Source organism: Aythya marila (assembly GCF_965140915.1).
Source record: "Aythya marila genome assembly, chromosome: 2".
Taxonomy (NCBI): Eukaryota; Metazoa; Chordata; class Aves; order Anseriformes; family Anatidae; genus Aythya; species Aythya marila.
This window is the reverse complement of record NC_139043.1, coordinates 123651427-123939784: the sequence shown is the minus strand read 5'-3', so window position 1 is coordinate 123939784 and position 288358 is coordinate 123651427. Positions and strand designations below refer to the sequence as shown.

The 288358-nt window shown below is 38.5% G+C and overlaps 3 protein-coding genes across 3 annotated transcripts; 1 reads left to right on the top strand and 2 right to left on the bottom strand.

The window, feature by feature from the left end:
- Positions 1–28548: 28548 nt before the first annotated feature.
- SBSPON (somatomedin B and thrombospondin type 1 domain containing) lies at positions 28549–40431 on the top strand. Its single transcript, XM_082752256.1, has 5 exons — positions 28549–29106; positions 35113–35307; positions 35845–35935; positions 36766–36942; positions 37649–40431. The coding sequence occupies exons 1-5, from the start codon at positions 28884–28886 to the stop codon at positions 37764–37766; spliced, it is 804 nt and encodes a 267-aa protein (XP_082608382.1). The 5' UTR covers positions 28549–28883; the 3' UTR covers positions 37767–40431.
- TERF1 (telomeric repeat binding factor 1) lies at positions 37644–61837 on the bottom strand. Its single transcript, XM_082752255.1, has 11 exons — positions 61667–61837; positions 58528–58623; positions 56901–57031; positions 55589–55675; positions 53338–53487; positions 50522–50628; positions 48809–48868; positions 48676–48719; positions 47506–47570; positions 40438–40586; positions 37644–37779 (listed from the first exon to the last, which is right to left on the bottom strand). The coding sequence occupies exons 1-11, from the start codon at positions 61830–61832 to the stop codon at positions 37731–37733; spliced, it is 1104 nt and encodes a 367-aa protein (XP_082608381.1). The 5' UTR covers positions 61833–61837; the 3' UTR covers positions 37644–37730.
- Positions 61838–79254: 17417 nt separating this feature from the next.
- On the bottom strand, positions 79255–257989 carry KCNB2 (potassium voltage-gated channel subfamily B member 2; the record flags this gene model as incomplete). Its single annotated transcript, XM_082753362.1, has 2 exons — positions 79255–81881; positions 257411–257989. The coding sequence occupies 2 exons, from the start codon at positions 257987–257989 to the stop codon at positions 79722–79724; spliced, it is 2739 nt and encodes a 912-aa protein (XP_082609488.1). The 3' UTR covers positions 79255–79721.
- Positions 257990–288358: the final 30369 nt, after the last annotated feature.

Here is a 288358-nt window from a genome sequence, read left to right as displayed (position 1 = left end):
GCAGAGAAGAGGGAAATACTTTCTGAAAAAAACTCTATTGTAACCCACATAGTTCCAAAAGGGTGTGTTGTACTGGAAAATCTTTCATGTGAGAGAGCAACCTGATTGTGTGAGGTCCTTCTCACAGATGTCCAGGTGGGGAAAAGGCTTGGCAGCTAATACCGGAATGATATGACCCAGCAAAAGCCAGGAGATAGAGATTTTCCTTCCACACTGGAAAGTTTAAATATTGTTTTGCCTCTTGTCAAAAATGTAATGGATCTGGGAGTGAATGAGGGCAAGCCTTGACTCACTGTGGGAAGGTGGATGTGGGTGTGCAGAAGAGGGCAGAGGACAATGAGAAATAGAGGACTTCCAGCCTGTTCTGAATGTTGAAAAAAAAGCTCAATGTGAGCTGGCAGTACACACTTGCAGCCCAGAAGGCCAACTGCATCCTGGATTGAATCAACAGAGGGGTGGTCAGCAGGGTGAGGGAGGTGATTGTCCCCCTCTGCTCTGCCCTTGTGAGGCCTCACCTGGAGTGCTGCATCCAGGTCTGGGGCCCCCAGCACAAGAAGGATGTGGCGTTGTTAGAGTGGGTCCAGGGGAGGACCACGATCAGAGGGCTGGAGCACCTCTCCTATAAAATAAGGCTGAAAGAGCTGGGGCTAATCAGCCTGGAGAAGGCTCAGTGATCTCACTGCAGCTTTTAAACAGTTATAAGAAAGAGGGAGAGCAGATAATGATAGGACAAGGGGGAATGGTTTTAAACTAAAAGAGGAGATTTAGATGAGATGTTAGAAGGAAATTCTTCAGTCAGAGGTTGGTGAAGCACTGGCACAGGTTGCCCAGAGAAGCTGTGGATGCCCCATCCCTGAAGTTGTTCAAGGTTAGATGAAGTCCTGGGCAACCTGATCAGGGTGGCATACCTGCCCATGGCAGGGAGGTTTGAACTAGGTGGTCTTTAACGTGCCTTCCAAACCAAGCCATTCTACAGTTCTATGATTCTATGATGATTCTGTGACACCAGCCATTGGCCACCCTTCTGAGAGCCCTGAGATTCCCTGCCTTTTACACAGGGAATATTTTCCAGGGACAGGTTCCACTAGTTTTGAGGCACATATCCACATCTCCAGAGACTATCAGGGAGTTCACAAGTGACTCTGTTGTCATAAAGTTTTCCAAAATATCGAGGAATGGTATCTTGCTATGTCAATATAACATAAAGCACAGGAGGGACATGACTCTGGGCTGAAGGAACTCTGTTAGCTCCTAATTTCTCCACTGGCTTTGGTGGAGTTAGTCCATTTTTTTTACTGAGCAACATTCAGCATCTGGCAGAGTTTGCAGAACTTGTCTAATCAGATCCATTTTGATTTGCTGTTTTCAGCAGCTGAGACATTAAAACCATTTCACCACAGTGACTCGTTCTATAATGTCATGCATTCCCATGGGAAAATATACGCCTTTCTGTGTGTACATGTGTGTTCCCCCTCCTCCCCCCCTTGCACAATATTTCTTAAGCTATTCCTTGACCTGTGCTCTATAGTCGGGTAGTTCAACATGCATTTGTTGCATTACTTCTGAGCCTAATTTTTTTAATCATCTAATGATGATGGCTGTCCTCCTCCAAAAACACTTAAATACGATCAGATCCAATTGGTCGGCTTCATTAGAGTGCTGAGCCAGCACGTTGTTTGAGTGCCAAGAGTCAATGAAGCCAAAAATCAGGGTCAAAAGTTGCTATTAGTTGGCACATACCTCTGGCAGGCTTTATAGAATATCCTGATTAAAGCACTTGTTAAGCCTTGACTGAATTCTTTTTCCTCTTATAAATACAGTTTTGTCAGATTTCATTTTTTACTCTCCACACGCCTTTGTGAAGAGGCCTGTGATCAGGATGATGGAGTAGCAACCTGAAGCAAAAGGCAGGATTTCTGTCATACCAGAGGGATTTGTGTCACTCTAGATTATTAACTACTCTGGTGACAGGTGCTATCTTCTGCATTATCCCATGACCATTTCCATGGTATGCCTCGACCACCATGCTGCAATTGCAACATCAAGAGCGGCAACTTTGGGAACTGCTGTTGCACTTTGTCCAAAAAACCACCAGAGGGTGCAAAGAAATAAATCACCATCAGATGAAAATTTCACATCGGAGCCCATTCCAGCCTGAGCCACGGCTTAGTGAAGCTTCACCTGAATCCCAGCAGAGATAAAGTGAGCTCTGACTGAGAGAAACCAGATGTGATTTTGCAGGCTTTTACGGCAACCCAGGTAGACTGGTGGCTTAGTTTAGTTTTGCTTTCAAGTATTAGATGCAAAATTCAAAGACAATCAGACAGAAAGAAGAGCAATTATCTCAAATTTTTGCAGATCGTAACAGAGTTCAGTGTATGTTGAAATGTGGAAGGCAGGAAAAGGCAAGCACAATCCCGTCACACTCAGTTGTATTTCAAAGTTCAACTTCATGCAAATCTGGGATTAATTGATGGATGAAATTTCTGCCCCAGATGGTGAATATCCTGCTGGTTCTTTGGTTCTTATGCAATTTGTAGTCCTTGGGTTGGATCTGGAAAAAAAAAAAAAAAGAAGTCAAATTCAGCTTTTCTGGTCTGTGCTTGGCCCAGGCTCAACAGTTTGAAGTCCAGATCCTTAGGTGTGAATCAAACCTCTCATCCAGGCATTTGGCTTTTGGGTGCTATTTGGACCCGTAACTGATCCAAATATGACACAGTACAGCTGAGCATGTGCTGTTCTGTCACAAAAGGAGGTAATCCAAAGGTATGTGGCTTCAGAGCTTTCCCACTGAACCGGAACACCATTAAAAGTATCATTGATAGAGCCTGTCTCTTCAAAATGAGTCTTACGTATTGTATTATTTGCCTGGTGTGTTTTACATTTGTATTTTTCACCCATACGACAAACAAGGGCTGCAGTTCATTATACCTCCTTTGCTTAACAATGTTTTCCTTGCTCAGAGGGATGCTGGAGTACCATATGCTTGTTACTGCAGGAGAGTGAAGTAAATGGAATACTCATTGCCTGTGATAAAATTTAAGCATTATAAGCTTATCATGCATCCTTTTATTTCTCAAAATTCTTAGCATTTGTAAGGTTCTACTGCATATCCCTTTGTATAAAGAAAGAAGAATTCCTGTACAGATTATGCTCATTATTTTATACAATTTGTGTAGTATTTGTCCTGCTGTGGGTGCTCTTTTATTCTGAATTATGGTGTAGTTTTAGTTATAATGCAACAGCAGCAGCATTAGAATTAATAATATTATGTTTCTGTATCACAGGATGCAGAAACCAGAAGTGTAGCCTGCCAGATCTGCCAAGGATCATATTTGCCCACCCCACCAAAACAAATATCTCAGGAATGGAACAGCAACACAACTAAACTGTAGTGAGGGTTAGACCAGCTATGTATTAGCCTAAAACAGGCTTTCATGGGGTAATGTCAAATGTGTAAATGACAATCACTCTTGAATAAATGAGCAGCCTAGGTAGCATGTGCCTACCAACCTTAGGCAGCAAATTACACTGCTTCTTCACACAGTGAACAAAGACAAGACTTACAGGGACAGAGTCTGCTTAAACTAGACCCTTGTGCAGGATGGCTCCCCACAGGGTCTGTACCTCTTCTTGTCTCTATTGGAAGTTAAAGATACCTAAACACCTCCCATGATGCATATTTTCTACTGATTACTTGAACTTTTCAATTTTAGGTGGGATTTAGTGAAAGGGAAGACTAGTTTGTTGTTGTTCTTCTTCTTTCTCTCTTTCTCTTTCTCTTTCTCTTTCTCTTTCTCTTTCTCTTTCTCTTTCTCTTTCTCTTTCTCTTTCTCTTTCTCTTTCTCTTTCTCTTTCTCATTCTCTTTCTCTCTTTCTTTTTCTTTTTCTCTTTCTCATTCTCTTTCTCTTTCTCTTTCTTTTTCTTTTTCTTTTTCTTTTTCTTTTTCTTTTTCTTTTTCTTTTTCTTTTTCTTTTTCTTTTTCTTTTTCTTTTTCTTTTCCTTTTCCTTTTCCTTTTCCTTTTCCTTTTTCTTTTCCTTTTCCTTTTCTTTTTCTTTTTCTTTTTCTTTTTCTTTTTCTTTTTCTTTTTCTTTTTCTTTTTCTTTTTCTTTTTCTTTTTCTTTTTCTTTTCCTTTTCCTTTTTTCCTTTTCCTTTTCCTTTTTCTTTTCCTTTTTCTTTTTCTTTTTCTTTTTCTTTTTCTTTTTCTTTTCTTTTTCTTTTTCTTTTTCTTTTTCTTTTTCTTTTTCTTTTTCTTTTTCTTTTTCTTTTCCTTTTTCTTTTCCTTTTCCTTTTTCTTTTCCTTTTCCTTTTTCTTTTCCTTTTTCTTTTCCTTTCCTTTTTCTTTCTTTTTCTTTTTCTTTTTCTTTTTCTTTTTCTTTTTTTTTTCTTTTCTTTTTCTTTTTCTTTTTCTTTTTCTTTTTCTTTTTCCTTTTCTTTTCTTTTCTTTTCTTTTTCTTTTTCTTTTTTTTTCTTTTTCTTTTTCTTTTTCTTTTTCTTTTTCTTTTTCTTTTTCTTTTTCTTTTTCTTTTTCTTTTTCTTTTTCTTTTTCTTTTTCTTTTTCTTTTCTTTTTCTTTTCTTTTTCTTTTTCTTTTTTTTTTCTTTTCTTTTTCTTTTTCTTTTTCTTTTTCTTTTTCTTTTTCTTTTTCTTTTTCTTTTTCTTTTTCTTTTTCTTTTTCTTTTTCTTTTTCTTTTTCTTTTTCTTTTCCTTTTCCTTTTCCTTTTCCTTTTCCTTTCCTTTTTTTTCTTTTTCTTTTTCTTTTCTTTTTCTTTTTCTTTTTCCTTTTTCTCTCTTTTGGGGACAGCTTTCCTTAATAGCTTTTCTTTGATGACTTGTTCAAATACGAACTTCCCTGCCTCCTTTGGAAGAACCACAGGGCAAGCAGAAGCCATTACAGAACAGCCTTTGTTTTTTCCAGCAGAAGTTGCATTTTCCTGCTGATTTATACCTCCCAAGAATTAACCTTGCTTTCCATGAACATTGACTGCAGAAACAGTCTTAAAAACTACACTCACAAACAGAAGTCTCAGCAGTACCTGGGCATTTATCTAGCTAGTGACATTTAAAGTACACAATTCAAATGTCATCATTTCTATAGCAAATGATAGCTATAAAAATGCCTGTATAATTCACAGAATAAGAAAATTAGCTACTTGCTTATGCAAGCTTCACATTTAGAAAGAAGAGAATAAATCTGTGAAATAAATTATTTCTCTCAAAATAATCTCTTTAGCCCCAGTCTTCAGAAAGTTTCTCTCCATTTAGATCTCTGAGTAGAAAATTCAGCTATCCTGCATGTAAAACTTACCTTTGATTTATTTTCTGGAAATAATTATTTCTTCAGCAGTGCTGCTGAAAAGGAAAGAGCTGGATTCTGAATGTCATGAATCACAAAATCTTTACTGAATAATGTTTCAGTTCTCTCTAAACACATTTACCAAATAAGTTTTATTGTAGCAGGGAAAAGAGTAAGTAAGCACTTTGAATCAATAACATCTCTGAATGTTATTGAACCTGATTCTGAAATCCAGAGCAATAGCGATGCATACAAATAAGAATACTAAATATGTATGATGATAGGTGATGTCATTTTTGGCATAGTTGAATGATGTAAAATACAAATAGGTAGCATTCACTTAAATATGACTAAAGCATATGATGAAAGAGGAAGAGAGGATGCTTAAATTGTGTATGATGCTACTGTAGAGCAGTTATTCTCACAAATAACATTGACCTATTTCTGTCACTGATGTCAGGGTCAGGGAAGTTTATTCCTCAACAGAAGAGAACTTAAAAATAGTGCTTGGAGCTCAGGCTGAAAACTTGGAAACTTCTTCTGCATGTAAGTATTAGGAAGCAATGAAAATATTTCAGGACATATTATTAGAAGCTTACTATTTTTCATAGGAAAATGAAAGGAAAATATGTGATGGGGTCACTCAAATTTTCTTTCTAGGTTGAACAATTTTCCCAAAGGCTCTTTATTCCACCACACACCAGCCAGTTAAAGACTTGAAGTCCTAGTATTTGGCTTATGTCCACATGACAAAAAAACTCAGAAAGGAAGACTTCAATTTTTGCACCAGAACTATATTCAAAAGGAGATGAAAGGCTCTTGATTCTTTTTTTTTTTAATACTTTTTCTCTTTCTTTCTCTCATTCTTTCTCTATTTCTTTCTTAAATGCAGACAGCATGTCTGAACTGAGGGAGTGCTCCAATAGAGTGCTGCATATCCTGCATGAATATGCATAAAATGATGAGCGACAAAGGATTAACCACTCTAAAATGCCAATGTCATCATTTATTTTTCACTGTCAAAGAGCAAATGCTCGCCTGCAAAAGAAAGGCCAAAGGAGCTGTATTATCATAAAGTAATCACTCTCTCAGAGACCAGAGCTTGTTGGCTGAAGTTCATGCCTCCCAGTGCTCAAGGGCTGTGATGATCTCATGTTATCTGAACTTTTGTGTTTACTGCTTCTTCTGCATTGGTTACTAAGTGGCAGAGATACATTAGGGTACAAGAAGATTTTTTTATATACTGAATTTATGCACATGATCTTGGAAACTGAAAGAAAGGTTCTCAGCTGGCATACTACCTCACAGACTGCTGTGGCACCATGTTGATTTACATTTCCTGACAATACAGACTGCTTACTGGAAATGCTTTGGAGGAAGAAGGCTTATTTTCCTAAGCTTTTCAAGAACTGGGGAACCACTGCCAGTATCTACCAAACCTGCAGATGATGTAATTGCAGAAAAAGAACTGGTGAAATTGTGAAGGGAATTGACTTCAAACTAACTGTTTGCAGAGAAATGTTTAAAATTGCGGATGCCTCTAGTACTGGCTTACAGCCCAGCCCAGATCCTTTGGTGAATGTAGCAAAACTCATGCAAAGATATCAGGATTGGGTTCATATATTTTTGGCTTTTAAATAATCTATTCCCTCTCTGCAGTGTATATAACATACATCTGAACACTTCATATAACATGATTTAATGAAGTTGTGACTACCCTTGTTTGTTAAGGAAAAACTCCAGACAGATTCTTGTTGGAGAGATAGCATGCCATCAAAGGATCTTCCCTGACTACTCAATTGTTATTTCTTGCCCATGTGATACTGCAACTCTCTATAAATTGTTTTGCTTTTTAGGACCACTGTATGGCTAAGAATGTATGTGTGCTGTGCTTGCAGAAGGTGCGGGAGATATTTGTGTATGGTATTAAAGAGTTACAATCTGTAGGATAGGGATGAAGAACAATGGTTTTATGAAGGTCCAGGTGGCCCAACTGCTAGCAAAAGGTAAGAGGAGGAGCTTCAGGAGACAGCTGGGCTCACACAGGATTGATGTTGTTAATAGGATTAAGAAAAAGTGATGTCATTGATAAGACCAAGAAAGAGTAATGCCACCGAATTAAAAGATGGGTCAAGATGGTCTTCAAAGACCACAGACTGTAATCTGAAAGATAAAGGACACTTGTGGTTGTTCCCCAGATGAATATCTAAGGAACATCCAAGTGCTCTGGGAAGAAACCTGGCTCCACTCCTCAGTGACTCAGTTAGACACCAGACAGAAAGGTGTGCAACCGAGATCAGTGAACTGCAGAGACTAAGTGAGCATATGTTTGCTCCTGCAAGCAGTTTTATCTAATAAGAATGTAAGAAGCTCTTCTTCTTGTAATAATATTGCTTATTTAAGATACAATGACTCTAATGTTAAGAACTGTTGGCACTCATTGTATTCAAAGGTAACTGAGTAACTTAACATTGTGCATACATCTCTCGTCTTGGCCAAATTCCTTTCATTACAGTTACTGTAAGACTTTTTGCCAAAGGGACTGTAAGAGTTAAAACCTGTTTTATGTTTGCTAAATGGTAACTACAATTTCACGGAAAGATTATGTGCATCAGTTGGCACATTTTCCAGTGCCTAAAATAATAATAATAACAAAATAACAACAATAATAACAATAATAACAATAATAAACACATATTAGGCTATAATAATGGAAGTGTGGTCTGGGGAAAGCACACCAAGACATGCCAACAACTACCAATGCTTATAGAGTTGTTTCTTTTTTTTTTCTTTTTTCTTTTTTTTTTTTTTTTCTGGATTCTCACTGGGTGTGAATCTCATGGCTAAGTTATTGTGGTTCTGAACCCCGGCTAACAGATGGTATTTTAGCACTAGCTTAGGGATGTGTTTAGCATAGACACATAGTTCTCGGTCAGTAGGCAGTATGAGCTCAGTCTTGTCCTCATATGATTTTGCAGACATGCTGTCTGTTGCATTTCTGTAAGACTGAAAAAAATATCACTAATTACCATATAAACAATCTCTGAGATCTTAAGGGCTAATTTCTTCCTTCCTGGTATCTTCAGCTTTCAGCCTAATCCTTTTTAAGGGCAACATTTGTTTATAGAGTATGCTAAACTTACAGGTTGCATATGACTTAGTCAAGTCATATGTTTTCTTTCCATCCTTTATATATTCAAAATATATATTTGTTTTAATGCATTCAAAAAAGTTTATGTGAGCAATACTAACATAAGTAAAAATCCAAACACATTTCAATACCTTCTGTATCTAACAGGTTTTGTTTTGGTTTGTTTTGTTTGTTTTTTCTTTCATATTTAGTCTTCAATTCAAATCAAACTGTTATGTCTCAACCACCTCTCAATAATTCTGTTTTTGGCCTATCAGTACTATTAGTTAGCTACTCTTTTTGAACACTAAACATTGTATTTCAGGATAACTTTCAAGCAATGCTGTACTGGATTATAGCTAAACCTTGGTCTTTGCTGACCCATCCTCCACCTGAAAACAACTGTGTGGTCTTTTTCACATAAGCATTTTGGCACTTAATGATGGATTGTGGTATTTTACTAGCACTGAATCCTTTAACACACTTCAACAAGAAAATTAAAAAGAAGACCTTAAACACATCTGTGCAATTAAACACCCTAAAATATTGCAAGAAATAATTATTTCATGAATAGCTAAGCAAATTAAATCTAGTTTCCTATGTACTTGTGTGCTACATTCCTTCTTGCACTCAGTATAACCAGCTCCTTCGATATCTGCTTTATGTTTGACTGAAAAAGAAGTGGAAGAGTACACTGGTCAAATGGATGCTGCATCACAGAGCAGAAACACAGCTGTGTTAATACGACCTTTTCTTCTTAGGGGAACTACTTCAGACTTTCTAAACACTTTCTAATTTTCCTAAAGCTTACAGGAATTAAACACTTTCAAGGTTTCTCTTTCTGTGTCAAAAATACTTAATTTCTCTCTTTTTTATTTTTCCCCCAAATAGATGTAAAATCTCCATGCCTTTGTCAAATGAATTAAATAAATAAAAGAGAGAGACAGGCAGGCAGGGTGTGTAAGTCTGGCTTCCTTGCAAAACCTGGTTAAAACATCCACTCTTTCAGCAGACTTCATGAATAAATCTCCTAAATCTGCATGCTACATTTTAAAACTGCCTTACCAAAATATATAATTGGAGGTGTCAGAAATGTTGTCCTCTGTTATTTGTGCTAACTGTATAATGCTGGTCAAACACATTGCAATATTTAATACTCCTATTTGAAACATTCAGGAGATTTAAGGCCACTTCTTATTTCCAAATCAAAACTGGCATAAATGTATGACTACTGTTCAATGTAAAAAATAATTAAAAAAAAAATCAGTGTCAATGAAAGATATTGAAGAATTTATGACAATGAAAATATTTGCTAACATCTTTGGCCATACTCTTGTAATTATGTCAGCTCCACCTGGCCAAAGTCCTGTAGGACTGCCCCTTGTCCAGAACTCCAGAGCTGCAGCTGGAAAACCCTCAGTGATTCCCTGTCACTTTCAAACATTACATTAAGAACTTTCTTCTGACAGTTTTCTAGCAAACTTTGAAAACTGATTTTCCAGATATTAGGGCAAACCTGCTGCTGCTGGCAGCACAAAATAGAAATCGACATATTTTGAAGAGAAAGAAGGTATCTGCCCCTATTTTTCTCTGGGAATCAGCAGACCTGTGGAAAACCTGACAGGCACCTGGTAAGAAAATGGGCTAATGCTACATCCTCATGGAGCTGGACTGAGTACTTTCCAAAGGTCTGCTGTGCTCCTTGAATCAAATGCAATGGGAATGTTTTGTCCATTTCTAATCCTTGCTGGAACCATTCACAGTTTCTGGAAGGTATTTGCCTCTGGGCTAATAGCATTCATGCATATCAGCTGGGTCCAGGACACTTTGGCACAAAATATATGCCAGAATAATGTTGAAGAAAGGTTATTAATTGCTATCACACAGAGAAAAAGCAACATTATTGGCATGGGAAAGCACACTCCAAGAGGTGGTCTGGCATTTCCTTTGCAGTCATTTGATTGCCATTTCTTTTTTTATGATCAGGTATCATGTTGGATGTTTTTCTTCTTATGAAGGGCATTGTTAAATACAACATGAACTCTCTGCTCCAAATTCCTATGTAGTAATGGAAGCCTAGAGTTAACTCCACAGTTTTCTGAATCTGGTTTATAGAGCTTAATCAAAAGAGCTGCATAGCTCTTCTCATGTATTTAAGAGGATTGTAATATAAATGAAGCAAAGGAAAAAGTGGGTCACAACTTTGGCAACCCTTTTTTCTTCCCTCTATTTTTGGTCTCAGAGTTAAAGCTTTCAACATTTCCTTGTACGGACAAAACAATTAATAAAAAAACAAACCTTGCAGTGGAGGCAACCATACAACTAAAATTACTTTACTTTACCAGTGAGGAAAATACATTAAAATGGGCAACAGCCTGTAAAAGCCTCAATATCATACCACATATGGTGTGAACTGATAAAATTAGTGTAGGTGATCTGCAGATAATGTCTGGGAAATGTTAACAGTAAAACTGTATGTGCTGAAGGCCTCCAAAGTTTAAATAAATACTCCGAGTAAATGTTATGAAAACCTCTACTCCTTTCACGAGAACCTGTTCCAAGAAGGCTAAATGAGATATAGTTTATTTACATGAATCCCATTCTGATCTTCAATAAAAATAAAGTACAGGCTGTGTTGGACAGGATGGTATTGCACACTTGAGCAGGAGAGGGGACAAATCCTGTTCATCTCAGATATATGCCCAGCCTGGAAACTGAAGGTATTACCTTCCTAGAAAGGCAAGCAAAATTTTGTTCTATGTATGCTCCAGTTTTGCAGCTTCCAGAGTGCTTAAAAGTGCAGGTTCAATTGATCCTCCTGTTGGAGGGAATCCAGCTTAACATATTCCCTTTTTAAAATCTATAAAAAGTAAAAAGGAAGGGAACCTGTTCTGAAATGCTGTGTTCACAATGAGGGAGAGGGTTCCTCTGATCACGGCTCAGCAGGACACTGTTCTGTGCTCTGCAGACCTTATGTTTGCCATAGTCTGGCTAGGAAATAAAAGCAGAGAAGGTTTAGTGAGCTCATGTGAAGGAGCTGGGACATGGAAGCAGGTCTGTGGTGTTTCTTGGGCTGGAGGACATAGCAAGTCTTTAGTTGGGGATAGAGACACGAAGGTTCAGATACGGCAAATGGATTTTTTTTTTTTTTGAGCAACTACAGGAACAAGGTTTCATTTCTTGTCTCCCATCTTCCTAAGAACTCTTTCTCTCACAGAAAATGCCCAGCCACCCTCCTGCATCTCCCTGTTTGTGCAGCATGTGTGGCCAACAGAAGAGGAAGCAGGAAGGAAAAGGGCAGTGTCCATGGACGTTTTTCCATGGTGGACTGCAGTGCAAAACCAGCTGGAGGAGGGAGAGGCAGGGGAGGAGGCTTGTTGCCAGCCTGGGGTGGGTTGACCAGGGGCCAGGGTGGCAGGGCGTCAGGGAGCAGGGAGCCACCTCCAGCCTCGCCGCTTGAGGCCTCCCTATAGGACTTCAGCTCCTGGCCAGGAGAAGGTCCCAGTGGGATGAACACAAAGTCTGGCTCAAGCCAGCTTTCCTCTCCACCCCCTGCTTCTCCAGACCTCATTTACACTCGACTGAAAGTCCCACTGTTTTTTATTTACAAATGTACATGTTCCTTTCAGGTTCTGGATCAAAGTTTCCATAACCCCTGAATATCATTTAACATGGCAGGCCACCAACATGCACTGTAGGCTGTTCTTCGTGCTCATGGGGAATGGGATCAGGCCTTGATACTGTAATTGCAAGACATTTCAAGCTGGCATAGAGGTGGGGATAATGCAGAGAGAGAAGCAGATGCTGGGGCCATAGGGAGGGCAGAGCTGCCTCATTCAGGGCCAGTTGGTGCCATTTTCTGTCCGAGAGAACTAGGCCATTTGATTCACCCTATAATCATTTTTTAAGGATTCAAGCCATGACATGACCAAGCAGTTAAAATCATACCCGAATGATCCACGTTTTCAATTCTCGATTTTTAAAATCTGAAATCTCAACAGAGCCACATTTGTCAGTCTCTAATTTAAATGAACATCTTCAGTTTCATAAACAATTTTGCTTTGGGGCTGATGTCAGTGGTGTGTCAAGTCTCATATTTATGACAGAGTTGCAGAACCTGAATTAAATAAATAATTCTGAATCATGAACATGTTTCACTTTTGTAGTAGTTTTTACATAAATAAATATTTGCATTTGATTAGTTTTAGCTTGGTTACATGACTGTGACATTAGCTTTTCTTGATGTTCATTTAGTATGAAATAAACAACAAAGAAAAAACATGACACATGACAGCCATATAAAATGGAGCTGGATAAGCAAATTGCTCTTTGGATTTTTGTGCTATCTAACTTAGGCAGAATACCTAAAGACAGGAAATAGACTTTTGTTCTTTGCCAGGCAGTGTGCCTATCTATAAACAGGTCACACTGAGGGGGGAAATAACAGTGAAGAATGTTTGAAATACCAGTTTTTCCCTTCTGGCTTGTGTTCATGCCTGTTTTTTTTTGCACGATCCAGTTTTAAAAACCTCAATACTAAAGACAATGTGAACTGTACATTGTGTCTACTATCATCAGAGTATGATAAAATCACTTTTGAGATTTTTTTTCTATATTAACAATTCTATTGCTATATTTTACATAAGTGAGGCACAATTTATTTTATTTTATTTTGTTCTGTTTTGTTTTATCTACATTGGCACACTTGATATTCCCAGAATATTCACCCAATATTGAAATTTTTCTATCAGGTGAAGTATCTGTGACAGATAAACTTCTGAAAAATTGACAGTTTCAAAACAGTCCTTTGTCCTCACAGACTGCCAACCTCAATGACCTAGAGTTAAAAAAATATTACTTTAAAATAAACTAAAAATATTAACTTGAGTATTACTTAAACATCATGCTTCCATTGACACAAAATTTGACCAATTTCAAATTTCAAAAATTTAAATATTTCAAAAAATTGACCAATTTCATTCACCTGCACCATTTCCTTTCATTTTTATTAGTTGTCCAAATCTTGGAGGCAGCTTTGCAAATTCCAGTCTTGCTTTTTTTTTTTTTTTTTTCAGTTTGATAGGTTACACTGAAAACAGATAATAGATGCTAGGTTTTTCCTGCTACATTTGCAGTGCTGCCAACCACAAACATAAGGAAAACAGGAATATAATATTCATAGCCTTGAAATGCTGTAAAAATCATGAAGAAGAAGAAAAAGTGGGTTATTCATACATGGCTTGGGATTTTTCAGCTCTGAGATTGTACTTGTCTCCCTCTTTTCCTTCTTTGTCCACAAGTAAAAAGTTGAAGCTTTGCTTTTAATGCAAAGAGACAGTCTTGTGAAATAGTTTTAGCTTCCAGACAGAATTGTAAAGCTTTAAGAAAAAAAAAAAAACACATTAGAAGTAGTGAGGCCTGTGATGAAATTGTGAGAACTGGCAACACCTCAGACAGATTTGTTCTACATTTCTATTGAAGCTAAAATGAAAAATGCCAAAACTACGCTTCTGGTACAAAAAGTGATAAACCAGCATGAAACAGTCTTGCCCAGTCAGCTTTTTTCCAGAAATGAAGGACAAGTATCTTGTAAAAGATCTGCTCACAGTTCCAATGAAGTTTAATTACAAGATCAGCTCTCACTGACTCTGGCATTAAAATAGTGTGCTCACTTAAGGGGTTGTTCAAGGGAAGAGAGGGTACTCTAGTACCAAATTTAATTTTGGATATTCTTGGGCTTGAGAAGCCTGTATCTCTTTAGAAGCATGCTGACATAAATATTTTTCTTACTGCTTCCTTATCAAGATGAACTTCTGCTATTGGCTTTGTTGTGGAATATTCACAAGTTACGCTGAATATTGTGCTTTCATTTATGTTTAAGAGAAATTGATTTTAGCAAGTTAAATGATTAGCAATTGTTTAGCAAGACAAATTAAACATTTAAGAGAAGCTGAATTTAGCAAACTAAATTAATTTTTTGAAAATTGTTCAAGAAAGTGAGTTTGTTGGGCAAGGGGTCTTAAGCCAATGTAAGGTCATGCTGCCATCAAAAATGCCAGTGCTGTCATCTGCTCTAGTTTGTACATGCCCACCATGTCCTTCTTGTTAGCACTGGCAATTATGCAGTCTCAGAGCTGATGGATCTCCTTGTACAGCTGCCTGACAATCAAATCGGTCCTCAAAAAATAAATACATACATAAAATATTAGCATTTAGTTGACTAATTAAGCTGAGCCTAGTCTCTGTTTGTCTCAAATTCAGACTCGGTAGCAGAAATGTGCTTGCAGTGATTGTGGAAAGGAAGGACTACCCTCTCAGTATAAACTCAAACTAATCCTGAAATTTAAGTCAATCCTGCAACTGTACTCTGACACTATAAATTTGTCCAGGATAGGAAAGCCTGGGTGGTTCAAACTGTGCCGCCTTTCCACTGCTTTGACCTTTAGGAAACCCTTCCAACCTGTGCAAACTGGCCTTAAGAAACAGAACAGATGAACCATCAGTTCTCAACTGGTGGTGTTTTACTTCCTGCAGGCACAAATCACTCTACCAGGTGCTGGAATCATCTTTCTTCCTTAAGTCTGCATTGTACTACTGTAGTAAAAGTGAATGTGATCACAGTAAAGAATGGTTTAGAAGTCATGACAGCAACTAGCTCAGCATTAGCTTCTTCATTCTATCATAGTGAAAAACTTTAAAAATGTTATGGTGTTTGTTTGATCTTTACTGTATTTTATTTTCACCTGCCTAAAATACAATTTAGTTTAATATTAAAGACAGGGTTCCATTAACATTCAAATGAGTAAGCTGAGATTGCTACCAATACAAGGTTTGTAACTTACAGTAGCAGAGAGTTGTATGTACTTTAATGAAAAATGTAAGCCATTGATTAAAAAATTTCTATATCACAAAACAAATTCCTCACTACCTTCCTTGACAGCAAGTAAAAATGAGTGCTTGAAAATTTAAGAAAGAAAGTTTTCTATAATATAACCTGAAACTCTTCTGTGGAACAGAAGATGTATCTATTTGTGTGGCACTGATCAATTTTGGCAAATACCTGATGAATTCTTCTGTGTCTTTTACTTTGCTGCTAAATGGGGGCAGTGAAGCCAAAGTTATTGCATGTAAGTGATATGTAAGTCCAGATACACCAACAACCTTTTAATGTAAACAATTGACTACATAGCAGTTAGAACACTTTGACATGCTGTTGTCAAGAAAACACCTATTTTTTTTTCTCATCAGCACTAGTTATATACTTGATAAATATCGAGCAATTAAAATACATTCTAAGACAAATCCTTTGCTAACCTCAAACTTACAATATTTCCTTTCCACGTGCACTAGGCATCTGTAGTTTCTATCCTTTTTCATTGTGTAGCAGGCTCTTGTCACACTTTTTTGCCTGTTTTTCTTCATATAGTGCACAATCCAAAGAAACGATATGGACAGAGTTCATCATCTCCATTTACTCACTGTAAATAAGCTGTGCAGAGTGTTCAAGTCCAAGTAACATATAAACATCGATGTTTGACAGAGTGCCGGTGGCTCTAAAGCAGAGAATACTGTCAAGGTCACTAGATGTTTGACAAGCTGTGAAAGGAATTCTTTTCACTTCCTATCACTGCAGACATATTGCATTAGTTTGAATGTAAGGAGAGCTGCATTTAAAGTCATAAAGTAGTACTGGTCTAATGGGACCTCTGGTCATCATCTAGCCCAAGGCACAGACAAGTTTCAGTTTACATCTGGTTGCTTGAGGTCTTGTCCAGTCTAATTATGAGTATCTCAGAAGATGACAGTGGTCATTCAGATGAGACCATGAGCAGTAGGGTAAAGCAGTGCTTGGAGTTTTTGCTCCCGTCCTTTTGAAACTGAAGGTCTCTCTATTTCAGTTCACTTCATCTTGAGGATAAGATGGTAATCAAACACTTCTGTAGCTCAGTCTGTAGCACAGTGATGAGGGTTGTGCAAAAGGCTTGCGTAGCCATGTGCAACGATTTTAAAACACCTTGTTAACCTGGACTGTCTGACAGAAAAAGGCCATTTGTTTTGTCATCCCTATCCTGGGAGAGATTACTGGGAACTAGTGAACCTGCAGTGCCACCCAAAGTGTGATGTAGCTTGCCAGATTGCTCTGGTGAGCTGTATCATTTGCTTGTGGTCAGACTTCAAGCTCTCCAACACAGCACTAGTCCATACAGATGTCCATTTCTGAGACTGTGTTGCAGCATTGTTACAGGGATGTGTTTGTTAGCTTGCGGGTGGTTTGGTTACTACCGCCAATAACTCAGTCTGTTTACAAACATGCCACCTTTTGTCTTAGGATGCTACCAAAAACTGGGACTGCCTTACGCTGCGTTGTCTCTGTGTGTGTCATGAATCCATATGCTACTTGTTCAGGGATCGGTTTTAGTCCTACTGTTTTAAATGAGCTCTGTTGGGAAGTACTCATCTTCTACTTTTAAATCTGGTGATGTATAAAGCAGTAAGACCCCATTTATATATATATATATATATATATATATATATAAAATCCAATATATTTATATAATATAATATAATATATATATATATATATATATATAAAATCCAATCCAAAAATAAAATATATATATTAAATCCAGTTCCTACCTGAAAGTCACAGAATCATAGAATATCCTGAGTTGGAAGGGACCCATAAGGATCATCAAGTCCAACTCCTGGCACCACACAGGTCTGCCCAAAAGTTTAGACCGTGTGACCAAGTGCACAGTCCAATCGTTTTTTAAATTCAGACAGGCTTGGTGAAGTGACTATGTCCCTGGGGAGCCTGTTCCAGTGTGCAACCACCCTCTCAGTGAAGAACCTCTTCCTGATGTCCATCCTAAATTTCCCCTGCCTCAGCTTAACACCATTCTTGTGGGTCCTATCACTGGTGTTTACAAAGTGTAGGTCACCTGCCCCTCCACTCCCCCTTGTTAGGAAGTTGTAGACCACGATGAGGTCCCCTTCATGGGGGAGAGGGCCTAATGTTTTTGCTGGAGTTGTACAAGTGATTGATCTGCTTTTTGTGAGCAGCAAATCCTGTTCTGCAGACAATGAAAACCTTTTAAAGTGAAGTGTCCATTTCCTTACCCATTTCCTTACCAAGACACTTCCAGAGGGGATGGGAGCTGATTTGTAAGGAGGCCAAGAAACTTAATAACATAGAAAGGAAACTTTTTTTTTTTCTTTTTTTCTTGTAAATATTTGCAGTAAAGAAGATGGAGGCTCTTTCAAGCATGGCAGCTTAATGGAAACTTCCATTTCAATAATTTTTTTATTTTTGGCATAAACTGTAGAAAAACCTGCTTAATTCATGTTTTATTGTGGTACCACTTCCAAACCTGTTTTCTTTTCCTCGTAGATAATGAAGTTCACTTTTTTTTTTAAATTATTTTACATCCTGTGCTATGGGCACTTGTTTTATGCACACATGTAAGTGTGTACACATGGGAGCACTCTGGGAGAACTTTTTCTCTGAGGACAAGACAAGGAAATGGTGGAGGCCAAGTCTGAAGTCTCCTGCTGTCAGTGATTGAGATTCAAATATTACTTGGGTAAGCTCTGAGCCTTTATGTGAACATCGTATATCAACTGTGGATATGTCAAGGCCTATAATATTACACAGAAGCTTCAATATCTCTATGCATTAGAAAAACCATTCTCATGACTTTGCCCCTTGGGCAAACGCTGTCACCTCAAAATGGGATAACTTATGGGACATTGCAAGTCTAGAGGCTGTTGGCTATTTCTTTCTCACAGTGCAGTTTGGTCCCTGTGGGATATGAGATGATTATTTTGATTTCATCCCTAGATTTGCCCTCATCACTAGTCTTTTCAAAATAAGAAAACGTGATGAATCAGTTTTGTTATTCTTATCTGTTGATGCCCCTGTAATTCTAGAAGATAGAGTTATTCTTGGCAGAATAGATACCGTCTTCCAGCAATTGTACTCTAGAACAGAAATAAATGAGAAAAAAAAAATCATTTTTTTTTTTTTTTTTTCTTCTCACCCAGTAGTTTGGAGCATGGGAGAAATAGAAATGGGAATGGATGATCCTGACATAATAATGACTGCAAACATATCCCAGCACTGGACTTCAGGTCAAGTAGAATTACAGAGATGAAGAAAAAACAAGTATGCTAAGAAATAGAACAAAATACATCAACTAAAATTATACCAAATTTGGAAAAATCTTTTGTGCATGAGCTTGTTTGTAAAACTGATGCACTACCCATCTCCGGCAAACTACTGAGTATTTTTTTTTCCAAATTCTATCACCACTTACCCTGGGAGAAAATGTTTGCTGGAACTTGCTGTATTTCTACCAGACTTTTAATTATCCTACTGGGATGCTATTTACAGCCAGCATTTTAAGGCGAGTCTTGGAGGTGCAGTTCCCATTAGCATTAATGATGTGTGCATACTGTGAAGATAACTATAATCCCTTTGCAGATTAAACACTTGGTGCTGTCAAAACTTTTCCTAATGTTGTAAATCTGAAGTCATTCCTTCAAAATGGGTGTATATATATTTTTCTTCTATATGAGTGATTGCAGTATTTTTGACTGCCTTGGGTGAACAGAAAGATCTCTCTAAGATTGATGTTGTCTGAAAGAAAACATAGTTATGAATGGGTGGCATGGTTAGTGTAGGTGTTCAGGATCTTTGAATGTCACAACAAAGAGTCTCTGCAATATGTTATTCTTGGAGATAATACAGTTAAAGTGTATTAAAAGATTTTTAAAAATATTCTTCATACTGATAGCTAGATTGCTAGAGAAAAGGGAAGGGAAGGGAAGGGAAGGGAAGGGAAGGGAAGGGAAGGGAAGGGAAGGGAAGGGAAGGGAAGGGAAGGGAAGGGAAGGGAAGGGAAGGGAAGGGAAGGGAAGGGAAGGGAAGGGAAGGGAAGGGAAGGGAAGGGAAGGGAAGGGAAGGGAAGGGAAGGGAAGGGAAGGGAAGGGAAGGGAAGGGAAGGGAAGGGAAGGGAAGGGAAGGGAAGGGAAGGGAAGGGAAGGGAAGGGAAGGGAAGGGACTCCCATTTTGTGTGTTTATACATTCAGTGCATCAGGAGGACAGTTTTGTGAGTTTCATGAATTGTGGACAAACACAGAATATGATCCCAGAATATGATATGAAAAGTCATGTTCATGTGCAGATAATTGCATGTGGAATAAACATGATAAACGTGTTTCAGACATCGAGACAAAACTGCGGGTATCCTCTACCCTAGAGACTTCTGCTTTCCTCCTAAACCAGAGAGAAAGAAATACAGCCAAAGTACTGACATCTTCAAGTTAGATAACAAAACAAGACATTTAAGAGAAAGAGATAAACAAATCAAGACACAATGAAGGCCTAAAATAATTTTTCTCTTTAATATTATGCAACTACATATATATAATACATACATTTAAACACAGAGATATTGAGATAAATTCATGCCCATGGATAAGTGGGTTTTGTGGGTGGGAAAAGCCTGCACTAGTATTGGCACTGACTGTTGAGATGTCTGTTCTGCTTCATCTGCTGCAGGCAAAGCTGAACTGTCTCCTGTCCAGTGTGGGGCTGTGTCTGCTTTTGAGATCCAACCCCTCCTCCTCAACAGGGTGTAAATCCTAGCCACATTATTACCTGTGTAAAACACTGCCTCTTCCTTCCAACCATGCAGTGACAGTAAATTATAAAATAGTTTTTAAGGGTCATACATATAAAGATTTAGCTTTTTCAAAGCATCTTCATAACCTCTGCTATTGTGTTATCAGGTTTTTGAAGTGTAGCTTCTTTCTTTTTTCCAAATCGTGTGGTTTCAACAGAAACTCAGTGCTTGTAGGATACGTACCTTCTTTCAAGTCCACCTTTTATCAGTTGGTTCTGACAAAAGTGGAAAGATCAATAAGTAAGTCTTAATTCAGCAGAACATGCAAACACACACTGAATTTGAAGGATATAATTGTTTGATTAAGATCAATGGGGTAGTTCACATTTACACATAAGTCGAGAGAAAGCTTTGTTTAAAAACTGAAATCCTGTTTTGATGTGACCAATCTGACAACAGGTACACACAGAAGGTGGAAGACGGCACCTCCAACCCTCTTTCATAATATTTGAAAATATCTTTTGAAAAAGAGAGAGGAAATACTGGTGTTACACACCAAGAAGGACACCAGGAAGAAACCCAAATTCATTCAGGGCCATTTTATGAAGCGCAAAGCATCCAGAGAATTTCTTAGTATATGAACCGGTCAAAACACTGGGTGGCAGATCTCAGTGCAAAATAGCATATTTCCATGGAAGTCACGAGGAGCCACGCCAACTGAGGCAGGGGATTGACCTCTTCTTTAAAGATCATATTATTTATCTTTAAACTATACTGAGGTTGTGTAAGTGGAACTGCAAAGCACTCAAAAATATTTATACTGCAGCAAGGGGGCCTTTTTGACTCCGTGATCACCACTTCTGCCCTCACTTTCAGTCAGTGCTTCAAATAAGGAAGTATCTGTTACAAGTAGCCCAAAAAAGGAAGCACAAAATAGTCCTGACAGTGGGGTGAGTGCTAGGAAAACATAAACTCTCTCCCAGGTCCCTCACGTGCACTCCTCTGCCAGTCTGTGAGGGGCCTCTTAACTCCCTAAGGAAAGCATTCAAAACTGGAGGTCGAGGTAGCTTGCCAGGCAATAAGTCATTCAAGGTCTTTGCTAAAACCTTCCTCAAATCCAGCTGGCTGCCTCCACCCACGTACCACAAACCCGGTACAAGGAGCGCACAGGGCTGTCAGGCAGTGCCTGGCCATGCCAGGGGCACAGGGAGCTGAGGAGGCTCCTGAGAGAGGCCTCGAAGGTTATGGTGTGAACAGATGGGTCATCCTAGGGTAGATCTCCATGACCAGCACATCCACTGAACTGGATCCGTCACTAAAGTAAATCAGTAGCTAGCAAACTGGTTTCCCTGCTTTACAAGACAAGTTTCTGCCACATGTATGTATTATAGTTCTGTGGTGTCTTAGTGTATATTGCTGTCAAGATAGATTTGAACACAAAGAAGAAAGCAGTAGTGACTAGGCTAACCCCATACTTCTGAGCTTCTCTTGCCTACAGAAGTGCCTACACATCTCTTGTGGATCTCCAGGTCCTGGCTCTGGTACTTGCAGTTGGAAGACTCCACTCAGATCCTGTGGTGTTGAAAGGCCAGAGCGGGCCATGGTGCAAAGACTGAAGCAGAACCTCTAATCAAGCCAAGCATCAAGGCTCATCCCCACTGTATCTCTTCTCTTTGCTACCCAGCCCCATCCCTTTCCAGCTGGTGGTCACTGGTGCATTGCAGCGGGTTTGTAGTTATGCTGCTGACAGGATCCAGGGGTGAGAGACTGAAGCTACGTGTATCACAACATGTCTATTTGGATTGCTGTAGAATGAGATGACTTCTCCATTATTTCAAGCCAATGCCTGATTTCCACCTAAAAAGGTTTCCCTGCTTCAGTGGTTATGAGCTTGTGACCTCTCTTGTTTTTCTATGGACTACTTATAAGATGATTAAGAAAAGTACATTTTTGTATGCTAGATATAGTGGTAATTCTGCAGAAGCCTGTGCATCTATGGGAATATTTTAGGGACCTATAACTTGAGAAAGGTTGAAAATGTTTGCGACTTTAAATGTAAGTCATCTGCCTCTGCATGGGAATTATTTTGTGAAGTGTTAAAAGCCTGCATTGCACAGATGACAGATGACTGGAAGTAACCTTTTTTTTAAAACCTCTTTCTGAAACACTTGGGTTCTTCTACTGAAAAGAGTATCAGGAACCATTTTGTATATGCAGCTAGAATTGAGCCTACACTTGACATGTCTTGCTTTTCTGAACATCTGCTTCTGCTGTACTTGTCACCACATTATTAGATGAACTTCCACAGCTGTGTTTAACAACATGAATAATATTTTTTTTTTTAATTTTTTTTTTTTTTTAAATAGGGAAGTGTGCATATTGAAAGGATGTTTTTTCATAAGTTTTTGGGGTCTCTTTTGGTAAACCTATATGCTTGTTTTTATTTAGGCAAGATCAAAGAATGAGGCAGTAGCTAGAGTATAGAAGGCACTTGGTTCTTTGGGACAGCCCTTCATTTCTGGTGGATTCCCCCCATTTTCAATATAACTTCCACACAGAGAAGCTCTCCCCTTGTAACAGAGCCCTCATCACCTCAGAGGAGTTGAATGGTTGACTAGAGCAGAGGCATGGCGTAGGACTGGCCTTTGGACAAACATGAAGAAAAGTATCAAGACTGTGAGCTTGTTTAAGCTCTGAGAGGTGCCTTATCAAACATCAGATCTGACCAAAACTCAAAAGCTTTGTTCATCATTCAGCTCTTCAGCAAGAAGTATTTGGATGGATGAAATAATTCAGAATATTCTAAATGCTGCGCAGGCAAGGTGTTTTTGGTTCAGAATAATTCTCTGCAGCTTGATGGCCAGTTGTCCCTTCTGCAACAACAGTGTTCCCCTGACCTAGGTGAAGTGCCATAGCTGTAACTAATTGGGCTGAGCATGCAAACTTTCACTGCACATAGCCAAAGAATAACTCTGGCTCCAAATGTTTTTCTCTGAGTACATTTTCATGGTACCTGGCCCCATTTTAGCTTGAACAATACATTTTTTGTCTAAAGACACTAAAAATAGTTCATGTACTAATTAAAAAAAAAGAAAAAAGAACTGTGACAGAAAACAATAAAGGCAAGGAAATGTGAAAGCATTTTAACATAGCCAGCAGCTTCCCTGGCACCACTTCTAGCTATGAAGAGGGTTATTAGCAAGCCCAGAATTATATAAACAACTTCCTCTGCCAGCCCCTGTACACCAGAATCATCATTTACTTTCAAATTATTCAAGTCAGCAAAATCCACCTTTTCATTAGACCAGTAGAAAGATTGGCAGAGGTTTCTAAAAGTAGGATTATGATCAGAAAAATGACTCTCTTTCTCAACAGTTCAGCGCCCTAATTTTATAAACTCATTGTTATTCCTGCTTTCCTCGTTGACAGAAAAGGGTGTTTATCCCTGCTAGCACAGTGCGCTCATCAGTAGCAGGCCAGGCAGCTGCATTCTTCCCTGCAAAATGCACCATCATCAAAATCATCCACCATCTCCAAGATGCTGAATCTTTGCTACTGAATCTTTGCTACTGGAGGTGATAATGGAGAAAGAAATAAACAGATTGAGCTTTGGACTGTGCTAAGTGTGGTTAGAATTTAAACCAGCGAGCAGTGCAAATGTGATCTAGAGTTACTGAGAAATTTTGCATGATTTTAAATAATGAATCCCAGGAGAAGTTATGCATCTGTTCAGCTTTCTAACAGGAAAAGGAGCTGAAAGGGCTCCTACATCAAGGTTCCTATTTGCTGTAGGTGTGACGGAGCAGAGTGCACGGTCCCAGGCTGCGAGGGAAGGAGAGGCTGGGAGTGTGGTAAGCTGTGGCGCTGGGAGTCCTCAGGCAAAGCAGGAGGCCCAGGTTCAGTAAATTGTGTAAGTTGGAAGGAGTGTACAGTCCTACAGAGGGGTATTATGTGCCTTGGGTTATGCAAGTGCTTAAGTGTTTTGCTGGATACAGGCCCTAATCTCTCACTATCATTGTCTCCTATCTTTAAAATGGTAATAATGATACCTCCATCAAGGCAGGAAGCAATTGATTTAGTCACAGTTACAGAAAAGAAGAGGTCTATGACTATCCAAAATAACAAAATAGCAGGAGAAACAGGGGAGTATGTGGAATAATATCCTGCGATACCAATTTTTATAAGAAGCAGTTCTGTTTTAGAGTGATTAAGTTAAACTGCTACCTGCTTTTGCTCTAGCTGATCATGTGCATTTGAAAAAGAAAGCTACCTACTAAACTCTGCAGCTAAGAAATGGGAGCAAAGTGTATCTGTTCCTTGCACATTATGAATAGATGCCTTCACACCTGAGCAAAGCCTCTGAAAGCACAAGCGTCCTATTTGGCCTGAAGAACCAGGACAGGCTGTCTGAATAGCAGCCTGACTTTACAGGAGCAGGAGTTAGCAAAATCATTACTTTATGCATCACTGCTTTCACTGCAAACACTCTTTGTCAAGCACAGCCAGGTACTTACTGTGCTTTCTTGAGAGTGGTCCCTGGGGAATATTGTTCTCAAAATCACTGAGACAAACAATACCTGGAATGACATCATGATGGCATTTCTAGGTTATGGTTGCACCTAAAACAAAGATAAAATAAGAACTAATGTGGAAGGGTGCTTATGATTGTGATACTATTATTTCATAACCCATAATCTGTTTATTCAGACAAAAGATGTACTTGTAGCCTGGAAAACTAAGGGGGAATTTCCTCAAAGAGTGCTGGCTAAGCCAGTCTGACCGTGAACTGACTGGCTGCTGGTGGAGGCAGTCCTTCTTCCTGCTGCCTCACTGCCCTGGGCTACCTCCCCTTCCTCGTGCTGGCTCAGGTACTTCAGTTCAGTTCAGCTACACAAACCTGTAAAAAACAAACTCCAATAAAAGCCAGAAAAGGGATGTTTTTCAACCCTGATCTGCTTAGGCTGGGCATACAGAATTGCCTGACATTTTCTGCTCAACAGCAGCTCTGTGTTCATCCCAATATTTAGACATTTCTCCAGTAACTTGCAAGGAGGGTGGACGGCCTTTAGAAATCAGCTAAAAATATCCTGACAGATAGCTCTGCTCTGTTCCCACTATCCTCTAGAATTCAAGCAATTTCATGCATCGTTACCAACCCCAACCAAAATCAATGGTTGTAATTGAGACATAGCGAGCAAATGTAGCTCCCATGGCAGGGCTCCATCTGTCAGGGCTTCCAGGACAAAGTGGATGCAAGGTAAAGGCTGTTTTTACAGCAAATTACTTTCCTCTGATACAGCCAGGTACTTAGCATGCTCTCTTATGAGCAATTCAGTGTAGAACAGCTCAAGCTGGTCATTGAACGTGTAACGGTATGGCCTATATAGCTATAAAAAGCCCTCTTTCATGCATCATCTACAGTGTTCTTACAGTGACTGATTGTTAGTGAAGACAAATTGCTCCTCATTTTTCTCACATATGAAGTGTTGCTATTGCTTTAAGCCACACCAGCAAACACCATGGTTTGACTATTCACTTTAGTGGGGATTAATCCTTATCAGGAGAAGGTCTGCTTTTTGGGAACAATGGGAACAAAGGCTTCTGAAGACCAACGCAGGTTGTGGCTGACTTCGGTGCTCCTAGGAAGCACATCCTGTAGCAGAATGGAGACAGCCCGCAGCCTTTGTAGTCACGTCATTTACTGCGTAGTCTCAATTTAAAATTTAAGCAAGTTGCTTTTGGAAGGGCATTTCTGTAAAATAAATAAAGAGCTGTGCGCAAACACAAGTCTAAAAGGAAAAGAAATGCCCTGCAGGATCTTTGAAGTCTTCTCATTTTGTTGCCATCAGATTAACCTCCCAGCAGCAAACAAAAATGAGCTCCATTTGTGCAAGTTAGGACCTTCCGGAGAGTTTGCTGCTGAGGTGTGGGCATGTGGAATGCTATGGGCTGACAGATAATATATCTGAAAAGGACTTTGAAGTTGAGCTGAATAGTCCTTATATCAGGCCTTCAAAGGCACGGTGGCTGTAAGTTAAACTTGAAAAATAAAAGAAAGGTATTTTACTATCAAACATATATTTTGTTCCCAGACTCAAACTTTTCCCAGTTGCAGGTGTTTTCAGTCTTCTGCCGGATGTCATGGGTAGAGGTGCTCCATGGGAATGGACAGAGAGTGAGGGAGTTTGGCTCTGCTTTATGTTCTTTACAGAGAGCATAAATAACCATAGTAAATAAGAGAGCTGGTAAGAATGGTAAATAATAGAGACTAGTTGTCTTTCTAATTTACTGTTGGAACATATTTGGCTCAGTTCTGTCTTTGTGGTATTAAAACCAAGGCAAACTCCATTTAAGGCAATAAGGATACTTTGGTTGGAAATAAAAAAATACAATGGAACAAGACTCATTGGAACCATCTACACGTTGGAGAAATTAGCTGAAAAACATATTTCACAGTTTTGGTTTCTTTTCCTTTCTTACCATACAATGCTGCTGTTATGTTATAGTTTGGGAACTTTGCTTTTGAGTACCAAATGCTAAAATAGGACAGAAGTCATAGGAAAATACATAAATGGCTGGCAACTAGAGCTAGACTGTGGTTTTTAAAATCCCATAGCTCGCAGCAACACCTTGTTTTAAGAGAATTACAGTACAGTCCCGAGATTCCTCCTCACCTCTGGGATTAAAAAGAATTATTTTGGCACCGAGGGCATGTGTGGAACAGATGACTGACTGCCTCCACTCCCTACAATGCTCCTCCGTGCTTTATGAGGAAGACAGAGCAATTTCATGCATTGCTTATCTTACCTACACATCCCTTTTTACACCAGCCTTGCCAGGAACTGCTTTTCCTTATAATTAAAGATATCTCCATGACAAAAAGGTAGCCAATAGCGGAGCATGGGCAACACCTACTTTCTGTGGACCATCTCATGTCAAACTAGAAAGCAATCTCTGTCTATTTTGCCCAAATTGCCTGTAAGGGTTTCAGTGCTCCTTCATTGCCCAAGAAAGCATTGCCATGGTTCTTTGTCCTTCATACTCACAAATGAGCCAGCACTACTAATAGTGAGGAACTAAACTGGAAAAGGGAAAAAGCAAGGTATTTGCTGGAACAAAGAGTGAGCTTGTTCTCTACTTTAATTAAGATTCTTCTTTCCGGTTACTTTGAAAAAATTGCTTTATTGCACTTAGTAGAAATTTTAACACTTTTCATTTATATTCTGTCTTGTTCAGCTAGGATGAACTACAGATGTAGTTTCTTGGTGCTTTTTTTGCCTTTTTTTTTTTTTTTTTTTTTTCCTTTTGTAAACATATCCACTAAGAGAAAGTAGTTCTTTATTTTGTTCCAACCTCATCCAAATTTTAATAAATTATCCCTTTAGCATAAATCATCTGCACACAATTTATCTGCTCATAAAGTCAGTTCTCACATCAGTTGGTTAATATTCTGCCTTTCAGGTGAACCACAGGAATCCAATAATAGGAAGGAAAATATAAAGAGGCCTTCTTGATCACACATTGCCTAGTACGAAGGCAGGCTGCAAGTCTTGTTCTCCTCTCACCTACCGCAGGAACTCCCCCTGACTTACTCTGTTTGTTGGGTCAACGTTGGGCTGGCAAGGTTCCAGTGACTTCATTATTGGCACACTGGACCCAGTCCTCCAGGCTTTAAATAATGTTTTAATAACATCACTGTTGTGATGGGTAGAAGAAATTAAACTCTGGCTGTCCTGAGCTGTCTCAGGGTGTCCAAGTACCCACCACATGCAGCAGATAATATAACAGACTGTTACCACCTGTCTCTCTGTGGCTTTGGCAGATGTCTTTAGCCTTAGTAGCTGAGTATCTGCAAATGGAAGTGTGCAAAGCTAACATAATTTTGCAGTCACATCACCACTTGCTTTTGGGATTTGATTTTTGGCTAAAACTACCAGGTCCTGTTAATCCTGAAAAGCTCTTAGGGCTGGATATAACTGAAAGCCAGAATAAAAATCTTCATGTTTTAAGAGATTATTTGGGACCTACCCCACAGTCTTGTGCACCTGCCAGTAGAGGTTGTTTTGTTTGTTCCAGAAAAAGAGCTTAAAAAAAAAAAAAAAAAAAAAAAAAGGAGAAAGAGAAGAAGAAAGAGAAGGAGAAGGAGAAGGAGAAGGAGAAGGAGAAGGAGAAGGAGAAGGAGAAGGAGAAGGAGAAGGAGAAGGAGGAAGAAATAACAGACACAAATGCTTCTTTTTCTCCAGGCTATGTGAGATGTCCCCTGACATGTGTAAGTGCCTGTACCAATAAAGCACGTCTGTGGAGCTGTGGATGCCCCATCCCTGGAGGTGCTCAAGGCCAGGCTGGATGGGGCTTTGGGCAACCTGGTCTGGTGGGAGGTGTCCCTGCCCACGGCAGGGGGTTGGAACTGGGTGGTCCTTCACGTCCCTTCCAACCCAAGCCATTCTGCGATTCTCTGACTGTGTAGGGTTAGTGCTGTGCAGGGCACTGCTGTCTGTGCCACCTCAGCACGGGACACCAGTGCGTGGATCACCACCGCGCAGCTCCCGCGTGGGGTCATCTCCGTGGGGGCCACCACCGTGTGGGACACCCGCGGGGACACCCCCGGCCCTCTGCGCGCCTTCCCCGTCGGGGCAGGAGGGCCGTGCCGTGCCGGGTGGGGAAGCTCCAGGCAGGGCAAGGCAAGGCAGGGCAGGGCAGGGCCGGGCCGGGCAGGGCCGTACCACCGCCCCCCGCCCCCGCTGCCCGCCCGTCGAGCCCGCCCCGCGCCGCCGGGAGCCGGGAGCCGGGGCGGGGGTGCCGGTGGCGGCCGTCGGGGCGGCGCGGCGATGGGCGGCGCGGCGCTGAGCGGGGCGCTGTGGCTGGGCCTGCTCTGGGCCGGGGCCGGGACCGGGGCCGGGGGGGGCTGCTCGGAGCGGTGCTGCGAGGGCCGGGACGCCGCCTGTGTCAGCAGCGGCTGGAGGGAGGACGGCGGCTACGGCAGCTGCTACTGCGACGGAGGCTGCCGGCGCGCCGGGGACTGCTGCCACGACCACGGCCAGGCGTGCCCCGGTAGGTGCGGTCCCCGTGGGGGCAGGCTCGGCTTCGGCCCGGGGCAGGAGCGGGGTGGCTTTGGGGAGCAGGCTCCGAGGGCTGCAGGGCTGCCGGCGGCGTGCTGGGATGTCAGGGGTCTCGTCAAGGGGCATGGACCTCGGGGCTGGCACCAGCAGCAGGCAGAGGGGCGAGGAGAGGGGCTTGTGGCAGGGTCTGACAGCTTTCGGGGTCTGCTGTGCCTGGGGTTTGCAGGTTGGACGTTGTTTTCCCTCTAAAGCGCAGCGCTCCTTACTTTTTGCTCGCGCTCATCCTAAATACACATCTATTAGGTGGTCGCCGTCCAGCCCTGCACTGAGCAGCCCTGTAGGGTTTACACCCCTGGTGTCTCAGCCCTACAAGGTTTGTCCACCCTCCCTCTGCTTTACCGGTGCAGGGCAAGGAGTGGGGCAGCCCAGCGGCTCTTCCCAGCTGGCTGGGTGCACGGCAGCCCGCATCCCAAAAATCATCAGCCTGGGCTGTGCAGTCCTGCTAATTAGGGTGTCTTAGCGGGCTCGGCACTGTGCTGGCAGAGCTGGGGAGCAGTGGGGCCCACGTTTTGTGTCCCTCTGAGAGGTGGAGCAGGGCAGAGCTCGGAGTCAGGGCATGCAGGGGGAGCACGGTCCCGTCATCGACCCCTGTGCCATCCGTGTGCCAGAATAACAGGAAGGGAAGGAGAGCATCACGTCAAAGAGAAGGTGCCTGGTGGCATCTTGTAAAACTGGCAGTTTTTACTCACTGATCTCTTGGTCAGGAAAAGCAATAGGGGGAGAACTGACAAGGTGCTTTCTTGTCCTGCAGTCATAGCATGCTGTGGCTTTTCAGTAAACCAAGTGACATTAATTGAAATTCAAATATGACAGGAGAAAGCTAATAAAGATGCACAGTGCTAGCATTAAGATGGAGCTGTAATCTGATTAAAAAATCCACGCTCTTCAAAAAGAGGCTCAAGCTTGTGGGTGAAAAGTGCTAGTTCAGACAGTTTTCTTTCCATGACTTCAATCAGGTGCCTTGTTGTTACTGAGGCTGTATTTGTTGTCTCGGGCTCAATGGTGGTGGCCTTGAAACGCGTGATGTGTTTGCGTGGTCCTTCTGCTGTGCCCCGTGGGGGCGGCAGGTGCTCCGGGTCTGGGCAGGGACCTGCAGCCGTGGTTGTCTGTCTGTCCCTCTGACACCAGAGCTGGAATCACTGGCTAGCCCCTCTGGGGAGCTAAACCAGCAGGGAGCTGTTGCTGTTTTCTGTTTTGTCCATTTCTGGCTGGTTTGAACCCCTCCCTGCCCAGCCCTGTGAGCACCTGCATTAGTGCAAGCAAGGACAGCAGGACAGGATTTTGGCAGCCCAGACAGGTGGTCCTCTAACTCATACATCTCTAAACCACAAAACTGACCACAGGAAGGCACATAATCAGGTAGTTTTTATTGCAAACAGCCAGCAAGTTCTCTCTTGTATAACCAAAAATACTAAAGTGCAGTGGGATTCTTCATCAATGTGGACAAGGATGGTGTTCAGTTTTAAAGTAGTCTTTGTTCCTGCTGGGTTCTGAAATTTTACTGTGACGTGTTTCTAAGTGTTATGTTTGTGTATGGAATGAAACCAAGGGTGTTGATGGCATAGTTTGTTCTGTTTCAGATTCAGAGGTTAAAAAAAAAATATTAAAACAGGAATGTGCGGGAAGGCAACTGATAGCTCTTGTGCTACAGCTTTTTTTGTCATCCTATTCCCCACTCACGGGTTCAGCACAAGCAGAAATGACATCCTTTTGCAAATACTTGTACAGAACAAAGTATTTGGCGAAAGTGTCTACATCTTCAAATACGTATCTGATCAAGAAGTGTTCTCGGAATCATACAAAAACAATGCTTCAAAATAATAGAAACCAACGTGAGTATTTAGGTATTCTAAACCTGCCAACACTATGGTGAAATTCTGTCATTCCTAAAAGTCATGGGATGCCTGGTACTTTATAAATAGATGGCTCGGCAGAAGTCTGTGGGCTGCCGAACCTGTGTCCAAGGGTTTTGAAGTAAATTTCCTTACAGTTCTTTAAAAATAACTTCTTTATAGCTCTAGCAATAAAGAATGGGTATTTTTGTGCATTGAGAGCATTTTAAACAGAAAGTACTGTACAATGAGAAAGCTTGGTAAAACAATGACCCCATCATTTGAGTGGAAATGGTTATTCCGAGAAAATCCACAGACCTTTACACATTACAACATATGTTGTGCAGTGATTCAGTGAAGATACTGTAATCCTTTTTGTTCCGGAGACGGGGAAAAAAAATAAATACGGTGTGACTCAGAAAAAAATTGATTCACAGTGCTTTATATGAAATTAAAATAAAAGAAGTCCTGACCACTCAAGCTGTATTTTGTACGGAAGCAATGCAAGTTTTCTGTGTGCTTTTGAAATTCCAAGTGTCTCATTAGCTTCTGTGTTTTGGTAGGTCCCTGAGCACAAAGCCCATCCTTCAGGTTCTTTTGACTTGTATCCTTCTCTTCCAAATTAAGGCTCATTCTTTCAGCGGACGATCATCTACCAGCACTGTGTTAACTAAGCCAGATCGATGGAAACCTAGACAGAGACCATAGAGATGTAGATAGGGGGCCCTGACACTTTTTGAATGTTTGTGTTTGAGACAGCACCGTTACTTTTACGTCAGCTCTGGGACATAGTCATGTTGGAGAACTTGACATCTTTCCAATGAGGCACAAAACGATGTACTGTCCCTTACTAATTGCTGGCTACTGAGTTCATGAGCGACATCACTGTCCCTCTGGCTGAATTCCATTCTAGCAACCCAATATTCTTATTATTCCACATGACTGAGGCAATTCATACGTCTTCTTCTCAATCTTTACGATCATAAAATTGCCATGTTTTGCTGCAGATGACCACTAGTTCACCGTCAGCTTGGTTTAGTTCCAGTAAAATGTGAAGTCATCCCTTTATCTGTTATGCAGCTGCTCAATCTCTTTGGGAGATTCCTGTGTAGAAAATGTGATGTAGACCTGGTATTATCAACAAATCAAGGTGCTACCATGCGATTAAAATGACATGGAAGTTCTTGCTTCTGCAGGTCATTCTTAGAGCCAGTGCGGAACAGAGGCAACAGATAAGGAAACCAGGCTAGATGACAGTTATGTCCTGTGGGTGGAATTAAGCTGTGTGGTGAGACATTGACACCAATGCTTGTACAATTAAATAAAATGTGGCCAGACTGTTTTCTCGCCCTATGGCCAGGTGGAAAAAGTCTGTTACGTCTGTAATACATATAATATAATAATAGCACTTGTCCTGGGATCCCATGGGGAGGTCTAAGGCATTTTTACTATCACCGTTTTTTTTTTTTTTTTTTTTTTTCTTTTTTAGTTCAAAGTGTCCTTGATTGCTTGTATGCCTGTTGCTGTTGAGTCACCCAGAAAGCAGGCAGTTTGGTCAGAACAGGTGCAAAGTGAAAGGGAAGGAGGGGAGTTGCAGCAGTGTGGTATGGACATCTGCCAGGTAGCCTCTGCGGGGGTTTTATCTGCTTTATGATGTCTCTAGAGCCCTAGGAAATTAGAGATTTAGTGACAAGGCAAACCCGGGATTTTCTGCGTCTTACGAAAACAGTCACGAACACCAACGAGGTTATCAGATTTTATTCCTTCTTCCCCACTTCTCATACTGGCAGAGTCCCAGAGGGCATGCAGTATTTTTCTGAATGACTAGCTTGGGCCCATCAGTTTCCTGCCACACTGATAAAAGAATGTAACTAGCGGTTAAGCTGTAAAGCTTCCTGAGGATTTATATTGTAATCAGGAAATATAGAAAAAAAAATACAATCCAAAACATGTGATATGTTCCAGTTGCAAGCTGATGGGAAACAGCGTGCATGGGAAAGGCAAAAGCTTCATTTAACTAGATAATGAGAGGTACAACTCAAAACAATTCAGAACCAATTGAAGATACCCCAACCATTGATTATAACATATTTCGTACCATTTCCTAAGTACCATGTTGAAAGACTGCCTTTAAAGGAGTGGGAGAGCACAGAAAAATGTGATTCATGCTGAACAGAAAATAATTTTAAGCCTATTTGCAATGAGCAATGAAAACAAATGTTTGAAGAACTAGGGAATTCCTGTATCAATAAGAAACTGTAGTATTAGCACAGGCACGTTTGTTTTTTTTTATAAGACCATCTGTGATAGTACTTAATTTACATGGCAATAATTAGAATTTTATTGAAAAATAAACCTACCAAAAAGGCAGCTAATATTAGGGAAAGCAGCATGGACTTGTACACAGTGCTGCAATGTTTAGAGGGCTTGTTTTACTTCATGGTCGAGGTAAGCAGGAGACACAGCCTTACCTGCTCACTGAGTACCATAGTCTGCAGGCCCTGGACAGATACAGGCACAGCCCAGAGGAACACACCTGCTCAGCCTGGACCCCCTTACCAGATGGCCTCCCAGCAGAAGCGGCTGTTGGGAATGGGCTGCTGCTCAGATCGAATATCCTGGGAGGCCACAGGTTAAGTACTCATCATGTAGAGAAACAACTGCTTGTCCTTGGAGGATTCGTCTTCTTGATAGATGCCCCTGTGCAAGCCGTTTTTCTTACCAGTCCTTTCAGTGCTCTGCCTGCCCAGGCTGCACGGACTTGAAGTTCCTTCTTGGAGGGACTGTACATGTATCTGTTCCTTTGGTAAACACCCAAAGATTATCCTCACCCAGGTGTTGAAGAGCTGTAGTATTCTTTTTGACTACTAAAAACAAAATTGTTAGACCACAGAGCTTTCAAAACCTGGGACTTGGTGTTCTGTACTAAGGTTAATGGACAAATAAAGCGAAGACTTCAGTGTTACCTAGCTTCTTACTCAGGAATAACACATTCATCACCTCTTTTCTGGGAATTGGGCTGCAAAACCTTTTCTTCCAGGGAAGATTATTTGTATCTGCCTGGAAGACAGTTGACATGCTGCGCATGCTTACATTGGCTAGGCTAAGACAGAGCTACCATTTTGTCAGAATATAAATAGAAAATTCAAGGGAAGGAAGTCTAGACTGGAGAAATACTTATCATGCTTAATGTAAATTAGAGCTACAGGGAGCATGCCATTATTAGTAGATGCACTACAGAGAATAAAATAAGGAAGGAATTGGCTAGTGGGTAACAGCTAGGGTAGATCTGAGCATTTTTGAGATTCAAGACAGTATCAAAACTAGCAGATGCTTAGTCTGTCATTTATACCTATTGGAAAGGCTGTGAAAAGTAACAAATATGAAATAAGGGCTCATTCTCTACAAGGTGTGATGATTATTATTTTTTTTCTTAAGAACTTGAATGTTCATTAATCAAAAAAGGTGTCAAAATCTGTAAGTGGGCTAAAGGTTTCAATAGTTACAGGAGAAATACCACAGAATACAAAACAAAGCATTTCTCTTTTTTTTCCCCATCTGAAACCTGCAGTGAACTCACCTAATATATGCCAGTTTAACAGTTAAAGGAAGAAGTTGTCCATACCACTGATTATTAAGCAGGTTTAGGATAGACCAAGGATGCAAGTGTATGACACCTCTGCTCTCAATGCTCTGCACGAGAGAAATGCGGTTTCTTATGATTCGAAGTTCACTTTCAAAATAATGGCAGTTTCCCCATAATGTTTTGGAAGACATTTGGGTTAAGTTCAGAGGAAGTTTGCGATCCATGTGAACTAAAATTCAAATATCCAGTGGACTATTCTATATTTGAGAATGAGCAAAAAAAGGCCTTGAGATTGCACTTTTAAACGCTTTATTTAGAACATTTAAACATCTATAACTGTATCAGTACAAACACAGAAATACAACCCTACACACATCCCCGCATTGCTTTGAGACTAAACAAAATCAAAATTGCAAGTAAGAAAGCAAAAAAACAGGCACGGTCGCATTACTTAAGCTTTTGAGAGCACTTATGATAAAACTGAAGTCTTTACTCGTGATATTTCAATATTGCTTTTCAGCTCTGCCATGCGTTGTTGGGGAGTGGAGTCACTGGAGTGGCTGTGCAGAGCAGTGCAAACCCAACCTACGACTACGCAGGCGCTACATACAACAGGAACCTAAAAACGGTGGGGAACCGTGTCCTGCTCTGGAGGAGAAGGCTGGCTGCCTGGAATACCTGACTCACCAGGGCCAGGACTGCGGACACGAACATGGTATTCTCTCTTTGCTTTATCTGGACACCTGTCCCCCTCAGAGCCTTCATTGTTTTCACTGAAGTAAACGTACAGAAAAAAACAAACAACCAACAGTCTGCAGCTATTTGGTTAAAAATAAAATTTTAAACCGTGTTTTCTACTGTCATTTGCTACTCAGTCTTGATTCATTTAAGTAAACAACTAAGCTGCAAACATTACTTCAGTTTCTTAAGCCCCGCAGTAAGTATCAATTTATCTCTGTGCAGTTAGAACACAAATTTGGTACAAAACAGGAAACAGAGTCATTGTAGGATTCCAGCCCATCCTATTTCCTCATCATGGACTAGATGGCAGTCATTGCTAGATATATTTCTTCTTAATATGGAGAGAATTTAGCAGTAGGGAAGGAGGTCGAAGCCTGATGTTGCTAACACTTTATCACTTTTCCAATAAAGCCAGACAGCATCACCATCCACAAGCTCTGATTCATTTACCTACTGTTACAGTAGTTGAAATATGACTCAGCTGTGTCTTGCTGCCTGTTTTCTTCCTCAGTCCCTGCTTTCATAACTACCTCTGAATATGGTAAAGAAAGAAAACGACGAGCAGCATCTTCTTCCTGGTCCTCAGACAAAGAAGAAGCTGGGTAATCTATTTATCATATATGCATGTGGGTCATCTTGTTCCATAGCCAACAGCTGGCTACAAAGAAAAATATAATTAAATTTGCTGTAATTCAACAAGCTGCAGCTTGTACTGTTTTTCTCTCCTGCAGTTCATTTGCATTTTCTAGATGTTCTTTGTTACTTGTTAATTGTCCGGAATCAAGTATTGGGGTCGTGGCAAATTTGAGGATAGAAGCTTTTGAAAGCAAACAGTAAATAAGGCTAAACCCAAACTCAGTAATATCCATAAAGTGTAAGCCTGAGAAATTAGACTTAGATCTCTGAACAAACAAAACAGGCTGGATGCAATTGGTCTCAAGAGCTTGTTTTTAACATTGACATGAAAAGCAATAAAAATCTCTTGTTTACCAGTAGAGAGGGTTGTCACTGGTTCTGTAATGCTCATAATGCTTTTCCCTATGCTGCTCTCCCCAGAACAGTAAAGCTGATAGGTATTCTTAAAGCTTCTCTCCCATTTTCTCTCTTAGTATTCATAGAAGAAAAAAATACAGGTTACTGAGGTCTGTTTTTCAACATAATTTAAGAATACAGAACACAACCAGAAAATGAGATAATACATAAAGCATTGGACTGTGGCATGGAATGTGGGAAACAATTTGCTTAATGTTTTAAAGATGTCATTGCTCAGGTTAGGGTCAGAAACAGACTTTTTTTTTTTTTTTTAGCAACAAGGATGTCTAACCTGCACTTCACAAATAACCACCTGTGTGATATATAAGTACATTTAAAGTTTCTATCTAGCTTGTGCTTTAGCAATCACAGCTAATTTAATACTTTTCTTTCTGAGCAGTTACTGTGTGGAATTTAAAACTGAATCACTTTCACACTATTGTGCTTTGGAGAATCGGCCATATGCTCGATGGATGCAGTACCTACGAGAAGGTCATACTGTATGTGTGGCTTGCCAGCCTCCAGCTATGAACACTGACACTCATCGTTGTTCTGGAGATGGCCATAATGCAGATGGGTAAAGAGAACCTTTTTTTTTTTTTGCATTCTTCTGTACCAAAACCCAATGCAGAACTTAAGGTCACATTAAAAGCTGTGCTTATTATACCTAAAAAATTAAAGATTTCAGTTTTCACAGAAACTGCTGTGTAAAATACTTTGCAAAATTTTCAAATACTGATGTATTTAACACCCTGATAAAATTGGTAATTGCAATATAAAGTTCAGTGTGAATGCTTTACTTACTATCATATGGGGAAACTGCAACTTCTGTAGTGCAAGAGGTCTTTTTACAGCTATGGGCACTCTTACTTAAAAAAGTCTGTTTTCTGCCATAATCCATAATCCTGTTTCCAGAACACTAGTATTGAATGAAGGCCTTTAACATTTGTAACGTGTTTTTACTTAATCTATATATTTTATACATATCTCCATGTATCTATCACTTAAGACGCATGCTATGTAATACCTATACAACTGTTTATGCAACCCATCATCCTGTATACTCTACATAGGAACTTAGTGCTTGCTCTAGAACGCCTACAAGTATAATGAACATCTTAGTCTTCAAAATGCTTTTGAACTAATTAATATATTACATTGTTAGGCAAATCTACTCTCAAACGACATTATAGAACATAACCTACTAACATGAAATAAACATTTTTTTGTGTGTGTTTGTAAACACATTAATTTGTAATTACTCACTTATTATCACATTTCAGAGGTAAAATCTTACGCTGGGAAGCAGTTGGCAACTCTCGCTGCCAAGGAACCTGGAAGAAGATTCGGCAACTGGAACAGTGTTCATGTCCCCTTGTGCATAGCTTTATTTTTACGTAAAAGTTTAGAAGACCTTTAAAATAGTAACAACAAAAAATAAGAAAATTAACACCAATGCAAAAAACCCTGCATCTTTCTGCTGTATTTTGTGGAGCCTAAATGAACTTTAAAGGAGTCAAACTTTTGGAAGAAGTATTTTGGGCAAAGCTCTTTGCCTGAATACAAAACGCTAAGACTGATCTTTGTACTAGAATGCTGTAAGCAAGTTCCTATGTTTCTGTTTGTAATTAAAGAGCTAATGTTTCTAACCATAGTAGCTTCTTTTTCTAAGATTCTCATTCTTTACAGGCTATAGTCCTGTTCACAGGCACCAATCCTACTCAGTAGTGAGCCAGTCAAATGTTCTCAGCTCTGGGAATGGTTACCATCATCATTAAATTGTAAGGGTGAATAAAAATGAAAGTTTGCGAGCTAAAACCAGGCTTCAGTTTAGATCCTTTGTTCCTTCCCAATATCATCTAGACAGTTGTTTATACTGCAAGTGGGTAAGTATTTTTTGCCTACATTGCTGTTTCCATGTTCAGCCACCCTCATAAAAATGTGAGAGTAGTCAGTGTCATTAAGGAAGTAGTCTCACTAAGGACTTCATATCACTAATATACAAAGTGAATTTTATGGCAGACAAACGTAAACAAGATTTCTGCAAAGAAGCAAACAGTCTTGAAAAGACCCATTTCCTTAATGAATGGTAATTTATTTAATCTGCCTTGACTAGAATTTTGCTACAGCAATTTGCTTGCTACAATTAAAAAAAAATAATAATTAATCTTGCATCTAGGAATAAGCAGTCATGACTAAAGCCTTGGCTAAAAGCCAAAAAATCACTTATTCGTAGTTAAACTTGCTCATGTACAATGATTAACACAGAAACCTACAATATTAGAGCATAGGCAAAGATGCTATGCATGTAGCTCAAATCCTTGTTTTAATACCTATTATTTGTGTTGAATTATTGTTACAGCCATTGAAGAGACTGCACACTGCAGGTCTCACTTGTCACACACCTGCTATGTTTGTTTTTGTTTTGAATTGTTGGCTTACAGCTGCTCTAACATTCCTTGCTGAAGTGCATAATCCGTATTTTATCAAGCTTCTGAAATTCACCATGTGTCCTAAAAAGAAACGATGCCTTAAGGTCGCGAAGTTTACTGTTAAGGCACGCAGTATCTCTGTGGAACCTAAAAGAAATTGCGTGCCACAGTTGCAAAAAGAAACCTGAGCATGTTGGCAAGAATTAGGAAGGTGATCCGTCTCAGGTCCTTTCCACATTTAAGAGTAGTACACAAACCTTTCTAATGATACTTAACCATTTAAACTCAATGCAAACAGGCTTACAAAACAGAAAGTGCAGAGATGATCTGAATACTTCATGAACATTTCTGCCCTGAAGAATGTATTTCTTCTTTTGTAACCACGAAGAACACCTCTGAGAATTTTATTTTATTATGACCAGTTCAGATGGATGCTTTTCCTTAATAGGTTCTTGTAAAATCTCCAAGGACAACAACCCAGAAAACACCTGAACTGAAGAGATTCCACTTTTAAAAGAATGCTGTGATATTTAAGTTCTAGATTCCAGCTAGTATGACAGTGGGAAGTGTGTGTTTTCTGAGGTCCTGGAATTCTTTTCTATACAATCCAAAGCAAAAGTGGCAGCATAGCACCACCACCCATCTCTTACAGTCTCTCATGAACAGGACAGTTACAGTAACCAACTGACGCCTTGATGCAGGCAGCTACCCATCAGAGGGTATCTGTGCTTGCTAGTGCTGCAGAGAGTGTAGGTAAGATAAAACCTGTTTCATGGGCTGTGCTATCTGTGCCAGAACAGAGTCCCGCTTTGGCTTTCTAAGAAAGGAGCTTCCCCTTCTCTGCTGATCCAGAAGAATGCCACTTCTCAAGACAGGGTAGGTAGCACAAGATAGTCATGAGAAGTTAAGAGCTAGTATCATGCTGTTACTTCCGTATCTTTTCCATTCTCTTCTGCAAGATAGTAACTGCTATTATGCTAATAGAAATAATTTCAAAATAATCTTCCTTCTAGTACTTAAGCTTAACTCTAAAAAAAAAAAAAAAAAAAAAAAAAAAAAAGTAATAAATAAAAATACCCCAGCATGTTTTCCCTCCGATTCATACAGAGAACCTTTAATATTTATAAACATAAACTTACATGGGGTACTATATTTTTAAACAGAAAAATTAGCAATAACAATACATACATATTTTTTGGTATGACTTACTGACAGAGATGACAAGTCTGACCGAAATTTCAAAGTGAGGTGGAAACAGATTGGAATGACTACAGTAGAAACTAAAACGATAAAGAGCTCCATCTGATTACAGATACAAGCCTTTAAAAACTACAGAACACTTGACTCTTTATTAAAAGCCTCTATTAAGCTAACACATTGCCAGTTACTTAAGACCCCTATGTATGATTAATTTCACAATCACTATAAGAATTTTCACATTTCGAAAATGAATCCGCCTCTCGCATATAGATAGAAGACCAGGCTTTATATTTAAGTCATCATTACGTCTGTTTCATGTTTTAGGGCAGCAACAGTGCTGGAGACTGAGACAAAAAGAAGTTACTCTGAAAAGCTGAACAAGATCCTTACGTAAGGAAAGCTCGAGAAGAGTTGATTCCTGTTACCCAAATTAGTCTTACTTGATCTTGCACAGTGTTCTCCAACGGTCTTTTAACATGACGCTAGTTCGGTTGTTGAAGTCACCATGGACCAGAATTTTAGCCCAATTACCCACTCCAAACTTCCTTACTCCTGATTTCAGTTTCTTGTCTTCTTCAAGAGTCCATGGCTAGGGGAAGAACAGAGAAAATACAGGATACTGAAACAAAGATATTCATGTAAGAACAAAGCTTGTAGCAAATATATAAGTATTTATATAGCTGTCTAGTTACTACACAACATAAGTTTTAACTGTCAGTAGGCTCATTTTGATTTCTTTTGAGCACCATAACTTGACACTAAATAGAACAAGAAAGGTTATGACTCAAGTGTTAAAACACAGTAGCAGGCATCACTTAGAACAAAAACTCATGCTTCAAATTTCACAAGTTACAGGAGGAAAAAAATCCTGAAAACCAGAAAGGCGGCATGCAAAGTCTGGCTTCAACCCAAACACGCTTTCCAAAATTTTACTTTGTAAGCTAATTGAGCCAAGACAGACTGATTGATCCTAGCATGTGTCACAAAAGAAGAACCATTTTGTGACAGATTAACTTGCAAACTACGAACTTCAACACCATTCACCAACAACAACGGAATTTTAGTGTGCTGAGAAAAAACAATTCCTAAAGCTAAAATGCTGACAGAAGCAAAATCATACATACAGATTTACAAGTGACATCAGCCATACCCTCTGATGACAGGTATCTACACCTATTTTAGCTTATTTATTAAGCCTACTAAAGTCTCACTGTCATGACTCACAGGATTTTTAACCTCTAAGTGATGCCATTTCTCTCATAAAAGGAGAGAAAATTACTTGCAGTTACACATCTACAAGCACTTCCTTACATCTAAGTTCTCCAGCATAGCAGTTCTTCCTTAGTTGTTTCTCAATACAACTATCTCAATACAATTTTAAAAGTACACACAGAAAAGAAAGCTGAAGTCTAATACTTGATAAAAAACAAACAAACAAACATTTTTTAAATATTGCAGCTTTGTAGGAAAATGTACATAGGTAATAAAAGATTAAAGATCTTATATATCTTATTTTTAACCAGCGCATTTTTAATATAGTCATACGTAGTCATTATTTCACTCTGGAATAGCAATTCACAACTTTAAAGAAACTATTTTAAAACAACTTATTGTACCAGACTATAATCTTTTATGCCTTCAAATTCTTCTTTGTTTAATAGTGAAGCAATCATACCGATGCATCCTAAGTACACCTCCTCAGACAAACTGACTGCACATCTATACAAATAAAGAAGGAATTTGGAGCAACTGTTTAAGAAAAATATACCTAAAAAGTAAGGATCACTTTCTATTTCAAATTGGAGCTTGATAATGTGTTCTGTTCAGATATATTCCCCCAAATCTGAAGTGTAGACTCCACTTACAGAAAAAATGTTAGCTCAAAATTTTAATGAGATTGAGCTGAGAAGTACAGAAAATTGTGCTCTGTAGGTGTTCCATTTAACTTATCTGTGTTCGTTTCTGCATCTTGCACCGGAGAAAGCCTGCTGCTCCTGATGGTCTCACAGACCACAGTAAGTCATGACAGATATAAATGGTAAGTTTTCACTGGGCTCTTGCGGGCATTGAATACCAGCACCTTCAACACAAAAATCTAAATCTAATTCTAGTTGCTGGACTTCTACAAATACATGATGTGCACATGTATTTGTGTATGTCATGAGAACTTGACTGCCAGAACTATAGCCAAGAAGCTCTCTTTAGCATTTCACCAGTGCCTGTGCTTTACTCATTTTGGAATTGCAGTGCACCAGCAAAAAAAGTCAGTGTTTTTGTTCATAGCAGCAAATTTACACACGCAAGTGATCAAAAGCACTGCAATTATTTAGTTTTGTTCTATGTGACTGAACATGAAGCAAAATAGTTAAAGTATCATAGCCCTTTGCAGGTCTAACTAGTTAAGAAGCATTTGCAACTAATAATCTCACCAGTAAGCACAATTTAATTAACAAAGGAGCGAATTATTTCTAAAAGCGTGTCCTTTCTAGAGCCTCATTATGTGAAAAATTGAAATTGCTGTTCTTATTTAATGTATCTTGTTTATCCGACAATTTTGGTGAAGAATGTGTTGCATAACTGCACTGATTTTGACTGGGATAGAGTTAATTTTCTTCACAGTAGCTGGTATGGTGCTGTGTTTTGGATTTGTGACAAAAACTGTATTAATAACACCAATATTTTAGTAGTTGCTGAGTAGTGCTTACAGCACCAAGGGCTTTTCTGCTTCTCATGCTGCCCTCCAGTGAGCAGACTGGGGGAATGCGCAAGAAGATGGGAGGGGACCCAGCCAGGACAGGTGACTCGAAGCAACCAGAGGGATATTCCATACCTTATGACGTCGTGCTCAGGAATAAAGGCTGGGGGAAAGGAGGAAGAGGGATGGGGATGTTGTCTTCCCAAGTAACTGTTAGACATGATGGAGCCCTGCTTTCCTAGGAATAGCTAAACATCTAGCTGCTGACAGGAAGAAGTGCATGAATTCCTGATTTTGCTTTGCTTGTGTGCAGTCCTGAGGACCTAAGGCACACCATATTCAGTGGGATGTATTTTTTAATCTTCTACTACTTGAACCTTCAACTGGGAAAGCTGCAACCATGTCCCTCAGCCACGTGGTACAGACACTCCACAGCTCTAGGTGCACTGAGTTGGGCTCCTGGAGGTGGGCAGGAGCTGCTAGAGGAAGCAGCTGCTCCTAACATCCTTTAACAAATTGGAAACGAGCAGGATCTGGCCAAGTTGTGAGTATTCCCAACATCACACACCCATGCTCCTTATATGATAGGGGACTGATCCTTTGGTAATGTGCTTACAGCATTAAGTTTTTAAGCAAACTTACAAAGCATTATATGAGGGAGGATGTGCTAGTAAAATCCATGGGCGAATTCGAAAAAATTGAAGAAAAAAAGACATTTACACAACATAAGAACAGTAAGAGGTGTAGATGGCTCAAGCTGAAGGTCTAGTGGCTACAGTCTGTCATTGGGGTATGAAAAGAGAAGTATACTAAAATATGTACAAGACCTCCTCATTAGTAATATATCACTTTTAGCTATCAAATGGATAAGTGGTACTGCCTGTTAGGCAGGAAGACCCAAGATATTCAGGCTGAGCACTCTGCAATTTGAGCTTTCCCATCTATGAAGAATCAGATAGTAACAGAAATGCACAGCTATACATGTAAATGAACAGCCTCAGCTTACAGAGATTTGAGCTTGATAAAGCCAAATCCTAGAACTAATATAAAGGAAATCAGTGAATTTTGAGGGAACAAATCACTTCACTCAGCAAATATTACCTAGCAGAAATGTAAATCTCTTGTGACTCCTGACATCTGAGAAATGCATCCCCATCCTGCTTGTGAAAAAGAGGTGGCTGGACGGGGCAGCTCAGGGTAAGTCAGTACAACTGTCAGTGCCACAACAGGTCCAAGGATGCTCTGGTAAGTCACTGATCCAAGGAGATACTTTTTTTTCCCCTTCTCATTTTCTCCTTCCCTAAGGACCAAGAACCCATCTACAGATCCTTAAAAGATTCTGCTCTAAGAACAACAATTCATGCACAGGGGATGACCAGATGACAGTTTCAGCTCTGTCATATACAGCTTTTTCTTTGGCTGCACCCTCACTCCCCTGAATTTATCCTGATGAAGGTGAAGCAACAGTGAGGGGGGGGTCACTGCAGGGGAAGAGACATAACATTCAACCTGATCAAAGTTGTATTCTGGTTATTCCGCGACAAGTGAAAATTTGGAATCTACACACAGTTCAAGCTGAGGTACATGAATATCAACAAACTTTGTATCTCAAAGTTGTTCTAACTTAATGTAACTAACGGTGCCCTTTTCAAGAACCCATGATCCCTGATACATGCCTCACTGACTAGCCAGTGAAAGAATTGCGTGGTAGTAGTTTAGCTGTCTTTGTAAAAAGAAACCTAACACTTCCCTAAAATTGTCTACCCTTTATCAAAAATACCTCCTTTACCCAACACTTCGTGTTCCACAAATCTTTTGCAACATCAGCATTGACAGTATTGTGTTAAAAAACAAACAAACAACCCACAACTATTATTAAAAGACCAGAGAACCCATTGAAATCATCTAGATCATCTCCTTTCACAGCACGCCAGAAAACTTTCCTAAGTATAATCTTTATTCAAGTACCACAGTTACGCTTGACCTACTGCACCGGTTAATTCAAACACTTCCAGCACAGAGACAATCACAACTGTTGTTACTTGTTGTAGTGATTAATTACATTTGCTGTTAACATTTTTTTTTTGTTTTCTGCTTTTAAAATTGGTAACAGCAGGCTTTCTTTGCAGACAAGTTTCCGCACTTTAACATATAACTGTGCAGCCTGCTGTACAGGTAAATCAGAAACTGACCCATTTTTCCCTCTTCACCAAGCAGCTATATTGATCAGTAAGTTGTCTCCCCACACATGCCAACAAACTGACTGTGCTCTGGGATGGCAGTTGTGTGGACTCCGGCACTGCTGTTACAAGCTACCAAGACTGGTTGAGAGACCAGACATAAAGCAGCACTGTGCTTGAGCTAACATAATCACAGTGCCTGGCCCAGAGCAATCTGACCTTTGGCTAGCTCAGAACGCTGGCAGAGCAAACTTCAGTTTGCCAGACAGCCTGCGTAAATGCACCATCCCTTATCAAAAGATCTTGTTATGCCTCAGAGCCAGTTTTGTTCTAGCTATCTCCTTTCCCTTGTGCATGCTGGGACTCTTTGCTCTGAAACTTTCTTCAAGTTCAAATATGTGGATTTTTTCTATACACGTCTGACTAAATTCTGAAAACTCAGATTTTTCAGACATTTAAGCAAATTGTCAAACTGATTTTAGATAATTCCAAGGACTGACCATACACATATAGAGAATAGGTTGAGTACAAACAGCTCCCTGACGTCTTTGTGACACTTGCATCCCGTAAGAATTCAATTTAGGAATGAGAAAATAACGTACGTTTCCTTTCAATAGCACTCCAGACTGCTGTATGCCGTTAATTGAAAACGCAGCAATGAAAGGCTGTAAACGGGCACTGAACCACTGCAGTGAAATGCCATTTACAAAACAAGAGCAAACAATGCCAACATTGAAAGAGGGACTGGATGGAAAAGGAAGTTCTAGAAGTCAACAGCTCTGACATTCACAGCATTCTTTCATGCATGTGGACTATCTTATACAACCCAGATAATTAAGCAGAGGTGCAGATTTATTGTTTAAAAGGCCAATTATCATGGCTTTCTACGCAATATTTATGAGGTCTCACTAGTATGGCATAAATATCATAGCAAATGCATAGTTTTCTAAATGTTCAGATTGAGTTTTAATTTCTTTCAAGCTTTTACATTTTTTTCAGAGTTTTCACTATCAGATACCCTTTTCTATTGGTTTCTATACATTCCATAAATTTACATTTCAAATAAGGTTGAATTTAGAATAACAGAATTAAGCATAGAGCATTTTTTTTCCAATGAGATCTGTGCACAAGCCCGAGGTCTCAACTCACTGTTTGTAGCCATCTCAGTAAATACTGCCTAAATAAATAAATACATGAATATAAAGCTGTCATTAATTCTGTGTCAATTGGGGTCCAACTAGTTTCAAACTTCATGTTTGAAACAAGACTGACAGAAGTGTGCATGCCTGTCAGCAACTGGCTGACAAGATACCTGTCCATGTATGAAATAGAAAAAAACATTTATTATGCTTTTGAATGCAACAGGCAAATCCTGTGAGCATTGATTTTTTATTTTTATTTTTTTAAGGTTTTTAGGGCACTGACTGTATTTGCAACTGCTAAAGAGACTCTCAGTGATGTAAAGATTCCTAAGATTTGTGAGAAAGTAAAGAACTACGTGTTTATACATGTATGTAGCTAGGGGCTCAACCTCCAATATATGGTGGTACTGTATCTTAACAGCATTAGAACTCTCATTAGGACCTCAACCAATTTGAAGAAAGAATACAAATGAAGATTTAACCAATTCTTCAACTTCACTAAAAATTCTTAAAAAGATAGGAATAATTACAACTCTCCTTGAGGACTGTCTGGAAAAGAAAACATAAGCCAGTTCATCCTTTGGTATTATATGAAAAGTTAAGTATCAAAATGAACACCAGAAGAATGAAACAGCCTGCACCAAAATGAACACATTTAGTTAATGGCACAAACTGTTAACAGAAAGACTCCATATTACTTCTGACGAGATTCTCTTAAGAGGAATACATTTATTTAATATTAATTTTGTTCAGAAGTGCTTTATCATTTTATCATAAATGAAGAAAATGAGCTATATACAAGCTCAGTTTGTAGCAGTTAATCCCTAAAATCAAATCAGCTTCAAATTCACTTCTATTAAGGAATACACGTCTGTACTTTTCACCTGTAGGGAATTACAGAATTGCTGAATATAATGGAGTAGGTTTAATCATGAAGAGAGTTCAAATGACTATTTGAAATGGAGCATTATAAAAATCTACTTTTTTTTTTTGCTTATAAAATCAAAACAGTTTAAGTAAATACCTCAGACAAACAAAGTTTGGATTTATTAAGTTATTAAATCTCTATTCAGCTTCCGAGTTGGAGAAAAACATCTTTGATGTCTTATGGGCAAATGACATACCAAATTCTTTAACACAAAGTTTTACTATTTTTTATTTTTAAATAAAAACTTGCACGTTTTCAACTTCACAAAAACATCTAAAAAGACTCAGACTAAGTTTTAGCGCTAATAATATTTGAACAAATTCAAATCTCATGAGCATTAGCAACAATACTTGAGATAGTACCAGAAATACTTTTTTTTTTTTCCCCCTAAGACAGAAATTAGAAGTTAAACAGTCCCAGAAGCTATATAGCACAGCTTGAATAATGTAAAGAATCTTAAACCCAAGAATTTTGAATGCTGAGTCTAATACAGCTGGAAAAAAAAAATCTACTGCAGGGCAGACTCATTTTCTCACTACTTAGAATAGAAATCAAATACAAACCTGTCTTCTTCGGCCAGAACTCCGACTATCTACAACTTCTTCCACATTTTGCAAGCTGTTCAGACCTAGAAACAACATACATCCAGATAGATAAGGAGTCAACATTAAAGCAGTACATTCTAGCAATTCTACAGTTCTATTTCAAATGCTAACAATTATGTGAGACTACAATGTACTGTTTTGATATGCTTGGACAGAGTGGTAAAATTTCAGTGTTCATATATGAATATACTTTTATATATGTATACACATAATCTCGCCTTAGTCCAAAGACTAAGTACTCTATTCAAGAAAGTGACTATTTTGTATGAGACAGAGCTCACAGAAGAGTTATTTTACGCAATTAGGTAAAAAAATGCTATGTACCAATGAAAAATTTTTATTTTACGCTTAAAAAAAAAATATTCCTACTATATGCATCTCTTTCAGTTTAGGTAGAGAGAATAGAAATTAACCAGTGGTCAGAAATATTATACTTTTTGCATAGGTTCTATCTTTTCCATAGAAGATATGTGAGGTTCTAAGGCAAGTAACCATGCTATCCTAACAGTTCACCCTTCCAAGCACAACAGAAGCAACAGATAACTGTGGGTAGACAAGTAGATATGTCAGAGAGCAGCTAGCCATGTGTGGCTATAACATCATCTCTTTGTGGTAATCAGGTACTAATGATTTTCAGAACCTTGTAGGTGTGACAAAATCCATGACTTAAGCTTTTAGGAAAACAGTACCAGGATGATGCATGAACAGCCTAACCCTGCATTTTACTCTACAACTTCTTTTTTTTTCTGTCAGACAGCCTCTTTCCTTCCGTCACCCCAATGTTATCTAGGTTGGGCGCCCAAAAGAGACAAGTCTTATTACTATGTCTACCTTCTTCTGTACAGAATACCATCTAGTAAAACAAAACAAAAAACACAGCATAACAGAAAACAGAGAATGATTTTGCAAAATTAATTGCCAGGGAACTTTAAAACATTTTGTAAATGCAGCAACACTCCACACATGCAGAAACCTGCAGACAGAAATCAGGAGTTTTCTTCTCACCGTAATCATGTTTGTAAGAATCCAATCATATTGGAGAGCAGTTATCAAACCACCAACCCATTTGGAAAAACAATGTCTGACATGGCTTTATCTTGAAAGTATAAAAAGTAAGATAACACTCACTCTGAAGAACGTTATGTGCTCTGAATTTCCCCATAGAACGACGCCTGCAAAGAATACAGAACTGAAGTAAAAATACAAAAAAAATAATCATGAAGCATGTATGACCAGAAGCCACACAAAAAATCATTTTTACCTTGATTTTGCTGCATCTTCAGGTAACTGATTTGTAGTACTTGGTTGCTCTTCTGTAAATCTTAAAATAAATAAAAATAATTTCCTAGACAACAACTTGCCATTGATGTGAATCAACAGTATTTACATTAAATAAAATCCCAAGATTTCTCTACAGAAACAGAGGCATACAAACGCTAACTACATCAATCTACTTACTTATAATGCTACTGCTAATACTGAAAGTCTCGAAAAACACAGAACTTGTTCATGTGAAATAATTCCTTCCAGAAATGTACAAAATTATGCAATTACAGAAGTAACTCCTTAAACTTTTCCATAACATGACATGCATTTATTTGAAGATATGATGCATTTCATTTATTTTACTTACCTTACTTTTTGTTTGTTTGTACATTCTACATCAATCAGTTTTCTTAACTAAATCATGCTAAGTATTGTAGGTATAAAACTGCAGAAACACAAACTCTATCCTGACCAAAAACCACAAAAACAAGTGGAAAAGCAAGTGGCAATAAACCTAGAATATCAGCATTACTTAAAGGACAGTCAAAGGGATAAAAAGGTAAACATGTTTCAAGTTTCCTCAGCACTTCTTATAAAAGTATTTATTTTGACGTTTCACATTGCCAGAGTCATACCCTATGTTCTGTCTATGAAGCTACATATTTATTTATCATAATAGCAGAATCACTAAGCAAGTAGATCCTGCATTTAGCTGTAAGGAAAAAAGTAACACAATTCCCTTTCCTTGTTCTCTCTCTTCATCAGATGACCTATAGTCTGAAATTAAAGACTAAAACGAGCTCAATCAAGTGTAAAGGAAAACTTCTAAGAAGCATTCCAATGTTTTTATTGTTATACAAGACGGACAGCTGTTTAAACTGAAAATCATGCATCTTCAGCAAGTATTGAAACTCAGTGCCAAGCTATCTGATGTAAAATGCCAAGAATAACAACTACAGAAAGGCTAATACTTAAAAATAGAGAATAAATTAGTAGTTCACTTTCTGTTGGAGAGTGATTTGGAATATAATGTCCTTCCTTCTACTTACTCTTAATTCTACAGGTTTCAAGTTACTATCCAAACATGTTCCTGCCATGGTTTTGGCTGGGACAGAGTTAATTTTCTTTGCAGAGGCTCACATGATGTTGTTTTGTATTTTTGATGGAAACAATGGTGCTAACACACAAATGTTTTTAGTTGTTGCAGAGCAGCATTTAGAGACAAGGACTTTTTATTGTTTCTTATGCTGTCCTGCCAGCTGGAGGTGCACAAGATGCTGGGAGGGTACACAGCCAGGACAGTTGACCTAGACTGACCAAAGGGATGTCCCACACCATGTGGCACTGTGCTCAGCAACAAAAACTGGTGTAAAGAAGGAGGGGAGGGGGGGACATTGGGAGTGATGGTGTTTGTCTTCCCACAAAGCCGTTATATCTGTTGAGCCCAGCTCTCCTGGAAGTGGCTGAACACCTGCCTGCCAACGGGAAGCAGCGAATGGATTCCTTGGTTTGCTTTGCTTGTGTGTACAGCTTTTTCTTTGCTTACTGAACTATCCTTATCTCAACCCTTTGAGTTCTCACACTTCTACCTTTCTGATTCTCGCCCCCATCCCACCTGGGGTGAGTACGTGAGCAGCTGAGTGGCAATGAGCTGCCTGACAGGGTTATATCTCATCAGCCCCTCAACACTAAAATGCTAAATACATACCTTTGTGTTGTTTCCAAATCATTTTCTTCCTCTTCACTGGCTTTCACAGTTATATTCTGCAACACTACTGCTTCCAGTCCTTTAGACTCTACCTGTGCCATGGCTGCCTGTGAGAAATGGAATTGATGCTTCAAAATTATAGCAGCCAGTACATTAATTTTAATATAAGCTGCTATTTAGGTAAGTGTACTCTGCATTAGCTTTACTAACAGTACTTATTCCACAGACCCTTCAAAGGGTATTATCACTAAAGTAATTTGTTTCAGAACAATTGTAATGAGGTAGGTTGAAATCCATCAAAATCTTTACCAGCTAGTAATTCAGAGAAATTTCAGTCCAAGCCACAAGTAATATTTATATGAACTGAACATACTGATGATGTGTGAAATACATTGCAGAGATCAAGACTGCAAATACTACTGAAGTACTCTGAAGTCTTTTTTTTTTTTTTTTTTTTTTAAGACTAGAGTACAAATTGAAAACGGACAGTCCTCACACATTCATCTAGTTACACTGATGTTAGAGCATGGCAAGATCAAGAATACTTACAACACTTTCAAAGGTACGTCCAATCAAACTTTAAGCTTGCAAAACAACTTCTCCTGTATTCACAAAAAATATTTTAACATCCTATCCTGCCTAAATTATTTTAGCCACAAATTAAGATGATTCTTCCTCCTTTCTCAAGGAGAGAGGGATAGTCCATTATTTTATAAAATTTCTAGAGTATTATGAGATTAGTACTTTTCCCCAAAGTTCCTCTTATCTACTGGATATAACAACACCTTAAAAAAAAGTCCATATGATGTCATTCATGCTACTTCGCCACTAATGTTCTTCTCTACTATCTTAAGGTCTACTTACCACTGAAGTGATATAAAAACTCTATCTGTGCACCATAATTACTAAGCAGAGCCAACCACTTTCTAACACTGTCTACACAACCCGAAAGGAGATCTATTTAGCAGTGCTCAAAGATGACTAAAAATCATAACAGTTCAGTGTTGACAAGTTCACTGCAGGCCCAGAATGAATTCTCTTTCTGCTTAGCCAGTTGCTCCCATTTTTCATCCATTTATTCTTTTCAGGGCTTGATTTTGCCTCCTGTTAGTTTTCTGTCATCTGTCCAATTTTCAGTCTTCTTGAAATCTTAACTTGTCCTTCACAGTAACTTGCGTAATCTCTCAACTTTTGTAAAAAACAGATAATGTAAAAGCAGTCTCTATTTCATTAATTCAAATATGAAAATACTGAAAGTTTTTTCCTGGTTACAGAATACTTCCACTCCCAGAAATTCCATAACTGCTCAACTTACCACATCTTTCAGCTGTTAATTTTCAAAATTCTGTCTTTACAGTCGTTGATGGTACCAAAACACGAGTGTAAGAGAGAATATGCTTCCATATAAATAACTTGTAGAAAGGATTTAATTTAAAAAATTAACTAATAATGCATTTTAAAACGTAACAGTAACTTTCAAATTGTACTTCTCCCTAAAACTAGTTCTTTTTAAGGACTACTAAGTTATTACACAGAAAAAATTATAAGTATTCCCTGAATGATCCTATTTGGATGGTCTTTTTTTTTTTTTTTTTTTTGCATTGAAGTATCTGCAGATTGTTCTTAGGGTAGTTTACCTCTAAGTTTCTTGAAGTGCAAGAATTTCATCAACAGTAGGAGTTGCAACCTTGTAGATTCCAGGCTTGATAGTAAGCTAGAAAAGGCAGTCTAGAGAACAACCTAGCAATACAGACCTTTTATATTTCCACATACGGCACAAGAAGAAAGAGTTAAAGCTAAGGTGTTTTTCTATAGAGAAAACAGTGTACACTGCTGGGAAGCAGTTATTTGTATTGTACAGGAAAGAGTGAACTCTTTACACCGTGCTATCCTCTACATCCTGGAGTAATTCAGGCTGAAGTAAAAATTTTTTAGAAGTAAGAATATTGCAACTTTGGTGCAGACTGTAAGAAGGATGTGCATACAGGCAGTAGGGAAGCAACACAGAGCCCAGGAATGGAGGTATGCAGGTATGGAGTTTGGGGCCTTCTCTGACATCTCCAAACCTCTCTCTCTTCTTAGATTCAAATAAATTGCTTTGAAAAATAAACTTGAGGACTGGCAGCTGAGTAAAAGCTACTAAAAAAAATATTTCTCATATTATACTCTGAATACATTTGAGAGTTTCTCTAGTCTCTCTGGTAATAAAATGAAAACCCCAAAGGAACTTCAAGTTTGTTTATTTAGAATTTACCTCTTATTACCTTTAGATGTCTGTGTTTTTGTAATTGAGTGACTCAATATTCTTTTATAGTGAGTAAACATATGGGAAATTCTTCACAATCCTCCTGAAGATGAACTGCAGGAGGAATGTTGTTCTTGCCAATTTTAAATCACTTTTGAGCAAGATGGGTTTTAAGGAGCTTTTTTTATTTGCAGGAAAAAGCAGTAAGAGTTTTCAATCTCTAACTCCTCTGACATTCCTAAAGCTTTTAAACACATTAACAGGTCTTGATCTTTCACTGTTAATTTAAGAAGTCTTATAGACTTAAAGAAGGCAAAATAAACATGAAATATAGTTACATTATCGTTCAAGGAGTTCTAAGATCAGAACTGGTCCTCTTCCTCTGGAGTCTTATTCCTACCAACTTTCTCCTAATCATAAATTCAACTTTTTTTTTTTCCAATTAATAAGATCAGCCATAGGAAGACAAAGCTTTCCTTTCATCTAAGGCAGTAACTGAACCTAGTGTAAACAGTTTCCTTGAAAGTATGCATCTCTTTTGAAATAAGTTTTTGAAAATAGTTTGACATACCTGTAGTAAGAAGTTTTTTTCATTTTCTTTCATGAAATGTTCGACGTAAGACTTGACTTTACTTATCAAAAGGTTGTAATTGAAGCTTTGGAGAAGGGGAATATATGGATCTTTGCTTTTGATTATGGTTGCCAGCTTCACTCTTAAAGGCTAAAAAAAAGCACATTTTCATGTGTCATATATATACATATATATATGTATCTTGCAGTAATCTTAACATCTATGATAAATAGGACCCACACAAAGCTAAAAAAGATCGTCATGTAGTTTTCTGAATAAATTCACACTACAGTTTGAAAGGGTTCTACTGTGAACTAGGCACAATGCCAGGAGTTTGCTTTGTTTACATGCTCACCAAATATTAGGTGTAACTTCCCAGAGATGCACACTTTCATTCCATTTATGAATAACCTTGAAAGCAGTGTGGTCAATGGAGCAAAACGTACACCCAGAAAGGGCCACTCATTACTGGGTTTCTTTTCTCATATACTGCCTCTGCAGACTGACACTGAAACAGGTCTACAGTGTTCAGGAAACGGACTACTTAGTACAGCAGCATTAAAAGCACAAAAGTACTCATAATTAATCACTTTATGTTTGTCTACCAACCACTCTGAATCATGCAGAGAGCAACACAGCCAGCATCTAACTTGTGCACAGGCTGCACTCATGTTTACCAACTTGAATACTACTATTACCTCAGCCTACATCAGTGCAAGGACATCGAGGCCCTGGAATGTGTCCAGAAAAGGGCTACAAAACTGATGAGGAGCTTGGAATCCAAGTCCTATGAGTGGCTGAGGGAATTGGGGTTGTTTAGTCTAGAGAAGAGGATGCTCAGGGAAGACCTTAGTACAGGCTACAACTACCTGAAAGGAAGGTGTGAGGAGCTGGGGGTCCACCTCTTCTCACACGTAACTATGACAGGACTAGATGGAAGGGCCTCAAGTTGCACCAGGTGAGAATAAGGTTATAAATTAGGAGACATTTCTTCTCAGAAAGAGCAGTCAGTTATAGGAACGGGTTGCCCAAGGAGATGGTGGCATCACCATCCCTGGGGGTGTTCAAGGAAAGGCTGGGCATGGTGCTTAGGGACGTGGGTTAGTGAATGACATTGGTAGTAGGGGGATGGTTGGACCAGATGGTCTTGGAGGTCTTTTCCAGCCTTAATGATTCTGTGATTTTCTGAACAGCTGAATCTTCTGAAAAATTTATCTCAATGTTATACACATACTACTATTTACGTAGAACACGTGTTCTAATATACCACTGGAACATACAGGCAGCATTTTTGTCTGTCTTCTTTTCACCTGCAGCCCTTGCCATCCTTTGTTCTTTTTTTCATCCTGTTTTCCTCAATGGTGTAGCACACTGTGAGGCATCATGTTCTGCCTCCACAAAATGCAAGTGTGGGGAAAATGAGGGGATTGTCATTACTTCTATCTTTTAGCTGATAAATGAAGTACAAGTAAAGAAGGACTTATGCAAGCACTGTACACATTCAAAAGAGAGGTCAAAAGTCTATATACAATCTGCTTCTTTCTTCTATTTTTCAGCTTCCTATAAGCAGTCCCCATTACCGCAATGGTCTATAGGTTGCTGAAGTTATTACGATAAGTGGACTTAGGGTTTTCAGCAAATTCAGGCATGTGCATTAGCTATTATTTTAAACAGACATGCACTTAGACTTGCATCTTCATGAAGCAATGACCATCAAACCAGGAAGGGGCCTGGCCCTGATGTTATCTGGTCCAGAAAGAGGCATAACAACATCCACTCTGTAATGGACGCTAATGACCCTTCCTTCCTTCTGGTGATTCAGTCTGTAGAACACTAACCAATGGAGAAGACAAAGACCACGCTGCAAAGGCTCAGAAAAAGTCAACAGCCCAATTAGAGCAGTGGACCCACCATTTCTTTACCAGCGCGATTATACTGTGAAAACTGCAGCATCACCTTCCCAGAATTCCTCATCTCTCATTCAAAGTGGGAAAGGAGATTAAGTTTAGACCACTGCTGCCCACAGTGAAGAACAAATGCTGCTAAAAGCAATCATTTTACTCCCCCAAATCATGCATTATTTCTATCATTTCCCTTTCTCCAAATATCCTTTTGCACTGAGAGCTGCCACAGGTATGAAAGTGATTGTGCCTAGTGGAATTAGGATAATGCTATGCAGGTAGCATTTGCCACCTTTGGGAAACTGTTCTCTTCTTCTCCCCTAAAATAAAAAAAAAAAGCACGTTACTACCTTATCTGATTCCGAGTCCGTAAACATCCTTTCAAGAACTTCAGCAGCCTCCTTAAAATATCCTTTTTCCATATGGACTGCTACAACCTACAAGCAATATAGTTACACTTATAAAATAAGCTGAAATACATTTCGCCTGAAAAAGAACAACAAAAAAACACCACCACCACAAAAAAAATTGGAGGTCACACTTCTGTGATTTTGTGAGACTTCCAAAATCCTGAGATCTATACATTTAGAAGCATGACCAACAATTATTGAGTTATTACAGTTAGTTCTGAAATAATATTAAACATCTTGTATAAAGAGCGGGGATTTAAAGACAAATCCGATGCACTGATGCAAGTTTTCCCTTACTTACCTTTTTCCTCTCCCTTACCATTACTTCCATCTTCCCCTGAAGGACATTTTCAGTCCTAACAGTTGTGAAATATCCCTCATGTGCAACTAAACAGAGTGCTCTCATTTGCAACAGTAATAAAAATGTCAAGTGGTCACATTAAACGCAGTTAAAAAGAGGACACATCCAATTCAGCATTGCACTGAAGCACATTTGTGATTATGCATGTAATATTTCAGACAATGATTCAAAAAAAAACCAACAAAACAACTGGTAATTATTTCTTGTTAAGCACAGATATTTTGTGGCTATCTCCAAATAAATAAATAAAAAAAACACTTAGAAGAATGAATATAAATTGTTCTGTCTTAATTCCAGTTCAACAGCACATCCACACTTAGTTCTATCACCTTAGGAAAGAACAGCAAAATGGAGTTGTTAAAGTGTTTCTGAACACATAACAATTTTATCACGGGAAAGTCTGAGTTTTAAGAAAATTCAGAGCAGGTCAAGATTTTTTTTTCCCCAAGCGCTTTTAATCTCAAAACACATTTCTCAAAAAAAAGAAAAAAACAAACAACCACCACCATCATTACCAGGAACAGGTAAATTTATACATGTTTCTCACTGAAATTAGAAGTGTTATAATATAGAGAATTACTCATAAGCCAAAAAAACTCATCTGAAGGTAAAGCTATTCAAGCTATATTTTAAAGCTCGATATAAATGTTTTGAAATTGATATCTCAATTGATATAATTTTTTCCAAATTATCCCAGTTTGAAATTCTTTCAAAACCTGCCAAACAGGAACCAATCCAGATAGGGAAAGGTTTCACATACAGCTTTGTTTATACTGTAATTGGAAACAGGACAAACTCGGAAAATTCAGTTTGGATTGTTCATAGCCCAAGCTCCGTTTTAGCAGAATGAATAGCTAGCATCCTGAAGTGTTTTGAATAAATAACACAGACCTGAATTTGAATCAAGCGACGAATATCTTCATGAAGCTTATCAAATTTACTTTCTTCCCTCTCAAGCAAAGTCCAATAACACAGCGCAGATTCCAAAGGTGAAATTCTTGGATCCTCTTCAAAATTGCATTCTTAGGGGAAAAAACTAGAAATTGGTATTTGAAACAAAACTTAAAGGAGGAAGCTAAGCATATTTCATTATGTATACACAATGAAGTCCTATGTACTATAAATCATTACAAATCCTTTCTCCTCAAATAATTTTTAGTCTCCTTTTTCAGGTGTGTTTAAGAGACTTGAAGGAATCTTCTCCTTTTTAGAGCCTCTTTCTTCCTGATGTTGCTAATAACAATATTGTTGCATTTTTAAGAAAGATTATGCATCTTCTACTTATCATTCAATTAAAATGCTACTTGAAATAGTGCTAAGTTTAGCGTTATGTATTGGGGATGGTATTAATAATACTTTTACAACAAGCTTGGCATCAATTTTCATAACATTTAGTATTGCTGCTTTGGATTTGTAACAAAGCACAATCCTGATCTCTCTGTATTACCATGTCTTAACTTTTTGTTGTATTTGAACAGGTTAAAGTGAGAGGGAAATTCAAACAACGTAACACAAGACTGTTGACTGAAAAAGCAGAAGCAGCCATGTCATTGTGCTAATACTAAGGTTTGGGAACATTCTCAGCAAGCAGGATCAGTGACCAGTTCCAGACAAAACACAGCCTATGCACGGTTTGGGTTGGAAGGTACGTTACAGATCATACACTTCCAACCCCCCCGCCATGGTCAGGGACACCTCCCACCAGACCAGCTTGCTCCAAGCCCCAGCTAAACTGGCCTTAAACACTTCCAAGCATGCAGCATTAAATTAAAGCAGAGTAGCTGCTTTTAATTTTATAAAAATAAGTCTTTGTGGCACTTCTAGGCTAGAATACACCTTTGTTCTTCAATGCTCATACTGGCAAGACTGCTTTTAAAAATCTTAAATCTCACTAAGTTTTATGAAGCAGCAAAGAAGTGAAGTCTTCCAAAAACTTGTGCATGGGCACAGAAGCTGCTCAGCCAAATTAGTGAGTTGTGGCTAACTTACAGCCAAACAAAAGACACTACAGTGAATAAAAATCCCAAAGACAAAATGCCAGTCTAAAGTCTTATGACCTTCTGTAAAAAGAAAGGCCATTAAGCTTTTCATCTGTATCTTGCTCCTACTGTCTGTCCCACTTTAATTTCTAGATTTATAATTGCAGAAAGAAACGCCCCCTCTGCACTTTACAGATATTGCTTACTAAGAGCCAGTCAATCTTCTCAAGTATATTTATTTTGTCGATGCTGCTGTGACAGAAAGACCCACAATTGGACCAGCATAAGCACATGCAGCATATAAGCATTCAAACTTTGTGCAATAAAATCATCACAGGGTAATGCCGGTCCTGCATATAGCTCAGGTGCATGTGGAACACTAGCAGTCTAAGTGCAGAGATTTCAGCCATTTTATATACATACATACACACACATTAGAAGCAATGTGAAAGCATATCTAATACACATCTGTGCAAGTTCATTCAGATCTACTTAAACAGCAAGTGGCCAAAAAAAAAAAAAAAAATCAGAGTATTTACCAAGTTTCTTTCCATTTGCAATTCTTATCAAGAGCTGACAGAGGTACACCATTTTTTTCTGATGTGTAGCTATTTTGGAGAAGCCATTAATAACAGCTGGAAAAGAAGGGAAAAAGTTAAGTCAGTCTTGCTCCAGCAGTGCCACAGTGTGGCTACAAATATACTAGACAATGCATTATCAGACTAAAGATGCTTCATCAGATCCCTAATGAATTAGAAATTTAGCAGATTATTAGTTCATGTTCTTCCCTGTTCTAAGAACACAAGTCATATTTAAGCACTTGACCATGAAAATGTATTCCTCTTGCAGTTCGCAACAGTAGTTTAGAAGTGGCAAGATGCATCACCTCTTTTTTTAAAAACAAACAAACAAACAAAGAAAAACAAACAACAAAAACTTAACACTACAGTATCTTACATAAACAAATAAAAGTTTGTTTTGCTCACTAGCTTAGCAGAAAAGACCAACAACTATCTGCTCCAGAGAACATTTCCATGGAGTGCCCACCCAGCAGAGCCCCAAGCAGACTGTTAACACTTACAGCGTTGCTGTGGCAACTGGCAGACCAAACGCAATAAAGCTACCAGAGCTTAGGCAGAAACCTAAACCCACAAGGGAAATCCTCCTCATGGGGTTGGAAGGTCACAAGGATTACTGTATATTTCAGACAGGGAGCTGCGGTGAGATTATTTCCATCGTGCTGATTACTGTGAACTTTACATTTTAACGTGCTGTATGCAGTAATTCATCTTCACAGCACAACATGGAAACATTCAAAACAAAAAGCAAAGAACCTGTCAAGCTGCTCACTTAAGACAGCTGCAGACTGAGCACCCTGTTTCAGGACGTTTCAGAGGCAGCCTAGCTAAAGCCATGATTGTGCAGCGGGGCATCCCCTGCATCACCCCCAGTTTTGCCCTGACACACCCAGAACACAACATGCATTGGTTTCCTTGCTCAGTAGCGTATGAGCATGCCCTAGGGAACAGTGGATAAGTATCCAATTACAAACTAATTAAGTAATCATGCAGGGTTTTCTTAATCTACTATCAAGCAGGATATTGTCATTTGGGCTTCGAAGAACACGTTTTCAACTCTGTTTCTGTGAGGACAGGTGATGCAAAAGCTCTAGCCAAAATCGGAAGTGAAAAAAAAAAAAAAAAAGCAATACTGCTTAGAATAGCAGTGAAGTGCCACTAATTTATGCATCTCCCATAGCAGGCAACACAGTTCAGCTTCAGTAAGTTTGGATGGTGAGTTTGTTGCTAGAGATCCCCATGCCCTGAAGATGGAGCCAGAGCTTGGGAGTTTCTGAAGCAGGAAGAAGGCTGCAGGTGAGCAATGCAACAGAAAAAGGAGCTCAACTTAGCAAGTGGCTTGAAATCATTCAGCTTTCTCTGCTCCTCCATTTGCTTTTATGGTGCATCTACACTAGTGTTAATTCAGGGCAGGGCTGCATTTTTAAACAAAATGTCCTGTGCTTTGGATTGTATCACAAAGCAGTCTTGATTACAGGCACTAAATTCCCTTACAGCTATTCCAAAGGAGAAGAAACCTTGATATGTTTACAGAGTGAAAAATAGGTCCAATTATTCACAAGTAAAATGACAAATATTAATCGACATGGACTTATTAAGCTTTTCTATAATCTGTTTCTCTGTTAATTTATTTGTTAGAAGTGCCCTTGAATATAAATTGTTCCCCTCTCAATAGCCACTCAAATGTACTTAATTTCTTAGCTTTTCATTAGAAGATCTAGAAACTCTGTTCCATGTAGATACCTAAACAAACTAGTTCTGGTGACAGACCCATCAAAGCAGGATAAAGGTAGGCAAGGCACATAATGCTGCCATGCTGTCTTTGAACCACAGACTACCTAGACAGGTAAACTATTTCTACTTGGTAGTGTACTGAGCTGCATGTAAGTATTATGCATCTCCTAACAAAATAGCTCCTTTTACAGTTTTGCATTTGCTTCAGTTTAAACTGACTTTCAGGCTGACTGCCAACCAGTATTTCAATAGGGTCTCATTTTGATGTATACAAGAGTAACAGTTGTATTCCCAACAATAACAAAACAAGCTTTTTCTAATGCAGTCTTATGGGTGCACATAGCTTTTTCCATAGATTATTACACCCTTGACTTAATAACCTTACAGCACCACCTCTGTTAATGAACTCTCACGTTCCAGATTTTCTATTATTTCCCAGTTCCGTGTAACTTTGTATTCTGCACAAATATTCATTGTAAAAATTGTTTCTACTAACACAATCTCCTAAAGACTTCCCATTCTCCTTGGGAGATATTCCAGTCTGCGCCTTGTCTCTGCTTCCCATCTGTCTTCATGAAATTTCATAGCAATTCTCCTACTGAGCTGCAGCCCCAAGGCTGAGAAGCACCATTAATAATGAAATCTAACAGCCCCCCACTTGGTGCATTTCATTATCTTTAGATTTCTTAATCTCACTATTTCTCATATTAATCTCTTTACTATTCATTCTGCATACCATGGTATTCAGTTCTTTGCAAAAATTTAAATAAATCATACCTATTGCTATTCTCTTGACCTTTTACTTTGGTTAAGAAAAAGAATCCTCCAAAGCTCTAACCTGGTACCTGATTTTTTTTTTCCCAACAGAAAAAAATCACTGTAAATCTATCAAATCTGAGATCAAGACAATTTGTTCTATTAAAAATCCTCACTCTTAAGTGTTCCTCATTTCGAATACAAACTTTTCCATTCACAATCCAGCCATGAGGCTTTGTTCCACCTGCATCCGATGGATTCTAACTACTTCAAAACCTTTTAGCATTCTATCAGAAGCCAGGACGTAAACTCAGGAACCCGGTTTATTTAAGTTACCCTAACTTTTGCATCTCCTTACTAAAACCTCTTCAACCTTTCAGCAGCCCTAAGCCACCAGCAGCTGAGGCCTCAGGTTCTGTAACAGGACGGTACATACACCACGCATACTTCACAGCACCCTGGTGATGCAGCCAGGCCGAGCGGAGCCCTCCCTCAGCACCCAGCAGCTCGGCGGCTCCCCAAATCTCCTCAGCGCCGCCACCCGCCCCCGCTGAGGGGACGAACCGATAGCCCCGTCCTGACGGGGAAGGGACGGGAGGAGCCCCCTCACCCTGCGCCACGGCCCTCCACCGCCTGAACTCGGCGGCGCGGCCCTCCACGAAGTGCCGGCACAGGCAGCAGCAGCTCAGCTCCAGCACCCAGCCCGCCGCCACCGCCTCCACCGCCGCCGCCAGCGCCACACGGTCCCCTGAGGCGCAGTCGCCCTCGGCCGCCATCTTGGAGCTCGCCCGCCAACGCGCCCCTCGCCCCGCCCCCTCGCGCCCGGCAGCCTATCAGCGCGCCCGCCTCCGCCTCCAGCCCCGCCCCGTTGCTGGGCGGGCGGCGGGTGATGGGGGGGGGCGACCGTTAGGAACCGTTAAGAACCGTTGGGACCGTTGGCCCGGGCCCCTCCCGGCCTGCTCCATGAGGTCTCGGCCGCAGCGTCCAGGAGCGAAGCTCAGCGCTGTGTCGCTGGAGCAGCTCTGACCATCGCCTGCCAGACCCGGAGGGGGTGCTGCTGCAGGGCTGTGGGGTGCACGGGGCTTGGTGGGGGACTTGTGGGGCAGGAACAAAAGGCACACAAAGCAACAACAACAAAAGGATAAGGATATGGAGGAAGGGAAAAATGTGAAAAAAAAAACAACAGGAAATCTGATAAAATAGTTATGTGAAAATACTTGACTGGCTGCTACACTTGTCTGTGCCTGATCAGTGCAGTGACTCCTATCTTATTAAGTTTGTTTCTACCTGTCCTACAAGGGGCTCTCAGTGCTGTGTGCATGTCCGGGAATGGAGCTGTGAGTGCTGCAACTGCAACTTGCCAGCAGCTGGAGTGAGTGCAGGTGTTGCCCAGGGAGGTAGTGGTGTCACTGTCCCTGGGGGTGTTCAAGGAAAGGCTGGGTGTGGTGCTCAGGGACATGGTTCAGTGGGTGACATTGGCGGTAGGGGGATAGTTGGACCAGATGACCTTGAAGGTCTTTTCCAACCTTAATGATTCTGAGATTCTAAGTGAGGGTGTGATCACAGGCAAAGAGCAGCCCAGAGATGCTGGTGAAATGTCCTGGGAAAAAGGCAGGAAGGGGGGCTGTAAGGGACGGATCTGTGTGTGAGAGTGCATTTATGTCTTTAAGAGCACTTTTATTGTTTTAAGGCATTTTTGCCATTATTTCCTGGATCTTAGGAGGAAATAAATATGCAGAAAGGGTATAGGATATAGGTAGCCTGAACTTGACTTTCTTTTATTATTATTATTATTTTATTTTATTTATTTTTTTTTTTTTTTTAAAGTGGGCCTGACAGACTTCTCTGACAGAATGCAGATGTCACCAGTTGGTCCAAGTTTATAAAGTTTATAAGTTTCAAGAGTGTTAGATTAAGCTTATTTTTTGTTGTTGTTGTTCTGTTTTGTTGTTGTGTATTTGTTTGTTTCTTGGAAAATACCTTGAGATCCAGCGGCAAACTATTGTTTTCATTGCTAATCAGTAATATATTCTGACACTTCTGACGTTTTAGAGTCCCTGAAAAATATTCTTTCCCCTCCCCCCCCCCAAAAAAAAAAAAAAAAAAAAATAGTGGTTTCCATGTTCTGAAGGCCTTCCTTTTGTAGATCTCTGTATAAATTGATCTTACATATATTTTACCTTACCTCAAGCAGACTCAAGAGCCCTAATCAAAAATAGCAGACAAGCTAGTGAGGTGAACAAAAAATAGGTTGCGCGCTGAAAACTCCAAGGTCCCCTTTGCCTACAGAAGTCTTTGTAGTGTTAATCCAGTTTATCCCCTTAGCTGTCTTTTCTTCCTAAAAGGTGCACTTTCAAAGGTGCTGAGCTTTTTCAGGAGTGTTGTACTACAAGGTTTGATGGTGTGACAAAGCTGCTTCTTGGTTCACGCACCATAATTTCTCCTGAATGTTACCTCACGGTTTCTTGTTTTGTCTCACCAGTTGTGCTGAACCATGAGAGGAATTGGGCCAGTAGACTTTAGAATAATGCACATATAAATCCTCACGACCATGTACCATACCTTTAGTTATAATAGTGTTTATATAGTATTAAATGCTGTTATTTTGGAACAAAGGTGAAAGAGAAGGTTTTTATACTTGATAGACATTTAATCAACCCAAATGCTGCTCTATTGTAATATACCTCATTGAATTAGTTCAAAGGCAGTAGTTATTCAATATAGAGCAATGAAAAAATCAAAGTAACAGAGCCTCAAAAGTTCACTTAAAAGAATATTACTGAAAGTTATTCACTATATATAGAAAAAAAGGATCAGACCAGAGTTCTGATGTAATGCTGTCAAAAATAACAGAGGCTGGAAAATCACCTCTGCCTAGAAATTACTGGCAGTAACTTTCCATTCAGTGAAGGACTTTATGATTATGCTAAGACTATGAAAGGATAATGTCACAGAAATTTCGCAGATGAATTGATATCGTTGTTCAGGCAATTCAAGAAGGAAGGAGATGCAGTGAATTTCTCAGAGGAGAAAAATACGATGGGTGAGGTCTGCGATACAAAATAGTTACAGCTCTGCAAATGTATTCTGTCTTTCCTTGGTCCTCTGGTTACATGTCCACAGTGGCTGCAAATGCTTTGGGCTTTGCAGACAAATATGGTTTAGTGGAGGACTTGTTAGTGTTAGGTCAGAGGCTGGACTTGATGATCTTGAGGTCTCTTCCAACCTAGATAATTCTGTGATTCTGTGAAAAGTGACAAGGCTGAACCAATGACTAGCTTGTCTAGAGTCACAGACTGAGTACTGGGAAATTCCTGGGGTGCCATCTAAAAGCAAGATTCCTGTATGAGTACCTATTTGGAAGATCTGGAAATCACTACAAAAGCAGCTTTGTGGCTCGATATTGTTGCTTCCAGGGGAACAGATTCCTTGTGTGACTCTAATCGGAGGGAGGGAAGAGCTTTCTGGTTAGTAAAACAGAAGAAGTGTAAGAGAAAATGAGTGGAATCTTCCAGGACCTGATCAGGACAAGAGTATTGTTATCCAGTATACAGGTTCACGTTTTGCCTTTCCTAACTTAGGTTACTTCATTCCAAATTACAGATTTCTCCTGCTTTATTTGTAAATAGATGTATTCTATGGATAGAATGAAAGGGGAAATAAAAGTAAATGAGCGACTAGATTTCCTGTGTTGTGAGTACTATTAACACATGCTAACACATTTGATTTCTGAAGCTTAAGCTATAGATCTCACAGTATGCTTTAAATACTAAACATCTTAATGGCTCATTAAGCTAATATATGTATGAAATAAAAAAGGCTGCATTCTTCTCAGTTAATGTATTCTTCTCAGTTATTATGATGCAATTTTAGAGACAAATGTATTAAACTATTCAATATAATGAACTCAGCAGGGTCTCCTCCCCTTTGCTGAGATCCATGTAAAAGCAGAGAAGGCATCTCTACATATTTATTCTGCCCCAGCTGAAGATCGATGTTAGATGGTCAAATGGGTTAAAGGCAAGGAAGCTGACTACACTGTCACCACCAACCATGTCCACTAGCACATTTGCCTCACTGAGTATCAAAACAAAACAACAACAATAAAAAAAAAAACACAACCTTTTCATGCTGCAGGGCACTGACCAGTCCGTCTTGCTACAAGAAGCAAATACTTGCTACATTTTGGCTTTGCTATCTGTCATTTGTTTTAAGCAGGGGCATGTTTTCACAGCCCATATGCCAAACTCCTGATAAAGTTGTATGGAATTCTCCTTGACTGAGATTCAGGGCCAGGCACTTAAATCAATTAAACAAATTCATGGTGCTTAAATGCTTTAATGAATTTAAGTGATCTTTATAGATTATATTTTCTCTAAATGAAGACTGCCTGGTAAAGATATGCAGAATGAGGCCCTGTGTTACTGGTCAAGTACTGGTCTCTGTGATGTACTGAGTAGTGGCTGACATTCTGCACTGTTTTCTTCACAGAAAACATTATCTCTGGGCTGCACAATTTGAGCTTAGGAAACTACATTTCCATGGAGTGATTGTTAGGAACCTTTTGGAAACTGCTTATTTAGAAGTAATAATTTATTTATGTGTTTATTTATTTTGCTTACCATGCCAACCAGTAGGAACTAATAGCTTTGAAACTGTTCCCACTGTGAGAAAAAGGTCTTGGAAATGTGATTCTCTGGCTCTGCTGATTAGTTGAACATTGTTAAGTGTTTAGCAGACTTGGAGAACAGAGGATGGAGTTACAACATCATGATATTGAGAAAATATGAAAAAGAGACATAACATGTATCTGTAAAACTGACAGAGATGAGTTATAGATAATACCAGAAAAACAGAAAATCTGAGATTCAGCTGAATGAAACTGAATCTGGTGCTGTCATCAACCTAAGGTTCCAAATCAAATGGAACATTTACATTTCCAAATAAAAGTAAACAACATTTACTGTTGTTTAAAATGTAAAAGTGTGAGGTTGCAGACTTGTTCTGATTTTTAACAGTTTGTAGCTAAATGGCTATTGTGACGGGCAATGCTTCTGAACATGTACATGATAACAAAGTAGTTTGTAACAATGCACTCCTGAAACGACAATTTTATTCATTCAGGGCTCTGGATACATTCCCGACAATTTCTGTGATTCAGTTCTGCAGAAGTCATGATTAGAAACTAAGGAAAACAAGACACACTGATTATTCAAAGATCAGCGTGAACTGTGGGTATGTACTGAAGTGAAAGGAGGCAGAAGTAGCTGCATGTGCATGTGATGGTGCCTCTTTTTCTTTTCCTTTTTTTCTTTTTTTTCCTCCTGTGTGAGAATGAAGGTTCAGAGATATGAAAAAAAGTCCATATGTAGTTACTCTCTTCTGGTACTTTTTAGCTCTGTAGAATTCATGTTTGTATTTACTATGTTCTTTATTTGTTCTGATTATCGGGTATCTTATTCTGTAGAACGCTTTCACCAGTCCATGCTAAGGTAAACATACTGGTGGAATGTGTCTGAAGTGATCACACAGGGCTTGCTCACGTGGTCCTGATGAGAAGAGGGTTCAGGTAAGCAAGAGCAGGGAAGAATTAAGGCAGTAGCTCCACTGCTGCTGCAATAAGGAACTTCTGACTTAGGAGGTGTAACGTTTCATGCCCGAATGAAAATATTCCATGTGTGCTTTCATTTACTACCCTACACATAAGCCTCAGAGCTTCTGTCATACAGCTTCTTTCAGTTCATTTATGAATTAGAGCTGTGAGAAGTGTGAGATCCTCTTATCTGCTGTGCCTTGGGGCATGCAAAATGCCTGTACGTTGTGGCCACAGTGTACCACAGGAGAGAGGTACTGAACAGCTCTGGCTTGCAGACCGCTGTGCTGATACTGTGCCAGGCTGTGTATGTGCCCTGTGTGGGTATGGGTATACATACATGGGAGGATATGGAGGCACTTGCTCCAGTTGTCATCAGACTTGCTGCTGGAAGATGAGTCACAAATATAAGATGTTTCTATCATGCAGCTTCCTGCTGAGGGACCGAAGAACTGGAGACAATGTACCTAAGAATGGTACGATTATGCTTGCTTTTCACTTGGCTTTAATAAATCATTAAACCGACAGCATTAAAACATTAAAAAGGAAAAGGTGGTAAATGCAAGTAGTTCCTTGAGTGGCTGAGCTAATGAATCCTACTTCTTTATGGGTCTGTGGTTTGTGCTTGGATTCCTTCGTGTTTAATAAGCTGCAAACGCTGAAACATTTCCTTCAGTTGGGGCATTCAGGATGGCTTCATTCATTGTGGATCTTCTGGAGTCTAATCGGAGTGAAGTTCACTTTGAGCCCTTTTCCTTAATGAATGCACTAAGTTGGAACAATCTCTTAAGAGGCTTTTTAACTTTAATAGTGGGGACATAGATATTGTACTGATACTTCACAGTCTACAGCTCACATCATGCCACTGAGTAGAAACAAATGGACATGAAAAGAGAATATGAAGAATAACTTCACTTTTTATGTCATCTGAAAAAACATAACGTAAGAGAGCAAATTATAAAAATAAGTAGATTTCTTTTGTGAACAAACCCAATAATTTCATTGCTAGTTTAAATAGCTGCAAACATTAACATTACCCAACTTTTTAATATATGTATTTTTTATTTTTTTCTTTTCAGTAGGAATACTTAAATGGTAGTTTAATAGTGGTTAGCAATGAATTGTTGCTGTGCTGATTTCCAGCATGGGACGGATGAAAATCTGTAGAAAATATGAGGATGAAGAGTGAGAAATATTAAAGAAATCATGCTTTTTATTATAATTTTAAAAATTGTTCCTTTTGGCAGTATTCATGTTTGGCTTATCTTTACTTTCTGCAAGTAAGATGCATTTTAGAGTTGTAATAGTTCTAAATGATTAAATACTTTTTAGGATACAGATTAATGCATTTGAAGGCACATTGGTGATTAACAAATATTTTTGTCTCTCTGACCCTGCTTCTGGTGGTCTTGACTTCATTAAGGAGAAAAAAAAGTATGTGTTTAACTACATCTTGATTTACCTGTGGCAACTAATACCTGCTAAAATCCTCATTAAGACAAAGTCAGTCAGTAGTTTTAAACCATGTTAACAGCTTTCAGTAAACTCTTCTTCTTTTGGGGCCCTGTTATGTTGTCTAACAAAACCACAGACCATTTTCCTCTCCATCTGCTTAATTTCACTCTGTCAAGTATCAGTAACTTTGGGTGTCTAAACAGTGAAAGTCCTCTGATGAATTAGTCACTATGAGTCACTAATGCATTTATTTATTTATTTATGGTGGGGATTATGTGATCTTCTTGTTTGAGCAGTACTTTTTCAAACCAAGCTAAAAAGAAAGAATTTTGTAAATGATTCAACACTGAATCATTTAGGTACTTTTATAAAAAAAAAAAACCTCCATTGAAGCAGGTTCTCAGGCTTCATTGGACTCATAGTGTTCAGCAGGGCCCTTGTTCAGTGGTAGGGTTTTGTTAACACAAAACAACAAAATATGAAGAATCCTAGGGTGGTAAGGCAGCGATAGTTTTCGTAGATGTTGACTTGTTTTGGTTGGATTTCAGGTCAGTCCTGTACAATGCTGAGTATCTATAGATGACGGATTTGGGAGAAGTGAGTAAAATTCAGTCTGGTTTTAAAAGCAAACATTAGAAGCTGCACAAATGTCTGTGCTTTATATGCTGGAGGTCAGGCTTTGCTTCCCTCTGGCTGAGGCCCCATGCTGCAGATATTTAGTTAATAGGACCCAGAGTCGCACATCCCCTACGTACTCCTTGCGGCTGAGGACATGGAATAAGTTCAGTCACTTCCAACCCCAGCTGACCATCAGTTTAGCCCTGGAATGAGGGGCATTAATTGACGGAAGCCTTTGATTCCTGATCTATGGGCAGTGAAGGTAATGCCATGTCTAAGTTCCCATTTTCATTCTAGCAGAGAACAAAAATTTGAGTCAAAACCCCTGTGTTTCTTGCAAGATGCAGTTATGATTCTAATTTGTGTTTTCATTATGAACTAATGAAAAAAAAGCAAAGTTATGTTTTGTAATGCTGGTATCATTACACTGTGTGACTGAGGAGAAAATAATGCTGAAATACTGAAAGCTAGCTGCTTACTTATTTTAAATTGATTTAGAAATTTAATAGCTGTTTATGAAAATAATAACTTCAGGCATGGAATCTGTGGTGCCCATAGATGTCTGCTTGTATTTCAGTTTTTGGATGAAAACCTGTAAATAGTGACAAATGCTATTTGAGAAGTAATTTAAGTTATTTTACTGGGGGAGTTTATTGTCTGACAGTCTAAAAACGAGTCAGCTCTGTTAACAACCTGTCTTGGATACATCCATTAGAAGTAGGTTTTTCATTTAGAGAAAGCTACAATTTAGGCAGTTAAGAATCCTATATCTTTTCAGAAAAACAAAATGAAACAAAACATTTTTTTGTGTGTGTGTGTGGCCTGGAAAATGTCTTGCTGTCACCACAGACAGGTAATGAAGATCTTTGTAGACTCTTTCTCCATTTGCTTATGGAGGTAATTGAGACTTGTGATTCATGAGGTGCTGTGAAACCTTTAAAAACGTCCAACCTACTACATAATACAATATAGCCTTTTGTTTGTTTTTCCATTTCTATCATTCATAAAGATAGAAGAATGGACATGGGTTTGTAGAGACTAAAAACAGAAGGCCTGAACAGACGTTACTCAGTTTTTGATTCTTTTTTTTTTTTTTTCTTTTCTTTTTTTTTCTACATTCAATGAAAATTTGCATTAATGGAGTCAGCAGAAACACGGTATAAGCCTCTACAGTAAATTAAGGTTTAATGTAATGATATCCTGAGTAGGTTGATTTCTTTCCTAATATTTATATTAGAATAGCTTGAAATTTGTGTCCTGAATACATCAGAGTGGTGTACTTTTACCCTAGCCTGCTGGCATCTTAGCACATTGTGAATGAGATCTCCACCACCTGCTCAATTACAAGTCTGCTAGTACTTCTTCCTTTAGGACCTAAGTCCTACTGCATGCTGCCTTTGCATCTTAGCATAAAATGGTTTGACTGCTTTCTCTCTGTGCTTGTGTTCAGCCACAGGTCAGACTGCACCAGTAGAATGGTGCATTTTCTGTACTTGTCTTTTTCTTGCTATGGAGTTGGAATGAGATGCTAGGGTGCTAGATATAAACTTATATATTATTATACATGTTTACATGAGCTCCATAAACAAGAAATGAGAGAGAGGAGGAAACAGGAAAAGGTAAATAACCTAGAATGTGAAAGATCGCATAATCTCACAGCATGACCGATGAGATTTTTAGCTGTGTCTAAACTACCGTGGTGTATCCTGCTCCCTTGACTGCCCAGACTCAGTGACTATGGGAAAATGCACCCACTCCATTACTCCTGTATGGCTCAGTTTCCTTTCCATGCAGTCAAAATTTGGAGAGGAAGACTTGCGCAACCCTGAAGATGTGCTGTGGTGTGGGATTATAATGGAGCTGGAATGTGAACTTTTATCAGTTTTTTTGGTGATAACTTCATGTACTATGGATAGGGGTGTGGGCTGCAGAGAGCTTGTATATTGAATAATATATTGAATAATATACAAAAATCAAAGTCCTCTCCTTAAAATGCAATTATTCTGATCAATGGTAAGAAGGAGAGACTGGGAAAAGCAATTAGAAGGATGTGGGTTTTGTTTTTAAAGGAAAGAGGAAGCTAGGAATGTGTTTAAGGTAGAACAGGAAGATGGAACAAATTTAGATTTATGGGCAGTACTACACATTTGGAAAAAGAACCAGAGAAAGAATATTTGTAAATAAAAATTATAATCCTTACTTTTTGAACCATACAGATACTCTAAAAAAGTTGCATTTGCAGCAAAACTTTGCCTGTAAAAAAGATTACTTATTTCCATGATTCATTTTGAAGGAAAAATGAAATAAACAAAACAAAACAAAAAATGCTTTATTCCCAATACAAATTATACTTTCTCACAGTTTTGGGGCTATAAAAAGGTGGTCCACTTGCAGGTCCAAGTTAGGCTTACTAACTTACTTTGTTGCTTACTAGTAAGGTGAACAAGATAGTGGTTTATCCACCACTTCCAAATGTTAGGCTGAGGTACCTTGGTTTGAATATCCAGAACAAGCTACTAGGTATTTCCACACTTCTGCAGTAATGTTTACTCACCCTTGTAAAGCAATTTGAGGTCTTATATCTCTGACAGTGCAAGTAGTAATTAGCAGTAATGCTGAAGAGAGAGGAAAAAAAGGCTTAGAAGCACTGTATTTTTTTAATAAACAATGGATTCTGACTTTATTTGCATAGCCAAATGAGTTATTTCTGTACACATTGTCTGCCAGAGATCCCTGTATAATAAAGTCAAGTAATGAAATCTAAGGACACTATGGATTATTGTTTTGGTATATATGCAATGCTCAATGTAAAGTGGTTTCATGCAGAGAACTGAAATGAGACACAGATGATTCATTTACACATTTATTTACTATCCTGCTTATACTATCAGACTGAAATGGAGAACAATGCATTTATTTTACAGACATTTGACATAAATTAAACAGATATTTTGATGTTGAACAATTGTACAGACTACAACATGCATATTAATATGTAGATTGGTGCAGAAATATTTAGTTGATCACCAAAACCTAGTATGACAAAAATAATAACCACATTTCCTTTTTTATGAAGTTAAAATGCAGCTGATATGAAGACATTGATACGAAAACCACTAAATGTGAGAAGTTATTATTCTAATGGAATCAGATGGTTAGCTGGAAAAATAACGCTATTGTCAAACAGTCTTAGCTACAAAAAGAAATTAAATCAAAATGTTTCTAACAAATACAACAATAATGAAAAAAGCATGTTTGATGCAATTACCATTGCAAAATGCCCTATTATTTCCCTGCCCCACCCCCAAATGCGAAGCAAAAGCAGCATATTCTCCCACAAAATGTCTGGGGCATTTTGTAAAGGCAGATGAATGAGATTAGACAAGACTTATCACATAAGCTTTTATCTCCTAGTGACAGTTCTTTGAAAGAAAGATATGTTGTTAATAGAGCAGTTTATGATGAAATGTTGCTAATTCTGTAAAATTGACCAATGGTGAAGACACTGCTATCGCGCCAAGAGAACTTGAAAAATACTGTTGTGCTTTTTTGTTTGCAGCATTCAGAGCATTCACAGAGGAATACAAAGTAAAGTTCATTAAATCAATAGAACTAATAGTAGTCATGCTACTGTACCTATGAAACTAACACAGTAATAACTTATAAACATGAATCAGTACATATTCTTAGTTGATATTTACAGTGATCTTAAAGCAATAGGCTATGTATTCAACTCTCAGGTTCTTTGTACTCTAATCCCTCCATGTTTCAGCTTATCAGCATGGCTCCTTTGACATTTGAGAGTTACATAGGTAAAACTCTGCATAACTCTTTGAAAATTTAGAGGTATAAATCCAGAACTCTGCATCCTAGCAGAAGTACCCATGATTGTCCCCAACTGTGTTTTTTCTTTTTTTTTTTTCTTTCTTTTTTTTTTTTTTTCTTTTTGCAATGTGTGTTAGAAACTTTTCCTTTTGACTAAAGCTATAATATATTGCTCCATCCTTCAGTTTTATATAGGCAGAATTCCCATCGGCTTTCTGCTTAAGGACTTCAAGAACAGGCATAAATGTTTTGTATTTGTATCTCCACTGAGAGATGCTATCTGAGCAAAACTTAGAGCCAAAACATCAATATAGAACATATGTCCTTAACCTTGCAATCATTAAAAAAGTAAAAATAATAATAATAAAAAAAGAATAGGCTTTTTGTTTCTTGCATTCCCTTTTACAAGATATGCCCTAGAGATCAGAGCAACTAAGCACACCATCAAACCCCCCTAACCATGCAACATAAATCAATTCCAACTGATGACTCACATGGAAAGATACCTAGGCATAGTAGTTGGGCACAAAATAGTTCTGATCTTCCATCACTGCTTAGCCATTTGCACAGACATTCACTTTTATTCATACCAGTATAAAGAATTACTATTAAGTTAGAATTACTTGCAGTCAGTTTTATCATTCTGCTGATTTAACAGTTTTGGAGTGAGAGTCAAACTAGGGCTGTCAGTACTGCTTTAGTCAAACATAACACCAACTTTGGAGTAAATTGACTGTAGAAATATGCAATATTCAAGTGTGCAGCCCAAATTGCAAACCACAACTATTCCAATGTTCTGAAGAATATCAGACTGGTTGGTTGAATATTTCCACCTGGGATAAGTGGGAGAATAGACTGGGAACAATTTAATCTTTGGCTGTATATTACTCTTTTCATACATCACCATGGATGACAATAGCAAAATTTGCTTGAGTAAGAGATTTAGCCTGATTTCTGCAAAAATGTCAGTGTAAACATAACCACATAATTCTAGATTTAGAAACACGCAGATACATATGCCTGAAGAATCCAGCCCCTTAATTAATGAATTACTTTTGCTGCACAAGTCATAGCCCCTCAATAGAAAATACTTAAAAAACAGTACTTCAACTTCATTTTGGTACAATAAATTTCTAAGATAATGTAATGCAAGACACAGCCTTTAGGTCTTTCTTATGTACCAAAATTTTTCTTTTGGTAAGTGTACTCTGTTACTCCTGCTGAAGTTAAGAATGAATTTATATATTTGAGATAAAAAATTACTAATGAAAATAATAAAATGAAATTAATCACCCAGACTGCTCTTACATTCAGGATTTGCATTAAACACAGGACTACAATCAATGTCTAATGTAATGACATGTCACCATTCTGTTTGGTTCATGGGTATAATTAGGATAATCATATAGGGTAATAATATCTTTTGAATTAAATATTAGCTAATAGAATGTTCTTCACCTCCTCCTCATTAGAGGCACCAATAATATTTGTGTGCTACTTCCTTCTTCTATGATGGGATCCGTATGGGCTTGTGTTAGGTGTCATAAAAGAAAATTAAATGGCAATTAGTAGTAATATAGGACTATGATACCACTGCTGTTTTGAAAGAAATCTCCATTATGGCTAAAAGGTAATACTTCTTAAATATTATAACACAATGTTTCCAAAATATATTATTTAACCCTGCAATGGAAGAAATACAAGGACAAGTATGTTACTCCATCTGTAATGTCACATGCTGTATGATTTCCGAACAAGAAACCATTGCATGGTTCAAACAATTTTGCATATGTCTGCCAGTCATCTAACCTTTCTTTGCTGATGGAACTGATATGGTGGCTGTGAAGGATTTTACTCCCAGAACACTCGATCTGCTTTACAATATGAAAACATTTCATACGGAGTTTAAACTGAGTACCATTATGCTGGACAACAGACAAATTTTCATATTGGTACTGATGGCTATCTTATTAGCATGTAGCAGTGAGTTAGAAACTGCAAAGCTCTTGCAAAAGCACTGAACAAATGCATTGAAACATCTTGCAGGATGAGGAAGATACCAGAGGAGACAGAGCATTTTAAAGCCAGAAAACTTGTGAAGTTGTGTGATGGCATGGCTGCAACAATAACAGAAAGAAAGGTCACTCAGTACTTGTTCCTCAGTTCAAATGCAATAGAGCCCCAGAGTTAATATCTATCTGGCCATTTGCACCTGACTACAAAAATATTTTTCTGATAAATAAGACACATCTTATTTGTTGGGTTATCTTCTGACTAATCCCAAGCAGAGGAGAATGTTGGTGTTTGGAGGGAAAAGATCAACAATGATGAGAATGCAGACTATCTTCTTTTTCAGGAAAGTCTTTTGGAAAACAGTTACAGATCAGATGTCCATATTAGATAAGTATTATCTAACAACATTACTGAAAATCTCAGTAGAGATCTGTTGGTTCTTGGATAAAAATTAAGATGGGCTAGGACTGTAATTAATCTTTTGTTACTGACATTTTTGCCTCATTAAGTGTGACCAAGGGCTATGTAATATATGTTTTATTATATCTCTAGTTTATATAGTATATTAAAACATGCCTTGTCTACTTACGGTTTTCTGCCTTGTCCATTTGCAACAGGACTTGAAAAAGACAAGTGGTATTTGTACTGAACTGTGCCTCAGAAATGAGGTTGAAGTAGTTAATTAAACAAATTGAAGACAAAACTTGTTTCAAACAGATGTAAGGAAACAGAAACAAGCTCAGGCTACATGTAGGGGAAGAGATCTAGTTTTAAGTGAACAAGTTGTTTTTCACTTAGAGATGAGTATAAGACTCAAGAAGTCAATTGCCATTTTGATTTATGTATGTGTTATAGGCAAAAATACAGTTTTCTGCATGCATGTTTGGTTACATAATCTTGTGCTAAAAAGAAATGGCTCTTTAAGTCAGTTGCTCTAGTATTTGGATCAGATATCACCTCTTTTACATCGCTAATGGTTGAATTTTGAGACCAATTTTGAAGTGAGGACACAGTGCATAAGATTTCTGCATTAGAACAGAAGCTCCTATATTCTATACAATGAAGCATTAAAAGGCCTTTTGTGTTTTTGTTTAAAAAAGTGTATTTTATAGAAATTCTCTAGTGCAATAACTTCCTACACCATGTTACATTCTTATTTGCTTCCCCTGTAAACAACTTTCCTGCATGAACTTACTTTGCAGTTTGTGCGATATATTATTCCCCCCACCCTGGATTTGGATTAATGTGACTATTTACCCCCAAATTGTTCTGATTACTCTGTGAGCGTCCTTTAAATGTGTACATTTGGTTTCATCATTGAAAATTAATTAAAACTTTGAATAAGGATTTTGCAGTTAGTACAAAATATAAAAAATAGGTTGATTGCAAAGCTATCTCCCTGAACAATCTTCATTTTCCAGCAATACAAAGATTCAGACTCCTTTCAGGTGCACAGGGGAGGAACTTAATCTCAAGACTCCTTAAGCTGTTTTGAAATTCCACAACTTTTGGAGACTGACTACAGAACTCCCCTTACTGTGGTGGATGGGCAATAGGTCTGAAATGGCTTTGAAATTTTAGAACAGCAGAATATATACTCAGGTAGTTTTGCATAATTCGCTACATGGCAATTCAAATTCACGATGAATGAAGAGATCCTGGACTGCATTTCTTATACATGCTGTGCTAAAATAAAAGCTAGGTCCAGCCCTGCAACTACTCAAGTAAATACTTGGATCAGAAGTTAGCCATGAGCTAGGTATTTAGGAGTGGATCACATGCATGCGGCCAAGACTGGAAATACCAAATGTCTAAACCTGTGATTCTGGAAATAATATTCAGCATAGTCAAAAGCATATAACGAATCAATGAAATTTTAACAAAAGCACTTCTAAAGCTTGACCTTTTTCCCTTCAAAATTAAAAAAGAAAAACAACAAACCACATCTGTTAATAAAGAGAATTGCATTTCTTTTGCTTGTACAATTTCAAAATAACTGTGCTTCTCTGAAAACATTTGAAATATGACAGTGAATAAAGGCCTGGTCTTTTCATCTGGCTTATACAGTTAAAGCTCCTGTTGATTTTACTCAAGAGTCTTGCTGTCCTCATTTACTTTCAGTCATTCCCTTTTTCTGGCAGACTTACATTGGTTTCAGGGGGAATTCATATGCACAAGGATTGAGGTTTTAATTTTACCACTATTGAATTTTTAGTGATTTTCATAGGGCAGAATCGGGTTTGCATCAAGTACTGTTTTAGCTCAGGAGAGCTTAGCGCTCAAATTTCTGCTCCTGCAAAAAAGTTCCCTATGGCTGGACTTCTTCCTTTCCAAAAAGTGGCACAGATCTGAGGGGGCTTTCTGAAAGTGTAAGGGTCAGCTGAGAGAAAAAGCACACAGTAGGAACAGGACACAGACCTCAGTCTTGCCAGAACAACACCATTATATTGAATGGGATTTTTCTGTGGATCCAGAGCATGGGATCAAGTCCTGTTTGGACTTAATTTGGTCTTCATTAGTCCACTAGGATGTAAAGGCAGATAGAACAGGCCTGTGTGATTTCATTAAAACTGCACATAGAAAATACAAACCAACACTTTAGGCATATAAAAATTGACCGGCATTTAGTGTTTGTCACTGAAAATATCTAGCAAGAAAAAAAAAAAAAGATTAATGACTATAAAGTACTCAAGAGCTAAGTTTTGGAACAGTGAGACAATATGATCAAAATGTTAAGCAGGATGCCATATAAATAGGTAAAATTGAATGCAGCAACAAGTTGCAATGAACTGCAACTAAGGACAAAAACCAGTTATTATTATTATTATGTTTTTAATTTTGAGAATTAATGACCAGATATTGTTCTGAAGAAATAATATTATATTCCCAGTGTTTTGAATGACTGAAGATATACCTTGATGTTTACCTTGTTGTGGAAATCTACCCTTACATATATATATATATATATATATATATATATATATATATATATTTTAAATAAAGGGACTGTTCTGTGCTCATTATTTGGTCCAGCCACCAGAGTCCGTGTTTCAGAACTTTTCAAACTTGCCTCTTTTCCATGTGGCAGGCTTGAGTGATGTCTGTGGCATCAGCCCAGTTGTCTCAAGAAGAGGGCAATGTTGCAATAAAATGCTTGTTCTTTTACATTAAATGTACTAGGTGCTATTTTTTACACATTTAAATGACAGAAAATGACACATGAGTAAAAAGTAATCAAGTTCCACTATGGGAAATAGAAGCCTGTTGTTTTCAACCACATCTTGGTTAGTCTAAAGTGCTTTTAAGGCTCCCATTCTTGTCTCAGTCTTTTCATGTTTATTGTTAGACTCCTGCCCTGGATTATCTCCCTTTTGTGCTTACGGAAGTGAGAGGCTCAGTCTCAGGCAACAGGCCCATGGAGGGAACTCATGCTCATCAGACTTAACTGCTGGACCCTCTGACTGTGAGACTGGACTTACTGCTCTTACAAAACTTACAGCTTTGTAAGAAATTGGTTGAGGAAGCATCCAAATTCAGCAGAAATCAGAGGACAGAAAAAAAAAAAAGACATATTCTGTTTTCAAAAAAATAAAAATAAATAAATAAATAAAAAAGGACATTTCATAGGGCATGTATGTGTAGCTGCATAGTTTTGCTTATGATTAGGATTTTTTGATTTAGGAAATTCAAGCAATCTATAGTTATTTTATTATTATTATTATAGCACAGGAAGGTACTGGTGCTGGATAAATTAATAGTTTTTTTCAGACAGTGGTTAAGTTCATACTTTGTAATGAAGGCTTTGGTTCAACATCTTTTACAGAATGGATACATAGCTGAAGAATATCAGGGAAAACAAAGATGCTTTGGCAGGTGTCTATGTAACTACTGACATTTCCCTTTGTAAGGAAAAACCTATGCTCAGCTTTTGCAACAGCCATTGGAGTATGGGTTGAGGCAAAGCTGGTGAGTCAGGTGATACCTCCTGTCAGTTTAAGCTTGTCTCTTACGACCTTACCCCGTAATGACTTTAGTAGCACTGCCATTACTGAAGTGTGGGCGCTGATTTGGAGCTAGAAGGGAAGGTAGAGCTGTCAAGAGTTCTCAAAGATCACATAGAAGCAAATATTTTTAAATCAAAGGAAAAAAAAGAACATGGGTTATATTTCTGTTAAGATCAAATATACTATGATTGAGAACTTTTGAATATGTCTATATAGCCTTTGGCACAATTTATTGCCACAGAAATAATTCTATGTTGTTTGTTTTTTATTTTATTAATTTTAAAATGGAACATTTTTTTTTTCTTAGTTATGAAATGTTGGCAGTATTCTATAAAAGTATCAAATGCTTCAAGTTCTGGTCATTAAATCTTTGCTTTTCCTCGCAGGATCATTAATTAAAATGACAAATGCAATAACAAAAATTATGCAAATTAAAAAAAAAAAAAACAACACAACAAAAAACAGCTACAATTTACAGCACAGGTAAACTAAAATACTGTAGTCCCTTAATTAACAGATATATCATGAGCTTTTTAACAGAAAGCAAGATATGTGAGATGCTTTAAGTAGAAGTTGCAATTTTGCAACATAAGTCTGTACAAAACCTCCAGGCAGCACGCTGTGAAGGAAGTACCTGTGTCCCAGGAAATTCTTTTTCCATAAATCCTTGTTAACAGTAGCTTTCCCCCCAACCCCAAACTATTTACATATATATGCATTTTGCAAGCTCGAAGCACCTTGTTTCACATCATTATGAATGCATGCATTGACATTTCATCCTTTCATGTGCAAATTCTAAAATTCGTTGTAACCAAGAAAACAAAAAAGTTAAAAGAGTTCAAAACCTGTCTACAATCATAAGTGAAAGGATCAAAAATGTCAGATGTTGCAGAACACTGGCTCCTAACAGAGCTCTCTTTATTTTATTCACTGTTCTTGAGTCAATTTTTTTCCTTTTTTTTTTTTTTTTTTTTTTGTTTTCAATTTGTTACAAAAAGCAGTCTTATTTTTTTAATTAAACAGTATTTAAACTAAACAATTCTTCATGCCATGCAAAAATAACATTTTATGCACTTTTTGAGGCTTTCCATGTTTTAGTTCATAGGCATTACTAACTGTGGCTTAAGAAACAGTATTTTTATTGCTCTTGTAACTAGTCACATGCTAGTTTCACGTGTGGGACAGTAACCAGTTTCTCCTGGACTTGAATGAATTTCTGGAGCAAATAAATGGTTTTCCATTTTGTGACCTTCTTGGTTACTGTCTTTCTTTACCTCACCCACAGCATGGTAAATGTCTTGAGTACAGTTGTGACTCATGCTTTTGGGTGAAGAGCTGACCTGTGGCTCCTCTCTTAAATGGTTGCCATCACCGTGTTTATCCCCACAGCAATTTGTCTTGATATCCTGTTGTTTCTCATGTTTTATACCGTGTAACTCCATAAACTCTTCTTCTTCTCCAGTGTCTATTTCGGTGAAGCTTCTCCTTTCTTTTGAAGGGAAAGTGAAAATTTTTTGTTTGGGAAACAGAGGGGATGATTTTTTGGAAGATCCCTGACAAAGTCCTGGTGCGTCAGCACCAAGTAAAGGTCGTTCACCTTGGGGTGAATTTTCTTCCAGGAGAATGGTGCTGATGTGCTGAGGGGTAGCCTGGGTAAAGTCTGCTCCTGCTGTCACTGGCAGTGGCCTTGCAGTGCTAGGTGGCGTTTGTGGAGCACCACCTCTATTGTCTTTAAAATTAACCTTAAGGGATCTGGATTTTAATGGATTGCTACCTTTCAGAGAACTTTTGGGGCTTTCCATGGCAGTGTCAAAATGTAAGTGACCATGCAAAACAGCTTGGGATCCACTGCCATCACTAAGAGCTCTGTCAATTGGATTATAGTCAAAGGTGATATCTGTTGGAGAAAACATTCTGTCTTTTGTGAATGGTATAAACTGAGAACTCCTTACTCTCTGGTTGTCTTCTGGGTTAACAGAATCGGTTGGGAATCTCATTTGCAAGTGAGAGCTAGGAAACAAAGAAAGGGGAGACCTCTCCGTTTCTGTGAAGTCAGTGGCACAGCTGGCAAAGCTGTCAATACTGGATGTGCTTCTCATATCCGTTATGATGTCTGTAGGTCCGGGTGGCAACGGATCTCTCTGGCCTGTAACTTCTTCCATCTCTATTTCTTCTTCATACATGGGTGGCTTTGCTGACTGGTCTTGGTAACTGGCATTCAGATTAGGCTGAGACTGAGTTTTAGTAATTTCATTATATAGCATTTCCAATTTCTGGGCACTGAGGTGCTGTGGGCTGGAGGACGCTGCAGCATTGTTTAATTGCTCGTGGGAGTCTTGTTGACTAACTTCTTGGTATTTGTTGTCATAAGACTTGTTTGAGCTTGTTTCAGACATTGTCCTTCTGGCCCATTTCCACCGGCTTGGGGAGAGGTGGTTGTCATCGACTGTCTCCTTCGGGTTAGCTGCTTCTCCAGGCTTACTTGGATCTACTGCTACATCTATCATTTCCATACTGCGAGCAAAGGCATCTTTCAGGTTCATGGAGACAATGCTGCCATTTCTTTTAGCTCGCTCAAGTGCTTCTCTCCTCTTAATTGCCTTCTCTTGTCTTTTCTGCTCCTTGTAAAACTCTGAGAAATTGTTCACAATAATTGGTATGGGCAGGGCTATGACCAGCACTCCAGCAATACAGCAAAGTCCTCCAACTATTTTACCTAACAAAGTCTTAGGATAAATGTCGCCGTATCCTACAGTAGTCATAGTAATTGTTGCCCACCAGAATGATGCAGGAATACTGGTAAATTTTGTAGCATCCTCATCCTTTTCAGCAAAGAATACAAGACTTGAAAATATCATTATTCCCATGGCTAAAAACAATATCAACAAGCCCAATTCATTGTAACTCCGCCTGAGAGTAAAACCTAAAGACTGAAGGCCTGTTGAATGTCTGGCAAGTTTAAGAATCCTTAAGATCCTCATAATACGAAATATCTGAACCACACGTCTGACGTTTTGGAACTGCAGTACACTTTTATTGGACTCTGTGAGGAAAATAGTGACATAGTATGGCAAGATAGCCAGTAAGTCAATGACATTTAATGGGCCTTTGAAGAATTTCCACTTATTTGGTGAGGACAGAAAACGCAAAAGGTACTCCATGGTAAACCAAGCAATACACACAGCTTCAACGTGTGCTAGCTGAGGGTTGTCATTTGGCTGCCCAAATTCATCTATTTCTTGAAGCTCTGGCAGTGTGTTAAGAGACAAAGCAATAGTGGACAGTACGATGAACAGAATGGACACAATGGCCAAAATCTGTAAAACAAAATAAACAATGTTTTGGTTAGACTGATGCAAGTGTATTTGTCAGGGTCTGTTTGTGTCAAATAAACTCAGAATGATGGAAGCTGTTTTGACTCTTGCATTCATTATTTGGTTTTAACGTTTTGATTTTTCCACAGAGAGAAAACATTAAAATCATCTAGACATGGTCAAAATCCTACTGTTTTACTGTCTGTGGTAAGCCAGTTCATTTCAGAAAGGCAAGCCATACCTCCTCTTACTATTTCTTAAATTACAAATGAAAGTAATATGTAGTGTTGCGAATTATCAAGTGAAGAATATAAAGTTCCTATCAATGTGCAGAACATTAATCTATTAGTTTTCTGCATGAAGTGTAATTATGTAAAACTGTATCCAATGCAGAGAAATGATTGGGTAATACAGTGTGTAAGCTGTCAGTTTAGTATGTGCATACCTTCCTAGTCATGCATTAATTTATGAGTCAAAAGCCAAAACTAAGAAAACAAGAGGTATTTTTCAGGGGACTAGGCCTGTCTAATTGCAATATCTGGACAAATTTTAGGTGTTACAAGAACTGAAGATATTGACTCTGAATTAGGTAGAGAGGATTAACACATTAGAAAGTACACAGTAGGAAGAGAGTAAACCCAGTTTCTCATAATCATTAAAATATGGAAGTAGATGAATATTTTATATTAATAATGCTTTGATTTCAGTCTCAGGAGATGGGTTCTATGAAATATGTTATCATTCATTTTGGTGAGTTTCAGGCACCTCATGCCTGATGCCCTGTCATGTTGCCCAGAATTGCTGGTCACCCTCATTTACAGAACCAATATTATGAAAACAAATAGATTTATCAGAGAACATAATGTTTTTATCACAAAGTTTGCTTATTCATATTCAAGGTAATATACATATAGACAACTTTGAGATGGTGTGCAAAGTGTTAAAGTGACGAGAAAACTATTATAACATTTTACTTGGATAAAAATACATTATTGCTTTGGTTAGGAGTCCTAAGTAAATCCAGGTTTTCATTAGAAATAATGAAATATTTTCTGTTTTAAAGCTCAGTTTAAGCTCATTCTTAAAAGCATTTGCTTTCATTTCTCAGAAATGATGCTGTTAAATCCATTTGGTGATGTTTTATGTACTTCCAAGGACACACTAGGTCTGATAAAATTGCTGTGATACCCAACCAGAATGAGATGCAGCTGGGCAGACTGCAGGTGTCATTAGCATAAGGGAAGTGATTGGCCACAGCAGTGATAACAGTTCTAGAGATGGAAATGCCACCTCATTGTATCTGTGAGAAAAATAGCAGTAAGCCTGTTTCAGATGTGGGTTAATAAACACAAAGTTGGCTTTCTAAGCACAAACCAAAATTACTCATGAGGGTTCATATTTAGCGTCATGTACTTATGTGCTGTATTTATCCCTCTTCAGCTAAAAATAGTACAGAACAGGTAACACCTTTTATATTTTGAAGTGTTTCAGAAAGTTTTGCATTCCTCCCTTCCAGTGCTGCTTCTGCCATTTTTCTTTTGAGTCGTATTTATTAGGGGAATAAGATTCATTTATTCCTCCTGTCAGGTGAGGTGTGAACAAACTGTCTTCGTTCTTCAAACAGCCCATCCAGAAGACATATTCTGGTTCATCTGTGCTGTTTAGGGGGTCATACATCCTTTTAAAGCTTCTGCTACCCACAACAGAAAAAGAGGCCAATCTTAGTAAAGATTTTGTTAACATGATAAATAAAATGTGGGCAATAACACTGAACACATAGGCAAGGCTGAATAATGGAATTTGTGATGGCCTGTAGCCAGGGCAGAGGCAGACAAAAGGAAACACTATTGTGGAGCAACAACTGCCATCCAGACTGTGAAAGTTGGCTGTATCACATTTCACTGTGAAAAGGTTTGATGCTTAAATAAAGTATAGTAGGTTCTCCACTTCAATGAAATTACTGTGAAATAAATAGTGCATGCTTGAGTTCTCTAACCTACTCAATAATATAATTATGCTTTCAAAATTCAAAGAACAAATAAACACATACTAAGCATGGCACAGATCTGAATTGTTGAGCTTGCAGTTTCTGTCAGTCAAACTGATGGCTTCCTCATTTTGGCCTGCATCAGCATGTTAATAATAGTATGGAAAAAAAAAGTTGTAGAATACAAGGACAATTATTTGACATGCATTGTTCTTGGAAAATAAAATCATGAGAACACAGCAATCTGATTGTCATCACATTGATTTTAATTAGGAAACACTGGTCTTTCAAAGTCTCTCATATGGAATTTATTTTATGCCTAAATATTCACCAGCATACAAAAGATCCTAGGAAAGAGGTGAGTCACTTTATAGCACCCCTTCTTTCACTGTGTGACAGTGTTAAAATTGCATACAAGACAGGTTATTGCATAGGTCTTGAATATATAATTTGCATGTCCAGAGTTGCTACCCAGAGTATTTCATTGACAATAACTAGCTATTTGTTCAAGCCATGCATTCAGACGGTGGCAACATGCAAATCTGAACTCTGCCAGCTCTTCTAATAAAATATACACAATAACAAGCCTGAGATTTTTAGTGTTTTATATATATAGAAGCCCAGAATGGTTTGGGTTGGAATGGACCTTAAAAATCATCTAGTTCCAACTCCCTGCCATGGGCAGAGACACCTCCCACCAGACCAGGCTTCTCCAAGCCCCATCCAGCCTGGCCTTGAACACCTCCAGGGATGGGGTATCCACAGCTTCTCTGGGCAATCTGTTCCAGTGCCTCACCACCCTCTGAGTGATGAATTTCCTCCTAACATCTAATCTAAATCACCCCTCATTTAGTTTAAAGTCATTCCACTTTGTCCTATCACTACATTCCCTGATTCAGACTCCCTCCCCAGCTTTCCTGCAGGCCCCCTTTAGGTACTGGAAGACCACTGTAAGGTGAGCCTTCTCCAGAGCCTTCTCCAGGCTGAACAAACCTAACTCCCTCAGCCTGTCTTCGTAAGAGAGGTGCTCCAGCCCTCTGATCATCCTTGTGATCCTCCTCTGGACTTTCTCAAAAGATGTTGAAGTCTTTATACTTGGAGTGCCCAAACCTGAACACAAGATGACTACAGCATGAGGTCTTACAAGAGTGGAGTAGAGGGAGAGAATCAGTCCCTTGATATTATCTGTAAGTATGATGTAAGTACCATTGGGGAAAACATACAGCAAAGGAAAGTGCTTTGGTTTATTCTGCTTCTAGAATCTCAAACTTTTATTTGTCTGAGACTTTGTTCTGTAATTAAAGTTCTGCATGAATCACACACAGCATGTTTTAATTATTGCAATTGATTAAATTTTCTAAGTCATTAGACAAAGAGTGACAGAGAATCAGTACAAAGAACAATAGCAACTATGAGAAGAAGAGGAAGTGGTTCTCTTTTCTGAGTCTACACTGCAGATCGCATTTTCCTGGTAAATCCCCATTGAACAGATGTAGTTTATACCAACAGAAGCACTGAGTTTATAAGAAAGGTCTGTAGCAATCTGCTAGGCTAGCTATGCTGATACAGAATAATAATATAATAATAATAATAATAATATTAATAAAAACAATCCTCTGATTAGATCTTTGTTAGCAAAACTTCCTGTCTGCTAGGACATGTTTCTGGAACTGTATTCTGGACTGAAATGCCTTGAAAATTTTGTGCATTTCAGGTAATCAATCCATGATAACAGCTTAGCAATTCTTGACATGTTATTTCTAATTTGCACTTCAGAAAATAAACAATATTCTGCTTAAGTAAGTTATTCTGGCATCTTATGTCATTTAGCCATGGTTCTACAAAAACACATTAAAAATTCAACTCTTATTAAACTTTAAAAATATTTCCTTATAAATTGCAAAAAGTTTCCAGAAGAATGGACATGCTGAAAGTCCTTCCTTATGAGCTGAGTATAAGGCATTTGAATCTACTGCTGATTAAATGAGTAAAACATCCCTTAACAGGCTTCTCCAGATAATGTTGTTTCTCTTTTTTGGGTGTCAGGGAGTGCTAGCAGTCTTCTGAAAACTGAGTGGTTTTCCAATATTAAATTGTGACTAAAACTCAGCTTTTTTTCGTGTGCATCCAAGCAATATACTTTCTCATCTCATCACTCAGTATTGCAAGCACTGTGAGGACTTCTGCATAGAAAGAGCATACAAACTGAGGCAGAAGATAAAGATAATAATAGAACAGGCTTCAAATTGCTCCTTGCAGTTCCGCAACAACTAACACTATGAAAAGGCTTCTGACATAATCAAGACACCAGTGCAATTGTTATATAAAGCAGAGAAAAAGTATACATTAAGTTCACACTTGGGGAAAATTCACTTGAGCCATATCTAACAGCCAAGGCAGTATATTTGATTAATACAGGTTTCAAACTGTAATTAAGTTAAAACAGCATTAGCAATGTTTCCTAAATTTTTATTCCAGGGTAGGATCTAGACCATTTAAGTAACAGATGACAATAAAGTTTCATTACTTTTCAGATCCGAGTTTGCATAGGCACTGAAGTTTATCAAGCCATTACATATTCTTCTCCTTCTGCATCTAAATTTATGACATTATCTTCTTTTAAAGCATTCTGGCAGTATCTTTAGCTCTGGCTTTAGAAAAGCAGAAAAGACAAAGAGTCATTGTTCAGCTCCTTAAAGACTTATAAGCAAACTGTTATTTTTGGAGAACTAATCAAGTTTCCTGGGCACTTAGCTATAGTTGCCTATATATTCTCAGAAGTGTTTGCTCTTGGGATAAGTGTGTTTAGATCTCAATTTGGGCAGATAGATAGATGAAGCTGGTTTAGGTTCTTCAGAGAAACCCGTAGCCAGAAAACCATGCTGTATCTTGTACAAAATTGTCCTTAGCCAGTCACAGGGCTCCCAGCTTCCTTTGCAGTTGTGTTACAGTTATATTACAATTATGTTTGTAGTTATGCAAACCATCACTACAAATGGAAAATTTCCACTATTTATGCATATCTACCCTTTCGGAGTACACCTTTCATCTCTTTCTACTTCTATAGCATAACCTCTGGTTTCAGATGCCAGGAACAGGTCTAACAGTCCACATAGACTACAGTGTTTAATTTTTGAAAAATATGATGGAGGAGAGGGGAATAATTTAACAGAACAACATGAATTTAATTCATCTTACAGCTCAATCACAATTGCCCTTTCAAGAACATATCAGATAATGGCTCTGACAACATGTGTAATCACTGAACAGCTTCTCTCTGCTACTCTTGATCTCTTTCCTTGATGACATTATTTAGAATTCTGACCTTTCATTTCCTCTTTTCCATGGATCATTATTATTAATATTTTTAAGGACTCCATCTGAATGATCTGCATTGATCTTTCGGGGATATTCATTAAGCCTGACATTAGCTCTTCTTGTTGTACTCATCTGGGGACTAAGTGATGCGCAGTCTTTTCTTTTGTCTCTTTGCACTGGGATGAATGTCACCTTAAAAGCTTAGGGTAGAAATGCTCATCTGGGAGATTTTCACTGAAGATTTCTTGTCTAGCTCCGTGTATACTCCCTATCATATCCTCAGCTATGAGAAGTGACTACTATTTCACCAGTAGATGAGCCGCCACTCATCTGTCTTCAGCTCAGCCTGACAGAAGCAAGTTCTCAATAAGCTAGTGAATTCAAGTACTTCTAGACGCTTATTCATGGTTCGATGAAGTTCAATGGTGGCTCCACCTGAGTAGTCACTTCTTAAGTGGCATGTGTTCAGGGATGGGCTGTACTGCACAGACTAGGAACCAACACCTGTCGTAATGAAGATGAGGGCAGGTAGTCAACAGGACAGCCACTTCTGCAAAATGACCTGACCTTCAGGTCCCGCAGGTCTGAGGAGTAGCTGTTTGCTGCATACTAATTTCAGTATGTATGGGAGACTAATGATGATAAAACAATCATGATCTCAATGATGATAATAAGTCTAGCAGAAGAAAGAGTAATCAGTTTTAGGTGAGATTTTACCATTAGGTCATTGAAACCTCTTAGCACAGTTATATTTGAGCTAGGTATTTTAAAACCAGCTTATACTACTAGCTCAGGTCTACCTGAGCTGGAAGAATACTACTGCCTTGGCATAATTTTTCCTTCAGAATTTCAATCATGAAGCCTTTCTGTGTAACTGATATCCTTTCCTGCTTGAGAGCCCTGCATGAACTCATTTTTCTTTCCACAAAGTCTTACCATGTCTACTGGTCTTCCACGTTGTGTTGAACTTTCCATTCCATAGACTAGTATTTGCCTTAGAAGACCTAGATCCTCAGAGAGGATAAATCTGCTTAGGGAACGTTCCCATTTTACATAGCCTGGTGTACTTCTGGTTTAAACTAACAGTAACAAAAATGCATTTCTCCTGCATTCTGTCACAGGTAAATTACTGCTTTTTGCATTAATGCTATTCAGATAACAGTAACAGAATATGTCTTTCCTGCACTCTGTGGTGGCCAAACTGAATTTACTTACAGACTTAATTATTCTTTTAAGGAAGAAAGACTTTAGGGTTTGCACCACCTAGAATTTCAGCATCAAGATTTAGTAAAATGTGGCTTTGTCCACTTGATTGTGGCTGAATACAGAGGTCGTTTGGTATAAGCCAATCTTCCCATGGATAACATGGGAAAATGAGGGCCCAGGGAGTATGAACTGAGCCTGTATGCATCTGAATATGGAGACCATTAAAGTTCACTAGAACACTAGTGGCGTATTAGGTACATAGTAGAAAATCAAGTACATATCCCTAAAATTTACTGAATATATTTATGTGCTGGTTTTACTCAGCTGGACAGCCAAGCTCCACCACAATCAGTGGCAACACAGGCCTGAAGAAACCTGCTGTAAGTGATTATGAGCATGAAATGAGGATGATACTTGAGGGACCTGTTTGGCAAATATCAGAGACCTTAAGTAGTCACAGATGAAGGCTCTCTACACAGCCTGGGAAGAAGCTTATTTATTCAGTTCAGCGTGAATGGAGACAACCCTGAGTACTGTTTATTTAACACAATGCCACTCAGAATTTCTTGGATTTGCTAACAAAGATTAAGAGCCATATTGAGTCAGTTCTAATATTTTTTGTAGAATAGCAAAAGGCCATCTCAGCTGGATGCTTGAAATCAATTATGTCACGATAAATAGCATTTTTCCCACTATTTCTTAATGTAGAAGAGCTAGCAGATCCAGAGCTGGTGAAAGTTAATGGGAATTGCTGCTACTGCTTTTCTTTTTTTCTTTTTTTATTTTTTTTTTGTAGGATTTGCATAAATCCATGAATTTTTCAGTCATTATTGAAAGCAGTGGAGCTAGTACTTGCTCATAATTATTATGCAACTATTTTAATCAATTCGTTGATTTTGTATAGGTGAAAATATAAAGTATATCTAGCAAAAGTTTTATTTGCTCTATAAGAGTGGGAGGGATTTAATTCCACATTACAGATAAACACACAAAAAATAACTTCAGGAGTCATGCTAAAGGCTTTATAAAATAATTTCATGTCTGCAGAGCTTTTTGCCAGTTTCATTTGACCTCCCTAAATTTCGTTTAGGGTTTCAAAACTTTTTCAAAAGCAAAGCAAAGCAAACCAAGCCAAACCTCCCCCCTCCCTCCCCTAACAAACTGAAGAGGCAGGATGCTCCGCGACTCTGCTCTCCATCCAGCAGCTGGGCTGACGGTCAGCTCCAGGGAAGCGAGGGGAGGTTGGAAGAGGAGCCGCGGGGCGCGGGCAGGGGCGGGGAGCTGTCCCCTGCCGCAGTGCTGAATGCGGGCAGAGGCAAGAATCATCGAATGGCTCAGGTTGGAAGGGACCTTAAAGGTCATCTAACTCCAACCCCATAGACAGGGACCCGAACCACTAGATCAGGTTGCCCAAAGCCCCATCCAACCTGGCCTTGAACACCTCCAAGGATGGGACATCCACAGCTTCTCTGGGCAACCTGTTCCAGTGCCTCACCATCTTCTGAGTGAAGAATTCCAAGAGTGAGCTATTGTGATGCACCCACTTACACTGCAGAACCATTTTATGCTATCACCTCAAATAGAGGAAAGTATGGAAAATAAAACATTTACAAAGATGATACTGGAATAAAACAAACCAAACCAAAACAACAACAACAACAAAACAAAATAAAAAACAAACAGATAATGCTGGCACAATATTTCTCAGACAAAATACCGTTGAAGTAGGTTGTGAAATGTCTCCAGGGGTAAGAGATGTCTTTTTACTATGTGTTAATAAATAGGCTATTAATAAGCTGGCAAAACTGTAATTGTTTTGCTCCAAATGTGGTGGAGCTAAACAAACATGAGCAATGAAAAATAAAACAAAATGAATAGCTTAGCTCTAAGAACTTTTGGTTCAATCTCCATATTGGGAGGAATCCTCAGATCTGGTGTACTCAGATCTGCTTATTTTGATATTATTAATTTTGATGTTAACATATACCTTAAAACATAAAGTTGTATGTAACTGTTTTCAAAAAGAGATACTATGAAAACTGAAAATTCACTTTCTTGGTTGTCACTGTTTGTATTTATCATTTAGTTTTAATGAAATTTGTCTCCAGTTGAGACCTCATATTATTAACCTGGAGTGTACGCTCAAATCTAATTTGCTGACAACCATGTTATGATTATTGCTAAAATATCCTCCTTCTATTATCTTTCTACCATTGTCTGAAACTGTCTTTTAGCAATTTAATACAGTGAGCAGGGATGACCTCCCACCTGAAGACTGCTGTTATCTATCAAAGAGATTTGCTAGTCAGCTGTATTTGAAATTATGACAGGCACAGAAGCCAGACGTAATCTTTACTCACACTTTTAAAATAGTTTTTCTATCTTGGCTTCATGTCAACTTCTATATATATGTCAGAACTGCAGCTCTATATAAAATGTCTACATCAATCTATAGTTTTATATAAAGAGTATGCCAATATTTCCCCACGCTTGTGTTATCAGAGAAATTGTTAGGGAAATGAATATAGTGTGTTGCTGTCTCCTTTGCGATATAGTCATGTGTAGTTAAAGGCCTACAAATTTTATCTATCTTCTTCTACTTTTTTTTTTTTTTTTTTTTTTTTTTTTCTCCTAACTGTAAGGTGCCTCTCCTTTCTTTCTCTCTTTTCCATACGAACATTTTAGACTTCTACACGAAATATACACTATATGATACATCTTCTCATTAGAATAGAATAGAATAGAATAGAACAGAACAGAACAGAACAGAACAGAACAGAATAGTTCAGTTGGAAGAGACCTTCAAAGATCATCTAGTCCAACTGCCTGACCTCTTCAGGGCTAAGCTCATTTTTATGATATTAAAAATATTAGCTATAGCTTCAACAGAAATATATTAATCTTTCATATAATATCATATGTTTGAGGATGCCATCACATTCTAGCACATGTTGCTTTATTAGTTACATATATTTCATGCCTCTAAGACTTTGCCCATAACAATGGGGACTATGGACTTATAATAATTAAACAAACAAACAAATAAATAAATAAAGTGGATGTTAATAAATAGATCTGTTTATTAGCCTTTCATTTTTGTATTTCCTGGAAAGAATAAATTCTATCCTACAGAGAGAAATTGCCATATATATATTTTCCACTCACAACCTAAAGGACTTAATTCACTGTGGGGTTTTCAGCTCTCTGAATTAATACAATTTGCAAATTGTAAATACAAATTTGCAAATACAAATATATCTAAAAGGAACTTTGATTTAACTTAAGAGTCAAGTCCTGATATATAATATTTTTGTTTTATGTCTATCTTTTTACAAATCTTTAAAGAATATTATACTGCAGGTAATTGATATCTTTTCAGTATATTTTATTAAAATATATTTAGTATGATTTAATTTGTTTTACAGTATGTTTCTAAGTATACAACAATCTTACCAAAGCATACTGATAGCACAGTCATCAAATAACGCGATTACTTGATAATTCCTTTCTAACTTCCCTATGATAGAAGGAACTTCTTAACCATTCAATCTCATGCTGACATTTTAAAGATTTTTTTTTCCTCCTGTCTCTGGTTCACTGCATTATGATTTTCATTAAGTTTTAAAGCCTAGAATCTCTTTTCTTAAATAAAACCCTAAAAGTTAAATACACTATTAAGGAAAATTAATTCTAAGAGATGAGAAAATATGCATCAGCTTAAATAAGATTCTAGTCTTAATCCAACCATTAAAGAAACAAAATTGATTTAGTCAGACGTAGATGTACTGTGAAAATTTCCTACCACATTCAGCACCAGAAAAATAAATTACTGCGAAGCAAAATTGACCACTTGGGAAACGAGAATAAACCAAGCAGTTAGTAAAGCCAAAGTATTATGTAAACATAAAACAAAAGGTAGCATTCAGAGCATTCTACATTGCACACTGAGGCATAAACATAAGGTCTAAACATAAGCCTGTTTAGACTAGTTCTAAACAAACCATCAAGGACAGCAAAAACAATGAAGTTGTCACAGAACAGAATCTGTGTTTCTTGCATAAAATATTAAGCAGCTTAAGTATCAGCATCATCAAAAATCAGATGGCAAACTTGAGTAAGTGCTGTTGGAGTAACATTACAACACACAGCAGTCTGCTGAATACATTCATGGAACTCAATCTCTGATATTCCCTACCACAAATCATTTAAGGAACCTGAATGTTGGATCTTTTGTAACTGTTTGCATTATTCTTGTTGCTGTTTGAAAGGATGTAACTCAGGAAGCATGGGTTTTACCACTATTAAGTAAAATTGCACTCTGAAGCTTTAAGCACCTTAGTGGAAACAGGATACTTAAAATAAGGCCTAAGCCAGCCATAGATTCAGAGAGCCTCTGAAGGTGTAGTAAATATTTGAGTACCCTATCAAATGATGTAAATGAGGTATATTCAGATCTAATTGCTGATAACTGGTAGTGAATTTAGTGTTTATCGTCTTCTAATCATTCAACTTCAGCAGCTATGGAATTCCAAACATTTAGGAAAAGATACAGTCAGAATCTTTATAAATTCATGCAGAGTTTAGCCAACCTTTATTCCAAATGAGGAGCTTGACATTGTTGTGCTGCTTTGGTCTTCTTTTTAACCACGGAGAAACAGTCCTGGTAGAGCTATCATGAAAAGACTCATGGGATGAATCTGGGAACAGTGCTAGGTATTTTGAGTAGAATTCCTTGCCTTCTTTTTCAAGTTTGTCATTGATGTGGTTAAGAATGTTAAAGCTGTGCTGCCAGGAGTTTCATCTCCCACTGTGGCTACGCAGACAAGATGTGCAAGGATAGGCATAGATTAAGAACAGTTCTTTGGCTGAGTTAGACATTAAGCAAAGGGCTAAGTATTCCAGCCTCAGGAAAGATTTACAAAGCCGTGCCAAGATAGCCATTACAGCAAACAGGATGACAGATAGGCATGGTAGAGACCGACACCCCAAGTGACATCTGATAGCACAAGAGGGACTGAATTATGCCCTAAACTGTTCAGATTCTTTCTCTATATAGTCAGAATTTAACTGAAGCTGCAGAAAGTTAGTATGAAGTCATAACTATGCATTTGTGATTCTTTTGTAGGGTATGTACAATCTTTATTGGATAATCATGCTCTATTCCTACATAAGCCAACATTCTGATTTTGTTCATTGTATGATCATGTTTTAAATTAGAAAATTTATTTAAGCCATTTGGAATATGGTATTTTGAAAATGCATAATAAACATTCCCCAGATAAAATGACCTAGAGGAGGTATAAAATGCAAATGTTGGTTCTACCATTTCAAGCCTTTTTAAACCATTTTCAAGCCTTTATTATTTATTTATTTATTTATTTCAAGCCTTATGTATTCTGATGTATCCTGTAGCACGTTCACAGTGTACCAATGCTCTTTAAACAAATATATAGAAGTCCTCACATCACGTTTTGAAAGGTGAAGTGGTAATGTTATGAAGATCTGATTCACAAAATATATTATCTATTATTAAATTATTATTATAAGGTACTGCTCATGCTGCTGTGAGCTCAGACTAGCTACATACTAGATAGAAAAATGCCTACAAGTTACATGAACAAGTTTAGGGCCATAATTTAGACTCAGATTTTAGCAGGCATAATCTGGGCAGGTGCTGAATAGGGTGTTCTAGGAATGTCCATTTTTTCCTATGAGGTAGGCCAGAAACTGGCTGAATATTCACTGTTCTGCAGAGACGGCAAGTTTTGTCTAGTTTCGTATAAATCTCTATTCAAACACTCATATATAATCTCTCTTCAAACACTCATATTCTACCTGTGCCATGAAGCCTGGTTTTGTTCTCAGGAAATCAAAGGAAATTTTGCTATTGCCTTCAACCAGAGTACTCAAATGGAATTTGGATACCTTGATAAGAGTTATTTGGAATGTGTTGATCCCCAAGGGAAGAAGGCTGCCTATTTAATGGAAAACATATTTTGGACATCAGTAGTGGAGCGAGGAGGCAAAGGAAGTCTGACAAGCCTTAATCTAGCATTCCACAAAAGGTATTTTGGTGTTTTTCCTATTTTGTGTTTTAGCCAGTAGATGTCTCTGTTTTATCATGCAGCTATTGACAAGGACACAGTATTCCTGTTGTCACAACATATATTTAGTAAAAAACATTTTTTTTTTTTCCTATGGAATGAATATAGACGAATGTAAAAATACTTATTTAATGCTCTTGGCATAGCCTGCTAATTTTCTGACCAACCAAAGCCCCTGGAAGCTTAGGCAAGAGCTCTGTCTGCTAAGCAACTTTGAAAATCATCCTTATGGAAATGTCCCATAGGATTTTAAAAGGACAAAAGATGAATTGAAGGGATTATATGGACATTCATCTAAAAAATTAATAACTTTATTACAGCATTCTTTATCACATGGGAAGGCTCTCTCAAGCAGCGTATAGAACAGTATAGAGTATTCTATTTCTACTCAATGCCTCAGGAAAATTCCAAGATGTGATAGATGAATTATCTTCTCTGCTTCATGAATGTGTAAGATAATATTATTTCAGTATCTGTAACTATCAAGAATAATAATGTAGATGATTTGAAACATTCACACACAAATTGAATATCAGGGATGCAATTCTGTTCAGACATTTATGCTTTCCTCATCATTGAGAAACAATTAAGATATACATATATAGTCATTTTAAAGTCTTTACAGAAGGGATCACTAGTTTTAAAATTATATTTAATTTAATTTTAAGCATATATAAAAATTAGATATAATTTCAGAAAGTATTACTTCTTGAATTTCATGAATTTCAGCAAGCTGTTGGGATTTGTGATTGTGCCACATACTAATTATATTGCATAAGTATATTACCCTGGAGGAGAAAAAACATTGCTTAGTTTAGGTGGTAGATGTGCCCTCATGAATCAAGACGTTCTCTCCAGCTGGAGGGAGCACTGCATCAAGGAAATACAATGCATTACAGAGTTCTCCCACATGTTCACACTTTCACACCCTGTGGCTGTTTCTTCACCTGTTAAGTGGAGCCAAAGGAGAGCTAGTTTTCAGTCTACATTTATACTCTGAATGCACTGTGATGAGAGCTGTGGAAAGCCAATCTCTAAATGCCATTAGTCCTGTGCTACTGGTTCGGCCTCCTCACAATGTGACCATTTCTGGGAGCCAAGCAGAATATGAAGTGGTAGACAGAAATATAAGGTCTTAACCTGAAATGAGTTACTGTTAGAAACCAGAGTTCCCCAGATGTATGGACAATAAGGAGCTGATTGCAGAAGGGGAAATAAGTGTTGAATAGCAGCAAAAGGAGGTCCCAAATGTCTGCCGAATCTTCCTGATTGTCAAACTGACTGCCAGGCCACAGAAACCCCAGCGGTTTCCATGGCTGCATGTATACAGCAGAGTTTCTACAGTTCACTCAAACTTAAGAAATAAACCTGAAAATAAATTTGTCAGGTATTAACTGTTACAATACAGCTACTTGCAGCATGACTATGGACAATAAAAGTCATCCTCAAAGAACCCTTGAGCAGGGCACAAATACATAATACTCTAGGTGTTCCCAAGGAAATAACTTTCCTAGGTGACAATTTCATAATACACACATATTTTTTCTTTTAACTGCCAGCACCTGCCAATTTATGATAAAGACTTGGAATGGAGGCTTTGGAGTATTTACAACTGCTTGTATCTACACAGAAATTATGCAGAGGCCTATTTCCACTTCCTGAAAGCCATATAACAAAGACTACCACCAACAAAAAATCAAGAATTTACTGTAAGGGCAATGATACTCTACATTTTGCATGTCTTTATGATAAGGGGTAGCATTGCATGAGGAAGTTATAAAGACAAAAAATTGTGCTATTATTTCATCAGAAGTTCTAATTAAAACAGAGTAAATATTTTCTTATTTATTTATTTACTTATTTATTTATTGACTTCTAGTACTTTATAAAGTCAGTACTGTCAGTACTTGAAAAGGACAGTATAATTCAGGTAGCAGTAAATTACACCTGGAATAAACAGGATCCACTGTGTATAAAGAATATATGTAATACACTGTACGTGGTGTTACATATGATATCTCTTAGATGCAAACATACACCTATGTTCTTTCAAAAGGATTATTTACTATCGATCTTGCAGATTGAAATTGCTTCTGCTTTACTCTGTGTCCTTCATGTCCAACTATTTTTTATAAAAAGTGTAATGAGAAACATATTTTTTTTAACAGGAAAATACCTTTTTTACTATACCTGTAAGCAAACAGACATTGATATATTTCACTGCTATTAATAGAAATGTGGCAACGGCACCATGGCTGTGGTTTGCTTTTTGCAAAATGATTTATCTTGTAGTCATGGAAGTACATGCTCCTATAATTGTCCCATGCTTCTCTGAAGGTTTAGAATTGGGAAGGAGGTGATTTGTTGCCTTCAGTACAATGTTTGACATGACAGAAAAGTTGATGTTAGTCTGAAAGCAAGTAAGTGCCAATACTGCCTTTGCTGTCATATAAGATGCAGAAATTCATGTGATGGGGAGATTACAAACTCAAAGCATAGGAATAATGAGGTGCTCCTCAAAATCTGGGATCTTGAGTTGTGAAATTAATTTTTCAACATCTAAGAAAACATTCCTCATCTTTGAGCTCTTGCTTATCTCACCTCTAACAGATCCTACAATATCTCAACTTCTATCTTAATGGTAATATTTCAAAAGCAATCTCTTTTCAAAAACAATATGGGAATATGGGTTTTTATTAATTTACAGTGATTTGGGGAAATATAACTTCCTCCATTAGCCCCAATGTCACAGCCTGAGGATACATACATGTATACGTTCAAATAACTACCTCTCTGTTTTGTTTAGAGGTCTTAGTTCACTTCCAGATTCTTTCTGGAGGCAGGTAATCACTTCCCTCTGAAATGAATCCAATTTTCTTGATAATATACTCAAAAAGAGCAATATGAACAAAACACTGAAGTCTAAAAGCAGGAACATGGACCTTTAGACTAAATTTGCTCATGACATCCATCCCTGCACAGAGCTCTTTTGCTGTAGATGCCCCTACTGGCACCACTAAAAATGACGTATTCTTTCAGGGGATGAGGTTGTCTATATGCTCATGCTGAGCCAAGACAGACATTTTCATCACTGTCAAAAACACATTTTCAAATGTACATGTTATAGCTAGAATCTGGCACTGTATCTGATTTATAAGAGAAAGTACTCATATAGTAACTGTGTGATGTTACTGTGCATATTTAATGCATCTGTTGGGGGAAGCATACTATATGTAACTCAACAAGATAAAAAGCAATTTCTATGGATTTTTATCAGCAGGAGGCTTGTTTCAGAGCAGCATGATTTGGGTAAGAAATTCCCCTAAAGGCATGAGAAATCGTAAAACAGGAATGCAGTTTCCAAATCTCTCTCCATGGAAATCAGAGATCCAAACAGTAAAATGGTGCCAAGCAGAGAAAGCGAGTAACAGATGCACTTCCATTTCCTCATCCTTCTACTTACAGTTAGTCTTGCAATATGATGAACATCAATGTTAACATGAAAACATGCAAAATAAATCACATTAAAAATGTTAAGCATAAACAACATCAGTAGGGTTGCTAGCTGCACACTGAATCTGAAAGCTGAGTTGAAAGAGATTAAGTCAACCATCACATCAAAGGAAAGCATGGCTCATCTAAAATACCCTATCAGCCAGAAAAAGACACAGTTCCCTCCCCAACAGAAAACATTGTTCTTTTATTAAAATTTATATAGTTTCTAACTCTGAGGCTGAAAAGAAAAGCAATATTTATTTTGGAGTTTCCAATTGCTTTTGAACTTGACAAATGAGTTAAATTATTTGCTTATCAGATTTAGTTTAAGAATGAATTGCATATTTTTTTCCAGATGGTGTTACTTTTGATAAACTGTTTCATCAATTTTCCATTAGTGTAAGTCAGTCTTGGTAGTAATTACTAAAGCAGTGGCATCATATTAACCTCCTTGTACTAGAAGTTGGGATTAACATATTATTACTTAAGCAACATGGTCCATTGGTGACAAGAGATTAACCTGTAGAATGCTGTGCCACCTGTGAATGAATCTACTGCATCTGGTCTTGTATATTTTAAGTAGTGCACAAATCCTTATCCAGATCCACAGAACAGAGCTGGCATTCGCTTGCTAACATCATGAGCCAAAGGCCCATGTAAACAAGGTGTCAGGGATCCAAAACACTACTGCAGTTTTCTGTATCTTAAACCAGCTCAAAAGGCTGAACTTTCAGCTGTTTCTTAAGTTTTCTATTTGTGCACTCTCTACAATAATTACTATATTTTTGTATGAGGTGGTAAATTTCAAGTTCTTTTGATTTGTTAAAGCATAGAAATTAGAGATAGATAAGACCTATTAAGACATGGAGATTAATGCTCTGATAACATCACAGAAATTAATTTGCCTTTTGCTGTCCAACAATGCTGGAATTGACAATATATCTAAAACAAGAATATATTTTTGTAGCTGAAACATTATCACTATAATATGTATATTTTTTGATCCATAATTTATGCACCAATATAAGCTTTGAAATCTGATCACCGCAGTAACCCCAGCTGTAATAGTCTCATTGCTTTAAGCTAAAATCTTCTAGAAAGGTTTAAAAAATGGCTTGGTAGAATTATGGTGGCAAGTAGTTCAATTTTAAATTCATTGACTGAAACAGTTTCTGTCTGGTTTAAATTGCTATCTTTTTATTTATTTATTTATTTTTAATTGAACTAGTAGTTAGACATTGCAAGGTAGAAAAGAAGCAGCAAGTATATAAGCATAGACAGCTTATAGAAAATACTGACTTTTCCTTCCTTCCTTCCTTCCTTCCTTCCTTCCTTCCTTCCTTCCTTCCTTCCTTCCTTCCTTCCTTCCTTCCTTCCTTCCTTCCTTCCTTCCTTCCTTCCTTTTAAAGGTAACATGTTAGGAGTATCATGGGAATAAATTCATGAAAATAATTTGTTCTGCATAATTATTGCCTTAAGCTTTGATGGCCCATGGGTTACCAGAATTTACAGTTAGGTTCTGAAATTGAAAACTAGATGTCAAGAGTTAGCCTTTCTAGGTACAAGCTGTTTAATTTTTGAGAGAATCAAATGCAAAGTGCTCCTGGTGGAGGGCCATGGAATATCACGTCTACTGCATCATTTTTCCTAGCTCTAAATTTCCAAATATAAAACTTCTACTTAAAACCTCATGTATAATAGCTCCCAACTTTGCATTGGTCTTATGAGGATCAATTAATTCTGTTTGGCATTCAGTAAACTTTCAGAGATCAATTCCCATTTAAATCAAAGAACCTACACACCATTTAGAACCTTATCCACTCTCTTTCGTACAAAAGAATAAAAGATGGGGTGTTACTGTTAATGTCCTACCATGCAAGCACTCAAATGTGTGTAGGCCACAGTCTAAGTCTCTGCATTGTTGCTATCAGTTTTTGAGTGGTTTGGGGAATGATACCACACTGGACCATTATCATTATCAACTATTATCATTAGCCACAACTCCACCATCTCTCTAAAGTAGTGGTTCACATGACATGATTTTGTAGCATTGGATAATCTCTTTTCTTTATAACTTATTATTTACTACTATTCACATTGCATTGCAGGGAGAATGTAATTCACTTTAAATTGGACTCTTTACAGACAATTGGCAGACTCTTGTCTGGGTCTAAATTAAGCCTGATACAAAATGAACAAAATTAAAAAAATAAAGAAAGATAGAAAGACGGGAACACTACCCTTACTGGTCAAAGCTTAATAACACATATTATATACTTTGTATGGTTTTTGTATGAGTGCCTTTAGATGGAATGAGTTCCTTTATGAGTTCTGAGCACTACGTAATGTTAAGCACTCATGGTTAAAAAATACAATTATTTTCTGTGATCATTATATTTACATATGATTTATATATGCAAGGCCTGTTTGTAATCATAAGAAAGGTAAAAGTGCTCTTAGATTAAATGAGGTTATTACATTAATAAGAATTTTCTCTTTGTCACAATGAATTAGAGTCCTCAAATACAAGGAAAAGGCTTTAGATGGGTAAACACTGATCCAGAGTTTCCTAAGATCAGCCAGTGAGGGTGTGTTATGTGAATTCTCTTCACTTTCTCCCACACCTCTGACAAATAGCAGATAACATTTCCAACTACTGTTTGACTGTTCATTCCTTCCCTTTTGAAAGGCACTTGTTCGCAGAAGTTTGCCGAAAACATGAAAACATGAATAATGTATTTATTTTAGGTATCTTTCATGGGAGAAGGGAGCTGTAAGTATCCCATCTGAAGAAAAGCCTCTTAACAAACTGTAAATCATCATTCTCCTCTGCTCCCCAGTAGCCTGCCAAGCTGGAAGACTTACAGTAATAGTTATTCTCACTGAACCATCTTTTCACTACATTTTGTTAGGTCTTTAAAGTTCCACTTTAAAATTGTATAAGCTTTCCCTTCAGAAATCTGTATGAAAAGACAATATTTATAGCATGCACTTGTGTGGGGGTATCTATCTTAACTACAGCATCTACAAAATCGGAAACTTTAATGACCTTAATGTAATCAGGAAAGCAACTTTTGAATCCTTTCAATACAAATGCCTTATTAATGGCTTCTACAGTTGATTTGCAGAAACATGTGAGAATCACTGATTTTATGCTGATAGACAAGAAGTGAAATATCTATAGGGGCACATACATGTATATTACTGCTGAAAGCTTAAGCAATTTCTTGCATGCATGATTACTTATAGTGTTGAACAGTGAAAAAAGGGTATTGGTATTGATCCATATCTCAGATACATAAAGAAAACTGAATGCGAAACAGATGTTCATGAAGCTTGTCTGGTTGACAGATGCCATTTGAATAAACTTTATTAAATATTAATGGCCACTTAAGCGGATTTCCTCTGCTTTTTTTTTTTTTTTTTTTTTTTTCCCTGTGGAAAATTCATCAAATCCCAAGTGATCTGGGATGCACTGCGGTTCATGAAATATGCCTATACTACTTCAAGGTCATGGCTAAGGCCCTTACATGAAGAACCTTCTTCTTTCTAAATCTCCACAGCTGTGGAAGTGAACCTATCACTTGGAGCAGGAAGACTCACAAGTAGCTGTGGAACAGGAAGTATTGGTTGTAAGAATCAAGACTTCATGTTCAACATAAAACCTGCTCCAGATCATTAGAGGTACCAGCTAGATCAGAAGTTTGAGTTCATGCATTATTGGGACTAGTTTCTCTTTACATACTTTTAGGGATGATTATTCTACTTTAAAAATGTTCTTGGATGCAAGGACATGCTGCATGGTTATGAATAAAACAACAATAAAAATGTTATGTGTAGTTTATGATTAGAAGTATGTAAAATAACTTTTGCTTAAAATGATCCAAGGGTTCTTAAAACTCAGAATGTTTAATTTCCATGAATGTTATGATGAATAAATAGTGCCTGGGAAGCCCACAACTTTCTTTTGAATAGATATATGACCAGGAACTGCTCCTGTTGCTCCTAGCATTACCATAGAAATGACACATGAAAAAAAAATAAAGTTGGGGACTTCTGAAAACCTTTGTGTTTTGTAACACACAAAACAATGCAGTTCAGAACAAAGGGCAGCATCTTTTCAGGATACATGAAAAAGGCTAAGCAGTATAGAAGCAGGAACTTTAAATAGAATGAGCCACTTCTCATACCATGCTTTGTAGTAGCCTCTAGTAACAGTAAAATACATTCCCTCAGAGTGAGCTTAATTTTAAGACATCTTCTTAATAGTGTATTAATATTTTGCAGCAGTAGGGAGCATTTGAATCACAAGCAAGAGGTTGAGACTATCTGAATTACCATTTCAACTCTCTCTTACAAAGATTACACTCCAGATCTCCACAGCTGTTCATATATTCATATATTGTACAGATGAGGGGGACAAAGATATCCGCTCAGACTACTTACCTCTTGCTGTCTTTTAGATACTTAGAGTAATCTAAAATGTACAAAATGTAAATCTAAAACATCAGAACATTGTCAACATTGTCTCAAGATTACAAATTCTGCAGCAGTCACCAAATCTCAGATTTACTCTTACACAAAACTGCCATTTACAAATCCCTAGATTTCATGAGAGGAGCAGATGGTGAAAATACATTTCTCTGCTATGCAGTGGGATGAATTCTTTTTGCTCTCCTCATAAGTATCCTTCCAGTATAATTCTAATTTATCTTAAAAGCCGAAACTGGTTATGAGGTTTTTTTTTTCCTCCATTTAAGGAAAGGAAATACCTGTCAGCATTCATGTACATATTAAAAAATACATGTAAACACACATACACATGGATATATACATGTATGTATACTTCTACAGAGAGAAAGCCTTGTTAAAGATTTTCAAATCTAAACGACAAAGGATTAATTTAGGAACAGAGTTTTGGGCTACATTGCTGGCATGGTGCTAAATGCAATTTACTAAGCCCTTTATGCAATGTTTTATTATACAAAAAAAATTGCAGATGTGCCAAAAGTAACAAAGCAGATTGGTTTGGAAGATTTAATGAATTTATGTCAGCTCTAAAAGCCTGAGTCAAACATATTCCTGGAGCTTAATTCAGATTGTTAGTGCTTTCTAAAGTAATTAAGAGCAGAAACTTAGCAGACATTCAAACTAGGCTGGAAATACTGTTGGAAAATACAGTTTTGTTATGTTTTTTTTTTTTTTTTTTTTTTTTTTTTTTCTTCATTGTGTTATGTTGGTTTCCTTTCTTTTTTACTGTATACTGATTTGCCAAAGTATATGCTAGTACTGCTCAGACTTGCACTTCCAGTTACATCAATGTTCTCATCCCCCACTGATTTCTGCAAGAATCTCACCTATGGGAGAACAGCAAGAAAGAATAGCTCAAAAATAACAATAAAAATGCATATGTTCCATGTCAAACATCCACAGACTCTAAGGATTTCATATAATAAATACATGCAATATGATTTTTTGTTCATTCGGTATGATAAAACACCTAGAATACTTCTTCCTGAAGTTCTGTTATGTTTTTCCAAAAAAAATCCAGTCACAATATTTCCTGATTTGGTTCACCAACCTGATTTCATTTCAGCAGTTCTCTTTGTGAGGAAGATGGAATAGACATCTTCTGACAGTCAGTTCAACTCTAAATTCAGTTATACAGAAATGTTTTTAATGTAATATCATACTTTGATTTATGCCCATTTAGAAAGGACAAGCAGTAATCAAATCAAGAGAAAAAAAAAAAAAAAAAAAAAGAATGAAAATTATTACTAGGTCTCACCACATTCTTTTACAGGAAAAGCAAAATAAAGGGGTCTCAAGACTGACTGCTGCCCACTACAATAGTTATCCAGGTAATATTGATAAGTTAAAATTAGGAGTATCTACAGAATACTGAATGAAGCCTGGAGGTACTTAATTAGTGCTTTGCTATTCATATGTATCATAACCATTGATAACTAGAACACATGAGTAAGCAATTATTGAGGAAAATTTTGGATGAAATTAAATAAATATTTTCTCTATATATTTTCTTCTGTTTGAATGGTAATAGAGAAATATTTTTAGAAACCTTCTCAGCCATTGCAAATGTTAAGATGTTAAGATTTTTATTTAGAGGGAAAAGCTTTTTAAAATGAATTTCAAACAGTAAATTTCTAACTCAACTAGAAAATGAGAATTGAGCTCTGAGTACACGCACAAAACAATAATATACTCTTGGTGTTACTGCATTACTTCATTGATTCTGGCAATCTGCATCACCAGTTGGAATGGTCAAATTCTATTTTCCCAATTTAGCTACCACTTTGCCTATATTCAGGTGGATGAATCTCAGCACAAATGTTTAACATGTCCATCACAAGGTGATGTGTTTCATTGAACAGCGAAATAATCTTTGAAAGCAAAGGTAGCTCAGTATGTCCTGTACGAGATCATGTTCCTGTCACTTGTACATGGGTAGCTCTGGAGATACCACCACAGGCACAATGGAAGAGTATCTGTCTTCCCTCTATACTGAATTTAAGAGGATACTGTTGTGACAACTCTTTTGAGTCCATAAAAATTAAGGGTGTTAAGTTTAAGTGGAATGAATCTGAATTCTGATATCCATGACATTTCCCGATAGTTCATATAATCATTACTTTGCATATAATCTCTCTCTCTCTCTCTCTCTCGCTCTCGCTCTCTAAAGGTAAGATTGAATAATTACAGTGTATTAACCTTCTCTTAGCTTGTAGATGATATATATGGGAAGAGTAAAATTCATTTATCTAATTGCAAGGGTTTTTGATATTATTCAGTGGGGTATCCTCATGGAAGGTATGTTCAATCACTTCCACCATATCCTTCACAAAACAAAGTAGAAAGCACAGTTCACCAAGCAATGTCATAAATGGGATTTTACAGAATCACTAAGGCTAGAAGGGACCTCTGGATATCACCTAGTCCAACTGTTCACTCAAAGCTGGCCATTGTCAACTAGAGCAAATTTCTCTGGGCTGTGTACAGTCAGATTTTTAGTCAGATTTTGCCTATCTTCAGGGACAGAGACTATACAACATCTCTACTGCTTGACCACTGTCATAGTAAAAAAGATTTTTTCTTTTATATAAATGGATATTTAGATAAAATGGAAATTCCTGTTGATTTATTTATTTTTATTTTTACTAACTTAAATAATCAACCAGCTTTCCTGGACAACTTTTCTCTTCAGGACTGTCTTCCATCCATCATATTTATCCTAACAGATATATGAACAGGGCTGGGTCTGTTTATATATTTATAAAATGTCTATCATGATATCCAGTGTTGTGGTCCCATTATTTACATTGTTCCTTCTTCTCAGGAGCCTGAAATATTCCCAAGTTACTGTGCCAAGGCTGCACCTGATCTTCATATCCCTGACCACTTATTACTTGTTCGTGAGCTTGAGGTCCATGAGAGCACATGCCATTGTTGACATCTTAATCATCTGTGTCAGGAAGTTGTCATGAATGTGCTCCAGAAATTTCCTGTATTGTTTAGGACTTCCCTTGTTTCTAGGGTCAGAGATTCCTGAGGGTTACTCTTAGCAGTGAAGAATGAAGCAAAGAAAGCATTCACTAATTCTGCCTTCTCTGTATCCTTTGTCACCAGGGCACCCACCTCATTAAGTAGTGGGCTCACATTTTCCTTAGTTTGCCATCTGCTATTGATATATTTGAAAAAGCCCTTCTTGTTGTCCTTGACACCCTTTGCCAGATTTAACTCCAAATATCTTCTACTTTTCAAAGTTCCCCCAATAAGCAGATAAAAGGAGAAGAGTAGGTCATAAATAAGTAATGGAACACATGGAAAACAGTTACCATAATTTTTGTTTATATTAGTGCTGAAAATTTTCCACTCTAAAGAGCAGTTTTATGTTCCATGTAGAAGAACATTTTGTTACTATGAAGTACTGAAAGTCACATCTTATGACTTGTTAGATACGGCAGAAATTGATTTTAGCACAGAAAGTACAAAGCCACAACAAAATGATCATAACTATAAATTATAGCTGAAGACCACCTTTTTTTTTTTTTTTTTTTTTTTGTCAGGTGATTATATATAACACATTATAAATTCAAATGCACTTTTGAATGAAAGAATTTAACAGATAAGATGAATAACTATGGAAAGGATTTCCTGGAACTGAGAAAGGCCAAAGTGAAAATAAGAATGAAACATAATTATAATAAAGATGACTGCTCATGAACTATCTACTGTTTGAAATTTCCTGAGACTCTCTTCCAGCTTCTCTTATGCTGTAATAGGCTGATTTCTAACAAGTTGTTTCTTTGTCTTACTGATACCTTGCTCTCACCTCTGAAAAGTGATAAGAAGGATATATTATACCAGGTAATGAAAAGTGTCTTTACAAAAGAAATATTTTCCAAATATTTCTGATTCTTTCTAAGTTCAAACAGGAGAGAAAAAAAAAAAAAAAAAGGCCTATGATAATAAAAAAAATTTTTGCATGCTCATCTTTTCATTAGTTTTGCTGATATGGTGCAAATAAATCAGTAATAGGCAAACTTCAAAAAGATTTAGAGGCCATAGTCAAAAGGACACTTAGAAGGTCACCACCTAGGTGGAGACCAACTGAATGCAAAATTCTCCAGTACATGGAGATGAGACATGTGGCAAGGATCTTGGGGACAGTGCTCAAAGTGCCTGTGCAGTGGGTTGTCTGAGTGGGTAGGCATTAGGGGAAGGAATTGGGTTCACAGTCACACTTTTAGTCCCGCTGTCCAGCAACACTACTTAATGCCTGCAGATAAGAGTCATTTGCATAGCCTGGGATGTGCAGGGGGATTGACTGTATCTGCTGAAGGGTGTAGATGAGTATGAGATGCTGGGGCAGAGACATGGCGTATCTCAAAAAATATGCCATTTTGCCATTTTTCTTTGAGATTCAGGCATAGATAACCTGTTAGAGTACATGTAGTTTGGGGCTTAATTAAAGTACCCTGGGTGTGAAGTGGAACTAAAAGCTACTTACTTGCTTACCACTGTAGTCACAAAACAGCTCCTTTTTGAAACCTCTGGCTTGAAAAATAATTAAATGACATTTCTGAACTGTCATTGGTGGGTTATTGTATTTCCCCACGGACATATATATGAGCTTTCTTGCCTCTGGCCGGAGCATGCACTTCATTTTCTGAACCTTAGAATTTATTTAATATATTTACATTGTAGGACTGTCATTCTATAGCACATACCTAAAGCCTTGAGATCATTAATCATCTAATATGAAAGATATAAAGTTACTTGAATAGAATATTGTCACCAGACAAATTACAGTATATTTCTGACCTTGTACCTTAAATATTTATCATTTCTGTAAGTAGATTTGTGGGACTGCTATTTTTGTGAATATGAAGAAAGTTGCAGTGAAGGGAAGCTTGTCACTTTTTTCTATAGATAAATAGAGCACTTCAAGATCCTTCAATCTGATGCCTTCCCAAAACAATAAATGCATTTTCAAAAGGAAAACCTTACACCTTCATTTTCAGATTTAATCTGTCATCATTGTACATGTATGTTTGAATTGATGATTTAAGAGCAAATCTTAAAATTTGATACAATTTGGTAGTTAAAAACATTAAAAAAATATCTTCACAAGGTATAATGTTGAGCTCACTTTGAATTCTATGTCATTATGCTCAAATCCATTTCCAGACTTTTTTAAGGAGTGTGGTAGGGAAAACTCATTGAATCAATCAGAACTTCTGAAGATAGGTTTGTTACAGTTGTCATTCATACTTCCTGGTTCTGACATGCCCCAGAGAAAACACCCTCACCCTTCCCCTTTTGGTTGTGTCTTTCACAACCAGGAGATATCTCACACCTTCATTCCCTATAGTAAATGAATCTTAGACATGAAATGCAGATATGCCATGAGATAATGCACTGCAGAGTTCAGTTCCCATGGGAAGGGAGTAACAAAAAAAATAGAAAGGATATATATATGTGTATACATGTAAAACTTTTATTTTATATTTATTTTTTATTTTTACTTTTTCCCAAGAGATTGTCCTCAAGAAAGACAAGTCTAAGCTGAGGGAAGTGTCTCATGAATCCTGTGAGATTTTTCTTCCCTCCCTAAGCTGAACAGCAGACACTAATGAAACAGAAAGCTTCCTCATAGGCTTGGTGGCCATTTGGACTGATACTTGAACCACACTGTTAACATTTGGCAAAAGAGATGTTTAGAAAATCCTTATTGCTAGCATTAAAATTTTGAATACAGCTGCACAAGGATGTTATGACAGACACGCAGACAAAGGTTCTGCTCTCTGGAGGCTGCAGCGCAGAATTTATTGGTATTACCAGAAGCAAAACTTGGTCTCTCATAATAATATATACAATAATTTGTAGCTTTGGTTGAATGAGAACTGTACACAGCTCAACACCTATGAAAAATATACGTTCATAATATATGTCCATCAGCTGGAGGCCACAAATACTTGAAATTTTATTTATGTTGGAAGGTTAACAAACTAAAGTTAATTGCTTTTTATTTATTTATTCTTTAATTTTGTTGCCAGTTGTGATTACGAGACAAAATGAGCAGTCCTGATTGAGAATTTATCCTTAAGCTTATGCCTGATGATTGAGTCTCTGTGCATCAGCACTGTGCACGCGCAGCTTGCATCCCTGCAATGGCAGCTAGCTGTTCTGCAAGGAGACCTGTGCAGAGCGGCAGGTGGCACATAATGCCACACCTCACTCCTGTGAAAGTCTGGAACTAAAGCATGACAACACATAACAGAGAAACTGGAATAGCATATTGCTACAGACACCAACAGAGGCATTTTGTGATTTGCATGTAACCGATAGAAGCATATTCTATTATGGCAGGCCAGGCAAATCAAGTGTATCTTCTTATGTCATATAGTATGTGATTCAAAAGCAGATGTGAATAATGTAATATTAACAATACCGAAGTAGTGTTACCGAAAGGATAGACATGTACAGTCAATATAAGACTCTTAGTTTCACAGAATATTTTGCCCCTAAATGGAATGTACATTTGTGGAGATCAGACTTTGTTTCCTCCAGGCTTGCATCAAGCACAACTGCAGCAAGAAATTAGTTGATGAGTTCATAAGCTATGTTTTTAACTTACAGAATAAAGTCACGGTCAATTCCCTTGGGAATCAGTTCATGAAACACAGGTCACTGACAAAATTCTTATTGATTTTTGGCCACCATCTCTTCAGCTGGGAATCTCATTTCAGCAGGATCAGGGCCAGTTTCTTAGATGCCAAAGGGACAATTGTCTAAAATAGAGAGAGGACTCCATGTGTACTGTGGACTGCATTCTGCAAATACTGGCATAACACATTGGGTATTCATGATTTAGTAGATAGTAAGTCAAGGAAGGTGTTTCAGTTCTGGAAATATCATCCTGTATAATACAATACAATGAAAAACTCCCACCCCTAACCTTTTTTGAGTCCTCTTTTTGATGATTCCCTCCAATTCTGAGTATTATTTGCAAGTGTGTTAGTTGATTCAGTTTTGCATGTGTTTGTATTAAAAAAACAGCCAGTAAGTAAGCTATACATGTATATCCTGTGCACTGACATCAGTGAAACTCTTGTCCTCTCCTCTACTCTCATGTGATTGATGGCTTTCAGGTGCTACATTTCATTACAGTTTTAGCCATTTCAGATCAGCAGTTGACCTTTTCATTTGTTGTATAAAACTCCATACATATTCCTGGAGCTACACAAATGTTAAATTAAAAACACCTCGTCCTTAGCTGATGCACAGCAGAAACCCTCCATGCTAAATTTTCCAAAATCACAATCTGCCCCTAGGGGTTCATTATTGTTAACAGCCAATGATTAGGCCATGGCCTAGAAAAGCTTTTTAGAATGATGTATTTTAAGCAGTTGAGAGGAAATACATAAATAACTCAGTTTCCAAGTTTGGTTAATAGAAAAAATAATACATACAGAAATCTTGCTTTACAGCTCTAGCCCTAGCTCTAGTTCTGCCTCTATTCTTTTAGACTTCATTTCTTGAACTTCTTTAATTCATCCTCCTATCTGTGGTCTGTGTTTGTTTTAATGGCCTAGTATCTCATGCATGGCATTCAATTAAGTAATAATCTAATAATGCCTAAAAATGGTTCTCTTCTTGAAGAAATATCAGACAGTTTGTCACCCTGTACTAAGAAAGAATGAGTAAGTGCTAAAAGTGGCTTCACATCCTTACTATATATAGAAATCCTATTACAATTACCCTTAACTGTCCTTTGCCTTTCTGTAGTAGTTTCCTCTCTGTGTCCTCTGTATGTGCATAGGTAAATACTGTAAGATGACAAGGCTAACTTGTGTGTATAGAAAGCAGAGGAAATCCCAATCCATTTTTAGTGTATAGATAATTTCCAAGCAAACATGAACTATCCTCATCATTATCCTCACCTTTGTTTCACAGTAACTGTTCTTTATGCCGTATCTATTTCTACATTTTGTCAACTGAAGTATTCTTCAGAGTAATTTCCACTGACAGATCTCTTATTTGGAGTACAAAGGAATCAGAGTCAGAAAACATTAATATTGTCAGAAAGCAAGTCCGTGAAGAATTCATGGTCTGTATAAGAAAAGAAAGTGGATTTTGTTGAGGGAATATTAGCACATGCCACAGATGGATAACAGTTGTAATGACCATCAGTGTATCTAATCACATTCTTAGCAGTTCTTTAAAAGCCTTCTTTGCTGCCAATTTTTTTCTTCCCCTTGCTGTAAGTGCATAGCCTGTTCCTTTGTTTCCAAAGATTAATGGTCAGTAAACTGTTCATGGCTGAGCAATGCTCATTAAAGCAATATTCTCTAATCATCCACAACATTGCCAGTCTCTCCTTATTCTAAGCATATAATTTCGTGGAAACAGGATCAGAGATTAATTCAGTCAATTAGCAGCTAGATTTACAGAGAGTTTGGGAGAACTGAGATTTCCCACTTACTGTATTGATTTGTGTGCAAAATGGCATCTAATTTTCTACACTTCTAGGACTGGCAGGCATCCAGTCTGTTCTCATTCTATTCTAATGGCTAAGAAAATGTCACATGATCTTTACTAATAAATTGCATATATATATATATATATATTTTCAATCTTCAATCTGAATCCAGTTATTCCATTTAGGTATTTGGGGGTATTTAATAAATTTTTCAAAAATCAAGATATGTTGCTGAAATACATGCCTGGCCAAGCTTACTTCTAAGACATTAGCTGTAAATCAGCAAATTACATTGGTTTTCCAACTGACAATGGGCCAAATTCTGTACTAAGTGATAACATCTGAACTTCTAGTGAATCATTACTTTTCTCAGAAGAGGATTAGCCAACAGCAAATTCCCCAGAATGCATATATATTTTAAAAGTTCTGGCTTAAATACATCATCCCTTGAATAAAATATCCACTCTTCTCTCTCTTCCCAGATCTGGTCTCTGTTATTTTTTTATCTCAAGACAGAGCTGACAAAATTGACAGACATCATTTGGCCATTAACAGGGATCAGGACTTGGGACTGGGTTTTGAGTCCAGAAAAAGAACTGCTACTATTTCCTAGTGTGCTAGACATATGTCAGAACAATTTCATGAAACTAAACACTGCTGCTCAAAGGGTGAAAACTGCATCAGAGAAAGTCCTTCCTATTTAGCCTTTTGTCTTCCATCCTAGTAGTGCTCAAGTACCTCCCAATCATTAACAGTAGAAAGCTCTTATTATGTCTTTACAGGATGTGACAGAAATCAACCATTCAATTTGTAGGCATGTTTGTTAAAATAAATGAGATTTCATGTGGCAGAGTACAGTTTTGTGGCTAGCTCTGAAAGCTGTAAGGCTCTGGCTTCTTTTACGGGGTTGATCCCCCTGGGTGGTGGGGCCTACAACCTCCCACACCTCTTCCTCCCAGCCATTGCTTCCACGATTGAGTGTGGGCAGTCACTGCAGGTGAAGGTCAGGGGTTCAGAAGCACAACTTGTCCTTGGTTCACATTAGAAACCAGGTTCTGAAAGTGTTGGTGAGCTGGCACAGCACACTGTTAAACTGCTCCTGCTGAAGTGTGTGGCTTCTTTTGTTGCCTCCTCCCTTTTCCTGCCATCTGAGATGCTCTGCTCTTCCCATCATGCCAGGCATACCCTGATATTTGCTCTCTCTCTGATGGGAATCTATTTTTTTTTTTTTTTTTTCCTCTTCTGGGATCCTGCTTTTTCTGCTGGAACTTGGGAAATTCTATTCCACCTGACACATAAACCTTCTTAATTCTTACTTTTGGCCTCCACACTGCCCTGTTTTCTCTACTCTCCCATGTGCTTCATGAATGCCCACATTGCCTGTCACCTAATCAGTCACTGCAGGATGTCTGAAGGGCCTTCCTTCAGCTCTCTGTAATCAAACCCCATGCTGTCTCAGGGACCCTATTAATTCTGTTTTGCATAACCTACCAAAAGGCAAAGTGAGAAGACCCAGTCACTGCTGAGGACGACCATGCTGGCAGAACCATATTCTCCACCTGCACAAGTAGATGTATACTTACTGATGAATCTCTCTAGACTTGTTTGACCTGAAGCCTCAAAAATGGTTTTGAACACAACTTTTCCTGTCAGAAGTAGAATACTGTGAATACTGTGAAGAACGTGTGTGGAATACATACAGCTTGTTATGATAATGGGTAAAGAAGTAGGCATTCATATGTTTCTGTAAAGGACTGTAACACTAATCTTTTTATTTCTCTCTTAAAATAGAAGTTAGTGAGGCAAAAACAAAGGTAGGAGGAGAACAACTTCAAAGCCTGATCCAGACAGCATTTAAGTCATTGCGAAGTGTCTGAATTATTTGAGTGGGCTTTCACAAGGATGAAAGAACCTCCATTACAGAATTCAAACATTTTTAAGTTATGGATTGTGATCACCTACTACTCAAATAGGGCTATGCTTCATGAGACAATCAGGCTCCACTGTACCAGGTCACATTCTTTGCCCCCACTATTCCTACTGGCAGGATATTCCTGGTCATTACAGCTCTGATAGAAACATTCTTCTATTTTTCAGTTTACATTAATTGTTAACTAGTGTGTACTGGTTTGTTCTTGTGTCAATATAGTTAAGGTAGCTGTCTTCTGCCCTGGTATTTGCTTCTCTTATTTACCTACAGAAAGTCTTCAGTTTGGAAGGCTAAGCAAGCCTTTTTGAAGCTAGATAAGTCCTTAAGTCTCTTGCAGTAGAACAGGCTCTCTACTGCTCTGATTATAATAGTGACCCTTTCTTGCCCTTGCTTCAATTATCCTTGCTTGAGCAAGGAGTCAGAACTTCAGTGTCCAACATTTTCATCTAGAAGTTTTTTGCTATTCATGTATCTGGAGCCTAAAAAGAAATTCAGAGTTTTAATCTGCTTGTTTAATAAGGTCCTTAACAGCCTTATTATCCACCTCCACAGTTTTCTATTGGCAGGTACTACTACGCAACAGAGTGGAGAAAGAACAGACCTAACTGCCTGAAAGAAAGACAAGACAAATAATGCAAGATTACGTGAGCTGGTTCATTAGTGAGTTTCCTCTTCAAATCCAAAGGGAAATTCAATGCTCTGGGTTGGTTTTGCACATACTTTTTTATTCCTGAATATTATTCAGTGAAGTTGGCGAGAAATGTGTTATTATAAGAAAGCACAGCTTTCATTTGCTTAGTGGGTATAACAGACTCTCAGCTACTTTTTGTAATCAGATTTGCTTCTTTAGCTAAATCATGGTATCATCTTAGCTTTAAAAAGTATGTGAAACCTTGCTTTTAACCCCAGCAGTTTTCAGTCTTTTTCTCATCTGCTAGAAAACGTTACACGCTTGCCATTTTCTTTTCAGGATAGGGAAACAACTCTTGTGCCATTTTCTTTGAAAGAAGTGTTTGTAACTGGCATTTTTTTTTTTTTTTTTTTTTTTTGACCCCCATTATCAAGTGCCCTTTTGCTCCATGGCAGGTAGATATTCTTCAAAGTGACAAAGCACTATAGGAGGAACACTGCAGAAATGAGAAACTTGCAGTTGGATGACAGACCCAGAGTCACATACAGCAGAAGTTCTGGTGAAAGTTGACCCCAGAATTTGCCATAGGACAGATAGCTGAGCAGGCAGTTATTAAAAATAGTGTGATTAGCCTCTGACTTCCCAAGAGAGAATCAACAATTGTGTGAAGAAGATACCTGAAGTCTTTACACCATACTGAAGAACAGCAAACCTCTCCAGAATTATGTATCTAGTACTGGAAACGAGTTTCCTACTCGCGGTATGCTGCCATGTCCCTGCTGTATTTTTCAGTACACAGCAAAGTTAAAACTTTTCTGTTCTGTGAAACTGACCATCTTGCACAAGTTTAAGGGCTCTAAGGATAAGGAATACTAAATTATATTTTTTATAATACTGGTGCCACAGTAGACATTCAATATTACAAGCAAAGAGGGGAGGATCCTTTAGGTAAATAGACCTCAATGTATGAATAAAAGTTCCAGACATAGTGCAAGTTCCCCTCTCAACCTTTTTAAGCTACTCAAACCCTACAAAGTTGTAGCAAAGACCATAAGCCTCAGGTTTGTAGCTATCTCTTAAAGCTATCTCTGATGTCTCCGATATCTAAGCTAACCTTTGCTATTGTGCTTCACTGTTAATGAGGCACCAATGCAGTAATACACTTGAGCATGAAGCTGCATAAGCTTCTCTGGAATTGATGGATTGAAAGCATTTTTCTGAAGTGAAATGCATTCAAGAACTTTACTCAGTTGTACTGTGTGTGACAGTGGATAATAATGGTGCTTTAGAGCACATGGCCAGAGCCAAAAAAAAGCATCTGCAACTGGATTTAGATAGACATTAGTCATGGAAGTCTAAAATAATTTTAAAAATACACTGCTTAAAAAAATACTTGGAGGTCTATAAACTCTCTTGGTGTCTTTCCACTTGAAAGTCTCCTTGGAGAGGCTGCACGTGGGCAGAATGACCCCATGTGAACTGCAACCCTAAGCTGTCTCTAAAGAAACTAGGCAGACCAAAGCTTATGAACAGCAAAGCCAGGTTTGAACTTCAGGATAAGAGTGTTGCAATGTGCCCTGCAGTCCTGTGTCTCTGCCAGCGATGACTGAGAGACCGACTGTAATTTTTCTTATGGTGGAAGCCAAAGCACAGGGGACCTGTGACACAGGGAGTGGGAAGGCTGTGGGCACCTCAGTCCCAACCTGATAAATACTCAGGATGTAGCTGGGATGCACAGCCAAGCCTGAGAGCAGGACAGTGCTTTTGCACTCCACAGCTGAACTGTGGTCTGAGGTCCAGAACTGCCAGGCAGCTTTTCTTTTGTCTAACAAGAGTCATCTCTGATACACAAGCCATATAAAGCAGGAAATGTGTGTCCCCTGTTGAGATCTCTCTTTTAATGGTCTCCCATTTACAAGCTGGTGAAATGCACTGGGGTAGCTTTTCATAGCTCTGATTTTCTAAACTCAACCAACCTCTTAGTAACCCAAGGAAAGCAAAATTCAGCTGCATTTATTTGCCCATCTTAAAAAGCATGCTATTAAACACACTATAATGCGAAGAGAGGACAAATTAGCACATCTGACCACAAACAGTCATTCTTCTAAGAGTGGTATGTTTAGAGAGAAATGATTACTCAGTAATGAAATAGCAGCAGCAGTGATGAACCTATTTCCTCAGTTCTAATTACATGGGCTCCAAAAAGGTGTAAGCTATGTTCTCCGAAAAGCTAATTATTGCAGCAAGAGCACTTTCTGCATTACAAATAACTTAATTCCTGCAGCAATAACTGAGCTGAAGTAAATCTGACAGTGTTTTTCCCACAGGGAAAAACATAGGGAAAACATTTCCCATAGGGAAAAACATTTGCTCCAGAATTGTTAATCTTTCAAATACTGGAAAAGCTTGTTCCACCCCAGCTCCCCACTCTATGCTCTATACCCTCCTCCTCCCCCCAAGTTTTTTTTTTTTTTTTTTTTTTTTTTTTTTTTTTAAGGTTCTTGTTCTCTTTCTATTTAGTTATTCATTACGATGACCATTTTAATCCCTTTCAGATTTTTCAGAAGACATTACCTCTGATTTCCTGTCTAAAGTTAGTTACTCATTATCTTTAAAGCACCTTAATAAATGCTTTAATATGACTTATAAAAGGGATTAAAAAAGATAAAGTCAAATGTGCTAAAACCGCAACAAGTGCTGGACTGAAGAGAAGTTCTTCATATAACCTTAATGCGGTAATAAAAATTAATAAAATAAAAATGATCTAAAGTACATTGCTGCATTATAGCCTATTGCCTAGCAGTAAAGGAGATGCTTACTGAGAGCTCAAAGGCTCCCAGAAGTCAAGACATATAAAGGGGACTTTGGCATTTGTGTTCAAAGCCCTTTGTTTACAGACATACTGCACAAGCCTGGGCAAAGCTGTAAGACTGATGCTTTCCTAATGCTGCTAAAATGCAGGATGCTGCAGCAGAAAAGACTTGTCTGGGGTCATATAGGAGACACTGACAGACCAAAGGCTAGAGAAACTGAAGATGAAGGTTTTTCATCCCAGCTTGCTTCATTGTTCAATTCTAAAATAAGATATAATTGATTTTATTTATAAAGATATACTCCCTCTTGCAGCTCATATACTCTAGCCCAGGCACTCAGGTGACTGGACAACATGTTATTATGTAAAGAGCCTGAGTACCCTTGGGCTGCATGCTGAGAAACAGCTCAGCAGCCTCTTTCCAACCCTGAGATGAGTTATACACCCCTCACCACCACAACCGAATTTCTTTCTCTTTCTACAAGAAGCGAAGCCTGTCAGGCTATGGAGTGAAGTTACCCATTATCACAGAAAGAAAGAAAAATGTTTTCTTGTGGTGCGGTCTCAGCATGAGAAAGAAAGTATGCTCATCTTTTACAGGAGCTGTCACCAAGCAAAGTGCTTAAGTGTTCTTCTGATCCCCCCTGGCTTTAGCTCTCTGAATTTTGGTAAACCACATAGCCTCTCTGTTCCCCAACCTGTAAAGCACAAAAATACATTCCTTTACCTATACCACAGAGATGATGAGAGGGCTAGTTAATAAAGCTGTTTACCAATCAAATATTTTTAAGGTGAAAAGAACAAGGGACCCTTATTCACCCTCAAAACTAGACATGCGTTTTAGTTGTCTGATCAGCTTATGTTGCAAAATATGAGTAGACAGTATTTAAAAATAAGCAAAATAATTCTTGTTTGCAGCTTTGAAATCTGGGGTACTTGTGAAACATTCTTCCTCCTCCTCACCACTTCCTGAGACTAACAGCAACAGAGTTGGAAATTGAGGGAAAGAGCAAAGTCCATGTGGCTTGCAGCACCTCTAATTACTCCCTCCTCTTGCCCTGCTGCTGGGAAGATAAATGCAGTTCATCCCTATGTACCTAAATGCATTGGCCAATACACGCTAGCGGGGACAAAGAGAATTGTCACACTCAGTTCTAGCACCATTTGGGAACTTTTCCACTTTCTATTTCCTATTTATTTTGTTTGTCTGGTTTTTATTTTGAAGAAAACCACCAAATTGAAATAAAGTTTGACATTCACAGATATTTTTCTTGTATATTAAAGCACTAGCTTATCTTAAGCTAAACTTAAGAAATTTCTTGTGAAAAACACCCACTAACCCACCCTGCAGATAAGAAGAAGGGAGTGAGCAAGATGCATTTTTAGTTTGTTAAAGAACACATTCCCATGGAAAAGGAGAGCCATATAAAGTAACACTGTACGGTATTCAATACCCATGAAAAGTGCAATAATATATTTTAATCAGGTAAGTTATAGTATGATCAGAATAGTAACTGGCTTCAAATATTTAAGTTTCAACCAACAGATTGAGAAGGATAGTTTATATTCACTGAATGTTTTATAGTACCTAATTTAAGTACTTAACATTACAAAGAGGATTGATAGAACTAATCCAAAATCTTCATATACAATTAAAGAACATGAAAATGAGAGGACATACAGTTGTAAGCTATGAATAAGGTTAGAGCCTTATGCCTAGAGTAATAAGAATAAAAAGCACTTAATTTTGAACAAATATAACCAAAGGGTATGATGGACACAATAAAATAATAAAAATACTGGGGAAATTACCTCAGTGCTCCTTTGTTCCTCCAACAAATTGTCCTTATGGATCTACATGGGTAATTTGACATAACTGCCCACGATAAAGAAATGAAACAGCAGTTTGTTGAGGGGCTATAGTCTTGTCATAACATTGGGATGCTGCATTATGTTTTTAGTATGGCAATTACATTGAACTGAGATGGATGAGACTTTCATTTAGTTTTCTCTTTTACAATCTGATCCCCTTTATTTAACTGAAAAACAGTAAAAATAAAGAAAAACAGAACAAAGTAATTGCTTTGCAATCCATTAGATGAGGAAACATGTATGTCTTTTGCTAGGTAATAGTTTTCTGGGAACTAATGAATACTTGAGATTCAGTCTGGTAATGATGCAGCATAGGAATACGGCAAGGGAAGGAAATACTAAATGCAACGTGGAAATCAAAGGCTTGAGGCAAAAGCAAAGGCAATTTAAAAAACAATGAATATGTTAGAAGAACGACAAATTCAGACCCGTGTAGAAACAAACTTTCACTGTTTAAATGTAAGAGTGTATTTTAAAATTGGTTTACTTAAACAGTGAAAATGTGTGAGTAAAAGTGTACTTTGATGTATTTCAGGCTCAATCCAGCAAGCTGATAAATTGAATCAATGCAAGTATTTGAACAGAACAGGCCTAACACCTGATACCTCCACAACAAGCTTTAGTACTGAAGGATGCCAGCTTGAACAGAGGAGACCTGTTTTCCTCAGCACTGCAAACTTGACAAGCCTGGCCGCTGTGCTTTACACTGTTCTCTGTACAATGCAGACACAAGTGAAGGTCATAGTCTTCATTTTCAAGGCATCTCCTGGCTGAAATGGAGTATTTGTAATATTGACTGAAACAAAAGGATGTAGACAAATGACAACTCTTCTCATCTGGTGGAAAGAGATGATGAGGCTAAAGCTTATCTCTACAGAAAATGGGGCTGGCACGTTCGAATGCTGAGCTAAAAGAGCATCAGAAACCTTCAGGTACAAACAGAAAGCACATTTCTTTCACCTTGTCTTCTTACATTGGTATTAACATCTCGTGGTTAATGTGTATGTGAGTTTTCAAAACAAAACTCTCAAGTACTCATTTCTATCTCTGTCAAAAGGATAGGAGAACAAACACTGCTTGTGAGGTATTTTATACAGCACTTAATGCAAGATAGTAAGGTATTTCAATACAATTTCAAAGGTATTTCATACAATACAGAGAGCCAACAGAGAGGGGGTTAAGATGTAAAACTCTTGGAAGAAAATAATATACAGAGTTGTTAGAGTGTAGGAGGAAGAGGGCAGGGACAGAGGAAAAGAGTGAAGGAAGGGATTAAGACAAGCACTTTTAAATAGCTTCCCTGTCCTGCTCTGACTTTATGCTTTCTCCATTCATTAGCCTTTCTTTTAATTGATGCAAGAAGCATTTGACTTTTGGAATGGGAGGAATAAAGGGAAGTGCCCTTGAAACATACTCAGCTGCAGAAATCACCTATGTTTTTCTTCTGTTTTTCGGTATTAATATCCAAGAACAAGCAGGCATTTTATTTTATTATTATTATTTTTTTTCAATTTCTCCTATTAAAAAGGTCTTATTCCTTTCCTACTGTACAGTCCACTTTCTATAAGAAAGAACCAGATGGCTCTGAACAGTGATTCCATCTAATTCTTGACAGTATTTTGTTACCAGAGAGAGACAGATTGCTAGTCTAGCATTACAGGCAAACGCACCTTTGTTTGACAAAAGAAGTCACAATGACTGTACAACCTCATTTCCATGGCACTTGCAAGGGAACCAGCGTTGATAATTAAGGAGATGGCAACTATTCCCCCATAGAGCTACTGGCAGAATTTTGACAGAGACAAATTCCTTCATAAACCCTGTCTTCTGCATGGCCATCCAACAACATGCCCTGGGGCTGAGACCTTCTGTGGAACTGAGCTTTTAGCAGATCATAATCTCGTGCTTTGGCACCTTTTGCAATGAGGGCATGTGAGGTGATCTCAGGCTTTAGCCACTGCAGAGTTAGAAACTGATTCTATTATTATCAATAGATAAATGATAGCAAATGCATGTAAGATTTATTGCATGTCACTAATTCGCTTATATATGACTGTGTAGAAAGGTACTTAATGTTTTCTAGGAAAAGACCAGTATCTCCCCAGTTGGGGAGATCTATGGGATTAGGCTGCATCTCTGAAGATTGGGCAGATGATATCTAAAGTGATTAATATTCCACAACAAGAATTTATCATGTTAGAGCAATAGTTACTGAAGTATGAATGAAGAAAGAGAGGAAATTCTACTGAATCATGAAGCAACTTCTTTGGAGGAACTTGTGGTTCTTCAAAGGTTTAGATCAGTCAAATAACAGATCCTGTAATATCTATATTCCAAGTGCTTATTCTCACCAAATTGTGATAAAAATATGATAGGTAAGAGCTTTCCAGGATGGCCTTAATAGAACAGCCTCTCATCTGATGATCTCACATTTTAAATTCAAGTTCAACATTATACATGACAGAAAAATGCTTATTTCCCAGACTTCAATAAGCTTACATTATACTTTTAGGTTGCATGAGACAAGGGTCTAGTTGTGTCAGATATTGCTGTGGCAGATTTAAATCCATGCTAGCTAACTTTAGTCAGGTTTCCGAAACATTTCCATCCAAGGCTTTCCAGAAAGTAGCAGTACAACTGAGGGTAAACAGGCAGGAGAAATACTTCACTAGCATCACTTCTGAGTATTTTTTTTTTTCTTGCATGAGATGCTGGAGATACATGGAAGCTATTTCTGGCATGTGAAAGAAAGGACTGTAGTATATATTGAAAGTTATTCTTTCTGACAACCAAATGTCTTATATTGCCCCCTGCAATTTTAGCACATACATGCCCTCTAATAGAGTAGCCAGTTCCTTGTTTTGATTAATGTCAGCAAAACCAAGGACTTGTCCTCAGATAGCTGAACTTATCATTTCAGAGTGGTATTCATCAGGGCATGTTCTGCTTTTTTTTTTTTTTTTTTTTTTTTTTTTTTTTTTTTTTTTTCCTTCAGGACCAGAAGAGCCAACAAGCCACAGGAACACCAGGGAGCAGCTGCAGTGCAGATGCCCTCAGCCAAATTGCCTGGGCACATTTCTGCTCTGGAGGTGTTCTGGTTCCATCTCTGCTCATTCTGAGCCTCCTCACCAACACTGGAGTCTCCCCAAGAAATTCCCCAACTGTTCTTGCCAGAACCAGCTGCTGGGGAACTGAATATATTCAGGCAATCTGCTTTATTACCAGAGATATGATTCTTTTAAAAGCACAAGGGTGAAAGGCAATTAGTACTCGTGGTGAGACATTAAATTAAAATTCTTCTGGAGAGGGAACACTAGGAGAAAGAAACATTTTTGTCTGATGTTTTTCAGCTACCAAGACTATTTCTAGAAAAAAACTAATAAGTGATTCACTCAGCATTTTTGTCACTATTTATTTAAAAGGAATTATCATGGCTTGGCATTAGTTCTGAGGTATAATTCACAATGTTTATTATAATAAATCTGTAAGTTCTTTTTGGAAAACAGATCAATAGAAAGGGCAGGCAGATGGAGGTCTGCATACTGTTTTATGTCCAGCATTTCTTACATTTGGTAACCACTGAAACCCTTAAGCTTTAAATCTGCTCTTTCTCTTATAAAATACTGTGAGATTAAGAGGCCTGCACTAATCAAATGCCAACATTAAAAACAAGCAAGCAAACAAACAAACAAACAAACAAAAAACCCCCACACCACACACACAAAACACCCAGTGTGAAGCATCTTGTGAAGGCCAAGAGAAAGACTTGCCCCAAGTTCTCAAAGATAGATCTCAAGTATATTTTTCTCAGCTAATATGATTTGCTAAAATTTCAAGGTAAATGCTTATTTCTGTATCTCAGTAATTACTCCACAAGAAAATAATGCACTAGTTAACATAGCAAATAAATAAATAAATAAATTAATTAATTAATTAAAAAAGACCTGTTTCATTTGATCTCTTCAGAGCCTGTGGGATGCATACTCAGATTTTCTCCAATGCATTGTGAAAAGAAATATATATCGATATATTTAAGCTTCTTAATCTTATGGTTGGGGTAGACGAAGTGATCCTAGTGTAGATGCCGAAAGAAGTAGAAAATAGCAGAAGAATCACAAAGGAAATTTTCAAAGGTACCTACTACAGGTATAGCTGTGATTTGGAAACATAACTTGTTCACACATTTTTGTACACACCACAAGGCATTTATTCACACCCTTCTGTGCCTAAATACCTTTGTCTAGTTTCTTATTTGCCAGAAAATGCAGCAACGTGATTCTTTAAATATTCAGATAAGTTGTACTAATTTTGTTAATATTTTTGTAAAAAAAGTTCTGGAAAACTTTCCTTTCTGACATTTTTAAAGAAAATGCTTTAAATTTGAGGTTACATTTTAAAATAATAACAAATACACAAAAAAGAGAATCTTTTTAGGTCAAGCAAAATATCACTTTAATTAAAGATGATTTTTTTTTTCACTTTGCTGTGATATTTTCAAACACGAAACTGAAAAATCTACAGCTACTAAATGTATATCTATCAATCTTATCTAGATATATATATTTACAAAGTCCCAGAGACTGTATTGATATTTTGATTTCTATGTTGCTTGGCTTCATGGAAAATCTATATCCTCTTTCTAAGTTCTCCAGAGATAAAAGAGAATATTAGAGAAGTGCTAATATTAGTTCATTAGAGTCTTGTGATTGAGGGCTGTAAGCTGAATATGTGGCGTATTTTACTCTTGAAAAGATTCCCCCCATATTAATAGAATTTTCTAAACATCCTTTAAGGAATATTCCTTCTATCACTATTATCTTATCTCTTTATTGAAATCAAAGCCCAAGAGTATTTAAAATGAGGCCAATTTTGCTACATTAAGAATAACGATTATCAGCTATATTGAGGACAGGACTATGCTGCCTTATATTAGCTACTCAAGAAGGAATAATAGAATTAACTTAATTAACAAGGCTTCCTCTTCTTCCTTCTAAATTTGTCAATATAATTTGATTTAAAATTCCCACTTTTTAATCTTATGAGCCAGGGGCTGGCTGAGTGACTGGAATTTGGAAGAAAAATTTTTAGCGTGATGTATGTGTCATAAAGGGGTTGCACTGAAGCCAATAGGAACTGTGTAACAGACTCAACCAAAAGATGCACTTCAACTGTGAAGTTCAAGGTTGTTCAGTGGCCTCTTAACTAGTAAATATGACCTATATTTTGTTGTGTAGCAGGGCTTAATATCAAGAATATTACAGAAATCAGCAAGGAAAAGACGTAAGGCACCAAATCATTAACAAAGTGTTAATTTCAGTTTTGGTTTAAGCATGAGAATGTTTATAATATAATGGTCAAAAAAAAAAAAAAAAAAAGATCTCAATGCCTCTTAACCACTTCCTGCATTCCCCAAAATGTTCTGGGACTGAGGGTCAGCCATAAGCAAAAGTTACAAAACAAGAACTCTATTTTTTCTCCCCCATATGAATGATCATCAAAATATAATGGAAAAATCTCCACCCCTGTAAGACTCATTTCATCCGAATGGCAGAGGGTAATGGAACATGGAAGTGAATGAGTTGGCAAGCCCACTGTGGATTTTCTTCTGTCTTTTATAAAGGTTGAAATTGGACCAGATGATCTTTGATATCTTTTCAAACCTTAATGATTCTATAATCTGAAAGGCTGGCATTTTGATGGCAGGTGTATAGCATTTTAGAACCTGAAAGTATAAAAGCATGTTCGCAGTCCTCCATATAATCCTCTGATTTTCAGAGGTACAAAACACTTCCATCTTGCCCTTGATCTTAAGAGACCTAAGCAGTTCTGAAACACAGAAGAGGGGACTTTGTCCTGGGCATTCAGAAGCTGAAACATACCAGAAGTGAACATTTGAAATGCATGCTCAGGAAAAAAATCTTAGCAGGTCTGGATTTGAAATCTGCCCATTTTAAAACCTAATTCAGAAGCACATCTGTAAAACTGTTCTGTCATTAAAAACAAGGATTTAGAATCAACTGTATGATGTAGATATCATGGGAATAAATACAGAAAGCTTTCCAGAGAGGTCAGCTTTTGGTCATGGCAGTCTTAAAACTGTTACTTTGAACAGCAGGGACTATCAAACATCTCAAAATATTTGATGTAAAGCTGCAGCTCAGCTTTCACTGGCTTTTAACCTTCACAACTGTGAAGAACAGCTTGGAAATGTGACAGTCGGAGTATGATTCAGTGACCTAAACATAGGCATCTGGTGTCATTTTGGATGCCCTACAGGACCCTGACTAGCCTCCAGCTACTGCTCCAGAAGGGCACAGGTCTGCTGCTCCAGTGTCACATCTGCGAGAGTCATGCAGATGCCCAGTATAAGGCCCAGGGCATCTCAAATGATAATAGATGTCTATATTTAGGCAACTGAATGTAGTCCTCTGTGTGAAAAGAATGCAAGCAGTAGGATCCAAAAGAGATTCCTCAGATACATAATTATTTTAAAATTATTATAATTATGGAAAGCTCACCAGTGATTTCAGAATGCTTCAGCTGGCAATACTGGAGTATGCAAAGTAATTTTTTCAGATGTCTGCAATTAATTAGGCACTGGAAGTATTCAGCAAAGTCTTCTCTCTGATGAGCATTTACAGAGAGGATAGTATTTTGGTGCAATTCTTCCACTAACAGGCTGCTTGTGAAACTGCAGTGTTTTGTGAAAAATTTGGACTGACTGCTTCAAAACCTTGACAATATGTTTAGTCTGCATAAATGAGGGAAAACATATTTTGTTTTGTTCAGCATGCTCTGAACTTTCACAGTTACATAATTATCTGCTCAGATGGTCCCCACAGTCTTATTTTGACTGAAAGGGAAATTGGAAATGTTGATAAAATAAACCCAGGCTGGAAACTTGGCAGCTCTACTATTTGATAGAGACAAAGACGCCCAGGTTCAGGACTTTTTTTAGCGTAAGATATTTATCACTGCAAGCCTTTCACAGACACAGTGAGAGCTAGCAACTGTAAGGAGACAAGAAATTGCTGGATTATGCTTTTCTGGCCTTCTCTTGAAGACAGATATTGTGAGAGGGTTGATTTGCATCTTTTTTTTTTTTTTTTTTTTTTTTTTTGGATATACTGGCACTACATATTATCCAGAATCTGAATCAAAGTGACTGATCTGACTTTTGAAATGAAACATTCAAGGGTTTTGTTTCAAAACTTTAAACTCAGAAAGCTGTGTCTTCCCTTTCTGAGTACCACATACGTAAAATGATAATGACAATGGTGTCCTTTGCAAAGCACTTAGATGTTACTAACACTATGGGTTGCTTAAGAGACAGGTATGATAAATGAAAAGAGGCAGGTGTGATTTGAATAATAATAATAGTAAAAAAGGATAAAAATAAAACTGAACCAAAACATTGAGATACATTGCCATCAAATATTTTGACAAGCCCAGTGCATTCTCATGAAATGGATTTCAACAGTAGCCCTCTTTGGAATTTTCTGCTGGGAATTCTCCAAAAACTGTTATCATTTTGTTTCTTCTCAACAAGCACATGCATTCAGGTGCACTTGTATAGGAAAAGAAAGCTCTTGCTCTCCAGCTCTTTGTTTTAAGACTGGGTTACAGCAGAGGTGTCTAATTTCATATTAGCCAAAACAAATATGGCCTGAAAGTACAACTGACCGTATATCTAGTCTACCTTGGCAAAGAGTACAATTTGTCTCTGAAACTCTAGTTGTAAAAACATTAGCTTACATTCCTCATCCTCAGGTATAAACGCCATCACAGTGTTCAAGCCAGCTGAGGCTCACATCATTATTTTCAGTGTGTTCCCCAAATGTCTATTCTTGCTTCTTATAATTTCAGTGGGCGTCTTATTTATGGAAAAATCCAAACCGCCTGCTACTGAACCAGCAGTAAATAGATAGTCTTTAGGCAAATCAGGAAGTTATGTCTGCTCAAGATTAATGGCTGCAGGAAGTGCATTTTGATAAAAAAATAAATAACTGCCATCTAGGATTGCTAAAGAAATGCATTGCTTTTGGCTATTTACTTTAGAAGTTTCACAGCAAAAATTTTCTGCTTACTTCAGATTCTGCTGTTTTCATGCTTTCTTTCTTTTCAAAGAAGTTGAATAAGTCTGTCAGGGACCCAAGGGCACCCCGAGCCCTGCCCATCCTGGGGCTCCTCCAACCCTGCCCAGGACCCCATCAGAAAGGCCTAAGCAAGGCCATGGCAGGGTTGGTCTTCAGCTCCCCGCAGCCCATCCCTGTCCTGGCTCATCCTGCCATGTGCCCCACCTAGCTGGGCCTGTCTGTGTGCCATGTCCTGGACTAGTCCCAAGCTGGGGCTGCCCTGGTGCCCCCCAGCTGCCCAGTTCCTGGTTTGGGGCAGTGGGCTGCCTGGCCCAACCCTGCTGCCTGGGGGACCTCCAGGAGCCTCTGGCCCTCACCATGCCCTGACAAAAGCCTCTCAATTTTTATAAATAACTCAACATTTCCATTAATAAACATGGCTATTATATGGGCAGATAGTGATAGAACAAGGGGGAATGGTTGTAAATGAAAAGAGGGGAGATTTAGACGAGATGTTAGGAGGAAATTCTTCACTCATAGGGTGGTTGAGACACGGGCACAGGTTGCTCAGAGAAACTGTGGATACCCCATTCGTGGAGGTGTTCAAGGCCAGGTTGGACGAGGCCCTGGGCAGCCTGATCTGGTGGATGGCATCCACTAGATGGGTGGGGGCTTGCAACAATAATCCTTTAGGTCCCTTCCAATCCAGGCCATTCTATGATACTATAGTTCTATGATTTTATGATTCTATGATTCTATAAAACCATACCAGAGTGGATCAATGCCTTTGGTAGTTATTTGGGAAGTCCTTACCCAGGAAGTGGTTTAACACTTAATTGACCCAGCAGATAACCACTGCAATCATATTACTGGAATACCAAGCTCTTGTACCATGCCTCCACACCAGTTAAACAGAGATCAGGAAATAAAGTTCACCTTCTCAAAAAATCCCGCGTGTGTCAGGACGACACAAAAACTTTGGTGAAAACTGCAAAACCTGACCTCTCCTCAGAGCAGGATAAAGTTAGTTGTAAAAATACAATCTGTTTTCATACTGTATAATGCTCTTGATTAAACATGAACTGCTCAAATTTTTTTGAGCCTAGGGCAGTCACCAAGCACCAGCTGATAAATGTTGCTTAAATGAAAAGACATTTTTGTTGTGCTCCTGGCTATTAAATAATGATGTGGACAAATCTCTGCCAGACCCTGCAGATTTTCAAATATATATATATATTTTTTCAAACGGCAAGATAACAATAGAACAAATCACTAATTTTTGGCCCAGAATCAAATCCCACAAGTATAAAGTTAATTTCTTCATAACTCCTCCATGACCCTGAAAAAAATTTTGTTTGATTTTGAAAAAGGTACCAGAAACACACACAAATCCGTGAGCTGAAATACAGAATATATATATAAACCCTTATAAATGGCACAACAGATGAGACATTTTGTTTTCTGATAATGCCTGAGGGCCTCTGAAGGAACCAGGTCCTGTGGTGCTAGGTGCAATAAGCATGTAGTAGTATCATTGCAGAATCTTGAAGATTTTGCAGTCAGAAAAGGAGTTTGCAGCACAAAGCACAATATAATTGCTGTTCCAGGTCTTGAAGTTAGGCCTATAAAATGCCTCAGGTAAGGTAAGAGGGGAATAACTTACCTCATTTTGGTGTAGGCTCTAGTATTACAGTTATATTATAAATGCCATGTCATGACACAGGATGTTATGTAGGCAAGCTCTCTCATATATCCAGTTGCTGAAACTGGGAAAACTCTTCTTGATGAGTAAGTTAAATTCTTTAGCAGTTTAACTTTTAGTATTAATCATAATGTTAATTATAATAAAGTTCATGCTAATAGCAGCATTCTATAATTTAGGGATCTAAATATAGCAATTTATTGAGGCTCTTACAATGTGAGGTATTAGTCTTTCCTGACTGGTATACTGAATGGGACTCTCTGCTGGGAGCAGTATGAATCATGGATTTAATGTATGTAAATTCTTTAGTGTAAAATCTTTCCATGGTTTACAACCAGGCTGCTTAGACTCATAGTCCACATTTGATGTCACTATAAGAAGGAGTTATGCAATATTTTTTTATGGTGGCATACCATAAAGGAAAAGAGTAGTTACATGTTACAGGGGAAAGGTAGAAGTTACAAATTTCTCCTTGTAGTACAATATTAATGAGAATGAAAAAAAAAATGCAATCTCTACAGCACTAGTGTTTTAAATTTCTGAGTCATTAGCTTTCTAGTACAATAAGCAATAAACATCTTTTAATAGGCAAAGCATAACAAAGAAATCTTGTTGATGCATTTTAAGTGATTAGACAGCAGTGATCAGCAGGTCTTAAAATCAGAAATAATTTAAAATAGTAATTTAAATAAACAGAATTACTTCACTTATTAGCTTAAAAATTCCATTCCCAAGAAACTCTCACTTTGTAAAGAAGACACATTTTGAGAAGACCTACATGCTGTTTCTGCCACAGTGAGAAATGGGAAAAAGAAGATGTTCAATGCTCTGCCTTATGTTAAGGATATTGCCTATCCAAACAAGAACAGACTGCTTTTGTTACAGCTACAATATGCTGTTCCCAAGGAGGTGATGGGAACATGTTTGCAGAACATATAGCATGTCTGTGGAAAACAATAATCCCTTTTACTTCTTAGTCTTAGGGAAAAAGTCTAGAGCTAAGAAGTCAGATGTAAATTTAACTTGACTGGGGAATTTAATCAATTTTGGACAAGATTAGGTGTCCTTCCATGCAATCCAGCAGCTGGGTGGTGAGGCAGCAGTCTTATGAAAGAACATGAACCACTCAAGTACTGAGTTTGTGACCACTGCCTGACCTCAAATGCATTCTACACAGGCAACATTCACACTTGGCTGCTGGCTTCCGTAACATGGAGATGAATCCAACAAATCTCATCTCCTATTGAACCTGCTGACTAACTAATTGAGGCAAGCAGGGGGCTTCTCACCCTGTGGTCCTGGGAACAGGTGCATGTGCCATCAGGGTGCAGTCTACCTGCTGCCACCGAAATCACTCAGAGGCACCTCTGAGATCCATTGCGTGCAGTGAACATTGACTGGTTTCAGGTTCCCAATGAAAAAATCATGGCCATCAGCTCTTGAACTCATGGTCTCTTTCTCCTTTCTTCCAAGTAGAGAAGAAGGTTTCCATCCTGCTATATCCTTTTTTTCAATAACTTGACCCATCTTCACAGAGTATTTATGGTAGTAATAATAACAGGCCCTGAGAAGCTTTGCCTGGATTCTCTCTGAATAAGAAACAAAGTATGGGACTCCTGCTGGCAGGCTTTTTCATCTTACCTAAGGGAATTTTGTTCACAGTAGTCTGGAGAGAGCAAAGGCTCAACTGTCCTGCTCATAGTTCTAATGCTCACTGAGATTCTTTCAAATCACAGGCCCCACAGCCTGGTCAAGTAGTGGTATATTGGTACCCCCTGCATGAGGCATTAGGACAGAAGAGAGGGGAGAATGTCGCTCTCGTGAATGTATGGGTAAAATCTAGACAATGGTCCCTTATTTACAGGGGAAGGATAGACAATTAATACCAAGAATAACTTTATTACTGTATGCGTATACATGACTGTATCCCAGTGTTCCATCTGGTTTCCAAGACTCCCAGGGTCTGTGGGGGAGATTACAGTACCCACAGCAGTGTGACCCTAACTACAGGTCCTGTAAATTATTCTGTTGCATAGGTATATTAATATTTCTTTATGTTTTATATATACTATATGTGAAATCATGCATAATATCTTATCTTATACCACCAATTTACTGGTACAAAGAGTAGGAAAAAAATCAACATCAAAAACATTTTTTTTTCTACTATTGCTTTTTCCATATTTACCTACTGCCCTACTTAATCTATTAGTTTTCAGTATTTTAACTCATTTGATACTTGAAATAATATAATAGGGTATTTTTATTGTCAGGAAAACTTCATCTGTTTTATTTTTTTATTCATCTGATATAGTTTTCTCTCATCCATAGTTTAGCTTTCCTGGATAAGCATGTATACTGCACATGTGTACCTGCTCCTTTAGTTCTCTGAAAGTAAGATGACCTTAGCAATGAAATTCAAAATCATTTTTACTTCTGAATAGGGGTGGGCCAACTAAAAAGTTAAAACATTATTTTAGTCTGATCAGAAACTAAATCTAGAGCTGTATTTTTGAAAATGATCAAACCAGAAGAAGTATGATCTATCAAAAATCCTTGTCTAGAGCCTTGTCTTTTTTTTAGTTATGAGCCAATTTCTAGAATTTTCTATTTCTTACCACCATAAGTAAATTACAAATGTCCCCTTCTTTTATAAAGTTATTTTCTTGAGAGAGGGAAAGAAAGAATTGTCATGAAGTACTTTTATTCTTTGTTTCCCACATATTTACCAGAAATTACAGGAACTTTTTAGGTGGAACTATATTAGCATATGAAACTTTTTTTTATCATAATCATTATCCTCCCCATAAAAAATAGTGCTTTGTATCCTTCTAAGTAATGTTATGGGATGTTTGCAGGATGTAATAGTGCTACATCAGTCATAATTTCAACACAAATATAGGAACTCAGTTTGGTCTAAATTTTCTGCTCTAGTAACATAGCCAGTGGCATGTGAGCTACACCAGGAATATATGTTCTTTATGGTTCAATAACAAACCCTTTTATATTCTCTTCTTTTGTCAGTGCTGGGCTGAAGTACTTGATAAATGGAATAGAAAGTAGTCTCTGAAGTACTTTTGTGATGGGTTTTGATGGATATAGCTGTGGAATAAAGTCAAGATCTAGTGAAGAGTCTATAAATCCAGAGGATTTCCAGCTTTGTATTAAAATCTGTCCATAGATGAGGAAGAAGTAGCACATGTTCAGAAACAGAGAACCTTTGTGTATAGGCACAAAATATGTGAGAAGCCTGAGTAAGTGCCTGAGAATGTATTCTGGAGAAACAAAGCAAGGTGCAGAAGGTAGGAGGTTTGGGACAACAAAACAGGTGACTTCCTAATTCAGGAATGAACCTCAAAGTACAAATGTTCAGCTTGAAGTCAGTGTCCAAATGCAGCTTTCTGAATGGATTGAACTTTACTGTATTCATTGCTCTGGTTTATGAGAATCCTTGACAAAGTCTTCCGAGCAGCTGTGGGGATCTAAATTGATCAAATGGAGCCAATATTATTGCAATAAGAGTACACGTCTACACTGTGACATAACACATTTTTGAATATGTCACCCTTGACTTTTCCAGTGTTGGTATTAAGTTATAACTTAATTCAGTGAGAAGAGTAAATGATGAGTAAACAGTGATTAAAGAAGAAAAAGAGTAAACAATCCTTCCTACAGAGTATCTATGTATCTATGCTATTTCAATCACATTAATCTCTTTTTTTGAGCATATGGGCTTTTATTTCTTGCACGGTGAAAAAATAATAGTTCTTACAGTGTGTTTTCTTATTTTAACTGATTTTTCAACATGTCTCTATATCAGAGCCATCTGACTGCTCAGTGCGTGCCATTAGCCAATGCCAGTATGGAACACTGATCAGTCTCCTTTATTTCAAGTCATGTGTGTGATTAAGAATGGGCTCTGACCATCTTAGGTCCAATGAAAAATCAGAAAATTGCAGGTACTTTTTTTAGTTTGCCTCATAAATACCCATAGGAGCACAAGAGTTTAGTCCACATAGTTGCTGTGAAAGCTACATTCTCTGAAAATATTTTGGGGAGCGTGAAATATGGGAATGCAATTCATACATTTGTTAATACACCTGCTCAATTTATTTATTTATTTATTTATTATTTTTTTTTTTTTTAAGAAAGCACTCTGCTACCAATGCATGAGCTGAAATGCACAGGAATGTTGGTTAAATGAGTTTTGGCTAGGTCAAAAAGTCTGTGATGTTTTCAGAAAAGACAGATTATTCCTACAGAATCTCCTTGAGTGCTGCCACTACAAGAAACGAGTTAACAAGTCACAGCCCTGCAAAGTAAAAGGCAAGCTTGGGAAGATGAGGCATCTTTGGGCAGGATGGCAGTGCATTTTGCATGCATCCCAGCACTCACAGCTTTTGAAAGGGGGCATTAGGCTTCTATTAGAAACTTAACACCTGCTTCCTCCAAAGATCAAAAGACAAAACACCCCAATCCAGTGACCCCTTTGGTTCTAACAACAATAACTTTCTCACATTTCATTTAAGGCAAACAAAATGGAAGTTTCAGCTAATGAGCTGTGGCAGGAGCAGCACTGCCTGCTGAGCAGAGCAAATTCAGGGAGCAGTAAGTCCCTCCACCCATTAAATCCAGGTGGTCCTCTACCCAGTAAATGATTTGTGAATTGAATATTATTGCTACTATATTCCTGGTGAAAAAAAAGGACCTCCTGTCTCCAATTCCACACTGCTAAATCTTGGGACAGTTTATCCTGGGGTATTACAGGTATGAAATCATTAATGTATTACATGATGGAGCAGTGGTACTGTTTTAGCTGTAATGGTTTAAAGACACATGGCACAAGATTTGCATGGAGATATGATATATTTTACTAGATTAACCAGCACAGTGTGAAAGAAAGGATAAGCTATTGAGTGAAAAAAAACCTTTTTTTTTTTTTTTTTTTTCTTCTTTTCAATATCTAAGAGCTGCTATAATTGGCAACTATTTGACTAAGGATGATCACCATTTCTTGATATTTGATTATCCTGTCCTGTGGTCATATGATAGTTATTTCTACAGTCTATTTAGCAATTCATCATGTTATAATGACAATGATAAGAACAACCTTTGGATGAAACATTAAATATCAAGGGGAATTTTGCCATTTATTCTGCTATTTCCAAAGCCTGATCCAGTTTTCCACTGTTCTTATTACTTCCAAAGGATTTTTTCAATGTTTCATTATTTTCTTATCTCAGACTGTGGCTCATGATTGAAGGATCGTGAAGAGAATAAAAGAAAAAAAGTGGGAAGATTATCTTTTTTCTTTTTGGAAAAGGAGTCAATTATTTGGGTCAGCTGTCACAACAACTGATGTCATGTATATCTTACTTAGCAACATAATACAAATAATAAATATTGTTCCAGTGAGTTCAAAATACTGTAGATTGTGTAGATAACGAGTTTTTAATGGCCAAGTCACTTGGTGCAGTCTTAGAAATGTTCCAGTAAATGTTGTTTACATCATGAAAAGTGCACATTAAGTACAGTACAGTTTACCACTCTGTACTCACTGCACTTACTGGAGCACCATTAGAAAAGAAATGTGAAGAGATTCAAATTCTGCTGCAATTACTTCACATGAAAGAGAAGACTTATATCAACAGCCAGTGAAAAGGGATATTTTAGTAACAATATAAAGTTAAAGTACCACAAAGGGGCCTAGAATTTCATAAGTATTTTGTCCTACACTTGAATATAATCGGCTATAATTTAATTCCAGGTTAAATCTAGAATTGTAACTATACAAAACCCAAAATCTTCTATTTCACTTGACCTTCGATTTGCTATTATAGAGCTATTCGTGAACACTGTAGCTTTTCATTAAGGAGAAAGGAACATGTATGCAGACATATGCATTTTGTTAAGAGAGAAAAATAATGAATAAAAGACAAATTTCGAACCTCCTCACTATTATAGTACCTTTTAGCTAGTAATGGTTCAGTTAATTACAAAAGTTATGACACCCTGGCTTCCCAGAGTACACACCTGCTTCCTTTGGATATCAGGAGCATTTTAATATGACTTCAAGTGTATTCATGATATCTTCCACCCTGAAAATGCTATGTGCATCCTGAATATGCTGTGCTTTGTATAACTTGAATATGTTGTTTCCAGAGTAGCTGCTGAGGAATTAATTTGAATGTAAAAATCTAGTAATTTCAGCAACAGCAGGGTCAAAGTTCTAATTATACCCTTGACTATTGTAAAGTGGCTTTATAATTGCATGTTGATAAATATAGCAGTATCATTGGAAATGTTTGATTTGGGTAGAATTAAACCATTTTGTTTTCATTTCTACTTAGCTTTACAATTTATTGTGTAAAATTTAAAAATTGAACACATTCACTATGAATAGAAAATGTTCCAAAAGGTTAAAAACAGTTAATTTTGGTTCTGTTCTTTTTTGTTAAATCTATATTTTTCAATGGAAAAATATTCTGTCTGAAATTTCCTAATTAGCTTCAGTGGTAGATGCAGTACATAAAAGCTGCGTGGCAATTAGTACTCTTTATCTCAGGAAATTCTGCATGGCATGGCTACTTTGCAGTTCCTAGTATGTAGAAATAAAGCAGATCAAACATTTACTCATATTTCTATTTCTCCCAGTAAATTACCTGAGAATTTACAAATTTATTTGTTTTGGTTCATTATCACAACCTCCATCTTGTATAAATAGTTAAAATTATTTCCAATGTCTTGCCTTTTCTGATCCCGGTTTCCAAAATTTGCTGTTAGTTTATTTTCACATAACCTTGTTATCCAGTGATCACAGATTGCCTTTGCTGTGAGTTTTCTCCATTTCCTTGCCAAACATGCTTACCCTTTGACAACACTTCACCAGTGTTCATTGTCACTTTGTCAGAAATCTGCAAATGCCCATTCAAGCACTAAAAAGAAATCCAGAGATTCTAAAATTTTGTATGAATGTTTCTCAGGTAGCTTAAAATGAGCACTATGGTGCCTACCCTGGCTACATACACAAAACTGAGAATTAACTCTTTATTGATCTCTAATTTGTTGATTAAATGTTTGCTAGCTGTCCTTTCACCTCTACTCCATCCTGTTGGCCATGGCTGGTTGCTTACTCATCAACCCTTTGAACCCAATCAGCCACCACAGTAATTATCAGCAGTGTTCATAAACCCCACTGACTTTGTAACAATGAGGTACTGCTGTTTATTATGGACTTCACAGTGATGAGGAATATAGACAGCAGTTTTACCCCACAATTGCGATGTCGCTATTTGGCTGCAGACAATCTGAGCCACAAAAGCAATTTTGCACACAAAATGTCTGTATCACCTCACTTGTGTGGAGAAACACAGCTGTGGCATGAATGTCATCTCTGCACCTCTGGCTGACTTGGAAATCACCACATTCCCGTAACAGCAGACTGAAATGTTGATCTATTTTTTACTGGATGCTATAAAGCCTAGTAGGTTGAGAAATAATAACTTTGTATTGATTTGCTATTCCTTTTAAAAGACTGTGCCAGAAGTATTAGGATTATACCATCTTTAAGTTAATGACATACTAGTTTTTATAGCTTGTTTCTATTGCCACCATAGAGAACAAGACCATAGAAATAGCAAGACAATTTGTTCTACATTACAGAAGAGACTGTAGTCAATATTTTGACTGGGCCTGTGAAGAATAGCACAAATAAGGTTATACGAAAAAAAAAACCACAAAGATGTCACTTATTAAAAAGGTGGTTTTGTAAAACAATACACAATGGGTCAAACCTGTTAGGAAGAAAAAGAAGTATCAAGAATTGGCTGGGGTGAATGCTTAGCAGCATTCATAAATGAGCTGATGCTTAAAATATTACTTATTATGCTCTATTTATCAGCTTGCAAAGGCTCTCATTTTAATTTATAATAACACTCCTCCTCAGTCATCACCCTTCTGCCTCTTTTCATTAGATTAGAAAATTCAGTATTGCACACCCTCTTCTTCCACAGAGGAGCAGAAATTTGCTTTCCTGTTCAACTTTTGACTACAACATGCATTCTTGCCAAGATCCTCCTGACTTTTACTGGTCAGGAGTAATTTACTGGACAACTCCACAGGTCTCTTGGTGGGTCATCCAAGAATGTGCTCATGCGTAGCACACTGCATCTTGATTTTTCTTCCTGACAGAGTAGAATATTGAAATCAATTCCAAAGATAAAAATGCCATCCAGTTTGATTCATCAAGTGGAATAAAGACTTCTTGCTGAGAAAGCCATTTGAGCACGGGTTAACTGTGACCTGTGCTCCTCTACAGTCCTTGGAACATCTGGCCATATGGGCTGTAAGCAGATTAATCCAGTGCTTTGCACTCTCCTCCTTTAAACAGCTTAAAGGTTGCTGTTTAAATAGCACGGCATGCAATTTTTTTAAAAAAGATCAGCAAATATCTGAAATAACCGAGACCAGATGAATAACCCCTCTCCACAGGGTTTTTTTTCAGAGGACCTGAAGAAGCAAAATGTTTGAAAATTACTTGATTTTATTGTCTTTTTTGTTCTTCTATTTTAACTTGATATATCTAAATTTAATCTTTCCCAAAGTTGTCAAATCCTATCTAGCTTACATGATTGAATGAGACATACAACTTCCACTATCGCTGCTTCTGACAATTGTAATAGACAGTTTTAAGGTCTGGCTAACCAGGGAGCTGTGGGTAAGAAGGACCTGTAGTAGCACCAGCTTGTCTGGATGAAGGCTGTGTGCCCAGAATGCTCGTAGCAATGTACTTGTAACTTCAGCTGTAGCTCCGATAAGCTGTGAAGTACAGCCTCACAGCACTGACCACCCAGCTGGTGTGTGTTAGTGCCCAGGGCTATGTCAGCATCTCACTCCATATGTTCTCTATGGAGCAGGGAGCCCGGGCTCTGGCTATTCCTCGTGCTCGTTTCTGGCTGCAGGAGCAATCACAACTGGATCATACTGATGTGCCAGAGGTCATATGGAAGGCACTGACAGAGATTTTTATTATTATTTTTTTTTCTTTCCAACAGCACTTGAAATACTGTAGCTGCTCAAATAGCTTGTATTTTTTTTTTTTTTCAACTTTCTATAAAGTTTTGTTTTCTTCTTTTTCAACTGAAAATGGCAAGCTCCCCACAGATGGGAATTTGATTGTTTTTGAAAACAGAAAAAGAAAAAAAAAAAAAAACACAACTTAAAATCTAAGGTTTTCTAGAGAAATAATTATTTTAAACATGAGTCAGGGTGAGGGCAAGTTCTGAAAAACATGAAGTCAATACCAGAACCCTCTAATCCCCATCACTGCTTCTGGGATTTTATCTAGTAAAAGCAAAAGCTAAACCTCCCGGCACCAAACCATTGACTTGTTTGACATTGTGCTTTCAGGCTATGAATTGCATCTGAATTCCTGTTTTGCTGTTGATTTCTTCCAAGAATTTCTTCTCTCAGCTGTTATACCCCATAGTCACTTCACTTTAGCCTCAGATGACTATGCTTTATGTGTGTATAAATGATGAAACCTGGCCAGAAACCTGACCTTTTTCTATATTGTTTGAAGAAGTTTTCTTCTTCACAGGTGCTTGTGACCATTTCTGATCCAAAGACAGTCTGAAATTTTATTAATTTTGTGTAACTACTAATTTTAATGTTGCCTATCAAGGTTACTTCTGGAAGTAGATCCTGCCAGTTCCCAACCAGTGTGTGTTCAAGAGTGTCTCTCACAATTTTAAGAGGGGAACAACCTTGTATAATGGTAGGTACTGCGAGAAAACTTGGCTGCTAAGCTTTGAAGCAGTAGTGGAAAACAGCTTGTAAAGTTGGAAATCTTATTAACATGCAGAGCAGCACATTGCCTATTACTCTGCATTCCTAGTTAATGGGGAAATTATTAGGAGACAGCACTAAATTAAGAAAAGGAATGATATTTTGATTCAGTTATTGAACCGGCTCTATTAAAGAAGACTCCATCATTGAGCTGACAGTCCCTGGGCCTCATTCTGTTGTGCATCTTCTAGGAGGGGACCTGAATGAGAGCTGAGTGCCAAAGTCTCCACATAAAGCAGATTACGGGAGCATTACCACAGCTAAGGCACTTGTTTTAGGGACTAGATCTCACTTCTTGCTTAGGTTGTCTGCATTGTGCACCCCAAAAGGCCAGTTTGAAAGAGAAAACTGGCAGCAATCCACAAACTTTTGGCCTGATCCTGCCACTGGCAATACTCCATCAGCCAAGTTAGGTCAAACGAGTGTGTGATACATAATCTTTGTTAGCAATTAACAAAGGACTTTGTGAAACACTGGAGCAGTGAGCAAATATCTCTTTCAACTAAAACACATGCAGCATTGACATAAGAATTCTCTCTTTCCTTGTAATTTCATTATGATTATTCCAAAAGCATGGTGGAAAATAATTTTTCAGTCCTCCAAATGTTTCCGATTTACATATTTCCCATCCCATCTAGGTTGAAAATAAGACCTCTCCAACAAAAGTCCAGATCTCAGGATAAAATAAGAGGTTAGGATTCTCTTCTACAGTGGAAGATAATCCCATCTGAATTTCCTTCAGCTCCCAATTTCTGCCAGACATTTCTATTTTAGCAGCTCAGTTGGGATTCCTGACTACTAGGTTACAGACTCGATATCTCTTGCTGTGCCCTGGTAACTACTCAATAATTTAAACATGGAATAGCTCCAACAGATGCTATTACAAGAAACATACTTCACGACAGAGCCATCAGAGCATTCATGTGGGACACTGGAAATCAAGGGTCAAGTCCTTATACTACAGAATTTTAAAATCTTCATACAAAGAATTAAATTTATGCTAGGAGAACAACAATATCACTAGGTCAGGATATATTGGGGAACATAAGTTCAAATGCTTGTTCTGGGCTATATCCTCTCCTAGCATGGAATTAACTCTGTCTTGTGTTATTGGGAAAATAATTCATCTATTGAATTTTGGAAGAAGTGAGCTGTTGCATCTTGTGTGACTGCATCCTTAGAAGCAACAGAAAACCTCTCAATTCCATAGAGCAAAGGTCTAATTGGCAGTGTTACAGATGCTCTGGTAACTATGGGGTATTTAAAAAAGCTATTTTGTGGAAGTACAGAAGTTTTCTTGAAATGATATGGTATTAAAGCAAAGGGCAAAGGGTCCTATGCAGCATTCAGGAGCTGCCATCCATTGGTTCAGCCCTGACTGCCCTGGCACAACCAGGCTGCACCATGTCTGGGGTTTCTGAAATCGGTATGGGGGGTGGAAAGCACTGGATTAACCTGTAAGAAAAGCAACGATTCACAGCAAACGGTCTTGATTTCTTGTTTCTGAAACTCAATGGTTTTATGCTATGAATAATTCTCTGACTCCTGTTATGATAATGTCTTTGTTCAAAGTGATATCCTGCAATAATTTATATAAAGACTGTAAATTACATATTTGCACTGTATATCAATTTTACGTTTGTGCCCACTGGTGTCTCTCATAAAACAGACAAAATTTAACACACTTTTCAGATGCATCCCTGGCAGCTTGCCTGATTTCTTAAAAGCAAACAAAAACAGTGTAGGTGACAGTCGAGACCGGCCAACTCAGGCACTCCCAAAACATATTTACCTTTCATCACTGCCTTTTCTTTTCTGATTCATCTATAATGAATATCCTTCTCTTTTTAGTAGATTCAGTTACTGTATCTTTGTATACAGCAACATAATCCACATGGTTTAAAAACACAATTCAGCTCCACATGCCTATTCCTTTCCTCTTACCATTAACATAATTATGATGAAACTTTGTGCATGAGACCTACAGATGGAGTTCCCAGTACTGAGAAAGAGGAGGCTAGAAGTGAGACCTTTAAGGATAAAAGAAACATACCACAATATCTATTTAGTGAACAAGCCTGGGTTTCGTGATGATCTCAGCACCTGCTGCGTTACACAGAGTTACACATCAAGAACTAAATGTGATGCTCAAAGGCAGCATGAGTGTGTCTGACAAGGTGGGATGCTTTCCCCTTGCCATTTGCTTCCAGGCAGAGCAGGAGTGGAGCCAGGTCCTAAAGGCCACCTTGCAGCAGCTTCTCAGTCACTGCTGCTGCTGCCAATGATGTTCAGGAAAGCACCTGGAGGTCTCCTTATGGCTCTCCAAAATATCACTGGAAGGTAATGGGGTGTCACGAGAAAAAATGGAAATGATTTTGACAAGATGCAAATTACAAGACTTCTATACATTGGAAAATAAATCCCTCCCTCCTGCCCTTCCCCCACTAATTTATCTTTTCTGGGATTATTTTTGCAGCCATGGATTTCCCTCACTTCTTCACTAAGTGAATCTTCCAAAGTAAGACTTCAGTTCTAAGAAATACGTAAATCAAACAAATCAAGATGAATATAAGCTGATGTCCTTTGGATAACCTGTCATGTGTGGAAACTGACTTAATCCCCGGGTTTTGGAGCACATCCAGTCTACAGAAGCACGTGGACTCAGAGGAGTGGGCTGGGAATCCGGCAGAGCCATGGGAGGCAGCAGGTGCTGTAGCTGCTCAGCAGTACCCTCAAAAAGGCCCCATCAGAGCACACCCCACCTCCTTCCTGTCCCCCAAATCTGCAGGGGGGTGCTGCTTCTCAGGTGCTGCTTCTATTTGGTTCTACTTGTAATGGAGAATGCGTTGTGAGGTTAGGAGCTGCCACAGCCTATTGAACTGCCTTTAATTAGTGCTAAAGTGCAACCTTCAGGTCTCATCTCTTGACACTGAGGGTTAGAGTTAATGCTGCAGCACATGTGCTGGTATTTGTTTCTGCCAGAAGTGCTCTATTTCACATTGAGGGGGGAAAAGAGCAAGCTTCTAACTGGTGTTTATTTCAGTTCTCTTGCATTTCTAGAACAAAATCCAGCATGAACAGTGAGTATCATTTGGAAAGCATGCATTAGGAACGTTTTACAGTAAAGAACTGAAGTCTTCCCTTGGTGTAATGCTGCCTGCTCTCTGTTGGTGTTTTATAAGTTAGCGGCTGCCCCTGTTCTGCTGCTGCACATGTGCCTGTAACTTACCCTGCTTGCTGCAGATGGAGTGGATGGCACTGCCTCACTGTTAAACCACTGACTGCCAGAATGAACAAAAGTGCTTCAGTGAGCATAAGAGGACCATGCCAGAGATTTCCCAAAGAAATACGTTGTAAAATGGCAGTACGTGAGACCTCTGAATCCACCTTGTGCTGCATGCTGGCAGGGAGGCAGGGTGAGGATTAGTGTTCCCAACCCCAGTGGTGTAGCAGCACCATGCTAGTCCTGCCCGCCAGCTGAGCCCATCGGCACCACGAGTGAGTTTGCTCATTGAGCCATGCCACTGTCTAGTGGGTCTCTCCTAGCCCATGGGCCAGAAATGGGAAGCAGGTGGCAAACTCAGTGTGAGCCAGAGACATGAATCTAAGGGGCTGAAGGATGCACCGGTCCACAGACCAGAAAGGTGGGAAGAAGGAGGCAAGGCTCAGTACTCCTGTCCCCAGGAGGAGCCAGGGCAAGGATCAAGGAGCAGAAATGGGTGTGCTAGGGGAAGGATGAGGAACAAAGGCTCAGTAACAAGAGGGGTGCACAACTATAGCTGAGAGAGGTGGTGAACAGGCAGTGCCAGTCATGGGATTCTCCTCTACCAAACAAGCTCTTTATCGCTCTTTATAGGTACCTCAAGGGAGGCTGTAGCGAGGTGGGGGTTGGCCTGTTCTCCCACGTGCCTGGTGACAGGACGAGGGGGAATGGGTTTAAGTTGAGCCAGGGGAGTTTTAGGCTAGATGTTAGGAAGAACTTCTTCACTGAAAGGGTTGTGAGGCATTGGAACAGGCTGCCCAGGGAAGTGGTGGAGTCACCATCCTTGGAAGTCTTCAAAAGACGTTTAGATGTAGAGCTTAGGGATATGGTTTAGTGGAGGGCTGTTAGCGTTAGGTTGGAGGTTGGACTCGATGACCTTGAGGTCTCTTCCAACCTAGAAAATTCTGTGATTCTGTGATTCTGTGAAGCAGGGCACACATTTTACCTCATTTTAGCAGATTATCTTAGCTGAAGAGTTGGGCTGCCAGGCTACTAGCTTGAGCAGAGCCTGACAAAGCCCAACCCAGAGCACATGCTGCATTAGCAGAGGGCCGAGGAGGTGCTGATGGAGGAGGAAAGCAGCTTGAATAACTTATTTCTCCTTGCTAAACCTACCTGTGCTTGTGGATAGCTGGAACTAGAAATGTTTTGGCAGAAAAATGGATTAGATCTATTTATTTATTTATTTATGAATGCTAAAGAATCTTTTCACAAAGAGTAATTGCCTTCTGATCTTAGGAACATGGTGAAAAAACTGGAAGGAGGCTGAAAGGAGAAGCACAAATGGCCGCAGTGTTCTGTAAACAGGCAGGGCTGGCTGGAGGTGGCTGGAGCAGGACAGCCCATGCCACCATGACCTCCTGCTCTGGTCCTCCTTGCTCCACAGCATGGTTAGCTCCACCAGTCCTAAACATTGCTACAGGGTCTTAAAGGAGGCCACAATGCAACAAACTTTCAGAAAAATGTACTGGTGTGCAGAGCAGACTCACGGACATTTTTTGCCTCTTGATATTTAACAAAGTTTCCAGACTCCTTTAAGCCCTCATTTGTGGTCTCATAAATAATATTCTCTTGCAGGAGGAGCACAGGAAAGAAAAGGTTCCTTCTAAAGTTCATTACAGAAATACTGCATAAAGCAGTACACTTGAAATGGTCGTTAGGTAAGATATTAATGTAGCTGAAAATGGCTGAATTATATAAGCTCTAGTATAAGATTTTTCACATTTCATGGAAACACAGTACGAAACAGCACATTTGTTATTCATGACATGAATCTCCATAAAACCCCAGTCTTGTAAAATGTAATGTCAGGAAAAATCTGATTAAATGGTGCTGTCCTCCCTCAGGGAAAACCTACTTCAATTAGAAGAAATTGTGTTAAAGTCTGCATTTCCTGCTCCATTTCATCTTATTTATCATTTCAATAACTTTCTTTATGCTAGGCTAAAAAAAATACAAAAATCAGTGAGTGGCAGGTGAACATTAAAAAATATATGCATTTATTATACTTACTCCTTTATACTTAATGTTATTCAGTTTTCTAGTTCCAAAGCTTAAGTACTATCTTTGGGCTTAGTTTTGTCAGTTTGACATTTTTAATGATCTAAATACATAGCTATGTTATTCTCCAGCACAACTGGAGCTAACTGCTCTAACTGGGAGCAATAAACTTGGTCAAGAACAGCCCTTGAACTGGGGTCATCAAGGCTTTTCAAAACTACATTTAAGTTTTCTCAGGTATTAAGTGAAGCATCTAGCTTTTAATCAATTAAGGTATTTGGTGGTTCTTTACATTAATTACATCTAACTTTGATTTAGGAAGCCAGTTGCTGTATTTTGAATGATTAGACAATTACTGAGGATATATTTCTGGAGATTATCAACTATAATAGACGTTTTGTCTTTTTCTGCCTCTGATTTGAGTTTATCTACTACACAGCTGTGAATTTCAGTGATTATGTTCTTATTATTCAAGTGAATATGGTTGCTTCTCTGTTTTGTTAACACACAACCAACTTAAGAAACACTAGCTAAGTTTGTACCTTTGACTACCGATACATATGGCAGAAGTAACGAAAATGAAGCATGGTACATGGTTCCTAAAAAAATACTGATGTTCTTTGTGTATTTTCTATTGCATATGCTAGACTGCAAGAGAATATGTTGCCCTTGCGTGAAGTGCATGACATCTGCTTTGGCTAACAGATATTAATGAGCTTGCACATCTGTTCTCATTTGATTCATTGAGCTTGCTGTAAAACTGTGAAGGCTAATGCAAAGGCAGCTTTCATTGAGCACTTCCTACATGTTGAAGGCAGCTAGGGATAGCTACTAGAGAAGCTCAGGGAAAACTTGGGTGAATTGTCTTGTGATGCGATAGGGGACACTACTCAGACAGCTACCAGTTATCACGTCAGTGCAGCAGTCTCTGCCAGCCTGTCCTTGCCAATTGCATGCTCTCCTCTACTTCAAAGTTCATGCATTTTTTATTGGTGATAATTTTGGTTGCCTTCTACGCTGCCTAATGAATCAGATGTACAGGGACAAGGCCAAGTACTACTTGTGTCTGTGCAAGTAGGACCTGTTTTGCAGCATTAAGTGGTATTGAGAATATTCATTTCAGGACAGTGACTTTTTTAGTAGAAGAAACTTTAGAATTTATGAACCTTTGTTAGTTTTCTTTTCTTTTCTTTTCTTTTCTTTTCTTTTCTTTTCTTTTCTTTTCTTTTCTTTTCTTTTCTTTTCTTTTCTTTTCTTTTCTTTTCTTTTCTTTTCTTTTCTTTTCTTTTTTTTTTTTTTTTTCTTTTTTTCTTTTTTTCTTTTCACTACCTTTTCCAGCAGTAGGGAAGGACCATCTGAACATGGACATTCATATAAAAGGCCAAGATGTGGATTATTCAAACTTTTCAACTGATTTTTCAACAGAGAAAAAAACCTACAAACAGAAAAAAGGGACTTACATGACACATCCACTTTTTCTGTCTGTGTATTGATAAACACAGGAGTTCAATAAGAAAGCAAAACAAATGTATCACTCCTCAGTTCTGATTTTTCAGAAATTAACTTTCATCAAGTACAGACCGCATGGTGTTTAGCAGGATATCACAATGCAAAGTGCACAATATTAATCCTTATGCTTTCAGTAAGATAGTTTGCTGATGTACTTGAGGGCAACAAGAACTTTGTCATTCTAATGTTGAGCACTAGGATGTGGCTTAACTGAAACCTTAAGGTTTAGAAAAGGATAATTTTGGCTGAAAGGATGCAGAAATTCAGTGTCAAACTGTAGGTAACACTTGGAATAGAACTTTTAAAAACAATAAACAAGGCAGAAAGGAAAACAAAAATAATCAGTACACCACAAATAGCAGGGACTTGATGGAAGAGTTTGTTATAATATATATATAAAATCTATATGTAAGTAATAAAAAATTATAAAAAAAAGAGGAACAGAATAAATTTAGGACTGTAATAGACTCAGTTGGACATAGATAATGTATAACGATGTGGCAAAGACAGAAGTTTTCACAAAACAGCAGAATGAAGTATTGTAAGAGAAAGATTAAGTACTTAAGGTCACTTTTACAAAGGATGTATCGCACTTTCAAACTGCATGTGCAGGGAATAAGTAATTTTCAAGATGCAGTCCTGAAATACTTGCATCAAGTAGTCCTTGTAGAAATGTTTGAGAGATATAAGCCTAACTGTTGCAATTTTAAAGATAGCCAATGACTGGAAAAAGACTAAATGTTATGCTGGTATTCATTCTAAAAAGGCAGTGGATCTTCTGAACAACAACACAGGTTGTTGGAAAAAATAATATGGACATCAACTGACGTGGAATTAAAAGATAGGGTATAATTCCAGTTAGTCATCATGGCTGTGTACCAGACAAATTGAGCACATGACTGGATGAATACTGAAGCACACTGTCATAGTAAGTAGCAACTAGTAGATGAAATGGTGTAAGAAATAGTTCTTCAGTGCAGAAAGACTTAATTCACTTCATATATAGGAGACAGGAAATACATCGTTCAGCTGTAGGAAAGCAGAACAATCACAAGGATAATGAAATTATTTGAATCTTTGTATTAGGCATCACTGAACAATGCAACCAAGTTATGAAACACTTTCCTGAGGACAGGTTTGCAATAGATCCTTATATCAAGGCCAAGTGCCGGGTCCTGCACCTGGGGCGCAATAACCCCAAGCAGAGCTACAGGCTGGGAGAGGAATGGTTGGAGAGCTGCCAGGCAGAGAAGGACCTGGGAGTGATGGTGGATAGTCGGCTGAATATGAGCCAGCAGTGTGCTCAGGTGGCCAAGAAGGCCAACGGCATCCTGGCTTGTATCAGGAACAGTGTGACCAGCAGGGCTAGGGAGGTGATCGTCCCCCTGTACTCAGCTCAGGTGAGGCCGCACCTCGAGTACTGTGTTCAGTTTTGGGCCCCTCGCTACAAGAAGGACATCAAGGTGCTTGAGCGGGTGCAGAGAAGGGCGACGAAGCTGGTGAGGGGCCTGGAGAACAAGTCCTACAAGGAGCGGCTGAGGGAGATGGGCTTGTTCAGCCTGGAGAAGAGGAGGCTCAGGGGTGACCTTATCGCTCCCTATAGGTACCTCAAGGGAGGCTGTAGCGAGGTGGGGGTTGGTCTGTTCTCCCACGTGCCTGGTGACAGGACGAGGGGGAATGGGCTTAAGTTGCGCCAGGGGAGTTTTAGGTTAGATGTTAGGAAGAACTTCTTTACTGAAAGGGTTGTTAGGCATTGGAACAGGCTGCCCAGGGAAGTGGTGGAGTCACCATCCCTGGAAGTCTTCAAAAGACGTTTAGATGTAGAGCTTAGGGATATGGTTTAGTGGGGACTGCTAGCATTAGGTCAGAGGTTGGACTAGGTGATCTTGAGGTCTCTTCCAACCTAGAAATTCTGTGATTCTGTGATTCTGTGTGATCTCTGGAACTCACTAGGGCTCTTGAACAGCAGAGAGCTCATGTACCTTTGATTAAAACCTGCATTCAGTTAATACTTAGTGACCTATAGTTTGCTTAAAATGCTAATTCTACAGCTTGTCAATACCTCAACTCCAAACAAACATGGTGTTTATAACTCATTAGCAAATAATTTGGCATGACAGGATATGACCAGTGGATCAAAAGACTCAGTGCTGAGGCTTCTACATAATTTCAGATATAGTTAAAGGATTTTACTTTGAAGTAGAGTTTGCCTGGTTCCTGAGGCTGAAGATCCCCACCTTGTTCCAACTCAAAGCTGCTCAAAGGCCAGTTGTTTTGGACTCTGCTCTCATGCATTAATGACCACCTGATAGGGTTTGTCCAACTTAGCTTCTTCCAAAATAAATTTAAAATTCAAAATTGTTTTGCTAACTAAACCGGAACATATTATACAGAGATGATAAGGGAATTTTCTGAAAATCAACAAAGCCCTGCTAAGCATTCATCTAAAGTAACAGAATAAGGGCAACGATTTCCTTACCCTCCATATCTCATCTGACTGATTCTGCCTAAAATCTTCCCTGTGTTTAAGAGGGATAATTCATAATACAACCAAAGTGTTGCAAGAAAAAAAATATCAAATTACATCACTGTGTGTCTTCTCTAAAGTTCTCTGGAGGATTAACTCTCATTTTGGCAGCTAGACAGTTCTAGTTAGCACCCTGTCAGCTGGTAGGCTGAATAAGCAGTTGTGCGGGTGTCATGTCGCATGTCGTCTTCCTCAGGTAAGCTAGGTGAAGGGGAGAGCAAAAGCCATGAATCAGTTTGTAAGGCAAAGACCTACAGCACCAGAATTATGACCACTGCTGGAAAGTTTTACTGCCTGAGGGGAATAAACAAACAAACAAACAAAAAAAAAAACAAAACAGCAGGGCATGAAAGAATGAAAAGCAGAAACTTACACAACTTCTTCAGGGCTAAAATGGTATCTCATATTTAGGAGCTCTTGGCATCAAGTATCCTTAGGTACCCATGGAAACTAGGCCTTGTGTGAGTCAAAAGCATACAGCTGAATAAAAATAAACACAACTGAAAATTTTCATTTGAGTTGATGCAGACAATCATATTTCAATGTGTTTTCTTCACTAAATAGAAAAGAATATCTGAAAACTGTAATAATTTGAGACCATTTACAATGAAACTAAGGAGAGTAAGGAAATTGTGAACTCCTTGCATAACAAGATTCAATTACCTTTCAAACACCAAGGAAGATGTAGCTATGCAACCTGTGCAGATACTATTATATTCTGTAACTCAAGTTAGCCAACAATGAGCAAGGCATTTCCCTGGCACGAGAACCTCCTGCTCAAATAGTCTGACTGATTCAGTGCAGTAACTGGAACTTTGTGGTGGTTTAACACCAGTGTGAGAGCTAGGCATCACCATGTTGCTCTCTCACTCCCCCTCAGAAGAACAGGGGGAGAAAATACGATGGGAAAAAACTTGTGTATTGGGATAAGGACACCAGAACCATTCACTAACTACCATTATGGGCAAAATAGACTCAGCATAAGGGAGATGTAAATAATTTATTGCCTATCACTAGCAGACTAGAAGAGTAAGAAACAAAAAGCAAACAACAAATACCTTTCCCCCATCTACCCTCTTCTACCTCCTCCAAGAAAGGGGCACAGGGGAAAGGGGGCTGTGGTCAGTCTCTGACACTTCATCTCCTCAGCCCCTTCACGAGCACTCTCTGCCCCTGCTACACGTGGGGTACTTCCCATGGGATGTCGTCCTTCCCAAACTGAGCCTGCGAGGGCTGCCCACAGGCAGCAGCTCTTCAAGAACTGCTCCCACATGGCTCCATACCACAGGGTCCATCCCCTAGGAGCAAACTGCTCCAGCACGGGGTCCCCCATGGGCAGCAGCTCCCCACAGACTCCCTGCTCCTGCGTGGGCTCCTCTCCATGGGCTGCAGCTCCAGCCTGGGGCCTACTCCACTGGGGGCTGCTCCATGGGCTGCAGCGTGGAGATCTGCTCCATGTGGGACCCATGGGCTGCAGGGGGACAGCCTGCTCCACCAGGGGCCTCTCCACAGGCCACAGGGGAACTGCTGCTGCCTGCCTGGAGCACCTCCTGCCCTCCTTCTGCACTGACCTTGGGGAATGCAGGGCTGGTTCTCTCACATTTCTCACTCCTCTTTCTCCCAGCTGTTTATTTGTTTGTTTGGTTGGTTTTCCTTTCTTCAATCTGCTCTCCCAGAGGCCCAACCAGCATTGCTCCCTGGCTCGGCTCTGGCCAGCAGCAGGTCCCTTTTGGGGCCGGAGCTGTCTCTGACATGTCTCTGTCTCATGGGGCAGCTGCTGGGCTCTGCTCACAGAGGCCAACACTGCAGCCCCCTCACTACCAAAACCTTGCTACATAAACCCAATACAAACTTATCTCTCTACTCTAAACACAGAACTGTAGCCATCAGACTGTATGTATGGTGTAGACAATGAGGAGTCTCCTTCAGTTCCTTATTTTGGCTGAACTACTGCAAATGAAGTTAGAGTCTCAGTTATGGAGAGAATGATGCTGAGCCTGTAGCTACTGCGCTAATAATGAGTGGTTACTACTCTTCAAATTAAAACTAGAAAGTTTTAATTCATTTTCCTGTCAGTTTTTAAAGAAAACATGCTTCCACTGACTATAAAGAAATATTTTTTCTAGAAAAAGTTCATGCTTTCTGCAACATCTTCAGTCTAGTCCATGGTGACATGGATGCTGACTTTTTCATTTGCAGCAGCAGCAAAGTCAGCATCAAGACCATTCTGTGAGTACAGTCATAAGATAGATGTGTACAAAGTAGAAAAGTAGAAGAGGTTACAAATTGAACATTTGGTAAAGATGGTTAGGCTTTTTTTTTTTTTTTTTTTTTTTTTAATACAAGACTTTTGTTTAACTATTCCGAGCTGCAGTAATTTATATAGAAATGGGCTTTTGAGTGTTAATGTATGTGTGCACATATAAATAGACATACACACACATCATGGTCTTAGTTCAAACAATGTGAATATGCCAATCTTGTCTCATTATTCATAGTTATGTTAATAAAACCAGAATAAAGAAGCATATGTAATTCTTTGTCTTGCCTACATCTAAGCACAGCGTTTCTTTGAATCCTGGTTTGGAAGGAATACTCGTCCTCCTAAACTTCTACTTGACTTACTTCTTTTCAGGTGAATAACAAGATATGTGGGTTCCCAGAAATGATAAGCCTAGCAGACATTCCAAAATTGTTCAGGATTTGAAACCTCAGACATGTGAGCAGGAAACCAAAGAAAAACTATCTTTCATATACTTTTGAAACTTCTCGATTCTAAACCTAGCCTTCTGCGTATCTTAACTAGTACCAAAATTCAAATGACATTTCACAGCTACATTATTTGCTCCCCAGTGGGAGATACCCTTATGCCCTTCCACTTCAATAGCTCTTATTTCTCCTTCGCACATGACAATCACAATATAAGGGACAACGTGCCAGTCTGTGGGCAAAACATTCTTCTACAAACAAGTCTTCCAAAGGTCTGTTCTGTAATGTGAAGGAAGTTCTTTGGATCAGCAATGAAGATTTCTCGGCTTCTTTTGAATGTCACATTAATGGCTTGATTTGCTAATATGTTCCATTTTAGAGACTGAGAATTTGTTCTTGGTAAGTAGCAAGTCCTAAGTTTTTTTTTTTTTTTAATAATTTTTATTTTTTAATTTTAGATATTTGACCTTGTGTATACTATATGTGAAAGAACAATCACCTCAGGTGCAGTGTAGCCTTCATATTTCACACTTAGTTTCATATTCTTTTTATACAGAATGGTCTGGCATATTTTTATTCAACTATATGAAGTTTCATGTTATGACTCCTGCCAAGTTATTTTAAAGAGATTTATAAAGACAGCTCATAACATCTTCAGAGGCTGAAAACCCGTTATGTCAGTAGGAGGGAAGGAAAGAGAATCTGAAAACCGTTTTCTGGAAGGGACTAATGGCTGAAAGCATGAGAAGAACCTGAGAACAATTTCAATGATATTTACAAGAATGCATTTTTCATTTAGCTCTTGGAAGAGGCTCTTACACAGGTCAAATGTGTCTTGGCAATTTGTCAGGAAAATGCAATTTGAGTTTGAGGCACTTTGAATTAAGGTTTCCAGAGTCTCATTTTTGGCTTGAAGAGGAAGGTTTCATTTCAGTAACTGGAAACCTGTTTTTCTACATCTTTCCTGAAACCACTAATGTCACTGACTCAGTGACTACATTCCCAAAGTGATATAAAAATCAGCTCCTGAATGTCAACACTAGGGCAGCTATCACCAGGACAGCATGCACTGGGTTATAAAGGTGGCTGGATTTCTGTCATGTAGATAAGGGAAAGGTCAAAGGCAGAAGTGGAGATAAGAGAAACAGATCTTAGCCACAAACCTTTTTACTCTGTGACCTGTCATTGTGGCCTAGGCCTTTTTTCAGATTAGTCTCTGAAACCAGATGAACTCTGAGGCTGAATAATCTATGCCAGCTGGTCAAAAGAGTTCCCCACTGAACAGGCTGTATGAAATAATGATGAGAAACAACAACAAATGAAGCTAGTAGGCACCCGCGGTTGGATTAAATCCAGAAATCCAGAAGCATTTAAATGCTGACAGAAAGGAAAACCTTAAAAAAAACCCTACTCACAGAGATGATAAATTTCTTTACAAACTGCATGGCAATTGAGGGCAATCCACTACCCCTGTATACACATTCCTTGTGAAACAGCTGCTTCACAGTCATAGAGAAGTTGTGGTCCATGACCCTCCATACCTCACTTTCCACAGATTTCATATGGAAATTTTAATGTCTAAGTCTTGTTTCTGGTCAAATATAACTTCTATTGAGTTCTAATACTCAGATACAAAGGAAAGAAATCATAGGAATTTGGGGGAACTCTCCTGAACAACACACCCTGTTGATGTACTTTTATGACAGTAGTTGTAGTTTTCTATTTAAACTCATGCCTGTATTTCACACGCATCCAACCAAACTACAGTGCCATTTTTTCTTCCTAAGTAAAAGGAAATAAAATTTAATCCTGGTTTGAAGAAAGAGCACCTAATAAAAATAAATAAAAATAATTTATCCTCAGAGAGAACAACATTTAATTTTTATTTTATTTTATTTTTGGTTCCAGTCACGAGAAAGAACAATGACACTTCATGAAAAATGTTTCAATTTCCACATAACAATCCTTATCAAATTGCAAATGATTTTGCGTTATCACTGGAAATGATAGTAGGATGCCTACACCTCAGATAGTCCTTTGAAAAAAACAACCAAAACCAAAAACATAACAATGCAGTGAGGAGGACATAGAGGTAAAATATCTGTAAGGATAACACATTAATCTAAAGTAGCAGTATTGTTTAGGATAAAAACTATCATTTTCCAAAAAAAACAAAAACAAACAAACAAAAAAGGATGAAAAAATGCCTCTGTTTTTTATTATGCTACTACATAGACACTTGGTGAAGAAACATGCTATTACTCTAAGTCAAGCACCACTAGTAAATACATCGTTACATGGAACACTGCAATTACACAGAACAGTGACTTCCACAAAACTTATCTTAGACTCATCAATTCTAGTAATTTATGCCTTACATCACCATAAGCAAATGAGATGAAGAACTCATTTGTTTTATTGCTAGCTGAAAGAAGATACAAGAGTATAAGAAGTAATGGCCTGGATCAATATTTAATTTTATTTTTATTTTATTTTATTTTATTTTATTTTATTTTATTTTATTTTATTTTAATTTCCTCATTTAAAAAATGGGTCTGCTTGTCATCTGTAAAAACATAAAAAAGGCACAATGTTGTGCATTCACTACGACATTGGCAAATGCTGCATTATAAAAAGAATCTATAAGTGTATATGTATCTCCAAGTAGTTAACTAATGACAATAAGAATACAGAAAGAATAAGAAAACAGTAAGAATAGAAGTGGATTTTTTTGGATTTTGTAAAGTCAATAAAACTCTTGATTGCATACTGTAAATGGGTTCTTTTTTGTAGTCCTCAGTCTGGAACGTATCTCATGTTCTGTATAGAAATGAACGGCTTGTCCAACTCACCCATGATCACACTTAGAAAATAAATGCCTTCTATGGCGTCTTAAAAAATTATTAGCTCAATTTCTAATTGATTTGTGACTTAAAGCCAGGAAATCTTTATTAATTAATTAATAATTAATGTGTAAATATTATTTTTAAGGTTGCTTATAGAATAAAGGAGGATGAAGGCAAGACTTAGAAATATGCATATTTCTCTCTCTCTCTCTAATATATATGTATATTATTTGATAGTACTCCCACATGAGCATCACTTTCCCCGGAATTGAAATATTTCCAGGTCTAATGTAGATAAGGACACCTAGTTTGAACAAAATGACCAATACTGCAGAAATGGTTAGAGAGGAGGAAAGAAAAATATTTTTTCTTTTAGATAAACTCCAGAGGGAATTTCTTAGATAGAATGCATGAAAGCCAGTTAATTAATATCAGATAGTGTTTTCGACAAATTCTACAATATTTTTGAAAAAAAAAAATAAAATACTGTTATATACCCAGTTTAGAGATCTGGCTGAATCACTCACAAATACATTTTTGAATATGTTCTTTGACGTGTTCCATGACATTTTAAGAAAAATGTACAATGAATACATTTGCCCATTTCTCATATAATTCAAACAATTAACCAAAATTGGGATTTGTCCAGGACAAAGGGACTAGCAAACTTAGTCTTATAAAAAATGTCATGGGATTTTTTAATGACTCAAGAATTATAATACAGCTTCCATTGTGTTTTCTGGACTCTTTGGAGAAGGTTAATTAGGTGCAGGAACATGGTCTAGTGAATGAACAGAAATACTGTCTGTGGTTAATTACTGGTAACCTGTATCCAAGCTGCAGTACGACTACCTTAATGTGAGAGAACTAGTAGGGTCTCAGCATGAACCAAAAGCAAGGAATATGGGGCAGGATAGAAAATATGAAATGTAGAAGCTGGGGATGTCTTCACATTCAAAGACCCCATTTCAATTAAAGAATTTCATAAATGTAAAGATATTAAGCACGGGGAGTTTAGGAAATGCTAGAATTAAGAAATACTAGAACAGTTTCTACTCAACATTTGTCCTTAATTTACCCTTCCCCCTCAAGTATTATAATAGTTTTTAATGTGTTGAGCACATATGATTTTTTCCATATGTCTCCTATCTCATTCAGTGCCTGCATTAAATAGCGCATCATGTTCTGTTTTCTTCTTGCTCAACACATTGTGTACACTTCAGCAGAGAAGTTATCTCCTGAATATAATAGATATCCTCCTGGGCTGTTCTGCGGTATGCACATAACCACCATATATTTTGCAAATTAAATATATTTATTTTCTTTACCTGTAAGATGAGGGGAACCAAAGCAAAATTAAAATTAAAAGTATCTACTAGATTTAAGCTGTCATTTTGAGATGCTGTAGGATGGACTTTTTGGCACAGTTTATACAGTGGTTAACATATTCTGAGAACAGCTTGCAAGTTCACCTATGGCTGGCATTGCCCATGCCCCACCAATTAAAAACCATATTGCTCTCTGGATAGGCACAAATATACCAAGAAACAAGGCAGTAATATACCAAGAAATATACAGAGTGACTGCACAAAGTCTGGTTTATGTGACTTGCCCACTAAGGCAAAGGAAGCAGCAGGAACTAAGGAAAGAAGTTTATTTCTGTGGACCAAAATAACCTTAAATATGAAAATATACAATCTCCTCTGGTAGTCCCCTGTCTCATGCATTACACACCTCAACTTTCACAGTGACAGAACAGCACTCTTCTTAATGATACTTAATGCTTTGACTGAGTAACTGGCAACATAAAGTAGCACTCCCTTATGACAGTGCAAGAGGATCCCCTTCCAAAGATAATGAAATTGTCAGGACTAGCTTGACAAAAATTACAGAAATGTTTTTAATTAAAAATATAAAATAAAAATAATTTGAACAAACTATTCTAATTCTTGTAATAAATACAATTAATACAGGACCTGATTGTATTATTTAGTTCACAGTCTACAGAGAAGGGGAACGAAGTGGCAGTCATCAGGAATGAGCAAGGGATGTGTGGTTTATTTATCTATTTTGACATGTATCTGTAACTTCCCAATATAATCTCCAATATATGCAGAAGCAAGCCTCATCTGAATGGATTCATTAGTTCAGAGAATCTGGACTGCCATATCCACCCCCACATTTATGATGACAGGAACCAGTTGCATTTTGCCACTTACTCCTAGAAATTTCATTATTTCAAATGGAAAATATTTTAACTTTCTAATATACACTCATTATAATAATAGCTATTTCTTTCATTTTTAAATAACTTAGAGCAGTTGGGGACTGCTGCCAACCTGGTTCCCTGAGTCTCAGAAAGCATTAATAGAATTATTACCTTAGTGTCACCCTTCCCTAGTCTTAACAGCATAAATCAAATTATAAACTCAGGAATCAAAATCCCAGTCTTGGTACTGCAGCCTAGCTACTTTTCTGCAATATCTTTCTGAGAACATTGTGTTTTCCTAAATACACTGGTAGCTTATTAGACCTATAAGGTAAACGAGGTTCTATTACCCTACGACATCAATATTGCTGTGGAAGTAAATCAATACAGAGCCTTGTATAGTCAACAGCAAAGACATTAGATGATCGCTCTTTTTCTGCTGCAGAAAAAGCAGAGAAAGAGCATTTTATTCTGAAATCAGTGCAACAGCTTTCCTAGCTAGTGGGCTGTGCTGGTGAGTACTGCTCTGTTGCTGCAAAGATCTGTGCTTAAGTCACTCCAGAGAGGGCTGATGAAAGGACCTCTCATCAGGTGAGGCTTGTCGAAGGTAGCTCATGTTTCAGCTGATATTGTATTCTGGTGCTGAAAGCTGAAGGTTAAAGGTCTGTTTAATCCAGTTTCCTTTCACCATAAACACTTTATTTTTTCCCTGAAGATTCATCAAATTTAGAAAACCAATGGTCCTTGGCAGCACTGGCTATTTTTCTGTAGCCACTAAATATGCAAGAGGGCTTTGACTTGTAACTTCTCTCCAGATTTTCAGATCTCTCTGGATTCTCCTGAATGAGCGAGCAAAAGAACATAGTTTCAGCAAAGCAATCGCTGACATATTTACAGCAATGGACAGTTCTCTCTGAAGTATTTTTTAGTCTCTGCACAGGCAAATAAAGAATTTAAGTGGGAGTTTTGCCTGTGTAATGAATTTAGAAAGGCTTCCAAAATAGGAATAGGATGTGTGGGTAGCGAGAGTGCAATAAATAGCCAACTTCCCCTCCCCCCTCCACCCCCCCAGTTATCTGCAGAGCAGGAATAGAGATAGGACTGAAGAACAGAATTTGGATCCATATTCATGTTTTAAACTACCAGTAAAATGATGGCATTCAGATATAAAATTTATTTCTGACCTATGTACCCCAAAAAAACAGACATGCACATTACATATAGATACCAAGAGAAAGCTACCATTATTTCCTCTGAGTTTAGAAGCATTTTAAAAAGTATTTGATATTAATTTTAATTATTCACAGCAGGACACATGAAGATAGATTCCTGTTCTGCAAAGGACAGGCCTGTGTGGAGTTTGTAAAAGAAAATTCCAGATGTGCAGCTAAGTCTTCTCTGAGTTATAATCACATTATGTTAATATTTATCGTTTACCAGATTGCTTTTCTGGGTGTTGTTCACTTTGTTTTGCTGCAGAAAAAGAAATAATGTATGCAGTGAAACTGTTTATTAATCCTGAAGACATGTTCTTGAGGAGAATAAATTAGTGTAAATGCTGCTTATTAGATGGACAATCAAAAGTGACATAAACTGGGGCTTGAGACAGAGCAGGGGACAGAACTGTAGTCTTCTACATCCTTTGCAAGGAACATAATTACTGAGCTCTTGGGTAAAATCAGTACTTTTGTCTTGAGACTCCTGTGTCTCCAGCTCGTTTCCCATAGGCTTTTATGACAAGCACAAGAAAGCTCATACTCTGTTTTCTGTTGAAATAATTACTTTCTTCAGCTGGGAGTGAATGGAATTAAGAATTCCATCTGAGTAAGAAAATCTAAAATGTCTATCTGCCATATTGATCTGACTAATATTTGGTTTTGAAGTGGACTCTGAACAACAACAAGAAAAAAAATCTATCATTACATCCCTTTAGTGAAACAGAATTAGACCTAGCAGGAAATTTTTAGGTCGTTTAATGTAACAATATCCATGGTGGTATTGAAGAATTAGGGTAAGAAACCCTAATCAATGCTAACCCTGACCAGTCAGCATTCTCATGCAAATAAACAATGTTAAGATGCAGGGGAAAAGAGCCATGTTAGTACAGGTGGCTGATCCCAGGCCCTGAGTGAAGCTCCACTAAGACAAGTGCTACAAGCTGGATTCTGACACTCAAGTGCACATACCCTTCAGGTGGGCTTTCTTAGCTACCTTGATTTCTCTATAACAAACTTCAGAAGTTACTCCCCAACGTGTGCCAAGCCTGTGCATGCCAGCCTTTCATGAGATGTCTGCCTAAAGCAATAATTTGTTGTTTGGAACAAAGACTTTTGGCACAATATATATGACTCTGTCCATTTACATAATAAAATGTTATGTAAGTCTATTATCTTACCCATTGACCAGTCTTCTATGAAGTATATCATGAGCTAGTTGGTAATGTATTTGAAATAATGATGCTGAAAATAAAGTAGGCTTTAATTTTATACAGGCTGAGGCACAGCTGAAATCTCTCCAAAGTCAATGTGTTACACAAACAAATAATGATTTCAATGTGAATTACGGAAATATAACCTCATGTGAGCCCTTCTAACAGGCTGGAATATTTGGGATCTGAACAGTTGAGGTTTATCTGCCAAAATACAAGTGACAGTGAGAAGAATGGCAAGTGCTAACAAGGAGTTTAGGAAGCCAGAATCCTTTCATCTTTCTCATTTATGTATCCTTGGGCTGGCTGGGCATAGCACTAATGTGCTGTCTAGACATTTATATAGAAGCTGATTTGGTTTGTACAATGATGAATTATATAAATGACTAATTACCCTGTATCTTACATGAGTTGTCTTTGACTGCCATATATTTTATTGAGATGAGCATATTAAGAGGCATAAACTCTATATGGCAAATCTTGAAAAGTCCCATGTAACTTAATTTTCATAGATAAGAAATGCAAAATAGTCTTTCCAGTGTATAGTGATTTTCTGCAGGGAGTAAATCCATTAGAAAAATAAAGCTTCCTAATGCAATGGCAGGGAGCACAGTCTTGTCCTCTGCATATAGGTCTGGGACTCACAAATTATTGTACCAGCTGCCACCAGGCAACTGTCTTTACCAGATCTAATTTACCCATCTTTTATCAAGCTATGTAAGAGACATCTTAGTCAAGAAGGGAGGGATTCATCCTACCAAATGTCAGCTGTCTGAAGTTAGGCAGATGGTACCAGCTAGTCCTCAAGGCTATGCTTACAGTCAGAGGAGAGGGATATCTCTTTTACATATGTTTGGTTGGAATCAGTGACCCTCTGGAGCGTGCCACCTTTTTGCTGCAGACTATCAAAAGACCATAGACATCTGGCTTAGACATTGTTTTTAGCTTGCTGAAGCGAGGTGGGTAGAATCCCATATTTCTTTCACAGAACATTGTCAGAGGTGAACCAAGAGTTTAAAATTCAATTCTGAAGCCTAAGTTTTTCCCCAAATGCAATGCCTTTTATTTATTTATTTATTTATTTATTTATTTTTCCCCAATCTATTACAGAAAGAAGATCTCACAGGTGTTTAGACTGATACTGAGCTCAGTCAGGATAAACTAAAGGAAATGTCCCCATGAGACATAAAACACCCACCTAATATGACTGCTCGACCCTTAAGGCAGCTGAAGACACAAGAGAACAACACAATTGGTGACATTGCTGTTGCAATAGTTAGTATGTACAAAATGTGACACGAGAACAATGCAAATAACAGATTTTCCTTATTTTCAGCATGAGTATGAATGATAAATATGAGGCATTATGAATATGAATACTTCATGTGATGCTTTGTAGCACAATTCTGAATTTGAATAGACTGAAATAATAATAATATGAAGGTGTTGAGATAGTTGCCTAGATCATGCTGGATATCTCAGTCAGCAGAGATAATGAAGAAATGCTTAGATAAGAACATGAAAAAGATGTTTAATTTGAACATTAGATATGATTTTCCACAAGAACTTGTTGAAAACACATTCTCATCTGCACTTCCTTAAACAGTCTCACACTTGAACTTTGCTGTGCCCTTGAAACAAGCAGGTTGAAAGCTTCTTTAAAACACAAAAAAATCAATAGTGCTCAGAGATGCCGTGGTTAAGATGGAAAGCAGTGCAGGGTCCATAATGTTACATCACTAACCTGAACTGTTAAATCTTCATTAATACCTTAACAAAAACATAAGGTTATGTCCTGTAACACTGATTAAGATAAATATACTGAGATCAGGTTTTATTATTACCAAATAGAAAACCTTATGTATTAAAATAAGAGTACATGCATACTTTTCACTAAAAAATAATAATAAAAAAAGAATTATACTGACCAGCTTCAGTAAAATTACAGAGATGAACCTTGATGTTAGTCAAGTAATTTCCACAAATATATATCTTCTTATATTTTCCCTTTTCCTTTCCTGCAAATGAAGTTAATCTATATATAAGCAGTGTAAAATAGAATGAATAACTGCTGTGAGGCCAGAAGTGGTTCAAAGATGGATAAAGATGAACTAATTTGAAGAACAAATACCATTGTATTTCAGATATTCAGGTTTAAAGGTGGAATAACTCTAGAAATCATTAATGCAGTTTGGCTGTTGGTGTGACTGACAACATATTCCGGCAGTCACATTCAGTTTGGTTCTATGGAGTCCACCTGTGTGCAAAACACCACTGAACTGAAAACATGACAGGCTATATGGGAATTGATTTACTGTCATCATCCACAAGAAACACATTAACTCATCCAATTTAATGAATTAGTTTGAATCAGATTCATTGATCTTCCTTAGTTTTCTGGGCTACGTAGTAGTCTCACTTCATTATAATATGCCAGAAAATTGAATCCAAATATCACATAGCTATACAAAGACTAGTGTAATCTAATATTGTTATCCTACTAAAAATGAAACACCTGCTTTTAATACAGTGAGCATACACACAACTGCTTTTACACATATCAATATCAGGAATTTAATATAATTTAACTACAAAACATTGTCCTAGATACCTGCTGATGAAATACAGTAAAGATAAATTTCATTAGACATAGTCAGAAGTTAGAGATCTTTTTGAAAAAGTTATTGAAGCCCTGTCTACATGGGATAGATCTTCCTCTCAGATTGTTTTAATTTTCTTCCCATTTAGATATCCAGTCTCAGGCCAGCAATTGCAAATACAATGGAACTATAATACTGCTGGAACACTGCTTACGGGGGCGGTGAAGGGGACAAGCCACAGCAGGGTATTTTACTCTAAGCCAATTGGTGCAGATTGATCCTAAGAAAGAACATAAAAGGAAAACTTTAAAAGGCTAAAAATCCAATCTGACGCTCCAGTACACGTCCAAATATCTGTACTTTAATGACTTCAATTATGGAGGAAATGAGTGCATTAGAGATAATGCTGCCCTGGCTAATACAGCCCCTTCTTCCTCAAAAAGGCATTCAATTGACTTTCAGGGCTGTGAGATTTTTTACACTAGTTGATGTACTGTGCTTTACCTCACAAATCATTGTATTGGATAAAATCTTCTACTTCCTCTAATAAGCAGCCACCTTAAGTTTCATGACTATCACAGTAGAATTTCACAAATTTGTCTACTTTTCAATCTTCCTTTGGCATGAACAGCCTGAACTGCAGTCATATTTAAGGCCATATCTGGAGCAAGCAATTTCTTCTGCTTGATTTTAAACCCCTGAATTTAAACCCTTAACCATCTAACTAAAGTTATTGGTAATGGATGATGATAACTGGCTCTGAAAATTAGGCCTCAGATGAGTGGCTTTCAGTACACGTGTACCGTAACTTTATGTGACGGAAGGACTGCTTCAGAGCTGTGTCCTGACTTTATTCCTCAGCTGGCACAGTGCTTTCACACACCTCCAGAATCAGCTATCAGTCAAGAACACTCTTCCTTTTTGCAGCTGAGAATACCCTGTCCATCTGGAAGGTCCATCTAGCACTGAAGGCAAGTAGCCAAGAGTAAAGAATTAGGTGCCATTGTTTGTCCAGAAGGTGAAGACTCAGCATTTTTGTGGTAGAATATGTCCAACAGGGGAGATGCCAGTCAGACCCTTCCCAGGGAAGTTTATTATCTTCCCAGCAAAGTTCTCTCAGGCACAACATTGTTCTAAACTGATTTCAGGCCTACTGCTGACTTCTTTCTAGACAGCATGGAGTATGACCTGCAATGTTTTGGTCCATCTGCTTCAATGTGAGTAGCCAGCTCAGTCTCAGCAGGAACAAAGATCACAGAATCATAGAATATTCTGAGTTGGAAGGGACCTACACGGATCATCATGTCCAACTCCTGGATCCTCTGTCCAAGCTGTGAGAAGAAGAAACCAGGATTTTATCAGCAATGTGACATGTTTCAGATTACTGAGCTTGATCCCCAGCTGGCAAAAATCAACATTAGCCAGCTCATATTTTTTGTTCAAATTTTACTAACAAATCCATTGTATTTTGCATCATTGGAATGTCTGAACTAAAATAATTACAGTGTTTACTGTCTTGGTGTTTCAGCAATGTGCTGCGGAGTTCTCACAAAGTTATAGAGAAACTTTTCTATGATCATTAGGTGAGAGAGATAAGAGCATTTTGAAGATGAAATACAAACTATGCAAACAGTTCTGAGAATTTATATAGTGCCACGGAACATTTCTCCTGAATTTTTGTTTAGGAACTAAGTTTTGCTACCAGTAAGCAAGCCCAGGTGCACTGGCTGACATCCATTTGAATAATTTAGCTCATACAAAGTTCTCTTTTCAGAGTATTCCCTCTTCATCCTGACACATTGTACTGTGGTGGTGCTTATTTCAAAGCTGTGCCCAGCCTCAGAGACAGCTGCAGTACAGTGATAGCTGAAACAATCCTTGTACTCGTAGTTTGTATTCTCTTTCAGACTGCCCTGTTTCACAGAACAGACTTCAATATTGCATGTCTTGTGTAAAGGTGCTTACCCTCTTTTGCAAAAAGCTTTGCTCACAGAAGAAGTGAGTCACCTGGATGATATCTAGTGCTGCCATGACTGTGTAAGGAGTGAGAAAACAATGGGGAGGAAAAGAGCTCAAGATCATAATGGCAGGTTCTGTGTTCACAGACATAGAATATATCCCTTTGTAAGCTCACCTCAAAAAGTAGAGAACAGCTCACATCTGCACAGAACATTCAAATATATTGTTTTTCCCAAAGGAAGAAAATTTCCCTCTGTCTTTTTTCATGTCCAGTATCCCACCTCAAGTGGGATGCTAGGGAGCATCCTTATGACTCTGCATTAGGCAAACTGTGTCAGGACGAAGTACTAACTAATGTGTGAGTACATGCAGCAGCCGTACCTTTGACTGAAAGTCAAAGGACAAGACAAGTGTTTGGTAAAGAAAGGACCTTACCATTCATCACTATTCTCTTTTTTTCAATCTTCCTCTTTGATTTGCCAATTGCCCTCCCCTTTTCCTTTCCTCAGCTAGGGCTTTCTGTCACAGCGTTATCATTTCTTAATTAGGTTTCACTACCAAGGGAGGCTTGCTTCTAAATCTATTTAATGTCTTAAAATGTTTATCTATAAGGCATGGAAAAAGACTCTTTGTTTCTCTATGGAAGTAGTAGCTCGGCAACCTGGTATCTGATGCAGTGCCATCTAAGACCATCCTACCTCTTTCCTTCCTCTTCTTTAAATCAGTGTCTCCCACTTTTCAGTGTTTCCTTTCTCTCTTTTTTTTTTTCCCTCTCTCTTTTTTTTTTTTTTTCTTTTTTCCTATCATCTTAATTCATATCTGAATGTGGTTCAACATCTTTGAAATGATACCAACACAGAGCCAAATGCTGTTCCAGTATGTAAGTGGCTGCTAGTAAATCATGACATACTCAATTTTTGTTACATTAGGAGTTTATTAGGCAAGCTATCATTAACCATGACAGCATCATGGAGCAACAAAGGCGTTTTATGAAGATAGTATACAGGGGAAGTTTTTCCTACACAAAAAGCATTAACAGATATATTTATTTTATTACCAGTCAACATATGGGAGGGAAAAATAAACTCAGTGTTGTACTTGCCAAATGGAAATGAACCAAGTTGGTTAGCAGGGAAAAAATTATTTTCAAACTTCTGAGAAGCTTTTTCATTTAACAGAGAAATGGGAAGTTAAATTAAACAAAATAATATAAAAAATACATAACTGTGTTATTTATACCACCATTGTTTATTCCTCCTAATAGTCCTGTTTACTCCTTTCCTGCCTCTTTTGATCAGACTCAATTGAGTTGCCACCCCTTTCTCTGGTATTCATTGTAATCTCACACTTGGCCAAAGAACAGAGGAACTGAACAAAGCTGTTGATATGTAAATAACTGCTTTGAAGATAGTACCAGATTGTTCCCCCCCAAAAAAAAAAAAAAATGTAGTCACTTTTTTTTTTTTTTACCAGATTAAAAAAAATATATATAGCCTGCTGTATAATTCAAATGGTGCCTGAAATCAAAGATTCCATTATCTCTGAAGAATAATCATTTCAGTCAAGCAAGGCATTTCCAGAGAGCTATGGGAATTGTATTAAGAGTGCAAAAAGTTACATTCTAAATGTTGTTGACAAAATTGCTTATTTCAACCCTATTTCAGTTTCCATGTATCATTCAGTTTCATTACAAGTACCTTTTGATAGGACATTTTAAAAGATGGGATGATTTTCCCCTACATAAAAATGACTGAAGCAGGAGACCAGATTCTGATGTCTGGGCTCCCAGTAGGTGGTATTAGAATCCATGCATAGTCACTGTGATCCTGAGCCTCCTCCCAGAGAACAGAATTTATGATGGACAGGCTCCAAAACTCACCAAAGTCAATGGCTATAAAATTCTAACTTCTGGCTTTTGAATAGAACCCTGTATAACTAGAAAGATGAAATTATGTCCAACCTCCCGTGGCTGCAGCGTAGTCTAGTGTGCATTATTAAGGGCATAATTCTGTATGAAATCTGTCCATGGAGTCATTTACAGGGATGACAGCTTTCACTTCTCAAAGAGGTGCCTTAATACAAGCATACAGTTAGTGGCAAGCAGATGATATGCAGATTGAGTTGCACTTCCACAAATGCCACAGAATGAGCCTTAGTAATGAAAGGGGGCTTAATCCTAAACAGCTTCAAATGGCATTAATTGCTGCTGATGCATGCTGGCTCCAGATCTAGCCCCAGCAATTCCCAGCTTGCCTGTGAATGCCGTCACTTCTGATGGTGGAATATGTTTAAGGGTAAGAAGGGACCATTTGCAATTATCTCATCTCCAATGAACAAAGAGAACACTTGTGTCATTTCAACATCAGGACCACTTCAGTTTAATGGTAGTGCCTTGATACTGTGCGTTGGGGAGTATTTATGATGCCTAGCAACAGGAACCTGAATCTGGTCCAACACCATGGCTGCCAACCCTTCCTCTACAAAGGGGAGGTCACTGTTTTTGGTGATACTGACTGTTGGACATGGCAGACAGATTGCTGATGCAGATATATGGATCAACTGCAATAAGACTAGTCTTGGATGTATCAAAGTGGGTTCAAATACAGAGAAAATAGCACTTAACACTTTCAGACCAGCTTGTGTTGAGTAGTCATCTTGCATAGACAAGGGACAAAGGCAGGGCTGTCAAGAGGCCTCAAAGACTGGGACTGTACTTCCCACTGATGAAGAATGAGCTTTGGGTATCAAATTTAGCTGGGAATCTATCTATGTTAGGTTCCTTCTTTTTTTTTTCTGGCATTGCAAGTATTCCCACACTCCTGTGTCTGGGGCTCCAAGGGTAAAAGTGAGCTCCTACTTTCTTATCTTAACTTGTCAGGTACAACCTGCCAGCGAGATATTTCCACACTAACCTGTGACCCTACTTTACCCTAACCATCTGTATTTGCTTTCTTGCTCATCTCTCATTCAGTGTTTCTTGCTTATGAGTCTTTCTATATTCACCACATATTCTTGAGAAAAACTGCATGCCTTTTCTTTCTGACCCTATATCTTCTTCATCTTTTTGTGCTGTAAGTCTTCAGAAATATCTTAATTATTTTTCTCCTAAGCACAACACTGGGGAAAAAAAAACATTTATTTTTGCTTTCCATGACTAATGTTATGTTTGCTTTCCAGTCTAATGTTACTAAGATAGTATCAAAGAGCAAACAAAAAAAGTAAAACTTTAAACAAAGTAGAACTTATCTTTTCTACATCTGTATCTTAGTAAGCAAATCTAGTTAAAAAGCCTACTTGCCAAGAAAATGTAATCTTATGTCCCTATTAATTCTGAATTGGTGCCAACTTCATCACATTATAAACTTTTTTTTTTTTTTTTAAACCTTTTAGCTGTTTATCACCAGTGATATTCACCCATCATTTATCATCATACAGAACTATAACCCTTTGGACAGCAGAAGTCACCATCACTTCAACAGTTTTCAGAATATGGACAGAATCAATAACAAACCAAAATGTCTCCATTAAAGGGTCAGAAGAGAGAAAATGCTCTTTAACAGAGACCAGAACATAATTTGTAGAATACCTGAACTTTGTTTGAGATCCTCCTAAGCTGCCCCATGTTTTTTTCTACAAAACATGAAAATTTAATGTGAAATTTTAATATTGTTCTACCAGAAGACATCAAGACTTTTTTCCTCCCTCTTCTACAAGAGTTCAATGTTTTCTGTCCGGCATACCCTCTAGAGCAGGCATTCTACTAGTAACTGACATCCATGACAGGTGTGCCTCCTTCAGGCAGTGCGAGATATGTAGACTACTGTGGACTTTTTTGTCCGTCTGTGCTCACCCACTGAAGCAGCTCAGATGGACACTCCATTCCAGTAAAGGGGACAAAAGCAAGGTGGAAACTACCATGTGAATATTCTGCAGGAGACTGTTTGGACCAGAGCTTCAGATTACAGTTCTGTCTGAAGCTGCTGCAAAACTACGTGCTCAAGTGCCAGGCTGAATCAGTGCCTGAAATAAATTCTCCATAAGAAGCAATTCAGCAGCTCTCTAGGGGTGTTGGGTTTTCTCATCTTGTCCTTGCACTATAGGAATGCCCTTGGTTATCAGCAAGCAGTTTAGAAAGGAGCAAATGACTTCTCACAGCGTTCATTTGACTGAAATCAGAATTAAATGCTATTCTTCTCATCTCCAAAACCCTCAGTGGTGTCCAAGTCCAGAGAAAGAATAAAGAGCCTGGAGTCCATGTTTTTCAGGATAGCTCATAGTATAAAAAAAAAAAAAAAAGGCAGGTTTGAGAAATTTTATCTTACTTTTTGAAGCATAAGCAGAGTTAGAATAGGTTTAAATCTCTGGACTTTAAACTCATACAGTCCTGGAATATATATATATGTATTTAATGGCATATAATAGTAGTAATCCCATTTACCTCTAAGCAAACTGGAAGATTAAAGCTTCTGCCAATCTACTGAGCAACCAGGCTTTAGCATCATACGTGTCCTCTGAATATTCCAAAGCAAATAGAGTGCACTTTTAAATAAAGCACAATTTGGACAAATATCTGACTGAGCCAGTTATTAGTCAAGTGTTAGGCTGCCCCCAGAAACCCCAGAAACTACAAAAAGTAACCCAGAAATTGTACATTAATTAAACAGAAGCTATAGAAACTCAAGCAGAACATTTTTTTTCTATGGCTGTGGATACATAACACAAAAGAATCTCAATCCTATTGTGACCTTTCATGCTGCTAAGAGGTAAACATTTACTACTACTATTGATATCATTTTATACCTATTTATTTTGACTCATCTCAAAGATATTTTTGTTATGTAGGCTGGAGTTTGGGTAATGAACTATTAGCACCATTGTGATGTTATCATGTAGAGAGTAGATGGTACTTTGCATCAAAAGATCTCAAAATACTTGAAATATATTCATCATAAAACTTTAAAAGTTTTTAACTCTTTTTCTGCAACTGCGCATCTGTAAGATCTTTATCATTGATTTGATGGATTTTCTAGTGTATCTATCAGTCCTAAATGAAAAAAAAAAATTATGCTGGGCATTATCCTAGTGCTTTGAACTTATTTTTTCACAAGGAATTCTTAGAAGGATCAAAAATGTGGTCTTTTCTTATTCATTTAATTTGATTCTAGTAAAATGTGTGCAAGTGCACTAACGCTACTTAACATTTGAAGAGAGCCTTTCGTGAACATTGCTATTAAAATAGCCATGATAGTAGGAAGCAACTATAATTTGGCTGTGAATCACAGAGCTATTCACAGGAAGGCTCTCACCAAAGACAAAGGCCCTACTGTCCATTATAAACCCTTGAATTGCCTTTAGATAAATGCAGCTTGTCCTTCAACATAAAGCTCCTCATCACAATCCACCCAGCAGCCTTCATTGTTCACCCTAATGAAAATGCACTCTGTAATGGAGAAGCTGTCTAATTCATTACAGCAGAGATGATTTTTTTTTTTTACCCAACTGCTTTGTACTGAAAACCATAAAAATCTCCAAAGCAAGTGACAACATATCTTTTTTTTTCTAAACAAAACTTAACTTTCATTTGCCAATGGCACAAACTTCTCTCTCTCTTTTTTTTTTTTTTTTTTTTTTAATAACAATTAAATAATAATGGTGTTCATTTTGTGCTTATTTAGCAGAAAGATAAATCTTGAAGAACTTTCCTCTACACCATCTATAAAAGGAATCTCTTCTTTTGGGGTTTTATGTATCTACAGAGACTTTGAACAACAGTTCAAAGACTGCATTTTCTTTCACCACATTAATCTTCCTTCTGTCTCTTTTCAGTTAATATTTATCTAACATTTGTTAATTACTGCTAAAGGTGCTGTATCAGGTAATGTATTTAATTTACCTACTGAGCCTGAAGCCACAGGACAGAAATTGTATCTGTGGATATGCCACTGTAGAGAAGCAACAGTAGCTTTGGGCTACAGATGCTAAAAATAACTTCCTCTGTGCTGCAAATCAGGTATGAGGGATTCAGACCATTCATAAGAACTGCAATTAAAAGCATAAGATGGGACAGAAATATCCTCTTCCATCACTCTAGCAATTCACTTTTGATGAGTCTGTGCAGTTTTTCTCATTTTACTTGTTTCAGTTTTCATGAAAGGCACAATATCTCTTTTGATTTCTTCTCAGCAAACCACTATTATTAAACAGAAGTAGGCATAATTTTAATTCCAGACAGACTGCACAGAAAAAGAAAAGATAATTTTTCTAGGCCAAACAATGCTAGACTGTTGGCATTTTATAACAAGGCAATCAAAACAGTACCCTTATAATAAATACATTCCCTTCAACATTTACATAAAATGTGGCCTCCAGTATACCTTTAATTAGCATATTTTTCTTTGTGTAGTCTCTAGGGCCAAGGTCGATCTGCTCGTACTGTTAGGAAAGTGTACGTGCTGGATAGGTAGTTCCACCGGAGCTGAAAAGATTGATCACACAAGTAAACCTCTTGTCAACTTGGCCTCTTAATAAATGCCACACAGTGACAGTTGGATGAATAGCTCAAGTCCTGCCTGTCGATCTGTCTGGTAAACCAGTCTTTAGGAAGCCATGCGAAGTCAAAAGCTGTAACTCGTGTCACACCATGCAGTGCTGGAGCCAGGGATAGTGGCTTTGAGCAGCACAGACATGGTGTCCCACACAGCGTCATGGTGTCCCAGCCCTGCTTTGCATGGGAACAAGTGGCCTCAGTTAGCCCTGACCTCTCACGAGCTGTTCCTCCAGGTGCTCAGTCTGTTCTTTACCTCTTATACGCATGGTTTGGCTCCATTTCTGGAGACAGCATCAGCTTGTTGGTGGTGGCAGTCTTTCTATTGTTTTCCTTCTCAGGATATTCAGTGACTGAAAGAAGAGATGCTCTGCTCCATGCTAAGCAGCAGCAGCACAGAGGCAGGCTCAGTGGTCCTATTAAAAGTGATGATATGAGTGCTGAGAAAAAAAGTATGTTTTTGCTTTCTTCCAGTTAGAACAAACTGAAAAATATCTTTTTTTTTTTTTTTCTTTTTTTCTTTCCCTTCCCCCCCCCCCCCCACTTTGTTCTGCCAAAGTAAAACAAGAAGATTTGCTTATCAGACTATTTTTGTGTCAGAACATCTCTTTAATCTGCCACAAAACATTTTGTTTTGTGTCAGGCTTACAAGAAACAAGAGGGAATGAAGAAATAGCTGCACCTCTATCTATGCATCCTTTTTGCAGAAGAGCCACTGACCAGGACGCTCCTGGGAGCCGAACTCCAAGTTCAGGTCCCAGCTCTGCCTGAAGGGCTTTGAATTTGCATCTCCTGCAAAATGAGCTAGCCACTGCACAATGCCATTCTCTCACTTGACAGCTGGTGTTTCAGTATTTATAAAAATCAGTTTCAGAGCTGTAAATATTGAGGGAAGCACACACTAGGATTTTTATTTTACCCTGATGGTTAAGGCACTCTGCTGAGGTGAATTATAGTCTAAATCAGCACAGGCAGCAAAAGAATCTGAATGCAGCTTTCCCACATCTTCCTTGACTACATTAATCATGGGACTCTTAAACAGCAGAAAGGACATTATCTGTCCCTCTGTCAAGATATGTTTGCTCCTCGACAGCCTAAACATGTTTGCAGCTGAAACTACTTGGCAAATTTGATTCAAGTCCATGTATATTTTGAGCTGCATTGAGCTGCATTGAAACTATGTTTTGGCAAATTTTCCCTTCTATACTACTTGTAAATTTAAATCCTCTTCTGCTCTACTGTTGTGCAATAACTAACATGGAGTCATTCAAAAATAAACAGTATATTTATTCATACTTTTGAATGCGAAAACTGAGCACATTTTGCATGTGAAATATTTCCTGTGTTAAACACATTCTCACAGTGTTTTCTACCCAAGTTTCTCCATACTAATCAGTACCCGCTATATTCAGCATATTCAGGCTGACATATACAGGATGATAGTGATTTAGTACAACTACTAAATTATTCATGCAAAAACATATGTTGCACTAACACTGCCAAAGTGTTTATAAGCAATATGTCTGGAAAGAAAAATAACAAGGGATGAGAGAAGGATGATCCCCAAATTTAAAAAAAAAAAAAAAAAAGCTTGTAAAATTGTCATTAATAAATTCTGCACAAGACATAGTAGCGTGCTAATGAAAGCTGATGATTGCACCAAAATAGGACGTGATGTCCACTGGGTAAGGACCAAAACATCACACAGGAACAAAGAAACGAGTATAGTTATAAAAACAGGGACAAAGCAAAATGGTAAAGAGAAGGGTTGTGTATACTGGTTGTTTGTACTGCCAAATAAAAAAGGGGCAGGTACATGGATCTGGGCTTAAAGCCAAATGACAGCTACTTACTCAATCCACAATGCTTAATTCCTCTCTGAATTTGTCTCAGAAGGAGCTTGTGGGTATGGGCCGTACTGGAGGCAGTGAGCCAGGCAGCCACAAAACAATCACTTTACAGAGTGACTTCCTCCCACCCCTCAGCAAAACACAAAGTTTCTGTGGTTTTGTGTGTGATAAGCAACACAACCTAAATTATCTGTCAGTTGTAACACCTCGGTCTGAAATACCCTGGCTTTTTGTTTGTGTTGTAAATGGAGCCCAGCGCTTCTGGGCATGATCTAGACAAATGCACAGAGACAGACCCTGTTCAGAAGAGCCTTTTCTGGTGCTCAGCTCACACTGCTATTACAGAGCAAACAGACTCTTGTAGATGGCATGATATAGTCAGGAGCTTCCTGCTCAGGAACTGCTCTCAGATGTGTATTTTCATTAACTTCAAGAGCGAAAGCATTGCTGGGGTCACCTGTTCTTCATACCTATCACGCAGGCAGGGGCCACCATTGAGAATATTTTGTGTCATTTCTAAATTCCTCTCTGATCCATCTTTTTCAAGAACTTTTAAGGTCAGCAAAGAGCAACACGTGCAGCACACAGATTTAGTGGGCAGATTAGCTAAGTGACCTCAGAAAGGGAACAAAGTGTGCTGCTCTTTCAATCAGCATCTTATTAAATCTCTGTTAACTAACATGGAGATATTTGCTTTGACACAAGAGTTTGCTGCAAGAGTTTCCATGGTAATTCTTGGCCTCTCCAAAAGGGGGGCAATTTCAGCTAGCTCCAGCAGGCATAGATGAGTTTAAAGATATCTTCCCCCTGACTCCCGTGGCACTATGTCAAAGACGAACATTTAATATAGAAATTCTCTCTTTGTGTTTAAGTGTCACTACATGGGGAAAGAATCTAGCCCCATGGCTTATGTTTTTTTTCCATCTCCACAGACTATTTGCTGCACATTCCCCGGGATGAGCTACAGCACAGAGGGAAGGGAAAGAGGATGCTCAGCAGAGCTGCAGGGTATAGCTACATGGTGCTCTGCAGTGCTAAAAGGAGGGGGAGCCAATGTCTTCTCCAGCTGGTGAATCTACTTTCAAATTGGATCAAAGGTGGGAGATGCAGGACCCTGGTGGTGGTGAGCTCCTTCTGCAGCCAGAGCACAGATCTCAGCTCAGCAGCTGGTGGCCAGTGCCCACTGTGTGCTTGCAGCCTGGTGTCTACAAGGACCCAGCAAAACCTCTCTTTTTTTTCTGCTCTTGGTCATCTTCTGCCTCAGACAGCACGAGGGTGCCCAGCCAGGTGACCATAAAGCTTTCTTCTCACCACTGACTGCCAGTTGCTCTTACAATGACAGTTTTTATTCACCTTTCTGAACCACATTTACTACTATTGTTCCTCGAAATGGCTCTCCTGTACAGCTCTGTACAAATAACACCTGGTCACTGGGCTGCGCAACCAACCCGATTATATTTTGTACATGTTTTTAGCATTGCAGTGTTTCACTTTGCTGTAATTGGGAAGAATTGTTAATACATAAACAACATGCCTATAAATGTATATAATAGTATTAGAATGTAAATATTTCATCTACTTTACAAAGTATTACCTATGTCATATATTATATGTCAGTAGGCATGCATCTATCTACACTTATAAAGACATATACATAAAAAGATTATGCAACAGGCTATGAATGCAAAACTTGTTGTTTGCTTTAATTATGAAGCAAGCAAACATCTCCTATACCAACATCTATGATGCAGAGTGGCACAGGAATAAGGATCTTCTGTAATAAGTCTGCAAATTTTAATGATATGAACCATCTCTCTGCACCAAAGAGTGGTTTTGTAGTGATGTGTCATTGAGACATATAACACCTCCAAATTTCTATCAAGCATATTTCATACTGAACTTGCTTATATGTGCATTGGCTTTTGGTGTACAGCACTTGCTCTTTCTCTTTTATTCTATTGTTTTGAATTCCATGAAAGAAACCCAGAACAAAAGGCCAGGGTCAATTTCGCACAAATATTGAATGTGTTCTGTGGAGAGCATTTCCATTTTGCTGTTGTCAAAGCTGCTGCCAGTTAGCACAAAAGTGTGCTGCAGGATGCATATAACACCCAGCCCAAGCAGGCTTCCCACGCATGGACTTACATCTCTTGTGCGTTCAAATGGCAGCGTGGTGCCATGGGATGGTTCCTCTGCTGGGTGACTTGAACTCCCCACCCTTCATCAGGTGGGATGCTGAGGAGTGCCACACAGTGGGCAACAGGCAGGAATTCTCACCTGACACCTCCACACCCCAAGGAAAATCTGCCCTGAAGAATTTAAAACATGAGCAGGACTGCAGTGTTGTCAAGCAGAAGATGCTAATTGCTGCAAGGCTAACAAAGCAAACTATATGGCTCCAACAACAAGAGGAGCAAGCATCCCAGCTTGGCTCCTCTGTTGGGCTGCCTGGTGTCAGTCTTCAGGGACACATGGCTCATCCCAGGGAAGGGCACCTGGGGTCTCCATAGGCCCCCATGGGCACCGGGAGCTATTAGGGAAAGGGCGCCGGCCCTGTTCAGGCACCTTCAAACATTTCAAACAAAGGCTATATTTTCTGTTATTTATCTCCAGCCATGAGCTACCATATATTAAACAAATATTCAATCTTAAAGTCTTTTCTGAGACAAATCTTCTGTAGGCTTCAGTACGAGCTTTGTGTAACTCCTACAGAGTCATTAATATACTTGGAGATTGAGTTTTAACCCTTTTTCTTGTCCCCCTATTTAATTTAACTATTTATATGAAATTAAAACAAAACTTGCAAAGATCTTCACCTGAAAGTTTGTAATCTTACCATCATGCCAAGACAGGTTTGTAATATAAAGCTGAAGCAAAAGGAGGAAAAAGGAAAATAAACAAGCCCAACATGCTCTTGAAGGATAATTATACTCATATATAAGGAACAGGATGCGAGGAAAAGCAACATAGTTTTTCAGGAATTTATGCACCAAGGAGAGCTATTACAGACAAAATGAGTTGCTCTTGTTGTTTTTATTTCTGCTCAGAAAGAGACAAGAATATTTCTAGTTTTGAGATGTATCAACCTTTCCTAAAAGGACTGTTTTGGCTAACGGCTTTTAAATGCAAATAATTCTTGTTCCTTGCTTTGGAAATATTTTAGTTTAGTTTTGCTTTGCTCTGTTTTATGGTTCTAAGACTACAAAAAAAATAGGACAATTAATTTAGTTAGCCTATCATGTGTGGTTTTCTCCATCAATAAATAACAGGCACCAGGAATAAGCACACCAAATGCCATTAATCTCATTGCTTTTAATCCTTTTATTTTACTACTTATTTGCCACCTTTTTAGATTTTGCAAATGTTTAGGACAGAAATATATTTCTTCTTCTATATGTTAGCTTCGTTCTGATGGGCTCTCTGCAGCTGTCATACCAACAGTTATGTTTAATTAGAACTTTCGTATCAAAAGTGGATGATGGGACAGAAACTATTGGCTGGATTTTTCATATAACTTGTTCCTGGTGGAGAGAAGAGAGAATAACAATGAGAGCCTCAGCTCCCTGCTCTAATCATCTCTTCTGTTGTTTACCCCTGAGAAGGATCTCAATAACCAAGACAACCTGTGTCTGGGAGAACACCAGGGTAGCATCGATCTAAGGATGTGCTGAAGGGAGAAGAGGATTTAGACTCTTGTCTACCAGCTTCTCTGGGCTGCTGGTGTGGCTGGCATGTCCTGAGGAGGGGCAGCCATGTTGCAGTGTAGTCTGGGGTACAGAAAGCTGGGTATTCTTGAAGGTGCTAACTTTGTGTCCTCTGAGGGGCACACATCAAAACCAGGCCAAGTCTCTTTATACTGCATTCAATGACATGAATGTTTTTGTTCTTGTGTTGTACTGCATTCCAAAACTACACGATAACACTGGTAATATTGTTTGCTTGAACATATCTGGCACTGTATTGGAAAATCATTTTGCTCGTACTATTTACAGCCTTATGAAGATTGAAATTGATTTTGCATATATGTATTTGTAGCTCTGTATATCCATGTAGGTTTATATACAGAAGTGATCTCTAATCATTCTATATAAAGAGATAAATAGGTATATGTGCAACTATGCATACAATTGAACATATTTATATTTGAATGTTACACAGTATATAATGTGTTCACAAATAGAAATGAAAGATAGAACTATTTCAAAAAGACAGTACTTGCACCAAATCTTGTCTTTCACCGATCATTTCCATTGTGTTTTATAACTGCTTATTGAGCAGTGAAGAATGGTCATGACACAGGGTGGAAAAATTGCATTTACTTTACAGTTATTTTAATCTGAAAAAGTATCTAATACTGCTGTGGAGGCATGGAACGACTGAGAGAAGGACCATATGGATAGAACAGTTAGAATATGAAACAGGAAAGACTGAGGGGAGGATAACATGAACAGAAAAAGAATCTCTCTTTCTCAGGATCTTTTGTGTTTCTCTGTAAGAAGAAGAGTTCACTGAAATCAGAGATAGCTCCCGGAGAATAAAGAGAAAAGAAAATAAGATGAAAAAGGCCTTGGCAGAAAATAACAAAAAAAGCTGTCGCTCTAAAATAGCCACCCTAAACAGTTCTATGTGTAAATATCATATGTGTACTATTTGTCCAAGATTATTTGAGTTTTCATGAGGGATTTCATCTCTAGGCTTGGTACACTTTTCTGTTCAGATCCCTGAAAGCTCAGTCAACATGGTTTATTAGATGGAGCTTGTTTTTGATTCAGGCACATCTTCCTGGAGATATAAATACTGGGTGTAAACTTTTCATAAAAAAAAAAAAAAAAAAAAAAAAAAAAAAAAAAAAAAGTGATAAAAGCAAGCCTTATTTTGATGAAAGTAGGCCTTGTTCAGTTGTGGATTATTTTGCATGCATGGTACCATAAGATACCAGGATACATTTTTTTTTTTTTTCCCAAATCTGTAATTTTGGGGCTCTGTTTTGTCTTGAACACAACACATGGTTAATCTCTATGTAGGATTTACAAAATCTGCTTTTAGCCATAGGATATACTCAAAAAAGAGGAAGTAAGATGTGACTTGTGCTAAACTTAGCAGTTCTGGCAATTAATCAACTTTATTCACTGTTCTAGTCAAGTGAAATAGTTTGCCAGATAAATACAGGAATTGTTACTGCAATTTTGGATACTAATACGTAGCCAGCCAAACCGGCTTTAGAGTAAAGAGGCCAGTGTGATTTATTTGTAATCCCTTTAGTTGCTTTTTTATTTGCTCTTTCACATTGCAGAGACTAAAATAATATGATAACCAAACCCTTGGATTTCTGTGCGGAAGGTTTGACTTTAATGTTCTGTCTGCATAAAATCAGGTGGACTCTAGTGGTCCTGGTACAGTCATGCATTCTTATGCCCACTCTTCTCTGCCTGCACATGGTTGGGCCCATGTTAGCTTCTAATAAAGGAGGATATTATGGAAAACTCTGTTTATCCTGGGAGCATGATCAGGTGGAGAGTAAGCTGGTCAGGCTTTACTGACCAGGTCCCTTCACTGCTCTCTGTGTGTCTTAGCTAAGCTGTTATTTCAGCATCTGCCTCTAGACATATTTCAATTAAAATTAAATGAGGAAGGGACCTTAGAATCCCACGTTGTGTATTCTTCAGCAAGAAGGAACCCAAATTTTGAAATCCTATTGGGAACAGTCTCCAGCCCAATTCTAAGGCTAAATGAGCCTTTGTCTGTTCAGATCCCAACTTCAAGGGCCTTTCCTTTCTCCTGCCATCATTCTGACATTTTAGAGCTCTGAGCTGTAAACCTAAGGAAGAGATCTCTGATGAGACCACATTGAGGAAATGATCTCTCTCAGTAGTTATCAACACTGCTCTCATCTATTTGGTGTGTGTGGAAGGGACCAAGGGAGTATGTGGAGCTCTAAAATGAATTCCATGCAAAACAGCATCTGAGTCTTGAAAAGAAGACAGGGAACAGAAAACAGATGGTTGGAACTAACGTGGAAGGAATGCCATTTATTCTTATATAACATTAAGGATTAGAATTAACATACTATATGAACATGAATATGCACTGATGAGAGACCCTAATAAGATATTTGATTTTAAAACCAAAAAAATCTGGTTTGAGTTTTTTTTTTTTTAAAGGATATAAAAAAAAGGAAAGACAGGTGTAACCTACCTGTCTTCTGCACTTGAGAAGCAGCTTTGTGCTGTAGAAACACTTCAATTGTAGAAGTGGTGTTATACAATTTAGAGAACTCTTGCCAGTGGATTTTCAACTGTTTTACAAAGCATGTCAACATCACGGCTCATGTTTCAAAGAGCATATGTGGGACCACAAAATGAAAAGATTTGCTGAAAGTCACTTCAGGTGGGCCGTGACAAATCAGAACTTCAATGAAGGTCACTTCAGTCTCAGTCCAAGATGCAGTCTCAGTCCAAGATTAAGATAGAAATGAGTCAAATTTCAGCCACAGTCTTGTCGTGGGATGAACCTCTATCATGAGGTAAGTCCCAGTGTATCATTTTTGTCTCAGTTCACCATAGGTGTTTACTATGCAGCAAAGTGCAATACCAAATTACATCTTGAGACACCAGGTATGACCGTATCATAAGAAAACAGGACTGCTGAATACAAGAAGTCTTTCACAATATAAATTACTGCTGAATACACCTGTAATATCTCTGGTTTTTCTTTTAGCTTCATAGTCTGCCTACATCCATACACCAGCTATTCATAAGGACAACAAGGAATAGTAGCACTGCTTTGTTTTTGTACCATTAACTGAAAAATATTGAGATGATAAAGAGACAGAATGGCATACTGAATGGCCTGATCCAATCCATGTGGGAGTCTAGACCTCATGCCAGGGCTTTACTGCGTCTCCTCCACTTGTGACATTATGTTAATAGTGACTGCCATTACATCCTGCTGCATGCTGCTGTTCTTGTCATCCTATAATTTAATATGCAGGGATATATGTGCTGAAAAATAAATGAATATATGTTTATATGTGCTGAAAAATAAATGAAATTCTTGGGATCACCTGGTCACAGGGTTGCGTAGCAGGTACTTCGGTGTGAGAATGAAATGAATGTCTATCTTGCAGTACACACAGACTATTCTAGCAGATTACCAGTTGCTCACATTTATTTCTGAATAAGGATATGTCAGAATACCCAGAACAGCTATGGATGCAGGAGCTAATCAAGGGTACCACTGATATCAGCTGCAAGATGAAGACTGTCAACATTTTCTCAAACATTGGAACAGAAATTAAGGAACAAAAATATCTGAAAGAAAACCAAGAAATAATAGGTAACTTTGGGTGAAGTCTTAAAGTCTCAATATACCTGAACAATTCCACCCTAAGTTACTAGATCTTTGCAGAAACATATGTATCACAGGTCTTTTGTTCAAACTTGAATCCTAAATCCTTTTGTTTTCCACTTTGAAATTAAAAGGAGACTTCAAGAGCAGTAATTAGCCAGAACTAAGAAACATGACACTTGAACTGCACTTCTGAAAAATTCCAAGTCAAATCTGAATGTAAGAGTTATACAAATTTATTCTTACTCTTATTCATGTTATATGTGCCTTTGTGTCTGTGCTTTTTTGAATTACACAGTTAAACAATTATACATAGCAATCCTGCACGTAGCACTTTTTTTTTTTTTTTTTTTCCACCTCTTGGGTTTGCATTTATATTTTCTTGTAAAGTACTACAGACCTGGATCCTGACTATGTACACTAGTGATGCTAGGGGCATACAGTTTTGTTGCAGATTCTATGCCTCAGATTAGTGCTGTCTTTGTTATAGATAACCCATAAACTCTTTCCAACATTATCTAAAAAGAAATCAGTGTGATCAGTAAGCAATATTTGCTTAGGTAGATAGAAGGAAAGATGCAGATGGACTCTGTAAGAATACAGAAATACCCCAAATTAAGCAGTGTATTCAATATTTTTTATACAGTCTCGAAGTTACCATTATTCTTGCATTTAATTATACATGAAACAGCTGCAGTTTAGATCACTATAAACCTAAGCAAATTGGCAGAGGTCATTTGAGATTAATGGTATAAATATTATTAAGACTTGATATATCAGCAGTACATGGTACTTGCTATTGCTTTAAAGGGGTGCCCTGTTATATTTTATTATCTTGGACTTAATGTTTTTCCAGTCAAGATCTGGGCATCTCCTACAGTTGCTCATTTGTTGTGTAGTACAGTAGTAAATGCACCATGTTAAATAATTCAGCAGTGATCATTTCGCACTGTCAGTTGCAGAGGGCTTTTGCTTGCCTTTTGTTTGTTTGTTTTGTTGTTGTTTTATTTGAATATTATATAATGTTACTGGCCACAGTGGTCAAAGCTAGTCTCAGCAATTTCCCTTAGAAATTGTCCTGGTGTGCCCCAAAGGACTATCAGAAAAATAAATCCAGTTTCCTTCTGTGCAAGTAGATACCCTGAGGTAATGTCACCTTGTTCTCTTCTGAGTGAGAGCAACATATCCTGGTCTGCTTAATCATTGCATGGAGGTGGGGACAGTCACTTTCTTAGACTCTTTTGGAGGTAGAATTGCCAGCCGAGACTCTTTTGAAGCATCACAAGTAAGAGCATAGTTTTTTGGTTTTGGTGCACTTACTGTTAAAATGAGTAAAAAAGTTCATTTTTCATGAAAATTTTCCCAAAATGTGTTATATGCTGTTGGAAGGTGATAACCACATGAGTACCCTAACTGCCTTTTGTTGTGCTGTTATAATTTTGGGATGGTGCCTTGCTGACACATGAGACCATGCAACATTTGCTGTGTTGCTTTTGGCACATCTTTTGGATAAAACTCTGTCACACATAAAACTACACAGGCCACATTAGAAGAACTGGAAAACTCAAGGAAAAGGCTATTCATACTCAGCAGGAATATGTCCTCTCCAGCCAATGCTTATGCTAGTCTGTTGTATGAGGTGGTGCTTCACTACACAAATCTAACCTACATAGTTGATTAAAGTTTTTAAGTCATATAATTTTATGAGTTATTAATTATTATCCAAGCCCCAGGCTTGGGAAAAGGAGGCAACTGTTTCTTCTGAGTTGAGCAGAGAAAACATTTTACTACCTGAAGACAGATCAACAGGTCTCACATAACACAACAAAACAAAACAAAACAGAAAAATCAAACAAACAAAATAAAAACAAACAAACAACAAAAAAATCAAACAACAACAACAAAAACCACCACCACCAACAACAATAAAAGTTACTTTATTGTTGAAGAAGGGCAGCTATTCATTACATGTTGTTAATGTTATTTTTAACAATTTTTATTTTTTAGTCATTATTCACAGAAATAAAGTAAACCTAGAAATTCCAGTATGTTAGTATTCAAATATTCTAAATAAAATTAGTCTGTTCTGTAACTTCACTGACCTCTTGGTGTTTCATCAGAGAATGAAATGGTCCACTGTAATCAATGAAATCTTCTATAATTCAATGGTTACCATCCTTCTTAAATTTTTCCCTAAAGCACCTACAACAAATTCAAGAGGTGAAATTGACCTAGAACAGAACTTCAGGCTATAAAAATAAATCTGCAGTATAATTATTTGGGGGAACAACTAGCAATTAGGAAAAATTACATTCAAGGACACAGTAAGGCATTTTATGACTTTGCTAAAAGTCAGAGGTATGATTTACTTTTTCTCTTTGATTAGGTCATCAGAAAAATAGCATAATTAAGAATAATAATAAAAGCCTTGAATTTCAGAAGAGACACCAGCCAGCTTCCTCTCCACAAAGAGTAAACATATGTGCCTTTGAGCAAGCTGTGATATAAAATATATTTCAGGTGTCATTGCTATCTTTCCTCTCTGAATCCATTGTTGAACCCATATCCTCTTAAAGCTTTTTTTACACCCATGACTGCTTTGCATCAGTCATAATCACACACTTTTACTTGTAAATTTGCATTTTGGACATCATTTCTTGTGAGACATGACAGGGTCATAAAATCAATTCCAATGAGCCATACAAAATTAACAGATGAAATGGTCCGTTAGGTTTGTTTTCACCACCATCATCATTAAGTACAAAGCTGGCTCATTATGGGGAGACAATGTTTAATCATCCTCCAAATTTTGCAGATGGATTTACGTCTGTGCGTATCCTCTTCTGTGATGCTCAATAGCCAGACACAGTCTGTTCCAACAGCCTGTAAACAGGACCCAGTTCAGCAGGCTGTTCTGATTTAGCAAAGCATTTCAGAATGTGTTTGCATCTTGTTGGTTTCAAAGGAGTTTAAACCCATGCTTAAAGATAATAAATCCACAATAAGGCCACATGCTAACAGAGACTGGGCTCATGCTTGTGCATTGATGTTTTTGGGAGCTGGAGTTCACCGCAAGCTGGAGAGGTGAGATAGGGAGGCTACATGTAGATGCATCAGTCCTGGCAACTGCACCTTGATTAGAGAGTGCTGCTACTGCAAAGAAAGGGTGCTATGATTGAAGACTAATCCCTGAGTATCAGAAAGCAGGAGCAAACAACGAATAGTCATTTTCTTCATATGATTAGAAGAAATCCTAAACAGAATTAAAAGTATGTACCATTTCCTTGTCACATTGCTGGCAAAAACTTGGGGTTAAATTATACTTAAAGGAATCTTATTTTGGTCTAATTTCTCCGCATAATTATTTTCCTCTCAAAGGGATGACATATGTGGGTGGCAGTGCAGAGCTCTAAAGTTCCTCTCCTCAAATGAGATAAATGAGCAATGATACTCAGGATTTGCCGGCGGGACTCTACTCAGCCTTGCCCTTAACCTTATAGACTGAAGAGATCACGAAAAGCATAACCTGGCTCCTCCCAAAGAAGAGCATCTTTGGCATTAAGTCCAGCACTGAAGATAGTTTTCTAGGTTGTCACTTGCTGGTAGCAGATTTAAGTGGTGACTTTAGGAAAACATACATGACTCACTGCAATAAATTTTTGGCTAGTATACTTCTACTAATCCCATTGGGTGAATACCCAGAATGAGGCTAGTTTTCTACATTTGACCATGTTATTTTTTTTCAAATAAAAACATGTTTTTATTTTAATAATCCAGAAAAGTAGAGCATAAAGGTTAAGAAACCTGTACTTGGTATTGATGGGATCTACTGCACAGGTATGAAGGAGAGCACGTCAGTTGCTTAATGTCATGGCAGAAAGAGGACATCTGGTACATGGTTGCTAGAAAGAAGTAACCAGAAATACCAAGTCGTCCAGAGAATGGAAGACAAACAATATCGATGAGACAGAAACTCATGTTCAGTCTCAGTCTTCACTGGGACAGTTACTTTTCAGGTCAGTGAGGTCTAGACAAAGTTCATATGAGATTTGTGTAACACATCATGCAGCTGATTGCTCAAATGCTTTATTCTGAAGAAGCTATTTACTGAAAGTTAGTGTTTTCTTAAAAACATTAAGATAAGCGATTCTGCAGGTTCAGAAAAAAGAGCTAATAAAAGTTGAGCTAATAACAGTGCATGATGATGGAAAAAATTCAAATAGGGAAATACGGCAACTAAAGTTTTCATCTTCTTTCTGAAGACTCACAAATAGCTATTGCAAGACACACAGTGAATCAGATGAAATTCTAAAAGGCCCCCTTTACTGGGGTGTCTACCAAGAGATAGAGATTGAAGTTTAATTTTTATCTGCAAACAGATGTTCACAAAGAGGGCTGCAATCTTTTTGGAGCTTGCTTGAAACCAAGGGTGTAGACCAGGCTGTCACTAATGGCAGTAAACAGGAAAAATATGAAGAGGTGTGGATCAAAGAATGCAACTTTCTCTAAATGAAAAATGTATGAAAAACATTCAACAGAGAAGATCAAATAAATTATACACTATCACTATTATTTATATCCTCTGAGGATGGCAGATATGGACCATCCCAATGTAAACACAGAAATACTAGACAAATGTCAGTAAGATGATCCAGGTGACCCTGAATCTGGTACTGTTAATTAGCCTTCTTGCCCTCTAACCTTGCATAAATTACTGACAGAGGTATAAGACAAAACAACCTTTTCCTCAAATTTATATTATAACAAAACCAAGTTGTTATTCTTTTATTCCTCTCTCTTTCTCTCTCTCTCTCTTTTTTTTTTTTTTTTTTTTTTTTATTATTATGAAATAAAGGAAACTTTTAATTGGATTATTTTTTAGCATTTCTCAAATTAGCAAGCTTTAGGGACTTTCAATACTAAGATAAAATTGAATCCTATATTCTTTTGGAATGAACTAATGAACTAGACACATTTAATTCACATTCCAAAACTTAGCAAAATCTACACCTTTTCTTATTTTGCATTTAAGAAACTTGCAAATTCACAGTCATGCTCTAAATACAAATCTGCCAACACATAAATAATGATGCATTATTATTTAATTATCATTAATAAATAATAACAACAACAAGAAATTTTGCCTGAGTCAGAACTCCTAAGTTTGAATCCAAGACCAGAACTTGTTTTTTGAGTGAGAAGAGAAAATATGGGATCATGATGGGACGATATGGGCCAGCATCCCAATGAAAAGTATGAGAGACACCTATTTCATGTTGAAAAGCCCATTTTTCCCAGTGATGCAGTATGTGTAGTGATCTGATTCAGGAAAGGCATAGGCTTATGTGAGTATATCTGTGCTGTAGGTTGACTTTTGTCAACACACAGAAAAGCATGACTACAAGTTATACGGAATTAAACACACTTCTCTTTCCAGAAAAAAATAGATGTTCTTTTAAACAGACTTGAAAGAGAGGCTTTTTCATGCTAAGGCAGATTCACAGCAGTCAGAGACTAGTTAATAATGTGGGCAGCTGCAAAAAAGGCCTTGTTATTCAGCTACAAATAAAATAGGGGATGGGCAACTTCTGTCTGGTTGTGAGTAAATAACAAAAGAGATTACTGGCCACAGTGCAAGCTAGGAGCTGAAAAGAGGATTAATGTGATGTTTTCCAGCAAGACAGCTTTTTTTTTTTTTTTTTTTTTTTTTTTTTTTTTTTTTTCCAAGCTCTAGAAAAGATACATTAAGAGCAATCTAAGCTTTTATTTCTAACAATGCCAGGAGAAGGTTTCACAGCCAAAAATTCATTTCTTACATCCTAGAGCGTGCCTAAGGAGTTCACGTTGCTTCCATATACAGCACTGCCTGCTGCTTTGAAAAACAAGTACCAGGTTATCAGCTAGGGACAATAACTGGAGTTATTTCTGAACAACCACCATAATTAATCATGGGATTTGGAGGCGTACCTACTGTTGTATCAGGGCAGGAAAGCCCTGCCAAGTCTATGACTACTCCAGCTGGCAGTGGTGCCGTTCAGGGGCGGCACAGGCAGAACTTGCTGTGCATCATGCACTGAGGTACTGTTGAGTTTTGCATACAAACCCCAATGTGAGGTGCTGCTTTGGACTTAGATGGTGATGGTCAGAAGTCAGATGCAGCTGCATCACTGTTTGCCAAGGCAAATGACAAGTGTTTCGAGACAAAACCCTCTCATTCAATTTTGCTTTCTAAAAAGCTATCCTGCATGCTTTGTGTGGGGAGCTTAGATTTCACTCAGGGTGCTTCTTTATCACTAACATTAACAGCTAAGTGGCACATATGGGACAGTCAGCAGGACTGCCAACAAAAGTCAGGCTTCCACCTCAGACCTCTCTCAGCACCGCATGGCTCATCTGGAAAACACCCAATATAAGATGAGCATCAAGAAAGAGGAACCTGTTTCTTCCTGGATGGATGTTTCCTTCCCCGAATCCACCCCAATTTGGTCAGCTTCCATATACAAAATGACCTCTGAAGACCACTGTTTCTTACCCCTAAGCCACACTGCATGGTGTTGAGGCTATTACTAGGGCTGACAGCCCTGATGAAAATGTGCCATGCATACAGGACTCAACAGCGTAAGACTGTGTATCAGGCACCTTCCATGCATATGCACAGTAAAATGCTTAGAAATGAACAAAATGGAAAAGGACTTAAAATAACACAATTGGGGAAGTCTGAGCTCTGGGAGTTTTGAGCTGATTACAAATTGTCTGAGTTGGGATGTGTTGGTGCAGGGCCATTGTTTGCTGACAAGTAGAGACAATGTACTTGCAGAGAACAAATTTGTTCCCTGCATACAGAGAGCTTTTTCAACAAAAAGAAAGAAAATGGAACACAGTAGGGAGCTTAGGGGGAGCTTAGAGAGGTTTCAGACATCATGTTTGCATTATTATCTCTGTGTAAGTTTATATTAAAGAAATCAAAATAGTTACACCCCATCAGAGCAGTAGAGAAAATCGATGTAGGAAGGAAAGGGAGAGGTAAAGGAGTTCTTATAAAGTTGCATAGTTTCTAAAACTGTACACTAGTTTTGGTGATTACCCACATAATAAGCATGGGTTTCAGGTAATGACATATACTGCAGTAATTTCATGTTGTCCATACAGATCAAAATTTAAGATGCAGATCCAACTCAATGACCAGACTGCTAGTGACATAAAACATAAGTAATAACTTTGTCAACATTAGATGACATGATTTAGCAAAATCAGGTACAAAATTTAATGTAGACCAGTCCTGAAATGTTGATGGGCAACTGAAAAATAGAGCATGGAATCACTTAATTGTACATTTTGTAAGGTTAAATTTCAGTGAATTGTCAATACTTTAAAAACCAACAGCATGGTCTGACCAGAAGTAGAACCCAAGTGACAACTGCTGGGCTGCTGTCCTGTAACAGTTTATATAAGCAGATATGCCACCTGTATCCCAAAGGTGCAGATGGGCTTTATTTCACAGTGACAAACAACAACTTTCTTCTGACAGCTTTTTCAATGCTTCCTTGGAGGAAATGGCAGGTCAAGCTTGAAACTGTTCTAAATATAGCAGTACAGAAAAAAAAAAAAAAAGAAAAAAAAAAGGGGGGAATAAAAATGTATGTTGGGATGGTCTGCTTTCTATTACATTTTTTGCAGGGTTAGTACCAGCATTAGAGCATTAAGTGGTCCCCAGTGATCTACCTTGGAAGAAACCCTCCTGCACTCTGTGGCTCTGGTACTGTCATGACAACCTGCCACCAAAATGCTGAGGGATGTGTAAGGGAAGGTTTCCTTTCAACCAGCCTTCATGGTTGAACCTTCCTACGCTGTTCTGAATTGTCACCAGAGATGCTCAGATCTGCATCGTTGCACTCATCCAATTTGAAACAGACATTGATAATTAATTTCCACCAAGGGTTATAAAGCCTTTCAAACCTATTTTTAGCCTCTTCATCATAATGTTTTGATAGCCCACATGATCTTTAGGCAGCTGAAATAGCCACGACTCTTCCAACTCAGCTGAACAGTACTCATTTGCCCTGATGAGCAATGCAGCAGGGCAGCTTCCTCCGTGTGCCTTTTACTGCCTCGTGTGTGACTGATGCTGTCAGGCACAGGAATGTTCCTCATGCACTTCAAGTAAAATTAAAGGGCTTTTACAGAGGGTTTCAGCTAACCTCCCACATGAAGCTGAGAATTCTGAAATAAGCTCAACTTCCACAAATTGAGAGAAATCCAGATGGGGAGCTTGTTAAATAAGCACAATCTGAATCTGAGGTGGGTTTGCAGTTTGGAGTTGTTTTTTTTTTTTTTTTTTTTTTTTTTTTTGTTAAACAACTTCTATTGGCTATGCAAATAAATTATCACAATAACAGATTAAGTTCTTCTATGAGGAGCAAGCTAGATGTTTGAGGAATAGACCGATTATTTATGCATACTGCATTCTGCAACATTCCTTCTGTTTATGAGTTATTAACCTAGTACTTTGAGAGATTTGTCATCCTCTCCTAGAAAAACATTAAAAGATGTTACAAGTAATAACACATTATGCTAACAATTCCAGGGTGGCTGCTTTTCGAGAACAATTTCCTTCTCTAAACATGAACTGAATTTTATAAATGCAGACATTTTCTTCTTTAAAATGCAAAGATCCTGCTGTTTTCAAAGAATATATATTCTAAGTCTCTCAAAGCTTAATGCCACAATTATTCCACCAGGGTTCTATAGTGACTTAACATTACTTAATCATTTCCTGTAGGTTCTGACTTGTCCTTAGCCCAGTTAAAAAAAAAATAAATAAAAAATCAGGAAATCTCTGAAGTCTCTCTTTATTTATTTATTTATTTATTTATTTATTTATTTTAATGTGATTTATTTAAAAATTATTGAAGATGGAGGATTAGAAGCACAGGAACAAAATGTGCAGGGCCAGATTCTGATCTTTTTGCTGTTTAGGAGGGATTCCGTTGATATGAAAGTAACTAACATGGCAAAGTGAATGTTAGATCAGAACCTGGACTGCAATGCTCAGAAAATCTGTGACAGCATCCAGCACTCCCTGTCTCCATTGGACCTTCTCATATTTTGCCTTCCAACATATCTATGAGGTGGTTTTGGCTTACTGAGGCTGTAGGTCTGTACATTTGAAACATAAAATAATTCACATAATTCACTTGTTATTGTCAAAGTGCTAATTTGCAACAAGGCTCCAACTACTGATTCTTTGGTGCTGTGGATTTCTGTTTCTATTTTTGACCCCTGACAGTGTCTAATGGGGCTTCAAACTTTCCTTATACCTTCATCCCTAGAAAGTTCTGTATCATGAGGTCTGTGTGAAAGACTTGCCCTAGATCCTTTAGCTCACATATACTCCTGCTCGCATACCTTGGAGCTTGTGTTAGTTCCAACAGCGGTCCAACACATTGCCATTTGATGGATGTCAATACAGGCAAAACATTAATAAGTAGTCAGGAAATGGGAAGCAGGCCCTTATAAATACAGAGCAGAGTTCAAAATTAGCTTCCATCCAGTCTAACCCTTACTTCTTCCACGCTCGTCTTCCAAATCCTAGTATGAAGCCTTTCTGCTCAGAGCTCCCAACAGTTTAGTTAAAGAATGAAAAGATCCTTTTTCTGAAATCAGAAATGTCATTCTAAGTCCAACAGTCAGAAATGGTCACCCTGCTTGGACTTCTTTCATATAAAATATATACTTGTGTACATACTGGGTACATGGTCTCCTTAGAGAAGCAGGAGATCATTTTGAGGCTTCTTTTAAAAGGGGACTGCCAACACCTTCCCATGTTTACTGAAATGCTTGGAGGCTTTCCAGTGTGGGTGGCAGCTCGATTGTGCTAACTAGCAAGTCTTTTACAGAACTTGGCAGTGCTGCTACTAACATGCAGTGGTATGGAAGAAACATCAGTTAAATGTAATTCAGAGGCACTGTAAATACTGTGCCAAGTTGTTTGTAAACAAGCCTCAACAGGTAGAAAGTTTGGACTGGGTGTGTGCCACTGGACTGACTGCTCCAGCAAGCCTGAGGAGATTGCTCTGGGAAATTGGTCACCAGTGAGAAGGCCTGGGGAGATAAAATCCCAACTTTCTGAGGGCTTCTTCTCTGCGAATGTGCTTTCCCTTTCAACCTGCAACTCCTCTTGCTCTTGCACCAACCCCCCGATGATTTCCAGTTTGCCAGAATTAACAGGTTTTTTTTCAGCTGTCCTCCATTCTTTCTTCACTTTCTCTCCCTGTTTTTATTCCCTGCTTTCCTCCAGTTCCAGCCTTTTTGATCCCTTTTTCCACCACAAGGATACCTGTCTGCCTTATCACCGTCTGCTCCCCCTGCTCCTGCTCTGCTCTCTCATCTTTGTGGGAGCCCCAGCTGCTTCATCTCACCTGGCCTCTGCTGAGAGATAGGCATCTGACCCAAGCAAGTCCTTCACACATTCTCTGCAAGCAATGTGGGAAACAGGCATTTCCAGAGCATGGGACATTCCATCCTAAAAGATGGATCTATTCCAACTCTCATATTGAAGGCAACTCCCACCCGCAACAGTTACAGTTCTACCACCCTCCTGTTCCACAGCTACCCAGCTGCTATAAACAACAAAGTCTGACATTGAGGTACATCACCCTGTGGCCAGTATCTTGATCTCCTTTATCTAGACATTGATTCTTATGAAGTTCTATGAGCTCCTATTTCCCTGGTGTATTTGTTCAGAATTTCTTTACAGTGAGAGGGAGGATAATTGGACTGACAGAGGGAAAGATGCAGAGAAAGACAAATAGGCTAACTGAGCCTTGTTTAGACAACACATACAAAAAGTATATGATTAAAATTTTCCAAGCTAGTCTTTACTTTAGCTCTGCATTCTTTGATACTTCATCAAAATGAAGAAATCTCTCCTTTATGTTTTCATCAGCTTATGTATCTGTAGTACATATATTTGTTTGGCTTTTTTGACCTTGCAAATCTTTCCTTTCCTGGTAGACATCACAAACTCTACTGGAAAAAAAACACATGCTTTTCTTAACACTTGGAGTATGACTAATCTGATTTTAACAGCCATTTCCTCACTCTGCATTCTCCAACACATGAAACATAACTTGTTCAGTTTTGTGGCCCTTCCCCATCCGCTACTGATCTTTTCCTATATATGATACAAAAGTTAATGTATGAAGAGCCAGTGATACCTGACACATTTAGTCTGTTTTCAAAGAGGCACCTTAATGTTGCATCTTTGTTGTGAACTTTTCAAAATCTTTCCATTACACTCAGTTCTGCAGAGGCTACAATTTCCTGCACCCTTGGTCAGTGCTCTTATGACACCCAGTTCTGGATTCCACCACAAACAATTTGAGAGAACCCAGGAGACAGCAAAGCATATGATCAAGTGTCCAAAAACATGATCTATGAGGAAATAAGTATTAGTTGCTTGATTTGAGATAAGGATGACACAATACAATTTATGTCAGATAAATGAAAAAGGACTGCTGCCATCAGCTCTCGACATCTACTGTTGAGATGACAAGATTTAGCAGCCTTCCATTTTAGCAAGAAGCTCAGAGGAAAATCAGAACAGATTGTCCAGGAGGTCTGTGAAGGTGCCATCACTGAAGGTGTTTAAGAAAAGATCAGAAGTCTGTCAGAAGCAAAGCAGGTGTATTTGATTCTAGGCCCAGGGGATGTGCTAAGCACTCTTTGTGTCTCTTCTGCTTTATTACAATATGGCTCAAAGATAAACACCTGCTAAGTAACTTCATTGTGCTTCTTGAAATCTCACTATACAAACCTCATTCATCATAATCAAGGAAAAAAAAAAAAAAGTCCTAGTGCTTATTACATTGAATAAAATTATCCCAGATAAGTTATGCTCACTTCTATCCATTCAGGCATATTAACCCATAGCAATAGGATCGTCTTTCTCTTGTTAGTTCACTGACTATTCTGACCACATTAATAAGTATATATTCCCAGGCCTACACGCTACAGTACAAAGAGCATTCAAGAAAGACATCCATGAATGGGATGGTAATTCACCTTGAAGCCAGTCAAAGTTAGAATTTACAGTGTATGTGGAAGCAGTAAATCAGTTCCAACCCACCCCTCAAATGCTCTCAGAATGCTTGCTGTCCTGCAGGCAGGCATGAATCATGGCAGGAAAGACATTTTTTGTAGTCTCGGAATGACACATTAGAGAAAAAAATACAGACTTAACATGATGTCTGTGTTCAAATTCTGTTGCTGGGCTATTTTTTTTTTCTCTATGAGACATCTGGGGGAAGTTCAGGAAAGAGTAATTACGTGTTTTATATTTATCTCTTTATTTATTTATTTATTTATTTTATTTTCCCCTTGAAAACACAGTAGTAATAGTGCTGGATCAGTGAAGGACTTCTGTACCCTCAAGTCTGTCCAGTTTTTCCAACTACCATCATCTAGTCTGATGCAAGATGTTATGTCTCCCTGGAATTTCTGCCTGTTTCTAAAAAAAAATGTATTTTAGTTTTCAAACATGTAACCAAAATACTGCACCAAAAATGGAGTCAAAGGGAAAAAATATTATAATTCACTGAAAGTATTTTACCACTGAGAATATGCTGGACACTGACACTTTAGGACATTTTTCATATTGATATAGACAAAACAAAATGAACCACTGACAAGTAATGATCTTTAATGACATTCTTACAACACTAATAGCTCCAGGACTCCTATGTTGGGTTTCAGGAACAACCAAGGCTTTTTTTGCTTGACAAAGCTCCAGTGAAGGCTGCCAGGTGGGATACACGGATACAGGGAAATAAATCATCCCTCAGCTGCCTTTTCTGTGTGCATGCCAGAGGACGCCACATTCCTTTAGCAATGCAGTAGGCTCCTGCAGTCACTGAGATGCTTGCTGGTGGCAGGGAGGTGGCCAGGACCCTCTGGCATTGCCCCTCTCACCAGAAGTTCTCTGATCACAGACCTAGTATGGAGTTTGTCTTCCTCTACCTCCTCTTGTGGCTCAGCCACGTCTCCCTGTCTCATCTAATATTCTCCAGATAATAACCAGCCTCCTGGTGTCATTATTATTTCTTCTGCCCCAGCCCTCTTTTGTAATTATAAGAAAAGATGTGGAAGAAGGGTGGCTAAGTCTGCCAACCACCAGTGCAAACTGGGATGAAAAGTGGTTCATCTCATCTCCATAATAGCCAATACATATTTACAGGGGAGAGCTTTCCTTCAGATGTCCTCGTTTTCTTTTTTCTGTCTGTCCATCATCTCTGACACAGCACCTTGGATGAGTGAAAACTGGAAATGTTCAAGTGACAATTTTACAGGGTAGATAAAATAAGCAGTTCAGATTCTTCTTTGTGAAAACTAGACAGAACAAGAAGACAGCTGGTTTGGCACTAATGCATCTGATACAATTGGGTTACATGAAACAAATTTCTTCAAACACTGTTAATACCATCTTGATGTTAATTCATTTGTTATGGCTTATGAACATACTTTGCACACTTGTGCTTAAGTGAAGTTTTTTCACCACTCATTTTACTTAAAAGCTAGCGTTTAAGTATGTCGTTATAGTGGTTTACTTTGGCATTAAAAATGGGAGCTGGTCACTTGAAGGAAGGCCACAATAAAGAGGGTAATTTTGGTCCTGAAATGCATCACATCTGGGCACAATTATGCACTTGGCTTCCGTGCCTGAGCTCCAGCTGGCCAGAGGGGACCCAGCCAGGCTGGCTGCAGGGCACTGATCTGCTCCCTGCGGTTAACTCTTCTCCACATCAGCAGACCCACATGAGTTCCTCTGGAAGATGAAGATGTCATTGTAAAACAACAACATCAGAAGACCTAGCTGCATGGAATAACCTCATCTATTGACTACTTCATTAAAATGTTGAATGTTTAGATCTGAGGCAGGAGTACTAACTGGAAGATAATGGCTTTGAGCTTGCTGTCATTATGTACAGCCTAGAAAATATAAAGATTGGATTAACATTATCCATAGAAAAACTGTTAAAGGGTGTTTCAGATCAAGTGCTGAGAAGGTGAAAATCAAAAAACAGAGAGCAGAATAGGAATGAAGAGTAGAGGGCGTTGGTAAGGTTGATGAGTTGTGCTGCTTTGACCACAGGGAACAAAAGAGCTAATAAGCAAATAAAGATGTACAAAAACAACAGCTGCAACATTAAAAAAGCTTCCTAATTAGAAACAACTGAACACCAAACCTCAGTGTTAAGGGAAGGCTGAGAAAAGTTGTAGCTTTTTCTAGCTTACAGTAGGTGTGAGATATTGAGATCCACTATATTTTGTTTTATTTATTTATTTATTTATTTTCCCAAACAAATGATTGTGTAGTGTCAGAATCAGTTAAGTTCAGCTGGAATTTGAATTCCAGGTTCAATTTTGTATTTTTCAATATTCCATACTGTTTATTTTATACAGCCAATGCCAGCAAGAGCAGCACAAAGGTAAATAAAAATCAGGCTACTGTGACATGCCCAGAAAATACCAGATATCAGAGTTAACTGTCTTTCTAAAACTGAAGTATGGTCTAGTTTTCTTACAACATTAGGGAAATTCAAATATACCATTGTGTCTCCTAAGAAGTAATACTTTTAAGCAGAAAGGATTGAATATACTATGTGAAGAAGACAAATCTAGGTCTTCTTGACTAATCCTTACATGATTCTCATTTTAAGCCCCCTTACTTTTTCTTACAATTAATATACTCTTATGAGTTTCAAAAATCTAGAAGTTTCTAGAATTAGACTACAGCCTTTTATATTTGCCTTAGAAATATATCCAAAGTTTAGATGGGTTGAACACGTATTTTATTTCTTTCCACAGAATCACAAAACCACTGAGGTTGGAAGGGGCTTCCTGAGATCTTTTTGTCCTGCTCAAAGCAGGGTAAGCTACATCAGGTAGCTTGGATCATGTCCATTTGGGTTTTGAATATCTCTGGTCTATAACAACTCTTTTGCAACTGTTATTTTTAGCCTTCCTACCTATAATTCTTTAGCTTTCTGGTGACTTGTTGTTGTTTGTTTGTTTTTAATTTCCTTATTTGATATCTAGTGACACGCATGTATCAGCTCCCTGAGAACTAGATTTGTCAGGGGAGGTCCAGAGAAGACTGGGTGGCTGAGATTCTGACCCTGAGATCTCTGAGTGCTTCAGCAAGGGAGCTAGTGGCATGACAAACAGATACATTCTCATGATTTTGAAATATGGGCTTGTTAGACTGAGTTGTTATATAAGCACTTTTATTGTTGCGTGCTTAACTTGCAGAGCTCTACAATCCATCCCCCAAACTACCCTAAGGAGTCATCTTCTTCTTAAATTCCTCTTATTTAATCATAGACTTGAGTATATACTTTACAGTTTAGACATAACATTTCTATATTAAAGACAAGATTTCAAATGGAAATTTGGATCAAATTTCTCAATGAATCAAAATATTCAAGGGTGAAGTTAACTTTTACTGTCTGTATTTAGGCACCAGGTAGTCTTATTCATCTGGTATTTAAGAAGAAATATTTCAGCTGGGTACAGAATGCCCACAAACAACTTAATTTTATGTATTTAAAAAAAAAAAAAAAAAAAGAAAAAAAAAAAAAAGAGAGAGAAAGAGAGAGAGAGAAATCACATCTAGTGACTACACTGACATTAAAACACATGTATTGATCTGACCAAAAAGTCCCTGAAGTCCTCGGACATCTTTTATTTGGATTCTATCGATTTGGGAACTAGTGAATCAAAAGAGTTCTTCACGTATTGTTACACTGGTTTCTATCTCTGAATAAGTATTTTCTGCACCACAAATATTACTTGAACAACTCCTTTGATTCTTGTTAAATTAGAGAATAAATCTAGCCACAGCTATAAAGCAAAACCATTTCTCAATATAGTCCCCTCTGAAGGCCTTTACAAAATTATTGTGAATTTAAATTACAAAACAATTCAAAGAACTGTAGGTATTGTTTATAACAATAAATTTTAAAAGAGTAAATAGGGCTCACTTGGCCTTATACAGACTCAGTTATTTCCACTTGCAACCACTTTCATAGGAGAAAAATATTTAATGGGTCTGCTTTCATGATTTTGTGATGTATGTGCGCATATGCTTGCAGGTTTGGATGTCAGGATCTGATCCTTCAGATTTTTAAACAAGTATTCACAATATAATCAGTAGAACTACTTCCTGGTACGTGAGTCGTGAGTCTTCACAAATGTATTCCTTAGGGGGAAAATTGATAACAGCAAACAAATACTGATGGCTTTGTGAACAACAGTGTGGAAGAGGATTTTAAGAGCTCATGACTACAGACCGTGAATCATATTTTCTATGCAATAGAACAAACAAACATGTAAGTTGGGATGAAGTTTCACCAAAATTAAGGGGAGCAGTGTGCTCATTTCCCTTACATGATTCTAAATTATATAGCACATCAATTTTACCAACAGCCATGAGGTTTTCTTCTGCTGTTTGTGCCTTTAAAAGCAATGTAACAATTCAGTGCTATGTCAGTCAGTAAGACTGGAATTTTAATGGCAATATAAGAATAAAGATGACTGTTTTTACAAATTGCATGAAGTTCAAAGAAGCCCAACTTGATGAAATGAATGAGAATTTATTTTAGATTGTAGAATCTGAGGGTTAATACCAAGGAACTGCTTAAAATATTTATGTTGAAAAAAATATGAGCATCTATGACATTTGACTGATGCTATGTGAACCTCTATGTTTAGAGACTGAAATAGCATAATTCTGCCATGAACAAACTCTTTTTGAAAAGAAAGCAGTTTTTAAGCAATAAGCTTTTGTTACTCTTCTTCTTCTAATGTCTACTTAATAATAAATGGTAATACTTTTGCCTAAAGTGGAAAAAACAAAAAAAGAACAAAAGCTAAATTCTGTTCATGCCAGAACAATGTATATGGAAGTTTTGAAGCCTACATAATGCCTTTTGTTTGACCTCCTATTTTTGACTGCAGAAAATTATGATCCCAACGGAGGCAGAATATACCAACCGAGCAGGCTAAACTGAGAGTTTCTAATGCATGTACAGAAATAGTCTGTATGTATGTAAATAGCACCTACATACATACATAAAGCTTTATTCATAAAGCCTATTCCTGCATCAGTGTTGACTTCATTAAGTCCTAAAAATAGCCTTGCAAAAGCTTTCTTCTTACAGGAACATAAACAATAATACTATGACTGTTCTATTATGGACAGTGGTAGGCTGGTGCACTTGTACTGTCTGAGAGAAACTGATGTGGCCTTTGAAATTTTTGATTCTGAAGAGGTTAAAAACAATCATTAATTTATGAAATGGTTATCTCAAGGAAAATAAAAACTAATTAAAAGGTTATTTAACCCTTTGAGCACAGGAACTCTCAGGGTGCCAGCAAAATCACTGCTTTGGAAAATACATGTTGACATCTATGCTACATACTTACTCTCCAAAGGGTTACTGTGAGCATTATTAAGGAAAACTGTCAGCTTGAATTATTGCAGCATTAACAATCAGGTTCTCCCTGGTAGCTTGGAAGCTTTATATTTTATGCCAAGATGACATCTGCCATTTATAATTGCTTGAAAGAGACAAAGAATCTCCACTACAATCTCAAGTGTAAACTTGTGTCTTTTATCTTTCCTTCTGCACTTTGAGCTTCAGAGCTATTTATTTCTAATATATACAGAAAGAACCAAGTCTAGAAATGGTGAAGATAGACCTCAGCAAGGTGACAGTGACATTTGGTGCTTGCTCTTTTGCTACCCCTTGCTACATTTTTAGGCATGAAAAAACTTTCAAGATTAAACTGTGTAAGGCCTACAGACTTCTGGCCAACAAAACGGCACAACAGACACTGTCTTAATATATTGGCAATATAGCCATGATCTATCAAGCTCTGGCAGTACATGCAATAGTGTCTTGTTTTCTATTTAATTGCTGTTGATCAGAAATAGTTCACAAAAATAAATAATCTGGCCTCAAGCCATTTTAGCAAGAAAATCAAATTAAAAAGAGAAAGATATTTGGAGTCATCCATTAGAAGTAAGTGCTACTCTGGATTGTATCTACAGGAAATAGAATAAAAGGAAAATTCTATTTTAAAATACCTCAGGTATTGATGTCTGTGCTCACACTATCTTTGGACATTTCTGCTGTATAGGTCGCTCTGCAGTATTTGCTCACCCAAGTAGAAATTAGAGAAGTCTTGTTTGTCTTCTTTCACACTCACATCTGCCATTTAGGTATGATCAAAGCTAACGTATACAGCCACATGCATTCTGCCTTGACATCACCTCCCTGTTCTCAGTGTATAGCTTTATTGGGTGGAGGAAGACTCAGAAGAATAATTCTGCCAATTTTCTGCCATAAATGGACCTTCCTCAAGCTGCTATACTGCACAGAGCACATTTATTCTAAGGATCACAGCACAACAGTTATCCTGGTTCTCTATATACTATAGAGACATGATAAACTCATGCTATTTGCCCTAAGAAGTGTGAGTATCAGACTGGAACAAATAAATATATGTTAGTAATTCATACACAATGCATACTTATGTGCAACTTTGTTCTACAATTGTGCACTGAATGTATCGTTTAATTCTGGATTTCTTAGTAGTTGCTTGGCTGAAGTTCTCTACACATATTTATCTACTCTGCCGTTGTAAGTTTTTTTTTTTTTTTTTTTTTTTTTCCCTCCCTCTCAGTTAGAAACCCTTCCAGAGTTTATGCAGGAGCTTAGAAGAGTGTGACAGTGTCTTAGAAGAGTCTGCTCCTTTATGCAACAGGTATGGCTGTTTGGAAGTGTCATGAAGTCCTTTATGATAAAAGCCCTGCTTGTTGTACCCTAACACTTGGAGGGGCTGTTACAGAAATGTTTTTCTCTACTATTTTGCATTTGTTTTTGATAGGGTTTACTCTGCACCAAGAAAATTAGAATTACAAATTAATGAGTTCAGTATCTATTGTTACTGTGTGTTATTATGTACCTGCCTATCTGAAACAAATGGGTTGCAGGAAGAAGTGATGATGAGCTTAGATTCTGGATCCTCTCAAATTCAAATTAGAAGATTGCTTCCAACAGGGGTTTAAGTTTGGGGCTCTCTGTCTGAGAGGTAAAGAGCCACCATAGAGGCAGAAGCAACTGTTTTGTGTTTATTCAATTCAGTGGTTGCTTTTAACAGAAAGTATATGAAATAATTTGCAAAAAGTGGGATAATCTCACTTCTGTGACTGCAATTTTGTTTTGGAATTAGCATAAAAAGCAGCCCCAGCCTGATTTTCTGTCCAGGGTTTTTAATTTAATTATAAGATCTAAGACCTGATGAACTTTTCTGTAGCTTCCACAGATGATAATTCAGTTCTATTCTTACTCGTTTTCCTAACAACACTGGGTGTGTGAGTGTGAGGGAGAGATCTACAGTTGCTGGAAGCTTGTACACAGACTGAGTTCTCATAAAATAATAACAACAAATGAAAAATGCAATAAAAGACATGACATGGCTTTTACTAGCTAAATCTAATTTATAATCCAAAAGCTTCCTTTAATATAAAATGTCACCACAGTAAAGACATGGTTATAAAGCTAATGGCAAATGCAATGAAAGGAAAGAAAATCCAGAGACATATTGTTTGCATCTTGCCAGTCACTTATTCTTTCCACAGAAATATAGTACAGAATAAAATTAATATTTATCTTATTTTATTTTTCCAATGTTACATGGAAAATTAAAATAAAGGAAAATTTGAAACGTGGATCATTGGCCCATTTTTTGTGGAAGTTCATATTGGCATTTATCAGAGGAAGGATTCAATTTAGTGCCAACTCACATCCTGTATAGCTGTCATAGCCCTAGAAACTCAGGAGCCAGGTCTTGAGAAGAATGCAAGTGCCTTAAGTAGGATTTGTACAGGTTTCAGTTATCAAAATCCAAAACTGCAATTCAAGAACTTCCATTTCATGGATGTTACAAGTAATGGCACTTTCTGGGCACCTTCCATTCTCACACATGTCCAGTACTCCGTCATTCTGAGCAATGGCTGGAGTGATGCAGACACAAGGTGACACAGAAACAACAAACCAGCACCTCTGGGCTTCCCTGAGGAAAGCAGATCACCCATCACTGATAGCACTTGGTTTTCCTCAGCCCAGGTGTGGCTGGCTTGTGCTGAAGTACAACCAGAAGGGTAGGTTGCTCTCCCTCCTGTACTGATGAATCACAGGTAGAAAACTTGCCCAGCAAGGGGAAGAACTGAGTTTGACACCTTTCTCATGTGAAAAGTGCTCAGATCTGTGTGTCCTACACCACAGAACAACCCAACTCTGGGTTTGACATCCTGCTGAAGGGCTGTTGTGGGTGTATTGCTCTTTGCTCTTTCAAAAGAGAAAATGAGACATGTCTCTGACTACATGACTGTTGACTAGGCTGGGCTACAGTTCAAAGATCCATCTCTTAAGGTGTTTTTTTTATTTTTATTTTTATTGTAAGGAAAAAATTCCATTTTTATTTTTATTTTTATTTTTATTTTTATTTTTATTTTTATTTTTATTTTTATTTATGTTTATTTATTTTTATTTTTATTTTTATTTTCTTCGAAGAGCAGGCACAGACCCCTCTCCTCAGGCCAGGAGAGGAGCCAGACCTTGGAGCCCAGCCTATCTACAGAGAAGCATCCCTGTCTCTGACACTGAAGCTCTGGAGAGGACCACAATGATGCCAGTGTCCAAGATTTACTACTGCTGTGCTCCAGATTTTGGATTCAGATATCTCTCTCCCTCCACCAGCTTTGTATGGACATTGAGATCTAAATTCTTTTGGAATTTAGGAGCTTTAGAATGAAACAAAGATTTATGATCATTGGACTACTGTACTACTACTTATTGGACTAAGCTAAAAATCGGATCTCCTAAAAATGAAGAGTCACAGTATTTGCTACGGAGGCCATCTCCTTGGAGGATTCAAGAGGCTTTGGAGTTTGTGGGTCAGTGTCAGAAATTGTGCAATTGTTCTGTGTCTCATTTTCTCACCTTTGGTAAGAGGTCGGAATTATTTTTCTCCTTCTTGTTGTCTGTTTCATCAATTTTGTGCCACACTGTTACACTTTTGTCCAGAGGAGTGAATTGCGGTACTTTGGTTACCACTGACTGTACAGAAACTCCCAATCAAACTCCTCATCAATGTGATGAAGGGTTACTTACAGTCTACCAGCTCTCTGAACTGAGTGAGTCTGTTCTTATGTGTTTCAATGGTATTTAACAAAATAAACACCTGATTTTAACAAGTTCAGTTCCTCTTGTCAAAACACTAACAAACCCTTTGTGTTTGTTACCCCAGTCACTCTATTTATGCCCCATCTATGTATGTGACCAGCACTTGATAGTTTAGCAGGAACAGACGATACTCAAAGTCACTTTCTATAGGGTCATTTTATTAATTTAGTTCGTTGGATTAGATTAACAGAGCAGTTCTGCGGAGATGCAGATCTTTGGTTGACTGGATGCACTCTAACAGGTATTTCAAGCTGAAGATGAGAGTATCCTGTCAAATTTATATGTTTATAAGATTTGGGCCTTCTGCCAAATCACTATACAGTTGCAGTTTTAATACAACTGTCAAATCACTAAGCAGCTGCAGTTTTTATACCATTGGCTTGTGTAGCTCAGAGCTGTCTTCATCAAATTCAGCAGGCACAAAGGTGCTACTGATTGTAATGTTAAGTAATCTGTAACAGTGGGGGATAAATGAGAAATTTTAGCATCGGATGGCAAATATCTCAATCCATAATTTTACATCACATTACAGATTTAGAGTTTTGACTTCCCAGGAAGTTAAATGTAAATTTTGGAGGACTTCCCAAAAGGAAAATACTTTCCCCTTCTTTCACTACGTTGCACCTAAGTAGGAATGTTTTCTAGTTATTGCAGTTACGATCCTCTCAGAGACTGAATGAGAATTAAACAAAAGATCTAGTCCTAAACTATCTCAGACATGAATTATAGGAGAATGAAAAGAAACATTTTAAATCAGAGAGAGGAATATCTTGACTCTGAGGTAAAGACTGGTCTATAATTTTTGCTTTGAACTTCGTAATTACCACTGTGAACCGTGACATCCTGCTTCCCCACTGCTTCTGTTAGTTTCATGTCATAAATGTTTTAAGCTGATAGAAGCAGATGTTCCTGCTTGCACAGACAGTATTAGAGGTCATGTGTAGTTTCCCATATAGTTCCTGACTGCAAGACAAAATAATCTGATTTTTATATAAACAGAATTGCTTTTTTTTTTTTTTTTTTTTTTTTCCCTGTCACATAACAAAAGCTCAGGTACATATGAAGTTGAATGTTCTCTGTCCAAGACATATTTGGGAATGGGATCAGACTGTTGAAGTCACTATATGACATCAGCTCACACCAGCTCACCTTTTGGAGGCCTCCATAGAATGGGGAAATTGAAATGAATTTCAGGAAATGCAAAGTATGCTTGCATAAAGGTAACATAACCAAGAGAGAACACTGTATTTTAAAACCATTGACTGTCCCTTTTTCTTGGTAAGTTAGCTGCAATAAGCTCAAACAAAAAGAGTCCTGAATAATAAATGTGAAGAATTGGATGGTACATGGAGTATATGTAATAGGGAGGGGGTGGAGATGCAATTACTGATAACTACTCTGAGACTGTACAGAATGCAGAGCGTAGGCTATTTGGGCGCTTTGCCATGATTCTGAGTTAGCACTAAAGTTTTGCTAGTAAACCATGACAACTGCTGTTTTTATTAAGTTCAGGAATGGAAATGTATCAGTTTGCCACACAGCATTAGGATGCGGAGCACTTGAAAATTCGGGATGTTGTTGCAGCCTGAGGGTAGGATGAAATGGCTGGAGCAAGAAATCAGTGCTACAGGAAAGGAGGCTGTATGTAACACCATCAGGAGGATTTTTAACACACTGGTCAAGTTGCATGGGTGAGAAACACTCATTTGGTCCCAGATTAAGCAACATTGCAACATCTGCAACTGTCATGTTTGCAGTGGATCATCAATATCTCCCTTCTCCTGGAGGCATCTCACAGGCAAGCAGAGCTGACCGGCCCAACTGAAATACTGGTCTGGGGGAAGAGATTCTTGCACCACCACCAGGACACCTGCCCATTGTACAGGGGCTCCATGTTCAGCAGCACCAGCTCCTCTGACTTGTTCCCTGATGCATGACACTGGGACATTGGGAAGTCCTGCCTCCTAAAAATGGAGTCACAGCATCTGCTACAAATGCATGGGTATCTCCACCTCATGTCCTCTGTGTCTCCTCTTCACTCACCTCTTCCAAGGGAACTCATGCAGGTTTACCCCCTTCTGATATATATCTGAAAACACATGCAGAATATCCAGCCAGCTTGAAATACTCATTTCACCATTTTCACTTTTTACATATATGGATTCTTCCTACAGATAAAGCCAGATTTTCAGAAGAAAATCCATTGACAGTAAGTTGCAGAGCTAAATATGTCTCACTGTACTGTGCATAAATTAGAAACTACAGTAGCCAGTCTCGTGAAATACTTAGTAAACCATATCATTATGGGAGTTTAATTAACACAAATCCATCTGACTACTGTACAGGAACAGACCCATTTCAATTAGTGTGTGTTGATGAGGACAAAATCCCACCAATTAAGTGACTGTTCCAATTAGAAGCTGAAGAAAATTAGCCACCAAAAGCAAGCTTATAACCAGGCAACATGAATTTTTGGGGGAGAGTGACCAAAGATGACCTAGTTGTTTCTGAAAGTGATAGTTAATTCACAAGTTTCTGCAAAGCAGGAGTAAACAGTTCACCAGTGACAAAAGATGGAATATTGTTTCTACTCACTCTTTTCCAAAACAACTGATTATTCTTGCAAAGCATTATATTCAACCTATCTTTGCAGCAGGGGATAGCAAAATATTCTTTTTCATATTGAATATGATACTACCCAAGACAAGGAGATAGATACTGTCAATCTGTATGTTTTTGTTCTTTTTAATTTTGTATTTTTTTCTCCATTCAGAGATGTGCCAGATAAGCTGATCTAAGAACTTTCTGTCACCAAAGTGGAGTCCCAGTGCACTCTTTTCCCACCTCTTCTGCTCCTGATTGCAAGCTCCTACTACTGCTCTTATACCAGACCTCACTGCATGCTGATTTCATTCATTATTTTTAGAGGAAACTAAAGTAATGGGGCAAAAGAAAATTAATAGTTTTCCTCCAAGCTAGATGTTTGAAACAGCTCTCTCTAAGAACTGATGAGGGACAGAACAGAAAGAGCAGGACAGTGTGGCTGAGAGTAGGGATAGGAAAAGCAGGGGATGAGGGTCAGAGAAATGAGATTGCCCCTTTCAGTAGCAGTGAGCCAGCAGGTCTGGCACAAACAAGCATCTAACTACACATTCAGCTTCTCTGCAGCCAACAGCTCTGTTCCTGCAGTGCAGCAACACTAAAAACCTGCAGCAATTACTGGCTTCAAGTATTCACACTGGCCAGGGGACTGCTAACTATCTCTAATTGCTGGCAGTAGTTCAAGTACCAGTAATTCCGGGACATGGGACTGCATGCAAATATTTGAGACAGTAGTTGCAGGTGGCATTCACGGCCCCATTCTGGTGGGGTTTAAAACACTGCTGTCTCAGGTGGTTACACATAGAATCATAGATTGGTTTGGGTTGGAAGGGACCTGAAAGACTATCTATTTCCAGCCCCCCTGCCATGGGCAGGGACACCTCCCACCAGACCAGGCTGTTCAAAGCCCCATGCAACCTGGCCTTGAACACCTCCAGAAATGGGGCATAACTTGGCTGTGAATTGCTTATTTCAAACAAGTAGTTCCAGTCAGTGGGAACTTCACTGGACTGCTGCAACTTCTCAGATATAAGGGAAAGTGATTTAGAAGCTTTATCTATGAATTCCCTTGGGACCTGTGGATGCATTACAGCAGGTCCCATGGACTTATGCACCTCCAGGTTCCTTTGATGGTCTTGAACCTGACCTTCTCCTACAGTGTGCAGTTTTTCATTCTTCCAGTCCCCACCTTTGCCTTCTGGGGTCCGGCTATGTGTTTGGAGCTCTTACGAGTGAAGACTGAGACATAAAAGTCACTGAATACTTCAGCCTTCTTCATACTCTGGGTAACCAAGTCTCCTGTTTCCTTCCAGGGAGGACCCACAGTTTTCCTGGTCTTCCTTTTATCACTGATGTACTTACAGAACCTTTTCTGGTTGCCCTTGACAAATTCAGTTCTATCAGGGCTTTGCCTTTCCTAACCTGATCTCTGGCTGCTCTGACAATTTCTGTTTTTGCTCCCAGGCCACCTGTCCTTGCTTCCACCCTCTATAGACCTTCTTTTCCTGTTTGTGTTTATCTAGGAGCTCCTTGTTCATCCATGCTGTCATCCTGGCATTTTTCCTGACTTCCTCTTTGTTGGGATGCATCATTCCTGAGTTTGGAGGAGGTGATCCTTGAATATCAACCAGCACATATGCACCAAAAGAGGTTCAAGTTTGGGAAATGTGCTGTATATTGCTCACTCAAACACATATGTCTCTGAGGCAAAGAGGCAAACTAAGCTCTGGCACTCAACTCTGTCAGTACAGCCACTTTTTATTTCATGACTTGTTTGAAATAAGCAATTCACAGCCAAGCCATGCACACAGTGATAAAGCGTTGTAAAAATGACTTGAAGCACAACCGATTCATTCATTTGCTTTATGGGGCCAGGGAAACTGTATGAGCTATGTCAGAGGTTTATGCCAGAGATGGATGAAAAAACAGAGCTTTGGAAGAACCTGCCATTTAGAGGAATAACCTGTGTCATCTACCTGCCTTCAGGTAGTGAAACAAATGCCATTGACTTTCATTATTTCTCAGGACCCTTGCACTTTTTATTAGGATGCCAGATACATCCATTTTTTTGCACTGTGAGGTGTTCAGGATGGAGTGTTCATAACTGACATTTTGTCAAATAAGGTCTGCGCTGAGACTAATTGAGTATAATCCTTAGTTTACAAAGGAATCCATTTTATCATCTCATATTAGGAAAAGAACAGATACTCAATTTGAAAAGATAACTCCACTGTTTTTCATTTCACAGTTTAATTTGAAAGGTGCAATCAAGAAGTGAATACTTTGCTACATATCGCAAACACTATTAGGCATAAATACGGACACATATTTTGGACTGGAAAGATCTAACAGAGGCCTGATACAACATCCATTGAACAGGGTAATTCCCATTGATTTGTCCATTAACAATGAGGGGATTAATCACTTCAATTAGCTACAACCGAGTAACAATATTTAGATCAAAATTAATTGGTTAAAGATGTGGGTGACATTTTAAAGCATGAAAGCGTGATTTTCACCAAGAGGATAATTCTAGTAGTACAGCTGGGGTCCAAACTCAAAAAGAAGCAAATTTTTTTTTTTTTTTAGGGAAAGATAAATCCAGAAACAAGTTCACATAATGAAACACACACACACACACAAAAAAAAAAAAAAAAAAAAAAAAAAAAAAGGGCTGCCACAAAGCAAAGTTTCACCAAATCCATGAATGCCTCAAATGTAGCATTAAGTATAAACATACTCTGAAACATAAGATCCTTTCCTCCCAGGAGAGACAAATAAGTGTAATAGAACATGCTTCTCTTAATCAGGATGTGCGTAATCAGGATGGTGCCTTATTAGGATACATCCCCGAGAACCTGTTTAGCTTAATGATAGTGAATGGTAATGACAACTGCTTTACCAGGATAGTATTAGCAAAAATTTCACTTAATGGGATACATGCAAATTGTGTCAGAGGGGTTAAGTGGTTTTTAACTAAGTGTGAAATTCCAAGACCACGTCCTTTAATAAATAAATTGATGCACAATAATTAAAAGAAAAAAAAAAATTAAATGAACTGTAATGAATAAAATTTGTAGCCTTCTCTTTACAGACAGCAATAGAGTGCTAGCGCCAGGTCCACAAAAAATGCACTTCAGAAAAACAACTTTTTTTCTTCCTGAACAGACTGCTATTGTCCAGCTGCTCTCATTATTTGAAGCAATTGATAAACAATTTTTCAAAATAACTTTTTAGCTGAGGTTAACCTGAGGCAGCTTGTTGCAAAGGTTATCTCTTCCCCATGTGAACTGTTTTACCTAGATAAAGAGACCATGTGGTAAGTTGCTGGTCTTAGGATGGACAGACATAGTGTAGACTGGGGTTAACAATGAGGAAAGCCAAGACCTGAATTTAGAATTCATTGTCTGATGATGCTTTCCAAGATTGGCTTAAAATTTAAAGTTCAGTGAATGTTCTTCAGCTAATCCATTTGCCAAAAAATTTCATGACAAGAAATAAGCAAAGCTGCACTGGCAGGCAAGAGGCATTGTATTTTACAGTTCAGTGGCATTTCACAGGAAACTGCTTCTGATAGCTGAGGGGTCATTGCTAGCTCATGACCAAGGTAATGTTTAAGCTCAATAGCAGGGAGAGCAGATCTAGTGCATGCCTTCCCCCCTCCCTGCATGCCCTGCAGAACAAGGACTTGTGGCTCCTTCAGTTCTCATCATGCCTGGGTGCTGGTTATCATTGCCCTCATATAAAGCCAGTTCCTGAGCATGCCTTTAAGCCAGGTCATCCGCAGAATGGGGAGAAAGTTGGAAAAAAGCAATGAATGCTGTGGTATGGGGTACTGATGCAACGCTCTGCCTCATAAACCGTGATCTCAAGGAAACCGTAATGGAGCTTTTCATGCTAGCTAACATAATATTTATATGACTTAACATCCTTCAGACTACTTCTTTTATGGCTGCTTCAAATCAGGACAGCTTAATGAGGGACAACAAATGGCTGACGGATGCCCTTATTAATGAGAATTTAGTGTACCATTCCTACCGTGATATGCCTCCCTTTGGTATTTTGGAAGAAGCTGGCATTTGAAAATGGCTGCTAAGTTAAAGACTCTTGAGATTACCCAGCAAACTGCTCAGATTAATATTATGGAGCTGGATGAGGGATAGCTTGCAAAGTATGTGGTCCAAATATTTTGTAGCTGATGTTAGCTGTTCAGCCAGTATGACTGCTCCTATCCACAGAAGTGCTTCAGTGTCATAACATTAGTTGCATTTATAATATAGAGTCAATTTACACTGGTGGAAGGATGTTTTTGTCAATTTACAATGGTGGAAGGATGTTTTTGGAGACTTTAGCTCCTTATCTCCTAGCTGTTTTTTTTGTTTGGTTGGTTGGTTGTTGTTGTTGTTTTTTTTTGTTTTGTTTTGTTTTGTTTTGTTTTGTTTTTCTTACTAGTTTGTCCATTATCTGTTAGGTGTTCTTGTGTTCTTTACTTGTGTGTCCACAATGTTCGAGGACAAACACCCTTGAACATCAAAGGGACTCTTGGCAGGGGCTAAGATATAGTCAGTCATCTGTCATGAGAGACTGCTTCTCCTCCTGAATCGAGCAATTAAACATATCTGTGCAAGATGAAGGCAAATTTAGCAAATTACATTTAAAATACCAATATATCCACATTTTTTAAGTATTATTCCATGAGCATTCTTTGACAAGTAAACATCTCTAGTAAAAAAGTAAATAAAGAGACTATTAATGCTACTGAAGAAAACAAGGTGGTTGCCTGCTTTTAATTTTTATTTATTTATTTATTTATTTTCTGAAGGAATTTTGAAAGTGTGTTTTCAATATTCTACATGCCTAGTTGTCATCATTTGCAAAATAAATGGTAACATTATTTATTGATTGATAGGGAATACAAGGACATGTCCAAATAGACACAGTTCTTATAATAAAATTCACCTTTCCTAATGAATTTGCATGTTTACCTCAAAATGTGGGTCATTGTGCCTCATTCCTATTTTTCATCCTTAAGAGGATTCAAAAAATACAGATGTGTTAAAACTATTTCATTCCAAATAAAGGAAATTCCAATTATTTTATGAGGATTTTCTAATTCTACCAAAAATATAAACAAATAATGTATCAATGATAAATGATGGATAAATTGTAACATATACAATTATAGAAATTTAGTACTGAATACATTTTGGTAATGATAAATCATCAGTATTATTTTGCTTTGGGACTATCATAAAGTCATTTTATATTGCTGTTTTCACACATTTCATTGTTTTAAAGTTTTGTTCAGAAAGAAAATATTTCTGTTGGCCTTTCATTCTGGTTCAGAACTTGAGAAATTACACTTGGTTCATCTGATTGTCTCAGCTGGCTGTATGGGCAGTGGAATTATTTCCAATTTACCAAGTGGAGAACCAAGCTTGGACTTTTAAGAGACTTGATGAAAATATCTGGCTGCGGAACTGCTCCACATGCAGCAGGAGTTCTATATGTGGCCCATTCATCACCAGCCTTCACCAGGAGCATGCAATCCTTCTGTGCTCTGACACACTGTGGATTTGAGTTTGCTGTAGCCCTGGAAATGCACATATTGAGCCTCAGACACAAAGGCTGTCTCTTTTGTGGGTGGCTGTAAAGACTAAGACTAATAGCTCTGGAGTCTTGAGTCCGACTGTTAGCAAGGATAGCAGACATCAGGAAAGTGGGAGCTCATCCAGGAATGAAATGCATTCACTGTGCAAAAATATGAATTATGCATGAGAAAGGTAATGCAGATAATAGAACTTTATTGCATAAAATAATAATGCACTGCAAATAAACATGTGAATCCATGTGAATCCAATTGTTCCTTCTCCTGTACTTACTATGTTTTATTGGCCCGACTGAGATAGGAGCACTGCCAATTTTATTGGTTTTATTATATGCAGAGCATCTTCAAATCCACGTGAATATTTTCCAACACACTGCTGCAGAAATCCATGTGTCCACTTAACTGAACAAAACATCACACCACCAGCTCCTACAACTGTACATTTCCACGTTGCATTTTGAAGTGCAAAATCTCAGTAAACAGACTCAGTCTGTCTTATTCTCAACTGTATTTTATGAGAACAAGACTCCTTAAGCCTCTGGTGGGGTCAATACAGAAGGTCACAATCAAACTATGGTTAACCTTGATATGGTTAACCTTGAATTCAAGCATCCAGTCCATTTTCCTGCTGTAATAAGCTTCCCCAATGTAGTAAACAAGAAACACGTTTCTTTCTGCATAGGCATTTCGGAGGAGTAATCTTGGAGCATTTCTGGATTGCATAGGGGAAAAAAAAGAAAAAAAAAAAAAAAGAACACTAAGAGGAGACAGGGATGACGGAAAGACATACACATCACAGCTGTGCAAACCCCAAAGCCTCATAATCTAGATGGATTCTCCTCCCCGTCAGTAATCTTTGTTATGTGCTGGCTGAGTTGCTCAATCCTTGGATCAGTCAGCCCCAAGAGTGAGCCCAGGACTGCCGCCTGCAGAGGCACTGCTGGGGCTGCAGAGGAAGAAGGGATTGGTTCGACAGCCGACTCATAAAGTCTGATTAAGTGATCCGCTGTTGGTGAAGTCCTTCGGTGACCTGCCTGCTATTTCTGTGCCTAAGTCATTTGTGAAACAGCCCCAGCATGTGATGCCCTTGCTGACGCAGGCACACACCTACTAGGCAAGGTGGCCACTGGCTCTTGTCTTACAGCTAGGAAAAAGCCTACATGCATTCTAATCCAGGTATTGAAAACTTCATGTTGGATGGGAATGGGAGGTTTGTTAACAAACAAACAAACAAAAAAAAAAACATAAACAAACAAACGCACCCAACCAAACAAAGCAAAAGAAAACAAAACTAAGAAAAAACAAACAAAAGAACAATAACAACAAAACAAAACAACAAAAACGAAACAAAACAACAACAACAAAAAAAACAAGGACAAAGAGAAAGAAAATGGAAAAACAAGATTTCATGATAGCTTTTGTGTTCTTTGATTAATTTAAGATCATTTCCTTCCCACAGCAGAACTGTTTAAAAGAATCAAATTAACTTTAAACATTGCATTTGATCTCTCTGATTTTTCACTGCTTTCTTGTGCACATATAATGGAAACAGTCAAAAAATAACCTACAAGAGCATGTACCATGCCCATAAATCCTTGAGGAAGATGTAACGAGAATTAGAATGTTTTAAAAATTCAATTTTTGTCAGTACCATACACAAAAAAATGTCCTTTTATACTGTAAAATGTGATCTATTGCACTTCAGATGATTCAGTAACTTGTACCATTTCATCTTCCCTCTGTGAAGTATTTATCTGTTTCAGTATCTGAGTTAGAGTTGTATCGGATGCAATTAAACTAAGACGTGTACATGCAGAGTAACTCTTTAATGAAGATTCTCACAGTTGAAAATACTGACACAATTTTTTTTTCCTTCAGAGAAAGGGAAAATGAATGCATTTCTTTAGTGTATTTAATTATGTAATGAGGTTAACAAAATTCACACACACACACAAAAAAAATGTGCTTTTGCTTGTCTGAGTAAGTCATTAGCATAATCAGAAAGCCTTCCCAACAAAGATGAGCAGGCCTACGTTTACTGTTGAGTTCATTCTTGTGCCTGTTACCCAACTCCATGGCCTGCACAATCCATCAATAACAATACTTCCCATTGCTACCTAGGTTGGGGTATCCTTCTGACAATGATGCCAGTAGCACGTGCTGACTACACTTGAGCCCACCAGAACCACTGCCTGTGATCTGCAGTGATAACAGCAGTGTCAGTGGCTGGAAGTAATGGTGCTTGGCCCGTGCATCCACTGTTGCATACTGAAAATCTTTTTTCATGGGATTATCTGGTAGGTAAATAAATACCCTTGTGAAACAGCATCCTGGAGAAAACCTGGATCTCTCATGCTGCTTTGTTTTGGCTTTTTTTGTGTGTGTGTGTGTGTGCGCACGTGTGCGTGTGTGTGTATTCCAGTATAAATCTTGTTTGATACCAGATTTTGGGAAGCCTCTTTTAACCTCTGGGAAGGGTGAAGAGAATCCTTCTGCTAATAACCTGTGTAGACCACAGTGTATCAATCAGGTAGGTATTAGATTTGGTGAATTTCTAGGAACTGCAAAAATGGCAACACACTTAATTTCTTTGTCAGTGATGATGTCAAGGTAGGTCTTACACTGAATCCCCTTTGCTGTGATTTCCAGGCACCATAAGATTGCTAGGGATGCATGTCTAACTCAGAGGTGGTGGAATATTTGACTCTAAAATTTTAACTTCACACACAAACCAGACAAAAAACCTTATGTGTTGCTATTCTTTTGGGGGCAATAAAACACTGCTTTTGTTACCACTCTGCCCCTCATGTAACTACAGACAGGTAGGAACCTCTGTATTATAGAGTATTAAGAAGACTACTCTCGGAGGAATCACGTGCCCAACTTGAAATAAAGGAAATACATTATCAATATTAAATACATATCAGGATGAAAACATCAGTTTAAATCTGACAGAGCATTGTTCAAATCTGCTCTTTCATAGATCAGATATATGCAGCTAGGGTTAGGAGGAACCCACCTACAAAACAGACCTGAGCTGCTTCCAGAACTCCTGAAAGCTGGCCCCACTCTGTCTAATGTGGGAATAGTGTGAGTATAAAGTAAGGGCTTTTGGAAAATAAAAAAATAAAAAAAAATGTTATGGAGCATGTAGTCATTACCTGTGGCCTGGAAATGGATGTCAGGAGATGCTCTCTGGGACACTTTGGCAACTGCTACCCAACACAACTAAAAGGCACCCAAGGACATAACAGGCCATGGACCAGTGCCCTATGAACTTAAGAGAGTGGTCGTCACTAGCAGGAGGACAGTAAGATATCCCATACACCAGAGCGTGGAAGCTATGTCTTGTCCTGGAGAGTGTTAATGACATTCCTATGAGACTTTTCTTATCATGCATCTATCAATAATTTCATGCTGTGGTAAACTACTGGCATTTTGGAAAGTGAAATGAGAGCTGGGAGACTTCAATAAAGAAAATAACCTATTCAGCCTCTGCTGCTCTGTTTTCATTAACAGAGTGATGTTCAGCAGCTTATTTCAAGCACTGAATGTAAAAATGAGAGGAGATACAACATCAACTACAATACAATGAATTGCTTCTATCTGTCCTTCAAGACAAACAATGTCCTCACTCCTGCAGGGTACGATGGAGTCAGAAGGCACCTGGAGCCAGACTTGATTGTGGATGTTCTGTTTTATAGTGCCTGTGGCTGCAAAATGTCTCTTTCCAAGCAGGGTCCTCTGCAAAGGCAGTTATTGCCCCTGTAAATTTATGTTCAATAACCAGTTCTGATGACAGACCGATACATTAAAAAACAGCATTACCCACAGTGCCAAACACCTGACCGACATGGCAATCCATGACACAATTTAGTCAATTTTGTATAGTGTGCACCCCGAAGAATTAATTAGATACACAAATTCCATTAACAATCTCTCTTAAATGACTTGCATTCCTAATTATCTTCACACAGATAAGAACTCTATTCAATTCATCTTCACAGCATTCATTCCACTTAATGGGGGCATGCAACTGAGAGTCTATAGGAAACATGATGGCAAAGGCAGCCCTGTTTGGAGGAGGTGCAGATTTAAGACACTCCTTTCCATCTTAAACACTAAAAGCACCTGAGACTGAAATGGAATTTGGACTCGTTATGCTATAGCAGACTCCTTTAAGGCATGTTGGCTGTCATCTGGGATTATACTGGATGATTACGCTGGTTGAAGCAAGCGTTACCTGAGAAATGACTCCTTATGCTACTTAAGTCTAGATCAACTGATTGTACATTAGGAGAAGAAGGAAAAAAAAGTCTTTATTTAGAGGTTGATAGAACCTTAAGAAAGACGTAGTATGTGATTATGAAGAAAAAGTCTTTTACAGACCTTATTACTTTATCAGGTAGATTAATAAAAGTAATGTATGAAGGAAGATGCCATTTCAATTTTAGTGATGCATTCTAGAGTCTCTCAAAACAAGTTTTACTTTCCTAATTGATACAAATTACCCTGGAAATAAACACTATCAGGAGGATTGAAAACTGGCTGAAAACATAAACAAAAGATGATGAATGACAACTCTTCAAGCCGTGAGAATGTGCTTACTGAAGATCACAGAAGTCAGAGCAAGGCATGGTTATTGCCGAGTATCTCCATTAGAGGAAGGAAATAGTTATAGAAATGAAATTTGTACATAATGCAGAATAGTGAGGAATATCCAAGTGTTGATGATAAAGTAAAAAAAAAAAAAAAAAAAAAAAAAGGGGTCTTCAAATTAGAAACACTAACAAAATAATAGTGAAGAATGATTTGCTCTGGTAAAATGCAGAGTCTTACATGAAAAGGAATGTATTTTAAGGCTTGTCTACATATAAAAAGTTAGCCGTGCAGCTGTACAGAATAATCACATTAGTAAGACTACCAGGATATATCCCCTGTGCAGCCGTTCCACTTTTATTCCAGAAAAGCATGTTCCCAAGGGAAATTATGCCAGAGTAACTGGATGCAGATCTGATGTGTGCTGGAGCCGGTGAGCAGGTGAGACAACAGCTCTGCTGTGGCAGAGCACCTCTGTTTGGAAAGCCCCTAAAACCCAGCCAGAGAGAAATTCAGGAATGCTGAGGGGCCTGCAAACTCTCTCGGTGGTAGGTCAGACATGATTTTATGATTCAAAATTGTGTTGGGGGTACAGGGGAATCAGGATGGGTGCAAGGGAGGTGGCCTGGTGCTCCCCATGGTGGTCCTTTTATGCAGCCCCCTTATGTGGCTGTCCCAGGAAGGAGGCACCGAGCTTTGTTTGCTGCCAGAAACACTCAGTGCACCAGAGGGTCATTTGAAAAGAAGCAGTAGAAATAGCTGACTCACGAGGAGAGGCCTGAAGAGTTAAACATGGAGCTGGCTAAAAGCAGGCTGAGTGGGGAACCCTGTAGTACTTTATAAATACATGACTCTGGAGATGAATTTTCTTGGAGTGACACTAGAAATCATAGCACGCAGCTAAGAAAGGAAACATTTAGAGTAAGAGCCAGATAAAACTTCCTGACAAGGAACAACATTAGCCTTGGCAACCCCAAAGGGAAGAGGAAGGGATGAAAACTCACTTAATATGTGGGAGACCATGTAATCTGATTTTCCTGGCTTGAAGGAAAGGTGAATTCACAGCAGGAGTCACACCAAGTGGAAAGCAGAAGCACATAATATTTGACTCTTACTATGAAGAGGTCAAGAAGGTGAGCCATAAAATGGCTCTCAACAGAAAATGGAGCAGAGAAAACAGAAGAGAGGTATTGAAAGATGGCAAAACTAGGAAGTGCCCAAATTAGAGGAAAGTATTTACATAATTGGTTATGTATCCACAGAAAGCAAAAAGGAAAGCTAAGGTTTTAATCCTTTACCTTTAGCCTCAGAGGGCAATGCAGACACAGCCTGAAGAATTGCTTCCCCAGAAGGGCCATACTTATCTGGCAGTCACCTAGCACAGGGAGCCCTGAGGGAACTGTCCTGGGAAAAAGCACCATCACACGACCATCATATGAATGCCTATTTAATGTTTAATACCTAGAGCAATTCTATAATGCTTCAATTGAAAATTATCAAAGTTTTGGCACTAGCTGCTATTTCTTAACTGAAAAGCCCTGCTGACCCTTGAGACAGCATTACCACTGCCACGAGATAAACTGTGAGCACAAAATCCTTCTGCTGCTCCTCAGCCTTAACATATGACAGACACATGGGGGGTGGGGAGGGCAGCCCTTGGCTATGACAGACGCAAAACTAGGGGATTACACCCACCTGGATGATAAGGTGGCACTTCGCTCAATTTGTCTGGCTAATATTCTACACTGCAGCACGGAAACTGTTCTCAAAATAGGTTTCTAATTTCTGGAGAGATTAAATGCAACCAAGCTACTTTACTTGCTGATAATTTATCTAATACCTCTTAGCTGTGCCGTCACATTCACTACAATGAGTTGGATGAGGAGATACCAGCTGTCCTGCAGAAATTCAGGGAATTACCAATAAAGGAGCAGTCTGCTTGGATTAGACACACATTAGAACTGCTCTTCCAGGCTGGCACCTCCAAATCCTTATTCCTCTAGCTGTCGCAGGCACATCCTGCCCTGCCTGTCAGCATTCATCTCATGTTTGTTAAATTGCTGTGCCACATCATAGTTCAGTTCCCTCCCAAGAAAAAGGAGGAAAATACAGTGAAAGATAAGGATTTGTGGCACTGTGAAGGAAGGAAAAGCCTAGAAACCAGCCTTCCAAAGGAACTAGCTGTTGTGTTACCAGAAGTTATGCAATGGGGACCACTAGGAAAATTCCCAGGAAAAAAAAAAAAAAAAAAAAAAAAAAAAAAAAAAAAAAAAAAAAACAGAAAAGCAGAGAACTAAAGCTTTATATGGCCCTTTCAGTAGATCTGTATTCTTATACGACTGAAGTCCCTACTCTTGGGGCAGAGATCAGAAAGGTGCATCTTTTGAAATTCTCACAGAATATCTTTACAGGCACTTCTACAAAGAAGAATCATCTTGTCTTTAGGTTTAAATCCTGCAAAACTCAAATATTTCCTTACTAGTTTATAATCTCACAATATACCCATATAAAGGTGAAGTAGTAATATTTTTACTTCAGAGCTGTTATTCTGAATCTACACAGCTGAAACTGGGCTCAGAACCAAGTAGTAAACAGTTTTAAGTGAAATGAAAGGTGTATGAGACAGAGAGACTCAGTAAGTGTTAAATTGCATTTTGTATTTCAGAAAACAGCATCCCCAAAACAGAAGTATTATCTCAATAGTTCAAGTATGTGTTTCAAATCCCTACCACTGAGAAACGTAAACAAGAAAAGAAAACCCAAACAATAAGATAATTTTGGTTTGTTTTGCAAAACGAATGCATCTTGTATGCTTTTAAATGATAAGTTGGCAAATTCTAGAAATCAGGTATCTATACTGAAAAATGCATTAATATGCAAGTTACATTGGTTAGAATTCAGTGTCCAGAAATCAACTATAAGGGTTCTTCCCTGAAAACAAAACAAAAGAAAAAATACACCATGACAAAAGAAAAACAAAACCCCACAGCTAATGATGCTTTTGAGAGACCATCAAAGCAGCATCGTTAGGCTTATCCTGCCCCAGCTCCACAGCTCCTCCACAGCAGGAAAAACTAAAAGCCCAAAGAGAATTCTGCAAAACGTTAAGGAGAGGTGACAAAACTGGCAGGAAAGATTTTTTTTTTTTTTTTTTTTTTTTTTTTTAAGCACTACATGAACCCTTTTACTTGTTTTTCCTCTGAATCCCTCATGCTCCCCTACTTTATTTGATGGAAATTTTCTGTGTAGTCAGAATGCTACTTTCTGTCAGAAGTGATCAAATTAAACTTGTTTTAGTGTGAGATAAGTAGCTAGGGATGTTTCTACACCTTTTCTGTGTAGGGAAAGGCAGATATAGGCAAAGAGGAGATGAAGACTGCGAGAATTCCATACTGTTTATAATCGTCTACCACTTATAAATGTCTGAGCATATTTTTCTATTTATTATCTGCTTTATCCTATTTATTATTGTTGTGTTTATTATTCCAGGCATTTCACAAAATGAGAAAAGGCATTCTCACAGGAAGCATTCCTTGTTTATTAGGAAACAGTGATTATTACAAGTAAAAATGGTGCTATTAGTGATTTAAAGAAAGATGAGTATCATTGGACAAAGCCTGCCTCCGCAGTAATGCCCAGAAGATGTGATGATCTGGTGATAAATGCTGCTTGCTGTAGGCCTGTTTGTTTTAGGAATAATAAAAGAAATATTAGAGGGTCCAACATGTGGCTGGAAGCTAACACATGCTATGAACAGATGCTTGCTAGTAAAGACTGGTAGTTCATTCATGTTGAATTAAACTGTAAATCAAGGAACTATGGAAGTGTGGGAGGAGTGGATTAAAAATTTAACAAAAAAGCTTTGGGTTTCTTAATTCTATGCTCTGTCACATCCCTCCATCTGTGCAAAATGCGTGGGTGTTGTAGAAAAAGCCCTGAAAGGGTGGGGTGTTAAAATGGTTTACACTGAGACTCCTGTGCAGTGTGGCTGATTTCTACGCTTCCCAAGCAGCACCATTGCAGAACACCTCTGCCTTTCTACGGGATCAAGCCAGACATATTTATCACCAGTCAGACAAAAAGTGATTTAAATAGCTGGACTGAAAATGGAAATAAAGGCCATATCATGCTTGAAAAATGTCATTTACTTTAAAGTGAGGTTTTCTACTTTGTGAACACTGATTTGAATAATAATAGAAAATAGTATTTGATGTAAGATTCTGCCAGTTTGTATTTAGAGAATCTTAGGCAAAACAGAATTCACTCTTTAAGAAACAACTAGACAGACAGATTACATGAGATATGTCTGAAAGAAAATGATAAATAACTCCAAGGTTTTATTTTTAGTTTTACTGCAAGAATGGAACTCGCTTTTACTGAGCTCTAGCTACCGATTGCTACACATTTAAAAAGCAGTTGAGGGAGGCTGGTCCCAAGAAGCAGTCCCTGACAAATACAAGTACAGCACTCATAATCTGACAAAATTAACCAAAAAGTGAATATATTTAACAGTCAAATGAATGATTTAAAGTGCAAACTCCTGAAATAATAGCATATAATTCACATATCTTCCTAAGTTGCTGGAGTTGTTACTTATTTTAACTGTCTGCATACTCAAGCATGGAAAAAAAATCAAAAAAATGCTAAGTAGATCATCCCTAACTATAGTGCCAGTCTTTATGCAAGGAAAGACCATTGAAAAGCCACTTGGCTTTGAACACAGAAGGTTTTGGTGCAAAATGACTGGCAGCAACACAGCTGGCTAGAGCAATAAATGCAGTACCAGCAGACTTTGTACTGCAACAGGTTCCTACATGCAGCTCTACTTCTATCATGTATGATTATGTCCTGAACAACTGCCCGTCTGGACAAAATGAGGGGAGTAAAAATCATTTGGCACAAGTATGGAACCAAACCAAATTGATCCACAAATTGTCCCTATTGTACAGGGATCAAAATATGAAAGATAGGTCAAAGTGTCCTTTCTTCCTTCAGAGCATGTGTTAACTCATCTTTAACAACAACAAAATATATTATTAATTGTTATATTCCACTAAATCCTAGGTCAGATAATTCAGAATTCCCATCTGGATGGTGTTTGGGAACTTTCATTACAGGCCTTTCATATTTCTGGTGCCTCATTATCTCTGGAGGAGTTTCTCTTACACTATTGGCAACCATTCCAGCTTGTCTCTGACTGTGAGACTACTCACAGCATTACAGAAAGAGAAAAATAAAATAAAAACCCACTCAGCAAAAGTGAATGATGATAACTGTAAGAAGTCTCAGAATCTTTCTTTTCTCTGAAACTATGACAAAAATGAGAAAAAAAAAAAAAAAAAAAAAAAAAGAGTCCTTTGAAATGTGGACTGTGTGGGTGAAAGCCTGGTCAGCAGGCTCTAACTGGTTGTCTGGTGGATGGGGAACTGCAAAAGGATACCTACAAAAGAAATACCAAAAGAAAGAAATGGAGAGAGATTGTTCATTAAAAGGGAAAAACAACAGTAAAAGCAGATGATAATTCCATCTCTTCTGCCCCTTTCTCCACCCTGAGTGTTGAAAATGCTGTCTCAACCCTAAAGACGCATTTGCCTTTCCTGTTCTATCAGCTGGATCCATAGCCATTTTAAAAACATTCAACAGTTTCTAGACCCTGATGATCCTTTTTTTTTTTTTTTTTTTTTTTTTTTTTTTTTTTTCCCCTCAGGAAAAATCCTTTCTGACCTTATAAACTATCAGAAAAGGAGTACCAAAACCAACGAGCCCACCATTCTCTTTCCTCTCTTTCCTCTTGCTCTGTGACTGAGGAAACACATAGTCCCCTTTAGTCCTTCAGATCACAGGATCACAGACTGTCTGAAGCTGGAAGGGACCTCTGGAGATCACTTGGTCTGGTCTAGATCAGGCAGAACCACCTACAGCTGGGGTGGTCCAAGACCATGATCCAGGTCCATGGGACCTGTCTGTGGACCATGGTCAAGGTCCAGGACCTTGTCCAGACAGCTTTTGAAGATCCCCAAGGAGGGAGACTCCACAACCTCTCTGGGCAACCTGTGCCAGTGCTCCATCACCCACACAGTGAAGAAGAGCTTCCTGATGTTCAGAGGGAGCTTCCTCTGTTCCAGGTTGTGTGCATTGCTTATTGTCCTGGCACTGGGCACAAAATGGGCAAAACTTATTCAAGAATGTGGATAAAACTTGGGTACTGAGAATATGATCACTGACTTACTGCATCTTCACTCCTTACAGTTCCTGAACTAGTTAATTCCAAGTTAGTCAAGGCTTGCAATTAACACATTTTAATACTATGCTGGTTTAAGCTCCATAAAGTAATCTACCTTTTATGGTTCCCTTATGCAGCAAGCAAGATCAAAAAAAAAAACTTTTTCTGATATTTATGGTACTTGAGTGCAGTATTGTAGATAACAGTTTCCCCCAAAGTTACCTTTCAACTGGAGATGTTTTGCTATTAGCCAGGCACAGCCAAAAAGTCTTAGATAATATTATGTGTGAGAAGAATCATATATATTCATATTGCATATCTGTGAAGCAGTGGTTCTTTCAACTATATGTATACCCTTGATCATAAGACTAATAGTTTTAAAAAGTAAAATGTTAGCATTATACTGAATCCATGATTTTGTTTCCCATTATGTTAGCAGTTTTATGCTTGCTGTATCTTATATCCAAAATACTCTTAATAGGAGGAGTGAGAGAATATTTACATTTTAATTAATAAATATGCCAATAAGATGGAGCTTATTATTGGAGAAAAACAGGGAAGGAAGAGTAGGTTACTGCTATTTAATTTAAGGGCACCAATCAGCTTTTTTCACTGTGGCTTTTCTACAAACAATTTATTCAGTAAACGTATTTTTTGTCATGCAAATCACTCTGAACGAATATTATATAAATTTATTCACGAAAGACTGCAAGTACTTTCCAAAACAGTAATAAGCTTTAAGTGGTTTATATCAGAAATGGATTTTCCAAGCCTGGTAACCACTGAAAAGAGAAAAAATTCACAGAAAAACTTCAGTTCAACAAGATCACAATCTGCACAAAATGGATCTAATTCTCATCACTTTTTGCCACTATGCTAGCATTATGAATTCCTTAGCATTACTACAAACTGCATTCTCAGGCACTATGAGGCAGCCTTTCCACACAGATGCCAGGTAAAACAGCCTGGATGTAAATGCAAATCTCTTTCCCATGGTTGCAAATTCCTGGTAAGATCCACTTAATGACAAGGAAAGAAGAAAATGGATGTCCTAGTATGGTGCTTATGAAAATTTCTGTTCCAAAGAAGAAAATGGAGGTAAAATTGGTAGAGCATATGTCAGGCTTGGATGGTGGGAGGAGGGAATGCATCTTGAGAAAAGTCAGCTTCCAGTATCTACTGATAAAAATACCTCACAGGACTCACATTTGATGCCTAACACTGATACACATTTATATGAACACAAAATATATAACCCAAGTCAAGTGTCTTAAACCTAAGACAGAACATAAAGAAGAGGTGAGAAACTCAGAAGGAGTTTCAAACGATGCCAAGGAGTGTCCTTCAGCCAAACAGCTGAAGGAGGCAGTACTTCTCCAGTCCAGAAGAGCAGGCAACTCAGCAAGACCCAAGAGCAGGGGAAGGACACCTCCTTTTCTCTACTGCAGGCTTATGTCAGTCTTGCTGTGTGTCACTAAACATAAGCCACTGTACTACCACTGGATCCTAGGCTGAAAGGTTTACAATGAATAAATGAGCTAGGACCTTTAAACCCAAATATTGTCATCACTTCCCAAATAGAAAACAAGAAGGTAAGCAATTATCTTAGCTCACCAAAGGCAGCTTCAACTTGGAAAAAGTGAAAAGTGAGGCTAATATTGGAGGGGAAACCAACATCCAGAAAAACCCCTCAAGCTTCTTCTAAAATGACTAACTGGAGAAGAATGACTCAAAGAAATTAAGTGGATCTTAAATCACATTTGGTTTATTTACTTCTGTGTTCACTTCACATTATTCCCACAAGAAACTTTAACTGATGTCCCTCAGGTCCTGTTTGGGAAATTGTAAACAGCTCCACCTCTTCACCCTGAGACTTTCCATTTGTTGAGTGTAGCTCAGAAGAAAACTGAAAAACACTGTACAGTAAGAACTGTATATACTAGTGGTTATAATTTCAGGTCCAAGCTCATTTTAGTAGAAAAGGAATCTACCTAAAGGGACAGATATCCTCCCCTCATAATACAGGGATGCAGGACACACACCATGATTTAAACACATCTGGCATCATCTGTATCACATTTTCCTGCTCAGATCTGGGATTAGAAGAGACACTGTTCTCCAGATAATTAAATCAACATGGAAGTCAGCTTCAAACCCTTCCAGAAAATGTAAGATGGGTTTTAAATGTAAATATCATAGTTTAAATAAAATTAATTAGCCTTCTGACTTCTGAGCATTTGAACCAATGCATTTGAGTTTCTTCCCACAAACATGACAGCCAGAAAAACATTTAAAAATTACATCAGAGATTCTAACAATCACTTGTTTCTGAGCTTTTTACATTGAGTATCACAGGGTCTGCAATGAACTGTGAAGATGTGGCATCTCTACATGCAGCACAACTTCTGGACTTCCTTGAGCTGCCCTCGAGGAGTCTATAGATGTTTCGGTTAATTCCTTGAGCATACCATATGCAGGAGCTCCTGGCTGTGTGTGTGAGCTACAGCCAGTTACCTACACTTCCCAAAATGCACACTTTCATTTTTAAGTTTCACCTAAGTGCACAGACCAATGCAATCACAGATTGGGAAGAGAGATCCATCCACACCTCCAGCTTGGCACCGCACAATACAATGTGTATTTTCAAAGCATAACTTCAGAAAACAATGCCAATTTGCTGAGGTACATCATTCAGAGATCCAGTTAAATGTTTCAAATCAAAAACTTCATAGGAAATATTTCATACATGTTACTCATATTAGCTGAGAGCATGTGAAGGGTTAAAAGCTCAACTATGAGAAACATGTAGGTAATTTTATATAATGGCTGCGATTTCATACATAGTAATAGTAGCTGGACTATCAAATGATCAGCTATACGTATAACTGGTCATTTGCATTTGGAGTAATTATGACTGGAACATAATCACAGTAACTAGCCTTGCTGTTGGCTCTAGGTGTAGCTGAAAACTTAGCTCTACAGTTTTGTATTTCAAAGCAAACTATGTGAAAACCAGAAGTTTACCCCTCATGACAACAGTCTAGGGACTGTGCCTTTCTTTTACAACACCTGATGCTGTTGTTTACACTAAGACAAGGCAAAATGACTTGAAATATTCTTGCCTGCCACAATCAATTTCAAGAAAAAAAAATGAAAGTGTATATTTAGAAGATAATTAAGCTCTTTGTATATACCTGAAGGAGTGCCTTTAACATATATTTGGGGAAACACAGTAGTAACAAAGAACGGAGCTTCAAGGCAGATTGAGTCATATTAGTGCTAAGTTATTAGAGACTGAAATATAACATTAGCATAAGCTCATAGGAGGCCATAGATTTGATTCAACTTCTGCCAGAGCTGAGGGAAACATTGCACCTGGGCTTGAGGAAGCTTTGGATTAATTATCACTACATGCATGCACCAGTCTTCAGTGTCCTGGTCTGAGTGGGAGCACGTGTTCAGTGCACACCGCCACAAGCCTCTGCTTTGGCACTGCAGCAAGGTCAGCACGTGGTGGCGTGGGTGCATGTAGTGTTGCTCTTCTCCTTGTGCTGGGAAGTCCACCTGGCAAGGGACCCACCTGTCCTTCTGGCTGATGTCATCTATATCACACCTCCTCAAGGCACAGGGAAACATGGGGTAGACCATCACTCGAATCTTTGGGGCAAGACTGTCTCTCATATCCCCATTATGGGCTGCAGTGGGGGAAGAAATGTTCTCTGCTCCTCTGATATGGGCTGTCTAGTATCAGCCTTGATACCACCACCTTTTTGCTGGCTGGTTAAATTACTTGTTCCTGATAACTCGCTTCTTTTACAACATTAATAGCTTCCATGCCTGCCTTAAAATATGCCTAAATAGAGCCCAAATAAATTTAAATTTGATGTCCTAATGTCTCAGTGCCTCTGGATTCTGATGTTATGAACCTAGAATAATGACAAAATGGCAGCTGCATGTTGTAATTCAGACTTTTATTGCAAATAAATTTCGAAACAATAGTGTGGTACAGTACATTTCTTTATATCTTCTGTTTTAACTTGGCTTCTAAATGTATGGGTTTTTTGTTTGTTTGTTTGTTTGTTTGTGTTTTGTTTTGTTTTTTTTGAATCTACAGCAAAACCAGTTTTACATGGTGTTTTATAGTGGTCACATATACTTTGAGTGGAAGTTGGGAAATAACAAATACATTTGTATATTTGGTTTAATGAGATTTAAAAAGACCTGCTCAGGTTGCAGACCTTTTAAAATGTATATTTGATTATTTTTCCCTAACAGAAAATATCCTTCCAAATTGGATTCCAGTACTCTGTTGCATATAAAGAGAAAATGAGCACATATTTAAAACACGTTGGAGGAAGACTAAGAGAGATGGAGAAGACTGATGATGATTTCATATAGCTTTAGTTTAGCAAGAGAGTTTAGTTGATAGTTACTGAAGAGACATTTTAGTTATGACTGAAGGTGTATGTAGTACTTAGAAATGCTGTAAATTGCTATTTTTATATGGGCATTATGTAATTACTGTCCTAAAACACATCTTTCATTTTTACTGCATTGTTTACTAGGCTGGTTGTAAATTCTGAAACATCTTTTCATGTTGATTGTATTTAAAACTTACAAACTTAATTTGTAAGTCACTTTACTAGTGATGCAGATGGAGCTACACCCCTATTTGGAAAATCTTTCTTACTGCCCTTTGGAGCTGGATGGCTTTGGTGTGCACTGAAGTGCCTCCAGCTGGGTACTGAGGTGCCTGAAATCCAGTTTTCTTGCCTCAGGAGGGGGACTGACAGTGCAGAAGTTCAAATCCCTGTCCTGGTGAGATGGGAACCCCCCCAAAAGGCAGGTGGAGAAGAAGGCACCCACAGATGGCCAACAGCATTCATGTTTATCTGCACTGGTGTTGCAGGCAGTGGTCAATTAATTATTCTGTTAGGTTTATAGCATAATGTAAGTCATCTTACAAAAGGAACTGCTGAACTAAGCAAAACTCCCAGGAGCAGTACTGGTATCCATCTTCCTGACAAAAATGGGTTTCAGCTCCCTATCAAGCTCAAGGAGGTGCAAACCCTCAGCTCTGCTCCCTGAAGAGCATGCCCTACATACAGCAAAGAAATAAAGATATCCTGGACTGAGGTCCTCTCCCTCCCAGCCCTGAAGCAGGCTGGAAAGATGAAAAACCCATGCCATGAGCCATGTGCAGCCTGCCTCTGGCTCCGAGGGCACCAATAGCCAGACTGGCAAGGAGAGTGCTGTGTCTGCCACAGGGATTACTTCATGAGTCCCAAAGAAGAAATGATGAGCATTTCTGTATGTCTGCATGTTGGATATGTAGTTTCCTGAGTAAAGCCAAAAATATATTTTTATGTTAAATATTTAAATTTAAACATTTAAAATTTATAAATATTTTAAAATATGTAATATAAGGATTTATAAATTAAATACATACATCTATATATACACATTTGTATGGATATATAGATTTTTTTTTCACACTGATTTCCTCTCAAGAGAAAAGGTATTGAATATTTTGCCAGGATTTTTCTAATCTCTAATAAATTCCTGGCAGAACTACTGTATTCTAACTGAACTACAACCTTTGAAGACTCTGAAGTGCTTTAGGCATCACACAAATGCAAGGATTATGAAGTTGGGTAAGAGCTGGCTTCATGCAAGGAATGATGCTATTATTTTTCTTATTTTGACTAAGATTTCTCCTCAGCATTTTTTTTCCTGAAAGCTTCTAATTTACAATATTTTCAAGTCTAATTACTTCAGATTGTGACCTGTCATATCAAGCATTTATTTACATATAAAACAGACAGTAACGCATCTGCTTAAGAGCAAGAACCCATCACTGTTCCTTAAATGCCAAAAAGCAGCATAGCTTTCTTCCTGAAATCTGTGCATGGGTCACAGCTCAAAAGCTGTCATGTTCAGAACATGCATTTACATAATTTTGATCATGCTTAAACAGACTTAAACAGACTGAACTGTTTTGAAACAGGGCAAAAACCTTTTGTAAAGCACAGAGACAACGGAGTACCCTATGATTGATGAAACCAAAGCAGAAACTCAACTGCCTTCACCAATAGACACAAATTAAGCATGTTTGGGAATGTGAGGTGCTTGGAAACCCAGGGCAGAGCAGGTCAGGGAAGAACTCATCAGCAGGAAATCTCCATCCCAGAAGTGGCTGGGAAACATTAGAAAGCTCTAAGGGTCAGATTGCTCACAGCTGATGCTGGCAAGCATCTACCTGCATAAATAGTGCAGTGACTTCAGTAGCATTACTGGTGTGATCAAGGACTCATGTGTGACAACAGGGTTACACTGTCTGGCCCTGAAACAAGCAAAATGATATTCTGCACCTTTTCAGCATCTTTTATCTCAGGTTCTCAGACTCAGGCACTTACAGCACTCCTATTATTATCAACCACTCGGCACCTGGAAATAAAACCACAGCTGATACCTCTTCTCTGCATTTACTGTGAGCAGCCTGTTACTAAATTGTGAGAGTGAGAGCCTGGGAGAAAATTGCAGATACCAAGCATCTGGAACTGAAATATGCTGTTTTGCAGCAAATACTTACAAACCAGAAAACTGAGTCACGGGAGAGTGAAAAATCTGCTAAGGCCAAACAATGAGTCAAAGAAAGGGTCAGAAAAAGTTTCAGGTGTTGTGAGTATATAATCCTTGAAATAGTAACAGACAGTACTTTGTTGTGATAACGATGGTGACTTATTACAGAGGCAGAAGTTGGCATTTCAGTTTGCAGGCTTGAATTCAGATAAGAATCTTTCATGGTTATGATCAGAATCCCAAACACACCACTTTTTGTTGGTTCTACAGACGCATATATGGTGTAGCAGAACTAGGTCTCAGTGTCTTGTTGCTTCATTTTTTAAAAGCAGGGCTCATTTTGGGGAGTTTGTGGGACTACTGCATGTTCACAGCTCCTGGGTAGCCTGGTTCTAAGAGGTGGGGTCAGAGTCATGCTTAAAACGGATGTGTTGACACTCCATCTCCACCCCACCCAACATTTCACTGAAAAAATATCACAGGTTTCAACAAGAATACACTTTTAGCCTGTGAGACAAGGGGAAGCCAGAGAGGGGAAATCCCACAACAGAGGGACACGTGTGTGCACCGCTCTTTCAGAGGGATGGCACAGTCATCAGAAGCACTTTTAGGCTGTCAAGTTGAAGGATCTAATGTGTTGTGCCACAATTGGGTTGGTGTTGTCATTATTCTTTTATGTGGCATCTTCCTTCCTCCCTGTGCACTCTTGTCAGCTGTGTGCCTGTACAGGAGCACTGCAAAAGCTGCTCACTCGTATGGGACCAACAGCACTGGGGTCAAGGGGAGGTGGTCAGAGCACTGAGGTTGAACCCACAGCACGGGCAAAGCCTTCACTTGGAGGATGCAATGATGAGACATGACACAGAGATCAGCCATTGTGCACTTCTGTGCTGTACAAGTCCATTTGTTCCATCAGACTTGGGCCAGGTTTGGGAAAGATTTGAAATAAAATAGACTGAAAAAAATCACATGCTAATGAGTGAGGACAACTGCATTTAAAAAATGGCTTTTGGATGGTATTTGAATCTTTAATCTGTGAAAAGAAAATCTGATATTTATATCTAATAATATATAATATTATCTAATAATAATAAGCCCATTTATAAAGTCTTTTTCTGTTTCTGATTCTGAAAGCTCTTTCTGAAGACAATTAAACACTATGAGAAATGCACAGCACTCCCTTTTTTGGTGTCAAATGAAGTGGCTTCAACTTTGACATCACTTTGATATTTTTATGGTTCCTTCAAACCCAGAAGATGTTGGAGGGCTGACACACTCTCAAAGATCAGAACCACAGGCAGATCTTCCACAGGTCCTTGTGAGGAGGTACTGCAGACTTCACTGCAGTGCTGCTGTTCCCAATTTTAAATACACCTCTCCTCCACGCACTCTTTCTAGGCAAGTATTTTTTAAATTCCTGCTGGAGTGCTGTCAACTGATTAAAAATGTCATGGAGTTGTTTCAGAATTGTATGATGTTGCCAGAGGAATGGCTGCATGATAAGGCAGTAACTTCCTTCATATTAAAGTAAAAATTATCAAGAATCACTGGATAATTTCAGTACTCCCTGAAATTTGAGAGATCGTGCTCTGCATATAAAGACAACCAGCAGAGTCAGGCTGCTCATATATCTGTATGATGAGAACTGGTCACAAAGGGATCCTGTGAAGGACTCCTGTCATACTCATACATCCAGCCAAATACTTCCCCTGCACCATGGCAATCCAAAGACAGAAACACTGGATAGTCTCTGGCTTTACTTACTGATGCAATAGAGATGCTGTGCAGACAGGAGGAAAGGAAACTAGACAGAGAGAGGGTACAAGATATAAACACCCACAAAACCATGGAAAGAATAAATCCAACTGAGCAAATGATTAGGAAAAAAAAAAGTCATGGAAACTCTTGGAGACAGGCAAAGAGAAGGCGATTTGCAATGCTGGAGAAAAGACAAGAGACTAGGCTGGTGAAGGACAGTCAAGCTGAAGAAAGAGAAGGAAGGAAGCATCAGGAGACAGGCGAAGATGGGAAATAAGAAAAGAAAGGGGGAAGACAAATCCCTGTTACTCAGAGTGACTCCGTGACTCCTCAGTGAAGGCAACTGCTTTTTCAGTGCGTGATAGACTTAATTTGCCATGAATGATAGATTGGAGAAGAACTTCACTTTTCAATACATACTGTGAAATGTTCCCTGCTCAGCCGTTCCTGTAGAGTGGGGAAAATGGCAGGAAATCATTGTGAACAACAGAGAGTGTTATTTTGAGGGAGACATAATGGCTTGTTTGGTTTGACATCCAAAACAGATATAACTGCGACAAAAGCATTTAAATGCTAATCTGTCATTTACAGCGGGTAAACAAAAACTAACACGCATAAAATCTGTGGTACTTGTGAGCGAGAGCTCTAGAAGCCTGAAATGGTGCTTAATTTAGAGAAGACAGATATCTCTTTGCAGACAGAATTTATACCTGAAATGTATTAATGTCAAGAATAACATTTAGGTACTCAGACTTCTATTTCCTGATGGCAAATTTGGATCATACAGTTAGGAACACTGAAGGGAGCTATTTTTCATTTGCAGTTTCCATATTTCTTAGAGACAAAAATATGCAGGCAAATATTTTCCTGGAGCAGTTTACACCTGCTAGAGAAAAGCAGTGCCTCAGTCCTATCAAAATGTATTTGATATGTGAACAAATTTAATAGATCACAAACAGATCCTAGATTAATCACATGTTCACCTTTTGTACAAGTTCTTTTCCACAAAGCAATACTAACTCTGATCGAGACCCAAGGAAGTAAAACACAACAATTCAGTTGTCTTCTCATTCTCCTTGTAACATGGTGTGGTTTATCTGCTTATTATCTACTTACATGGCTTCTATCACCCTGATATCCTTGTAAATGCTGAGTAGCTTTTACAGAAAAGTTCCACCCATCTGGATCTGACCTTGACATGGAGAGACAATCTATGACAGAACTGATTTTAGTCCTGGGCCTTCACGTCATAACAGTCCTTTGTCTTTCCATTATTTACACTCTTCTGTATCACAAGAAAGAGTGAAGAACTGCATTTGCTTGTGATCTCAACAATTTATAAATACTCATGTCCTGTTTAACAAATACAGGACCTTGCAGTATAAATGTAAAACTTCTCTTGAGATGGCAACTTTCTGAAGATCCTCAGGTGGATGGTTATTTGCCCTATGCCACAGGCAGATGCTGGTTCATGGGAGGTCTCTTTCTAAACATCCTTCATCCAATGTGAAGGAAGGCTATACTTTTGGTACATTCTTCAAAATGCATGTCAGAATCACCTGCCTAGAAATCTTAGGCATATTCAGAATGAAATCATTTACCATTTCTCTTGAGATATCTATCCACAGGAGAAAATGTAATCATCACCAAAATTTGATGTTCTTTGTGATACTCCATTTGTGTTTGTGTCCTGCATTTGAAAGCATAGATAGGATAAAGATCTGCAGGAGCACCACGGAAGTTACCAGATTGATTTAAAGTACCCAGTTTCAAGGTATTCTAGAATGGTTTTAAAACTTCTCTATTGAATAAGCAAACCCAGTATTCAATCTTATTTTTGAAAGTCTGTGAAATAACTATATTGCTTCAAAAATGTTTGACTGTGCTTGTGAGGGCTTTGACATTGCTCTTTCAACTGACAAACATAATCTCATGGTGTATCTAAGCCTCTCCACATAGATCTTACAAGCTTTACTTGGTTGTCAATATCCTCCCTTGGGTTTCATGACCTAGGTACAGTGAATACTTCAGGACATCCAGCACATGGCATCAGACATCTTGATGACACCAAACCTTGCACACTGCTGTTTAATGACCTCTTGTATTATTTTTGGCTGTTGACTTTCTAAACCCATCAAAGCAGATTACAGCCACTTATAGTGTGCATGTCTTCTGAGTCCTCTGCTCTGCTTAATTCAGCAAGGAAATCACCTTATCTGTCAGATATTCACTGTACCCCAAAATCTCTCTAAAATACATCATAATCCTTCAGTTGGTCTAAGAAAGGATCCACTTTCAAAGATAATTACACAAGGTGTTTTAAACTTTTTGTTTTTGTTTTTACATAATGGGATATATTTTATTTTTTAATTCTATTCTGTCATTCAACTCACCACTGTCAATGCAGTCAGATATGAACACAGGTGGCAGAATAGCACTTTTAGCTATATATTTCAGGGCCACACATTTGTAGTTACTCCAAACCAATATGACATTATTAACGTACAGAAAACAAGCCCAGGCAATACTGGCATTCATATTTCTCTGATAGACATAATTCTTCATGGTTTTGCATGTTTATATGCATGACATTTGCTGTGATTAATACAGTTGTGTTTGTCTTGCTTTAGACAGTCACTTTTTTTTCTTTTTTCTTCTCCACTGAGAGGGTGATTACAGAAGATTTTCTGAGAGCTGTTGCATCCCCATTCTCTGTTTTTGCCCCTCTTCTCAGGTGAAGAAAAAATAATAGGAATAAATATATACATTACTGTTGTAGCAAAGTCAATGCTCTACCATTGCCCAAGTATTGTTTCAGAGTATGTGACTAGTGCTGAACAGCACAGGCACAAAAATAATTTTGTTCGACCCTTTTGCTTAGACATATCTTTGCTCTGGATGTATTGTCTGTAACCACCAATCAAACCTTGTGAAAAAATGCTGAGCTAAAGAAAAAGAAAACTTTTTTTTTTTTTTTTTTTTTTTTAAAGCATCTGTTAGTGTTTTGCATTAGCAAGGAGGTTAACATAAGTAATATATTTAGTTGTTTTGTTTTCTCCTCAAAGAGAGATGACATGCTGCATTTTTGCAGGAGAATTTACTGGCACCTGACTAAAATTAGGCAACATTTCTGCTTCATGTCATTATCTTGGGAAGGGTGTGGGAGTTTAAACCTATAATCTCTGCATACACAGAGAAAGGATGAAGACTATTCCTAATAAATGCAACAGCTTCAGAAATTCAGGTCTTAGCATTTGACTCTTTTTTTAATGAACTCAAAACATAGGTGCTGGAAAGTAAAAGCCTTGGGGGGAGAGGAAGGAAAAGTAACCAAGTGTATGTACCATATGGGTATTTAATGTATCTGCCAACCTGCTGTTTAACCACTCTGGAGTCTTGTAATACTATTAGCTGAAACAGACGCGTGCACATGGTTATCAGACGTCACTGACGGGCTAAGAGACACACTGTGCTGGTAAGCCCCAGCACTCCAGTTTTCATCGCACACTGCTGCTGAGTGCTGATTTAGCTCTTGCTAGTCATACTATCAGATGGCCAGCTATTTCATAGATAACGAAACACTGCTAGGTGGTTTGATAGATTTTCTGATTTTCCTGAACATCTGAATGCTTCACTGTGTTCCTTCAGTATTCTTCAAAGTGAGCTCAGAGCCCAGAGCCTTTGTAGTATGCCACTGGCAAACTTAATTGGGGGAAGAAACAGGAGCTCTGTTTCTAGTAAATAACACCAGTTCTCAACAGGTTTGTGTGGATCTGTCAGTGACAATTTCAATTTCTAGCCCTCAGACCAGTATTTCCATGGTAGCTTTACATGTTGCAGAATATTGCATGCTGTCTCTCCTTCCTATGATAGACAGTAAACTCAGAGAGGCAGGAAGTAACTAGCTAATCCAAACCAGGGTCAATGTCATTTTGTTTGGATCTCACCTCACTGCAGCCAGTTGCCCTGTGTCTTTCCAGAAGCGAGCTCTTACCATGAGCTCATGTTATAAAAATGGGTACAAGGCAATATTAAAATGTGATGAAAAATATCTCAGTTTCCTTCAGATGTCTATTTCCCATCAGCCTGAAAAATTAAGGTGCTTCCTCACCTACCTGACATGTCTGTCTATCTGTAAACTTGATATTCTATGTTCCAGGTCTATCATAGGCATGCAGTTTTTAATCACGACACAAATCCGTGATGTTGATATCCCTTGAATGGCCATAAGAGTCATAATGACTCTTAGGAGCCTACTGAAAGTTATCTGCTCTTTTGATTTGCCTCAAATTCTGTACTAAACTCATAAGAGAGTATTTATCATAGAACAGAATCATAGAATCTTTAAGGTTGGAAAAGACCTTCAGGATCATCTAGTCCAACTGTCCACCTACCACCAATATCGCCAACTAAACTATGTCCCTAAGTACCACATCACCCCTTTCCTTAAACATCTCCAGGGATGGTGATTTATATGGGCAACCCGTTCCAATGCCTAACCACTCTTTCTGAGAAGAATTTTTTCCCAATTTCCAACATGAACCTCCCCTGGAAGAACTTAAGCTTGTCCTATCACTATCTTGTCCTATCACTATCTTCTCGCTTCTTGTGAGAAGAGGCTGACCCCCAGCTTCCTTTCAGGCAGTTGTAGAGAGCAATAAGGTCTCCCCTGAGCCTCCTCTTCCCCAACCTAAACAATCCCAGTTCCCTCAGCTGCTCCTCATAGGACTTCTGTTCCAGGCCCTTCATCAGTTTCATAGCATTTCTCTGGGCATGCTCAATGTCATTTCTGTAATGAGGGACCCAAAGCTGAACACAGTACTTGAGGTGCAGCTTCACCAGAGCAGAGTATAGGGGGGAAATGGATTTAATGGATATGAGAAAGTTTTCAGAAATTCCTAACAGACTGGATCACATCTCACAAAAGGAAAAGCAACTGTGACCCAGAGAGCATATAAACAGAAACCATTCATCTAAAAGCCAGAATACAGCAAAGCTCCATTACGAGACCAATTTTGTATTAGGAAAGCCCTAGTTTCTCCCAAGGCTATGTCATTTCTCTATTATCTTAAAGTCAAGAGCAGGTATATGTAGAACAGGTACAGATGTTCCTCTGTTTCTCCATGAAATTATTAACTAAATAGTCAAGACAACAATTGTGCATCTCTCTGTACACATCTACAATCTTGCGTGTAGATTGTGTACTTGTTTGTTCATGGGTGAGTACAAGTGTGTATGCTTATGACAATGGCTTTTCAGTAAAATTAACAGGGCAAGCCCTGCAGGCCTAATTAATTTTTACTGCACAAAACCTTGGCAAAAAGTTCTAATTTCCTCCCATTTAACAGCTTGGAATCGAATGTGCTCCATTTCTGCAAAAGTCAAAATCTAGCTTAATTGTTTTCAGCCATAATAGGAATGTTAGTCCACAATGAAGAGTGTTTTTCTTATTCAGACCCATCTTTGACTGTGAGCTTAGTGCAAGATTAGAACAAAGGACTTGAGTTTAGTGGCCTTTATCTTGTCAGAACAGCTGTGAATAAGAGAACTTGTAATATGCAGTGATTTCTAAGTTTTATCCAGTAGAAAAGTAGAAAAAGTAGAAGTAGAAAAATATGTTTTAATAATACACACACACATATATATATTATATATATATTAATATACATTAATAAATATATTAACTAAAATATATATTAATATATTCTACTTATTAATAAATAAGTAGAAAATATATAATTTCTGGGCTTCTTCTGATGTTAAACCATTTTCCATTCTTTCCTTATGTCAGATGCCCTTTGATCTTGCTAATTGTTTTGCTGCTTCCTTTAAAATAATACTTTTTCTCAGGTTAGGTCTGAACATGAGAAGCAGACCAAGGCTTTCTAGTTGGAGTAGAACTGTTTCTTCCATATGCCTTATGTTGTTAGTTCAATATATGGCATGTTTTAAGTGCTGAGAATACATCTGATCTGAACTATCCCATGGCTAATAAAATAAAGTTACTGCAATGTGATTCATTTGTGAAAAATATAGAACACTGTCTGTTTCTATGTTGCTCAACAGAAACAGTAATAGAAAAGTTTATGCAGACTAGCAAATTATTCTCACAGCAGAAGACATATTTAGAGACTCTGAATTAAAAATGAGCACATATGCTTTTATTCCTGGAAGCGTGACATCCACAGTATTGGCAGTTTGGGACCCAGTGTAACAGATTCTTAAGCAGTTTCCACCCTTCTGGAGTACCAGATTAATTCTCCACAGATGAATATGATGTAAATATGAAACACTTGGCTCGAGCTCGAAGCAGTCAAAGTGATTTGCTGACTATCCCACCAGCATTTCAACAGGCTCTGAGCTACCTTATTATTCCTGTCAGCAAACTCTCAGACGGTCAATGCCAAAAGCTTCTGCTCCTTTCTCAACGCTGTGGCAACAGCTAGTGTGATACTCAGGCTACACAAAACTGACCAGAAAAAAAAAAAAAAAGAAAAAAAAAAAAGGAGAAGTTTAATTTCAGATTCTGCATCACTGAATCAAAGCCAAACATCTGAGGGGATGGAGGACCTGGCTGTAGTCTTGGAGTATTTAAAGTGTGACAAGTAGCTTTGTGAACAGTCATAATCAAAAATAGCGCTGTGCAGGTGTGATGCTTGCATGCTGTATGTGAGAAGCAACTCTTGAGTAATAAAAGAGGCAAAGAAAATAGTATTTTTGTTACTTCCATTGCCAGACCATGCTTTGATCTATATAAATATACTAGTTATTTCTGTGTAAGGCTGATTCATTTCTTAACAGCATATCCCACAATATAAAGCTTGGATATTATACCCCTGATGGAAATCAAGAACCTGGAAAATGACCAGAGGATAATGTAACCAGTCTTACAGAGGATCCAGATCATTCATATAAATGAGGGTGCATCACAGCGTTTTTTGTTGTTTGTTTTTTTTTTTTTTTTCCCCCCCTTGCATTATCACATTGTCACAATCTCTATGAATCCATTCTAATTTTCCCCAAAATGTAGTAAAATTTTTTGATGTATTTTGCATTTCTGTACCTGTGACTATATGGAATTCCATTTAACAGTGAATAGTTTAAAATAATTCAGCATGTTTTGAAATTAGTTGACTGAATTTGAAACTTGATGCCAGATGAATTATAAAGTCAATCACTTCTCCATGAAACTATCAACTGAACTGAGTCTTACCTGAGTGATGTTTCAAGGACTTAGAAAAAAAAAAAAAAAAAAAAGGTTTTGATGAGCGCTGTTTGCTCATTTCACAGGTGGATCATGAGACCAAAAAAGTGCTGTATCTCAGCACTTCTATCTCAGCACATCTCTGTCTCACTAAACCAATCACTTGTACTTAGATGATGAATTTTAATAGAGGAATTGCAGTTAGGTACATGCTAAAGTTCACACCAAATAATATGTACAAAAATACACACAAAAAGCCAAAAGGAACATGATGAAAAGAATAAGATATTCCCTCTTCCTTCTGTAGAAAATATCTTAACTTATTTATTTATTTATTTATTTTTAATGTTAACTCTCACAGATTCAGAGACCAGCTATGACAATTTCTGAGAAATGTGGTATGTTGTATGCATGTCACCAAACATACTGTTTTGTTGATATACTGCAGTGGAGCAGCTCTTGGGAAGGAGCACGCCTTTGTGTGACTAGTTGCAACCATGTTCTTCAGAAGCTAAGGACAGTTTAAAAAGAAAAGAAAACAAAAAAGGCATAAGTATAACTTTTGCTGTCTCCCAATATCTGGCTAAGTTTCTCTGGAATGCACTTTGTTTACTGCTGTGCACTTAAGCAAGGCATCATAGCCCATTAGATGATGGATATTCACTGAGACAAATGTAACTCATTTATTTCAGCACAAATCGAAGATGCTCTTTCCAAAGGATCCTCAAAGCTTTGTGCCAAATCCAGTTCTTTCCTATCAGTATTTTGGAAAAGCTGCAGCTTTCATCCAGACAGAAGAGGATGGGAGAAGCTATGCAGACAATTGACCCTGTTGCCTAAGGACAAGAAAACAGAATGGTCTCCTGAACACAGTTAATGTGGAGCAGGACACCAAAGACTGCTTTGTCCTCCATTTCTCACACATCTGTTAAAGCCAGGCCTGATGCTGTTAAGCTTTTGTGAGCTGCATTTGGTGATGCAACACTGTAACTTAGCAAATCCCTAAATTCTTACCAGTGCCAGGCAAGTGCTCTGCACGAGGTACATACTGCTGAACCAAGACACATACCTGAACCTTGAGTTCTTTCTGTGGTCTGTGGAGAGGGGCATGTTACCCAAGGCTGTGCTCCTATTTGCCTGGCTGTGGAATAGGCTCAGAGAAAACCTGTCTTCTGACTCAGCCATCTTGGCTTGGGTGCTGAAGATGAGATGAATCCTTAGCTCTCCTGCTGCAGTTCCCTTTGCAGGGCTGGAACTGGAGAGCCAGTTCAGCTCCCAGCAACAGGATTCCTGCTGACATAAAGGAGGGCTGAGTTCTGTCTGCTGCAGATTTTTTCATCAGCAATGTTGCAAAATAATCCAGCTGAGCCACTGTTTTCAGAAATAAATTAAACATCTCAAAATTAAAGCTGAGAACAAGATTCAGACACCTAAGTAAAATTCAATCAACATAAAACAGTTTGGGGCCAGTTTAAATGGTTCACCTTTACCCTTCCACTCTACAATTTTTGCAAGTCTGAAAACAAACCTTGGAGGAAACACTCCTTCCACAGGTTGTTATTTCAGCAACAACAGAAGCTGCAGTAACAGTAGTTCAGTTTAGAATAACTTTTAGCTACTGAGTACTTAAGGAAAAATATTACAAAACAGGACACCCTGGGATTTATGTCAAAAACATTTCTTAAGGAACTGCTTATGTTTTCTTCTCTTCTCCACAAGTGCTAGAAACTGCTGACAAGGATTGTAGCTGAATATATACATATTTATGCACACAAGCACAAACTTTTATACACATATGTATAAAAATACAGCACTCCAAATCTTTCCAAACAGAATAGACATACTATAGCTATAATTGAAGAAGCTTACAGGGTCTTACTGATACACAATTTTCTAGAATATTTTTCTAGCAATGGGATATAGGATAAGTCTCTTCAAACATAAAAATAAAAAGGAGAGGTCACGGCAAAGAAACAAATGGGAATCAATTCTAAAATACAGAAAGCCCTAGCTCTATGACCTGAGTGCTCTGGATTCAGTTAGAAGTTCAGAGAAAGAAAAAAAAAAAAAAGTCATCTAAAGAAAGGGCCTGCTCACACCTCTCTAGGGCAGTCCAATGCTGTAAAAGTCAATGTGAATGTAGGGTGGCATGATGAGTACATACCTGCTATGCCCATGCATTCCGTGTAGTTGAGTTCAGAGCCAGACCTGAGGGGATCATACATCTCGTTCCGGTACAGGGCTGGGGCTTCTGTCCTTGGCTGGGGACCTGGAGGCTTCCTGTGAGATGCTGCTGAGATTGCTGGTCCAGTCACCTACCTCAGCAGCACCACTGCAGGGCAGAGGCTGTGCTGCCACCCTGCTTCTGGGCTCTGTGTAGGGAACCTTTCATGCCTTCCACAGTTCTTTTGTCAACCAAAATTATACATCAGACTTTTTGGCTTTGTACAATGTCTTTAGGCATTGTGCCATTATAAAATGTTGGTGAATGGAATTACTTCCTATCACATGACCTGCTAACACTTCAAATGTTCTTTTGATTTCCCTTTTATTTGCACAAGTTGTTAGCCTAAAGAGCCAGACACCATGTCATTTTCCCTCACACAGATCACCTTATTTCCTATTGTTAGAGAAACCAAACCACCGCATATTATGTCAAGTGACATTTCTTAAATGCCATAAGATATACAAAAAAGCCTGTTCTTTTCTGTTTTAGATTGATACCTCAATTTCTGTTGGATTTCATTGCACTGAAATACTTAAGTCTACTGGGTAATAAATATTCCCTACTAACCCTTTGAAAAATCTCTATATGTAGACTAAAATTTGTTCCAAAGACATTAGATTCTGAAGGACAAACAATTGAGAGATTATTTTTCTTCAGCAGATTTCCCAATCACATACAGCCTGTGCTTCACTACCTGAGTATATAATGAAGTCCTACAAAACCTGTCATATTTCAGTAGCTCTGCACTGCTGGAATGGAATTTTTTATGAAATCAGTGGCAAGAAAGTTTTAAATGCAAGAGTCAATATACAGAAACCACAAGCTACACTCATGGTATTTTAAGCATTGCCATATTTGTACTTAAAGAATTTAATCTATTTTAAATCCAATACAAACAATAAAAGTTTCATTGATAAGAGAATTTTGAAAAGTGTGGATTTTGCCTCTTGGAACACAGAGTGAGGGAGGAAATCACTGGACTGTAACATGTTCTGTAGTCTGAACTTATTCTTTGTGGCTGTCAAATTTTATCCAGTCACACATCTGTCTGAGGAACTGCAGGCAAGGAGTAATTGCCTTCCAAATGAATCTTGTTTTTTAGCTAACCTCTAATGAAATCAGCATCGTAGGACAGAAGGAGCACTGCTGCATGATATGAGGGGGAAGATTTCCACATCAGCTTTTCCTGAAAGCAGGTCCGACATAAGACACTCCCTAACATGCGCCTGCTCAATATTTGCTTTCCACAAGGACTGTTACGATTAATGAGGGATCATTTCTTTGCTATTTGTCAATGATTCACACTAGCATTCAAAAGAAAAACATTCTCCTCTATTTCTCTACAAATATTTTATTACCCCGAGAAAGCCTAGTAGCTAAATGTTTTCAAAGCACAAAAAAAGTCAAAACCACAACAGCCTCATAAGATCAAAACCTGGCTTTAGCAAAGAAAAGCAATGGTATCTTGTGTAGATTCAATGATGTAGCAAAGATGCTAACCAGCTGTCAGGGAGGAAAGCAGCATTGTCTTCCGCATTGTTAGAAATGGGCCCCAGCTGTGCCTTATCACCGGCCTCCTAACAAACCTAGCTACTGTGATTTGGGGGGGGCGGCATATTTTTCTTGACATTTCCCTTGGGTGTCTTTTTATAACTATGTTTCTGCTAATTAACTTCATCTCTGAGCTGTGGAGAGTAACTGCTTCCCCTTCTGACCAGGGATTGACAAAAAGCCCCTACAGTTGCACTTTGATCAGCTGTTTGAGTATGAACAGCACAAGGACATGGATTCAATAAATAAACTTGAACAGATGAAATAGCACTGTTAACAGGAAACAAGCAAACAAAACTCATCTCAGAAGCCATTTGACCTTGAAATATCTCAAACATGCTCAGCAATGGCCTCTCAGTCAGAAAATTCCTAGCAGACCAAGATACCAGGACACAAAAAAGGTGAATGAGCATTCCCATAATAACATGCATGAAAATGTCCATACTGGGGCAGAGCAAACACTCACAGAGCTTCTTGTCACACATCAGGACGCACTCCTTCATTGTGCGGGTAACAGAACACTGACACAGGTTGCCCAGAGAGGTTGCGGAGTCTCCCGCCTTGGAGACCTTTGAAAGCTGCCTGGACATCGTAGGCGTTGGCAAGCACCTCTGGGTGGCCTTGCTTGAGCAGGGGGGTTGGACCAGATGGCCTCCTGAGGTCCCTTCCAACTTCAGCCATTCTGTGGTTCTGTGATTTCCCCCAACACGTACTCCCAATCCCAGAAACCCAGGACTAGGGACTTCCAGAGCTGGAAGTTAAATCCATCTAATTGCACATAACAGCATTCAAGAGATCCATCCTTTATGTTCTTCTCTATTTTCCTTGCTTGGACATGAGTTTCACTTTCTGAAGGCTTACTTATTTTCAATTAAAAAAAAAAAAAAAAAAAAAAAAAAGAACTCTTAATTAGCTGTTTTACCATTCTAGCTTGCAATATTATTTTTATGTGTTATTGAAAAGGAAAAGGGGGAAAAATATAATGGAAACGGCTCAAGGGTTGAGATAAGGATGGGGAGATCACTCAACAATTATCCTCATGGACAAAACAGACTCAGCGTAGGGAGATTTATATAATTTATTTCCTTTGACTAGCAGACTAGAGCAGTGAGAAACTAAAAGCAAACCAAAAACACCTGCCCCTCTCCCTCCCCATCCCTCTCCCCCACCCTCTCCCCCCGAGTGGCGCAGGGGAAAGGGGAATGGGAGCTGTGGTCAGTCCCTGACACTGTCTCCACCACTCCTTCACAGTCACTGTTTGCCAAGCTCCAAGCAGGGTCCCTTCCATGGGATGCCATCCTTCCCAAACTGAGCCTGTGGGGGCTGCCCACAGGCAGCAGCTCTTCAGAACTGCTCCCATATGGCTCCATACCATGGGGTCCATTCCCCAGGAGCAAACTGCTCCAGCACGGGTTCCCCACAGGCTGCAGCTCTGGCCTGGGGCCTGCTCCTGCGGGGGCTCTCCATGGGCCGCAGCCTACTCCAGGCCACTTCCACCTGCTCCACCAGGGGCTCTCCCACAGGCTGCATCATGGAGATCTGCTCCATGTGGGACCCATGGGCTGCAGGGGGACAGCCTGCTCCACCAGGGGCCTCTCCACATGCCACAGGGGAACTGCTGCTGAGTGCCTGGAGCACCTCCTGCCCTCCTGCTGCACTGCCCTGGGGGTCTGCAGGGCTGCTTCTCACTCCTCTCTCTCTCCCAGCTGCTGTTGTGCAGCTTTTTTTTTTTTTTTTTTTTTCCCTTCCTTCAATCTGCTCTCCCAGAGGCCCAACCAGCATCACTCCCTGGCTCAGCTCTGGTCAGCAGTTGGTCCCTTTTGGAGCCAACTGGAGCTGGCTCTGGTCTGACATGGGGCAGCTGCTGGGCTCTGCTCAGAGTTCAGAGGCCACCCCTATAGCCCCCCTGCTACAAAAACTTTGCCACATAAACCCAATGGAGCAGCTTCCTTGGTTTCCTTCAGTTTTCACAACCAGATGCATTGTACAAAGCAATGCATTGTACAGCTGTAGTTTTTCATTCTGTTTGTATCTGGGATTCCGGGTTAGTCCTCATATAGTGAGCTCTTTACTCCTAATGTGTGCAAGCTTCCCTCCAATGCTGGGACTTAATCTGCCATTCATATATATACTTTGTAGCCTGACATTACAGGTTGATGAGTTTCCTTTAGGTAAGTATCTAGAACTAATTTGGGTAACATCCTTGAATATAGTTAGGCATTTCACTTTACACACTTCATATATATATATAGATAATAAGTTTGCATATCACCCTAACGTCTGTTGGTTTATCTGTTTTTACATATCCGGATTAATAACAACTTTGTCAACACTGTCTTTTTGCTTTTCTTTAAATTCAATTGACCTTTGAATTAAGGCGAGAGCTTTTTCTACTTCCCATCTACTTGATGGTCATCCATTAGCTTAGTAATTTTTACCCATTCCACTTTAAAATTTAAAAATTTGAAAAAACAAAACAAAACAACAGCAAAAAACAAAACAAAACAAAACAAACAAACAAACAAAAAAAAAAAACTCACAAGCTCACTGCTTGACAAATTTGTTATTGCTATTTTACCGCACCACATCTTGACCTGACATTACATAGGACTTGCTTTCTGTGCATAGTGAAGCTACATCATCCTCTACAGTGAATCTTAAATTGCTTCAACATTTTCTCAACTCACAGCTGTCTTTTGGTTACTAAAAACATTCACAGCAATGCAGAAAATGCATCATGGATCTTGTCTAAACCCTGGAAACTTCCTCTCTTAACAGCAGGTCATATTTTCACTTGCAAAACCAGTAGGCAAGAGACCATCCTGTATGGCTTATGTTTTATTATCACTATCTGTCTCTCTGAGAAAGGAGAATCTGGCAGCTCTGGGCCTTTCTGATGCATCGTTGTGACAATAACTATACCTTAATTTTCCACTTGAAACCACAGTTGAGGGGAAGCATTGCTGGAAACATCTGGTAAGCAAGGGAAGAAAGAAAAATCTGATATAATCTCACTATTTCTCTCCCTCATCACAATGACATTTCCACAGCTTCAGCTTTGCTACACAAGTATGTCTTTACACTCATAAACAGGCAGTGTCAGGCAGTCAAACCTTAATACTCTGGGCACGTTACAGGTCCATTAGTGTTAGATTATGGTCCAGGGGCTGGAAAGCAATGGGGAGACCTGCCTGCTGGAAATTCTTACATCTCTGACAAGTTTCATGCTTAAAATACACAGTTCATGACACCCTGGAGAGATATTATGATGGGCTCTAACTCCCCTTCAGGAAAGGAGCATCCAGGCTCCCCACACACACCCACAGCCCAGCCTGGGCCCATTAAAATCACTGTCTCTGTACAGAAGAAACTCAAATTGTCATGAATGGAGATCAGACCAACACCAGACACTCCTAAAGACTAGTGTCCTTTTGCAAAGAAGGAGTGAGGAGCTCATGAGGGAAACGGAGGGGCAGGGGCTGAGCTCTGCTTTCTGAGGACAGTGACAGGACCTGAGGGAACGGCATGGAGTTGGGACAGAGGAGGGTCAGGCTGTGTGTTAAGGAAAGGTTCTTCACCCAGAAAGTGGTCAGGCACTGGGACAGGCTGCCCAGGGCAGTGGTCACAGCACCAAGCCTGCTGGAGTTCAAAAAGTGTTTGGACAATGCTCTCAGACACCCTTTTTTTGGGTGGTCCTGTGTGGATCCAGGCGTTGGACTTGATGGTCCCTGTGGGTCTCTTCCAAATTGGGATATTCTATGATATATGAAAGAGTACTTTAGCTAAAAACAAAGTACTTACTTTAATGCAAAAGATAACTAAGTAAGGGTGTGCAAATTTCAAGTAAACTCATGTTCTCCTAGTGGCTCTTTCTGACTGTAAAATAACTCTCTCAGTTTAACAAACATCTGATCCCATCTGATGAGCTGCAAGAGCTTAATAATATAACTGGTCCGAGACTGCTTGAAGGATGGGACTTGCTGCTCTTCTGAATACAAAAGAACCTGACAGCACTCATTATAAGTTCAGCTAATTCAAAGTACACTGGAAAAGTATGCAGGTTGCAGCCTTTTAAAGAAGGTGTTTCACTTCTGCTTGCTGGACATAAAGAATTTTCAAGTTAACAGACCAGAACAGAATGATGGTGGTTATTGATATGGATCTAAAGCAAAATCTGGATGCATCTTTCTTGCCCTTTTATCTTTGCTCTTAACATTCCTTTTTCTTTTCCCACCTACAAAGTCTTTTTTATTGACTTTTTATATTGACTTTAAATTAAATATTAATCCACTTTTCATGCTACACTGTAGAAATCTGATCAAAGGCAAATGGTTGCTATGATAAGCAGCAGTCAAATTCCATAAGTATAATGTAATATATAAATTTTCTTTTAAACAATAGCAGTGGGCTGAGCATGTCAAAAGACTCTAGGATCAATCAGTATGTATGTCATTACACAGACAGACTCCTAACATAATGGCTAAATTATCTTATTTCCCATTAAAATAAATAGAAACAACACATCTGAGTCCCTTAGACCTGTATGCCTGAAAATCTCTGCCAACATTATCAAACAAGGACATTATTTAATTTGTAATGGTACAGGAGGATAAACTCTGCCTGTCTTCTCAAGGCTAACATATGTGCAACCAGATTTCCATTTCCATGGGAAAAATAAAAAAAAAAAAAAAAAAAGGCTGTCCAGGTGTGTTGGGGACTGTTGAGGACATAGGACATTAGAGATTTGAGTCCAGCTCCCTGCTTTGTCCTGGACTTGCTGTATGACCTTAAAGTTATGGTACTGTACGTCACTTCCACATTTGTACATTTTGTACTTCTCTGCTCTGCCAAACTACTGTAAATCTTGATTCACTCAATATCACAAGGCACTTTGTACTAAAACAATGACATCAGGGACAGATGAGAGCATACATCCACATGTCCATATTTAATTTGTAAGCAAGGCTCATTAATTTTACTCCCAAATACTCTAAAATGTTGATGCTTTCTTTAATAGATGCCTTTTCGCCATAGAGGTGAGCTTGTGACACTTAATCTTTACAAGGAGTGACAAGGAGCACAAAAGAGCTCACAAGATCAAATTAAATTTTTCTCAAGCAAGCTGTATGTGCCTCACTGGGGTACCTTTGGGCTGGAGCAGTGACATGCTTAGGTAACCTCACACAGCTGCAAAGCACCTCACTTTGAGCAGTATTTTTTATAAGCCCATACCTAACACATGAGCTGTCAGTAAACATAAGGGAACACTTGTCCCTTGCTTAGTTTAAAATTCTGTGTTACACAGTTGGAGAAAACACTGATTTGCTTTCACAGAATGAATAAGCTTACTCACAAGCAGGTTAGTTGTCAAACCATCTCTCATATAGCTTTCACTATGCTCTAAATAACTCCAGATAGCTGTCACTATGCTCTGTGGTCTTAAGGTGGCCTACAGGAAAGCTGAAGGAGGACTCTTTGTCAAGCAGTGTAGAGATAGGACAAGGGGGGTGGCTTTAAACTGAAAGAGGGTAGGTTTAGGTTAGTTATAAGAAGGAAATTCTTTATTATGAGGGTGGTGAGGCACTGGCACAAGCTGTCCAGAGGAGCTGTGGATGCCCCATCCCTGGAGGTGTTCAAGACCAGGTTGGATGGGGCCTTGAGCAACCTGGTCTGGTGGGAGGTGTTCCTGCCCATGGTAAGGGGGTTGTAACTGGGTGATCTTTAAGGTACCTTCCAACCCAAACCATTCAGTGATTCTGTGCTGGAATTTTGTGCTAGGAATTAAGACATGGCAAACTGAAGAAACTTTGCATTAAATCATACGGACATTAGCTTTGTTTTCTAACCAAAAGGCCTGACAACAGAACCAGAAAGTTATGTAAGATATCTAGCTAGGGATTTTGGCAATAAATAATATAGCCAGTGCTTTTAGACCAAAAAAAAAAAAAAAAAGAAAAAAGTATGTATTTTCATTTCTTCAACATACTTAGACATTAGTCACTATTTCTCATTTACTCCCTATCTTATACTTGGTCTTCTTTTCTGCTGATCTCTTATCTCTTCTAGCCTTGTGGAAATTATCCAATGACTTTGACTACCTATTGCATTTTTCTTGAACCCTTACCATATGAAATAATGTCAGCCCTATAGCTCAAAAATAAAGCTACCAAAAAGGATGCAAACATAGCTATACAAATTACATGAGTTATTCCAACTAATATGCATCTTGCTGCAGATACATGTCTCCTCTGTAACATAGGACAGTCCGGCCACTGCACTGATCCCTTGCTCCATCCCCAGGGCAGCTCATCTCTGAAATGGGCTGCAGTTAGGCTGCCTCCAAAGAAAGACCTTAGCTTGTGCAGTGCCCTTCTGCTGCACAGCGGCTGAGCTGAGGCTCTCAGCATCACTCAGGGCACTAGCCTGGGGATTTTTTTTATGGTCATAGGACTAGAGTGGAGATTATATACTGTTGTGCAAACAAAACAGTATTCACTGGCACAACTGCTACCACAGATTTTATGTGGAAAGGGAATAAAAGACTGTCTTTACTGTTCAGGCACAACCTGGCTCTGTGCTTTACTTCTTTTTGATCTATTATCTCACTCCATTTTTTCAGAGTACTGTAAATCTCCTATAACAACAACTGTGTTTCAAAATAGCACCCCTAAGCCTAGGAAATCTACCTTATCTGTGACAACTCACCAAACAATGAAGTATTTAACATCATTGTATAAATTTATCAGGCTTCTTCATCCACTTAAAAATGTATTTTCTTTTTTTTTTTTTTTTTTCTTTAAGTACTGTATCCTGTCACAGCAGTTCCTACCAGAGCCAGTATAAGCACTTCAGCAGACTTAGGTGAACATCTCTCTGGAGGGGAGGTTTCACCTTAGATAAGTTTTGAAACAGCAGTTAAAGTAATATTAAAAATGTATATTTTAGCAAAAATGGTAAAAATATTTTGAGTCTTCTACTTAGACCTTAATAAAACAGAAATACAACACTGTAGCATTTTGCTTGACTCCTTTCTAATTAGCATAGGGAAAAAAATCGTACTTATACAGAAATAGGGGATAAAAAGGGAAAATTCAGATAAAAAACATTATTTTTCTTTTGAGTTTTATTCAGGTACCTCTGTGCAGGCTCAGTGTCATTTCTGTGACCATGTGACCATGTTATCTGCCTATGACAGGACAGTGAAGGAGACAACCTCTGCTTTCATCAGCAATGCCTCAGCTAGACCAAGCAACGATTCCTGTATGGTGGTGTGTGTGCACTGACCTGCACAGGGATTTCCCCATTATTGTGTGTCTTTGAAGGGTTTCTCCTCCCAAAAAGAATGCTCTTCAGCTCAGTCCATCTCTCAACAGGCTATGTCCCTCTTTGGATAACTGGAATATGAGCAAAGGTTCAGAGATTTTGTAGGTTTTCTTCCCATCTTCCCCTTTAAAAAGAGAAGGGAGAAGGAATGAAAGAGAATTACAGTTCTGCCTTCTGCTTGCAGTGAGGGAGGTGGGCTCTCCTGCAGCTTGCACGTGTGCTTTCAGCTTGACTTCACAGGCAGAAAGCATCTGTGCCCGCACAGTGCCCAGGGCAGCTGCATGGTCCCTCTCTGGAGCAGCCCAGAGGGATGACACCTCCATGAAAGAAAGGCAGCAAAAACACTCTGTGAGCAACTGTGTTCTGCCAACCACTTCTCTGTCACACACAGCCTCCTTTTCTGGAAGCTGGCCTTAGGTAAGGCTAGTTTTTGTTTCTAAATCAAAACAGGAAGGAAAGAGATGATGCTGGAGTTACAAATGCTGAAGTTAAATTACTGTGAATGAGGAATTTTTGGAAAGTAAGTATCAGACGTGTTAGCAAGAACTCAGTGCAATAATGGATACTTCCAACATTAGGCTTACATTTTCAAACTAAATTTTTTATTTTTAAATACTGACAGAAATCAGCTCAAGAGGAAAGGAGACCTGTGAGTCAGACATGCCAACTCTCTTCAAAGGAGGCTCATTTGCTTTCAGAAATAACAGAGAAACATTTCAGAGAGCTTATCCTCCACACAGATGTTACTAACATCAATGACATAATATTGTAGTAAAAGTTGTCACACTATTCTGTCCCTGCTGGTGTTAGCAAATACTGAGAAAGCTTCCTAAAGAGTACATCTACTCCTCATCTATTTTCTGTATAGCACAGTCATCACACAGAAAATCCTCCTCCGTCCAAGACTTCTTATCTCCAATCAGCTACACTACTTAAAATTTTAACATACTTAATGTATCTGAAAGTACACATGCAGGTATGTAAAAAAACACATTGTTTCTTCCTGAATCAAAAGACTGAAAAAGGTTCTGAAAAACTAAGAGGAATTATTCACACCCCAACTATCATTGTAGCAACAACATAATGTTGGGTTAATTTCCTATATGTAGCTTAAAATTTAATCCATGCACACCAACTTCATCATTGGGCAGCAGAATATAACTGCCTAAAATTCTGATTACAATAAACTGAAGCATGTGTAAGGATAGACCTGAGGGTTAAATACTGGCTAAAACACTGATAAAATATAATATTTACCATAAGAAATGACATGCAACTAGCAGTTATGAAATTAATCCTATCTGTATGTCTGTGGTATGAAGTTGAATTTTCCCACTTTAAAATGGCCATCTGAACCGTAACAAATGTAAGTGACTTGACCAAGACCACATCAGAGCAGACTTTGGTCTGGTTGAAATTTGCTACTGTATATTTTTTAGCTAAAGAAGTCATGTTCCATGCAAAGTATCTTTGCCCCTCTATGCCTTCCACAAGTTCCCATTTTTTTTTTCTCTGTTTTACTATTTTGAGAAATCCACTTTTTTCTTTTAAGTCAACTTTAAAAAAAAAAAAAAAAAAAAAAAAAAAAAAAACAGAAGAAAGAAAGAAAGAAAGCATTTCAAAGACCCAAATAAAATCTACTACTTAGCATTCAGCTCATAGGATTTAGCTTGCATACCTTCTAAAATGATTGGCCAACTCTGTTCAGATTTGTTTCCCTTACCATTTATTGACCTTTGAAAGAATAAACAGTAGAAATGTAGGGATTTCTCATTCTATTTCTTGTCAAGAACAACTGGTATTTTTCTCACATAACGTGTTTCATACAGAACTTTGCTCTGGCATAAAAACACACATCATACTTTTCTTCTGTCTTTAAGCCTTCACGTATTATTTGTTAAAATAAAATATCACAAATCTAGATTTCTAATCCTATCTGAAGAAACATTTGCATTCTTCCCAATGCCCAAGGTACTTGTTGAGTTCATCCACAAGACCTTCAACCTCACAGTTTATCTTCAGAAGAACCATCTTTCTCTTGGACTTGGTGTCACTCTCCTGACCTCAGCTCAATCAGACACAGCAAACTACATTGAAAAGAACTGCAGTTATATAACAGGCTGTAAAATGACACAGAAAATCTTGAATCATAACACACACGCACACACACACAATAAAATAAAAAAATAAAAAACCTTTTAGTTGGAGATCCAGAAGTGGATAGTTATAATTCTAGCCATAATATTGCAAATACTTGCCATTATTGAAGTTACCTTATATGTCGCCAGTAGAGGGACCATGGTGGCCCAAAGGGCTCCTAAGTACAGAATATATTTCTGCTTACCTACATCCCAAACTACTAAATAGCCTCAGTATTAAATTATGTCTAAATCATTTGTTCATCCTGCTTGAATTCTAAGAAAGGCTGCAGGCCAGTCACACAGGACTGGCCATATACCTTGGCACTCTTCATTTTGCCAGCTAAATGTTGGTAGGAATGATTTAAAGGTCTCTGAAGTCAATGCCAGTGTTCCGACAGAGTTCAGATGCGTTGGCCAAGTTTCCATGAGCTATAATGTGACAAAATGTATTGGCATACATACATAGACCAAAGTACTTCTGAAACAATGTTTTCAAATGACATTAAATTCACAGGAGAATTTATACAAAAAAAAAATAATAATAATTAAAAGATAGCATATGACAATATAAAGGTTTTGTTAAAATAATAGAAATGGAAATGAGTTCACAGTTCTCAGAACAAATCTGTAGCACTTTTGAGATGACCTCTTGCAGTCTGCAAAAGAATAATATTCTTTTCCCTGCATTTCTTATCCACTGCAAAAGCAGTGGATATTTAGCAATATCCACTGCTCTCCAGAAAAAAAAATTTCCCCAAAAGCCAAACACATGCTTCAGTAAAGCAGAACAGACAGCTCACTGGAGGACCCTTCAGTAAGCAATTCAAAAGTAGATTGCAGTGCTTGGGAAATAAGCTACGTGAATGTGAGCTGGAGAACAAAACTTGATGCCATTGCAGTCTGTCACAGAAACGTGACTGACTGAAGAAGTACATAAAGTAGGACCATCTCAGGAGTTCACTGAAAATACTTCTAGCAGTACCATAATTCAAGGCAAGCTGGGCTGACTGTCACAAAGTACTCCAGCATCTAACACTTCCTATGGGGCATTCTGCATGTGGCCGGTGACACCTGAAACTGTCACTGCAATTTGGCTGCCCTTGGGACAGCTCTGGTGTGTGCCATACCTGAGCTATTTAAAGCAGTATCTAGCCCTTAAAGTTGCATCAGGAGGGACCCAATGAAAGATGAGTGAAAACACTGATCCCTCGGTAACATGTGTGGTAACTGTTCTGCAGTGAAGATCATTACTCCTTGAAGAAAAAAAAATCTTCCTTCAAAAGCTGTTTTGTGAAGAACTTCAGTCCTGTTGGGCTTTTATTTAACTTGCCTTTTAGAGGCTAGAACAGAAAAGCTGAGATAATCCTAGAAGGGTTTTTTTATTAGTCCAGTGAAGTGCCAGTTTTTAGGCAGGAGCTTAGTGAAATACAATACCATTTCCCACAAGCATCAGACATAAAATATTCTCAGTGAGGAATGAATCTGAGCCTCAAAGATCAGGCAAGACTTGTCCAACTTCAAGAGTTCACCTTGTCAAATTTCCTTAGGCTTCAGGTTTGCATCTCATGTTCCGGCTACTGCCTTTCTCTATGTTTTAAAAGAAATCTTGTATAACTTTTTAGAGCAAGTAGCTACAAGATGACTCGAAAATTCAGCAAGTATGATTCAGACAGTTTGTAGGTAGAAAACCTGTTTGCCTCCACCATCTCACACATTTTCTCACTGTACAGTATTGAGAGGTAACAAAACATAAATGTTGATGTAGAGTTACACATAAGAATTGCATGACTAAAAGCTCCAGCAACACCCAACACACTTTTTGGAAATAAGGACTAGTACGTTAATATGAAGAGTAACATTTCAGTGTCTAAATGTGTTTTTCAAAGACAACTTTCTCTTCCACTGCTGCTCAAAAACAGTAGAAGGCCTGTCTCAGTAAATGGAGTATGAGTATGAATGAGTATTCACGCACTCATACTGCCATAACATTCATGTGGAGAAGGCACTGTACACTTAACAGAACAACTTCAAATGTAGGGCTGTTGTCTGGGTTACAATTGGTGCAAATCAAATAAACTTAAATAGAAATATACGTTTGTATTCTTGCTGAAAACCTGCCCTTATTGTATGCCTCCCCAAAGAGAGAGTTATCCATGCATATAAAGAGCAGACTGTGATGTCTTCCTAAAAAGACTCTACTGGGATACTTTTTTGATCTCAAAGTCACTTTGAAACAGCTGTGCCAGTGATACATGCTTGTTTTCAATATTCCCTCAAAGGACTTGGGGTTCAGCACTAAGCGTCAAAGACTCAAGTATCTTCACCAAACAGAAGACTTCTGATTCTGCCATATGTCATGATAAACACCATGTGTGTTTTTTTTCTTTTCAGAAATAAGTAACATGCAGTAATCTCTGGCTTTCTGGTCACCTGGGAGCTGTTTTTTGCTCTTCTGCCTCGTGGAACAAATCAGAGATTCACACAAACAGGGCAGTTTGCAGGATAGCTTATATATTGGTTATGCTCTCAGGTTTACAAAAGGAAGACAGAGCCTGTTCATCCAGTCAGTAGGTGCATCCCTTTGCTTCCAAGAGATTTGGTCTGGATAATCCTCCAAATAACATCACCTTTGCGTCATTTAATTTATGAGTATGTATCACCCTGTTGTCTGTTTCCAAATATCTTACGTGACAAAAGACAATGCACTGCCAGAGGCTTATGAAAACACGGAACGGAAATACAACATTTTTAGGACATATGATCTGCCTCTCAGTGAAGTGAAAGACACAACAGTCTGGTTTGTCCACTCACACATGACACAGCTTAAGTGGCATGTCACAGCTGAAAAGCCAGCTCATGAGATGCTTCTGACTTTAGAGAGGGGCATGGCATAATGCGCAAAATATGACCATCCTAACCAGAAATATTGCAATACATCTTCTAAAAGATGTTGATGCTGGACTAGACTCAATGTAGAGTAACAATTATCAGAAATAGGATATGATGAATGGTTAAAATAAACAATTATTGTAGAAGAAAATTGCTCTATTAACTTAAGAAGCACACATAGGGCTGGGGTAAATTGGAATAATGCTTTCTACCCATTACAGGAAAGGGTATACTTTGTAGAGTAGGCTGTTCTCATGAAGATTGTACCTCCCAATAATTCACTGAAACCTTGTATATTTGAAATCCTGGCACATGTTTCTGTGCAAGAGCCAGTGTGCAATTCTGTGAATGGTGACACAAATCCAGACACATTCTAGTCATTACTTTAAAACATCATTTTGTAAAACATTACTAGATCTTAATACAGAGAATAAATTTTCCAAAGTTTTAATATAACTATTCTTGACTTTTTCTCCCTTTAACAAGACTTATCATAAACCTTCTTTAATTTTCCTTGATGTAACCATTAAACCAGAGTGACTGAAGTGCTTTCTCATAGATGCAGGTAGGAAAGGTGCTCCTCTGTTCATGCAATTAACAGGGATACTCCCTGGTGCCAGTGTTTGAAGCCAGTGGTAGACTGTCTGAATATGACTCACTGCATCTTTGCCCCTGGCACTGCTTCCATAATTTAAGCAGCTGATTTACTGAGAATTAAGTGTCAATAATAAACAGGTCAGTTCAAAAGACATTTTACTCATTTTACTCTAATAGCAGTTTTTAATAAGTTCTACTTTGCAGCAAGACCTTTCAGCACAGCAGAGATAAGATCGTGCAGCCGGAGGGAACCTTGATATAACTGAGGCATTAAACACCTCTGCAGCAAGATGGATCAGACAGGAGCTCCATTCCCATGACACTTAGGTTGACCAAAAATGCTGAATCATGTGTTACACGATACTGCACAGAAGAGGTAAAGAAGGTAAATAATCTTTTAATGACCATTTCAGCAGTGAGCATACCCAAGCTCTTAAAACAAAATCAATTATCTGCTGCCAGTCTACTGTGTTCCTTGATATGATATCTATTGAAAAAACAATATATTCAGTTATCTTTCAAGATATTAAAACACTTCAGTTATTAAATATGAATGACTAGGATCAAATGTAATCTTTGCCTCACAGTCACATTGACTGACTTTATTGTTTGGCACAAAAAAATTACTTCACCTTAAAAGCAAAGAGAGGTAAGAAGTATCCAGGCCAGAAATAATGGTGAGATGGAGATACATGTTTATTACCAGTGACCATTCTCTGTGCTTTACCGCACCTTAGTTTCAGCAACTGTTTGTCTTTAAAGTATTGGGAGTGACAAAGCAAACTATAACATTCCTGGTAGTACATTCAGATAAAGGCTCATAACAGTTTCGCCGTAAAATAAATTGAAACCAGAGGTCAAATAGAAGTTCAAACTACATATCAGCTAGAAAATAACACTCATCTTAAAAAAAAAAAGCTATCATGCCCTGAAGTATACTAAATGCAAATACTTGTGGGAATTAAAGTAATACAAAAGTCATTCCTCGTGCTTAAAAAAAAAGACAAACTTAATTCTCTGTCATCTTCAAACTCAGTCTAAAATTAGATTAGAAAGCACATAAAATATAAGTTTTGTTGGGAGAAATATAACAAAATCAGGATGATAAAAAACATTTAAACCTAAAGCAAAAAAAAAAAAAAAAAAAAGACATATGCAGGAAAAGTGTTTTGTTCGTGTAATGTGACAAAGGATGCAAACAGAAGAAAATGTATTTCTTTCACTTGAACAGTTTATCTTAAATACTTAGTGTAAACATTCAGCTGTTGACAGAATCCTTTCTTATCTGTGGTAACTCTTTGCAATGCATGAATTTTTTCCTGAGGTTCTCTAAGCATTTATGATGTGTTTGTCAACCCAAAAGAACCAGGAGCATACCATCAATTATGGTTTGCTCCTGAATGAACTCTGCATGACAATCTAGGATTTAATTTATGAGGAGTTGCAAAGGAATGCAGAAATGTTTTATATGACACTCAGCTCTGTTTTGAAGTCACACATAATAACTCTGCTAATTCATATTTATCCCATGATCACTCTTAAGCTGCTCTAGAAAGTCTGAATAGGAATAAGAGTCAGTGTGCATTATAGGTAAAACACACCCATAGAAAATAAGAATAAAGTCCCAAACATATAATAGGAGTGCCTTTTCTCACCAAGTCAGTGTGACAAGCTGAGCCATAATGCACTCAGTAGCTAAATAAATGTCAGTGGCCTGAATCTCCCCATCATGCTTTCTTTTATTTTTAATAATATTTTTTTCATTGTTATTTTATTTTCATAGAGGGTTAGTTACTGAATGCAAGACACAAACTCCTCACGATTTCCAGTCAGGCTTCGGATAATTATACTTTCTGCAATCCACAATCTGCTAGTTAGCTGATAAATTCTTGTGCTTTTCACAAAGGAAGAACACTTATTACAGCCAGTAATGTAAAGAAAAAAAAAATCAACAAAATAAAAAAAGGAAAAATGAGCCATGCAGTGAGACAAACAGAATTAACTTTCAATCCCATCAGGTTTCACATAACCTTAAAGAAGGTAAACCACATGCTGCAGAGACACAAAGGCCAATAGTTTACCCTTCTGTGTATGTACATCAACAGGGGTTATGAGAAAATAAAGGATAGAATGTGACTGATTAGTAATTTTTTTTAATGACTTAACTTATTTATATTATATTTTATATTTGATCAGTTAATATTCACACTGAGCTTTAAGAAAATATTAATGTGAGAAAGAATTACTTGTACAAGTCATGTAGAGTCAATCCCAAGCAATTACTCTCCAGTTACATTCAAAGGGCCAACCTGTGATACAAGATACTGAAATACCAAAAAAGGAAAATTATATTGACATTTATTGACAACATTACTGCAAGTTATTTAAAATAATCTTGTATATACCAGTGATAGTGAAAGATGATTGAGGCAGTTTAGATATCTCTAAGCAGAAATAGGCTCTGTATTTCTCTTAGATATTCCACTAATTTCTGAACTCATTAACTATGTTTATAGTAGCTCATCTGCACTCGAAACATTCCATATTTGTTTAGGATTTAGTTCAAGTGAGTCTCATTGATGTAAAACAAGTGTGAGAAAAGAATCAGGCTCTTAAATTCTATAAACAAGAATGGCATGAAGAGCTCATGCACTAATACTCTGGAAAAAAAAAAAAATTAAATATAGGGATTTACTTGATTCACAGTTGTTCCAAAGTAAAGCTCCTCTGATTTTAAGTGTTCTGTACAGAACAGTACAACATATAAGTCATTAAAAAGGCTTCAACTCAGCTAGGTTCATCCTTAATATCCCTATGCAATCCACCTGAAGTCTATTCACGTCCATGGAAATCAATACTCATTCTGGTGTCTCTTGAGGACTTTCAGACTACTGATAGCTTGTTCAGAGTTATTGCTTCTGTAAGGAAGCTGTTTTAGGTGTAAAAACTGTAACTAAACAGCCAAATTATGGTATATTTTATTTCCCAAACAAAATCTCTAAGGTGAACAGGATATTTCTGGAGAAAAATGGATGTACTGTGACCCTACTCTGGAAAAGGTTGATTCCACTTCAAATTTATGTGCCATAATGACTCAAAGTACATTTTTGTTTCAGTTTTTCTTCACTATAAATTGGTAAAATAACTTCTTCAAACAGTTTTCACAAAATACTGGTTACACATAAAATATAATCAAATGGCTGGTCTAAAAACTCAGGTGCTACTCTGGAATTAAAGAATGACAGAATGTCACAAAACTCTCGGGTTTGAGGGCCAGGGTTAGAAATTCTCTGGGATGTAGATTACACAAAATTCCTGCTTTTCCTAATCCCCAGGACTGCTTCTCATTTCATATTACTCTGCATGCATGAAATAGCCAAACCTCTGGAAATTCTTTCTCTTAACCCTACTTGAAAAGTTTTTGAACAAGAATGCAGGCAAATAGAACCAAATCCTTCACTCCTTATTCAAAACCTCAACTGAAATCATGGAGAACTTTGCAGGAGTGAGAGCTAAGCAAAAATTAACATACCTAGGAGAAACCAGTGACTAAGATGAGGTACATTCCTATGTTTGCCAAAATAAAAAACCCACATAGTAAAGAGTATCTGTGTTGCACAACATAATTTGATCTATAATACTACTTTCTTACTATCTAACCATACCTTTAATTCTTTGCCATGCATATCTATCATCCTTTCCTATTTGTTGTCACAGATACTGTACAATACCAGCTGTTCATGCGCTCTGACCTTGCTGTGTCTCACCTTGCTCTACGTGAAGTCAATGCAAGCCTTCACTGACCTCCAGAGAAGCAGGATTTGTGCTGTGATACATAATCCAAAGCGGGACTCCCCCTTGATTCAATAAGCTTTGGATCAGACCTAGAAGGGATCTTAGCAGAATCAAGAGGCCGCAAGCCACACCCACATATCAAAACCACACCTGAGTGTTTACCTCACTTTCCTAATCTTTTACGTGAAAGAGATTAAAAAGCAATCTGTTCCTTTCAACTGCTTAGGTGCTACACAGTACATGAATGACTACTTGAACAGTATCTGTAGGATAGCTATGTACGTTGCCATGTTTTCATTTGCTTCTTCAGAAGTTAGAAAAGGATGGAGTATTTGAATTCAAAGCTTCACGGTAGTATTTTCTACTTTGGTTCCCAACTTGCCTCTACTTCCCTTCCAAGGAATCATCTCCAGATGAGATGCTCATTGCCAAGCAGATCTCACATCTGTTCAGCAAAGCTGCCAGGAGTGGTGGAGATAAACCCCTCATCCCTGGGAAAAAAGCTGGCACCTCAGTGACATGCCCAGTTTCCTCCTGCCTGGGGCTGTGGTCCTGGGCTCACAGCCTGACACAGGATTGCTAGGACAGTGGCTGGTTGGCTTTACTCCTACAGAGGAAAGAAGATGGTTCTGCCCCCTGTTTTGGGAAAAATTAGCAATTTGCCACATAATGAAACAAAAGATGAGAAATCTGAAAATGACGTTATCCAAACATTTCAGATAAGAATCTTGCCATGGAGCCTCACACAGCCTGCGATGGCTTCAGACTGAGAGTACATCTGACTGACTCCAGCATATCTTGTTTTACATGCAGCTCTGCTTGTTTGCTTATGTTCCAGAAGTCTGAATGTGCTGTGACAGGTTTTGCTCTCCTTTATGCTATGCAACCATGTCATTCAGCCAAGTTTCTACAGCCTTCCTTAGGATGCCATGGGTGTAACGGACTATAATTTTGGCTTATATATATATTTACAGACTGAGTATCACTAAAAAGAGAAACTGAATGCATATAATATGGTGACTTCCAGCTGCTAGAATCACAGGAATCACATGAAATGGCATTAACTTAGACAGAAGGCGATTGAAATAATGCAAACCAGCTATCCATTGCTACATGTACATAAGTGCAATGTGAAACTCCCTGTAGCAAGGAAATGTAGAATGTTAACATTCAATCAAACCAGGAGATGAGGGAAAAGGGAAATGAAAAATAAACAATACCCATTTAAACATCTTGGGAAATGAAAGAAACAGCCACCTTCATTTGCAAAACCTGCAGAGAAATCTAGTAGTTTAACTGTCTTATGTTTCTGCATTTATCTACCAAGCCAAAGAGCGTTTAAGTGCTAATCAATCATAGGCAAAGAACTGTAGAATCACTGTTTTAGTTTTGCCCTATTCATCTGTTCCATCTTGCTGTGCTGACTCCTAACTTTAAATATTCTTAGGAAAACACTAACTAAACAAGTGTCGCAAGCCCTGTGAGCCTTCCCTATGTCAAAAAGAAATCAAGAAAAGATTCCACAAGCACACAATCCATTTCCACTTCCCCCAAGCCTGCCTGCCAGGCATAGTGTGACATGTAGCTGAGGCAGTGTCCATGGCAGGCCATGTCCCAGCTTGGGCACAATGTGTCCTGCCCCCATGGTTCCTACAGGATCTTAGTCCCTGTCTCCTGCTCACCACTGCATGCCAGGAAGCCAGATCCAGCTGCTGCTGCCTCATTTTTCATGCTTGCAGACAACTGGGAGAAGATAAGGTCTATTACAGGTCACATTGGGAGTGTTTTAAACAGTGAGGGACTGAGAAGCTGGTCCCTGACTCCTGCAAGCTATGTAGCAGCTGTGTCACAAAAATGCTGGGGAGGGGGGCTGATGGAGGCTAACTTGTACCAGGGGATCACAGAGTGCAACATGGCCTCCCTGAACCCTTTCTGGCACACCTTATGCCCATCTGTTTCCCCTCTGCTCCTTCTCCTGGAGAGGAACATATGGCCCAGAATATGAATCTCCAAAGCAGAAAATGTATTCTTCTTGTTTCGTAAAATATCCTAATACCCTCCTTTTTTTCTCCTATCAGCTTTTAGTCCAGTTACAAACCTTATATTTTGGTACCATAAATAAGATTTTGAAAAAGGTCAGCCCCTGCTTAAACAGTTACACAGTCCACAATGAAGAACTAAAATTAAAATAAGAAATCATATATTGCATCTCAGTTTTAAGAAGTTGTTATTACAATGAAAAGTTCTTGACAGGATGCGGGGTTTAGTACATTCCACCATCATATTTTAATACTTACCTTAGTGCAACGGGGTTGTGTTCAACAACAAATTAATGACAGAAAAAAATTAAACCACAGTTAAGCTTAACATGGACATCTACATGCTGAACATTTTCACTCTGAGTGGTCCAAACTGGAGATAGTTTTTCTCATATTAAATAATACCTCATGTCACAAAAAGAACAATCAAGTTCCTCAAGAAGCAAAGACAATTTTTTTTTCTTAAATTGTAGCATCAAAATCTCACCCTAAGTGTGTGCACTCATGCAAAGGGAAACTTTTCCATGATATCACTGAGACTTTCATCAGTTCGTCTGTTTAAAGACAGCAGAACAGGGTTTCTTTCACGTGAATGCTTCCTTACCTCTATCTGAATATCTATATTATATATAACATGCATATGGTATACATATACATAGATTTGTATATACATATATTTGTATATACACATAGATGTGCATACATACATATATATGTGTATATATGTGCTTTATTGTGTATATACGTACTTTAATACTTTCATATAGAACACTAATTCTTGACCACAAAGCACAGTATAAGAGAGAACATACTGCAACCCTTGCCCAATATAAAACCATGACAGACAGCGGCTGTTGACACTATTCTTTCACTATCACTTATCACACTTTATGAGTCAGTGATATCACATCTGTGCAATGCCTGTAATAGAACAGGTATCAAAACTGTAACAAATAAATGAGGGCTTAATAGAACATGTTTCTCATGAGCAAATGCATTTCTAACAAAAAAGTAAGTAGTGTTCTCTAGATGCATTTTTATCAAAGAGTTTAATGTGAAGTCCATTAACAATCACACGTTTCTGTTTATATACGACAAATGTAAAGTGTAGCACATATCTAAAATCAACTGAAATCAACGGGATTCCTCTTCTGATTTCAGTGGGTTTTAGAACAGATTTGGGTGTATTCATTTCATGATATGTAGATGTTTAGATTCTTCTTTTCTCTAAATATTTTAGTGAAAAATATTGATTCATGCATGTCTGGACATTTAACTCCTGCTTGTGAATTAAACACACTGTTTATCCTACCTTTGCTGCCACAGATGAGTTGGGTTTCTCCAGCAAGTCCCAGAGTTTCTTCCTCTTCTCTGGGCAGCATGTATTATCAAACTCTTCCCCTTCTCTCTCTCGCATTGTCTCTGCCTCTCTCCTCAGCTCTTCATTCATCTGCTCTTTCTTTTGGTGGTATCTTGCCTGGCAGCAAGATTCTAAATATATCTCATCAATCCCCCAGTAATCAAGCTCCTGCCCGAAAGAAAGAGCACACATTTCTTCCATCATATGTAGTTTCCCTGTCCTGTAGAAATTCAAAATGGAAGTAAAAGCCCCTGGGTGTCGATCAAAAAAGTATTCATTTTCATTTAAGTTATAGTCATCACATACTTCCAGCAGAGATTCATGAGTATTACAGTCTCTGAGCTTTCCTAATCGTGTCCTTGGAAGTCTGTCCAAAGTCCTCCACAGCACTTCATGGTTGAGTCCACCAACATTTATTTTAACTCTCCGCGAGCAGGCTTTGCTCCTAATGATCTCCACTGGTTCTGGTGGGAGAGAAAGGGTAGACCTTGAAGACTTTTTGTTGATCCCTGGTGGAGCCTTCTCAGCCATTTTAAAAAGGGTGCAGTTGTAATGCCAGAGTCTTTAGGAGGATGAGCTTGGAGACTATAAATATTTGGATAGAGTCCTTTTCAGATAGACTGACCCATTCCTGAAGCTGAAAAAGACAAAAAAAATAGAATATTGCAATGCAGAATATAATCCCCAAATGCTCATTCCTTCTCCTCCCACAGTTTCATATACAGATGAAAATATAATGATGGTAATTTGCTCTTTCTGCAGTGAGAATCTTTTGTGGTAGTATAAGAACCACTGGAACAACTGGTATGTGTAAGAGAACTATGTTTAAGCAAAAGAAAAAAACAAAAAAAAGCAAAACAAAACAAAACAACAACAATAACAAACTAGAATTTCTACATTAATGAAAATCAAATGTGACAGTTTGTAAGGAGAGCTTGTTTTGTTTTATCAGTTTCTGATACAGCCATGTCACCTAAATCTAATTATTTAATTATTAATTTGTGAGGCAAACTAATAGAAAGATTGTAGGAATATGCATAAGGAAAAAGTGAAATGGGGGCTACCTTCCCTTTACTGAAAATGTCAAATTTGGCAGTTACATTCTGAAATTGAATGAAACTATTAGCACATATAAAAATCTCCTGTGAAACCAAACTGCTTCCCTCATCCTCCCATTCCAAATATCAACTCACTGTATTATTTCATGACCAAAAATTACACACCAAACCATACAATTGTCATCCTAACAAGTCAAATTATCTACTACCAGACACTGCTGATTTCTAGACCAATTTAGTCAAGAGAATCCTAACTCTTTTGAACTCACTGAACAGTAGTAGAGGTATGTAGGCAAGGAAGTTCAACTGTATCCTGGGCTGCATCACAAGAAGTGTGGCCAGCAGACTGAGGGAGGTGATTCTCCCCCTTTGCACTGCACTCATGAGACCCCACCTGGAGTGCTGCATTCAACTCTGGGGCACCCACCACAAGAAGGACATGTACTTGTTATAGAAAGTCCAGAGGAGGGCCATGATCAGGATGATCAGAGGGCTGGAGCACCTCTCCTATGAAAACAGGCTGAGACAGTTGGTGTTGTTCAGCCTGGAAAAGAGAAATCTCTGGGGAGACCTTACAGTGGCCTTCCAGTATCTAAAGGTGGCCTATAGGAAAGCTGGGGAGGGACTCTGTGTCATGAAGTCTGTGTCATAGGACAAGGGGGAAACAAGCACTGGAACAGGTTACCCAGAGAAGCTGTGGTTGCCCCATCACTGGAGGTATTCAAGGCCAGATTGGATGGGGCTTTGAGCGACCTGCTCTAGTGGGAGATGTCCCTGCCCATGGCAGGGGGGTTGGAAGTAGATGGTCTTTCAGGTCCTTTCCAAACCAAGCCATTCTGTGATTCTATGATTCTATGACTGTATCCCATTTCCCAGCTCATCAGAAAGGCTCTTTGTCCCACCTCTTAAGCCACTGCAGGGACATGACTTCATGACAGCAATCAGCAATCTCAGTTTTTGTAAAATTTAAGTTCATCCCCATTCACTGTGCACAATGCTGCAATGAATTCAAGCGAAGCTGCTCACCACCGAACTTGGAATATCTGTATGAAACAGGAAGAAAACCCACCCACCATGTCTACTGTGGTTTGTTATCTTACACAGTGCTTAAGTAATAACCTATCAATAGTATCATGTCCCCAAAAGAATAATATTAAGAATGCTTTGATAGGCTTCTTTTACGAAGTAGGAAAGTCCTCAGTAATTTCCATGAGTTGATGTCTCCTCCTCCCCTTCTCAGCAAATCAACAATTCGACACTTTGTTCCTTCTTTTGAAAAGAAATAAACTGCAGCTTTAAAAAAGCATTTGATGTGAACAAGAATTTGATCCTCTTTGCAGAGTAAGCAAGAAGGTTGTGATGAGAGGGATTGTTACCTATAAATATATCAGGGGTAAACACCAGGGAGGGAGAAGACTATTTTTACTAAAGGACCATGATGGCACAAGAACAAATGGATACAAACTCACCATGAAAGTAAGATGGAAATCTGAAAGGGAATTAGAAGGTCACAAAGATCGGGTCCTCACTAGAGCAACGAGAATCTAGAATAATCCTCCACCAAAAGTACAGAGCAAAAATCAAAGAATTATTTCAATGTCATATCTGACATACTTATGATGAGGTTGACTATGTTCCTAGTATAAAATTAAAAACATTAGACCTTATTATATATAAACTTTAAAAGGTTTTCTTCACCATCAAATAAACTAATAGTAAGGCTCAGCCCCATATGATATAGGTATTAACAGACTTTCATGTACAAAAACATCAGGGAAAATGAAAGTTCCCTATAAAATTACCCATCAGATGTTATATTTACATTCATAGATTTTCTATTTCTTTTTTTTTTTTTTTTTTTTTTTCTATTTCTATTTCTATTTCTTCCGAATACATAACACACTGTCTTGTGTGTTTTGGCAGATACATTCTGAAATTGAATGAAACTATTAGCACATATAAAAATCTCCTGTGAAACCAAACTGCTTCCCTCATCCTCCCATTCCAAATATCAACTCACTGTATTATTTCATGACCAAAAATTACACACCAAACCATACAATTGTCATCCTAACAAGTCAAATTATCTACTACCAGACACTGCTACTGGGGACAGCCCCAAACACCTCCCTGTTCTCAGTTTCAGTGTCAAGCTGAACCCACTTCAGACAAGAGCCAAAAGATTCTGCCTCTTCCCATTCTGCCTCCAGCCCTTCACTGTAAATCTATCTCCACATCAACCAGTGCACCTGATTATTTACATAAGGGTTTAAGCCTTTAACATTTACCTTCATTCATTAAAAAGATAATCTGATAACTTCACTTGTAAAGATAAATGTCATATCAAAACCAAAGCCCTGACATCGGTAGGTTTACATAACATATAGTCCGTTCTTTTGTGTGGTGGTTTTTTTTTTTTTTTATGTTGTTGTTTTGTTTTGTTTTTATTGTCTTCCCCTAAGGCTCATTTTTCCTTAGATATTACCCTTCTCTTCATTGCCTTAGATGAAAGGGGAAGATGCAGGAGGTGGGGGGTACTTCTGAGATGCAGCACAGGTGGCTTTCTATACTCCAAGAACCGTGCACCATGGGGCCTGCTGCTATTGTACCAAAATACCAGCTGGGCAGCATGAATTAGCACCACAACCCAATTCCCACTCAGAATCAAAGCACAGCAACTGCCCTTCTGCACCCCAGTAGATGGGGGGACTCAAGTCTTTGCAAAGTCTCTTCACTTTAGCATCTCCTAGTGGTCTGTGATGCATTTATACATCTTCTAACATACAGACCATCACATAAATACTAAGCAATTGTAAGAGGATATTTCTCCACAAACGAAATATTTATTTTTTTTTAAAGAAAAATCTTTTCAGACTTTAATGCACGATGATGTTTCTCCTTTAAAAGATGTCTTACATAACAAAACAAAAGAATTTAAGAAATTCATAGAGAAGTTCTGTCATTCTCCATGAAATCAGTCAAGTCTTCAGGCAATTTCTGCACAGCTTCACTCGTTTATTCACTATTGAATCTCAGGGATTTCTTCTCTTTTCTTATTAATGTATGCTCTTTAATATTAACAATACAGAGTAAAGCAGTAGAAATCAAGCAGTTGATCTGATTAGTCTTATGTTAACCATACTCATTTGCTTTTCTGATTAAAAACATTAAAGATATGCAAGACTAAGCATTGTTTTAGCTTTTATGCAGTATAGTTACCACACACATTTGTTAAACAATGCAAAATTATAGTGTCACTGATACTGGTCTACAGCTGATAAAACATTTTCTGATTTGACAGTATAATTATTGGCTGCATCTCCCTACTTGAGGAACTGTGGCTTTTCTAAAAAGCTTTACCAGTCCTGGTTAACTGTGGTCATACTGAAGTCAGCTGTGAAACACCATTCAGTTAGTGTTTAGAAGATTGTATCCAAGGTGCTATGTACGTATTAAGGTATATGCTAGCAATCACAACATGCAGCACTTCGAAAAAATTAAAAATAATAATAATAATAAAAAAGAATTCTCAAATTAAAAATCTTGAAAATTAAAAGCTGTTATTGCCTTTCCACAGAGCTCCTTTCATTGAGATATATACAAGCCTTGGGCTACATAACTTTTAAGAAAATCCTTTTAGTCTGCTTCCTAAGTCTCTTTCTTCACATATTTTATTTACTGCGGATAATTTCTTCCTGTGCAGCTTTTTTCCCCAAACCTGGACTACAGAGTGTCTCTAACTGTGTCTTTAACGAAAATATAATCAAAAGCCTCTACTTTAACTACATGACACATTAAACTTTATAATCCAATTTATGAATTTCACATAAGAACACCAGATCTGTCATTATAACAAAATTATGTAATCAAGGTTACCTTTACAATTCACTAAATAGCTATTCTGGCTTTTAGCTACTGCTACTAATTTTTCAGACACTGAAATTTTTCTCCTGTGAAGGTTTAAAATATTTTGGGGTTAAGTTTATTGCCTCAACTTTCTGGTTGTGTACAGATCCACCATACACTTTTTCGACCCTAGGAAAAATAAAAAACACTACTAGTCCTTGGCAGGTGATGCCAGCCTACTGCTTACCAGTGCTGCATAGCCATCAGTAGAGAAGGACATAAATTATAACCACAAATACATACTAAAAACAACACACAACAAAAAAGTTTCCTTTCTTGCCAAAATTAAATGACTTTGCAGGAAAATACCAATAATATTGAATAAAACTCTTCCAATTCAAAGTCAATTCTTTGCATTAAATAAAAGTGAAAATTGCAAGGACTACTACTCAAAAACCTATAGAAACCCAGAATGAAGGTTAAGTTTCTTCCTCCATACCATACGCATGCAGATTTTAATGGTGTAATTTCCCCACCACCAATCCGTTCTGCATTACATGAATGGGTAATTATTTACCATTTCTTTTTATCTTTCTCATTCAGAATTTGGCCTTTGATGTTATTTATCATGCAAACCTAACACTATAAGCAAAGTGATGAATTTCCCCTAGGGAGTTCTCACTGTCTTACCTGAGTGCTTCCAGGGTACTTGAGAGTTTAGCATCTTAATATCACTATCAGGCTGTTATTACCCTTACTTTATTGGGGAGAATAGCAGGATGCATGAAGTATCCAATAATTTTGGCTGCTCAAATGAGCCAGTTGCTATTTTTCAGTCTTTAGTATTGTTATCACATTTGATGGGCACATCCACATGAGCAGATAAAACCCTCCGGCAAAGGAACTCAGTTGCCTGTGCTGTTACATTGCTAGGACACTGCCTGGCACAACACAGTCAGGACTCTCCCAAACAGTTTGCAAGGATGGCTGGAGAGTCAGCATGCTTCAAGGTCTGCTCCCAGCAAGTGGTTTGCTTGCAACCATCTGCTTTGGAGCCTGCATGAGTTTAACCACACGGACACAGGTCACCATGCCAGCTGGCCCAAGCAGCACTGGGACCCATCTACCAACTAGCCAAGCTGCACCCCACATGAACAAGACCTTGCTCCAAAGAGATTCACATACAGGCAGAAGAGTGCAGTGTCTCTGGAAACACAGCCTGGCCCCCAGCACAAGGAAATTAAAAAAATGTTAATACTTCTGAAAAGTTTCGTATAATTGAGATGTCAGGTAAAGCTGGTGTCCAGTTCCTTAACCATAAGCTTCCCACATCACAGCTATCACATTTCTGTTCTTTGTTTCAAAATATGAAGAGCTGCAATTTCTCGATGGTGAGCTGAAGGATCTTTATTAATAGTTTTATCTTAACTTCAGTCTAAAAAAAAAAAAAAAGTGAGATCATAGCTAAAACTCTGAAAAACAAACAAACAATCAAAACACACTCAGATGAGGTACTCAATATTTTAATTTCCCACCCTGATAGGAGTCACATCTCAAACAGTTAAGAATTGGTAAGCTGAAAGCACAGAAGTGTCAACCTGGTCTAGTGGGAGGTGTCTCTGCCCATGGCAAGGGGGTTGGAAGTAAATGATCTTTAAGGTCCCTTCCAACCCAGACCATTCTGTCATTCTATAAAACATGTCAAAGAGACAGTAATCCTAAGCATCGTATGCATTTCTCAGAAGACACACATCCACATGCAGGAATGCATGCATGCATGCACAGCAGGGAAGCTGAGCTTTGATTGTTCAAACTACCACTGACATGTGTGTCTACACTTAGATTCAAGTCCTCAGAGACAAGGAAATGAAGGGGGAAAGACAGATTCAGCCCATCTCCCCCATGACTGAGCTTCCCTGCAAGCAATGTCTGGCTCAGACCATGACCATGGCCAGGGCCATGGCAGAGGCTGTAAAAGAGCAGGGATGTTTCCTGAACTAAGTCAAAATTGCAGCTGTAGCCTTGTGAGCTTTGTTATGGACAGGTCGGACTGTGGAAAGTAGGATTTTACTTTGAGAATAAATCCTGCAAAACCAGCTCTGTGTTGTTACTATAGCTAACTGGTCTAAGATGATGATTATTTCTATTTCATAACAGACCTCACAGATGATCTGCTTCTGGTATCTAAAAAATTAAATATTGGCTGTACGAAGTCTGAGAGATTTACAGGAAACATTCAAAAAAGATGAGGCCTTTTATAGATGAACTTTTCAAACCAATGAAATCGGTCTGTCTGCTAGCTCCCTGTTCTCACCATCTTGAGCACAGAAGTGTCTTTTAGATGGATGAGCTGAACTTAACCAAGAAGCATAATGCTCAGGGGCTTTATATATTCCTTAAGAACCTTGGATAAGAAAAGCCAGACAGAAATAGGTAAGGAGACAGAAGACAGGAAAAGTAGGGAAAGTATAACTGATAAAATGTTTGTAAAATCCAGCAGTCACAGAAGCTTGGTAGTTTTGGTTTATCTGATTTATTTATTTATTTTAAATACCATAATATCATTTCTAATTACTTACTGTAATTACCCTCCAGTAAAGCGTTGTAGTGGGCCCTAGCCTCCACTAAGGGTGATGTGGAAAACTTTAAACCAAAAGGCTGAACACCCTCAACAGCACTCTTTGTAAATTTACCTCAAGATTCTTACAGGATTTGGGCCTTGAGTATTCCTTTCTTGAGTAGTACCTCATAGAAAAGCCGAAGCTGAGAGCTGGATTTGGAGCACAACTCTCAAGAGGATGATGAATGACTTGGCAACCTATCACCCCACTTCAGATGCCTGTCCAGCAAACTCGGACAAGAAGTTATGATGAGCAAAGCATGCAATCTCAGTATGTCCCTAACCCCTTAGGCTGCTCTTCAAATCCCCTGAGCTTTTAGACTATCAGTGATGAAAGGATGCTATCTCCACTACAATATACCACATAGACCAAATGCATGTACAGACATTCAGCACTAACAGACCTCACCTTTTCATGGATTCTTTTGGCTTTGCATTTATACCCCTACTGCATGAAAAATGCTCATGAAGGCAGTGCACAGGAATTCCAGTGCTCTCCTTGTGTTTTGGGGCACCTGATTCAGCACTGTCCCAGTGCTGAATTAAGATCATCACCAGCCTTTATTCCAGGCTAACTCTGCTTCTTTGTCTTTCTGTATCAGTAACACTCTGCTGTTTGTGCTCCTGACAAGTGTGGCTATATGATCCTTGCAAAACAATGCCAGTGCGTTCATGCTCAGTTTACAGAAACGGTTGCATTTCTATCACAGCCCAGGTTGAAGCATCTTGTTTAGGATGTGGTTGTCTGTGGTGCCTGCACTTCACTATTGGTGTTTACAGCTGGTTGCTAAGTACTGAGTTGCTGCTTTTGCCAAAGGTACCGTCTTTCACTACATATTTAGCCTTCCCTGGAAATTTCAGAGCCGATGAGCTGTCACAGGGAAGTACAAGGCCGAATGGCAGATCATTTTCTTTAATTTTAAACAACCAGATATTACAGAAATGTGATTATGTAAGATCCTCATTTCAGGGCTAAATCAGACTGCATATTTATATCCTGGCTAGCACTCTGGATCCGTAGTTTTGATCACTGCTCCCATACAGTTCTATAAGGATGTACAAATACTTTTTGCAGGATATAGTAATAATAGTAAATACGTTAATGTTAATAAATTAGAACTTTGAATTGCAACTTATCTAATAGTTGATATAGTTATTTATTTTTTTCAAATTATATTGCAGTGCACTACAATGATGAAGGAGCTTTTAATATGTCCATTGTTCTTCCAGGAGGCACTGTTGCAACCAGTTGACCTAAAACAACAGGTTTTAAGGCTACTCTAAGCAGGTTATCTTATACCACCCCTCAGTCTTCCATTGCTCCCTACCAATAATAGCACTTAAAGCACTGAAGAACTTCACAGATGTCTTTTTGTCCTCCTCAACAAAAGCTTGCATAGTGTGGTACTGAACTATGATTCTGCGTTTCTAGGCAGGAAAATATTATACAGTAGACAATATTACACTATATATACAGAGAATGATATCTGAAGCAATGAGGTAAACTGAGAAGCATCAGATTTTAACCCTTTTTGAATTAAACTGCTTCCAAAACTATAGCCATGGCACTTTACTCAGAATTCTACCACAATGTTTACATTTTATACTAAACATGCAACCCCCCTATCCCATCTGTTATTAAGGAAAGCATGGTCATATGTGACTTCTTTGGAAGTGAAAACATTCGTGTTCAATTTCTGCCTCTAGAAAAATTTCATGTTGAGCCATTTACAAGTGGACAGTTCCCTAATTCAATCAAGCAAAGTGGTAGGCCTAGACTCACATGTACAATAGACAGGAAGAGATACATCCAAAGTTTTCACTTAGAGGCGGGCATATTTACTCAAGAGATTCTTGTCTCAATCCAGACCCAACAGGAGTACAGCCTACATTCTTACCTCTGGTGCTTCACGGAAGCACTGAAGCTGGAAAAAAATGATTCAAAGCTTGGATTTCTGGGTGACTCAATTCTGATGAGTGCCTTTGTACACAGCTGGAAATGTCCCCAAGGTCATAGCATCAGCAAGTCTTCACAAAAAGCTTTTATCATTAAAAATTAAGATAAATGTCAGTATAGGCTTGATTCAGAAGAGTCCAACCCTTCAACATTTTGATTTCTTAACCTATGGAATGCCTCAAAACAAACCCAAGCTAGTCACTGAAAGTTGTCACATGAGGCTTGTGACAACCTGTCATCTTATTTTGCCAGGTGTTTATCTGGAAAGCAGAAAACTTTAATTCCTGACCTTATCTAAGGGGCTTTGGTTCTGCTTACAGCACAAATTTTCATAATAATTTTTAATCATGAGTAGAAACAACATAAGTTTTGTTAAGCAGAATGTGAAGCTTAAGGGCAGCAGATACCAGGATGGTATGGATATTTTGATCCCCACATTGACCTAAGAATGGAAAAAAGTGAGCACTCACTATCATGCACAACTGGATGCAACAATGTTAATTGCTGTAATTCTTAAATTAAGACAAGCTAAGAAGAAAATCTGTGTAAAACTGCCAGAATAAATTATTGTATTTACCGCTCTCAAAAATGTATTTTTTTTTCTAAATGCCACAACATCCTCCTAAAGAATGTGCTTGGTAAGTGCCATTAGTTCAGGTTTCTAATATTAAACACGCAAGACCCAAATTTAAAGAAGAGTGTGGGAACCTCTAGGGCAGGATTAACATAGTCAGAAGGAAAAACTGTTAACATTTGTCCACCCTCTGTGCACAGTCTGGATCAAAAGTGAAACAACATACCCTGACGTTCTGTGTCTGGAAGCATCCTCCTATAAACCCAGCCCTTCAGAGGACCAGAACAAAATCCAGTCTATAAAGTGCTCCTGGAGATGGTGGCAACAACCCGGTCATGTAATTGTCTGGTTGTTAGACATTTACCCAGGGACTATGTTAGTCCCTGGGGAGTCAGCCCTGTGGTTCATACAGACTACTGCTGCTACCATTAAGACACAAAATGGCTGCATGGATGGAGACCACCTTCCCTGTTCCTACAGTGTCAGATTGAGGCAGAACAGGTTAGAAGGGGATCAAGCATGATTCTGTATCTGTGGGCTATGAACAACTCTCTGGCCAGAGGAAATCTCAAATTACCAGAGGTGAAACATTTGTTTGCATCATGTTAATCTAAGAAAGGGCCTAAAAGCTCATCTTCCCTCTTCTGAGTGAGTAATCTATTCACTGACCACCTTTGCTTCTGCTAGGTGATCAGTGAAGACAAACACCCACCCCTTCTTCAATGGGAGCAGAAGATTCTGAGTGCTGCTAGACCTTCTCTAATTAAATGCTTAACTAGGGACTAAAGTGACAAACTATAGGTAGACAGATGTGTCCTGAATAAAAATTCAAGCAAAAGGCCTACCCAAAATGAAGACGCTTGTTCTATGTCAGCAATAATAAGAGTGGAAAAAACATGAGATGGAAACATTCTAAAAGGCAAGACCTTCTAGATGGCACTACTGTCGAGGCAGATCAACTTTGTGTACTATTAATCTCAGTAACCACTGGATGAGCACGTTCAACAGTGTCATTCATAGCTTTGTTATTTCAAGGCCAATTAGTCCAGTTCACTGTTTTGAGTCTGCTTAAATACATTAGTGGGATTTTTCCAGCTGCTGCGGCCTGCCAACACTTTCTGCTCAAACTGTCCCAGGATCTGTCTGATATATTCAAATTCACACTGAAAGTATGGCTGTAAATTATGGTAGGATTATTCAGTCACCTGAGAATACATCCAGGTGAAATGAGATCATCAGCCTTGCAGGTAAACCAAAAATTCACACTTTAAGAGAGCAGAAGACACAACTGAAACTTCTGCAAGAAGCAGCATTGTGGCCTCATTTTGAGCTGTTGAGCTTGGTTATTATTTTTATCTTCATTTACTTAAAATACAGCTACTTTTCTAAAAGTTAACAATCGATGAGGTACTGTGAAAAACTGTTTTATGAGCTGCCTCAAGATGTCTTATTAATGTTCTGAGGTAAATGTATTCTGTATTTGGACTGTACTGCCATAATTGATTTCTCTTTCTTAACTTGTTAGGCAATCAGGGAGAGAAGCTCATCTCTAGTGTCAAAGAAGATTATGTTTGAGAGCTTTGTTCAGTTAATTATCAGCACAGCTTTGCCTTCACTTCCTCGTTACATTGTTATACCTAAAGAGCTGATGTTCATTTCCTAACTAGGTAATACCCGAATATGACGGCAGCATGAAGAATATGCTGCAATAGCGAGCTTGACCTCCCAGGCCAGCATAGAGGATTCTCCTGCATCACACACCAGTGCTATGATAACAGGGATGTTTGGCCCCTCTATCTAGACCTGGATCACACCTGCCCTTGTGCAATTTCTCAATAGACTGTGGTCCTACTGTTGAGGTATTATGAGAGGTAAATTGGTAGATTGCCATTGTTCCTTGTAAAGATGACAATTGCTGCTTATCACAGACTACTCCTAGATACTTGGAGCATTATGCATTATGCCAGTATTACATATATTATTTATTATCTAATAGATTGTTGGTTCTGACTCTCTTTCTGCTGCCAGCAGTGATGCTACTAACTACTCTTTATAGTCATCCGGAGGAGGAATAGGGCTGTATAGAAGCCAGATATTTAAGTCAGAGCTGATCTGCCATTATAGCTAAATATAGATTTCCTGCATTAGAAACAAATAAATTAAAAACCTCACATATTTTAGTGGCCTAAGACTTTTCCATTACTGCTTTCATACTGCTCATGTGGTCACCATAATTCATGAACAAAAGCATTCAAAATAGTATTCATTATTTACTGATTGTGCAGCTAACGTCCTCATACAGTGCTAGTGAAAAAGTAGCAATGAAATTGCTCAGCTTACTGCATCCCTCAAGCCTGGGAAGAAATGATGTACTGTACAATAAACAAGTGAACTCTAACTTCGGTAAAATATCGATGTGTGACTTGCACTGAAGTTTTTGTATGTACTGTAACATGCATCAGGAAGGGGAAAAAACAGAATAGACTTTTGCTGTCCTTCCACCTTTAATGGAGAATACAGACAGCTTTAAGCTTAATATTTTAAATATCTTGACTGGTGCATATTATAGTAAAATATTTAATTTAGTGAATTGTAAAGCTAACTGGGCTTGTCTTTATACCTACAGCTACCAAAGATAAGAAACTTCCAAACTCTGTTTAATAATAAAAAAAAATAGTTCCTCAGCTTCTCTGTTCACTTTTTTTTTTTTTTTTATATACATATTTAATCATATGATTTAATATATTTACATTTTACTTTGATTAAATTCGAGCATCACTAAGCTGTCTATTTATCAGAGCTTCTGATAATATCCAAAAATGCATACCCTGGAAAAAAACTAAAAATAACAAAATTCTTTCCAAATCCTTTCTATATAGACAGAGAATTAATAGGCCAAGAAATATACAATGCTATGGGACTGCACAAAAATCTACATTCATGATAGGAAAGAATCCAGTCTATAACATCCCAAAGAATTTTTTTTCACAGTATCCCACAGAACACTGTTGTACATCTTAGAAATGTCTGTAAATAAAAATTATAAAATTTATTTGCATCAACAGTTAAAATTATTGTTAGGAAGTAGGCACTCATTTCTACCTGCTAAAATTGAGTTAAAACCATATGTCCCAAAGATTTATTATAAAATTCAAGAAATTAAATATTCAGTGTTACTATTTCAGCAATAATCACAAGAGGAAGATGTCAGTTACTTTTGGGAAATCAAAAATATTTTCTCACAAGTTGCTCATATCTTGATAAGAATAGAAACAGCACAATCCCCCCAAAGTGAAAAAGAGATAATTTTTATTTTGCATCCAGTTTCATCTTACCCAGACAGCTATTAGGTTAAAATCCTTATTCCCAAAAATGAAAAAATCCCCCTTCATAATAATATAGAAAAGGGAAAAGTCCTTGTAGAGGAGGTCGTTATTTAACTTTAAGGGCTGCGAGCATACTGTTGCTGGGTCAGAAGGCATTATGCAACAATGTGATGAGTTAATAGAAATGACCCCAGAAAATGCATTAAAACAAAACACCATTTTTAGAAAATGTGTATGTCTACCCAGCTGAAGCCAAATTGGAGTGGCTCACAACTTTAAGTGTTTCCCTTTCTGGCTCCTAACTTTCCCTCCTGGGTTCTGCCTGTGAAGAGCAGCAGGTCCGTGCTCTGAGCAGCAAACACCTCCAGAGGAGTCTGTAGATGGGTCCCAGCCACTGCCCACTTTACCAGACCCTTCATGTCTCATTCACCAAGATCCTTTTCCCCTAAACCATGCAGACTGGTGACCAGACAGCCTCTCCAGCGTGCTGTTTATGTAAGAACAACACGCGGAGTAAAATACCGACTGAAATGTCCTCCAGCAGGTAGCTTTAAATATAGCGGTGGCTTGGAAAGTACCTGCACATGTACTGACGTGAAGCTCAGGGAAGTCACATAAGATCAAGATTTTCTTCTAAAAGTCACAGTAGCAAGCTGTTTGGCAAAATCCCAAATGCTAGCAAGAAAGCTATTGCGAATCTCGACTCCTCGCTTTGCCTTGAATGGCAAGCCAGAATTTGCCAATTAACTTGCACTTAGAAAAAAAGGCTGAGCATGAATAAATAAATACATATGATGTGGCATTGTTACAGCAACAGTACATTTCAAAATGCTGAAGCCAGTGGAAATGCTAAGAATGAAGCATGCTACTCCAAACATCACTTCTCCCTCATCTTCAGTTGTGGATGTTTTCATTTTCACTCTCTGCATATGTTTGAATGAGGCCAACCTGCTGAGCCCCAATGACAGTATCCAGCTGAGAGAGAAGGAGGCTAGAGAAATTTGAACACTGTTGTGGGAGCTGCATGTGGAAGCATCATAAGAAATAAAAAGCAGCTGCAAGTTCCCCTTAAAGCTGAGCTAAGAGACTGTTTATCAGCTCTTGTTTGAATGAAAAAGACAGCGGCATTAAGAACATGCAACAAACATTTTTTTTTTAATTTTTTTTCTTCATCCCCCTGACAAAGATTTCCACAGCTTTGACAGTGCATCTTAGGTGATCACAGAGCAGACAGATCTCATGAGCATCATGTGCTGACTGACCCTGCTACCCTGAAAGCTTCGTCTAGTCAAACTCCCTGGCAGGAGGATCACACCCCAAGCTTGGTAGGACATTGAGGTTTCAGACTTTGCCCAGCCTCTCAGGTTCAGTGCTAGCTCTGCACTAACTTGGATTCAACTTGCCAGCTGAGCAAACTTGAAAGCTTATTGTTTTTAAAGCTAAACCTCACTAGACACAGCTTTTCCCACTCCTGAGCCTCTCCAGTCTCGCTGTTACTCTTCCTCTTTTAAACCAGCCCTGGCAGCTCTTCAGGGCTTCAGGATGGAGTTGCTGAAATCTTTCTCTTAAGTGTCCTTTTAGTAGCCAGGTCTGCCTGCCTATGGATTTGCTAAGGAATGTTGCTTCCACCTGATGCTACTGACACTTCCATTTTTATACAAACATTTGAAAAGTGACAATTTTGGCAGGAAGTCTAGAGATGGTCCTCTCTGTGATGAACTAAAATGTCCAAGAAACTGTAAATATACCACTTATTTATATCTTAATCATTATGTAACTTGAATGAAGTCCAAGACTTCATAAATATGGTCTGTACGTAGGTATAAACAATGGTCTACCTCACACAGGCACTGAAATACAGATAGGATGTACTGAATGGTTTGTACAAACCATGCAGTGAATATGCCCATTTCTACAGACGTTTGGGTTTTTAAAGCCAGGGGAATGACAGCATGCTACATATCTACAGAGAGAATTTATGCCAGTATATTTCAGGCTAGTACAATGATACAGTTCTTTCAGCTTTGGTAGCGGGGATTTTTTCATTCGCTGGGTACACGAGGTAATTCAAATGACAGTTATCTTCCGAGCTGCTCAGGGTTTATATCATCAGGTTCCCCCAGCGCTATTAGAGCATCGGAAACAAATGATGAGCCTTTATCTTTAAAGCTCACCCACGGCAGGAGGTAGAATACTACGAAATGTCATCCCCCCCTACCCCCCACCCCTTTTAGCGGCTCCGAAGGAACAAAAACACAAGCCACGGTTTCCAAAGCTCTCCGGCGTGAGGGCTACACGGTTCTCCCTCGCGCTGATCCAAGCAGCCGGGGAGAAAAACACGCTCCCGAGCCTGCCCCCTGAAGCCCTCGGGGCCGGGGTCGGGGTCGGGGCCGGGGCTGGGACCACCCTATCGCTCCGGGGGGTCCCCGGGGCTCCCCGGCGGCCCGGGCACCGCATCCCTCCGGGGGCCAGCCGGCAGCTCTCGCCTCCCTCGCAACTCGCATCAGTGCGGGAGGCGTGGATGACTCGGTCTCTCCAAAAAAAAACAAACAAAAAAAAAAAACATAATAATAATAATAATGACGGGAAAAAAAAAAAATCAAAATAAACCCAACCCGCATCCCTCGGCGGGAGGAAGGAGAGATGCCCCGCCGCTTACCTTGCTCCGCGGGAGCCCGGGGCACCGCCGGGGGCTGGAGGAGGGATTCCCCGGCTCTGGCAGGGGTTGCTCGGGCTTCCCCGGGCAGTGCGCGGCCGCCAAAGCCCCGGCGAGAGGTTTGTGCCGGTCGCTCCTTCCCGGGGAGGGCTTTGCTCTACATTCCCGGCTCCACATCACCGCCCCCCCCGGCACGGAGAGGGCTGGGGGTGGAAAAACCGCGGCAAAGGCATCTCCCTGCTTCCCCCCCCCCCCTCCTCCGGAGCTGACAAGCCACCGACCGAGCGGCTCGGCGAGCGGCTATGCTGGCGGGCGGGGATGGGGGGGCCGGCAGGGAAGCGCTGGTGGAGCTGGGGGGGCGGAGGGGAGGCGGAGGGGGGGGGGATAAAAGCCGAGCCCGCGCTGCCCTCGCCCCGCTGTAATCCCCGGCTGCATGCGAGCTGCCGCCGCGGCCGCCTGGTTCTGCGGCTGTGCGCGGCGGCGGCGGCGCTGGGTAGGGCTGGGGGAGCCGGGGGGGCACGGCCGATCCCGGCCGGGGCAGGCGGGGAGACCCCCGCACCCTCCCTCCCCGCCTGCCCCCACCTGCGCAGGATGCGCACACCCCCGCGCCGAGCTCCCGTGCCCGGCCCAGGGTGGCGAAGGGGGGACGCGCACACGCTCCCCCCCCCGCCCCCCCGCCCGCCCCAACACCCCCCTGTTAAGCCTCAGGCGGGTTGTGCACACAAGCTGCAAGACCCCCGGCAGGGGAGGCAGGGGATGCACACGCACACAGGCTCACGCTACTCCCTCCGCAGCAGAATCCCCCCTCTCTCCCCCCCCCACCCAGTTACTGAGCCCCCTCTCCCCGCACGTACACCCACGCTGCCATCCCACCCACGGGGGATGCCCCACGGGGAGCACCGAAGCTGCCCCGGCTGGCCACCAGCCGCCCGGCCTCGCTGTTGGGGCGAGGGGGTCCTGCCAGGGGCTGAGCCCCCCGGGCACAGCCTGCAGCCCCCTCGGTCAGGACCCCTCGCAGAGCCTGGGGTCGCTTTTAGCACCGCGTCTTTGATGGGGCAGCTGCCTGCCATCAAGGCTCCTGCTTCTGCCACTGCCTCGCCCGCCTTCCCATCGGGTTTAATAGTTCTTCTTTATTGCTTTTTAATGGGAAGTCCTTTATCATTCCCGATAATGTGAGGAAGTCTGTCTCCCCCATTCAGTGCTGCCCCTCTGTATTTTAGGGATGGGATTAGAAAGCTGCTCTCCTTTTCAAGCTCTCCTGTCTTCCCTGGGTTTCATAACAGTTCCTATGTCACTTTGCCCTCTGCGTTGTATTGCTCAGGCTTCATCCCTTCCTATAGCTCTGAGGTCCTGCCCTCAGTATTGCACATATCTCTACTGGGGTGAAGGCTTTCCAATACAGTGTTTCTCAGCTTCCATTTTCTTTTATTTTCTTTAAGCCAAAGACCTCCTAATTCTTTTGAAAACCCTCCAAGAAACAGATGGGGCAGTATTGCCACTATAATTTCAATTAAAACCAACTAAAAAATGGGTTAAACTTTGAACGCTCATTTATTGTCTTAATTTCCCCTCATTTTATTGGCTTCCTCGACCAACAGCTTAGAAACAAAGCTACGTGATTTCTAAAAAAGGTCAACCACCTTTTGCCAGCCAAGCCCCTGACGTTTTCTGAATGGGTACCACAGCTTGAGACAGACTATTAATGGTAGTCCTAAGTGGTGCTGATTCCAGGTTTAATTTTCTATGGAGATAATGATTTGTGTTGAAACCTCCAGCAAAATGCACTTTGTCTGAAATCTGGACATTGGTGAGGCAGATGTCTATCTGTGCTTATGAGGGTCACCGCAGTCTACCCCAGGGGAAATTCTCTTCCTGATCTGGTAGCTGGCAAGCAAAGCTCTGCGAGTGTCCATTCCCACCCCTGCCTACCAATGAGGTCAATCACCAACTAAAATGTAGGTGTCTATATATTCCATATGTTCTTCCCCTCCTATGTGCCCCTTCTGTCTATGTATTGCTTTACCAATATTTGAACCCACAGATCATCTTCAGCTGAATATGAGAGGTGGGTAAAACTCTCAAAGACAATTAAATTCCTACGAGTTTGAGAAAAAGAAGGCAGTCAGGGGAAGAGGCTCTTTACACATCTTTTTGCGCCCGGAGTGTGGTGAGGGTGTCATCCGGAGCTCAGGTGGTGTTGCATACCTGAAAGTCTGCATGTATATGTCACATCGATGAGAAAGGTTCAGCTGGAGCTTCTGTCTTCTTAGTCACTGCCGTCAGTAAAGCACATGGTGCAGAGCTGTAGGAAAAGTTCATTCATTCGGATGCTCATGAAATACCAGCCTCTCAGGAGCTCCAGTGCTCCACTACTGCTTTTCATGATGCAGTGAGTGGCTTTGAAGGCTGGGCGTGTTTTATAGAAGCAGACAATGTTTTCATAAGATTTTAATAGTTGAGGTTTTGGTAGTTTTATAAAGGGAGATTCTGTTATTTCTCTCTCATACACATACACCCAGACACTAATAGGACTCGCTTGTGGGGAAAACTGTCAGAAAGAGCAGTTGATAGGAGAGTTCCCACAGCTCTGCAGCTATGCTGGTGCACACTGCTCCCAGACAAGCAGCTTATCTGCTTTCAAAATGGAAGAATTATTCTCTAACAAAAAATTATTTATCGAGTTACTGAGTCCACAGTAAAAATACCTTTTCTTCATGAAAGAATTTTTGCATACAGAAATGTGTTACCACACCACAATATATGTTTATTTCACTGTATCTACATTATTCTATTTTCCTTCATAAACATATGCTAAACATTCTTGGCTCATTACTTTTCTACTTTTGGGGCTTTTTCTGTACACACAGGTTTATCTTCTGTTCTTACAGCAGTGTGTTTGGAAGTTGAAAAGAAGCTTTAGAGATGCCCCTATTTACTAGAAGGGGAAAAAATAAGAAAAAGTATGGCCATGCTGATGACCAGTGACTTCCAGGAGTGAAAGATTTACTCAGAAGAGTTTTGTTTCAATTGGTCAGATAAGGGGAAGAAAGATACAGCTTGAATGAAAGAGAAATCTCTTTCCTACTGAGCTTTCTGTTGCAGAATTTTTATCTCTCGTTACATCTATGGTCTTCAGAGCATCTTTCATCAAAGACTAGGCTCATAAACATGCTGGACCTCTGCCTTCTCACTTCACATCTGGTTTGCACAGATGACCCTACAAGCTCTCAGTGAGGCAGAGCTTCCCAAATGCCTCCCTGGCATTTTTACTCCATTCAAGCCTCCCTAAAGGAAGAGGAAGGTGTGAATGGAGAAATGGGCTTGGAAAAATATAGCCAAATGTTGAATTGCAGCAGAAGGATCATTCAAAATCACAATCTAACTGCTACAAGGTAGTCATCATCTCCACTGTTGACCATCCTGACCATGCTAGTGAACTCATGTGACCCACACATGTGCTTCTTTTTGAAAAAAGAAGAATCATTTTGCATTTGCCAGGGCCATGAAGGCACTAACAGGCCTGCTGGCCATGCCCAACTTCCCCTGCGGTCTCCCCCAGCCCCTGCCCATGGCCAGGTCCCCATTTCAGCTCTGCCTGGCACTGTCAGTCCTTGCCCCAGAGGCAGGAGTGCCAATCCCCAGCCCTCCTTCCAGCCCTGCCTCTTGCTGGGCCTCAAACCTGCCCTGTAGGCAGCTTCCTGGACAGACCCGACAAACATGCTGTAGCTTGTCTCTGGTCCTGTCTCTGTCTCTGTCCTGGGTGGACTTTGGACTCCTGCTGCAACCTTTTCTCCAGACTCATCTCTGGCCCCATTTCTTCTGCTCCTGCCTGGATCCCATGGTTGGACCCTGGAGCTGTTTCTTTGTGTGCTTTGTCTTGGACTGTCAATGGTCTCTGTACTGCTGGCCAAACATGAGATGGAGCTCCATGGGTGAGGACACTGCCTCTGCTTGGGTGCTTAATTTCCCAGCTCGCCTCTCTCTCAGGAGCAGTCAGCCGTTACCCTTCCCCTAACAGCAGACATTTCTGAATGGTTGCAAAGACCTTCCTTATACACAGAAGCTTTCAGAAACAAAATCCATATCTTTACTGTGGAAAACTAGCAAGGGCGCCTCACTCCATGGAGAAAGGAATGGTCCTCTTATGGCCTGGCTTCATGGCTGTTAGCTGCTTGGAGGAGCAGGAATTACAAAAAGCACCAGCAATAGAAGGGCTGCTGTCATCAGCATGAAGATTGGTCTATCCATACAAATGGCTGATCGTTTTCTTGAATGCAGTCACCATAATTCTTGCAAGGCCAAAATGTAATGGCAGGTGGTCTGGAAATGTCTCCTGATTTCACAGTGGCGAGTCCAACAAATGTCAAAAAGGAAAAGGTTCTGTTCTAGGAGTAGAGCAAACTCCATCCCATTGTACTTTCTATCACCCAAGACCTACAGATAAAAACAAGTAAAACAAAGGCAGACTCTTGGCCAAGTCTAATATTCTCTTAAAATAAATCACATTGGAAATAGCATCTGGCAGTAGCACAGCCCACCACAGTTCAAACCATGTCTGGTCTGGATTAGGGGACTTCCTGAATCATGGGATAGCTTTCCTTGCTTCCTAATGAATGTTGTTTTGTTTTGTTTTGCTTTGCTTTGTTTCGTTTCTCTCTCTCTCTCTCTCTCTTTTTTTTTTTTTTTTTTTGGTTTCATTTTATCAGACTTCTCAAACTCAGAAGAATATGTTCTCTGTTCCTCTTCCCTTGGATCAGACTCCAACATGCTTTCTCCAAATCTCAGGTTCTACAGGGGCTCCTGGAGGGGGCTTCAGCTCTTCCATAGGATGCAGTTTCACTCTGTCTAAAGGTTATTTTTTAGACACATAATAAAGGTATGGTATGCTGCTGGACACAGGAGCAATAGTGGCAGCTTTTACTTCACCAGCACATTAAGTGGAAACATACAGGACTGAGTATCATACAGACAGCAGTGGAGCTGAGCAAAAGCATAGCCAGGAAAGACAAATCACGGGCAAGATGCCACTGTCAAATTAGCCACAACTTGAATATTTTTTAGGGTGGTGGTGATTTTTGTTGTTGTTGTTGTCTTGTTTTTCTTTTGTCTGTTTGTAAAAATTGATTCATTGTTCCTTTCTTCTCTGGGTGGAAATTTAATTTTTTTTAATCTTTTTTTATTCTGGACAAAGCTGGACAAGAAAATAGAAATCGCTGTCAGGGATAAAATCAATTTTAGACACAACGCAACAGAAACAGAAAACAAATTTGAACTAAACAAAGGCATATCAATATGATTATAGCTGAATCAGAGTTGTACAAACTGATTTACTTCAAATCTGGGCATCTTCTCATATGTAGAAGTCTAGTAGATAGGATTTACTGACTGGCATTTTTTGTCAAACAGACAGAAAGCCTGCTGAATGGCTGCTGGTGCTCCAGCCTGCAACATTTAGATATAGTGCTATCCTTTGTGTAACGTAAGGTGGTGATGGTTTCCACAGACTCAGAAGTGCTTTTTTGCTTCTTTAACCTTCTGTAGTGGGTTCCTACAGCTCATGTTTTGATTAAAAAAAAAGAAAAAAAAAAAACATTAAAAAAAAACAACAACAACAACAAAACCATAAAACATATATTTTGTAATGTAATCTTTTTTTCTTTTCTTTTTTTTTTTTTTCTTCTTCTTTTTAACATGAGCCAAAGTTTAATCCTCTCTGTCAATTAAAATGTTATCCAGTGTTATTCACAGACATTTAAACTGAGATCCCTTACTTTGGCCCCATGCCAGGCCACAACCTGGGAAATGGTTCAGTTTTGATCATGAGTCCCAGGTAGGGTATATCTCAGCTTTAGACTTGCTCTATGCTTTCTGGAAGTTGCAGTGTCTTGGTCCAAGTTTATGACAAAAGAGCAGCTGAATAAAACCTGATCCTGCCATTCTAAAAACCAGGTGTTTCCTGATTGTATTATATAGGGGTAGCCCCGGCTTGTTCTTCCATCCCAGCAGAGGCAGAACCACAAGAGCAGGGTTCTCCCTTCCCAGGTGACCCACCATGGAGGATGTCCTTCCTGAGCTCCTTTGCATGCTTGTGTTTCCTGTCCTGGGTTTACGGGACAGACAGCCCTTCATCTGCCTTTCCCCAGTCCAAGGAAATAAGAGTAGGAATTTTTAGACTTTTCACTTCAGATTGTTTCTGCTCTGAGTCAAGTGCAATTTAATGATGGATTAATTAAAAGTAATCTGTCACAATAGTTTAGTCATAAGCAGAAGTCTTTCTGTTGAGGTTGCAGGTGAAAGAAACAGAAGCTGAGGACAGGAGCTAGGCTGAAGCACGTTCATCAGCCACACAGAATTACTGGCTAAATTTCTCTCTTTATTAGCGAGGGAGAATGAAACACCCAGGAGCTGAGGATTTTGCAATGGGAAGAGGCCAATTGCAGAGGGAGGAGGATCAGACTGTGATTAGTTGTGAGATATGAAGCTTCTAATTATACGGGCAATCCCTATGCTCCTCCCCTGCAGCCTGGCAGAAGAGGATAGAGACACAGAGCTGGCAGATGGGGCCCCACATTTGGGAGGAGAGCTCCCTCCATATCACTCACTCTAACAGGCTCTTTAGGGGAACTATAGGGAGATTAGTTTTCCCCAAACACAGGTTGACCCTTTCCCTGGGCTGTTCTGTAGGTATCGGGCACTGAGCTATGTACAAATAGCACAGCCCTCCTCTGACATTGTAATGGGAGCTGAAGAAACAGCGGCAAGGTGAGTGAGCTTCCCCGAGATTAGGCTGAAGCTGTGGTTGACAAATCTGATAAATTTATGCTGCTGAGAAATGTGATAAATTAAAGGTGGATAGTTTGTTTAAAACTTCTTGTATTTGCAAGGGAGGTGTTAGGACTTTGTGCTCTTGTTCACATCCTTATTTTTGTTTTCAACTTGTTCCCTGTGGATCAGATCTCAGGTCTGAGATGCCGAAAATCTGAGGACATTATCTTTCTTAATGAAATGTCTTGATATCTCTGGCAAATCCAGACCCAGAATTAAGCCCTTGTTTCTTCAGTTGTGACTGACACATTCCCTGGAACATCGATCTGCTCCCAGCCTGCTGTACACAACTAACAAGATAAAAGCTTTCAGCTATTTTTTAGGGTTTGTGTGTGCATATATATATATATTTTTTTTTTCCCAGTGGGATTGTACAATTGTACACTAATCTGATAGAGTAATAAAGTAACTTAATTGCTTTTTTTTTTTTTTTTTTTTTTTTTTTTCCTGTGGCCTTCACCCCAGTGGTTCCCTACAGCATTTTTATCCTTTGTGATGCCTGTAACAGAGTACTGAGTGATGTGTGAATGGGACACTTATCCCAAGTGGAACCTCACTGAAGACAGACAACAATGAAATTGCTATCAGACAATGTTTTCAATCTGTAAAGTCTATTTTGGGAAAGAGGGGAAAGAGACATACTTTTTCTAAAAGCTGTCTGAAAAGCAGAGTTTGCTGTTCATGAGAAGTCTTTCCAACTGGAGTGGCAGCAGCTCAACTGAAAAAAAATGCCAGTTTTCCTTAGAAGCTGCAGAGAAATCCCAGAAATGGTGGTACGGGATGAGCCCCACCTGGACACAGACATGGTGAGCCCAAATGAGGGTTTTCAAGCTTCTAGTCCTTGCTGTGTGACCTTGAAAGCTTGGGGAATGAGGAATTTATCTGGCTTCTACCTCACTGCTGCAAAACTGGAGGAGAGCCCTAATTATGTGGATGGTTCCCAGTTTTCCAGGGATTCTGCAGGGACATCTGAACATAGACCAGGATAATGGGGGTCAGCTCTACTGTCTTGACTACTTGACTCAAAAGACAAGCCATGAAGATTGCTTGTGACCAGGCGAGGCAGGCTCTTAAGCAGATTAGATGATTTTTGGTTGAAGTGGTCCTTGAAGAGCAACATGGCTCCCAGTTCCAAGGCTGTCAGCCAGGAAAAGGAGTTTGTTTGAAGCTGGGCTTTGGGATGATAAAAATTCACTAGACCAAAATAATTTCAGATGAACATTTTGATACTAACATACTGGCTTTGTTGGAACATTTCTAGAAGCCCTATATATATATAACTATCTTCAGAAATAATAAACAGTAAGGGAGTAACATTCTGAAATATTTTCCTAAGAGTTTTAGAGAATCTTATGGTGAAAATATGTGTTTTGGATCTGCTTTACGTTCTGTGAACCTGAAGATGGTGGCTCTGTGGGATATGATTAATATCATAGTGTGTTATTTAAGTCAATGAAGTCTAACTTTTAAAAATTACATGCCAAGTCCTCAGGTTTCTCTGCAGTATATCAAATATTTCATTAGACATTATTGTAGTTCTCATGGCTGTTTTTTTATTTTATTTATTAAAAAAAATATATTTGTAGAGTCGGTTAAATGGCATTATGGTTAAGAAACCCTGCATTGGAGGTATAAATTTACATATTCACATTTTCCTAAATTGGCTAGAACGTATTTCTGACTCAAAAAACAACCACCAAAATAGAAAACACCACACAACAAAAAACACAAACAAACAAACAAATAAAACTACCACCACCAACAAAACCACCCAACTTTTATTCTTAAATTACTTATGTAAGTTATTTGCAAATCAGTGGAAGAATGCAAAAATACTGCATAGGTACCACAGTGAAACAAAGTTTTTTGAGGACTATGAACTTACATGGTGACTTAAATATGGAGGCTGATTGGGACTGGAAGCAGAGTCATAGAACTTCATGTTCTTACTATTAAGCAGGTCATTTCCAGGGTTGCTCTTTATGCTCTAGTGACCTTTATCTCTTACCACCTTCAATTGTACTTGAAATGTATTCCCAAAGCTCCACTCTCCTGAAACACTCCTTCTCTTGCACAAGTATACTCGATATGCTCCATTCATTGTTTCCTATACTCTAGCTGCTGGTAACACACTGTGGGTGACTCTGAACTGTATGTACTGAAAGGACAGTGTTTCCACTAAAACAAGCAAATAACATTAAAGGTGTATTGCAGCCTCAGCAGAAACACTAATGTGGGTCCCTCTCCTCCCCTGTCACTATTTTTCAAGAAACTTGATAAGATGTTTGAAATGGGCTAATGGATTTTGAAGTGATGGGAAAGAGATTGTGGGGAGGAAAATGGACCCGAAAGGCAAAGGCATAGATTTTTCCTTAGGTAGCCAAGCTGAGCTGTCATATGCAGAGCTGAGCAGGCAGAAGAGTTCAGAAGACCCTCTTGCTCACTGCTATCTGAATAATCATTTATATCACTGCAAAGTCACTTTGAAGAAGGTGGAAAATCCTACAAAATCAAATAAATAAAATCAAAAGTATATTGAAAAATATACTCATTCTACACTATTTGAGATAACAGCTCAGCATACAAGTAGCAGGAAACCAGATTTCATACTTTGCTAGTGACACTCAAAACAGATTTCAGTGATTATTCTTATTTTGCTTATTATTTTAATTTACCTGCAAATGGCTTAGACAAATATTCCATTTTATGAATTGTTTGCCTGGTGCACAGTTCTTGCTTGAAATGTTCATTATTCTTATTTGCTATTTGCATAGGTGTGGAGGAGAGGTATGGCAAGACAGTTCTATCTTGAGCTGCTCACAGGATGTGTTGCAGAAGGGCAGAAATAAGCCATGGAGGGATATAGTTCTTTTTCTGCTTTTCTGTCATCATGATTTCCTGTCTGTTACAGTGAATACACACTCTTTTACTCTTTAAGACAGATGTTAATGTCAGATGTCTTACTTAAAGTGTAGCTAATCTATCAGAACAAGTTTTTCAACTTGAATCTTTTATTTTGTAAGCAAACAAAATAATTCTGTCAATGAAAAGGATTTGCTATGGATGTGACAAACTGTATATACATCATCTTTGCAATGATGAATACTTGTAACCCTCCAAACAAGAAACCATTAGGTCATTGTACAATCAAGTGAGGGCATCCAGGGTGAGCCCTTCATGTGAACTCTCAAATGACCATTTCTACCTATCAAAGAACCATTCATTTAGAGAATCTTAAAATTATTCAAAGGAATTCCCACCATCCTTTAAAGAAAATATTATCCATTCTGTAAACTGAAGATGAATTGACAATTTTTTTCAGTTCTCTGGTAGGAAAGTTCTTTTAGTCTTTTTCTTTTCACACATAAGAGACTAACTTTCCCTGAGCTAAAGAATAAATCCAGGCAGACTAAAAAACAGGGTGATAAGATCTGTATCTAATTCTGTAAAATAGAGGTAATTTTAAAGTTCATACTTGTTGAAAACAGAGGTGGATTAGATGAAGTCAAAATCTACAAAACTGGACTTCTGTTTCAATTCCTGAATAAATACATGGCCGCTTTCCCCTCTAAGTTTCTGGTTATTTAGTACAACTAGGAGAAACATTTGAAATTCTTTATAAGGAGAATGCTTCCCAGAAAATACCTTATTTCTTTCGGTTATTATTATTGAAAATGCTTAATGGTTCTCACCATCTGAATATTTTAAGCAGGTTCACTCAGAGTAATGCCGATCTGCATTATTCTATTTAGCTCCTTTTAGCAGAATAATCCTGTAGTGAGTGAAAAGCCCTAAGGCAGCAGCTGGTTCCAATTTTATAATCTTGTGGTTTTCATCAGGTAGTGGAAAAAAAAATCTGTAACTATGGAAAAAGCTGCACTGTGAGCTATTAGGCACCAGAGAATTCACCCCAGAGAAGCCCTTATAAATATCCCAGTCACAGAAAAGACTTCTCATGAACATTACAATTTAGATTCAGTACTAACTATCAGACACAGATCTTCAGGAAATTGGCTTTCATTGGTTCTGATGTTTGAAGAATTGTTGTTTGCTAAATTATCTCTAAGTAAAAATGTGTCGAACACCACTCATGCTTTTCTTTCCGACACAAAGCAGAAATGCATCCAATTGTCTGCAGAAGAGCAGTTACATATCTAATTTGGCTTGTGTGCAGTGAGCTGGCATTGAGAGCTACAAGACATCTGGGACTGGGCTGTTGGAAAGGCTGGGTCCAGCATGAGGAAACCTTCACAACCCTCAACACCTCACAGCACCTGCCTTCTCCTGAGATGGGGCTGAATTGTTTTTCCTTCTCTTACTGCACAGATCATTTCATTTCCACTTGGAGCATATCTATATAATGCAGCAAAAGTGCAAGGGTCACTGTAGCCACAGTGCTGTTGGCATAATACTCTACTGCTTCTTCACTGTAGATACTGTCACACTGTAACTGAGGCTGCCACCAGTTCTTGTCAAATTGGAGGCATCAAGGCATTTATCAGACCATGGCTGAACTCCTAAATAAGAAGTATTACTTGCCTTGCTTCTTTTTTTACCACTGGCTTTGCAAATTAAATGTTTTAAACATGATGAAAATGTCAGTTTCACAAATGGTTTATTGACCAAGCTGTTTGATGTTTAGAAAGAAATGTGCCTATAAGTAAGAACTATATGAGCTGGACAGGGCATATAAACTGAAACAAAAGAATGCCTTGATTAAATGTACTTAAAAGTTCGCCATCATGATTAATGGTTTTCTAAGCTTTCAGGAGTGCCCCAATGACCATATATTAAATCATGAATGCTTTTTTGAATATGCTGTATTGGCAGATGTTCATTAAATGTACCCTTATTACACGTGTATGTATTTCCTTGAGTTCTTTACAGATTAATGTTTACACATACGCATCAGCCTTCTTACAGGAAAAAATAAATAGATAAAAGAAACCACTGCCACCCTCAAAAAAGGTACCTTGTACTACAGTAGTAAATATGCTTTCGGTGTGCTTAATTTTGTAGGCTTCCTGAGCTGGCCCAATCTCATTGCCAGACTTTAACGTACAAAAACTTATTATGCTTACTATATTTAGATAGGCAATTCTGCATAATCTGGCTTTCCTCCTAAATTACATACATTATGACTCTTTTGAGCTTTCTTATTACATTATCAGTCTAATGAACAGTTCCAGTATATTGATTCAGTGACATAAAATCAGTGCAAAAATTTGTTAGTTGGGGCCTGAGCTGTTGGCTACGCTCAGCTTGATTTGCATCATGCCATGCCACTGTGTGAATGAAAGAGGTAGGCACAGCACAGGGACAGCTTCCAGCAAAGGAAAGCTGTCATGCTGCCTCTTAGTACACAGTGACAGGCATTAGAGACACCATCGAAGGACACAGAACGTGTGCGTAGCATGATGAGTCACAGGTGCCTTGAAGTTCTTGATGAGCTACGTAAATGTATGCATCTCTTAGCAACTCTAACTTAGCAGACACTGGAAGCATGGAGGTTTCAGCTGTTAAAGTCATGTTGGCACGCTCACGTATGCCTTTACTAGAGTCATATAGTATACTCCTTGGACATAACTGAGGATTGAGATCGACATGTTTAGCTGGGCATCTGGACAAATATTAAACTGTTTTTGAACAATAATTTAGAAGAAAGTGCCCACTGGTTATCTGGAAATTTTTTTATTATATGTGAAATGGTTGATATATATGAATATGAATGTATGATATATGAAATTATTTATGATATTTGAAATGTTGAGATCACAATTAGGAAATGAATAAAGCCTGTGATCATTCTAAGTGTTTTATATCTCCTAAAGCTTTATGAGAGCTTTAGAACTCTCTCTCTCCCTCCTATTTTTTACTTTTATTTTTGGTTCAGGAAAGAGATACATTGTCACCACTTTTGATTTTTGGACCTCCTTGGAATCAGAATCTTGGTCCTTAATATCTCATTCAAGTAGCTGAAGAATGGATGGTGAATATCATGACAAGGAAAAAAAAGCTTAATTAAAGGGCATTGAATTTGGGAATTAATCTTTCTAGCCTGAAAGCAGAATAATTTAACTAATTCCACTATCAATACTGTGCCCTTACATGTACAATGCACCTATAGGTTCAGCCTGTCAAATTGGAAGGTACTGATAAAAATATCAACTTCATTAGTCAGTTAATCTAAGAGTTCAAGTCTAGTAACGAATCATTTCCATCAACATTCTCATCCACCCCCACAGGATGTGGGGCTGTTCAAGTGGGTCCAGAGGAGAGCCACAAAGTTGATCAGAGGGATGGAGCAGCTCTCCTATGGAGAAAGGCTGAGAGAGCTGGGGATGTTCAGCCTGCAGAAGAGAAGGCTTTGGGGAGACCTCATTGCAGCTTTTCAATACTTAAAGAGGATTTAAAAAAAAATAAAAAAAGGAAAACAACTTTTTACTTGGGCTGATAATGTCAGGACAAAGAGGAATGGTTTTAAACTAAAAGAAGGTAGATTTAGATGAGAAGTTAGGGGGAAATTTTTCACGCAGGTGGTAAAGCCCTGGCACAATTTGCCCAGAGAAGCTCCATCCCTGGAGGTGTTCAAGGGCAGGTTGGATCAGGACTTGGGCAACCTGTTCTAGTCAACAGCATCCCTACCCATAGCAGGGTGGTTGGAATTACATGATCTTTAAGGTCCCTTCCAACCCAAGCTACTGTATGATTCTATAATTCCACGATCTCTTTGCAATGCCTACCTACCTTTGAGCAAGTCAACAGCTCCTCCTAATGAAGTGTTGTCTGCAAACTCATTTAGTATGCATTCAAGTCCTGCATCCAGGTCATTTGTAAAAAAAAAACACTGAAGAGATCTAGCCCTAAAATGGAGCCTTGGGGAACCCCTTTAGTGACTGGCCAACAACCTGATGTAACGCCATTTACTATAACCCTTCAAGCCTGACCTGTCAGCCATCATATTATGTGTTTGTCTTGCTTTATGGTGAATATTTTGTCAGGATGGATCATGTGAGAAACAGCATTGAAAGCTTTGCTTAAATCCAAATCACATCCACTGGCTTCTCTTGGTCAAATAGATGGGTAATCTTGTCATACAAGGAAATTAAATTGGTTAAACAGGACTTTCCCCTCATGAACCTGTGTTAGCTATGACTGATGGATGACTGGAGGGGTGGGAATGTACTGCTGCTTTAACTAAAGCTGAACCTGTTGCACATGTGCCCTTCTTCATGCTGTTCTTGTTATTTCTGTGGCTTTTCTTAATGTCTTGGCCACTGTTGCAGAACTAAAGACTTTCCTAACTGTTTTTGTGAATGTTTATTTATTTATGTATTTATTTATTCAGCTAACCATTTTGCTGCATATTTGGGGGGGAATAATTATGCATATTTGCACTCTCTCTTTCTCATTTTAAAACCCTCAAGTCTAAATGCAGACAGCTGAATTTTCAGACTGGTGTTGGGTACATCTGTGCTCATGGCTTATTTTCTTATCACTTTAGGAGAAGTCCCTTTTAGGTTCACTTTCTAGCAGTCAAGATGATATCTCAGTATAAGACACAAGGAGATAAAAGTGCAAAATGTGTTTACTCCCATCACATTGCAAATGGGGGACAATTATTGTTGCATGCCTGGAAATTAGGTTCTGTGGATAAAAATAATAAAAACAGCAACAACAACAGCAACATTGAAAATCATGTAATTCCTAGAAGGGAGGCTGTGGAAAAGGAGGTATCTTTGACAGGGACATTTCCCCTTTTTCCACTGACAACAGGAAGGTGATTTTCAGATGTATCATAAGCTATACTTTTACCAAGTTACAGTTCATTTCCAAAGGAAAGAGTTAATATACAGTGAAATTGTGGTTTCAGATTCTAAGATAATGCTGGACTGCTGTCCCTGTAATACAATTCAGTACATCAGGTGAATGGCTTACTCTTTAATCAAACATGGCACAATATTTGTTGAAGCTACCCATTAGGTCAAGATATCAGACGCCCTTGTGACACTACTAGGAATCACTGTTGAAATTGTGA

Bases quoted from the DNA above. Each gene is read 5' to 3' on its own strand.
- SBSPON (XM_082752256.1), top strand. From the start codon at position 28,884: ATGGGCGGCGCGGCGCTGAGCGGGGCGCTGTGGCTGGGCCTGCTCTGG. The intron at 35,308-35,844 runs GTATTCTCTCTT...TTTCTTCCTCAG, and splicing joins GGACTGCGGACACGAACATG to TCCCTGCTTTCATAACTACC. The intron at 36,943-37,648 runs GTAAAGAGAACC...ATCACATTTCAG, and splicing joins GATGGCCATAATGCAGATGG to AGGTAAAATCTTACGCTGGG.
- TERF1 (XM_082752255.1), bottom strand. From the start codon at position 61,832: ATGGCGGCCGAGGGCGACTGCGCCTCAGGGGACCGTGTGGCGCTGGCG. The intron at 58,624-61,666 runs GTGAGGGGGCTC...CTTCTTTTCCAG, and splicing joins GTGGAGGGCCGTGGCGCAGG to CTGTTATTAATGGCTTCTCC. The intron at 53,488-55,588 runs GTAGTAACGTGC...GCTTTTTTTTAG, and splicing joins CGGACTCGGAATCAGATAAG to CCTTTAAGAGTGAAGCTGGC.